Source organism: Ranitomeya variabilis, chromosome 1 (genome assembly GCF_051348905.1).
Source record: "Ranitomeya variabilis isolate aRanVar5 chromosome 1, aRanVar5.hap1, whole genome shotgun sequence".
Classification (NCBI taxonomy): domain Eukaryota; kingdom Metazoa; phylum Chordata; class Amphibia; order Anura; family Dendrobatidae; genus Ranitomeya; species Ranitomeya variabilis.
Genome location: NC_135232.1, coordinates 970,596,830 through 970,885,187, shown reverse-complemented (window position 1 = coordinate 970,885,187; position 288,358 = coordinate 970,596,830). Strand labels below are relative to the sequence as shown.

General features: G+C 44.8%; 1 protein-coding gene and 1 long non-coding RNA gene across 2 annotated transcripts; one reads left to right on the top strand and one right to left on the bottom strand.

Moving 5' to 3' along the window:
• Nucleotides 1-55,470: 55,470 nt before the first annotated feature.
• Nucleotides 55,471-281,780, bottom strand: MND1 (meiotic nuclear divisions 1). Its single transcript, XM_077279358.1, has 8 exons — nucleotides 281,583-281,780; nucleotides 278,889-278,954; nucleotides 251,036-251,093; nucleotides 214,530-214,678; nucleotides 130,815-130,889; nucleotides 65,607-65,721; nucleotides 59,795-59,839; nucleotides 55,471-55,746 (listed from the first exon to the last, which is right to left on the bottom strand). Exons 1-8 carry the CDS (start codon nucleotides 281,763-281,765, stop codon nucleotides 55,640-55,642), a joined length of 798 nt encoding a protein of 265 aa, XP_077135473.1. The 5' UTR covers nucleotides 281,766-281,780; the 3' UTR covers nucleotides 55,471-55,639.
• On the top strand, nucleotides 178,442-179,296 carry LOC143781577 (uncharacterized). Its single transcript, XR_013216773.1, has 3 exons — nucleotides 178,442-178,745; nucleotides 178,834-178,912; nucleotides 179,263-179,296. It is a non-coding gene; the product is annotated as an uncharacterized LOC143781577 (long non-coding RNA).
• Nucleotides 281,781-288,358: the final 6,578 nt, after the last annotated feature.

The window sequence follows — 288,358 nt, the reverse complement described above, 5'->3', positions numbered from 1 at the left end:
AGCGGATGCGTTGAAAAACAGCATCCTCTGCCCCCGTTGTGCGGCGCATTCACTGCTAGCGTCGGTACGTCGCAACGACGCAATTCGTCATGCATCGTACGACGCTAGTGTGAAAGTAGCCTAATAAGGCAGCCTAATAAGCTACAGAGCTGATGCACAAAAATCTAGCCTCCACTGTCCCTGCAAAAGAAAGGTGGTGTTGGACAGTGGAAATCGCTACAGCACAAGCAGTTTGGGGGGTCAATCTTCCCTCTCTAACTATATCCCTTCTTCGGATGAAGCTGCAGCAACTTCTCCCTATGCTAAGATCGGCAGAAGTAAGATGGCAGTCGGTGTGCACGCTCCTTTATAGCCCCTGTGACGCCGCAGAAAGCAAGCCAATCACTGTCATGCCCTTCTCTAAGATGGGGGGGACCGAGACCTATGTCATCACGCTGCCCACACTTTGCTTCCTCCTTCATTGGCTGAAAAATGGCGGTGAAAGCGTCATATGAAACGCGACTTTGGCGCGGAGATCGCAGACCTCATGGCCGATCCCACACTAGGATCGGGTCGGGTTTCATGAAACCCGACTTTGCCGAAAGTCGGCGATTTTTGAATTTGTCTGATCCGTTTCGCTCAACCCTATTAACCCCTTCCTGACATCAGACGTACTATCCCGTCGAGGTGGGGTGGGCCCGTATGACCACCGATGGGATAGTACGTCATCACCGATCAGCGGCGCTCACGGGGGGACCGCGGCCGATCGCGGCCGGGTGTCAGCTGCATATCGCAGCTGACATCCGGCACTATGTGCCAGGAGCGGTCATGAACCGCCCCCGGCACATTAACCCCCGGCACACCGCGATCAAACATGATCGCAGTGTACCGGCGGTATAGGGAAGCATCGCGCAGGGAGGGGGCTCCCTGCGGGCTTCCCTGAGACCCCCGGAGCAACGCGATGTGATCGCGTTGCTGCGAGGGTCTCCTACCTCCTTCCTGGCTGCAGGTCCCGGATCCAAGATGGCCGCGGCATCCGGGTCCTGCAGGGAAGGAGGTGGCTTACCGAGTGTCTGCTCAGAGCAGACACTTGGTAAGCCTGCAGCCCTGCACAGCAGATCGTCGATCTGGCAGAGTGCTGTGCACACTGCCAGATCAATGATCTGTGATGTCCCCCCCTGGGACAAAGTAAAAAAAAAATTTTTCCACATGTGTAAAAAAAAAATAAAAAAAAATTCCTAAATAAATAATAAAAAAAAAAATATATTATTCCCATAAATACATTTCTTTATCTAAATAAAAAAAACAAAACAATAAAAGTACACATATTTAGTATTGCCGCGTCCGTAACGACCCAACCTATAAAACTGCCCCACTAGTTAACCCCTTCAGTAAACACCGTAAGAAAAAAAAAAAAAAAACGAGGCAAAAAACAACGCTTTATTATCATACCGCCGAACAAAAAGTGGAATAACATGCGATCAAAAAGACTGATATAAATATCCATGGTACCGCTGAAAACGTCATCTTGTCGCGCAAAAAACAAGCCGCAACACAGCATCATCAGCAAAAAAATAAAAAAGTTATAGTCCTGAGAATAAAGCGATACCAAAATAATTATTTTTTCTATATTTTAGTTTTTATCGTATAAAAGCGCCAAAACATAAAAAAATGATATAAATGAGATATCGCTGTAATCGTACTGACCCGAAGAATAAAACTGCTTTATCAATTTGACCAAACGCGGAACGGTATAAACGCCTCCCCCAAAAGAAATTCATGAATAGCTGGTTTGTGGTCATTCTGCCTCACAAAAATCGGAATAAAAAGCGATCAAAAACGGTCACGTGTCCGAAAATGTTACCAATAAAAACGTCAACTCGTCCCGCAAAAAACAAGACCTCACATGACTCTGTGGAGCAAAATGTGGAAAAATTATAGGTCTCAAAATGTGGAGACGCAAAAACTTTTTTGCTATAAAAAGCGTCGCTGGTTTCACACTTGCGTTTTTGTCTGCAGCGTTTTTTGCACAAAAAAAGCATGCGTTTTTTCCCTATATTTAACATTGAAAACGCATGCGCTTTTTTTGTACGCGTTTGGTCGCGTTTTCAAACGCATGCGGTTTTTTTCTGCATGCGTTCATTTTCAGAAATACAACCTGCAGTATTTTCTTGCGTTTTTAAGCACATGCGTTTGTTTGCGTTAAAAACGCATGCATTTTTATCGAAAAAAAAACAGAAAACACACTGAAAAGCCACCCACCACCATCAAGGTGATAAAGGGATCCAAACCCTAACCCTAACTCTACCCCTAACCTCACCCCTAACCGTTTAATGAACATTTTCTGACAGTCATACTGCCACGTATTTCAGTGCCACGTATTTCAGTGCCACGTATTTCAGTGCCACGTATTTCAGTGCCACGTGTTTCAGTGCCACGTATTTCAGTGCCACGTATCACGTATTTCAGTGCCACGTATCACGTATTTCAGTGCCACGTATCACGTATTTCAGTGCCACATATTTTAGTACCACGTATTTCAGTTGCACGTATTTCAGTGCCACGTATTTCAGTGCCACGTATTTCAGTGCCACGTATCACGTATTTCAGTGCCACGTGTTTCAGTGCCATGTATTTAAGTGCCACGTATCACATAATTCAGTGCCACGTATTTCAGTGCCACGTATTTCAGTGCCACGTATTTCAGTGCCACGTATTTCAGTGCCACGTATTTAAGTGCCACGTATTTCAGTGCCACGTATCACGTATTTCAGTGGCACGTGTTTCAGTGCCACGTATTTAAGTGCCACGTATCACGTATTTCAGTGCCACGTATTTCAGTGCCACGTATTTCAGTCACGTTTAGGGTTAGGGTTAGGGCTAGGGTTGGAGGTAAAGTTAGGGTTGGGGCTAAAGTTAGGGTTAGGGTTTGGATTACATTTACGTTTGGATTAGGGTTGGGATTAGAATTATGGGTGTGTCAGGGCTAGGGGTGTGGTTAGGGTTACCGTTGGGATTAGGGTTAGGGGTGTGTTTTGGTTAGGGTTTCAGGTAGAATTGGGGAGTTTCCACTGTCCAGGCACATCAGGGGCTCTCCAAGCGTGACATGGCGTCCAATCTCAATTCCAGCCAATTCTGCGTTGAAAAAGTAAAACAGTGCTCCTTCCCTTCCGAGCTCTCCTGTGCGCCCAAAAAGGGGTTTACCCCAACATATGTGTTATCAGCGTACTCGGGACAAATTGAACAACAACTTCTGGGGTCCAAGTTCTCTTGTTATCTTTAGGAAAATAAAAATTTGGGGTGCTAAAAATCATTTTTGTGGGAAAAAAAAGATGTTTTATTTTCACGGCTCTGCGTTATAAACTGTAGTGAAACACTTGGGGGTTCAAAGTTCTCACAACACATCTAGATAAGTTCCTTGGGAGGTCTAGTTTCCAATATGGGGTCACTTGTGGGGGGTTTGTACTGTTTGGGTACATCAGGGGCTCTGCAAATGCAACGTGACGCCTGCAGACCAATCCATTTAAGTCTGCATTCCAAATGGCGCTCCTTCCCTTCCGAGCTCTGTCATGCACCCAAACAGTGGTTCCCCCCCACATATGGGGTATCAGCGTACTCAGGACAAATTGGACAACAACTTTTGGGGTCTAATTTATCCTGTTACCCTTGTGAAAATACAAAACTGGGGGCTAAAAAATCATTTTTGTGAAAAAAAAAAAGAATTTTTATTTTCACGGCTTTGCGCTATAAACTTTAGTGAAACACGTGGGGGTTCAAAGTTCTCAAAACACATCTAGATAAGTTCCTTGGGAGGTCTAGTTTCCAATATGGGGTCACTTGTGGGGGGTTTGTACTGTTTGGGTACATCAGGGGCTCTGCAAATGCAACGTGACAGCTGCTGACCAATCCATTTAAGTCTGCATTCCAAATGGCGCTCCTTCCCTTCCGAGCTCTGTCATGCGCCCAAACAGTGGTTCCCCCCCACATATGGGGTATCAGCGTACTCAGGACAAATTGGAAAACAAATTTTGGGGTCCAACTTATTCTGTTACCCTTGTAAAAATACAAAGCTGGGTGCTAAAAAATCATTTTTGAGAAAAAAAATAAAAATTATTTTCACGGCTCTGCGTTATAATCTGTAGTGAAACACTTGGGGGTTCAAAGCTCTCAAAACACATCTAGACAAGTTCCCTAGGGGGTCTACTTTCCAAAATGGTGTCACTTGTAGGGAGTTTCAATGTTTAGGCACATCAGGGGCTCTCCAAACGCAACATGGCGTCCCATCTCAATTCCAGTCAATTTTGCATTGAAAAGTCAAATGGCGCTCCTTCCCTTCCAAGCTCTGCCATGCGCCCAAACAATGGTTTACACCCACATATGGGGTATCAGCGTACTCAGGACAAATTGCACAACATTTTTTGGGGTCCAATTTCTTCTCTTACCCTTGGGAAAATAAAAAATTGGGGGCATAAAGATCATTTTTGTGAAAAAATATGATTTTTTATTTTTACGGCTCTGCATTATAAACTTCTGTGAAGCACTTGGTGGGTCAAAGTGCTCACCACACATCTAGATAAGTTCCTTAGGGGGTCTACTTTCCAAAATGGTGTCACTTGTAGGGAGTTTCAATGTTTAGGCACATCAGGGGCTCTCCAAACGCAACATGGCGTCCCATCTCAATTCCAGTCAATTTTGCATTGAAAAGTCAAATGGCGCTCCTTCCCTTCCAAGCTCTGCCATGCGCCCAAACAATGGTTTACACCCACATATGGGGTATCAGCGTACTCAGGACAAATTGCACAACATTTTTTGGGGTCCAATTTCTTCTCTTACCCTTGGGAAAATAAAAAATTGGGGGCGAAAAAATCATTTTTGTGAAAAAATATGATTTTTTATTTTTACGGCTCTGCATTATAAACTTCTGTGAAGCACTTGGTGGGTCAAAGTGCTCACCACACATCAAGATAAGTTCCTTAGGGGGTCTACTTTCCAAAATGGTGTCACTTGTAGGGGGTTTCAGTGTTTAGGCACATCAGGGGCTCTCCAAACGCAACATGGCGTCCCATCTCAATTCCAGTCAATTTTGCATTGAAAAGTCAAATGGCGCTCCTTTCCTTCCGAGCTCTGCCATACGCCCAAACAGTGGTTTACCCTCACATATGGGGTATCAGCGTACTCAGGACAAATTGTACAACAACTTTGGGGGTCCATTTTCTCCTGTTACCCTTGGTAAAATAAAACAAATTGGAGCTGAAATAAATTGTGTGTGAAAAAAAGTTAAATGTTCATTTTTATTTAAACATTCCAAAAATTCCTGTGAAACACCTGAAGGGTTAATAAACTTCTTGAATGTGGTTTTGAGCACCTTGAGGGGTGCAGTTTTTAGAATGGTGTCACACTTGAGTATTTTCTATCATATAGACCCCTCAAAATGACTTCAAATGAGATGTGGTCCCTAAAAAAAAATGGTGTTGTAAAAATGAGAAATTGCTGGTCAACTTTTAACCCTTATAACTCCGTCACAAAAAAAAATTTTGGTTCCAAAATTGTACTGATGTAAAGTAGACATGTGGGAAATGTTACTTATTAAGTATTTTGCGTGACATATGTCTGTGATTTAAGGGCATAAAAATTCAAAGTTGGAAAATTGCAAAATTTTCAAAATTTTCGCCAAATTTCCATTTTTTTCACAAATAAACGCAAGTTATATCGAATAAATTTTACCACTAACATGAAGTACAATATGTCACGAGAAAACAATGTCAGAATCGCCAAGATCCGTCAAAGCGTTCCAGAGTTATAGCCTCATAAAGGGACAGTGGTCAGAATTGTAAAAATTGGCCCGGTCATTAATGTGCAAACCACCCTTGGGGGTGAAGGGGTTAATAAGTAACATTTCCCACATGTCTACTTTATATCAGCATGAACTTGGAACCAAATTTTTTTAGTTAGGAAGTTATAAGGATACGTTCAGGATTGCATCAGGATTTGCTCAGGATTTGACGCAGGTAAAATCTGCACCAAATCTGCACCTGAGGTCACTGGCAGGTCACCTGAGTTTTTCATCCGTTTTTTTTCATGCGAATTTGTGTGTGTTTTTGTAAGCTAAATAAAGATATACAAAAAAAAAAGAAGTATGATGTCATTTCTTGTCCAAGCTCTTCATTTACATACTCAATTGAAGAATAATGTTTACACACACAGCTAGATAAATATCTATCTATCGTATCTATTTATCTAGCGTATTTATCTATGGTATCTATCGATATATCTATCTATTATCTACTGATATATCTATCTATAAATCTATCTATCTATATATACATATATCGATAGATAATAGATAAATAGATAGATACGATGGACAGGGTGGATTGATTTAAATCACGCCGATTTAAATCATGATTTAAATCACGATTTAAATCAAAAGATTTTTTTCTATTTAAATCGGATCGATTTAAATCATGATTTTAATCATGATTTAAATCACTGATTTAAATCAAAAGGTTTTTTTTAATATAAATCACGATTAAAATGAGAAGTGAGAGCAGTGCGCATGTGCGCCCATAGTTACACGGACGAAACTAGGGGCAACGATCTAACGCCAGGGTGAGGGGGGGACCCCAAAGTAAGTAAAAATCTTTTTTGTTTTACTATATGGCAATAGGTAGGTGTTTAAAAGCAGCATGTCTTAATTGTATAAACTATTAATAGCCTCCACATTTTGTTCATACTGCCCCTTTAATTCCACACTTCTAGCTTGGTTTCACTTTTGGTTTAGTTTCTTTTTCCATTCAGTTGACATGCCCAAACTTGTTGGATAGTCAGCATCCTACAGAAACCTCTGGAAGAGCATGGCATTGTGAATGTTACACATATACAGCCTTTATTCTACTGAGTTAAACAACTCAGCTTTATCTCATGATGGAAGAACCTTTGGATGGTAAAATATTTTCCTCAAAAAGCAGTTTATTGAAAAAAATCCGATTTAAATCAAAAAAATCCGATTTAAATCAAAAAAATCCGATTTTTTTGATTTTTTTAAAAAAACATTGATTTTTATCCACCCTGACGATGGATACCATAGATACGATGGATACCATAGATGGATCACACATGCGAGAAACTCGGACGAGTCTCGCATCTTAATAATACCTGGCACTGCCGTAGGCACTCCGGAGCGGAGCGTGCTGTTGCATGTATTTCTATGCAGCCGCACGCTCCGGTCCCGAGTGCCGGCGGCAGTGCTGGGTATTAAGATGAGAGACTCGTCCGAGTTTCTCAAATGTGTGATCCCGGCCTTAAATAAAGACACATACACCCATGAAATCTGCGTTAGGCCATGGTCACACTCGCGAGAAACTCACACAAGTCTCTCGCTTCAATACCCGGTACTGCCACCGGCACTCGGGACCGGAGTGTGTGGATGCATGTATTTCTATGCAGTTGAATGCTCCGGTCCTGAGTGCCCGCGGCAGTGTCGGGTATTTACCCCGGCCTTAAATGCAATATGTTTAATTTAAAAAAAAATTGAAAAAAAAAAAATGGCAAGGGCTCCAGCGCAATTTTCTGCGCCAGAGAGGGAAAGCCAGCGACTGGGGGACTGATATTTGTATCCTGGGAAGGGGTTAATACCCATGGAGCCTCCCAGGCTATGAATATCAACCTGCAGCTATCTGCGTAGCCTTTACGGGCTATAAAAATAGGGGGACCCCCCCAAAAAAAAAATGATGTGGGGGTCCCCCTATAATTTATAGCCAGAAAGGCTACGCAGACAGCTGATATTCATACCCTAGAGAGGGACCATGGATATTGCCCCCCCCCCCCCCCCCCCGGCTACAAATACCAGCCCCCAGCCGCCCCAGAAATGGCGCATCTGTAAGATGCGCCAATTCCGGCCCTTAGCCTCTCTTCCCACTTCTGAGCAGCGGTGGGATATGGGGTAATAAGGGGTTAATGACATTAAGCCCGGTTAATAATGGCGAGGCGTCAATAAGACGCCTATCCATTATTAATCCTAGTAAAGTGTAAATAAAACACAGACACTAGAAAAAAGTATTTTAATGAAATGATTACACACACTTTTTGACCATATATTTATTGTACGATCAATCCTCTTGAAGACCCTCATCCTGCAAAAAAGCAAAAAAAACACCAAAACAAATTCATACTCCCTGTCCGCAGATATCCCATAACGAGTGTCCCACGACGAGTCCAGCTCTGCTACATCTGGATGCCTGACATCCAGACACAGCAGAGCTTGTAGATTATCGCTGGAGATAACTCTCCAGCGATCACCTACATTCTAGCACTCACGATCAACTGACTGTGAGAACCAGCCTAGTGTGACCGGAGATAACCCCCGGTCACGTGCACGGCAGTTCTCACGGTAAGCTAAGTTATTGCAAGATTTTATCTTACCACGAGAACTGCATTGGACGCAGGGCTTCCGGCGGCGGGACAGGTAAGCTGGCATGTGACATGCGTAGTAAGCTGCATTAACCCCTTTACCCCCAAGGGTGGTTTGCACGTTAATGACCAGGCCAATTTTTACAATTTTGACCACTGTCCCTTTATGAGGTTATAACTCTGGAACGCTTCAACGAATCCTGGTAATTCTGACATTGTTTTCTCGAGACATATTGTACTTCATGATAGTGGTAACATTTCTTTGATATTACCTGCGTTTATTTGTGAAAAAAATGGAAATTTGGCAAAAATTTAGAAAATTTTGCAATTTTCCAACTTTGAATTTTTATGCAATTAAATCACAGAGAAATGTCACACAAAATACTTAATAAGTAACATTTCCACATGTCTACTTTACATCAGCACAATTTTGGAACCAAAATATTTTTTTGTTAGGGAGTTATAAGGGTTAAAAGTTGACCAGCAATTTTTCATTTTTACAACGCCATTTTTTTTTAGGGACCAGATCTCAATTGAAGTCATTTTGAGGGGTCTATATGATAGAAAATAACCAAGTGTGACACGATTCTAAAAACTGCACCCCTCAAGGTGCTCAAAACCACATTCAAGAAGTTTATTAACCCTTCAGGTGTTTCACAGGAATTTTTGGAATGCTTAAATAAAAATGAACATTTAACTTTTTTTTTACACAAAAAATTTACTTCAGCTCCAATTTGTTTTATTTTACCCAAGGGTAACAGGAGAAAATGGACCCCAAAAGTTGTTGTACAATTTGTCCTGAGTACGCCGATACCCCATATGTGGTGGTAAACCACTGTTTGGGCGCATGGCAGAGCTCGGAAGCGAAGGAGCGCCATTTGACTTTTCAATGCAAAATTGACTGGAATTGAGATGGGACGCCATGTTGCGTTTGGAAAGCCACTGATGTGCCTAAACATTGAAACCCCCCACCAGTGACACCATTTTGGAAAGTAGACCCCATAAGGAACTCATCTAGATGTGTTGTGAGAGCTTTGAACCCCCAAGTGTTTCACTACAGTTTACAACGCAGAGCCGTGAAAATAAAAATTCTTTTTTTTTCCACAAAAATTATATTTTAGCCCCCAGTTTTGTATTTTTCCAAGGGTAAGAGTTAAAATTGGACCCCAAAAGTTGTTGTCCAATTTGTCCTGAGTACGCTGATACCCCATATGTGGGGGGGGGGGGGGGGGGACCACTGTTTGGGTGCATGGCAGAGCTCGGAAGGGAAGGAGCGTTATTTGGAATACAGACTTAGATGGATTGGTCTGCAGGCGTCACATTGTGTTTGCAGAGCCCCTAATGTACCTAAACAGTAGAAACCCCCCACAAAGTGACCCCATATTGGAAACTAGACCCCTAAGGAACTTATTTAGATGTGTTGTGAGAACTTTGAACCCCCAAGTGTTTCACTACAGTTTATAACGCAGAGCCGTGAAAAGAAAAAATCCTTTTTTTTCCCACAAAAATTATTTTTTAGCCCCCCGTTTTGTATTTTCCCAAGGGTAACAGGAGAAATTGGTCCCCAAACGTTGTTGTCCAATGTGTCCTGAGTACGCCGATACTCCATATGTTGGGGTAAACCCCTGTTTGGGCACACGGGAGAGCTCAGAAGGGAAGGAGCACGGTTTTACTTTTTCAACGCAGAATTGGCTGGAATTGAGATCGGACGCCATGTCGCGTTTGGAGAGCCCCTGATGTGCCTAAACAGTGGAAACCCCCCAATTATAACTGAAACCCTAATCCAAACACATCCCTAACCCTAATCCCAACAGTAACCCTAACCACACCCCTAACCTTGACACACCCCTAACCCTAATCCCAACCCTATTTCCAACCGTTAATGTAATCCAAAACCTAACCCTAACTTTAGCCCCAACCCTAACTGTAGCCTTAACCCTAGCCCCAACCCTAACTGTAGCCTTAACCCTAGCCCCAACCCTAACCCTAGCCCTAATGGGAAAGTAGAAATAAATACATTTTTTAAATTTAATTTTTCGCTAACTAAGGGGGTGATGAGGGGGGGTTTGATTTACTTTTATAGCGGGTTTTTTAATGGATTTTTATGATTGGCAGCTGTCACACACTGAAAGATGCTTTTTGTTGCAAAAAATATTTTTTGCGTTAACACATTTTGAGAGCTATAATTTTTCCATATTTTGGTCCACAGAGTCATGTGAGGTCTTGTTTTTTGCGGGATGAGTTGACATTTTTATTGGTAACATTTTCGGGCACGTGACATTTTTTAATCGCTTTTTATTCCGATTTTTGTGAGGCAGAATGACCAAAAACCAGCTATTCATGAATTTCTTTTGGGGGAGGCGTTTATACCGTTCCGCGTTTGGTAAAATGGATAAAGCAGTTTTATTCTTCGGATCAGTACGATTACAGGCATACCTCATTTATATCATTTTTTTATGTTTTGGTGCTTTTATACGATAAAAACTATTTTATAGAAAAAATTATTTTTGCATCGCTTTATTCCGAGGACTATAACTTTTTTATTTTTTCTTTGATGCTGTATGGCGGCTCGTTTTTTGCGGGACAAGATGACGTTTTCAGCGGTACCATGGTTATTTATATCTGTCTTTTTGATCGCGTGTTATTCTAATTTTTGTTTGGCGGTATGATAATAAAGCGTTTTTTGCCTCTTTTTTTTGCGGTGTTCACTGAAGGGGTTAACTAGTGGGAGTTTTATAGGTTGGGTCGTTACGGACGCGGCGATACTAAATATGTGTACTTTTATTGTTTTTTTTATTATTTAGATAAAGAAATGTATTTATAGGAACAATATATATATTTTTTTTTTGAACTTTTTTTTATTTTTTTTTACACATGTGAATATTTTTTTTTTTACACCATAACATTGCCCCAGGGAGGGGCATCATGTTATAGTGTAAGATCACTGATCTGACAGTTTGCACAGCACTCTGTCAGATCGGCGATCTGACGTGCACAGCTCCTCCAGGCTTCCCGGCGCCTGCTCTGAGCAGACGCTGTGAAGCCACCTCCCTGCAGGACCCGGATGCCACGGCCATTTTGGATCCGGGCCTGCTGCAGGGAGGAGGAGGTAAGAGACCCTCGGAGCAACGCGATCACATCGCGTTGCTCCGGGGGCTCAGGGAAGCCCGCAGGGAGCCCCCTCCCTGCGCGATGCTTCCCTATACCGCCGGAACACTGCGATCATGTTTGATCGCAGTGTGCTGGGGTTTATTGTGCCGGGGGCGGTCCGTGACCGCTCCTGGCACATAGTGCCGGATGTAAGCTGCGATAGTCAGCTGACACCCGGCCGCGCTTCCCCCGTGAGCGCGGCCGATCGCATATGACGTACTATCCCGTTGGTGGTCATATGGGCCCACCCCACCTCGACGGGATAGTACGTCCAATGTCAGAAAGGGGTTAACGCAGTTACTACGCATTTCACTAATCATTAGATGTGGTTTTACCGCATCTAATGATTATCTATGGGAAATTTACGGCAGTCGCCGCACTGTAAACAGAAATGATGCGTTCTGAAAAGATGCGCCGCATGTCCGTTTATGCGGGTCTGCCACCTGCGTGTTTGTCATGATCTCTGCAGGCAGAGATCATAGCAAGCCTATAGAGGGACAAGCTCTCGGAAGATGGAACTATACTGACCATGAACTAAGCCTGCCGCGCAACTAGAAATAGCCAGGTAGCATTTCCTATTTATCGCTAGATGCCCAGCTCTGGCCTAAGACCTAAATAGCTAGCAGAGGGAAATATAAGACCTGGCTCACCTCTAGAGAAATATTCCAAAGAAGACAGTAGCCCCCCACATATAATGACGGTGAGTTCAGATGAAACAACAAACGCAGCAGGAAAATAGTCTTAGCAAATTTGAGGTCCGCTTACTAGATAGCAGAAGACAGATAGTATACTTTCATGGTCAGCAGAAAAACACTAACAAAACACCATCCAGAGATTACCTTAAACTCTGGCATTAACTCATAACGCCAGAGTAGCAATCCCTGATCAACGAGAGCTTTCCAGACACAGTAACAAAACTTCAGCTGTGAACTGGAACAAATAGGCAAAACAAAACATGGACAAAAGTCCAACTTATCTAGTAGTAGTCTAGAAGCAGGAACAAGCACTGAGAGGCATCAGATAACATTGTTGACCGGCAAGAAACCACCAGAGAAATGAGCTTAAATAGCGACACCCACTACTGATGGAATCAGGTGAAACAGGAAAGAGGATGACAAGTCCAATTCCAAAAGCGGCCACCGGGGGAGCCCAGAATCCAAATTCACAACAGTACCCCCCCCTCAAGGAGGGGGCACCGAACCCTCACCAGATCCACCAGGGCGACCAGGATGAGCCCTATGGAAGGCACGAACAAGATCAGAAGCATGAACATCAGATGCATTGACCCAAGAATTATCCTCCTGGCCGTAACCCTTCCAGTTGACCAGATACTGGAGTTTCCGTCTGGAAACACGAGAGTCCAAAATTTTCTCCACCACGTACTCCAACTCACCCTCAACCAACACCGGAGCAGGAGGCTCAACTGAAGGTACAACAGGTACCTCATACCTGCGCAATAACGACCGATGAAAAACGTTATGAATGGAAAAGGACGCAGGGAGGTCCAAACGGAAAGAAACAGGATTAAGAATCTCCAATATTCTATAAGGGCCGATGAACCGAGGTTTAAACTTAGGAGAAGAGACCCTCATAGGGACAAAACGAGAAGACAACCACACTAAATCTCCAACACAAAGCCGAGAACCAACACGACGATGACGGTTGGCAAAACGCTGAGTCTTCTCCTGGGACAACTTCAAATTGTCCATAACCTGCCCCCAAATGTGATGCAATCTCTCTACCACCGCATCCACTCCAGGACAATCCGAGGATTCCACCTGACCGGAGGAAAATCGAGGGTGAAACCCCGAATTACAGAAAAACGGGGACACCAAGGTGGAAGAACTGGCCCGATTATTGAGGGCGAACTCTGCCAATGGCAAAAAAGCAACCCAATCATCCTGGTCAGCAGAGACAAAACACCTCAGATATGTCTCAAGGGTCTGATTAGTCCGCTCGGTCTGGCCATTAGTCTGAGGGTGAAAAGCAGACGAAAAAGACAAATCTATGCCCATCCTAGCACAGAATGCCCGCCAAAATCTAGACACAAATTGGGTACCTCTGTCAGAAACAATATTCTCAGGAATACCGTGCAATCGGACAACATTCTGAAAAAACAGAGGAACCAACTCAGAAGAAGAAGGCAACTTGGGCAGAGGAACCAAATGGACCATTTTAGAGAAACGGTCACAGACCACCCAGATGACAGACATCTTCTGGGAAACAGGCAGATCCGAAACAAAATCCATCGAGATGTGTGTCCAAGGCCTCCTAGGAATAGGCAAGGGCAACAGCAGTCCGCTAGCCCGAGAACTACAAGACTTGGCCCGAGCACAAACGTCACATGACTGCACAAAGACTCGCACATCTCGTGACAGAGAAGGCCACCAGAAGGATCTTGCCACCAAATCCCTGGTACCAAAAATTCCGGGATGACCTGCCAATGCAGAAGAATGTACCTCAGAGATGACTCTGCTGGTCCAATCATCCGGAACAAACAGTCTATCAGGCGGACAACGATCCGGTCTATCCGCCTGAAACTCTTGCAAGGACCGCCGCAGATCAGGAGAAACGGCCGACAAAATTACTCCCTCCCTAAGGATACCTGTGGGTTCAGAATTACCAGGAGAGTCCGGGTCAAAACTCCTAGAAAGGGCATCTGCCTTAACATTCTTAGAACCCGGTAGGTATGACACCACAAAATTAAAGCGAGAAAAAAATAAAGACCAGCGCGCCTGTCTAGGATTCAGGCGTCTGGCAGTCTCAAGATAAATCAAATTTTTGTGGTCAGTCAATACCACCACCTGATGTCTAGCCCCCTCGAGCCAATGGCGCCACTCCTCAAACGCCCACTTCATGGCCAAAAGCTCCCGATTCCCAACATCATAATTCCGCTCTGCGGGCGAAAATTTGCGAGAAAAGAAGGCACAAGGCCTAATGACGGAGCAGTCGGAACCTTTCTGCGACAACACTGCCCCAGCTCCGATCTCCGAAGCGTCAACCTCAACCTGAAAAGGCAGATTCACATCAGGCTGACGCAACACAGGGGCAGAGGCAAAACGGCGCTTAAGCTCCTGAAAGGCCTCTACAGCATGAGGGGACCAATTAGCAACATCAGCGCCTTGTCTGGTCAAATCAGTCAGTGGTTTAACGACATCCGAAAAACCAGCAATAAATCGGCGGTAAAAGTTGGCAAAGCCCAAAAATCTCTGAAGACCCTTAAGAGAGGAGGGCTGAGTCCAGTCACAAATAGCTTGCACCTTGACGGGATCCATCTCAATGGAAGAGGGAGAAAAAATATACCCCAAAAAGGAAATTTTCTGGACCCCAAAAACGCACTTAGACCCCTTCACACATAAAGAATTAGACCGCAGAACCTGAAAAACTCTCCTGACCTGCTGGACATGAGAGTCCCAGCCATCAGAAAAAATCAGAATATCATCCAGATATATTATCATAAATTTATCCAGAAAATCGCGGAAAATATCATGCATAAAAGACTGGAAAACTGAAGGGGCATTAGAAAGACCAAAAGGCATGACCAAATACTCAAAGTGGCCCTCGGGCGTATTAAATGCGGTCTTCCACTCATCCCCCTGCCTGATCCGCACCAAATTATACGCCCCACGAAGATCAATTTTAGAGAACCACTTAGCACCCTCTATACGAGCAAACAAATCAGTAAGCAATGGCAATGGGTATTGATACTTAACAGTGATCTTATTCAGAAGCCGATAATCAATACATGGTCTCAAAGAGCCGTCTTTTTTTGAGACAAAGAAAAACCCAGCTCCCAAGGGAGAAGAAGATGGACGAATATGTCCCTTTTCCAAAGACTCCTTTATATATTCCCGCATAGCAGCATGTTCCGGCACAGACAAATTAAACAAACGACCCTTTGGATATTTACAACCCGGTATCAAATCTATGGCACAATCGCACTCACGGTGCGGAGGTAACGACCCAAGCTTGGGTTCGTCAAAGACGTCTTGATAATCAGAGAGGAACTCAGGGACTTCAGAGGGAATGGACGACGAAATAGAAACCAAAGGTACGTCCCCATGAATACCCTTACATCCCCAGCTCAACACAGACATTGCTCTCCAGTCCAAGACTGGGTTGTGAGACTGCAACCATGGCAATCCCAGTACCAAATCGTCATGTAAATTATACAGCACCAGGAAACGAATAATCTCCTGGTGATCCGGATTGATACGCATGGTTACTTGTGTCCAGTATTGTGGTTTATTATTAGCCAATGGGGTGGAGTCAATCCCCTTCAGAGGAATAAGAGTCTCCAAAGGCTCTAAATCAAAACCACAACGATTGGCAAAGGACCAATCCATAAGACTCAGAGCGGCGCCAGAGTCAACATAGGCGTCCGTGGCAATGGATGACAAAGAGCAAATCAGGGTTACAGACAAAATAAACTTAGACTGAATGGTGCTAATGGAAACAGACTTATCAAGCTTCTTTGTACGCCTAGAGCATGCTGATATAACATGAGTAGAATCCCCACAATAGAAACACAATCCATTCTTCCGTCTAAAATTCTGTCGCTCGCTCCTGGACAGAATTCTATCACACTGCATACTTTCTGGCGTCTTTTCCATAGACACCGCCAGATGGTGCACCGGTTTGCGCTCCCGCAGACGCCTATCAATCTGAATAGCCATTGTCATGGACTCATTCAGACCTGCAGGCAAAGGGAACCCCACCATAACATCCTTAACGGCATCAGAGAGACCTTCTCTGAAAGTTGCCGCCAAGGCGCACTCATTCCACTGAGTAAGCACAGACCATTTACGGAATTTTTGGCAGAAAACTTCAGCTTCGTCTTGCCCCTGAGATAGTGCCATCAAAGTTTTTTCTGCCTGAAGTTCCAAATGAGGTTCCTCATAAAGCAAGCCCAAGGCCAGAAAAAACGCATCCACATCGCGTAACGCAGGATCCCCTGCTGGCAATGAGAAGGCCCAATCTTGAGGGTCACCCCTGAGCAAGGAAATCACAATCCTAACCTGCTGAGCAGGGTCTCCAGCTGAACGAGACTTCAGGGACAAATAAAGCTTACAATTATTTCGGAAATTCTGGAAGCTAGCTCTATTCCCTGTGAAGAACTCCGGCAAAGGAATTCTCGGCTCAGATACCGGAGCATGTACCACAAAATCTTGTAAATTTTGTACTTTCGTGATGAGATTATTCAAACCCGCAGTTACACTCTGGAGATCCATTATTGTCAGGTGCACACAGAGCATACAGAGATTAGGAGGAGAGAGAGAGAAAAGACTGCAGCAAGGCAGACTGGAGGAAAAAAAAAAAAAAAAAAATTTCAGCAGACTTCTTATAACTCTCCTTTCTCAACCTGGGTCTTTAACACTTTATGGGCCGGTCAAACTGTCATGATCTCTGCAGGCAGAGATCATAGCAAGCCTATAGAGGGACAAGCTCTCGGAAGATGGAACTATACTGACCATGAACTAAGCCTGCCGCGCAACTAGAAATAGCCAGGTAGCATTTCCTATTTATCGCTAGATGCCCAGCTCTGGCCTAAGACCTAAATAGCTAGCAGAGGGAAATATAAGACCTGGCTCACCTCTAGAGAAATATTCCAAAGAAGACAGTAGCCCCCCACATATAATGACGGTGAGTTCAGATGAAACAACAAACGCAGCAGGAAAATAGTCTTAGCAAATTTGAGGTCCGCTTACTAGATAGCAGAAGACAGATAGTATACTTTCATGGTCAGCAGAAAAACACTAACAAAACACCATCCAGAGATTACCTTAAACTCTGGCATTAACTCATAACGCCAGAGTAGCAATCCCTGATCAACGAGAGCTTTCCAGACACAGTAACAAAACTTCAGCTGTGAACTGGAACAAATAGGCAAAACAAAACATGGACAAAAGTCCAACTTATCTAGTAGTAGTCTAGAAGCAGGAACAAGCACTGAGAGGCATCAGATAACATTGTTGACCGGCAAGAAACCACCAGAGAAATGAGCTTAAATAGCGACACCCACTACTGATGGAATCAGGTGAAACAGGAAAGAGGATGACAAGTCCAATTCCAAAAGCGGCCACCGGGGGAGCCCAGAATCCAAATTCACAACACGTGTTTTACCGCATAGTGGAGACGGGATTTCATGAAATCCCCTCCACTATGCTGTAACATCTGGACGCTGCGTGTTTGACGCTGCGTGTTTGACGCTGCGGCTCTACGCAGCGTCAAACACACAGAGTTTCCTGAACGTGGACACATACCCTAAGGGTTAAAAGTTGACCAGCAGTTTCTAATTTTTACAACAAAATTTACAAAGCCATTTTTTTAGGGACTACATCACATTTGAAGTCACTTTGAGGGGTTTATATGATAGAAGATACCCAAAAGTGACACAATTCTAAAAACTGCACACCTCAAGGTTCTCAAAACCACATTCCTGAAATTTATTAACCCTTCAGGTTCTTCACAGAAATTTTTGGAACGTGGAAAATAAAATATTTAGAATTGAGAGTCCTCAGTGGTTGATACCTTTTAATGGCTAACTGAAAAGATGGTAAATTGCAAGTTTTCGAGACTATTCAGGTCCTGATGAAGAAAGCTCGAAAGCTTGCAATTTGTTACAATCTTTTCAGTTAGCCATTAAAAGGTATAAATCACTGAGGACTCAATTAATATTTTTCTATCTACTGGCTAACACGGTACAAAGATATATATCTTTCCTGTGTGAAAAAAAAAAATATTTAACTTTTTTTTTCCACAAAAAATGTACTTCAGATCCAATTTTTTTTATTTTGACAAGGGTAACAGGAAAAAATGGACCCCAAAATTTGTTGTGTAATTTCTCTTGACCATGCCAATACCCCATATGAGGGAGAAAACCACCGTTTGGGTGTGTAAGCAGGTCCCGGGGTGCAGTAACGCAGGGAATGCAGAGCAAGGGTTAACAGAAGAGGTTGGTACACAAAATGAGAATGCTGGGTCTGGGGGAAAATGTGTGTAAATGGGTTAGTAACTGGCCTAGCGATAGAAAGCAGAGGGTGGTTATAAATGGTATATTCTCTAACTGGGTCGCTGTGACCAGTGAGGTACCGCAGGGGTCGGTGTTGGGACCTATTCTCTTCAACATATTTATTAACGATCTGGTAGAAGGTTTACACAGTAAAATATCGATACTTGCAAATGATACAAAACTATGTAAAGCAGTCAAAACAACAGAAGATAGTATTCTGCTACAGATGGATCTGGATAAGTTGGAAACTTGGGCCGAGAGGTGGCAGATAAACAATGATAAATGTAAGGTTATACACATGGGAAGAAGGAATCAATATCACCATTACACACTGAACGGGAAACCTCTGGGTAAATCTGACATGGAGGACTTGAGGATGCGAGTTAATGATAAACTTACCTGGAGCAGCCGGTGCCAGGCAGCGGCTGCCAAGGCAAACAGGATCATGGGGTGCATTAAACTAGGTCGGAATACACATGATGAGAGCATTATACTGCCTCTGTACAAATCTCTGGTTAGACCGCTCATTGAGTACTGTGTACAGTTTTGGGCACCGGTACTCAGGAAGGATGTAATGGAACTACAGCAAGTACAAAGGAGGGCAACAAAATTAATAAAGAGGATGGGGGAACTACAATACCCAGAGAGATTAGCGAAATAGGATTATTTAGTCTATAAAAAAGACGACTGAGGGGCGATCTAATAACCATGTACAAGTATATAAGGAGACAATACAAATATCTCTCAGAGGTTCTTTAGAACGACGTAGATATGGGGATTTATTCTGATGGAATATAGGCTGAAATGGATGGACAAATGTCTTTTTTCGGCCTTGCTATGTTATGTTAGTAATGCAATTTAATTATAACAATAGGGAAAACTAATTACAGGGAGACAAAAGGTAGTTAACAAAGGAAATTGCAATGTAACACACCAGTCTTGTTATGAACTTATTGTGACTCCTATGTTCCTCAACCGCATGTAGTCCAGCGGGGGTGGTAGTCCCAGCAACGGCCGACACAGTGTCTTCAGGCTTCACCCGGTTTTTAACTGCCAACTGTACGGCCTCTAGTTGCATGAACTCTTCCAGCATTCCCAGTACCTGAGCCACTCTTTGGGCGGGAGAGTAAGATTATCTTCCCCCAGGTTGATGGACAGCACCACAGTCTGACCAGACGGTAGAATGAGTTTAGCAGCTGCAGAAACCATCACCTTCAACAGAACCTACCCATCACTTGATGTTTCTTGGGCCTGGGAAGCCCGTGTCAGTTGCTGGAATTCCTTCTTCTGGGGGGTGCGCGCACTCAAACGATCCAGAAAGGCCTCTTGCGGCTCACTGATCAGAAGAGTTCCAATTTCTTTCAGTACATTCATCCCAAGAGTCACCTCTGCCAACGTCTCCAGTAACCAACACGACCCCATTTTGGCCCATATTCTTTCCACACACTTTAATCTCCATCCATACCACCCCTGCGACCGGGATGGGCAATTGGTTGGCCGCCATCAGTCTGATCACAGGTCACCTTTTGAGCCGCGACACTTCTGGGAAGTGATGCCTAAAATACACTTCTGACATGAAGATCACTTGTGATCCAATATCGATCAGACAGCTCGCCCATTCACTTCAGCCCAGACAGAAGGTCTCTTAGAAATTAAACTTTCGGGGCTACCTTCTTGCCTCCTTGGTCTCTCAGGGTCCGGGCAGTGTCCCCCAGCCACGGAGCCCACTAGTTTAACGGCTGCCGAGGTAGGGATCGCCCCCGTCTCACGCATCCTCGGGCATAGTGTCCAGCATTTCCGCATCTAAAACAAGTCAGACTCCATTCTGTACCAGGTGGTCCCACTCTCTGGTGAGGTTCGATGGACAAGTGGGACTCAGAATCACTCGTCTCTGGGTGCATCTTGGGCTGTGATGGGGGCTGTTCTGAGGCCAGACCACTCTTCCCACATTTCTCGTACTTCCTTCCGGATCTCCCGGGCTCCCTCTAGCTCAGCCGTGGGTGAAATGGGTACCTCATTGCTCCAGACCATCCCTGCCAAGGCTGCTGTTCCCTGATCCTGCATGCGCGCTTCCGCCCCAATATCTAGGAAAGTCATGAGCAGATTGGTATGCAGGCACTCCTGCAAAGCTTGCTTAAGCAACGCGTCCCCGAGGCCTGCCACAAATTGGTCCCTCAATATCACATCAGGAGGCCCCACTCCTATTGCCCCCACATCATCCCGTTTGTCGACAGGCGCGTGCACCTCCTGTAATGCATTCATGTATTGGGTCACTGATTCCCTCTTCCCCTGGAAGTGGCAAAACAATCACATCTGCAATTCCCCGACATCGGTGGGATCCCCATGCATCTCTTCCAAAATTTGTAACACTTTAGTCAGACTGTCCCATTCATGCTGGGGCCGAAACATTACAGAACACCTAGCCTCCTCATCCAGGGCCATCACAGCAATCTCCGCTTGCATAGCAGAGGTCATAGGATCCATCCTCAACATGCCTTTAACTTGCTCAGTCCAGTCCCATAGCATTATATTGCTCCCAGTGAATTTCAGGAGATTGCTGAGCATGGCCCCTAGCGGCAAGCTGGCCCTCGGAGCACTCAACCGATTGGTCTGCGGCCTCTGCGTTAATGGACTGCTTCCTGCAGACTACGCCAAGTGTAAGCAGGTTCCGGGATGCAGTAATCAGGGAATTCAGAGCAAGGGTTAACAGTAATGCGGTTTAATTATAACAATAGGGAAAACTCGTTGGGAGACAAAGGTAGTTAAAGGAAATTGTGATATAACACAACAGTCTTGTTATGAACTTATCGAGACTCCTATGTTTCTCAGCTGCATGTAGTCCAGTGGGGGTGCTAGTCCCAGCAACGGCTGGCACTGTGTCCTCAGGCGTCACCCGCCTACGCACGAACAAGCTTCTGGCGGTCCCCGGTTTTGCCCGCTGAGCCCCTAGTCCATTAATCTGTGCAACAAAAGTGTGGGAAGGGTTGCTGCAGAGGTCTCTGTTCTATGCGTGTTCCACTGCAGCCTGTGAAAGATGGGGAACACACCGCAGGATCTGGCACACGCTTCTCAATGCGAGCACTGTGCGCTGCTTAGCGCAGTGCTCAACATTCTGCACGGTCACTAACTCTCGGGGCCCTCACGCAAGCTCTGTCTCTCTCACTGCGGAGCGCAGTCTACCGCTTGCTGCTTCTTTCTCTGCCGGCGCTTAACTTCTCCCTTTTTCCCGTGCTTCCTGCTCCCTGCCTGGTCTTACCACGCCCTCTCTCACCAGGTCATGGGTCCTATCCGGTTCCCCATTCCTTCCCCCCACCAACACTGGACGCAGCCTCGACAGTTCCAGACCCAGCATCGCAAAGGTACCCGCAGCCCAGTCTTCCTCCTTACAGGCGCACAACAGAGCTCGGAAGGGAAGGAGCACCATTTGACTTTTTGAATGTAACATTTCCTGGAACAATTGGCAGACACCATATCGATCGTGTTTGGAGAGCCCCTGATGTGCCTAAACAGTGAAAATCCCTAACAAGTGACCCCATTTTGGAAACTAGACCCCTCAGGGAACTGATCTAGATGTCTGGTGAGCACATTGCACGCTCAGGTGCTTTTTTTGCGTGGATTGAGTTGAAGCTATTATTGGGAACATTTTACATAATGTTTGGATCACATTTATCCAGCGCTCTACGCTGACCACTTACTTTGGAGTTTCCATCTAAATCTGAGTGATTTTATTCAGATGAAACCCCGAGGGATACCTTCACTATGAGGCAGCAGAATTATTGTGGACTCTGTCTGGCCTCAGTTCAGCGGTGTCCTTTTCAGAAGTGCACAAAACTGTGGCCAACGTCACATTTATACAATCCTAAAAAGACAGACACTGCCGGATCACAGGTCAGAAATCCACAGTGCCTCCATCTGCCTCATTATAGGAAATCTTCCACCAGAGGTTCCCTCTTTCAGAGATTTACAGGGAAACCCCGTTGCAAGCACTCAGCGCAGAGCACATGATAAATGTTCTCCAAGCCTTACTGTGATCTTTGGGAGGCAGAATGAAAAAAAAATCAACAGCAGGTGAAGAATTTGTTTTATTTATTTTTTTACGCTGTTCCTCGTGCAGTATAAGTGATTAGGCGACTTTATTCTTCGGGTCGGTGCGATTACAGCAATACCAGATTTATATCTGGTTTTTACGTTTGGCTGCTGTCACACACTAAAAGACGCATTTTATTGCAAAAAATAGTTTTTACATCATCATATCTTGAGAGGTATAATTTTTTTCATATTTTGGCCCACAGAGTCATGTGAGGGCTTGTTTTTTGCGTAACGAGTTGACAATTTTATTGGTACCATTTTTGGACATATGACATTCTTTGAGCGCTTTCTATTCCAAGTTTTGGGAGGAAGAATGAACAAAAATCAGCAATTCAGTAATTTTTTTGGGGGTGGGGGGTGTTTATGGCATTCCATGTGTGGCAAAATTGATAAGACATTTTTATTCTGCGGGTCAGTACGATTACAGCGATACCTCATTTATATCGTTTTTTTTATGTTTTAGTGCTTTTACTCAATAAAAACTATTTTATAGAAAAAATAATTATTTTTGCAATGCATTATTCTGAGAGCTATAACTTTTGTATTTACACTGATGGAGCTGTATGGCGGCTTTTTTTTTGCGGGACAAGATGACGTTTTCAGCGGTACCATGTTTATTTATGTCCGTCTAATAAAGCATATTTTTTTTTTATGATGGTCACTAAAGGGGTTAACTAGTAAGACAGTTTTATACAGTACAGAGCAAAAGTTTGGACACACCTTCTCATTTAAAGATTTTTCTGTATTTTCATGACTATGAAAATTGTAAATTCACACTGAAGGCATCAATTATTATTATAATAACTATGAATTAACACATGTGGAATTATATATTTAAAGTGTGAAACAACTGAAAATATCTTATATTCTAGGTTCTTCAAAGTAGCCACCTTTTGCTTTGATGACTCTTTTGCACACTCTTGGCATTCTCTTGATGAGCTTCAAGAGGTAGTCACTGGAAATGGTTTTCACTTCACAGGTGTGCCCTGTCAGGTTTAATAAGTGGGATTTCTTGCCTTATAAATGGGGTTGGGACCATCAGTTGTGTTGAGCAGAGTCTGGTGGATACACAGCTGATAGTCCTACTGAATAGACTGTTAGAATTTGTATTATGGCAAGAAAAAAGCAGCTGACCTGTAGGTCAGGTCGTTCCGGACATAGGGATACCAAATATGCGTACTTTGTTGTTTTTTTCATACAAATATTTATTTGTAGATACAATATCTCTTGACTTTTTAAAAAATATATTTTTACAATTATTTAAACATTTTTTTTTCTTTTAACTTTGTCCCAATATGGGATTACCATTTTTTGCAGGCTGATCGCTTGTACAGCATGGGGATGCAGAGACTATAAGCTCTGGATTGACAGAGAAAGTTGCTGATCATGCATTCCACATGATCAAGCAACTTTCTTAGCTCTGGTGACCCGGATGTCGTCATAACAGCATCGGGTCACCTTGGCAACAATAAAGACCTCGCATCACGCCGCGGGGGTCTCCAATCCAAAGGCAGAGGGGCTGTCAGCCCTCTGCCGGCTTCCAGAATGCTGAGATTGCAGTATTTAAGATGTTAAAATGTCAGGAGCGGTGTGTGACTTACTCCTGGCACTTAGTGCCTGGTGTCAGCTGTCAGAATCAGCTGACACCCGGTGGCGATCGCCCACGCAGAACCAGTGTGCGTAGGCAATAGCCATGCAGTAATACTACGTCCCTGGTCAGATAGGCCCAGGGACTTTTTTTTACGATAACTTTCAAAAAGGGGTTAAAGGCTATGCACAAACAAAATCCCCACCTATAATCTGCCAGGGCACATTCTGGAGTCATGAGACCAAGATAAATGTTTTTTATATATATAATTACGCATGCACACACAAAGGCTATAGTATATTTTAAAAGCTGCTCCCATGTTTTGTTGGACAGTAACAAAATACAGATGTCAGTTTGCAGATATTTTCACCTCTAATGTGCTCGGGGAACTTTATGCTAGACCTATAAAAGGGAAGTTGGACTTGAAGGGAATCTGTCAGCAGGGTTTTGCTGGTGTGGGCAGGGTTAGCTTCCTCAGCTCTGCTTCATGCTAAATCTAAAAGCTCGGATTGTGTCAGACTGCTGCACCCAGTAATCTAAGTGATACATAGCTGGATTCAACTTCTCTTTGCCTACATCTGGCTGCTCTAAGATGAGATATCAAAAACCTGTTGACAGATTCCTTCTAAAAAGGCAGGGAAACAAGGATTTACACAGGAGGCAGAGCACAGCATTTTGGAGGATAACCCAGAAGAGTTTATTGGACTAAACAAATAGCAGGAGTCAGCTAAGGAAGTTAGACGTCATCTCTGATGTACAGTATATTACATCAATATACTGCCTAAGACTATTTTATTGATTTCCTGTGTTAACGTCTCTGAGATTTTTCTGCTGTGTGATAAATATGATCTTACAGAAAGATTTTTCATGCACAGAATTTTCTGCTTACTATAGATTCTTACTTTTATGCTATATTTAGATAGAGGTCCTCTGATTCTCAATAATAAATGATATGTTTTGGTATAGAGTTCAGAAACTTCCCAATGCAGTCTGTGTGTTGACTTGGTCCATACTGTACTGTATTTATTTCGATGCACGTCCATACATAAGTCAGAGCACATGTCATAAACCAGCTGTGTGTTTTTATTTCTTTTCCCTCAAAATATTGAGACTGAAAAAAAACAAAACACTTTTTAATGTCAGAATCAGCAATGAAAAAAATGACATAATCAGAGTTGGTAGGGGATTTTCTACAACCAACTTGAAAACCAACACTCCTAAACAATTCCCCAGGCACTTGAGCTGTAATTTAATATCTTTACACTCATTATACTAATAGTGTTATGAACCTATTCCTAGAAGAGCCTAATTCACATATGTATTACAATTATTTCTATCTTATTTTATTATGTAGCTATAGTATATAGGCGAACGATCATATGGATGATTGTTGTAAACAAGCTGAACTGCACTAACAGTAGGGGAAAATGATGACCTAAAAACAGAAACTCTCTTCTGAGTTAGGTCTCATAATTTCAGTTTCTGCTGCCCTAGGCACTTTTAGCGCTGCCTCCCCCTTTGGTGAGTATGACACTATCGGCAGTGACTTTGGCAAAAATTGCTGATGTGAAAGTAGCCTTTTGCAGCAGGTCGGGCAGTTTTTCCGCATCTGCAGCGTAACGGATCACTTACAGCAACACTGCGTTCGGCCTCATTCATTCCCTATGGGATTTGCGGACATTTGCGGCACTTGCTGTGATCTGGCAAATGCGGTACCATACCTCCCAACTTGTGAAGAAGGGAAAGAGGGACAAAGTTTGCGGCGCGCATAGCGTGACACGGCAAATTTTAGGCCGCGCCTCTGACCACACCCATTTCACGACTAGTCACACCCATATCCATGCCCCAACCACACCCATTTAGTACTGCTGATCACTGTTTCATAAACAATTATAAACAAAACAAAATATGGCCACAGTGCTCCATACAATATAACGACCCCACATGATGCTCCATACTGTATAATGGCCCCACATGATGCTCCATACTGTATAATGGCCCCACATGATGCTCCATACTGTATAATTGCACACATGATGCTCAATACTGTATAATGGCCTCACATTATGCTCCATACTGTAATGGCCCCACATGATGCTCAATACTGTATAATGGCCACACATGATGCTCCATACTGTATAACGACCTCACATGATGCTCCATACTGTATAAAGGCCCCACATGATGCTCCATACTGTATAAAGGCCCCACATGATGCTCAATACTGTATAACGACCCCACATGATGCTCCATACTGTATAAGGGCCCCACATGATGCTCCATACTGTATAATGGCCACACATGATGCTCAATACTGTATAATAGCCAAACAGTGCTCCATACTGTATAATGGCCCCACATGATGCTCAATACTGTATAATGGCCACATGATGCTACATACTGTATAATGGCCCCACATGATGCTCAATACTGTATAATAGCCACACAGTGCTCCATACTGTATAATGGTCCCACATGATCAATACTGTATAATGGCCACACATGATGCTCCATACTGTATAATGGCCCCACATGATGCTCAATACTGTGTAATGGCCCCACATGATACTCAATACTGTATAATGGCCCCACATGATACTCAATACTGTATAATGGCCACACATGATGCTCCATACTGTATAATGGCCACACAGTGCTCCATACTGTATAATAGCCACACATGATGCTCCATACTGTATAACCCCACATGATGCTCTATACACTGTATAATGGCCCCACATGATGCTCAATACTGTATAATGGCCACACATGATGCTCCATACTGTATAATGCCCCCCTCCCATCTTGTATGCATGGCTCATCTCCCCCCTCCTGTATGCATGGGCTCATCCCCCCCTACTCCCTCCCATCCTGTATGCATGGATCATCGGCTCCCCGCTCCCATCTTGCATGGCTCGGCTCCCCGTCCTCCCCCCATCTGTCATACTCACCATTCCCACACCACGCCGAACATCCCTCCATATCTGTCCCGGCACAGCACCTTCTTCCTGCGTGAGCGGTCACGTGGTACCGCTCATTAAGGTCATGAATATGCATCCATATTCATCACCTTAATGAGCGGTACCACGTGACCGCTCACACAGGACAAGGTGCCGAAGCTGAGACCAGGCATCACTGGAGTAGGGTGAGTATGACGTCTTCAAGGAGGCGGACGGTCGGGGTGGGAGGTGACCCCGGACTTTAATTTAAAAAAGTGCCTAGTGGCAAATACACCCTGATAGGCTATATGAAAGGCTATAAGGGTTCTTGGGAAAAAATTAATTAAATATTAGAAATAAATTGCTAAATACTTTCATTTAGCAAATCACAATAATTTCGTCTAAGGAGGTAATGCATCCCTGGGAACAGAAGCCGCCACGTGCACCGCTGAGAGGCGGGAGGACTCCGGGGGCCATCAGAAGGTAACTATATCCCTATTTTTTATTTTAATTCCCTGGAGGAGAGTCTTCTCTTCTCCAAACCCTGGGTACCATCCTCACATGAAGCGCTCACTTTAAGCATGGTGGGCATAGCCACATGCGTAAAGTGAGCGTATCAATGTAATCCTATGGCGGCAGAATCGCCGCGATTCGGCAGATTTTATGTGATTCCGCAGTGGAAAAATCTGCAGCATGGGCACAGCAACTGCGGAATCCCATAGGATTGCATGGGAATGCATTTTTAAGCTTTTCCGCTGCAGCAAAAAACGCAGCGGAAACGCATAAAAAACGCAGCCTTAAGTTTAAGTCTTTCTTTTTCACCCACTAATAATTTTGATTATTTTACAGCCTTAAAAGATTTGCATTTGTTTTCCCGTAAATTGGTTCTGAAAAAGCTCCACTCGAAATCCATCACGGAATTCAGTCTGGCTGTACAAGAGTCCATCCGTATTTTGGAAGAACTGGTAGATAAATCAAATACAGTTCCAACAGGTATTTCTCCCCCGCCAATCTTCACCCGTTGTACCATGTTCCCCCATTTGTCTCTATGCCCCCAAGTAGAGATATTTACTAAATTGGTTTCAGAAGATTTCCGATCTATTAGTAATAAAAACAAGAATGATAATCTAACACATTGTCAAAGGAAAGCAATAGATGAACTTAGATCTCTTGGGGACATAATTATAGAACCTGCAGACGGGGGGAATGTGGTCATTTGGCCGGTGGAGAATTACAAGGAGGCCTTTAAACAGCTGTGTAATCGTGACACATATACCACTCTCCCCCAAAGTCCTGTGGTTAAATTTACCGAGGAGCTCACAGTGATTTTGAAAAGAGGTCTTAGTAATGGGGTAATTGATAAAAACTTCTTTGATAGACTGTGTGTTAAGTTCCCCGTCGTCCCTACTTTCTATCTTCTCCCCAAGGTCCACAAGGACCCTGACAGCGCTCGAACGTGACGCGTGGATCCACTGACGTCACAGGGGATTTCCCCCGAACCACAGCGCCACTGCGAGCGCCCAGAGCAATGTCTTTTATGATGCCAGCAATCATCACGCATGAGCCAAACAATTAACCCGCCCCTTGGCTTGTAGCGCTTGGCATTGTGCAAGGGTATCATGTTACTAAGTATACTGGCGACTATTACGCATGCACTGCGTTACTGTGTGCCCTTGACACAGCTGATTTTCCGGCATTCATCCTTATTCGTGGACATGATTCTAAGCACTTTTAGCCTCTATATAAAGCAGTCCCCACACACAGGGAGTCACAGTCCCTGAGGAAGCCCTGCGAAACGCACGTTGGTGCTGCCACTGCTTACACTTGTGCACACTGGTCATTATGGGTGAGATATTTTCCTTTTTATCTATGATATGCTGTTTTAAGATGATGTTTCCACAGATACTATTATTGTGATTTACACCTGTACCTCATGGTGGTCATCATTGCCTTTTGCTTTGGGCGCCCCTTTCTATGAGGACTATATGATATTTAGGCCACATATTATCTATATATATAATTGTCTAAGGGGTACTTCCGTCTTTCTGTCTGCAACTTCCGACACGGAAATTCCGCGTCACTGATTGGTCTCGCCAGCTGCCTGTCATGGCTGCCGCGACCAATCAGTGACGGGCATAGTCCGATTAGTCCCTCCCTAATCCCCTGCAGTCAGTGCCCGGCGCCCGCATACTCCCCTCCACTCACCGCTCACACAGGGTTAATGCGTATGCAGCGTCAATAGTAAAAAAAACTAATGTTAAAAATCATTTAAAAAAAAAACAAAAAACCTGCTATACTCACCCTCCGTAGTCCGACGATGCGCTCGCGGCTGCCGCCATCTTCCGTTACCAGAGATGCTGTTATGACCTGGTGGGTACGGAGCGGTACTGAGATGACCTGGTGGGCAAAACCAATCATGGACTCGCTAAGGAGCAGCACTGAAATGACCTGGTGGGTAAAACAAAAATAGGACTAGCTCTGAGGAGGTGGTAACTTTACTGACCGCAATCCCTACTAACACCAACACTAGAAATAGCCGTGGAGCGTTCCTATCTCTGCCTAGACGCCTCTGCACAGCCTAAGAACTAGCTACCCCTGAAGATGGAAACGGAAAGCTATCTCGCCTCAGAGAAACCCCCAAAGGAAGATAGCCCCCCACAAATATTGACGGTGAGTGGAGAGGGAAAATGACAAACTCAGAAATGAAACTAGATTTTTTAGCAAAGGAGGCCACTACTATCTAAATAGACAGAGATAGAAAAGGCTACTGTGCGGTCAGTATAAAAACTAAAAGTCCACGCAGAGTTTACAAAAATAACCACCACACCGACTCACGGTGTGGAGGGGCAAATCTGCGACCCCAGAGCTTCCAACTAGCCGGAATATTTCATAATGACAAGCTGGACAAAAGAGACATAAATTGAACTGAACAGAAGGTCATAAGCAGGGAAACACCCAAAAAGTAGCAGACTTATCTTAAGCTGAAAATGGACTGGCCAACAGAGAACTTCCAGGAAAGGACTGAATCCACAGGAAATACATTGACAGCTGGCATCCACTAAAGCCAAAAGCCCAGTTAAATAACAAGGCCAGGAAACCGATTAGTGAACGCAGCTGCTAAGTTCCACTTGAAACCACCAGAGGGAGCCCAAGAGCAGAACTCCCAAAAATACCATTTGCAACCACAGGATGGAGCCCAAGAACGGAATTCACATCAGATGCTTTGCGAAATTACCCAGGAGACTTAGCGGTCTCGTGGCTGCTATATACTACGTGGCCAGTGTTAGATAATATGTGGGCTGTGTTATATACTGCATGGCCTGTGTTATATACTACGTCACCTGTGTTATATTGTTATATACTGCGTGGCTGCTATATACTGCGTGGGCTGTGTTATATACTGCGTGGCCACTGTTACTGTATATATTGCATGGCCTGTATTAACGCATCGGGCATTCTACAATATGTATGTATATAGCAGCCACATAGTATATAGCACAGGCCACGTAGTATTTGTCTGCTATATACTACAGGGCTCCTATATACTACGTGGCCTGTGCTATATACTATGTGGCTGCTATATACATACATACATACATATTCTAGAATACCCAATGCGTTAGAATCGGGCCACCATCTAGTACTTTATAAGGAAGAACCACTGCTGTGAACATTGTTTTGTGTACATTGATAGGTAGCTCTCTGACACTATGTGCCTTTGTCTTTAACCTTATATTTTGTATGTTACTTCTTATTATGTTTTGTTATTGATAATACAATTTCATACTTTTCATAATCTGGTTGATACTCCTAGTCTCTTTTCGGGTATATAGTGGCCATATAATGGTAATATCAGTTCTATACCAGCGTTCTGCAGACCATATACAGGTACTTCTTACAAAATTAGAATATCTTCAAAAAGTTAATTTATTTCAGTTCTTCAATACAAGAGAAACTCATATATTATATAGAGTCATTACAAACAGAGTGATCTATTTCAAGTGTTTATTTCTGTTAATGATTATAAATATGGCTTACAGCCAATGAAAACCCAAAAGTCATTATCTCAGTAAATTAGAATTAACAAAAAACACCTGCAAAGGCTTCCTAAGCATTTAAAAAGGTCCCTTAGTCTGTTTCAGTAAGCTCCACAATCATGGGGAATACTGCTAACTTGACAGATGTCCAGAAGGCAGTCATTGACACACTCCACAAGGAGGATAAGGCACAAAAGGTCATTATTAACCCCTTAAGCCCCGAGGGTGGTTTGCACGTTAATGACCAGGCCAATTTTTACAATTCTGACCACTGTCCCTTTATGAGGTTATAACTCTGGAACGCTTCAACGGATCTTGGCGATTCTGACATTGTTTTCTCGTGACATATTGTACTTCATGTTAGTGGTAAAATTTCTTCGATATAACTTGCGTTTATTTGTGAAAAAAACGAATATTTGGCGAAAATTTCGCAATTTTCCAACTTTGAATTTTTATGCCCTTAAATCACAGACATATGTCACACAAAATACTTAATAACTAACATTTCCCACATGTCTACTTTACATCAGCACAATTTTGGAACCAAATTTTTTTTTTGTGACGGAGTTATAAGGGTTAAAAGTTGACCAGCAATTTCTCATTTTTACAACACCATTTTTTTTAGGGACCACATCTCATTTGAAGTCATTTTGACGGGTCTATATGATAGAAAATACCCAAGTGTGACACCATTCTAAAAACTGCACCCCTCAAGGTACTCAAAACCACTTTCAAGAAGTTTATTAACCCTTCAGGTGTTTCACAGGAATTTTTGGAATGTTTAAATAAAAATGAACATTTAACTTTTTTTCACACAAAATTTATTTCAGCTCCAATTTGTTTTATTTTACCAAGGGTAACAGGAGAAAATAGACCCCAAAAGTTGTTGTACAATTTGTCCTGAGTACGCTGATACCCCATATGTGGGGGTAAACCACAGTTTGGGTGCATGGCAGAGCTTGGAAGCAAAGGAGCGCCATTTGACTTTTCAATGCAAAATTGACTGGAATTGAGATGGGACGCCATGTTGCATTTGGAGAGCCCCTGATGTGCCTAAACATTGAAACCCCTAACAAGTGACACCATTTTGGAAAGTAGACCCCCTAAGGAACTTATCTAGATGTGTGGTGAGCACTTTGACCCAACAAGTGCTTTACAGAAGTTTATAATGCAGAGCCGTAAAAATAAAAAATCATATTTTTTCACAAAAATGATCTTTTCACCCCCAATTTTTTATTTTCCCAAGGGTGAGAGAAGTAATTAGACCATAAAAGTTGTTATGCAATTTGTCCTGAGTACGACGATACCCCATATGTGGGTGTAAACCATTGTTTGGGCGCATAGCAGAGCTCAGAAGGGAAGAAGCGCTATTTTACTTTTCAATGCAAAATTGACTGGAATTAAGATGGGATGCCATGTTGCGTTTGGAGAGCCCCTGATGTGCCTAAACATTAAACCCCCCCACAAGTGACACCATTTTGGAAAGTAGACCCCCTAAGGAACTTATCTAGATGTGTTTTGAGAGCTTTGAACCCCCAAGTGTTTCACTACAGTTTATAACGCAGAGCCGTGAAAATAAAAATTATTTTTTTTTTTTCACAAAAATGATTTTTTAGCCCCCAGTTTTGTATTTTTACAAGGGTATCAGGATAAATTGGACCCTAAAAGTTGTTGTCCAATTTGTCCTGAGTACGCTGATACCCCCTATGTGGGGGGGAACCACTGTTTGAGCGCATGACAGAGCTCGGAAGGGAAGGAGCGCCATTTGGAATGCAGACTTAAATGGATTGGCCTGCAGGCGTCACGTTGCATTTGCAGAGCCCCTGATGTACCCAAACAGTACAAACCCCCCACAAGTGACTCCATATTGGAAACTAGACCCCCCAAGGAACTTATCAAGATGTGTTGTGAGAACTTTGAACCCCCAAGTGTTTCACTACAGTTTATAACGCAGAGCCGTGAAAATAAAAATTATTTTTTTTTTTTCACAAAAATGATTTTTTAGCCCCCAGTTTTGTATTTTTACAAGGGTATCAGGATAAATTGGACCCTAAAAGTTGTTGTCCAATTTGTCCTGAGTACGCTGATACCCCCTATGTGGGGGGGAACCACTGTTTGGGCGCATGACAGAGCTCGGAAGGGAAGGAGCGCCATTTGGAATGCAGACTTAAATGGATTGGTCTGCAGGCGTCACGTTGCATTTGCAGAGCCCCTGATGTACCCAAATAGTACAAACCCCCCACAAGTGACCCCATATTGGAAACTAGACCTCCCAAGGAACTTATCTAGATGTGTTGTGAGAACTTTGAACCCCCAAGTGTTTCACTACAGTTTACAACGCAGAGCCGTGAAAATAAAACATTTTTTTTCCCACAAAAATGATTTTTAGCCCCCCAAATTTTTATTTTCCCAAGGATAACAAGAGAACTTGGACCCCAGAAGTTGTTGTTCAATTTGTCCCTAGTAGTAGTTCTGATACCCCATATGTTGGGGTAAACCCCTTTTTGGACGCACGGGAGAGCTCGGAAGGGAAGGAGCACTGTTTTACTTTTTCAACGCAGAATTGGCTGGAATTGAGATTGGACGCCATGTCGCGTTTGGAGAGCCCCTGATGTGCCTGAACAGTGGAAACTCCCCAATTCTACCTGAAACCCTACCCCTAACCTCACCCCTAACCGTTTACTGAACATTTTCTGACAGTCATAAGTGCCACGTATATAAGTGCCACGTATATAAGTGCCACGTATTTAAGAGCCACGTATTTAAGTGCCACGTATTTAAGTGCCACGTATTTAAGTGCCACGTATTTAAGTGCCACGTATTTCAGTGCCACGATATTTCAGTGCCACGTATTTCAGTGCCACGTATTTCAGGCACAGAAAAATACGTGGCACGTAAATACTTCAGTGCCACGATATTTCAGTGCCACGATATTTCAGTGCCACGATATTTCAGTGCCACGTATTTCAGGCACTGAAAAATACGTGGCACGTAAATACGTGGCACGTAAATACGTGGCACTTAAATACGTGGCACTTAAATACGTGGCACTTAAATACGTGGCACTTAAATACGTGGCCACTGAAATATCGTGGCACTTATATACGTATATACGTATATTTCAGTGCCACGTATTTCAGTGCCACGTATTTCAGGTTAGGGGTAGGGTTAGGGTTTTTTGTTTTTTTCTTGTTTTCTTGTGTTTTTCTATAAAAACGCATGCGTTTTACCGCATTTACATGCATTTTTTCACACATGCGGTTTTTTTAAAAAACGCATGCAGATAAAATCGCAAGTGTGAAACCAGACTAAAAGACGCTTTTTATAGCAAAAAATAGAATTATTCTTACCGTTAATTCGGTTTCTAGTAACCCACCACGACAGCACACCTGGAGGATGTTACCCCTTTCCTAATAGGGACAGGAAATGACAAGAGGTTAAATAACCCCTCCCTCATCCTCCCCTCAGTGTTATTATAAAGGACCACAGGAGAATGAATGCTTCAAATTATATTTATTCTTTTCAGAACGTATATTAAGCAAAGGGAGGGATTACTCCTGCTGTCGTGGTGGGTTACTAGAAACCGAATTAACGGTAAGAATAATTCTATTTTCTCTAGTAACCCCCCACGACAGCACACCTGGAGCAGTACCCAAGAGTAATTTTTAGGGAGGGACTACAGCACTAAGGACTTTTTCTCCGAAGGCTAAGTCTTCTTTTGACATCAGGTCAAGCCTGTAATGTTTGGAGAACGTGTGGACCGAGGACCACGTAGCCGCTCTGCAAATTTGCTCGATGGAAGCACTGGCTTTCTCGGCCCAGGAGACAGCTGTTGCTCTAGTAGAATGGGCTGTGAGCTTTCTTGGTGGTGGAAGGCCTTGAATTTGATAAGCCTCCAGGATTGCTCTTTTGATCCAATTTGCAATTGTGGATCTGGAAGTCTTCTTCCCTTTATTCTGGCCGAGGAGATGAACAAACAGATTTTGATCCTTTCTAATCTTCTCTGATGCATGAAGATAATAGAGTACTATTCTTCGAACATCCAAAGTATGGAAATGTTCTTCTTCCTCATTCTTTGGTTCTTGATAGAATGATGGAAGAATTATCTCTTGCGATTTGTGGAAATCGGAGACGACCTTTGGGAGAAAGGATGGGTCTAATCGCAGGATAAGCCTGTCCTGAAGAATCTTCATGTAGGGCTCATTGATTGACAGGGCTTGTAGTTCACCCACTCTTCTGGCTGTTGTTATGGCTACCAGGAAGGTGGTTTTCCAAGCGAGTTTATCCATGGTTATGGAAGATAAGGGTTCAAATGGTGGCAGTGTAAGTCCTTTCAGGACTATATTCAGGTCCCAGGATGGAACTATATTTATGGGTCTTGGAGATATGCGGGAAGCCGCCGTCATGAATCTTCTTACCCATCTATGGTCAGCTAAAGACTGGTCAAAATAAGAGCTTAAGGCTGCCACTTGTACCTTGAGGGTGCTGGGTCTGAGACCCTTCTCCAGCCCATCTTGTAGAAAATCCAGGATTTTGGCTAGGTTTGGTTTATCTGGGTTAGGTTGTTCAGGAGCACACCATGTGATGAACGTCTTCCAGATCTTATGGTAAATAGAATTAGTAACCGTTTTGCGGCTTTTTTGTAATGTTTTAATTACCCTCTTTGATAGTCCTCTAGTTCTCAAAATTGAGAATTCAGAAGCCAGGCATTTAGGTGTAGCCTTTCGGGATCTGGATGCAATATTGGCCCCTGGTAGAGAAGGTCTTTGATCGGTGGAAGTGCTATTGGCCCATCTATCTTTAGACTGATGAGGGCCCCAAACCAACCTCTTTTGGGCCAAAGTGGAGCCACTAGGATCACCTTGAGTTTTTCTGCCCTTATCTTCTGCAGGACTCTTGGTAGGAGTGGCAATGGCGGGAACGCGTATGCTAGCGTGAATGTCCATGGCTGGACCAATGCGTCCACAGCTAACCCCGGATATATCGGATCTAGTGAGAAGAACTGGTTTACCTTTGTGTTCTGGCTGTTCGCGAACAAGTCTACTTCTGGCTGACCCCATCTTTTGACTAGTATCTGAAAGACTTCCGGGTTTAGGCTCCATTCTCCTGGATGGACCTCTCTTCTGCTCAAGAAGTCGGCTTGTACGTTTATTTCCCCTTTTATGTGTAGGGCGGATATGGAGAGAACATGTTCCTCGGCCCACGAAAATATTCTTGCCGATATTGTTTTTAGATCTTCGTGTCTTGTACTTCCCTGGTGGCGAAGGTGAGCGACTGTTATGTTGTCTGAGTATATTTTTATGTGGGAATTTTGTACAAGAGTTACCGCTGCTTTGAGGACTTCTTCCACTGCTTTTAGCTCTTTGAAATTCGAGGATTGTTGTGCTATTTCGGCTGACCAGAATCCCTGGAATATGTGCTGGTCTACCGTAGCTCCCCAACCTTTTCCACTTGCATCTACTGTTATGGTCACTGCTGGGACCTGCAACCAGGGAACTCCTCTTATTAAATTTTCTTTTTGTAGCCACCATGTTAATGAGGATTTTACATGCGGTGGTATCTGGATCTTTTTGTCTAGGGAACCTGGGGATCCGTCCCAGCTTGACAGAATATGTGTCTGAAGTATCCTGGTGTGGGCTTGAGCCCATGCCACCATCTGGATACAAGATGTCATGGTACCTAGAACCGACATGGCCCATCTTAGAGATACTCTCTTCTTGTCCCGCAATGTTCTTATCCTTGATGTAAGCAGGGACCGTTTTTGTTCGGGCAAGAAAGAGGTTTGTCTGTGGGAGTCTAATAAGACCCCTAAAAAGATCTTCGTTGTGGACGGAACCATATCCGATTTTTTGGGGTTTATCACCCAACCCAGGGATGACAGGATCTGGACTGTTGTCTGAAGGTGTTCCTGTAGAATTGGAACCGTGGGGCCCACTACCAAGAGGTCGTCGAGGTATGGGATTATGCATATCTGCCGACTTCTGATGTACGCCATCACCTCGGACATGACCTTTGTAAAGATCCTTGGAGCTGATGATAGTCCGAATGGGAGGACATTGAACTGGAAGTGGTCTATAACTTCTCCTCTGGTGACTGCAAACCTTAGAAATTTCTGATAGGTTGGATGGACTGGGATGTGATAATATGCGTCTTGTAAGTCGATGGTTGCCATGACGAAGTCTTGCCCTATTAAGGGTACTGTCGATCTGACGGACTCCATTCTGAATCTTCTGAAGATTACATACTGATTCAGCGGTTTCAGATTGATTATCATCCGATGGGTTCCGTTTGGTTTCCTTATCAGAAATAGGCTGGAATAATGGCCCTTGTTTCTTTCGTCTTTTGGGACTGGGGAGATCACATTGCTGATTAAGAGATCTTCTATCCCAGCTATCAGGGTGGACTGTAGCTTTGGTGTTGAGAATGTTGTAGTTTTCATTCTTTTTTGGGGGTATGATGTAAACTCTATTTTCATCCCCTCTTTGACCAATCTTAAGGTCCACTGATCCACCCCGATCTTTTGCCAGACTGGGAGGAAGTTCGAAATGCGACCCCCCACTATGACGGCGTCATTGCTTTCTCTGGTTTTGGGGTTGTGAAAGAAAAAGATTCCTGTCCTTCCCTCCTTTCGGATAGCTCCAGCGACCTGTCTTACCCTTTCCCCTGTATTGAGGGGTATGCTCCTGCTGAGCGCGGAAGGGTTTTTTCCTAGGGTTTCTAGGTTCCGGTAAGGTCTTTTTCTTGTCTGAAGCTTTCTCCAAAAGATCATCCAAGGCTGGTCCAAACATATACTTTCCTTTAAAGGGAATGGAACACAGCCTCATCTTGGAAGTCATATCCCCAGACCAGGATCTTAGCCAGAGTGCACGCCTTACTGAGTTTGACAGTGCGGATGATCTCGCCGTCACTCTGACGGATTCTGCAGAAGCATCTGCTAAAAAGCCTGTTGCTTTCTGGAAGATAGGCAAGGAGGCCAGAATATCTTCTCTCGGAGTACCTGAGGATAAGTGCTCCTCTAGCTGCCCCAGCCAGCGATGCATAGATCTAGCTACGCAAGTGGATACTGAATTGATGTTCAGTAAAGATGCTGACGTTTCCCACGACTTCCTTAGTAGTCCGTCCATCTTACGTTCCAGAGGGTCTCTTAGTTGAGAGGCATCCTCGAACGGTAGCGTGGTCTTCTTGGCTACTCTGGCAATCTGGACGTCCACTTTTGGGATTTCTGACCAGCATGACTCTGTTTCGGCATCCACAGGAAATCTGTCTTTAATTTCTGCTGGAGTGGTCAGCTTCTTTTCTGGGGATTCCCACTCATCCAGAACTAAATCTCGGATGTTTTGGTGAATAGGAAATACCTGACGCTTCCTAGAACGAAGTCCTCCAAACATCTCTTCTTGCATCGACTGGGCCGTCTTTTCTTCCTCAACCTCCATAGTTTTTCTTACAGCCGTAAGGAGTTCTTCTATATCAGATGAAGAGAAGTAGTCTCTCTCTTGCTGGACAGTTTCAGAGTCCAGGGATAATTCACCTTCCTCTGGGGGTTCGTCCGACGTCTCTCCCCGAGAGTCCTCCTGCTCTTCCTCCTGTGGATTGAGTTTTCTTTTCTTAGCCTCAGGAGGGGCACTAGGAGATGGTGTAGGTTGGGAAAGAGTGGCCAGAGATGTTTTAATCTCCTGCTGGATTAAGGTTTTAATCTCCTCTATCAGGGATGGCCGTTCCTCGCTGACAATTTTGTCTGTGCATTCCTTGCACAATGATTTCTTGTATGAAGAGGATAGCTTCTTCATACAAACTGCGCATTTGCGGGCTTTTGTTTTACTTCCTGATGTGGATTCCCTGTCCCCCTAAAAAGGAAGGGGAGAAGGAATCATAAGACTACAACCCACATCAGGGAGTGGACAACCGGGGCCAGACTACTCACTGGGGCCGGGATGGTGCTGAGTTCTGCAGGTGCAGAGTGCGAGGAAGCAGACATTTCCATAGTCTTCACCACACAGTGGTCCTACCTGCGATGTCTTCCTGTCCAGGGCCTGAATATATAGGCGACCGGACGCAGCACCTGTCCTCCTGCATGAGGACCTCCTCCTCCGGTGTCCGGAAGTACGTGGGGGGAAAACGCCGACGTCTTCCATGCAATCTGCCTAGCGTTCCTGGCTGGAACGCACGAGGAACTTCCTGATTCAGAGAAGCCGGCCGGCGTCTGACGTCATATCCGGCCGCCGGCTTCAGACCGGAAGTACCTACACGCGCGCGTGGTACGGAGGAGGAGAAGAGCTGGAGAGCTCCGAGAGGCCTCCAGCCGAAGAACGCCCCAGACCTTACCCGCAGGCGCGGAATGGCGGTGGAGAAGAGTCCCGAGTCGGAGGAGACGGGAGCAGCGACAGGGAATGGACGTAAGTCTGATCCCAGCTGCCCGGCCAAATTATCTGTATTCCCCCCGGTGACCGCTGCCGGCACAGTGCACCTGGGATGACCTCTTCATCCCTAGTAGGGACAGGAAAGAACACTGAGGGGAGGATGAGGGAGGGGTTATTTAACCTCTTGTCATTTCCTGTCCCTATTAGGAAAGGGGTAACATCCTCCAGGTGTGCTGTCGTGGGGGGTTACTAGAGAAAAGTTTTTGCGTCTCCACATTTTGAGACCTATAATTTTTCCACATTTTGGTCCACAGAGTCATGTGAGGTCTTGTTTTTTGCGGGACGAGTTGACGTTTTTATTGGTAACATTTTCGGACACGTGACCATTTTTTATCACTTTTTATTCCGATTTTTGTGAGGCAGAATAACCAAAAACCAGCTATTCATGAATTTCTTTTGGGAGAGGCGTTTATACCGTTCTGCGCTTGGTAAAATTGATAAAGCTGTTTTATTTGTCGGGTCAGTACGATTACAGCGATACCTCATTTATATCATTTTTTTATGTTTTGACGCTTTTATACGATAAAAACTATTTTATAGAAAAAATAATTATTTTGGCATCGCTTTATTCTGAGGACTATAACTTTTTTATTTTTTTGCTGATGATGCTGTATGGCGGCTCGTTTTTTGCGGGACAAGATGACGTTTTCAGCGGTAACATGGTTATTTATATCCGTCTTTTTGATCGTGTGTTCCACTTTTTGTTCTGCGGTATGGTAATAAAGCGTTGTTTTTTGCCTCGTTTTTTTTTTTTTCCCTTACGGTGTTTACTGAAGGGGTTAACTAGTGGGCCAGTTTTTAGGTTGGGTCGTTACGGACGCGGCGATACTAAATATGTGTACTTTTATTGTTTTTGTTTGTTTTTTTTAGATAAAGAAATGTATTTATGGGAATAATATTTTTTTTTTTATTATTATTTATTTAGGATTTTTTTTTTTTTCACATGTGGAAATTTTTTTTTTTACTTTTTTACTTTGTCCCAGGGGGGGACATCACAGATCGCAGATCTGATAGTGTGCACAGCACTCTGTCAGATCGGCGATCATACTTTCATCGGAGCAGGCTGCAGCTTTCATCTGCAGCCTGCTCCGACCCGGAAGTGCTCCCTGCAGGACCCGGATACAGCCCCTCGGCCATTTTGGATCCGGGGCCTGCAGGGAGAAGACGTTCGGTACGAGGTGAGTACATCACCTTGTACCGATCGTCTCAGGGAAGCACGCAGGGAGCCCCCTCCCTGCGCGATGCTTCCCTGTACCGCCGGTACACCGCGATCATGTTTGATCGCGGTGTGCCGGGGGTTAATGTGCCGGGGGCGGTCCGTGACCGCTCCTGGCACATAGTGCCGGATGTCAGCTGCGATATGCAGCCGACACCCGGCCGCGCTCCCCCCGTGAGCGCGGCCGATCGCGTATGACGTACTATCCCGTCACCGGGAATTAAGGCCCACCCCACCTCGACGGTATAGTACGTCATACGGGCTTAAGGGGTTAAAGAAGTTGGCTGTTCAGAGTGCTGTATCCAAGCATATTAATGGAAAGTTGAGTGGAAGGAAAAAGTGTGGTAGAAAAAGGGCGCACAAGCAACCAGGATAACCACAACCTTGAAAGGATTGTTATGAAAAGGCCATTCAAAAATTTGGGGGAGACTCACAAGGAGTGGACTGCTGCTGAAGTCATTGCTTCAAGAGCCACCACACACAGACATATCTAGGACATGGGCTACAAGTGTCACATTCCTTGTGTCAAGCCACTCATGACCAATGAACAATGCCAGAAGCGTCTTACCTGGGCCAAGGAGAAAAAGAACTGGACTGTTGCTCAGTGGTCCAAGGTGTTGTTCTCACATGAAAGTTAATTTTGCATTTCATTTGGAAATCAAGGTCCCAGAGTGTGGAGGAAGAGTGGAGAGGCCACAATCCAAGCTGCTCAATTCTACTCACCTCTCACTACTATGTATTACAAATTTGTCTTAAAAATTATGCTTTTGTGAGAAAAAATTTTTTTGTTTTAGTCCCAAGTTTATCACCTCTGCAAGAGGTAACATCAAAAAAGGACCACTCAGTTCGTTACCCACTTTCTTTTGAGCTTGGCGATACTCCGCATGTGGTCAAAAAAACTGTTTGGACAAGCGGCAGGGCTTGGAACAGAAGAAGCACTGTTTTAGTTTTGGAACAGAAATTTGACTGAAATAGAGTTTTTGACATGCCAAAACGGCAGAAACTCCACAATTGTCCCTATTTTTTAAACTGCACCCTTCAAAGAATTCATTTATGGGTGTAATGAGTCTTTTGAGACCACATTTTATTTGTGGATTTAGTTCAAAATGAATGTGAAAAATACCTTTTCATAAAAGATACATATTTTTATATGACGACCTAGTGTTATCACATTGTGTGTCGTACCTGTGCTTTCAAAATTACTCACTGTACCCTTGTATAAAATCTCTGAGGGAGTGTTGTTTCCAAAATGGAGTCAGTTGTGTGTGTGTGGGGGGGGGGGGGGGGTGTTCTACTGTTTAGGCACATCTGGGGCTCTCCGACATGGCATCCGCTAGTTTCCAGCCATTTTTGTGCTCCAAAAGTCGAATGATGCTCCTTCCCGTCCGAGCTCTGCCGTACACCCAAACAGTAGTTTTCAACCACATATAGGGTATCAGGGAATTCATGAGAAATTGCACCGCAAATTGTACAGTGAAATATCTCTTTTTAGCATTCTGAAAATGCAAAATTTCATCCGAAAACAAAATTTTTGTGGTAAAAATGTTGTTTTTTTATTGTGTTCACCACATATCTAGATAAATTCTGCGAGATGTCTAGTTTATAAAATGAGGTCACTTGTGGGGAGTGTCCACTGTTTCAGGACATCAAGGGCTCATCAAAATCAACATGGTGTCCACTACCAATTCCAGCCAATTTTGCGTTCTCTTCCGAGCCATGCCGTAATTTTCCCCTATATATGGGGTATCAGTGTACTCAGGAGAAATCGCACAGCAAATTGTATGGTACATTTTTGACGTTACACGTCGAGGTCAGGTGGCGAAATATTCATTCTGTTTAATACACTGTGTCCGTAAAGTCATGGTGTACTTTTGACTAGTCACTGGAAAGCAACAAAAAAACATTAGAAATGTGAAATCTTCCCCAAATAAAAGAAAAACTTTTGCAGTTTCATACCTACTCAGTGCAGTTCGATATGGGCTCCAATTGTTGCCCTACACACATCCAAACGATAGCATAAGCTTGTGGTTGCATGATGTCACAGACCTGGCAATGTTGTAATCAAAGTTCAGTTTATCAGGGGTTAATCTGACTAGGGCCTCAGCAACAGTTTAAATGAGTTTGTGTTGTTGATTGGTTCTTGGTATCTCTCCTCATGAACAGGTCTGATATGATTGGGCCAGAGAAAGGGCACCAAAATGTAAACTATAAAAGTGCACCATGAGTTTACGGACACACTGTAGTGAGCACGTGATTGGCCAGCCGCTGCAGGTGCCTGCTGTTAAAGAAAATGAATATTCACTGCTCCCCACACCGATAGTCCCTCCCACCTCTATGAACTGAAGCCGGCGCCGAGAGGTGGAGGTACTATGGGCATAGGGAGCAGTGAATATTCATTCTCTTTAACAGGCAGAGCTGGACTATAAGCCAAAGGTACATGAGAGCAGCATGACCCCCTGATCTTTGTTTACAAGCAGCTGCAGCCCTACAGTGCCTCATGGCTCCCATCGCTAAGCAGGGAAACCAGCAGAAGTACACAAGTGCTGAGGCCACTGACTGGTTTTCGTTTATGGCTGCTGGAACCAGATTGATTGCCAAAGACTTGATAAGGTTTTTTTTTATTTTCATTGTAAGAACATTTGCTGCAGTTTTTATTTTTCCAAAGGAGAATTAATTTAAACGAAATGTATAATTGTACGTATATTCAGAATATGCTACTCTGTTTAGGGTCAGAGACTGATACAGACACTTCCACTCTCCCATTGACCTAAATGGTTTAATATTAGGAGCTGCGTTCATAAGGGGAGAGCTTCCCTCAACTCTTTGTGACCTTATGAGGACTGTCAATTAGAGCTCAGAGGAGCGGGAGGAGAGCTTCCCTTATTAATACAGCAGATTAATAACTATTCTTAGAAATTGTTCTGCTGACTAATATTATAATGCATAGTCTAATGACAGATCCACTTTAAGAAGGATTGAAGGCTGCTTTACCAACAATTTTGTCATTCTACCTATAGGCGAAAGCAATGTACTTATGGATAACTTCAACATTGCTCATTGTTTGGTATTTGCAAAAATTGCTATAGAAAAAATTAAGAGTGGTTAATCCAGTGTGACCTAGCAGATACTACAATATCCGTCTGGAGATACCAACTACTTATACATTCTGCCTTTTGGTATCCATAATATCCATTATACACTTTACAGCTATGTTCTTTGACTGCTCCAATACAAAAAACTCAGCAAACTAGTTATTTTCATGCAGTGTGTAACCTACCCCTTATAATAAGTGCTAAAATATAGAATGATAAAGCATTTGTAGAATGTGGATATCCATAAGCCAATTAAATGTTGGTCAGTGGTATAAAAACGCAGTAAGATGCAAGGGTGCCTTCACATTGCAATTCTCTGCCCCTTCATGGGTCCTATTGGGGCTTGTGTCTGAAACCCCTGCAAAACGGCATTCGGACGTATGCGCTGTCAGGCAATAAACTATAATGGTGCCGGCAGAGTGAACGTGCGCTCTGCCATGCATTATTTTCAGGTGTATACTGGAGACGGAAGAGTGTCCGCTTCCATTAGGGACATACACCTTAAAATGAGGCAGGGCAAAGCGCACGTTCGCTCTGCCTGCACCACTATACTCTATGGCATATGTCCGAATCCCGTTTTGCAGGTGAGTTCGGACGGAAGCCCCGATGGGACCCAAGAACGTGCAGAGAATCGCAAGGTGAACGCACCCTTATTCACACTACTTTTTTTTCTGTATGTGCCAGGGAATACTTTCTATGCATGCAATGGGCACAGGTGGGTACTAAAAACGACAACTGCTCAGCTGAGCAAAGAACGCAGCATTTCACTAGCATTGGGCTCTGTACTGCTCACAAAACCACAGCACTTACTGAGACGAGCTATTGGCAGCCATCACCTGTGTGTTTTATAATGTGATATGATAATTTGCCTTAATATTTCAGCAGCCATTTTCTGCTCTGGACCATATATAAGGCTCCCTTACTGGGCAGATGGAGATATGTAATGAAATAGCCCCTTTAAGGGGAAATGATCATATTTATTATAGTACGTCAAGCACTATATCTCACTACTGGATTCTAAAATCAGTAAAATATTGTGTTTAAAAAGACTTTAAACAAAATAATCTCTATCTATTGTCCATTATTTAGGGAGATCAGACTTCCTTTTTATAGCTATGATTGGTACAAACACTTTGCTGTGATTCTTTTGTCTTCTCATCCCCAGGAGCTTGCAGCAATTAGCTTCCCCCATCATTTTCCTGACAGTCAGGATACACACGCACATTTTTATCGCTGGAAGTAAACACTTTAGCTCTATAAGGAATAACAAAAACTCCATCCAGCGCCTGTGAACGGCTCCCTTAATCCCATCCAGCTATACTCACTGCGCCTATCACACAGTTCACAAAACTCCGAGGTGTGCGAGGAACAAAAGCTCTTAGCACTGACAGTCTCAGTAATTACCTCTTCCCACTGTCCTAAAGATAAAAAAAACTATGGAATCTGTCACTAGCGACTGTTTAGGGGGCGTGGCCTAGCTCTTGCCATGTAAAGAAGCAGGAGCTTGGAGCTCTCTCAGATTTCCCTTCAAAAGCGACTAAAAAGCTTTATATTGGGACTAAAACGCTTTTATTGAAGATATCAAGCAGCCTTTATACATAGGCTTTCATTTAAGACCAGGGACGGACCTCTGGCTGAAGCACAGAGGTGTTTACTCCTACCGGCCCTTCTCTGTCAGCCTGAGGGAGTCTGGAGCCGCCATCTTGACCACGCATCTCCTCCATATTAACACAGTGGCCCAAGCAGCTCATCGTCTGCAGCTCATCGCCTGCAGTGTTGGCTTTACCTGATACCTGATACCGCTGAGGAGCGACCGAAAACCGACAGTGACCCGCAGTTGGAGGGAGGACACAGCTGACAGGTGCCCAACGACTCTGGAGCATCTCACACCTATCGGCCCGGAGGTAAGCAGACCTCAAAGTCCCACATAGTCAACAACGAGCCTATCATACTGCCCGAACTGTAGCGAGAGCTAAGCTGTGGAACAACTGTCACACAAATCATAAACCCTGCTGATACCAGGGGTATAGTCCTAGGACTGCTAGGGGGATTGGGATTAACCCTCATTTTGGGTCTGAACCTCTGATTGTGAGCGGCGCCTGTGGAATGCAAGTTTATCAGACATAGGCACAGCATTGAGCCGGAACCTGCAGCTAATTAATTCATTCTATACCTCTTTAGTCAGCGGGTATCTGTCATAAACCCCCATAAAGGGATAATACATTTAGCATCACTGGATTCATCCAGGTTATTAACCCATTAGGGGTCACCACTTAATTATTAAGCATCAGTGCTCCCCACTAGCAGATCAAGTAGAATCACAGCAGGAGCCAGGGCAGTGGATCTGGGGAATTTCATTCTTTCCTATAACTCCCGGGCAGAAGAACAGCAGTTGAGTAAGGGTTAATTCCCCATATTAAAAGGAGAAGAGAAACGGGAAAAGGGAAGAGCTTTATTACTACAGAGGGATAGGAGCCAAAGCTGTAACATCGTACTGAGACACAGAGACTGAGTCCTAGCTCAAGTTCAATTATTAACCCATTCTGAGACAAGTATCAGGAGTCTGCATAGATACTCCCATAGAATCCTAAATAAAGTGATTATACCAACAAACTGCACCAATGAGCTCATCCAGGAAATTAGCATCTAAATCTTACGTAGATATTTCTAATTTACTAAGTCCTGTCAAATCCACATCACCTCAAAAGGGGAACACAGCTAAAGTTATCAAACCATCAATAATGCTTCCCCAAAGGATTATCCCTGCACAACGTTCTAGTGGAAAAACTAAACCTGACACAATAAACAAAGACCCTCTCTCATTAACTGAAAAAGACTCATCAGAGGAACCAGCAATGGACTCATCCATTTCTGCAAAAAGGGGTGCCCCAGACCATAGGTCATCCGAAGAATTTGATCCTAAACTCAAAAGAGAGCGTTCCGATCTAGAACAAATAAGGGTAAAAAAGACCCCTGAGGAGGAATTTTTTCAGAAGGTTATCACTCTGATAGATACCAAAATGGAGGAAGGATTTACAAAATATAATACCAAAATTGAGGAAGTATGTGCAGGAATAGTACAAAAACTAGAGATAAATGAAAAAAAGATTGAAGAACTAACGCAAAAGACTGACGCTTTAGCTTCTCAGAACACTATCCTTAAGCAGGAAATCAATGAGCTCAGATCCAAAGTGGCGGATATAGAGGACAGAAGCCGCCGTAACAACATCAAGATCAGGGGTATTCCAGAGGAGGTCAAGCAGGAGGATTTGGCGGACTTCGTTAAGACTGTCTTTAAGAAGACTCTTCCAAAGGCTACCAACATGGATCTATGTATTGACAGGATTCACAGGCTCCCTAAGCCAAAGGGAATTCATGTCGATAAGCCTAGGGATACAATTATGAGGCTTCACTTCTTTAGTACCAAAGAAAAAATTCAGAACTACGTCAGAGACAATGGCGCACTACCAGATCCTTACCATCAGCTTAAAATCTACACGGATTTATCTAAGCACACATTGGACCTGCGCAGGTCCTTCAAACCTATCACGGATATCCTAAGGGAGAAACACATCAGATATAAGTGGGGTTTCCCGACCAAGCTCCTGTTTTATCATAAAGAAAAACTCATAGTGCTTAATTCTGTTGAGGAGGGAAGATCATTCTTTACATCTAATGTTTGAAAATTTGCGTTCATGTTAGGCAGTGTGATTCTTTTTGTCCTTCTTCCCCGGGACTTTATTTTCTAAAGAAGAAAGCTGTTGAATAAATTTAGTCCCCATACAAGAAATGGGAGAAATGGGAGAGTTGAAACACACACGAACTTTCCCCATAGGTCAAGATCCCTATTCGGATCTAGATCTGAAACTGAACAGTTAGAGTTAATATATTACAGTTGATCGTATTGTATTATTTTGTTCAATTTCTTGTTCACTAACTTCTTTGTTCTAAGTTTAAGTGTTCCAATAGGTTTTACATCTCCACAAGGTAATGATCAGGTTCGCGTCCTACAACGTCAGGGGGCTTAACAGTCCCTAGAAGAGATATACGCTTTTGAGGGAATTGAAACAGCTTCAGGTTGATGTAGCATGTTTACAGGAGACGAAATTTCAGAATGATAACTATCCACACCTCTCCAGCAGAGACTTTGCACACTCGTTCAAGTCGTCAGCCTCAAAGAAAAAGGCAGGGGTGATCACCTTAATAAAAAACACAGTCCCCTTCAAATTCATTGAGGAACACACTGACCCAGGGGGTAGATATCACAATTTGGTTTGCGAGTTAAATTCAACTACGTGCACGATTGTCAATATATACGGCCCTAATAAAAAGCAAATGAACTTCCTTAATAAGATTGCCAAAAAAATTCAAAAAAATAGAAAAGGGAAATTATACATAATGGGAGACTTCAATATGGTGCCTGATAGTAAAATAGACTCTTCATCACTGACTAGACACCTATCTGGAGACCTAGGAAATTGGCTATTAAACAATGAATTATACGACACGTTTAGATGTCTGAATGCATCATCAAAAGAATACACACATTTCTCCTCTGTTCACAAAACTTCATCAAGGATAGACCTTTTTCTCACAGACATCTTCTCCCTCACCAACATAAAAAAATCAGTCATTATAGACAAGACGTTCTCAGATCATTCTCCCATCATAACAGAAGTTGTGGTTGGACCTATTTTCAAAAACAGCGCTCTTTGGAAGTGCAGCAATTATTTGTTGAACACGCCAGAGTGCGGAAAAGAGATTGAGTCCTCTCTGAAATTATACTTTAAGGAGAACGAAACTGAGGGAATGAGCCCTCTTACAATATGGTGCGCCCACAAAGCGGTGGTGAGGGGAAAGATGATCCAACTGACAGCACAAAATAATTCAAAGAGGAGGGAAAGGATTAAAACCATTCAGACACAGATTAGGACAAATGAAACCCTTATCAATAACAAAGACCCCAACTCCCAACAGATATACACTGACACTCTTAAGGCCCCGTCTCACTTAGCGATTTACCAACGATCACGACCAGCGATACGACCTGGCCGTGATCGTTGGTAAGTCGCTGTGTGGTCGCTGGGGAGCTGTCACACAGACCGCTCTCCCCAGCGACCAACGATCAGGGGAACGAGTTCGGCATCGTTGAAACTGTCTTCAACGATGCCGAAGTCCCCCTGCAGCACCTGGGTAACCAGGGTAAACATCGGGTTACTAAGCGCAGGGCCGCGCTTAGTAACCCGATGTTTACCCTGGTTACCAAAAAAAACAAACAGTACATACTCGCCTTTCGGTGTCCAGGTCCCTTGCCGTCTGCTTCCTGCTCTGACTGAGATCCGGCCGTACACTGAGAGCAGAGCGCAGCGGTGACGTCACTGCTGTGCTCTCACTTCTCACTGTACGGCCGGCAGTCAGTGAGAGCAGGAAGCAGACGGCAAGGGACCTGACGGACATCAGAAGGCGAGTATGTAGTGTTTGTTTTTTTTTACATTTACGCTGGTAACCAGGGTAAACATCGGGTTACTAAGCGCGGCCCTGCGCTTAGTAACCCGATGTTTACCCTGGTTACCAGTGAAGACATCGCTGGATCGGTGTCACACACACCGATTCAGCAATGTCAGCGGGGCCTCAACGACCAAAAAAAGGTCCAGGCCATTCCGACACGACCAGCGATCTCGCAGCAGGGGCCTGATCGCTGGTACGTGTCACACATAGCGAGATCGCTATGGAGGTCGCTGTTGCGTCACAAAACTTGTGACTCAGCAGCGATCTCGCTAGCGATCTCGCTATGTGAGACGGGGCCTTAAGATTAAAACAGGATTTGAATGGGGTGATCATGGAAGACTTTGAAAAAATTTCAAATAAATTTAAATTTAAAACATATGCTGAAACGAATAGACCCACTAAATTCATGATGGCAAAAATGAAGAAAGAAAGAATAAAAAACAGGGTGCTCAAAATCAGAACTCCCAATGGGGACATAAAATACCATCCGCAGGATATTGCAGAGGAATTTGCTAATTTTTATAGGGAATTGTACAATATAAAGTCAGATTTTCCAACAAGAACCCAACAAACAATAGAATTCCTGGACAGATTAAGTCTCCATCAAATTGACAAAACAGACTTGCTCACTCTTAACCAACCCTTTAATGAATCAGAGATTAGGGAAACAATCAAATCATTAAAATCCCAGAAATCCCCAGGCCCGGATGGTCTGATTAATGAGTATTATCAGAAATTTACGGAAGCTCTTGTCCCATGTTTAACTAGAGTCTTTAATCGGGCTTCACAATCCGGACAGTTCCCAGGGGAGATGCTAGAAGCTACTCTTATAATGATCCCGAAGTCTCAGAGTGATGCGGAGGAGGTCGGAAATTTCAGGCCAATATCTCTCATCAACACGGATATCAAGATTTACTCCAAAATCATGGCCACAAGGTTGAGAGTTATACTCCCCAAGTTAATCAACAGTGACCAAACAGGTTTCATAAAAGACAGGCAAACATCCGATGGGACTAGAAGGCTTATAAATATTATTCATAAAATTAACTCCACTCATACCCCGTCAATACTGGTAGCCTTGGATGCTGAGAAGGCTTTCGACCGAATTAATTGGCCTTATCTAAAAAGAGTCCTTCTGAAATTTGGCTTTGATAACTCATGGGTGGATTCGGTCTTTTCCCTCTACTCCAGCCCAAGTGCTAAAGTCTACATTAACAATAGCCTCTCCAGGCCTTTTGAGATAGGAAACGGTACGAGACAGGGATGCCCATTGTCACCCCTGCTCTTTGCACTGGCAATTGAGCCTTTGGCGGAGGCAGTGAGACAAAATATTAATATCTCGGGAATTGAATCCACACTCAGACAGTTCAAGATTAGTCTGTTTGCAGACGACATGTTGTTGACTCTCACAAACCCACTTAACTCTACCAAAGCTTTAATGGAAACTCTCAGAGAATTTTCCCTGATTTCTGACTTTAAAATCAACAATCATAAATCTAAAATTTTGCAGTTCCACATGACTGACGATTTGATAGAGTCTGTTAAGAAGGTATCGGACTTCTGCTGGGAGAGGGAGGAAATCAGCTACTTGGGGGTTGCATTTAGGAGGAATATGGCAGATACTGTCAGCGCGAATTGCAGATCATTATTGTCCACTATTACAAAGGATCTACTGGCATGGGAAAATGTGGGATTATCTTGGTTCGGAAAAGTTTTGGCAATCAAAACAATAATTCTACCTAAGCTGTTATATTTATTCAGAACTTTACCCTTGAACTTTCCAGCAACCTTCTTCAGAGACTGCAATAAAAAAATCTTTGAATACATCTGGAAGGGGAAGAGAGCTAGAGTCTCCAGGGACATAATGCACAAAAGTAAGTCCAGTGGAGGAATGGGAGTCCCAAACATACATGCCTATTACTTAACAAATTTAATCAAACAGAGCCAATTTTGGTTAATGGAGGGTATAACACCTGCATGGATAGATTTGGAGGCACAGATTCATGATACCAAACCAATAAAGAGAATCCTCCTTGAACATATATTTAATCTAAATATTCATAAATCAAAACATCCTATCTTATCGGCAATTGTATGTGCTTGGGGATCCCTGACCAACCAAAAGGACAAAACAGAGGGGAACCCTGGAGACAAACTTCCATTGACTTTAAATAGCTACTGCCTTCGGGACCACTTTCCCAGAAAACTGGATAAAGGGGGGTATAGACAAGATGGGTGATCTGGTCTGTGATAATAAGATCAAGACCTTTTCAGAAATAAGAAAAAATTTAACATCCCATCGGAAGAAATCATGCAGTTCTTCATAATAAAGGATTTAATAAAAAAATTCTTGGGTAGAGCTACTATTAAATCAGAAATTTCCCACCTCCTCCTCAAAAATACTACACATAAGATTTTCTGGAGTACAAGATTCATATATATGTTTTTTAATAAGGACAGTGAGTTTGGGAAAAATCGGTACATACAAAAATGGGAGAAGGAATTACAGTTTAGGGTGTCTAGGAAAAAGTGGGAGATTGCCATTAACTACACTTATGCGTCAACAATTTCGATTCCTCTGCATGAGTCCTATCTCAAGATTCTAACCAGGTGGTATCTCACACCTTCCAGAGTTGCACATTTCAGGGAGGACGAGTCCCCATTATGTTGGAGAGGTTGTGGAGGAAAAGGTGACATGTTGCATGTCTTTTGGTCGTGCCCGAAACTTGGGGGTTTGTGGAGAGAAATTTCGGAATACATCAGCAAACTGATTAGCAGAGACTTTGTTCTCTCTTCGCTAGGCCTACTGTTCTCATTGAACTTGGAAGACATCCACCCTTCCACAAGACATGTCATCATCCATATCCTGTTGATTGCAAAAAATCTGATTGCTGCATTCTGGAAGAGACTTGAACCCCCAAAGCTCCATGACGTTGTGGACAGGCTACAAACACACAATGCGCTTGATCTTAAATTTGCTATAATGAACGATTGTATACATAAATATAAAAAAAAGTGGAATATTTGGAACACCATATACCAAAGTTAATTGTTAATTGTGGAGTTACGGAATGTTGATGCATTCCTTACGTGTATATAAGTTTACCTTTAATATAGGAAAATCGAAGCTGGTGACAACAAGACAGATTAGGAGACAAATCTTTACAAGCAATAATAGTCTGTCTACACTACGGTTATTTCTTTTACCTTTCCTCCCCCTTTCTCCCCCCTTCCCCCATCTCACCACTTCCCTTCCCCATGTTCCTTCATATGTATCTATAGATGAAGCATATATCAATACAAAATTAATGCATAAAGTTTGTTGTTATGTTTAAAAGTTTAATAAAAACAATTGAACCACTAGCGACTGTTTAGTGAACGAAGGGAAAATGCATTAGATCCAAGTATGATCATTACATGGTCAGTCCTATGTCTATGAACCTAAAGGGAATCTATTGGCAGGATTTTGCTAGGTAATCTAAGATCAGCATGATGTAGGAGCAGAAAGCCCGATTCCTAAGGGCTGCTTGGTGCAGTTTTGATAAGACCCCCAGTAACAGTGGTCAGACTGTTGAGGCTTGTACATCCTCACTCACACCCCTGATTGACAGCTTCCTCTGTACACTGTACATCGTCAGCAAGCTGCCAATCAGTGGTGGGGACGGGGTTACACAGATTAGTTGGACTGGCCTACTTGTGACACCTAGTCAGGCTGTGATAATCTCCTGCTGACAAAACAGTGATTATATTGAAACTAAAGAGCAAAGCCTATTGAGTGACACATTCCCTGGAATCAGGCTCTCTTGCCCTATACCAGTGTTCCTAACTCCAGTCCTTAAGAGCCACCAGCAGATCATGTTTTCAGGATTTCCTTAGTATTGCCCAGGTGATAGAATTATCTTCTGGGCAATACTACAGAAATCCTGAAAACATGATCTGTTGGTGGCTCTTGAGGACTGGAGTTGGGAAACACTGGCCTTTATTATGAAGCTCTCAGATTAAACAGCAAAAACCTGATGACAGATTCCCTGTAAGATCATACAATTGCCCCACGTATTAGATGAAAGTCATCTGATCTCGCCAACCATCTGTATGTATGAGGGCCTCAAGACTGTCTCCCCAACAGTTAATGTTGGGGGAGAGAAGGAGTGGATAGATGGAATTTCAACCCCAATCCTAGCAGCAGGCTTGTCCTCTCTCCCCTTGTGGTCATGTAGGAGTCATAAGAGATCACTGTCCACCAAGGGATAGCCATTCACTCACAGCTCTTAATTGTGGCCAGCTTTAGGCTTATCTTAGGACCAACGTGTAAAGATAAAAAAAATCTGCATCTTTTTACAAGGAAAGCTGATGAAAAATTTGAATGTAATGATGTAGAAATGTCATCTGCACACGCTGTAAGACACAACAAGCAAAACCAGTCATTCATTCCGTTCAGATACTTATAACTAAACAAAGCCCTGAATACATCATCCACTGACAGGTATAAACTGCAGCTCTGACTCCACGCTGCACGGAATCTTCAGCAATGTAGTTATTGGAAAAGGAGTGCACACGTCTATGGAATTGATCAAATAGTCACAAAGGCTCAAAAAATGCGTAAAGTGAGGCAACACATCCAATGAAATTAACCTTTTATTCACCCATGCAACATTTCAGCTCCATGAAAAGCTTGAGAAAAGCCCATTGGAGCGGAAACATCGCAGGGGTGAATAAATGGATCATTTCACTGGATGTGCTGCTTCACTCTACATATTTTTTGACCATTTGTGACTATAGGATCAGGTCCATAAAAGGTATGCACTGTCCACAGTTTTTTTTAATCTTCAGCAATGCTGCGCCCTTAATGTAAAATTCAGTGAGAAAAAAATGTTGCAAGATTTCAGATTTTTTTTTGCTTGCAACTTTCTTTCCAACAGGGAAACATTGCACTTACCATTGAGTGGCAGCAAAGCTGCAATTTTACTGTACATTGCAGATAACTCCAAGTGATTGTGAAACATTAGTCAAATATTCACTTTATGGGATAAACCCCTACTCGAACGTTTCCTTCTCAATCCCTGTTTTTCCCCCTTAAGTAAAATACTAACACTTATACTCACTTCCGGTGCTGGCGCCATTCAGACGGTGTCAGCACTGGCTCACTTGGGGCTCGCATGACATTATGTCATGTGATCCCTGCGGCCAATCAGCGCTTGCTTCTCTCTCCTCTCCTGTGGACAAAATTGACATCCATAGGAAGCGAGACAGCAGTCTTCCTCCTGAGATCTGAAGGAGGGCAGAGTGAAGCCAGCGTTGACTGGCCACAGGGATCACGTCACATAACGCCATGCGAGCACTAGGGGAGCCAAGGTGACATCACTACAACAACGCAAGCACCTGTGTTATTATTTTACTGGGGGGAACCATGGGAAGTGAGAAGGGGTTGTCAAAGAAGTGGACAACCCCTTTAAGGAGAAATCCTGCAAACTTAGCTTTACAAATATAATCCAAGACTTTTCACATACCTGTTTTTGTTGCAAATGAGAAAAAGTAACTGAACTTGATAAGATCGTTTCAGCTTTTAGTCCATGTCTGTTTTTACCATCCTTGCACATCCTTTCTATCTCAATTTCCAACTTTTTCCTACCCACTAGACTGTGGAGAACATATATCACTAGAATAAAACCTAGATGGAATATCTGTGCGGTCTGTTTTTTTCGATGATCTGTTGAAACGAATGATCAATTTTGATCCACAAATCAGATTTAAATCAGACATGTCTATTTCTTGGAACAGCACAATAGACCACAATGGGTACGTATTTTATATGTGTAAAACATGAATATAACACGTTCAAGAATATCAGCATGAAATATAAGTAATTTGTTTAAACATTTAGCCTTACTTTGTGGCAGTAAAAACCGAGCCTCACTCCTTAATTAATTTGGTGCCAAAAAATTATGGATTATGATAATGAATCGGCCCCAAAAACTATCAATTTTATCTGTAAATATAAGTTTTTTAACTTGTTCTAGCTAAAGGTAAACTAATATTATTCACTTATGTTTAGATTTATTTGTGAAACTATTTACATATTAATTACACAGTACAGATATACAAATCCTGGATTCAACAATTAACCAGACAAAACAAGAAAAGAGAAAAAGAACACAATATGCATCAATGTTTGTGAACAGAACAAAACCATTCATCAAGGTAATTCAATCAATATAATCAAATTCTTCCGGTATTCCAAATGTCTTGTCAATCTTGCTTTCTTCAAATCCAAACTTCTTCTTAGCCCAAGACTTCACAGAAAATATGTTATCTGCAAAGAAATATTAGAGGTGAAAGTAATCTGTTTACATTTCAGATCAGACAAGATCTATAAAACAAACAAACAAAACCTGAGGCTTCATTTATATTCTTTGGTTTTACAAATTCAGAAAGATTGTTTGTAGCCTCTCTAACTAGGCTGAAAAATTGGATCAGACCTAGATGAAAGTGGCCATGGGGTCTGCAACAAAATTGCCCATCGATGTTCTATTGACAGATGTTTGGGTCCCACATGTGGCATGGCCTCTGATGTTTCATGGAAGGGTGCTCAATCATTCTGTCAAACTCGTTATTGACCATGGAATCTAAGGGGTTAGTCTGCCAGAACTCCTATTCCGGAGTTCAGATGTGTATTACAGCTTTGCTACTCCTCTGGACTTGTGGGTTCACCAAGACATACTCATGAAATTATTAGTATTTAGGATTTCAATAGGAACGTAATATTCTTCAATATTTGCAATTAAAACATGTGATGCAAAATGAGCCTACTACAACTCAAAGCCAGACTCTCTGATGAATGGAAGATACTGGAAAACATAATTAAATGCTTTTCTAAAGTGCATAATGTTCTATTGGAACAAAGAAGCAAGTATATAAATTAACTATTTCAAAAATTGTTCAAACCAGATAGTGGACACCCGTGCAGCACGGACTGGTGGCAACTCTCCCAATAAAAATTCAACAGCCTCATATAGGTCTATGAAGTTGTCACTTTATTCAGGTCAGGAGACCCACAACTAGTCCGTGCATTGAAATCCGTACTTGGATCAGGTCTCACGGACGTCTGAATATGGCTTTTAATTGGTATATGGCATAACTGGGGTCAGCTCGCCGTTACTCAACATAAAGTATCAGAAGCACTATCAAATTCAGGCTTTAGCTGGATGAACATTATCCATGTCAATAAACACTCCATCTTCTAACCTTTTAAAGACTGCAATCTGTGTATTTCCATTTAGTAGCATGTATGCTATTCTGCAGTATGGTAAATATGCCCCAGAGAGTTAGTTTGAGTATTATTGCACGCTGCCATTATAGACATCAGGCTGTTATAGTGACAGCTGCTCCTCATTTTGTGTGATCTGGAGTTGTTAATACAAAACACAATATACCTGTCAATCCCAAACCAAGAAAAATAAAGTAAAACAAAGTAACAACAATAAAAAAAAATCTAAAAATACAGATATAAAGAAAAATGCCATTCCTCAAAGCAGAATGAAAACTACTGCCCACTTTGCTATACCATAAATGTACAGCATGGGGGATGGCCCAGGAGCTGTGTCTGCACAGTGAGCTGCTGCAAGGTCGGAATGAAAATCACCCCAGAAAATTCTTTAAATCTCAAGGACAATAGCAAACGCAGCACCTAAGTTTTCTTTTTTTTACAGAGAGAAAGTGCTCCCTCGGTCACCTCACTAGTGCTCCTCAGAATTTAGCATTTTAGGCCCAAAAAGGGTTGGCAAGGTTTGTACAGAATATACCTCATAATCTAAAAGGTGACCGTATCTGTACTGTGCTGTGGAATACCTGGTGTTATATAAGGAGTACAATAAATGCACATAATTTTACATCAGATGAGTGACTTACTGGTACAAAGTCCATTTTATCATTGGCTACTATGTTTTGAATACAGTAAAGTGCTAGTAGTTGGCAGCAGGGTGTAATGGCACCAGTATGTGTTCTTCACATTTGTTTGGCAGCTAGGGTGTGGCTAGGTGAATTAAAAAGAGATCCCTGTTTTCTGGATTTGCTTTAAAACTAACTAGTACCACTGGCCTGTCACCAATGCCAAGAAGAGATACAAGTACCGACAGGCCAGGTGCCGTGGCACATGCTTTGACACTAGCCTCACAGTCAGCCATTGAGATAACAGCGTACAAGTAAGTAGAAGAGCTGCCGGTTCCTGCCGCCTCCATCCTCTATTGAATGTTATACTGCTGATGTGAGCTCTCTGCTGGTGAACATCAATGAAGCAGGGCCGGGCAGTGTGTGCACACAGGGGCACCGTGTGATGACACAGGTAGCGGCAATGCCCAGGTGCCAGGCTGACATACTCCCACCAGTCATTGCCTGCCCATGTCAGCTGCCAATTGATGATGAATAGTGTACAGTTAGGGTTTGTCAAATACCTTTAATAGTACAAAGCCAAATGTTTGCTCCCCGGACATCTATTCCATGAAACCGCCCTTTACTCAGGTAAGCTCCACTATACACAAGTGGGTTCTCAGCGCGGGGTGCAAAATTAGCCGCTGCTAGAATCTTTGGCAGCAACTTATCTTAATAATAATTCTTATTTCTATATGCCAACATATTCCGCAGCACTTAGCAGGAACGTGTACAGACAGTAAAGACAATACAGAATAAAACATACATCAACAGATACCAAGAGGAGTGAGGGCCATGCTCACAAGCTTACAGTCTATGCGGAAGTAGGGGAGACACGAAAGGCGAATGGTAAAAAATGCTTGTATTGTATGGTCTAGCCATCAATATAATAAATAGGGTTATCATCTTAAGGACAAAAATAATGATTTTTGTAATCCATCCACTCGATCCTTTTCTCTTTTATGAAAGAAAGAAATGAAGGCAAACCAACTATTCCAAGATGTAAAAGTCCAAAAGCCCAGATTCCCCTTCCATGCAAAAAAGTCAAAATGCACAAAAAAACGTTGACAAGCATCCAATGTGAGAGAGACAGAAGAGTCTGGGAGTACAAACTTATGATGACCTTTGACACACTCAGTGCAGGAATGAATGTGTCGCATGGATTTATGTCCTTCTCCATGAACTAAGGAATGTGCTCCTCAGACCTTGTGGGGGCATCAAAACCATGGACCAGACCATAATCACAGGACAATAAAACTTTCACACTCCTTACCTATTAACTGTTCCAATATTTACAGACAAAACGGTTTCTCCCACTCCCATATTGATAGTTCTGCTCCATGTCACTTGTCTTATCGCATTATTTCTGTGTCCTGTTGTCTATAAATATGTGATTCTTCAGATTTTGTGTTATTGCATGCCTGATGAAGAGACCTTAGTAGTCTCGAAGGCTTGAAATTTGATACCATCTTTTCAGTTAGCCATTAAAAGTTATCAACCACTGAGGACTCTCAAGTCTTAATATTGAGATATGTGGAAAAACATGAACACCCCTATGATGCCAAAGTAAATGGTTTTAAAGGGAATGTTCCCTATGGTTTAAAGATAGAATCACACAATTTACTTTGATTATTCCTTAATACATTGAATTAGCTGCATCTTTATTTTTCCTAGGAGATGACATTTACAAACTGCATGCTAAGGAATGATATCAGAAAACGAAGAAGATCATTGTGCTCGCTATCCTTGGCTCCGCCATTCTGCATGAAGAAGAACACAGTAGGTCCACGGGAATGGTTCAAGGCAATAAAGATAAGATTAAATGAGTTCTCTAATTTAAAACAAAAATACTTTGACATTTTCATTCTAGGATTATAAAGAACTTAGAAATATACTTTTGTATTTGAAGATGCCACAAATCTTAACCCTCAGTCCCAGGTTCCCCAGCTACACTGTCAGCACATCATCAGAGCTATGTGCAGGGTAGCTGACTGCTTATTTTAACAGCTGAGCCAAGCCCCTTCTTTGTTCATGTATCAACTGTGACATAGAAGGGGATAGACTTATCTATTTAAATGAGCAATTAGCCAGCCCCCTCTATACAGCGCTGATGGCGAGCCGATGCAGGGCACTCTCTCCTGTGTCAGGAACAAGTTTAAAGAGCCTGGGAGAAGCCCAAAAGCTGAAGACCAGGGCTCTGCTGAAAATAGTTGCACTTTTTGAATCATGATATGAGCATCTCTGAAAGTAATTTTTGAAAGTGGACAACTCCTAAAACAATAAGTCCTGTGCATATGTCTAAGTAATAAAATGTGTTATAACTGCTGAACTAATAAAAATGCTGTATGTGCCCTCTGCTAACAAATAGAGAAAAAAGCCATATGCCTTACACTAACACATGCTCATCGGACAACAAAAATGGGAAAAGAACTTACCTGTCCATCTATTAACAGCTTCCTTAGCCACTTGGTTTGCTTTACCTAAAAAGTAATAAAACAATTTTTATTTTTTTATTTTATTTTATTTTTTTTTACACATGGAGGAAACAATTCTACACCTACATGGCAAACATTCTGTACATGAAGCAACACAAGTATATTAGTAGTGATGAGCGAGTATACTCGTTGCTCAGGTTTCCCTGAGCATGCTCGGCAGGTCTACAAGTATTTTGGCGTGCTCGGAGATTTAGTTTTCGTCGCTGCAGCTGCATGATTTGCGGCTGCTAGACAACCTGAACACATGTGGGGGATTGCCTGTTATTTAGGGAATTCCCACATGGATTCAGCCTGTCTAGCAGCCGCAAATCATGCAGCTGCAGCGACGAAAAAGAAATCTCTGAGCACGCCAAAATACTCGGAGACCACCAGAGTATGCTCGGGGAAACCCGAGTAACGAGTATGCTCACTCACCACTAATAATTATGTATTAGGCTGGGTTCACATTACGTTTACAGCAGCCCGTTCAACACATACGGTAACGGGCTGCTGTAAACATAAGTGCCGGTATGGCAGGACGCTAGCACTGATAGAGCATCTGCTAGCTCTATCTGCGCTAGCAGTGACGGACCCGGAAACGCTGCAGCCCGCGTCTCAGGGTCCGTCACTCAATGACGGCACATCCCTAGCGCACGCCCATTGTGGGTGTAGATTGTAAGTCCTCTCGGGCAAGGTCCTCTCTCCTCCTGTACCAGTCCTGACTTGTATTGTTTAAGATTATTGTACTTGTTTTTATTATGTATACCCCTCCTCACATGTAAAGCACCATGGAATAAATGGCGCTATAATAATAATAATAGTGACCACATACAGTAGTAGTATTAGTTACAGTGGTTGATACGCCGATCCCAATTAGGCTGAGTTCACACTGCATTGCTGGCGTCCGTTAGATGGACTACGTTACACAGCGGCATAACGCGGTGTAACGTAGTCTGTTTAACGCCGCCATTGACTCCAATGGGCCACCCTGTTACTGAATCCCCGCCCCGCACTGTGTTATGCATTATGCACAGTGCGGGGCGGGGATTCAGTAACAGGGTGGCCGCACTGCCCGCACAGGCGCAGAATGGAACCCGGCATCAGCGCTAGGACAGCCAATGCTCTATGCGCCTGCTCCAGGCAGAAGAGCAGAGCGCAGGCGCCGGATTTCGGACGATAACAGTGCTGAGGGGGCGGCGACAATCGCCCCAGAAGAGATGATTGACGGCAGTTGGGCGCTTCAAAGAGGAGGCTTCAGACCTGCCTCCAGGTACAAAGATAGGTACTTGAGCAAAATTATAAATACATTTATTGTTGGGAATAACAGCAACAAAAACTAAAAGAGTCACCTTGTTAGACTGCAGCATTACTGCTGCACAAGGTGGCTCTTTTAGTTTATAACGTCTGGAGGGGGTGACAGTGGCCCTTTAACAGTTGTTGTAGAGACGTATCTGCTGCTAGAACTCTGTGTGGCATTGACCTGGTCTCTAATCTGAGCTGCTGTTAACCTGCGAATTCTGAGGCTGGTGACTCAGATAAACTTATCCTCAGAAGCAGAAGTGACTCTTGGTCTTCCTTTCCTGGGGTGGTCCTCATGTGAGCCAGTTTCTTTGTAGCGCTTGATGGTTTTTGCCACTGCACTTGGGGACACTTTCAAAGTTTGCCCAATTTTTCAGACAAACTGACCTTCATTTCTTAAAGTAATGATGGCCACTCATTTTTCTTAGCTACTTTTTTCTTGCCATAATACAAATTCTAACAGTCTATTCAGTAGGGCTATCAGCTGTGTATCCACCAGACTTCTGCACAACACAACTGATGGTCCCAACCCCATTAATAAGGCAAGAAATCCCACTTATTAAACCTGACAGGGCACACCTGTGAAGTGAAAACCATTCCCAGTGAGTACCTCTTGAAGCTCATCAAGAGAATGCCAAGAGTGTGCAAAGCAGTCATCAAAGTAAAAGGTGGCTACTTTGAAGAACCTAGAATATAAGTCATTATTTCAGTTGTTTCACACTTTTTTGTTAAGTATATAATTCCACATGTGTTAATTCATAGTTTGGATGCCTTCATTGTGAATGTACAATTTTCATAGTCGTGAAAATACAGAAAAATCTTTAAATGAGAAGGTGTGTCCAAACTTTTGGTGTGTTCTGTATATATAGAAGATAGGTTGTGGCTGGGTCTTCCAGCATGACAATGACCTGAAACACACAGCCAGGGTAACTAAGCAGTGGCTCCGTAAGAAGCATTTTGAGGCTCTGTGTACACGATGCGGATTTTGCTGTGGATCCGCAGCTGCGGGTCCGCAGCAGTTTCCCATGAGTTTACAGTACAATGTAAACCTATGGGAAACCGAAAACGCTGTGCCCATGCTGCGGAAAAAAACGCTCAGAAACGCAGCAGTTTACATTCTGCAGCATGTCAATTCTTTGTGCGGAATCCGCAGCGGTTTTTCACCTGCTCCATAATAGAAAACCGCAGGTGTAAAACCGCAGTGGAATCCACACAAAAACCGCGGTAAATCTGCTATAAATGCGCAGAAAAAACGCTGTGTTTTTGCCCTGCGTATTTATAAAATTCGCTGCGGAAAAATCCACAGTGGACTATTCTACGTGTGCACATATCCTAAGGTCCTGGAGTGGCCTAGCAAATCTCTAGACCTGAACCCAATAGAAAATCTTTGGAGGGAACTGAAACTCAATGTTGCCCAGCGACAGCCCCGAAACCTGAAAGATCTGGAGAAGATCTGTATGGAGGAGTCAGCCAACATCCCTACTGCAGTGTTTGCAAACTTGGTCAGGAACTACAGGAAACATCTGAACTGTGTCATTGAAAACAAAGGTTTCTGTACCAAATATTAACTTCTGTTTATCTATTGTATCAAATACTTATTTCATGCAATAAAGTAAAAATTAATTATGTAAATATCATACAATGATTTTTTTTTTTTTTTTAACATTCTGTCTCTCACAGTTGTAGCGTGACTAAAATAAAAATTATAGATCTCTTCATTCTTTGTAGGTGGGGAAACTTGCAAAATTGGCATTGCGTCAAATACTTATTTTTCCCATTGTATACCCCAAAATAGTACCAAAACAACAGCTCTTCCTGCCAAAAATAAGCCCTCATACAGCTCTGCCGTTGGAAAAATAAAACTGGGGAAAAAAAATGTTTTTGTGTAGCCAAATTTCTAAATATTTTTATGGTGCAAAGACAGTAAAACAGAAATAAAACAATTATAAATTGATAACTCGTTAACCGTACTGACCACAGAATAAAGCTTATATGTCCTTTATGCTGCACAGTCAATGTAGAAAAAAACCCTAGTAGGGATCAAAAGCTGCACTTATTATTGAAGAAACTTTTGGGATTAAAATGGAGACAACAAATTTGATAAATGCCTTGATAGGTAGAATTTAAAACTAGCGTCCCAAACTGTGCAGAAATTAGGCAAAAAAAAGTGGGGTGTTTTTTTTCTCCAATTACTCCTTTTGAAAGTGAATAATTTGAGGCCAATTCTGCATTTTAATGGAAAATATATACCGTTACATATATATATTTTTTTATTTGAATTAGTTCATGTGAATCACCAGAAGGGTTAAACTTCCGACATGCAGATTTGAATGTTATAAGGGGTACACTTTCTAAAATGGTGTGATTTGTGTGGCACTTCTAACTATTAGCACTTTACAACTGAATCAACACTTAAGAGAGGTTTCTGAAAGTTCCTTGAAAATTTGATATATATATATATATATATATATATATATATATATATATATATATATATATATATATATATAAAAGTTTCTCTGGTTCTGATTATTTATGACAAGATATAAAATCTAGACAGAGGCCTGGGTTTCATGTATGGACTCTGTGCATGTAAAACTTAAAATGTAAATAATCTTAACATTTTTACTAAACGGACTTTTGAGAACCCGGCGATATAAAATACACTTTTAATTTTGTATTTTTGGAAAGGGGAGGAGGGAATTTCAAGCTTCGTTACTTACAGCAAGCAGTACACTAGCACTGCAGTACATTGTAAAATGAATGATCTCCTGTAAAGCCCCCGGGCTGTGAGCCCCTAAAGGAACCCAAAGGATTACACAGCTGGGACATGCAAGGGAAGAGCTGGCTGTGATATGTCTCTGCAAATGCCTTGTATGTAGCAGCCTCAGCTCTTCCATCAGCTCCATACATGTATGTCACAAGCCGGCAAAGGGATTAGCACAAATAACAGCTATTGTATCTGAACAGTTCACAGCAAAGAAAGGCTGCTGAACGAAATTCTATGTTACACTATTAACGGCAATGGACAATATGTTAAACAGACCGTTCCTTGCCGATGGCACTATTGTGTGGATTTAAGTCACCGTGCACATCAATGTCTCTATGACAAAGTGACGTGACTATGGCTGTTGACAATTCTTTTTTGCCTGTGTGTCTCTCCCACCTCTGAACATGTGACTATCTCACACTCACTAAAGTGTGGGAAAACAACACATCACAAGCTTTTTCTTTGCTTACAATCTCCACTGCGCTCTTCATGCCTCAGGTGGGTGCATGTTTCACATGCAGAGCAGCAGATTGTGCAATGTAAGTCCCTATACAGATCTGCTACTGGCATAGTATACTGTTAAAGAGAATCTGTCAGCAGGTACCTCATCTGATATAGGCAAAGAGAAGCTGAATCCAATGATGTATCACCTAGATTACTGGGTGCAGCCGTTCTGACACAATCAGAGTTTTTAGATTTAGCAATGCAGCAGAGCTGAGGAAGCTAACCCCACCCACACCATTGTATACATAACGTCCATAGACAGTGAGATGCCCATCGTGGGAGAAGGCGTGTCGGACTAGCATACACATGCTGCGGTTTCCGAGCAATGATAGCCTCCTGGTGCTAAAATAATCATATAAAGCAAACAAAACCATACAGCTTGGTAAAAGAGAGGCATCGCCGAAATCTGTGTTTTAACTCCTACAGCATGATGCCTTCAGAGTACAGAGAAAAAACTTGCTGACATATTCCCACTACAAACTGCACCCCCTCATACCTGCAGCTGTAATTAGAGACAACGTCTACGAAAGTAAGAGGAATCAAGTGGTCTCCTTTACACTGGAAATCCCACCAATAGCAAATCCAAGTTGAATGACAACTATGCTGTACAACATGGGGCAAAAAAAACCTACCAACCCTATCCTGAAAAATGAGAATTTTTTAGCCAAGGTTGCATGATTATGTGAATTTAGGCACAAAAGGATTAAATAATGTGAAGCTTTTAGATGGTATTCTAATGCGGTCAAACCCACAAGTACATATAAATCCTTTGAATAAAAAGGTTTGACAGTCAGCAATTTCCTGCAGTCCCAAATACAATGAAGCTATGTTGCTTACGTCTTGGCTATGTATAGCTCAGTTATTGGGATAAATAGAAGTCAGACAGGTGGGAGACCCAGCAGTCAGCATGTTATCACCTATTCTATGAATACGAGATCATTTTCACCCTTCAAACTGACTTGTTTCTTTAAATGGTGATATGAAAGCAGAAGCAGAGCAATATGCAATGATTCAGAACACTAGATAAGAGTTTTCATATACACGTGTTTAAACAATAACCATGGTTGGCAAAAGTGGGGGTTGGGAGACGGTGACTAGAACAGTTACCTATGAAAGATATTTCAAATTTAAAAAATTGCAATTTGGCAAGAATGCTGCAAATCCCAAAATAGAGCTGTATGCAAAAAAAGGTGAACTTACGAATTTCATCTATAACATCTGGATCACATTCTTTGTATTTTTCCAGTTCTGTCGTAACTTGCTCCCGTTGCTGCCTTAATGCTGCAAGTTCCTCAGCCAGCTTTGTCCGCTCTTCCTGTAAGATATCAGAACTGCATCAGGTTATACAAATAATACACACAAACTTTTACACGACCGGCTTTGTAAGCTATGTTACAATTTTCATAGCTTACAGTTTAATCTCATCGCCCCCGAGCCTCTTTTCACCTTCCTGACCAGAGGCCTAATTTTACTATTCTGACCAGTGTCACCAACTCTGGAATGCATTAAAGGATCCCATTGATTCTGAGAATTTTTTTCATGACACATTGTCCTTTATGTTAGTGGTATATTTAGGATGATATTTTTTACGTTTATTTATGAAATTATCTGAAATTTGTCAGAAAGTTTGAAAATTTGGCAATTTTCAAACTTTTAATCTATAGCCTGAGTTATGTCACATAAAATAGTTAATACATAACATTTCCACATGGCTACTTTACATCTGCATCATTTTTAAGAGGCTTTTGAGGCAGGGCTGCGATGTTGGTAAGCCAAACACCTGCCTCAGACTCCTCAATTTTCCTGATTCTGACTCCACCTCCACAGCACTGGTCACTACTGAGCATGCAAAAAAGTGCAGCACAGATGATTCATCTTAACTAAAAGCCGAGATCCTTAGATCAGAAACAGAAGAGACATTTATAGGACATGTCATAACTTTAGCAAATTATTATGAAAAAATTTACAGCACATCCTGCATTGAACTACTGTACCCAATGTATTATATATTTTAGGAATTGAAGTCGGTTCATTTTATACCAACTCCAGCTCCACCAAATGGACATCGAGGCCACAGCCCTGCTTTGAGGGGCCTGTATCACAGAAAATACCCCAAAACTGAAACCATTTTAAAAACTGCATCCTTCAAAGTGCTCAAAACCTAATGCAATAAGTTTATTAACCTCTCAGGTACGTCATAAGAATTACAGCATTTTCACAATGGTAACAGAAGACAATGGTCCATACAATTTGTTGTTTTTCCTGAGTACACAGATACCCCAAAAGTTATGGAAAACTACAATTTGAGCACACAGAAGGGCTCGGAAAGGAAAGAGCCCCATTTGACTTTTGGAGTGCAAAATTGGCTGGAATAGATAGAAGTCTCTGATTTGCCTAAACAGTGGAAACCCCCTACAAGTGGCCCTATTTTGGAAATTGCACCTCTCAAAGAACTTATCTAGAGGTTTGGGGATCACCTTGAACCCACAGGTGCTTCACAGATTTTTATAACGTTGAGTCATGAAATTAAAAAAAATACACTTTTCCTACAAAAATGTTGCTTTAGCCCCAAATTTTTCCTTTTCACAAGGGTATCAGGACAAATGGACCCCAAAATGTGTTGTGCAATTACTAATAAGTACACAGATACCCCATATGTGGTGGACAATTACTGTTTGTGTACTGGAGAAAAAGAAATGTGCAAATGCAATTAGGATTTCCAATAAAAATAAACTATTGAAAACTATCATTTGAGCATTCTTGAATTGAATTGAATTCTGGAGCACAATTTTGGCTGGAAAAGATTGTGGATGTCATGTCACATTTGAAGAGCCTCTGACATGCCAAATCAGCAGAAACCCCCATAAGTGACCTGATTTTAGAAACTACAACTCTTGAGAAATTCATCTAGGAGTATAGTGATCATTTTTAACCCTCAGGATTTTTTAACCCTCAGGAGATTCACAGAATTGTATAACATTAGGCTGAGTAAATGGAAACTTACCATTTTTTCAAGTAAAATGTTGCTTTGGCCTCAAGTTTTTAATTTTTAAAAGATAATAGTAGAAAATGGACTTGATAATTTGTTGTGCAATTTCTACTGAGTACGCCAATACCCCATATGTGGTCAAAAACTATTTTTGAGGTTCAGTGCAATGCTCAGAAGGGAAGAAGTGCCATATTGAAGTTCAGATTTTCCTGAAATAGTTTGCGGGTGTCATGTCACATTGGCAGAGCTCCTAGAGTGCCAGAACAGCAGAATCTATCTATATAAACGTCTAAGCGGTACTTCCATTTGTTTGTCTGTAACGGAAATCTGGCCGGCCGCGACCAATCAGCGACAGGCTTAGTCTGGCCGCAAATTGGCCCCTTCCGACTCTCCTCAAGTCAGTGCCCCCTCCAGTCAGTGCCAGTGTGTCGCCCCATCCCGGACCAACTTTTTACATGCAGCATCAATAGTTCAAAGATAATAATAAAAAAAAAAAAAAATTGTGCTATTCTCACCTTCCGCTGTCCACCGATGGGCGCAATGCTCAGAGACCGTTAAGTCATCTGGGTAATTTCGCAATGCATCACTGGGAACGGAAGCTGGCGGCAGCATTGCGCGCATCGGGACAGCTTCGGTGGATGCCGGAGGGCGAGTATATAACTTTTTTATGTTAATTTTTTTTTTTTTACAGGGATATGGTGCCCACACTGCTATATACTACGTGGGCTATGTTATATACTGCGTGGGCTGTGCTATATAGAATACCCGATGCACTAGAATCGGGCCACCATCTAGTCCTCTATAAGTGACCCCATTGTACAAAATGTACCACCCAATTAATTCATCTAGGGGTGCAGTGAGTATGTTGACACCACATGTGCCTCACAGAATCTTATACGATTGGGTGATGAAGAAAAAAGTTACATTTTTAACACAAATTAAATTTTATTTTAGCCCCAAGTTTTTAATTTTGGTGCAGTGATCATATTGACACCACAAGTGTGTCACAGAATTTTGTACCACTGGGCAGTGAAGAAAAAAGAATTACATTTTCAACACATTTTGTTTTAGCCCCAAATTTTACATTTTCAAACAGGGAAATGGGTAAAAATGGCACTAACATTTGTCATACAATTATTGCTGAACTAGATGGAGGGCCGATGCTATCACATCGGGAGGGTGGTAATGTCACGATGGGGCAGGCATGCGGCGCTGTTGTTGCCTAATGGCATCCTGTGATAATCTAATGACTTTTGCATCAGGGGACTCATGTGCTCGATGCCTATGCTTGTATGCATTGTTTTTGTCCCAGCGATGCTGTTACTCTTCAAGAGTCATTTGCCCTTTGTTGTCTTCCACGTTGTGCCTTTGCTGCTTTCCTTTCATTGTCATACTTTTTATGAGGAGCCATGTTGACGTTGATATTTGCTTTTTAAAGGGGTTTTCCCAAGAACAAAAGTTAATTTTAAAAATTGTCTGTGTCTGACCATGTACAGAACATACCACAGCTCCTGGGCAGGGAGAGGAAGCAAAAGACAATACTGACATTACAGCAGGAGATCGCAGAGGATACATTTTGTGAGGTAAAATATTTTTTAAAAACAATCAGTGAAATATTTTTCCTCACAAAATGAATCCACTGTGATCCCCTGATGTAATGTCAATATTATCTTTTGCTTCCTCCCCTGTCCAAGAGATGTGGTATGCTCCGTACATGGTCAGACACAGTCAATTTTTAAAATGAACTTTCATTCGTGGGAAAACCCCTTTACTGTGACCGATTTCCTCTGCCTGTAGACACGTCGCGCATCTGACGCTGGGATCAGCCGAATGATTCACTGCACCTGCATGTTATTTGCACAGGCGCAGTAAATCAGACCACAGCCATCTTTGTGCAGACAGATAGCGGTGGTCACATTAAAACTGCGCATGCACTCCCCCTGTGCAAAGATGGCGGCGATCAGTGAATCATTCGGCTGATCTCGGCGGCAGCGTCTTGGCGACGGTGTTCCGCTGGTGGTACAGCGCATGAGGCTGCATGAAAGTGAGAGAGTGTGTGAGTGTGAAAGTGTGAGTGTGAAAGGGAAAGTCTGAAAGTGTGAGTGTGTGAACAGCATATAGTGTGTGTGTGCTGCGATGGTGTTCCGCTGGTGGTACCAGCAGCAGTTTCCATATTGAGACACCCATCACTTGGGTGTCCCAATATGGCGGTCGGTGAACTTCCTCCGCTTGGAATTCTTGGATACGGTGACATCTGGACAGAACAGGAAATGAAAACATTACAAGGCAATTATATAAATAGATGTGGCAATACCGGATATGTGGCTGTACAGTACTGCTTAGCCACACTGAGACTCGGGAGAGATGGAGCGCTATTTGACTCCTGGAGAACAAATTATTGCAGAATAGTTTGCAAACTCCACATACAGAGCCCTTAAGAGTGAGAATAGCAGAATCCCCCCCTTCAAGTGACCCCATTTTGAAAATTACACACCTCTGGGAATTATCTACAGGTGTAGTGAAAATATTGACTCCTTGGGTGTTTACCAGAAAACAGCAGCAGTGGAATTTGACAGGTGAAAATTGCAAATCAGCTATTAAAGTGTCTTCTGGAGACATGGACAAATATATTAAAGGGAACCGGTCACCCCCAAAATCGAGGGTGAGCTAAGCCCACCGGCATTAGGGGCTTATCTACAGCATTCTGTAATGCTGTAGATAAGCCCCCGATGTATCCTAAAAGATGAGAAAAAGAGGTTATATTATACTCACCTGGGCGGGCGGTCCGATCCAGTGGGCGTCACGGGCCGGGGCCTCCCATCTTCATAGGATGACGTCCTCTCCTGGTCTTCACGATGCGGCTCCATCGCAGGCGTACTTTGTCTGCCCTGTTGAGGGCAGAGCAAAGTACTGCAGTGCGCAGGCACCGGGAAAGGTCAGAGAAGCCCGGCGCCTGCGCACTGCAGCACTTTGCTCTGCCCTCAACAGGGCACACAAAGTATGCCTGCGCCGGAGCCACAGCGTGAAGACCAGAAGAGGACGTCATCTGATGAAGATAGGAGGCGCCGGACCGCGACACCCATCGGACCAGACCGGGACCGCCCCTGGGCAAGTATAATCTAACCTCTTTTTCTTATCGTTTAGGATACATCGGGGACTTATCTACAGCATTCCAGAATGCTGTAGATAAGCCCCTGATGCTGGTGGGCTTAGCTCACCCTCGATTTTGGGGGTGACAGGTTCCCTTTAAGCAGGTTTTTGTTGCCACAGAAATGCCAAACATGTGGACGCTAAATGTGGTTTAGGCCCACTGTGGGGCTCATAAGGAAAGGGGCATTTGGATATGGGAGTGCAGAATTTGCTGGTTCGCTTTTGGGGGAGAGGTGGAGCGAGCAGCTAAAGTGCTTTTCCAGAAGCCTTTGTGCTACCAGTAACATGGAAGCTCCCTATAGTTACATTGACAGTTGAGGAACCCGAATGGGGATTTGATTTTATTTTAGATTAAGTTGAAGCTTTTATTGGGAAAATGGATGCCACCAGATCATAGGAAGGATGGCGTACACAGTGTCTCCATCGGCCTCATTATAGGGAATCTACCGCAGGGGGTTCTGTCTGAATCACGTATTTCAGATATTTACAAGGAAACCCCGATGCAAGTGCTCAGCGTAGAGCGCAGGTAAATGCGAGCCGAGCCTTACTGCGATCTTTGGGAGGCAGGAACAACCAATCAACAGCAGGTCAACAATTGGTTCTATTTATTTTTTATGCCGTTCCTCGGATGGTATAAGTGATTAGACAAATGTATTCTTCGGGTTGGTGCAATTGTAGAGATACCAGATTTATATAATTTTTTTATGTTTGGCTGCTGTCACACACTAAATGACACTTTTATTTTTGTGCATTGCCATATTTTAAGAGCTATAATTTTCTGCTGACAGAGTCATGTGAAGGCTTGGAAAGAGTTGATGTTTTTATTGTTATAATTTTCAGGCACATAATATTTTTTTAATCTCTTTCTATTCTGATTTTTGGGAGGCAGAATGAAAAAAATCAGAAAATCAAGAATTGTCTTTTTATGCCGTTTACCGAGTGATAAAAGTGATAAGTCAGCTTTATTTTTCAGGTCAGTACGATTACAGCGATACCACATTTATATCATTTTTTTTTTTTATGTTTTGACGATTTTACACAAAAAATATTTTATAAAAAAAATTGTTTTTGCATCGCTTTATTCTGAGAGCTATAACATTTTTAATTCTAGCTGACAGAGCTGAATTGCAGCTTAGTTTTTGGGGCTATACAATTTTTATTTACATTCAACTATATTATCTCCTTTTCTACCACTTTTTTTGGCAGTATGATGAAAACGCATAGTTTTCTTTTGCCATGTTTCTTATTTTTTATGAAGTTCACAGAAGGGGTTAAATAGTTTGACAGTTTCATAGGTCGGGTCGTTGCAGACATGGAGATACCAAATATGTGTACTTACATTATTTTCTTCTTTACATAAATATACCCATTTATTGGTTTAATATTTTCATTTTTGGTTTATTTTATGATTTCTTTAAATATATTTTTAAAAAAATGTTAAAACACTTTTTTAGACTAAGAAACTTTAATGTTTATATTTCTGATTGCTGGTATAATGCATTGCAATACACCAGCACTGCAATGCAATATACTTGTCAGTGCCACACTGACAGAACAAGTCTTAGAGCATGCTCTTAGCATGGTCTAACAGGCTTGCCGTAGTTGTCAGACATGGCAATGATCAGGCCCTTGCGATGACCTTGAGGCGTCGCCTCCAGCCTCCCAAACATTGTAAAGGATTGCGTCATTTTGAGAGTTAAATGGCCCGGTGGAGTGCGCGCACCGCTCCTGGTTATGACAGCCTAGTCTTGCCTACAATTGAAGCCAGAACCCGGCTGCGATAGTGCAAGCACTGCTACAGTGCCAGCAAAATCCTCATTATGTAAACTTATGTAAAATGTAGGGATGGGATTAAATAAATATACCGTACATAAAATCCTAACAATTTATGGAAAAATATTTATTTTATTCTGATCAGTACATACAGTCTGTATTATAGTCCAGAGCGGAGTTTAAAGTTCCGCTGATGTCAGAGCTTAACCCCTTCAAGCCAAGGCCCGTTTTCACCTTACCGACCAGACCAAGTTTTTCCATTGTAACCAGTGTGACTTTATGTTGTAATAACTCTGGAATGCTTCAACGTATCCCAAAGATTCTGAGATTGTGTTTTCGTGGCATATTGTAACTCATGTTAATAATAAATTTAGGTCAATATCATTTGTGTTTCTTTAAGAATATATCTAAAAATTTCACAAAAATGTTTAAAAATTTACACTTTTGTAACTTAATTTTTTTTTACCCAGAAAACAAATAGTCATACTGCACAAAATAATTAATTGCTAACATTTACTACATGTCTACTTTATGTCAGCCTCATATTTTTGTTAGGAAGTTAAATGTTTAGCAGTAATCTTTAATTTTTCCCAACAAAATTTACAAAACCGATTTTTTTAGGCACTTCTCTTTTGAAGTGACTTTGAGGGTCCTAAAAGTCAGAACCCCACAAACAAGACAGCATTGTAAAAATGACACTTCACAGTCTTCAAAACTGCATTCAGGACGTTTGGTAACCCTTCCGGTGGTTCATAAGTGCAGTGCAGAGGTGTTTATACAGTGCGACAGATAGGCAGGGACCACAGAAAGTTCAACATAAAAACGTCTTTATTTTCAGACTCACATAACCAGAAGTGATATCCTCCGGTTCGCAGCCGATTTCCCACATACAGTCCTTGTTCCAGCCCATTGCCAAGGGCAACAGCACCGCTGTAACTCCTGGGTGCATCAGCCACTTTGAAGTTCCTGGTTGTGTTGGCTTCACACAGGCCTGGGTTGCACAGGCCTCCTGCTCTGCAGCTTGCAAGACTCAAAACTGACACAGCCAAGACCAAACTGAGAAATTAAATGGAATCATGGCCATAGAGCCACTTCCAAAACCTGGAGTGGGATTAATTCGCCCCACTACCAAACCTGCAAATCCTCTAAAAATAAAAGCCCATGTAGGGTTTTCCTAAAATCTAACTGGGTCAACTACTTACTTTTATTTTGCCTTGTGATTCACAGGCATTTTGCTGTAAACACAAGGCGTTCCAACAGATTTAATATGACTCCGTCCGCATCCTGGGAGACACATACCAGCTCTTGTATATGATCCCCCTCACTACCTCACACAAGAAAAATAGCAAAACACAAGAAAATAATGAAACATTTACCTTTTCCCAAAAAATGTTGCTTTAGACCCTTTTTCATTTTTACAAGGGTCACAGGAAAAAATTGACTGCCCAATTTTTGTGTCAATTTTCCTGAGTATGCTGATGCCCCATACATGGGGGAAAACTACTGTTTGGGCACATGGCATGGCTCAAAAAGGAAGTAGTGCTATTTGAATTTGAGTGCAGATTTGGTTGAAACAGACTGTGGAAGCAATGTCGCATTTGAAGAACCCCCAAAGTGCCAAAACAGCAGAAACCTCTCACATGTGAATCTATTTTGGAAACTACATCTCTGAAGGAATTTATCTAGGTGTGTGCTGAGCATTTTGAATCCACAGGTGCTTCATAAAATTGTAAAGAGATTGGACCGTGAAAATGAAAAATTAAGGCTTTTCCACGAAAATGTTGTTTTACTCTAAAATTTTTACATTTTCACAAGGAATAATAGGAGGAAATGTACCCAAACATGTATAAAGCAATTTCTTCCTAACGCAGCAATACCCATTATGTGGTTGTAAACTACTATTTCTACCATGGAATGGCTCAGAAGGGAAGAATCGCTACTTGCCTTAGAGCACAAATGTGGCAGAATTAGTTTGTGAGCACCACAACTGCAGCGTCTGATTTCTACTACTCCTGCACTGATGAGAAGCACTTCACCTTCATATTAAACTGTGTTTCCTTTAGCAGTGCAGGGGTTAATCTGCTCAGTTGAGAGCTCCTGGAAGCTGTCCTGCTTAATGGCTCTCAGCTGTGCACGGTTAGCCTCGCCCATCTCCTATATAAGCTGGGTCCAGGCTAGCACTTATTGTAAGAGCGAGATTTTGCTGCAAGGCTGGTGGTTGTTATTGGAGAAGGCGTTTGGTGGATTTATCTGTGACTGTACTGTTGCAAGGGTTTGAGTGTGTGATAATTCCCTCGCTTCTCCTACTTTAATTTAACCCCATCATCCACTCCCTGGTGTTTACCTCTGTTTATATGTGTATATATACTATATTTGTATGCTTGGTATTTTCCTTTATCCCTGTTTGTATTACCTTGTTAGCCTGGTTGGTGTACTATGGAACACTACTACTCCCCTTTCGCTGGGTGGGGGAAGTGTACAGACTGAGGGCAGTTTCAGGAGCTAAGGCAAGGTACGTGACCCTGGCATCTTCACCATCAGAAGTAATCCAGGGAACAGGGCAAGCTAAGGCGCCCCTAGCGTTAGAAACAAGGAAGGAGCCCCTTGTCCTGGGACACCCGACAACAGAGATGTGACACAGAGCCTCAAAGCCTCAGAAAATCCCTAAAAGTAGGCCCATTTTGCAAAATACACTCAGGGAAATCATTTAGGAGTGTATTGACTTTTGATCCTCATTGGCATTTCCCAGAAATTAATGCACAAGGATGTCAGAGTGAAAATTGCAAATATGCCATTTTAATGTCCAATACATAGTGCCTGGCTTGTGCTTCTGGAGATATATGTTGCATAGATTGTTAAAAGGGTTGTCCAGAACCTAACAACTGATGACTCATCCAAACATAGGTTTGGTCAAACATAGGGGTCCGATGCTCTTGAGATCAGCTGAAACTGCCATAGTGTAGCGCCCCCACTGCCGCAGGGCCGAGGGGTACCCGGTACCGGGCCTCTGAGTCTCTGCTCTGGGGTTGTCACGGTGGCTAGACCCGGTCCGTGACCCTGCTGAGAGGCGCCCAATGAAAGGTGTAGATGGTGGTGGTAGTGCGGTGCAGTGCTGGTCACAGTAAATAACGAGAACACCAGGTTGCAGTCTCTTTACCTCTTTACTGAAGGCTTCAGGGTCCTCAGTCCGGAATACGGTTAACCAGGCTGCGCAAGTCCGGCCGGTCCGATGGCACCTCCAGGGTTCCCTTTGCAGGTGGAAATCTGTGCCTACCTTCTAGCGCTTGTGTGTTGTGGTCCTCCCCTGCTGTGCTTACGGAATAGTCCCCACAACTGTTGTGTCTGTTTCTCGTGTTCCCTCACAACTCGATTCTGATGTTCTTCTTCGTTCCCCAGATGATATGGCTAGGACGCACCCGTATGACGGGTAGGCTCGGAGTTCTTCCGGGACCCTAGTGTCGCCCCTCTCCTATTGTCGCCCCCTATGTCTTCTTAGGTGATTTGGGTGAGACAGCCCGCCTATAACTGACTGTCCTGCCGTAGGTTTGAAGTTAGGCCTGGAGCTCTATACTTCCTCGGCGTTCCGGCTACGCGCCTCAGTAGGATGTTGCCTCGTCTTACAGCACGACTCCTACTGGTGTTTCTCCTTGTTGCGTTGATCTCGTTTCTCACTCAGCACAATAAACCTCGCTTCTTGTCCTTTCTTAGGGCACCGCCGCTATCTCGTGCAGGCGCAGTCCCGTAACGTTCTCTCTGTTCGCTAGGCCTCTGTCAGGATCCCACCCCTGACAGGGACCCCCCCTGAATCTTCCCCTGCAACACCCTCTGCCACAGGATGTTGCCTGGTTCCAACCCAGTCAGCTTCTCTCTCACTTCCTATCCAACCCCCAGTTTTACCAGATTGTGAGGAGTGGCCTAATACATAGCACCCTTAGCTCCCCCTGGAGGCTAGACTGTGAAGTGTATTGGTGTCTGTGATACCTGGTCAGGTGAACTCCTTCAGTGCCATCAGACGTACCATAGCCCCCCTTAGCGGCGGAGCATCAGTACTGCAATGACCAGGACTCTGGGGCGCTGCAATAGCAATGGTCAGAAATAAGGCTATGTCCACCCTGCACTTGAGACACTGTGCGTGCATAAACTTGGGGAGGTATATGTCCAATGTGCACTGTCAGGAGGCATTCTGAAGCATCCGTCTGCCATAGGGATCCACTGTAAAGATACATATACTGCATGGTATACATCTCTTTGCATTATCCAACTACCGTATATAGGAAAGTGCAGTCTGATGAGATCTCCTATACAGTTACATAAGTGCAGACCGGCTGAAAGATCTCACTTTTAGGCTTTGTCTGGTGAAAAGTCAGCCAAAGTGATGTTAGAGTATACGTCTAGAAACATTTACAGATGTATACTGTAGGCTTGGGGCACAGACGCAGTGTGCGCTTTGCCTAAGTGATGTACGGGCTCAATACAGCAAACTCGTACATTGCTGGGTGGCCGCTGACTGAATACGGCAGTACATTTACTTCAATGGGAGGACAAGCTCAGTACTCGTATACTAAAATGAGCGGGGCTGCTGCATTCCGCTCAGATATCACTTTTTTTTTTTCAAATCCAATGACTGATTATTTTTTTTCTTATGCCCTGACTTAAAAAAAAACCCAAAACACTTATTTTTAACAGTCTTGTATGGATTTTGCAGAAAAAAAAGGATGAAATTACGTACAAGGAGATGAACAAGACAATTCTTTATTGTAGCCAAAAATGTACACAATATCATATAAAAATGTATTGAACATTCATTCTGCAACTTTATTGGAAACTAATTTTTGCGCTTTTTCCTTTTCTATTCAAAAGCTTCTTTTGATACCTTTTCTCTTATACAAGGCCTGTGGATCTTCTCTGTGAAGCATCCCGCAGTAGTCCTCCATCATGTTCACGATCCATCTACCTTGGTATCGTCACTCCATCTCCTTGATATCCTGATGAAATCTTTCTCCTTGCTCTTCACTAACAGCACCAAGGTTTTCAGGAAAGTAGACCAAATCGGAATGAAAAAAATGTAACTTCAAATTCACCAGACAATTCAAGGCCTTGAAATATTTCAGCATGTTCTCCATGGACTATCTTTGTTGTTACCTAGAGATTTCTTCACAACTTTTTAAAAGTTTTCCCAAACCCTTTTCTCAACAGCTTTCATTTTTGTTTCGATCACGTTGCTGGAACTGAGCGAATTTGATCGGGTCAGGACTTATTCGGCAAGCTATAGCGCTTACCGAATAAGATGCAGAGGGAACCCATCTTCCTGCATCACTCCGGCTGATCAGCTCTGCAGCAGAGTGTGTCGCGGCTGTGTGACAGTCTTTTATGTTGGTCACAGAATACAAAGTGGTGGGCATTACAGAATGGCTGGATGCAAGCCATGACTGGGTAACAAATGTTGAGGGTTACACTACATTTAGAAAGGACAGGAAAAACAAAAAAGGTGGAGGGGTGTGCATTTTTGTAAAATCCAACTTAAAACCTGTGGTCAATGATGACAATGTAGAGCAGGGGTGTCAAACTGCATTCCTCGAGGGCCTCAAACCATGCGTGTTTTCAAGATTTCCTTCTCATTGCACAAGGTGCTGGAATCATTCTGTGCAGGTGATTAAATTATCACCTGTGCAATACAAGGAAATCCTGAAAACATGACCTGTTTGCAGCCCTTGAGGAATGCAGTTTGACACCCCTGATGTAGAGTCAAGTATAAGTAAATGTACATGGGGATGGCTGATGTGGTACCAATATTTAAGAAAGGCAAGAAGGTGGGATCCAGCTAGCAACCGTCCGGTAAGGCTACTTTCACACATCAGGTGTTCGCTGTCAGGCTCAATCCGGCTAAATTTAAAAAAAACGGATCCGGCGAATGTTGCCACCGGATCCGTTTTTTTCCCCCATAGACTTGTATTAGAGCCAGATTGCACCGGATGACATTGCGTTTCGTCCGTTTTTTGCCGGATCTGGTAAATCTGCTGTTTCCGTTTTCTGGAAAAAACGTCCATAGCAAAAGTTTTTTGTCTCCGGCAAAAAAGCTGGAAGCGCCGGATATGGTGCTTCCGGCTGTTTGCTAGAATGGAAACCTATGGGAGCCAGAAGGTGCCGGATCCGGAAAATGATGGATTCCGGCGCCGGATTCCGTTTTTTTAAACTGAGCATGCTCCAACTTTTTTTTATTCAATAATCTAGATATGCTAGCCGGATCCATAAAAAAAACGGACCCGTCACATCAGTTTTCCACAATTTGCGCCGGATCCAGTTTTTCCCACATTCGCCGGATTGTGCCTGATGCAAAAAACCTGATGTGTGAAAGTAGCCTAAGTCTGACATCATTAGTGTGCAAAATTTTTGAGGGCATCATAAGAGATGACTTGCAGAGATACATTGCAGAGAATAATATAATATACTAGCTGTACTACCCGGCTTCGCCCGGGTTAAATGCTGTTAGCAAAATAGAATGTGTTCACAAAAATGTATTCTGCACACAAAAACCACAAAACAAATAGATAGAAATGTAATTATTAAAAGGCAAAAACTAAGCTAATAGAAGCATTTCACAACATATATTTCAACACCAGAGATATTCCACACAGATTTAAATAAATTGACCAAGTAATGTGAAATAATCTTCTACTACTTATTCGAGAGCCTTTTGATAAATGACATTCTTAGTTTTTCCTTCAGGTGCAAAGACGAACAGATTTTTGGCTGTTCCAACTCTTGAACAGGCCACATAAAGTTGACCATGAGAAAAGCATGGAGATTGTAAATCGATTCCAACTACTTTCAAGGACTGTCTCTGAGCCTTGTTGATGGACATAGCAAATGCCAGTCGAACAGGAAACTGGAGGCGTTTAAAATCAAAAGGCAAATCAGATGGAATGAGAGGAATTGTTAGAATGAAAACATCTTCTCCTGTGGCACATCCTGTCAAAATGGTTGCCTCAATTACATGTGGAAACAAGTTCTTAATCAAGAGTCTTGTCTGCAAGCCTCGCTTCCCTCTCCTCAGAAAGTTAATTGGCCCTTGAGGAAGCAGCTCTTGTTTTCATGACTGCAAGCCTCGCTTCCCTCTCCTCAGAAAGTTCATTGGCTCTTGAGGAAGCAGCTCTTGTTTTCAAGTCTGCAAGCCTCCCTTCCCTCTCCTCAGAAAGTTCATTGGCCCTTGAGGAAGCAGCTCTTGTTCTCTTGTCTGCAAGCCTCACTTCCCTCTGCTCAGAAAGTTCATTGGCTCTTGAAAAAGCAGCTGCTGTTCTCATGTGTGTCAGCCTTGTTTCTCGGTCTTCACATTATTCATTGGTCCGTAATGCAGCTTTTCTTTTCGCATCAGCTGACATTTGTGCCATGGAATTCCTTTTCTTATGAGGCATTATTGTGGTATAAATAGTCTAACTGGCAGTTTCTATATCCTCTCACATAGAGGTAATGTGACTGACATCTGCCTTTCCACCAACACACCCTAACTGACATGCTATTACCTCACACAAGCTTTGATATACTGAGAATGTCCTTTGTTGCCTATATTAACCAATCAGAGCTCAGATTAATTAACTGTAGCAATATAGAAGTTGAGCTGTGATTGGTTGCTATGGGCAGCCTGATAAATCCCCAGCCAACAGGAAGCCCTCCCACCTGGCAGTATATATTAGCTCACACATACACATAATAGACAGGTCATGTGACTGACAGCTGCCGTATTTCCTATATGGTACATTTGTTGCTCTTGTAGTTTGCTTATTAATCAGATTTTTATTTTTGAGGGATAATACCAGACACTTTTGTGTTTTAGGGCAAGTTTCATGTGTCAAGTTGTGTGTGTTGAGTTGTGTGTGGCGACATGCATGTAGCGACTTTTTGTGTGTCGAGTTGCATGGGACAGGTTAGTGTAGCAAGTTGTTTGCAGCAAGTTTTGCGCGTGGCGAGTTTTATGTGTGGTGCGTTTTGAGTATGTGCAAGTTTTGTGTGAGGTAACTTTTGCATATGTTGCAACTTTTTTGCGTGTGGCGAGTTTTCCATGAGGTGAGTTTTGCGTGAGCCTAGTTTTGCACGTGGCGAATTTTGCGCGTGGCGACTTTTGTGTTTTGACTTTTATGTGGCGAGGTTGGTGTATGTGTGGTGAAATGTGTGCTGAGGGTGGTATATGTGTTCAAGCACGTGGTAGTGTGTGGCACATTTTGTGTGTGTGTTCATATCCCCGTGTGTGGTGAGTATCCCATGTCGGGGCCCCACCTTAGCAACTGTACGGTATATACTCTTTGGTGCCATCGCTCTCATTCTTTAAGTCCCCCTTGTTCACATCTGGCAGCTGTCAATTTGCCTCCAACACTTTTCCTTTCACTTTTTTACCCATTATGCAGATAGGGGCAAAATTGTTTGGTGAATTGGAACGCGCGTTGTTAAAATACACATACATAGATACATACATACATACATACATTCAGCTTTATATATTAGATGACAACCAGCACATATTCAAGAAAGATAGGTCGTGTCTAGCCAACATGTTGGGTTTCTATGAAGAGGTAAGTGCAAGTCTGGATGTTGGTAATGCGGCTGATGTGATTTATCTGGACTTTGCAAATGCATTTGATACTGTAACACATAACAGTAACATAATAGTGACAGCGGCATCGAGAAGCATCGCAGAGGGAGTTCCCTCTCTGCTCCCCTCGACACAACGCGATTGCATTGTGTCAATGGTCTCCATGGTGACCACTGGCTCAAAGATGGCCGAGAGGTCACCCAGGGAAGGTGGCCTGTAAGCTCCTGCTCAGAGCACGAGCTGACATGCCTCCGCCTCCTCACTGTATGAGAGACATCGATCTAATGCCCTAAATAAATCAAGTATCACTGTAATCGTACTGACCCGAAGAATAAAACTACCTTATCAATTTTATCACACGCGGAACAGCATATGAGATTATATATATATATATATATATATATATATATATATATATATATATATATATATATATATATATATAAAATTGTTTCTCCAGCGATCAGTCCAATGTTAGAGTAAAATATACCTTTTATTTATCCATTAAAAAGTTCTAGATTTCTTCAGTTACAATATTGCATATATTCAATCCCTTATGGACGACACGTTTCGACACCACATGTGTCTTCCTCCAGGTCCCTGAAGGTTAGATATAACAAATTATAATGATTACTAGATGGCAGCCCGATTCTAAAGAATCGGAGTCTAGAATCCATATATACTTTATTTATTCAAATGTAAGAATAATACAATTAATAAATAATAGTAAGAAAGAACAAAAAATGGCTGCACTCACCAGCTCTTGACAATTCTTGACAGTACGGCACATTTCTGATTGGTCGCTCGCGGCAGGCGGCAACCAATCAGAAAAGTGCCGCGCACCACGAAGGCATATATCTTTGTCCACCCTGAGCGGGTGTAGGACACTGGTGACGTCACTTATCTCCGGACATTATCTCCGGACAAAGCCACGGAAGTTGGCACAAATTGCCGGAAGTAGTATTCTAGGCAATTATATATTAGATTTTAATGTTATCAGTGTTTACCTTTGAACGTTTATATTGTATTGTCCTGTCACCAGCCATGTGTACGATTATCGGCCGAAAGCCTCTCTGGAACCAATAATCACCCCATGTAAAGGTATCTTTATAAGTTAAAGATTCAGAATACTATGACTTTTATCATATCCTGAACAGTCAAGTTTTTTATGAACCGTTAAGGTTTTCTGGTTGAAGTAAAAAAAACTCTGAGTGTTTACAGTTTGAAACCATAAAATGTTGAAAAATTATGTCATTCTTGAGTATATCACTCAATGGTGCTCATAAACGTGTCAAATTTGATCTATAATATACGTTACTTTAATCTTTAATATACTTAAGAACAGGGCCCCAGACATCACACAGGGGGTCTGAAACACCGCACAGTGGTCCAAAATATCGCTGTGCTCTGCCTGGGGCCCCATATGCTGCCTGGGGCCCCATATGCTGCCTGGGGCCCCTGTGCTCTGCCTGGGGCCCCTGTGCTCTGCCTGGGGCCCCATGTTCTGCCTGGGGCCCCATGTTCTGCCTGGGGCCCCTGTGCTCTGCCTGGGGCCACTGCGCTCTGCCTGGGGCCCCATATGCTGCCTGGGGCCCCTGTGCTCTGCCTGGGGCCCCATAGGCTGCCTGGGGCCCCTGTGCTCTACCTGGGACCACTGTGCTCTGCCTGGGGCCCCATATGCTGCCTGGGGCCCCTGTGCTCTGCCTGGGGCCACTGTGCTCTGCCTGGGGCCCCATATGCTGCCTGGGGCCCCTGTGCTCTGCCTGGGGCCCCATATGCTGCCTGGGGCCCCTGTGCTCTGCCTGGGACCACTGTGCTCTGCCTGGGGCCCCTGTGCTCTGCCTGGGGCCCCATGTTCTGCCTGGGGCCACTGTGCTCTGCCTGGGGCCCCATAAGCTGCCTGGGGCCCCTGTGCTCTGCCTGGGACCACTGTGCTCTGCCTGGGGCCCCATATGCTGCCTGGGGCCCCTGTGCTCTGCCTGGGGCCACTGTGCTCTGCCTGGGGCCCCATATGCTGCCTGGGGCCCCTGTGCTCTGCCTGGGGCCCCATATGCTGCCTGGGGCCCCTGTGCTCTGCCTGGGGCCCCATATGCTGCCTGGGGCCCCTGTGCTCTGCCTGGGGCTACTGTGCTCTGCCTGGGGCCCCATATGCTGCCTGGGGCCCCTGTGCTCTGCCTGGGGCCCCATATGCTGCCTGGGGCCCCTGTGCTCTGCCTGAGGCCCCTGTGCTCTGCCTGGGGCCCCATATGCTGCCTGGGGCTCCTGTGCTCTGCCTGGGGCCCCTGTGCTCTACCTGGGGCCCCATGTTCTGCCTGGGGCCCCTGTGCTCTGCCTGGGGCCCCTGTGCTCTGCCTGGGGCCCCATATGCTGCCTGGGGCCCCTGTGCTCTGCCTGGGGCCCCATATGCTGCCTGGGGCCCCTGTGCTCTGCCTGGGGCCCCATAGGCTGCCTGGGGCCCCTGTGCTCTTCCTGGGACCACTGTGCTCTGCCTGGGGCCCCATATGCTGCCTGGGGCCCCTGTGCTCTGCCTGGGGCCCCATATGCTGCCTGGGGCCCCTTTGCTCTGCCTGGGGCCACTGTGCTCTGCCTGGGGCCCCATAGGCTGCCTGGGGCCCCTGTGCTCTTCCTGGGACCACTGTGCTCTGCCTGGGGCCCCATATGCTGCCTGGGGCCCCTGTGCTCTGCCTGGGTGTAGGACACTGGTGACGTCACTTATCTCCGGACATTAGCTCCGGACATTATCTCCGGACATTAGCTCCGGACAAAGCCACGGAAGTTGGCACAAATTGCAGGAAGTAGTATTCTAGGCAATTATATATTAGACTAGATGGCAGCCCGATTCTAAAGAATCGGGAGTCTAGAATCCATATATACTTTATTTATTCAAATGTAAGAATAATACAATTAATAAATAATAGTAAGAAAGAACAAAAAATGGCTGCACTCACCAGCTCTTGACAATTCTTGACAGTACGGCACATTTCTGCCTGGGGCCACTGTGCTCTGCCTGGGGCCCCATAAGCTGCCTGGGGCCCCTGTGCTCTGCCTGGGACCACTGTGCTCTGCCTGGGGCCCCATATGCTGCCTGGGGCCCCTGTGCTCTGCCTGGGGCCACTGTGCTCTGCCTGGGGCCCCATATGCTGCCTGGGGCCCCTGTGCTCTGCCTGGGGCCCCATATGCTGCCTGGGGCCCCTGTGCTCTGCCTGGGGCCCCATATGCTGCCTGGGGCCCCTGTGCTCTGCCTGGGGCCCCATATGCTGCCTGGGGCCCCTGTGCTCTGCCTGGGGCCCCTGTGCTCTGCCTGGGGCCCCATATGCTGCCTGGGGCCCCTGTGCTCTGCCTGAGGCCCCTGTGCTCTGCCTGGGGCCCCATATGCTGCCTGGGGCTCCTGTGCTCTGCCTGGGGCCCCTGTGCTCTACCTGGGGCCCCATGTTCTGCCTGGGGCCCCTGTGCTCTGCCTGGGGCCCCTGTGCTCTGCCTGGGGCCCCATATGCTGCCTGGGGCCCCTGTGCTCTGCCTGGGGCCCCATATGCTGCCTGGGGCCCCTGTGCTCTGCCTGGGGCCCCATAGGCTGCCTGGGGCCCCTGTGCTCTTCCTGGGACCACTGTGCTCTGCCTGGGGCCCCATATGCTGCCTGGGGCCCCTGTGCTCTGCCTGGGGCCCCATATGCTGCCTGGGGCCCCTTTGCTCTGCCTGGGGCCACTGTGCTCTGCCTGGGGCCCCATAGGCTGCCTGGGGCCCCTGTGCTCTTCCTGGGACCACTGTGCTCTGCCTGGGGCCCCATATGCTGCCTGGGGCCCCTGTGCTCTGCCTGGGTGTAGGACACTGGTGACGTCACTTATCTCCGGACATTAGCTCCGGACATTATCTCCGGACATTAGCTCCGGACAAAGCCACGGAAGTTGGCACAAATTGCAGGAAGTAGTATTCTAGGCAATTATATATTAGACTAGATGGCAGCCCGATTCTAAAGAATCGGGAGTCTAGAATCCATATATACTTTATTTATTCAAATGTAAGAATAATACAATTAATAAATAATAGTAAGAAAGAACAAAAAATGGCTGCACTCACCAGCTCTTGACAATTCTTGACAGTACGGCACATTTCTGATTGGTTGCCGCCTGCCGCGAGCGACCAATCAGAAAAGTGCCGCGCACCACGAAGGCATATATCTTTGTCCACCCTGAGCGGGTGTAGGACGCTGGTGACGTCACTTATCTCCGGACATTATCTCCGGACAAAGCCACGGAAGTTGGCACAAATTACCGGAAGTAGTATTCTAGGCAATTATATATTAGATTTTAATGTTATCAGTGTTTACCTTTGAACGTTTATATTGTATTGTCCTGTCACCAGCCATGTGTACGATTATCGGCCGAAAGCCTCTCTGGAACCAATAATCACCCCATGTAAAGGTATCTTTATAAGTTAAAGATTCAGAATACTATGACTTTTATCATATCCTGAACAGTCAAGTTTTTTATGAACCGTTAAGGTTTTCTGGTTGAAGTAAAAAAAACTCTGAGTGTTTACAGTTTGAAACCATAAAATGTTGAAAAATTATGTCATTCTTGAGTATATCACTCAATGGTGCTCATAAACGTGTCAAATTTGATCTATAATATACTTTAATATACGTTACTTTAATCTTTAATATACTTAAGAACAGGGCCCCAGACATCACACAGGGGGTCTGAAACACCGCACAGTGGTCCAAAATATCGCTGTGCTCTGCCTGGGGCCCCATATGCTGCCTGGGGCCCCTGTGCTCTGCCTGGGGCCCCATATGCTGCCTGGGGCCCCTGTGCTCTGCCTGGGGCCCCATGTTCTGCCTGGGGCCCCTGTGCTCTGCCTGGGGCCCCTGTGCTCTGCCTGGGGCCCCATATGCTGCCTGGGGCACCTGTGCTCTGCCTGGGGCCCCATATGCTGCCTGGGGCCCCTGTGCTCTACCTGGGACCACTGTGCTCTGCCTGGGGCCCCATATGCTGCCTGGGGCCCCTGTGCTCTGCCTGGGGCCCCATGTTCTGCCTGGGGCCACTGTGCTCTGCCTGGGGCCCCATAGGCTGCCTGGGGCCCCTGTGCTCTGCCTGGGACCACTGTGCTCTGCCTGGGGCCCCATATGCTGCCTGGGGCCCCTGTGCTCTGCCTGGGGCCACTGTGCTCTGCCTGGGGCCCCATATTCTGCCTGGGGCCCCTGTGCTCTGCCTGGGGCCCCATATGCTGCCTGGGGCCCTTGTGCTCTGCCTGGGGCCCCTGTGCTCTGCCTGGGGCCCCATGTTCTGCCTGGGGCCACTGTGCTCTGCCTGGGGCCCCATAAGCTGCCTGGGGCCCCTGTGCTCTGCCTGGGACCACTGTGCTCTGCCTGGGGCCCCATATGCTGCCTGGGGCCCCTGTGTTCTGCCTGGGGCCACTGTGCTCTGCCTGGGGCCCCATATGCTGCCTGGGGCCACTGTGCTCTGCCTGGGGCCCCATATGCTGCCCGGGGCCCCTGTGCTCTGCCTGGGGCCCCACATGCTGCCTGGGGCCCCTGTGCTCTGCCTGGGGCCGCTGTGCTCTGCCTGGGGCCCCTGTGCTCTGCCTGGGGCCCCTGTGCTCTGCCTGGGGCCACTGTGCTCTGCCTGGGGCCCCATATGCTGCCTGGGGCCCCATATGCTGCCTGGGGCCCCTGTGCTCTGCCTGGGGCCCCTGTGCTCTGCCTGGGGCCCCATATGCTGCCTGGGGCCCCTGTGCTCTGCCTGGGGCCCCATGTTCTGCCTGGGGCCCCTGTGCTCTGCCTGGGGCCACTGTGCTCTGCCTGGGGCCCTATATGCTGCCTAGGGCCCCATATGCTGCCTGGGGCCCCTGTGCTCTGCCTGGGGCCCCTGTGCTCTGCCTGGGGCCCCATATGCTGCCTGGGGCCCCTGTGCTCTGCCTGGGGCCCCATGTTCTGCCTGGGGCCCCTGTGCTCTGCCTGGGGCCACTGTGCTCTGCCTGGGGCCCCATATGCTGCCTGGGGCCCCTGTGCTCTGCCTGGGGCCCCTGTGCTCTGCCTGGGGCCCCATGTTCTGCCTGGGGCCCCTGTGCTCTGCCTGGGGCCACTGTGCTCTGCCTGGGGCCCCATGTTCTGCCTGGGGCCACTGTGCTCTGCCTGGGGCCCCATAAGCTGCCTGGGGCCCCTGTGCTCTGCCTGGGACCACTGTGCTCTGCCTGGGGCCCCATATGCTGCCTGGGGCCCCTGTGCTCTGCCTGGGGCCACTGTGTTCTGCCTGGGGCCCCATATGCTGCCTGGGGCCACTGTGCTCTGCCTGGGGCCCCATATGCTGCCTGGGGCCCCTGTGCTCTGCCTGGGGCTCCATATGCTGCCTGGGGCCCCTGTGCTCTGCCTGGGGCCCCTGTGCTCTGCCTGGGGCCCCATGTTCTGCCTGGGGCCCCTGTGCTCTGCCTGGGGCCACTGTGCTCTGCCTGGGGCCCCATATGCTGCCTGGGGCCCCTGTGCTCTGCCTGGGGCCCCATATGCTGCCTGGGGCCCCTGTGCTCTGCCTGGGGTCCCATATGCTGCCTGGGGCCCCTGTGCTCTGCCTGGGGCCCCTGTGCTCTGCCTGGGGCCCCATGTTCTGCCTGGGGCCCCTGTGCTCTGCCTGGGGCCACTGTGCTCTGCCTGGGGCCCCATATGCTGCCTGGGGCCCCTGTGCTCTGCCTGGGGCCCCATATGCTGCCTGGGGCCCCTGTGCTCTGCCTGGGGCCACTGTGCTCTGCCTGGGGCCCCATAGGCTGCCTGGGGCCCCTGTGCTCTGCCTGGGACCACTGTGCTCTGCCTGGGGCCCCATATGCTGCCTGGGGCCCCTGTGCTCTGCCTGGGGCCACTGTGCTCTGCCTGGGGCCCCATATGCTGCCTGGGGCCCCTGTGCTCTGCCTGGGTGTAGGACACTGGTGACGTCACTTATCTCCGGACATTAGCTCCGGACATTAGCTCCGGACATTAGCTCCGGACAAAGCCACGGAAGTTGGCACAAATTGCAGGAAGTAGTATTCTAGGCAATTATATATTACATGGGCATTTCCTGAAGGAAATACATGGTGCTTGAACAGCGCTACCAGCTTTACAGCAGCACTTTTCACACACGGGACTGGGGGGCGCGCTTACTTTTGCACCCGGGGCCGGGGGCGCGCTTACTTTTGCACCCGGGGGCGCACTTACTTTTGCACCCGGAGGCGCACTTACTTTTGCACCCGGGGGCGCACTTACTTTTGCACCCGGGGGCGCACTTACTTTTGCACCCGGGGGCGCACTTACTTTTGGTGGGCGGGGCTCCTCGGCCTCCGATTTGGTTGGTGGGGCCCCTCGTCCTCCGATTTGGTGGGTGGGGACCCTCGGCCTCCGATTTGGTGGGCGGGGACCGGCCTCCGATTTGGTGGGCGGGGACCTTCGGCCTCCGATTTGGTGGGCGGGGCCCCTCGGCCTCCGATTTGGTGGGCGGGGCCCCTCGGCCTCCGATTTGGTGGGCGGGGCCCCTCGGCCTCCGATTTGGTGGGCGGGGCCCCTCGGCCTCCGATTTGGTGGGCGGGGCCCCTCGGCCTCCGATTTGGTGGGCGGGGCCCCTCGGCCTCCGATTTGGTGGGCGGGGCCCCTCGGCCTCCGATTTGGTGGGCGGGGACCCTCGGCCTTTGATTTGGTGGGCGGGGCCCCTCGAACTTCGCTTTGGTGGGCGGGGCCAGGCCCCTCGGCCGCCGCTTTGGTGGGCGGGGCCGCTCGGCCTTCGATTTGGTGGGCGGGGCTCCTCGGCCTCCGATTTGGTGGGCGGGGCCCCTCGGCCTCCGATTTGGTGGGCGGGGCCCCTCGGCCTCCGATTTGGTGGGCGGGGCCCCTCGGCCTCCGATTTGGTGGGCGGGGCCCCTCGGCCTCCGATTTGGTGGGCGGGGCCCCTCGGCCTCCGATTTGGTGGGCGGGGCCCCTCGGCCTCCGATTTGGTGGGCGGGGCCCCTCGGCCTCCGATTTGGTGGGCGGGGCCCCTCGGCCTCCGATTTGGTGGGCGGGGCCCCTCGGCCTCCGATTTGGTGGGCGGGGACCCTCGGCCTCCGATTTGGTGGGCGGGGACCCTCGGCCTCCGATTTGGTGGGCGGGGCCCCTCGGCCTCCGCATTGGTGGGCGGGGCCGGGCCCCTCGGCCTCCGCTTTGGTGGGCGGGGCCGCTCGGCCTTCGATTTGGTGGGCGGGGCTCCTCGGCCTCCGATTTGGTTGGCGGGGCCCCTCGGCCTCCGATTTGGTGTGTGCTCTGCCTGGGGCCACTGTGCTCTGCCTGGGGCCCCATATGCTGCCTGGGGCCCCTGTGCTCTGCCTGGGGCCCCATGTTCTGCCTGGGGCCCCTGTGCTCTGCCTGGGGCCACTGTGCTCTGCCTGGGTGTAGGACACTGGTGACGTCACTTATCTCCGGACATTAGCTCCGGACATTAGCTCCGGACAATAGCTCCAGACAATAGCTCCGGACAAAGCCACTGAAGTTGGCACAAATTGCAGGAAGTAGTATTCTAGGCAATTATATATTAGATCCCCCATCACATAGTCCCTTGTCCATATACCCATCATACATATCCTCCATCTCATAGTCCCGTGCCCATATACCCATCACACAAATCATCCATCCCATAGTCCAGTGCCCATATACCCATCATACACGTCCTCCATTCCATAGTCCTGTGGCCATATTCCCATCATACATATCCTCCATCCCATAGTTCTGTGCCCATATACCCATTATGACATCATTTTCGCCATGGCGACCATTCTGACATCATCGTCGCCATGGCAATCCATTATGACATTATCGTCACCATTACAACCTATGACATCATCGTCGCCATGGCAACCTTTCTATCATCTTCGCCATGGCAACCTATTATGACATCATCTTCGCCATGGCAACCTTTATATCATCGTTGCCATGGCAACCATGACACTGTCGACATGGCAACCATTATGACATCATCTTTGTCATGGCAAACTTTATGATATCATTGCCATGGCAACCATTATGATATCATCTTCGTCATGGCAACCTTTATATCATTGCTATGGCAACCATTATGACATCGTCATCACCATGGCAACCATTATGACATCGTCATGGAAACCATTATGACAATCTTCGCCATAGCAACCTATTATGACATCATCATCGCCATGGCAACCTATTATGACATCATCATCCCCATGGCAACCATTATGACATCATCTTCGCCATGGCAACATTGATATCATCTTCGCCATGGCAATCATTATGACATAATCTTCGCCATGGCAACCATTAAGACATCATCTTCGCCATGGCAACCTTTATGATATCATCGTCGATATGGCAACCTATTATGACATAATTGTCACCATGGCAACCATTATGACATCATCTTCGCCATGGTAACCTTTATATCATCGTCGATATGGAAACCTATTATGACATCATTGTCACCATGGCAACCATTATAACATCATCTTCGCCATGGCAACCTTTATATCATCTTCGCCATGGCAAGCATTATGACATAATCTTCGCCATGGCAACCTTTATGATATCATCGTCGCCATCGCATCATATTATGACATCGTCGCCATGGCAACCATGATGACATCATCTTCGCCATGGCAACCTTTATGATATAATCGTTACCAAAGCAAACTATTATGACATCATCGTCGCCATGGCAACCATTATGACAATATTCGCCATGGCAACCATTATGACATCGTCGCCATGGCTACCATTATGACATCATCTTCGCCATGGCAACCATGACATGGTCGCCATGGCAACCATTATGACATTATCGTCACCATGGCAACCTTTTTTTTTTTACATCATTGTCGCCATGGCAACCATTATGACATCATCTTCGCCATGGCAACCATCATGACATCATCGTTGCCATGGCATCCATTATGACATCATCTTCGCCATGGCAACCTTCATGATATTATCGTTGCCATGGCAACCTATTATGACATCGTCGCCATGTCAACCATTATGACATCGTCGCCATGTTAACCATTATGACATCATCTTCGCCATGGCAACCTTAAAGGGAACCTATCACCCCGTTTTTTTGGGTACGAGATAAAAATATTGTTAAATAGGGCCTGAGCTGTGCATTACAATAGTGTAGTTTGTGGACCCCGATTCCCCACCTATGCTGCCGAAATACGTTACCAAAGTAGTCGTTTTCGCCTGTCAATCAGGCTGGTCAGGTCGGATGGGCGTGGTTTCTTCCCCCAGATATTGCGTAGTTTTCCGTTGGTGGCGTAGTGGTGTGCGCATGTCCAAGGTCCCGAATCCTGCACAGGGGTGTAAAAATAGCAGCGATGTCCGTTATTCCATTGGTGATCGGTGGGCGCGGCCATCTTGCTTTGGCCGCGCGTGCGCAGAAGCGGCGCTCTGCTGGCCGCGGCTTCAGGAAAATGGCCGCCGCGATATCCATCTGCGCACGCGCGGAATCCCGCGGCCATTTTCCTGAAGCCGCGGCCAGCAGAGCGCAGCTTCTGCGCACGCGCGGCCAAAGATGGCCGCGCCCACCGATCACCAATGGAATAACGGACATCGCTGCTATTTTTACACCCCTGTGCAGGATTCAGGACCTTGGACATGCGCACACCACTACGCCACCAACGGAAAACTACGCAATATCTGGGGGAAGAAACCACGCCCATCCGACCTGACCAGCCTGATTGACAGGCAAAAACGACTACTTTGGTAACGTATTTCGGCAGCATAGGTGGGGAATCGGGGTCCACAAACTACACTATTGTAATGCACAGCTCAGGCCCTATTTAACAGTATTTTTATCTCATACCGAAAAAAACGGGGTGATAGGTTCCCTTTAATATCGTTGTTGCCATGGCAACCTATTATGACATCATTGTAGCCATGGCAACCATTATGACATCATCTTCGCAATGGCAACTTCATCATCGCCATGACAACCATTATGACATCTTCGCCATGGCAACCTTGATATCATCGTCGCCATGGCAACCTATTATGACATCGTCGCCATGGCAACCATTATGACATCATCTTCGCCATGGCAACCTTTACGACATCTTCACCATGGCAACTTTTATCATCGTTGCCATGGCAACATTTTATGACATCATCATCGCCATGGCAACCATCATGATTTATTATTCTAGCGCCATTTATTCCATGGCGCTTTACATGTGAGGAGGGGTGTACATAATAAAAACAAGTACAATAATCTTGAACAATACAACTCACAACTGGTAAAGTAAGAGAGAGGACCCTGCCCGCGAAGGCTCACAATCTACAAGGGATGGGTGAGGATACAGTAGGTGAGGAGAGCTGGTCGTGCAGTGGCTTGGTTGGTCGGTGGTTACTGCAGGTTGTAGGCTTGCCGGAAGAGGTAGGTCTTCAGGTTCTTTTTGAAGGTTTCGATGGTAGGTGAGAGTCTGATATGTTGTGGTAGAGAGTTCCAGAGTAGGGGTGATACGCGAGAGAAATCTGGTATGCGATTGTGGGAAGAGGAGACAAGAGGGGAGTAGAGAAGGAGATCTTGTGAGGATCGGAGGTTGCGTGCAGGAAAGTACAGGGAGACGAGGTCACAACGTATGGAGGAGATAGGTTGTGGATGGCTTTGTATGTCATGGTTAGGCTTTTGTACTGGAGTCTCTGGGTAATGGGGAGCCAGTGAAGGGATTGACAGAGGGGAGAGATCGGGGAATAGCGGCGGGACAGGTGGATTAATCGGGCAGCTGAGTTTAGAATAGATTGGAGGGGTGCGAGAGTGTTAGAGGGGAGGCCACAGAGCAGGAGGTTACAGTAGTCGAGGCGGGAGATGATGAGGGCATGGACTAGGGTGTTTGCAGATTCTTGGTTTAGGAATGTACAGATCCGTGAAATATTTTTGAGTTGAAGGCGGCAGGAAGAGGAAAGGGCTTGGAAATGCGGTTTGAAGGAGAGATCAGTGTGTCAAGGATTACCCCGAGACAGCGAGCTTGTGGGACTGGGGAGAGTGGGCAGCCGTTTACTGTAATGGATAGGTTCATTGGGGGGGTCGCATGAGATGAGGGAAAGACAATGAATTTTGTTTTGTCCATGTTAAGTTTTAGAAATCTAGCAGAGAAGAAGGATGAAATAGCGGATAGACATTGAGGGATTCTGGTTAGTAGGGTGGTGATATCTGGTCCAGAGATGTAGATCTGTGTGTTGTCAACATAGAGATGATACTGAAAACCGTGAGATTTTATGAGCTGTCCCAGGCCAAAAGTGAAAATGGAGAAGAGCAGGGGCCCTAGAACTGAACCTTGCAGGACTCCGACAGATAGGGGGCGAGGTGAGGAGGTAGTGTGTGAATGGGAGACGCTGAATGTTCGGTCAGTTAGGTATGACGAGATCCAGGATAGGGCCAAGTCTGTAATGCCAAGGGATGAGAGGGTCTGTAGTAATAGGTAATGGTCCACTGTGTCAAAGGCAGATGACAGGTCCAGGAGGAGGAGGATAGAATAGTGTCGCTTGCTCTTGGCGGTTAATAGGTCATTGGTGACCTTAGTTAGGGCAGATTCAGTGAAGTGGTGTGACCGGAAGCCTGATTGTAAGCAGCCGAAGAGGGAGCAGGGAGATAGATGGGAAGACAGTTCAAGATGGACGTGTTGTTCCAGTAGTTTTGAGGCATAGGGGAGAAGTGATATAGGGCGATAGCTAGATACAGAGGATGGGTCAAGAGAGGGCTTTTTTAGGATAGGTGTGATTGAGGCATGTTTAACGCTTGAGGGGAAAACACCAGTTAGTGGTAGGTTGAAGAGATGGGTTAGAGTTGGGATGAAGACTGTGGCGAGGTTTGGGATGAAGTGGGAAGGGATCGGGTCAAGTGCACAGGTGGTGAGATGCGATCTTGAGAGTAGAATGGAGAGTCAATATTCAGTAATGGTGGAGAAGTTGGTTTTGGAGGTGGAGGGCTGGGTAGTTGGGAGGAAGGGCTCTGGGGGTGGTCCACTAAAACTGTCTCTGATGTTCTCAATCTTCTGCTTGACAAATAAGGCAAAGTCTTCAGCTGAGATGAGTGGGGAGGGAGGAGGTGCTGGGGGACGGAGAAGAGAGTTGAAGGTGTTGAATAACTGTTTAGGGTTATGAGACAGGGAGGATATGAGAGATGAGAAGTAGGTTTGTTTTGCTGTGGTGAGTGTGGTCTTGAAAGTAGTGAGGGACTGTTTGAATTCGATGAAGTGCTCGTTGGAGTGGGATCTTTTCCATCTCCGCTCAGCAGCCCTGGAAGCTCGCCTCAGTTCTTTGGTCAGGCTGGTGTGCCACGGCTGTCTGCATACCTCCCAACCGTCCCGATTTCAGCGTGACAGTCCCGCTTTGGCACCGGGGTCCCGCTGTCCCGCTTCGGGCATTTAAAATCCCGAATTTGCGGCCGCCGGTGAAGCCCCGCCCACTTCCGGGACGTAGAGAGAGCCCGATTAGTACCCGCTGTTCGTTCCGTTCCCTGGGACTGCGTTGTAGCCACGCCCCCTTGAGTTGCCTCACCGCCCGCCTCCGGCTTCCTCCTCAACTATAGACGTGGGCGGACTCTGAGGACAGAGCGGCAGCACCCGGACTGGTTTCTGGCACGGGGGCAGAGTTGTGAGACACTCCGTGTCTGTGTGACCGCGGGAGCAGCGAGCGGATCTCCAGACTGTAAGTGAATGTATGTGTCTCTCCCCCTCTCCATGCAGCGCTGCCCTGCTGCGGTTACAGCAGAGACTCTGACAGCATAGGAGGACTGACAAACTAAACTTTGTCTCCCCATGGTGCGCGCACCCCGCTCCCACTCTCCCCCTGGTACCCATCCATCGGATTCTCCACCAACCTGGTGCAGCACCCCTTACATTCTATGGGGGCTGCCACCTGCCTGCGTTACATTCTATGGGGGCTGCCACCTGCCTGCGTTACATTCTATGGGGGCTGTGCAGCATTATATTCTATGGGGCTGTGCTGTATTACATTCTATGGGGACTGAGCTGTAATGCTGGATACAGCAGTCAGCGGCGCAGCTGGATGACACCATTCAGCGCCGTGGGAGTGGAAGCTGCCGGCTGCTGCGAGGGAGCGCGGTGAAAGGTGTTTGTGTGTACTGATGGAGAAGGCAATGATGGGGGTGGGGTAACCATGTGTGGCCATTATACTGCACCCAGCATTGTGTGGGGCCATTATACTGTACCCAGCATTGTGTGGCCATTATACTATACCCAGCATCGTGTGGGGCCATTATACTGTACAAAGCATCATGTGGCGCCATTATACTGTATGGACCATCACGTGGGGCAAGTATACTGTACGCAGCATCATGTGGGGCCATTATACAGTATGGAGCATAATGTGGCCAATGGCCATTGTACAGTATGGAGCGTCGTGTGTGGCCATATTTTTTTGTTCATAATTATTGTTAACGAAACATTGTGATCAGAAGTGCTAAATGGGTGTGGTTGGGGCGTGGCTAGTTGTGAAATGGGTGTGGCCTAAAATTTGTCGCGGCGCGCTACGCGCGCCGCTGACTTTGTCCCTCTTTCCCTTCCCCTAAAGTTGGGAGGTATGTGTCTGTTGATTTTGCGAGCTTTGGTATGTGTGAGAGGGGCAAGAGATTCCAAAGCTGCAGCTATTGTGGTGCTATATAGAGCGGCAGCGGCATCCGCATTGTGTAGGGAACTTATGTCTGTGAGAGGGAGGAGGGATTCAGAGAGTGAATGTAGATGAAGGTGTTTAAAATTTCTGCAAGGGTGTGCAAGTTTGTGGGGTGGGGATTGTAGACAAGGAGTGGAGAGGGAAGAGAATGTGAGTAGATTGTGGTCAGAAAGAGGAAGAGATGAGTTAGAGAGGTTAGATAGGGAGCAGAGGCGGGTGAAGATGAGGTCCAATGTTTGACCATCTTTGTGAGTGGCTGCAGAAGACCATTGAGTGAGGCCAAAGGAGGAAGTGAGAGATAGACGTTTAGTGGCAGCTGAGAGGGAAGTGTCAATGGGGATGTTGAAATCGCCCATGATGATAGTGGGGATGTCCGCAGAAAGGAAATGAAGTAGCCAGTTGGTGAAGTGGTCAAAAAAGGTGGTGGCTGGCCCTGGGGGGTGGTAAATGACAGCCAGTTGGAGGTTGGTGGGGGCATAGATGCGCACAGAGTGCACCTCAAAGGAAGGGAGGGTAACAGAGGGTGGCAGTGGGATTGGGGTGAAGGAGCAGTTATCTGACAGGAGAAAACCAACTCCTCCGCCATGCTTCCTGCTGGGGCGGGGTGTGTGAGAAAGGTGGAATCCACCATAGGAAAGTGCAGCAGGAGAGGCTGTGTCAGAAGAGGTGAGCCAGGTTTCGGTGATGGCGAGGAAGGAAAGTTTGGTAGTAACAAAAAGATTGCGGATGTAGGAAAGCTTGTTGCAGACAGAGCGAGCGTTCATATGACATCATCTTCGCCATGACAATCATTATGACATCTTCGCCATGGCAACCTTTATGATATCATCATTGCCATGGCAACCATTATGACATCATCTTCGCCATGGCAACCGTTATGACATCATCTTCGCCATGGCAACCATTTTGACATCTTCGCCATGGTAACCATTATGACATCATCTTCGTCATGACAACCTTTATATCATCGTCGCCATGGCAACCTATTCTGACATCGTCGCCATGGCAACCATCATGACATCATCTTCGACATGGCAACTTTTATGATATCATCATTACCATGGCAACCATTATGACAATCTTCGCCATGGCAACCTTTATGTTATCATCGTTGCCATAGCAACCTATTATGACATCATCTTCGCCATGGCAACCTTTATGATATCATCGTTGCCATAGCAACCTATTATGACATCATCTTCGCCATGGCAACCTTTATGATATCATCGTTGCCATAGCAACCTATTATGACATCGTCGTCGCCATGGCAACCATTATGACATCATCTTCGCCATGGCAACCTTTATATCATCGTCGATACACACACACACCCACTCGTATATATATATATATATATATATATATATATATATATATATATACACACACATATATACACACACACACACACATATATATATATATATATAGCTTTCCTGAATTGCTGCTTTTTGTTCATTATGCTTCCCAAAAATCATAACAGAAAGCGATCAAAAAATGCCATGTATCGAAAAATGGTATCAATAACAATGTCAACTCATCCCATAAAAGTTCTTACATGACTGTTAGCCAAAATATGGAAAGATTATAGCTATAAAATATAGGGATGCGAAAAACTTGTTTTTGCAATAAAAGGCGTCTTTTACTGTGTGACAGCAGCCAAAATAATAAAATATACATATCTGGTATCGCTGTAATCGCACCAACCCGAAGAATGAAGTCGTCTGAACACTTATACAGCAAGATAAAACCATTTCTTCACCTGCATTGAATTTTTTTCAATCTGCCTTCCAAACTCGCAGTAAGTCTCGGCACACTTTTATCCTGCACTCTATGCTGAGCGCTTACACCGGGGTTTCCATGTAAATCTCTGAAATAAGTGATTCAAACGTAATCCGCAGCGGAAAATTCCCTATGAGGCAGCTGGAGGTACTGTGGACGCCGTCTGACCTATGATCTGGTGGTGTCTGTCTTTTTAGGCGTGCATAAAAGCGAAGTCTGCCACAGTTTTGTGCACTTCTGAAAAGAAGAATACTACTGAATAGAGGCCACAAGAAGTCCAGAGTAACTCTGCTGCTGTAACTCTGCTCATTATAGTGAATGGATCCCTTGTGGGTTTCATATGAATCACGTCACTCCGAGATTTAGATGGAAAACTCACAGTACGTGCTCAGCCTAGAGTGCAAGATAAAATGTGATCCCAAATGTTAAGTAAAATGTTCTTAACAAAAGCTTCAAATCAATCCACCAAAAAAGCATTTCCCCACTCAGGTCCGTCATTTGTTAACAGAAATATAGGGGGCTTCCATGTAACTGGAACGACAAAGGCTCTGGAAAAGCTCTATAGCTCCTCGCTCCTGAAAAGAAATGCAGCAAATCCTACGCTCCCAAATCCAAATGTCCCCCCTCCTTTCTGAGCGCCTCACAGTGTGCCTAAACCACATTTAGTGTCCACATGTTTAGCAGTTCTGTAGCGATGACAGCCCGCCTACTTTACAGGTGTGCAACTCCAGAAGAACGAGCTGGGCACTGCAACATCCTGGGATTTACAATGTACTGGTTACTACAACTTACTGGGCACAGTTTGCAATGGCATTTTGCAATTTTCACTCGGCAACATCCATTGCTGCTTGTTTCTGGAAAACAACATTGGAGTCAAAAACGTCACTACACCTGTAGATAAATTCCCAAAGGTGTATAATTTCCAAAATGGGGTCACTTGAGGGGGAATTCTGCTCTTCTAGAACTTAGGTGCTCTGTACATGGAGCCCGCAAACTATTTTAGGAAAATCTGCGCTCCAAGAGGCAAATATCGCTCCATCCCTACCGGTTCTCGCTGTGTGGCTAAGCAGTATTATACAGCCACATATGAGGTTTTTCTACATTCAGCAGAAATTGTGGGACAAATTTTGATGCCATTTTTACCCATTTCCCAGTGTGAAAATGTAAAATCTGGGGCCAAAACAAATTTTTGGTAGTAAAAATTTAATTATTTTTTCTTCAATGTTTAATGGTATAAAACTCTGTGACCCACCTGTGCCCCTAGAAGAATTCATTGACAGGTGTAGTTTGCAAAAATCAAGCCAGTCCCACAAAATCTGAACTTCAATATGGTATGTCTTCGCTTTTGAGCTTGGCACTGTGCCTCAAAAGTAGTTTTTAACCACGTAAGGGGTATCGTTGTACTCAGGAGAAATTGCACAACAGATTTCGGGGACTATTTTCTCCAGCTATCCTTGTGGAAATAAAAAAAAAATTGGGGTTAAAACAATTTTGTGGGAATTTTTTTTTTTTTTTTTCATTTTTACAGATCAACGTTGTAGACTTCTGTGAAGCACCTGTGGGTTAAGGGTGCTCACCACACATCTAGATGAATTCCTTGAGAAATGGGGTCACTTGCAGGTGGTTTCCATGGTTTAGGCAGGGGCTCTCCAAACGCGACATGACACCCGCAGAACATTCCATCAGAATCTGCATTGCAAAACATCACTCCGTCCTTTCTGAGCCCTGCCATGCTCTCAAACAGTAGTTTTCCTCCACAATTGGGTATCTGCATATTCAGGAACAATTGCACAATAAAATGTATGTTGCATAATTCTCCTGTTGATTGAACTAAAAGGACATTTTTGTGATTTTTTTATTTTTACAGCTCAACGTTATAAACTTCTGTGAAGGACAAAGGGGTTCAAGGTCCTCATCACACATCTAAATACATTCAGTGAGGGGTCTAGTTTGCAAATGGTGTCAATTGTGGGGGATTTCCACTCTTTGGGCTCATCAGGGGCTCTCCAAAAGCGACAAGGCGTCTGCTAATGATTCCAGCACATTTTGCATTCAAAAAGACAAATGGTGCTCCTTCCCTTCCAAACCCTGATGGGCGGTAAAACAGTAGTTTTCCTCCACGTTTTGCGTATCGGCATACTCAGCAGAAATTTGCTCAACAAATTGTATTGTGCATTTTCTCCTGTTACCCTAGTGAAAATAAAAAAAATTGGGGTCTCAAGTAAAATATTTGTGAAAAAGTTAAATGTTAATTTTTTTCCTTCCACATTCTATTAATTCCTGCGAAGCACCTGAAGAGTTAATGAACTTCTTGAATGTGATTTTGAGCACCTTGAAGGGTGCAGTTTTTAGAATGGTGTCAATTTTGGATATTTTTTGTCAAATATTGCTGGAAAAATGAGAAATCGCTGGTTAACTTTTAACCCTTATAACTTCCTAATAACAAAAAATTAAGCTTCTAAAATTGTGCTGATGTAAAGCAGACATGTGGGAAATGTTACTTATTAACTATTTTGGCATAAATCTCTGAATTTAAGAGCATAAAAATAAAAAGTTAGAAAAATGATTTTTTTTCAAAACTTTTGCTAAATTTCTGATATTTCCACAAATAAACACAAGTCATATTGAATAAATTTTACCACTAACATGAAGTACAATATGTCACGAGAAAATCTCAGAATCAGTGGGATCCATTGAAGCGTTCTAAAGAAATTATCTCAAAGTGACAGTGTTTAGTATTGAAAAAATTGGCCTGGTCAGAAGGTGAAAAAAGGCTCGGGGGTGAAAGGGTTAAAATTTTTGTTTTTTCCTGAGTCAAAGCAAGCCCTTAAACTCATAAGAATATAAACATTTCTTTTGGGATCTATTGCCAATCTTAGGCCAAAAAGATCTATTTTGCCTGTCAGACTTTCATACTAATCCCCGATTGGATGACATAGCAAGCGCTTCTCAGTCTTAAAAGCATCTGAAGGGTTAAGTTATCTCTGATCCCGCCTGATGGAGCAGGAGTTTGGCTGTATATTACAGCTGCATCCTTTTGCATATGGAGTGTGATCTTCTAAAGCAAGTGCCATACTCCTCGGTGACTTCCATCATACAATTAAAGCAGATGTCAGGAAGGGGTTATGCCCATGTTACTGGGTTCCATTAAAAAAAAAATAAGAAAATTGATACCTAAATGGATGTTCCCTTTTAAATGTCACACTGCAAGGCACTTTATTCTCGAACGCTACAAAGAAAAATTTGTTTACTTTTTTATATTGACCTAAAAGATTTTTGTTACATCCGCTGTCCCGGTATAGCCAATTTGACATTTAGAATTCTGAACAGCTATGTGACAACCACTGCTCATCTATTTGTTGCCAGTGAAAGGACATGTATAATTTAATGACAGGAATAATATTCTCTAAGGTTTGCTAATGCCCAACTAGTAAATTTGGTTTTGTGTTTGCTGTTTTGAAGTTGGATCGTCTCCGTAAAATATATGCATCACTACAGAGAAAGTTCGAAAAGGTCAATATTCTGCAGATGTCTACAGAGATTAGTAAAAGTATCAACAAATCATCCCTACATGTCTTGGGCTGGTACAAGAGGACATAAATTTAAGTCTATGCAACCAGGAGCAGAATCTCAGGTGCTGAATACATCAAAGACTGGAGCTTTCCGATGGCCAATGTAACATTGTTTATAGTAAATGGCACGGGCCAAAAACGACAAATCTTCTAAGCCGCATCTGGAAACACTGCAACGGAGAAGGAAGAATTATATCATCTGAGCACACAAGAACACAAATCATTTCTATAAAAATACCTTACAGTAGAGATGCTGCTCATCATTTCTTACTTCTCCAACTTTTTAAAAATAGGTCGTCTTCCCCTTCCAACAAGTTTTGGATAAGCTGCAGATAGTTTGTTTTAAATACCCATTTAACTTCATTCAATTAAGCTAATACCCAAGTTTCTTCCATCTGAGAGCTTCAGCACTGAATATAACCATCCACTTTCTAAAAGCCTGGTATTAATTATTTGTTGCCTTTTTATAGAATTACCTTGTAATGTCTTCACATCCTGTTCTGTCCACACGTGTCCAGATCCCAGAATTCCAAGTGGCGGAAGTTCACCGACCGCCATATTTGGACACCCAAGTGATGGGTGTCTCAATATGGAAACTGCTGGTGGTACCAGCCTCTTGCGCGTTACCACCAGCAGAACACCGTCGCAGCACACACACTATATGCTGTACACACACACTCTCACTTTCATGCAGCCTCTTGCGCTGTACCACTAGAGGAACCATGTCGCACCACACACATACACACTGTATACGCCGTACGCACCACACACACACTGTATATGCCGTACAACACCACACACACTGTATACGCCGTACACAGCCTCTTGCACGGTACCACCAGCGGAACACTGTCGCGAACACGCCGCCGGGAGGATCAGCCGAATGATTCACTGACCCCTGCCATCTTTGTACAGGAGGAGTGCATGCACAGTTTTTATGTGCTTGCCGCTATCTGTCTGAAAAAAAAAAAAGATGGTGGTGGTCTCATTTACTGCGGCTGCGTGAATTCCACGCAGGTGCAGTGAATCATTTGGCTGATACTGGCGGCAGATGCGCGACGAGTCTGCAGGCAAAGGAAGCCGGTCACATTAAAGGGGTTTTCCCACGAACAAAAATTCATTTTAAAAATTGTCTGTGTGACCGTGTATGGAGCATACCACATCTCCTGGGCAGGGGAGGAAGCAAAACACAATACTGACATTACAGCAGGGGATCACAAAGGATTCATTTTGTGAGGTAAAATATTTCACTGACTGTTTTTAACCGATTTACCCCCGATTTAAGGGTGGTTTGCGCGTTAATGACCGGGCCAATTTTTACAATTCTGACCACTGTCCCTTTATGAGGTTATAACTCTGGAATACTTCAACGGATCCCGGTGATTCTGACATTATTTTCTCGTGACATATTGTACTTCATGATAGTGGTAAAATTTATTTGATATTACCTGCGTTTATTTGTGAAAAAAATGGAAATTTGGCGAAAATTTTGAAAATTTCGCAATTTTTCAACTTTGAATTTTTATACAATTAAATCACAGAGATATGTCACACAAAATACTTAATAAGTAACATTTCCCACATGTCTACTTTACATCAGCACAATTATGGAACAAAATATTTTTTTTTGTTAGAGAGTTATAAGGGTTAAAAGTTGACCAGAAATTTCTCATTTTTATAACACCATTTTTTTTTAGGGACCACATCTCATTTAAAGTCATTTTGAGGGGTCTATATGATAGAAAATACCCAAGTGTGACACCATTCTAAAACCTGCACCCCTCAAGGTGCAAAAAACCACATTCAAGAAGTTTATTAACCCTTCAGGTGTTTCACAGGAATTTTTGGAATGCTTAAATAAAAATGAACATTTAACTTTTTTACACAAAAAATTTACTTCAGCTCCAATTTGTTTTATTTTACCAAGGGTAACAGGAGAAAATGGACCCCAAAAGTTGTTGTCCAATTTGTCCTGAATATGCTGATACCTCATATGTGGGGGTAAACCACTTTTTGGGCGCATGGCAGAGCTCGGAAGGGAAGGAGCCCCATTTGACTTTTCAATGCAAAATTGACTGGAATTGAGATGGGACGCCATGTTGCGTTTGGAGAGCCACTGATGTGCCTAAACATTGAAACCCCCCACAAGTGACACCATTTTGGAAAGTCTAAGGAACTCATCTAGATGTGTTGTGAGAGCTTTGAACCCCCAAGTGTTTCATTACAGTTTATAACGCAGAGCCGTGAAAATAAAAATTATTTTTTTTCCCACAAAAATTATTTTTTATCCCTCAGTTTTGTATTTTCCCATGGGTAACAGGAGAAATTGGACCCCAAAAGTTGTTGTCCTACGTGTCCTGAGTACGCTGATAACCCATATGTTGGGGTAAACCCCTGTTTGGGCACACGGGAGAGCTCGGAAGGGAAGGAGCGCCGTTTTACTTTTTCAACGCAGAATTGGCTGGAATTGAGATCGGAGGCCATGTCGCGTTTGGAGAGTCCCTGATGTGCCTAAACAGTGGAAACCCCCCAATTATAACTGAAACCCTAATCCAAACACACCCCTAACCCTAATCTCAATGGTAACACTAACCACACCCCTAACCATGACAAACCCCTAACCCTAATCCCTCCCAACCCTATTCCCAACAGTAAATGTAATCCAAACCCTATCCCTAACTTTAGCCCAAACCCTAACCCTAACTTTAGCCCCAACGCTAACTGTAGCCCTAACCCTAGCCCTAACGGAAATGAAAAGAAATACATTTTTTACATTTTTAAATTTTTCCCTAACTAAGGGGGTGATGAAGGGGGGTTTGATTTACTATTTCTAGCGGGTTTTCTAGCGGATTTTTGATTGGCAGCCGTCACACACTAAAAGACACTTTTTATTGCAAAAAATGTTTAAGTTACCACATTTTGAGAGCTATAATTTTTCCATATTTTGGTCCACAGAGTCATGTGAGGTCTTGTTTTTTGCGGGACGAGTTGATGTTTTTATTGGTAACATTTTCGGGCACGTGTCATTTTTTGATCGCTTTTTATTCCGATTTTTGTGAGGCAGAATGACAAAAAAACAGCTATTCATGAATTTCTTTTCGGGGGGCGTTTATACTGTTCCGCGTTTGGTAAAATGGATAAAGCAGTTTTATTTTTCGGGTCAGTACGATTACAGCGATACCTCATTTATATCTTTTTTTTATGTTTTGGCGCTTTTATACGATAAAAACTATTTTATAGAAAAAATAATTATTTTTCCATCGCTTTATTCTGAGGACTATAACTTTTATTTTTTGGTGATGATGCTGTGTGGCGGCTCGTTTTTTGCGGGACAAGATGACGTTTCCAGCGGTACCATGGCTATTTATTTCCATCTTTTTGATCGCGTGCAATTACACTTTTTGTTCGGCGGTATGATAATAGAGCGTTGGTTTTTGCCTTTTTTTTCACAGTGTTCACTGAAGGGGTTAACTAGAGGGACAGTTTTATAGGTCGGGTCGTTACGGATGCGGCGATACTAAATATGTGTACTTTTATTGTTTGTTTTTTTTATTTAGATAAAGGAATGTATTTATTAGAACAATATTTTTTATTATTATTTATTTAGGAATTTTTTTTTTTTTTTTTTTAACACATGTAATTTTTTTTTTTTTATTTCTTTACTTTGCCCCGGGGGAAGCATCACAGTAAAGTGACAGATCGCTGATCTGACACTTTGCTGGCACGGTGTCAGATCAGCGATCTGACATGCACTGCTGGAGGCTTCCCGGCGCCTGCTCTGAGCAGGCGCTGTGAAGCCACCTCCCTGCAGGACCCAGATGCAGCCCAGCGGCCATTTTGGATCTGGGGCTTGTAGGGAGGAGACACTCGGTACAAGGTGAGCACATCGCCTTGTACTGATTGTCTCAGGGAAGACCACAGAGAGCCCCCTCCCTGCGCAATGCTTCCCTATACCGCCGGAACACTGCGATCATGTTTGATCGCAGTGTGCCGGGGGTTAATGTGCCGGGGGAGGTCCGTGACCACTCCTGGCACATAGTGCCGGATGTCAGCTGCGATAGTCAGCTGACACCCGGCCGCGATCGGCCGAGCTCCCCCCGTGAGCGCGGCTGATCGCGCTGGACGTACTATTCCGTCCTTGGGAAGTAGGGCCCACCCCACATGGACGGAATAGTACGTCCAATGGCAGAAAGGGGTTAAACAATATTTTACCTCACAAAATGTATCCTCTGCGATCTCCTGCTGTAATGTTAGTATTGTCTTTTTCTTCTTCTCCTGCCCAGGAGATGTGGTATGTTCAGTACACGGTCACACAGACAAATTTTAAAATAAACTTTCGTTCATGGGAAAACGCCTTTAAAAAGCAAATATCACCGCCAACATGGCTCCTCCTAAAAAGTATGACAATGAAAGGAAAGCAGCAAAGGCACAACGTCGAAGACAACAACGGGCAAATGATATTCTTGAAGAGCAACAGCATTGCTGGGACAAAAACAATGCAGAGAGAGTGGATAGGTGGGTGAGCACATGGGGGGGGGAGATTCTCAACGCTGCAAAGCCTTCCCCATTTTGACATTACCGCCTTCCCGATGAGATAGAATCGGGCCTCCATCTAGTTATTAAATAATTATCAATTGTATAAATGGTTAAATGTTTCCATCGCGGTGGCGTTATTTTTTCCACCAGTTAAACAACGCGTGAACACTTGTGAAATGTTTTCCAGGAATTCCGAACTCTAATTCTTCCACCTTTTTGCATAATAAATAATAAAGGAAAAACCTGCCACAACTTGCTGGGCAATTACATAGAAACAATCTAAATATATAGGATGCAAGGTACAAAGCTACATCATGTTTGAGTAATATGTAATAGGATGAGGATTATTTTGGGCTGTGTGCACAATTTCTCAGCAGGCTTTTTTTCCATTGTAACAGCCATTCTACTACGAAAACATTTGGAAATCACAATTTCCATAGATCTTGTGATGTATTTTTTTTCAATGCAATTTTCAGTTCCAACACTTTTTTTTTTTTTTTTATCTACGGTAAGGTTTTTTTAGGTCAATGTCACATTGGTTGTTGAATCCGCATCAAAGAAGTGGCAAATAACTTTTTTTGAGAGTGCATGTTTGTTTTTTAACCCCTTAGTGACAGCCAATTTGGTACTTAATGACCGAGCCAATTTTTACAATTCTGACCACTGTCATTTTATGAGGTTATAACTCTGGAACGCTGCAATGGATCCCGGTGATTCTGACACTGTTTTTTCGTGACATATTGTACTTCATGCTAGTGGTAACATTTCTTCGATATTACTTGCGATTATTTATGAAAAAAACGGAAGTATGGCGAAAATATTTCAAATTTCGCAATTTTCCAACTTTCAATTTTTATGCCCTTAAATCAGAGATATGTCACAAAAAATTGTTAATAAATAACATTTCCCACATGTCTACTTTACATCAGCACAATTTTGGAAACAACATTTTGTTAGGGAGTTATAAGGGTTAAAGTTGACCAGCAATTTCTCATTTTTACAACACCATTTTTTTTAAGGGACCACATCACATTTGAAGTCATTTTGAGGGGTCTATATGATAGAAAATAACCAAGTGTGACAAGATTCTAAAAACTGCACCCCTCAAGGTGCTCAAAACCACATTCAAGAAGTTTATTAACCCTTCAGGTGTTTCACAGGAATTTTTGGAATGCTTAAATAAAAATGAACATTTAACTTTTTTTGCAAACATTTTACTTCAGAACCATTTTTTTTTATTTTCACAAGTGTAAAAACAGAAATTTAACCATAAATTTTGTTGTGCAATTTCTCCTGAATACGTCGATACCCCATATGTGGGGGTAAACCACGGTTTGGGCGCACCGCAGAGCTTGGAAGACAAGGAGCGCCGTTTGACTTTTTCAATGCAGAATTGGCTGGAATTGAGATCGGATGCCATGTCACGTTTAGAGAGCCCCTGAAACTAGACCCCTTAAGGAACTTATCTAGATGTGTGGTGAGCACTTTGAGCCCCCAAGTGCTTCTCAGAAGTGTATAAAGTAGAGCCGTGAAAATAAAAAATCGCATTTGTTTACACAAAAATGATCTTTTCGCCCACAAATTCTTATTTTCACAAGGGTAACAGGAGAAATTAGACCACAAAAGTTGTTGTGCAATTTCTCCTGAGTACATCGATACCCCATATGTGGGGGTAAACCACTGTTTGGGCGCACCGCAGAGCTTGGAAGAGAAGGAGTACCGTTTTACTTTTTCAATGTAGAATTGGCTGGAATTGAGATCGGACGCCGTGTCGCATTGGGAGAGACCCTGATGTGCCTAAACAGTAGAAACCCCCACAAGTGACCCCATTTTGGAAACTAGACCCCTTAAGGAACTTAAGTAGATGTGTGGTGAGCACTTAAACACTCAAGTGCTTCACAGAAATTTATGACGTAGAGCCGTGAAAATATAAAATCCTTTTTTTTCCTCAAAAGTGATTTTTTAGCCTGCAATTCTTTATTTTCTCAAGGGTAACAGGAGACATTGGACCCCAAAATCTGTTGACCAGTTTGTCCTGAGTACGCCGATACCCCATATGTGGGGGGGCACAGTTTGGGCACCCATCGGACCCCATTTTGGAAACTAGACCCCCCCAAAGAGCTTATCTAGATGTTTTGTGAGAACTTTGAATGCCCAAATGCTTCACAGAAGTTTATAATGCAGAGTCGTGAAAATAAAAAATATATTTTTTTTCCACAAAAAAGATTTTTAGCCCCCAAGTTTTTATTTTCACAAGGGTAACAAGAGAAATTGGACCCCAAAAGTTGTTGTCCAATTTGTCCTGAGTACACTGATACCCCATGTGTTAGGGGACCACTGTTTGGGCACTTAGCAGAGCTCGGAAGGGAAGGAGCGTAGTTTTGGAATGCAGACTTTGATAGAATGGTCTGCGGGCGTTATGTTGCATTTGCAGAGCCCCTGATGTACCTAAACAGTAGAAACCCCCCACAAGTGACCCCATTTTGGAAACTAGACCCCCCAAGGAACTTATCTAGATGTGTGGTGAGAACTTTGAATGCACAAGTGGTTCACAGAAGTTTATAATGCAGAGACGTGAAAATAAAAAATATTCTTTTTTTTTTTTTTTTTTCACAAAAAAGATTTTTTAGCCCCAAGTTTTTATTTTCACAAGGGTAACAGGAGAAATTGGACCCCAAAAGTTGTTGTCCAATTTATCCTGAGTACGCTGATGCCCCGCATGTGGGGGTAAACCACTGTTTGGGCGCACGGCAGAGCTCAGAAGGGAGGGAGCACCATTTGACTTTATGAGCGCAAAATTGGCTGTGGCGTTTAGAGACCCCCTGATGAACCTAAACAGTGGAAACCCCCCAATTCTAACTCCAACCCTAACCCCAACACACCCCTAACCCTAATTCCAACCCGATCCATAATCCTAATCACAACCCTAACCCCAACCCTAACCATAACCCTAATCAGAACCCTAAATCCAACACACCCCTAATCCTAATCTCAACCCTAACCTCAAACCTAACCCTAATCCCAATACACCCCTAACACTAATCTCAACCCTAACCTTAACCCTAATCCCAAACGTAACCCTAATCCCAAATCTAACCCTAACTTTAGCCCCAACCGCAACTTTAGCCCCAACCCTAACCCTAGCCCTAACTTTAGCCCCAACACTAACCCTAGCCCTAACTTTAGCCCCAACCCTAACCCTATCCCTAACTTTAGCCCCAACCCTAAACCTAACCCTAATTTTAGCCCCAACCCTAAATTTAGCCCCAACCCTAACCCTAAATTTAGCCCCAACTCCTCTAGCTGCCGGCCGGCAGATCATGGCGGGCGCACTGCGCATGCCATTTTCGTACCGGAGGAAGACGCCAGCGGCCAGGAGGGAACAGAGGAGGACCCTGGACACCGGTAAGTATAACAGGGTCCCCCAAATCCCCCTATTTCTCTGTCCTCTGATGTGCGATCACATCAGAGGACAGAGAATTAAACATCACTTTTTTTTTTGCGGTCGCCAGTAAACAGTAAATTACCGGCGATCGCAAAACAGGGGTCGGTAAAAACCGACCCCGATCATGTGCTTTGCGGTCTCAGCTACCCCCGGCAGCCGAGACCCCAAAGATCTTCTGGGTGCCAGCCGGCGGGTGCACTGCGCATGCGCCTGCCATTTTTTTGCCAGAACAAGATGGCGGCACCCATCGGGAGCCACGAGGAGCACCGGGGGAGACAGGTGAGTATCGGGGGGCGATCGGGTACCCCATTTCTCTGTCCTCTGATGTGCAATCACATCGGAGGACAGAGAAATTAAAAGGGAAATCGCGGGAGGTTTTTTTTTGCGACTGCCGGTAAACGGTTAAATACCGGCGATTGCAACTTGGGGGTCGGTAAAAAAAACCCCGAATCATGTTCTCTGGGGTCTCGGCTACCCCCGGTAACCGAGACCCCAGAGAAAATCCGACTCTAGGGGTCTGGGGGGCGCTATTCACTTTTTCCACACTTCCACTTTTTCCAGTACCCTTAACTGCCGCAGTTAAAAGGCGGCCGTTAAGGATTTAAAGTCTACTCATAAAAGAAAATGAATAAGCAGCATCGTGGTTTCCCATTGAAATAAAAAGAGTATTTGGTTTTATATCCGAATTTTGGAGCAGAAACAGCTTTACAACCCATAAAAAGTATGTCAACATTTATTGAGATGAGATATGACATTATTTCATGCAATGACAAAGGACTCTGAGAAACGCGTTAGCTTGCCATTTTTTGGTGACGCTCGCTGCAACATTTTTAATTTATATAATAAAGAAGTGCTTTTATTAGTAGATCCTTATGATGGATTTCCTTCTTAGTGTTAGGCTATGTGCACACGTTCAGGATTTCTTGCAGAAATTTCCTGAGCAAAACCGGACATTTTCTGCAAGAAATCCACATGCGTTTTTTTTTGCGCGTTTTTGACCTGTTTTTTTTTTCAGGAGCTTCCCAATGCATTAAATAGCGAGAAAAACGCGAAAAATACGCAAAATTAACCCCTTCACCCCTAAGGGTGGTTTGCACGTTATGGACCGGGCCAATTTTTACAATTCTGACCACTGTCCCTTTATGAGGTTATAACTCTGGAACGCTTCAACGGATCCTGGTGATTCTGACATTGTTTCCTCGTGACATATTGTACTTCATGATAGTGGTAAAATTTCTTTGATATTACCTGCGTTTATTTGTGAAAAAAATGGAAATTTGGTGAAAATTTTGAAAATTTCACAATTTTCCAAATTTGAATTTTTATGCAATTAAATCACAGTGATATGTCACACAAAATACTTAATAAGTAACATTTCCCACATGTCTACTTTACATCAGCATCATTTTGGAACCAAAATTTTTTTTTGTTAGGGAGTTATAAGGGCTAAAAGTTGACCAGCAATTTCTCATTTTTACAACACCATTTTTTTTAGGGACCACATCTCATTTGAAGTAATTTTGAGGGGTCTATATGATAGAAAATACCCAAGTGTGACACCATTCTAAAAACTGCACCCCTCAAGGTGCTCAAAACCACATTCAAAAAATTTATTAACCCTTCAGGTGTTTCACAGGAATTTTTGGAATGTTTAAATAAAAATGAACATTTAACTTTTTTTCACACAAAATTTAATTCAGCTCCAATTTGTTTTATTTTACCAAGGGTAACAGAAGAAAATGGACCCCAAAAGATATTATGCAATTTGTCCTGAGTACGCCGATACCCCATATGTGGGGGTAAACCACTGTTTGGGCGCATGACAGAGCTCAGAAGCGAAGGAGCGCCATTTGACTTTTCAATGCAAAATTGACTGGAATTGAGATGGGACGCCATGTTGCGTTTGGAGAGCCACTGATGTGCCTAAACATTGAAACCCCCCACAAGTGACACCATTTTGGAAAGTAGACCCCCTAAGGAACTTATCTATAGGTGTGGTGAGCACTTTGACCCACCAAGTGCTTCACAGAAGTTTATAATGCAGAACCGTAAAAATAAAAAATCATATTTTTTCACAAAAATGATCTTTTCACCCCCAATTTTTTATTTTCCCAAGGGTAAGAGAAGAAATTGGACCCCAAACGTTGTTGTACAATTTGTCCTGAGTACGCTGATACCCCATATGTGGGGGTAAACCACTGTTTGGGTGCATGGGAGAGCTCGGAAGGGAAGGAGCGCCGTTTGACTTTTCACTGCAAAATTGACAGGAATTGAGATGGGACGCCATGTTGCGTTTGGAGAGCCACTGATGTGCCTAAACATTGAAACCCCCCCCACAAGTGACACCATTTTGGAAAGTAGACCCCCTAAGGAACTCATCTAGATGTGTTGTGAGAGATTTGAACCCCTAAGTGTTTCACTACAGTTTATAACGCAGAGCCGTGCAAATAAAAAATATTTTTTTTTCCACAAAAATTATTTTTTAGCCCCCAGTTTTGTATTTTTCCAAGGGTAACAGGAGAAAATAGACCCTATATATTGTTGTCCAATTTGTCCTGAGTACGCTGGTACCTGATATCTGGGAGGGAACCACCGTTTGAGCGCATGGCAGAGCTCGGAAGGGAAGGAGCATCATTTGCAATGCAGACTTAGATGGATTGGTCTGCAGGCGTCACATTGCGTTTGCAGAGCCCCTAATGTACCTAAACAGTAGAAACCCCCCACAAGTGACACCATTTTGGAAAGTAGACCCCCTAAGGAACTCATCTAGATGTGTTTGAACCCCCTAGTGTTTCACTACAGTTTATAACGCAGAGCCATGCAAATAAAAAAAAATTTTTTTTTCCACAAAAATTATTTTTTAGCCCCAGTTTTGTATTTTCCCAAGGGTAACAGGAGAAATTGGACCCCAAAAGTTGTTCTCCAATGTGTTCCGAGTACGCTGATACCCCATATGTTGGGGTAAACCCCTGTTTGGGCGCACGGGAGAGCTTGGAAGGGAAGGAGCACTGTTTTACTTTTTCAACGCAGAATTGGCTGGAATTGAAATGGGACGCCATGTCACGTTTGGAGAGCCCCTGATGTGCCTAAACAGTGGAAACCACCCAATTATAACTGAAACCCTAATCCACACACACCCCTAACCCTAATCCCAACGGTAACCCTAACCACACCTCTAACCCAGACACACCCCTAACCCTAATCCCAACCCTATTTCCAACCGTTAATGTAATCCAAAACCTAACCCTAACTTTAGCCCCAACCCTAACTTTAGCCCCAACCCTAAATGTAGCCCTAACCCTAGCCCTAGCCCTAACTCTAACCCTAGCCCTAACCCTAATGGGAAAATGGAAATAAATACATTTTTTAAATTTTTTTAATTTTTCCCTAACTAAGGCTACGTTCACATTAGCGTTCTGCGCCGCAGCATCGGGCACCGCAGCGTCGCCGCATGCGTCATGCGCCCCTATATTTAACATGGGGGCGCATGGACATGCGTTGCACTTGCGTTTTGCGACGCATGCGTCACTGCGGCACACGCGTCATGGCGCAGAGAACGCAGCAAGTTGCATTTTTTGTGCGTACAAAATCAAGCAAAAAAAGGACGCAGGCGTCGCAAAACGCAGCGTTGTGCATGCGGTGTTCCTGCGTTGTGTGTTGCGTCGCCGACGCTGCGGCGCACAACACAAATGTGAACGTAGCCTAAGCGGGTGATGAAGGGGGGTTTGATTTACTTTTATAGCGGGTTTTTTAGCGGATTTTTATGATTGGCAGCCGTCACACACTGAAAGATGCTTTTTATTGCAAAAAATATTTTTTGCGTTACCACATTTTGAGAGCTATAATTTTTCCATATTTGAGTCCACAGAGTCATGTGAGGTCTTGTTTTTTGCGGGACGAGTTGACGTTTTTATTGGTAACATGTTCGGGCACGGGAGATTTTTTGATCGCTTTTTATTCCGATTTTTGTGAGGCAGAATGACCAAAAACCAGCTATTCATTCATTTCTTTTGGGGGAGGCGTTTATACCGTTCCGCGTTTGGTAAAATTGATAAAGCAGTTTTATTCTTCGGGTCAGTACGATTACAGCGATATCTCATTTACATCATTTTTTATGTTTTGGCGCTTTTATACGATAAAAGCTATTTTATAGAAAAAATAATTATTTTGGCATCACTTTATTCTGAGGACTATAACTTTTTTATTTTTTCGCTGATGATGGTGTATGGCGCCGCATTTTTTGCGGGACAAGATGACTTTTTCAGTGGTACCATGGTTATTTATATCCGTCTTTTTGATCGCGTGTTATTCCACTTTTTGATTGGCAATATGAGAATAAAGCGTTGTTTTTTGCCTCTTTTTTTTTTTACGGTGTTCACAGAAGGGGTTAACTAGTTATGTAGTTTTATAGGTGGGGTCGTTACGGACGCGGCGATACTAAATGTGTACTTTTATTGTTTGATTTTTTTTAATTTAGATAAAGAAATGTATTTATGGGAATAATTTTTTTTTTAATTTATTTATTTAGGATTTTTTTTTTAATTTTTTTTTTTTTTTTTTTACACGTGGACATTTTTTTTTTACTTTTTTACTTTGTCCCAGGGGGGGACATCACAGATCGGTGATTTGACAGTGTGCACAGCACTCTGTCAGATCACCGATCTCACTGACAGGGCTGCAGGCTTACCAGCGTCTGCACTGAGCAGACACTCGGTAAGCCACCTCCTTCCCTGCAGGACCCGGATGCCGCGGCCATCTTGGATCCGGGACCTGCGGCGAGGAAGGAGGTAGGAGATCCTCGGAGCAACGCGATCACATCGCGTTGCTCCGGGGGTCTCAGGGAAGCACGCAGGGAGTTAATGTGCCGGGGGCGGTCCGTGACTGCTCCTGGCACATAGTGCCGGATGTCAGCTGCGATAGTCAGCTGACACCCGGCCGCGATCGGCCGCGCTCACCCCGTGAGCGCTGCCGATCGTGCTGGACGTACTATTCCGTCCTTGGGAAGTAGGGCCCACCCCACATGGACGGAATAGTACGTCCAATGACAGAAAGGGGTTAATGAACATGCTGCGTTTTTTATCGCGATGCGTTTTTTTCGCGGAAAAAAAATGCATCATGTGCACAAAAATTGCGGAATGCATTCTAAATGATGGGATGCATAATGTATGCGTTTTTTTATGCATTTTATAGCAAAAAAACTTGAAAAATCCGCAACATGTGCACACAGCCTTAATGTTCCAATGTTACAAGTAAGAGGAAACAGCTCACCGTACAACTGGTACAGCAACTGAAAGTTCATTATACCCCAAATTGCCAAGCTGACCTGTCCCTTATCATTTCTTTGTATGTGACATACAGTATTCATGTGAACATCTCACCTCCTCATTGTGAAGCACTTTGCTGTGGAGTTATAGAAACCCTTGCGTGTGTGAAGAATCACAAAGCTTGGTATGCATTAGCCTTAAAGGAGTTTTGTAGTTTTTCAATAGATTTCAACGCTCTTAACATATTATAAAAAGTATTTCAAAATCCATCTTCAAATGAAATTTCCATAAGTATTATACCACATCAGAGTCCTCCATATGGGCCCTGTTCTTTTCAAACCACTAATATATTCTGCTTCAAACCTAATAAAATCCTCCGCACATATTTACATGAATTACCATGTTTATGTATAAGACGTTCAGGCGACCGAGAAATAATCTGCGCTGTCAATCCAACTGGAAGTTCTATGTATGACACCCTCATGAAGGACCATAGCTAACCCTCCAAAATGTACAATGTGAAGTGTTATAGAAATTGACAAACCCATATTCTGGGAAACAAATGATAATGTTTTCGTGCCTCCGGTATTAGGCTAGATTTTAGAAATACTCAGTCGTCTGAATCAGAATACGTCTTTATAGCAGCTCTACTTTGAGATAATGTACAATTGCTCATACATGAATTTGGAATTTTTTCCTCGATAGGGGTATTAACCCCTTAATGTACAGATCACCTCCTCTGTTTGATGCGGGCTCTGGCACTGAGTCTGTATCTTTTCTGGCACATGACAGCTGATTCCATCAGCTGATATGTGCCCCTAATAGCTGTCGGTGGAATCGCGATCCACCCTTGGCTGTTAACAAGTTAAATGCTGCTGTTAATCTCCGACAGCAGCATTTAATATGGTCGCACCAGAAGCATGTCATAAGTCCTGCCTCTGTCAAAGGTCTGTAGGAGACTCCTGTGTTTGTCATTGCCGCTCTGCTATGTACGCCACCCAGTGGCCGGTGTTCATGGCAGATGAGCATTTCTGCTACACATAGCAGGGCTGACGCTATGGGTCTCGGAAAAAAGTGTTTGTTTTTTTGTTTTGTTTTTACAAACTTAGGATTTTTTTTCAACACTTAAATAAAAAAAGAACGTATACATGTTTGGTATCTACAAACTCACAATAACATGGAGAATCATAATGACGGGTCAGTTTTAGCATCTAGTGTACATGATTAAAAAAAATAAACCACAATTGAGGAATAGCACTTTTTTTTTGCAATTTCACAACACTTGGAATTTTTTTCCCTGTTTTCCAGTACACTACACTGTGTTCCAAATTATTATGCACAAAGAGTTTAGGAGTGATAAGGCGATTCACCCGCCGCTATTAACTATTTAAATGCCGCTGTCAAACGCAGACAGCAGCATTTAACCGGCGCTTCCGGCCGGGCGGCCGGAAATGAGCGCATCGCCGACCCCCGTCACATGATCGGAGGTCGGCGATGCGTCAGAATAGTAACCATCCCACCCTGTGGGAGGCGCTCATAGCACACCTGCAATTCTGCGGCAGGTGATCGCTGCTATGTAGCCGATCGCGTTGTGCCAGATTCTAGCCTCCCATGGAGGCTATTGAAGCATGGCAAAAGTAAAAAAAATTTGAAAAAAATAAAAAAAAAATACTAAAGTTTAAATCACCCCCCTTTCGCCCCAATCAAAATAAATCAATAAAAAAAAAAAAAAAAATCAAACCTACACATATTTGGTATTGCCACGTTCAGAATCGCCCGATCTATCAATAAAAAAAGCATTAACCTGATCGCTAAACGGCGTAGCGAGAAAAAAATTTGAAACACCAGAATTAAGTTTTTTTGGTCACCACGACATTGCATTAAAATGCAATAACGGGCGATCAAAAGAATGTATCTGCACCGAAATGGTATCATTAAAAACGCCAGCTCGGCATGCAAAAAATAAGCCCTCAACCGACCCCAGATCATGAAAAATGGAGACACTAAGAGTATCGGAAAAAGGCGCAATTTTTTTTTTTTTTTTTTTTTTTTTTAGCAAAGTTTGGAATTTTTTTTCACCACTTAGATAAAAAATAACCTAGTGATGTTAGGTGTCTATGAACTCGTACTGACCTGGAGAATCATAATGGCAGGTCAGTTTTAGCATTTAGTGAACCTAGCAAAAAAGCCAAGCAAAAAACAAGTGTGGGATTGCACATTTTTTGCAATTTCACCGCACTTGGAATTTTTTTCCCGTTTTCTAGTACACGACATGGAAAAAACAATGATGTCGATCAAAAGTACAACTCGTCTCGCAAAAAATAAGCCCTCACATGGCCAAATTGAAGGAAAAATAAAAAAATTATGGCTCTGGGAAGGAGGGGAGCGAAAAACGAACACGGAAAAACGGAAAATCCCAAGGTCATGAAGGGGTTAAGCAGCCTACATTTTTTGCCAAAATGGGAAAGAAAGGATGTGACGGCTGCTGAGAAGCAACAAATTGTGGAGTATTTAGGTCAAGGCATGACTACAATCAACATTGCCAAGACACTTCATCGTCATCATCGCACAATCAAGAAGTATGTAGCTGATTCCCAGCACACACGTGTGCGTGCTGATAAGGAAACATTGAGGATTCTTTCCAACAGGCAATTGCGTAAGGTTAAAAGAGCAGCTGCAAAAATGCCTTGTCATAGCAGCAGACAAGTTTTTGAAGCTGCTGGTGCCTCCAACGTCCCCAGAACAAGATGCAGGGTCCTTCAGAGGTTTGCAGCTGTGCGTAAGCCATCCTGTCGACCACCTCTATCCACTGCACACAGGCAAAAACGGCTCCAGTGGGCCAAACGATACATGAAGACTGACTTCCAAACTGTTTTGTTCACCAATAAGTGTCGTGCAACGCTCGATGGTCCAGATGGATGGAGTGGAGGATGTCTCGTTGATGGACACCCCATGAAAACACAGCTAAGGCGCCAACAAGGAGGAGGTGGAGTAATGTTTTGGGCTGGAATCATGGGGAGAGAGATTGTCGGCCCCTTTATGATCCCTGAAGGGGTAAAGATGAACTCCATAATCTATTTGGAGTTTCTAAAACAACACTTCCTGCCACAGTTCAAGAGGAAGAGCCGTGCTTTCCGCAGCAAGATCATTTTCATGCATGATAATGCACCGTCTCATGCTGCAAAAAACACATCTGCATCTCTGGCTGCTATGGGCATAAAAGAGGACAAACTTATGGTGTGGCCACCATCTTCCCCTGACCTCAACCCCATTGAGAACCTCTGGAGCATCATCAAAAGGAGTGTCTATGATGGCGGGAGGCAGTTCACATCTAAGTAACAGCTCTGGGAGGGTATTCTGTCCACATGCAAAACAATTGAAGCAGAAACCATCCAAAAACTGACAAATTCAATGGACGAGAGAGTTCAGAAGCTTCTTTCGAACAAGGGGTCCTATGTGCAAATGTAACATCACCTAGAATAAAGTTTTCACTTGAAAACTGTTTGATTTCATTTTGTAATAAACGGATAATGCTTATAACTTCACAATTGACCATTTTTTTGTTCAAAATAAAAAAAAAAAGGTTGAAAACTCTGCTGTGCATAATAATTTGGAACATGCATTTTGAGTGTTTATTTTTTTTTAAAAAGATACTGTTTTCATAGGCAGTTTGTTCCAAAACATTGCAATTATACTAGAATTATTATTATTATTATTTATTGTTATAGCGCCATTTATTCCATGGCGCTTTACATGTGAGGAGGGATATACATAATAAAAACAAGTACAATAATCTTAAACAATACAAGTCATAACTGGTACAGGAGGAGTGAGGACCCTGCCCGCGAAGGCTCACAATCTACAAGGGATGGGTGAGAATACAGTAGGTGAGGATAGAGCTGGTCATGCAGCGGTTTGGTCGATCGGTGGTTACTGCAGGTTGTAGGCTTGTCGGAAGAGGTGGGTCTTCAGGTTCTTTTTGAAGATTTCGATGGAATGCGAGAGTCTGATGTGTTGTGGTAGAGGGTTCCAGAGTAGGGGTGATACGCGAGAGAAATCTTGTATACGATTGTGGGAAGAGGAGATAAGAGGGGAGTAGAGAAGGAGATCTTGTGAGGATCGGAGGTTGCGTGTAGGTAAGTACCGGGAGACGAGGTCACAGATGTATGGAGGAGACAGGTTGTGGATGGCTTTGTATGTTATGGTTAGGGTTTTGTACTGGAGTCTCTGGGCAATGGGGAGCCAGTGAAGGGATTGACAGAGGGGAGAGGCAGGGGAATAGCGGGGGGACAGGTGGATTAGTCGGGCAGCAGAGTTTAGAATAGATTGGAGGGGTGCGAGAGTGTTCGAGGGGAGGCCACAGAGCAGGAGGTTGCAGTAGTCAAGGCGAGAGATGATGAGAGCATGGACTAGGGTTTTTGCAGATTCTTGGTTGAGGAATGAACGGATTTGTGAAATATTTTTGAGTTGAAGTCAGCAGGAAGTGGAAAGGGCATGGATATGTGGTTTGAAGGAGAGATCAGCGTCAAGGATTACCCCGAGGCAGCGAGCTTGTGGGACTGGGGAGAGTGGGCAGCCATTTACTGTAATGGTTAGGTTTGTTGGGGGGGTCGCGTGAGATGGGGGAAAGATGATGAATTATGTTTTGTCCATGTTAAATTTCAGAAATCTAGCGGAGAAGAAGGATGAAATAGTGGACAGACATTGAGGGATTCTGGTTAGTAGGGAGGTGATATCTGGTCCAGAGATGTAGATCTGTGTGTCATCAGCATAGAGGGGATACTGAAAGCCATGAGATTCTATGAGCTGTCCCAGGCCAAAGGTGTAAATGGAGAAGAGCAGGGGCCCAAGGACTGAACCTTGTGGGACTCCGACAGATAGGGGGCGAGGTGAGGAGGTGGTGTGAGTGGGAGACGCTGAATGTCCGGTCTGTTAGGTATGATGAGATCCAGGATTTGGCCAAGTCTGTGATGCCAAGGGATGAGAGGGTCTGTAATAATTGGGAATGGTCCACTGTGTCAAAGGCAGCCGACAGGTCGAGGAGGAGGATAACAGAGTAGTGTCGCTTGCTCTTGGCGGTTAAGAGGTCGTTGGTGACCTTAGTTAGGGCAGTTTCAGTGGAATGGTGTGACCGGAAGCCAGATTGTAAGCGGTCAAAGAGGGAGCAAGAAGAGAGATGGGAGGACAGTTCAAGGTAGACGTGTTGTTCCAGTAGTTTGGAGGCATAAGGGAGAAGGGATATAGGGCGATAGCTAGATACAGAGGATGGGTCAAGAGAGGGCTTTTTGAGGATAGGTGTGATGGAGGCATGTTTAAAGCTTGAGGGGAAAACACCAGTTGTTAGTGATAGGTTGAAGAGATGGGTTAGGGTTGGGATGAAGACTGTGGTGAGGTTTGGGATGAGGTGGGATGGGAGCGGGTCAAGCGCACAGGTGGTGAGATGCGATCTTGAGAGTAGAGTGGAGAGTTGATCTTCTGTAATGATGGAGAAGTTGGTTTTGGAGGTGGAGGGCAGGGAAGTCGGGAGGAAGGGCTCTGGGGGTTGTTGACCAAAACGGTCTCTGATGCTATCAATCTTCTGCTTGAAAAATGAGGCAAAGTCTTCAGCGGAGATAAGTGGGGAGGGAGGAGGTGCTGGGGGACGGAGGAGAGAATTGAAGGTGTTGAATAACTGTTTAGGGTTGTGAGACAGGGAGAATAGTAGATGACTGGAAAATAACAATGACTGCAATTCAGATAGGTAATTTAGAGAAAATATGGGGAAATATTATTTGCATAATAATTTGAAACACAGTGTATATGGTAAAATCAATCAATGCTGCCGGTCCCGGGTCTGAAGCCGGCGAATCCCTGCAGAGCACAGTGCATGCGCCGGAGGATTCATAAATTTGCAGTCACACTGAGTGACTGTACACTTATTGGATTTGACCGGACAACCCCTTTCCGACATCGGGCGTAATAGTACGCCGATGTCGGACTCCCCCGTTTGGTGCGGGCTCTAAGGCTGAGCCCGCACCGTTCCAGAAACATGTCAGCTGATATATACAGCTGACATGTGCCCGCAACAGCCGCAGGTGGAATCTTGATCCACCTACGGCTGTTAATTAGTTTAATAGCAGAAGCGCGTCACTAATCCCGCCCATCGGTGACCTCGTCACATCATCATGGGTCACCAATGGGTTGGCATGTTGGCACAACAACCAGAGGTCTCCAGCAGACCTCTATGGTTGTCATAGCTGGATTGCCACGTTCAGAATTGCCCGATCTATAGAAATAAAAAAAGAACTTAAATAAATAAGAACCTAGACATGTTTGGTGTCTATAAACTTGTAATGACCTGGGGAATCATAATGGCAGGTCAGTTTCAGCATTTAGTGAACATGGTAAAAAAAAAAACCTGTGGAATTGCATTTTTTTTCTAGCAATTTCACCGCACTTTTTCCCGTTTTCCAGTGCATGATATGTTAAAACCAATGGTGTAGTTCAAAATTACAACTTGTCCCTCAAAAAACAAGCCCTGCCATGGCCATATTGACCAAAAAAATGTAAAAGTTATGGTTCTTGGTAGAATCGGAGCAAAAAATGAAAACGCAAAAACGAAAATAACTCTGGTCGTGAAGGAGTTAAGGTGTTAGTCAAATACGTAATTGACCACTGGTCATTCTATACAGACCCTGTCGGTGGCGTGTTCCACAGGAAAGAGTTTGGCAATATAATAGACCATTTGGCAACCTTGGTGACATCTTTTCACTTCAAGCTGAGTCATTGTACTTCAGCAGAACACCATTCTTAAAATTTATTTTTGACTTTGTCTTATCTGTATATTTTTTAAACTTGTAGGTGATAACATGGAAAATCCATTTCTGATTTTATGAAAAGGGCATACCTAAGCTATTTAAGTATAAAACTAGAGGACCAAGATAAGACGTAGGCTCCACACACTGTCTGTAAAAATTGCATTGAGCGTCTTTGGCAGTGGACGAATAGTACAAGGAAATGTCTGAAATGTGGTATACCTATGGTGTGGAGAGACCAGAGGAATCACAGTGATGATTGTTACTTCTGTGTGGCCAACATAAAGGGCGTTACTGGATGTAATCGGAGTACATGGATGTATCCTGACCTAGACTCTGCAAAACAACCTGTTTTACACTCATATGAAATGTCAGTCCCACCATTCAATAAGCTATAAAAGCTCCCTGAAGATGAATCCTGTTCTTTACCTATAAACAGTTGTCATGATGGTGATTTTGAAGGAACCTCATCAGCGTCACAAGTTTTTAATCAGCGGGAGCTCAATGACCTCGTTAGAGAGCTAAATCTCCCAAAGAAAATCAACAGAATTATTGGCGTCTAGACTAAGAGAGAGGAATATATTACATCTGGAAAAAAATTGCATACCATCGCAACAAAGAAAAGGATTAACTGCCATTTTTCTCGGAGGAAAGTGATTATGTTTATTGCAATAATATTCAATGCTTCCTGATGAAAATAGGAATATCATAATATCAACTAAGTGAATGGTTGCTGTTCATAGACAGTTCTAAACAGAGTCTAAAATGTGTGTTTTTACACAATGAAAACAAGTATGGATGAATTCCAATAGGTCACTCAAATAAGATGACTGAAGAAAAAAACACAATTGCTCTGATCCTATCGAAAATATCATACCACGACCACCAGTGGCCAATCTGTGTAGATCTAAAAAATTTGGTTTCCAGGAGTCCATCCTGACAGTACCCTGGAGGACGTCCTCCTCCTCCTCCTTGCAGGGACAGGAAAAGTACACGAGAGGTTAAAAGGTCCCACTCCGCCCCCTTTCCCTCAGTGTTTTGACAAGTACCACACCATGGATAGATGCAATTGACAATCTTTATTAACCAAATCATATTACATCATATGAAATAGCATGCATAGGGAGGGAACTAACAGTGCTGTCAGGATGGACTCCTGGAAACCGAATTACCGGTAGGTCTAATACCCATTTTCCAGGACGTCCCCCTGACAGCACCCTGGAGAATACCAAAGAAAACTCCCCTAGGGTGGGATTACTGCCTGGCGAACTTTTCTCCCAAATGTCGTCTGCTGGCCGGATAACACATCGAGCTTATAGTGCTTACAGAACGTGTTTACCCTGGCCCAAGTCGTATCCCTGCATATCTGCTCTAGAGATGCCCATGACGATGGCCCTAGTAGAATGAGCTTTTATCCCTACTGGGCAGTTTACCCCTTCCGATGTATAGGATTTAGAGATTACTGTTGTAATCCACCTTGCAATGGATGCTTTGGAAGCTTTTTTACCCCTGTTTTTACCCCCAAATAGAATAAACAGGTTAGGGTCCCTTTTCCAGGTACTAGTGGCCTCCAGATAGTCGATTACCGCCCGTCTAACGTCCAGAGAGTGTAACGTCTGCTCCCTTGCGTTTGAGGGGTTCTCGCAAAAGGAGGGTAAAATTATTTCTTGATTCCAATTCCGGATGCTACTTTGGGTATGAAAGCTGGGACCAGCTTTAAAACTATTTGGTAATCCCGAATCTGTTGATACGGGTCTCTAGTGGACAGGGCCTGAATCTCCCCCACTCTCTTAGCTGTAGTAATGGCCACCAGGAAAGCTGTCTTCCAGGTGCGAGCTGAAATAGGCATATTTCCATCCAGGGTATAAGGTTCTTTACAAAGAGCCCCGAGGACCAGGTTTAGGTCCCGGGGGGGAGGGGGGTTAACTGACTGATAGAGGGGCACAGTCTCTGGGTAGCTCTTACAAATCTAACTACCCATGGATGAGAGGCCAGAGGGTAGTCCATGTAAGTACTGAGTGCCGAAATTTGGACCTTAAGGGTGCTAGGTCTAAGGCCCATGATAAACCCTGCCTGGAGAAAATCCAGGACCCGAGGAACATCAGGGACCCCTGCTAAGACGAGGGACCTGTCACCTTCCAGACAATCTTCTCCAGATCTTGTAGTAGATAGCTGAGGTTACTGGTTTCCTACTAGCTTATATAGCGGATATGACTTGACCCGATAAGCTCCGGGCTTTCAGAATGCCTCGCTCAGGATCCATGCTGAAAGGTGTAGTCTTCCTGGGTTCTGGTGTAAGACAGGACCCTGATGGATGATGTCTCTCCACAGAGGAAGCTCGATTGGGTTCTCTATAGCCATGGACCCCAGCAGCGGGAACCAACTCCTCTTCAGCCAGAACGGGACGATCAGCAGAACCCTTGCCTGATCTTCCTGAGCACCACAGGAATGAGTGCCAACGGTGGGAAGGCGTAGGAGAATGGTTTGTCCCATGTCTTACTAAGGGCGTCAACCGCTTCTGGCACATCTGAAGGGTTCAGGGAATAGAATTTGGGCACCTTTGAATTTTTTCTTGTGGCAAACAAATCTATACTGGGAGTCCCCCAGCGGTGGCACAGAAGCTGAAATACCTCCTGGCTCAGTTCCCATTCTGTTGGACAGATTCTTTGCCTGCTCAGGTAGTCTGCAACAACATTTTTGACCCTTCCAGGTGTACCACGGTTTTTGAAAGGACTGTGTTTTCTGCCCAGGAGAATATTTTCCTGCCCAGGAGAATAGATCCTGTAGCCCTGGTGCCTCAGGAATGACATTGCTGTCACGTTGTCTGTTAAGATTTTCACGTGCTGGTTCCTTAATCGTGAACGGTTCCTTCTTAGGGCCTCCCATGCAGCATAGAGCTCCCTGAAGTTCGATGACCTGCAGCTGATGTCTTCGGGCCATCTGCCCTGAAGGAATCTTCCTTGTAGGTGAGCTCCCCATCCCCATCGGTTGGCGTCCGTGGTGATTACCACGAAGGAGAAGGGATCCACTAAACACCTGTCCTTAGGTTTCTGTGTTGAGTCCACCACCGTAATGATCTTCTCACTCCTGCTGACAGGCGTATCGTCTTGTCCAGAGATGCCTGGCGCCGATCCCATGCTGAGAGTACTTGTCTCTGCAATGGTCTTGAGTGGGCCTGAGCCCACCTGACGCAAGGGATGCACGCTGTCATTACCCCTAGGATCTTCATGGCTGACCTTATGGTAACTCGATGATTTAGAAACTCTGTGACCTTGCTTCTTATTGACTCCTACTTCTCCCTTGGCAGGAAGGATGCCCTGCGAGTAAAATCCAGAAGCACTCCAGGAAATACTTTCCGGGGCTCGAGTGTTGGATGTGATTTCTTTCGGTTTACCACCCAGTCGAGGTACTCCATCACCGAAATGGTCCGATCTCTGTGTAGGGCTAAGACCTCAGCAGACCGTGCCACCAGGAGAAAGTTGTCCACATAAGGTACAATTATAATTCCCTGGCTTCTTAGGTAGGCAACTACCTCCGAGACTAACTTCGTAAATATTCTGGGAGCCGAGGCCAAGCCGAAACGGGAGGTGGCAGATACGGTCTGGTAGACTTACAGTGAATCTCAGAAGATCCCGTAAGGCCAGATGGATCTGGACCTGGTAATAAGCACTCTTCAGGTCGAGAGTACACAACAGTCCTTGTCTAGGAGACGGATGTCGACCTTATCGACTCCATCCTGAACCTCTTGTATCTGACCCATACATTTAACAGTTTCAGGTTTATGATTGCATGTGCTTCCCCTGAAGGCTTCAAGATTGATAATAGGGAGGAGTAGTGGCCTCTGCCTATTTCTGCTGGGGGAACGGAGCTATGACCTTTAAGCTGCCTAGCTCCTGAAGGTCCGCAAGCATTGCGGAGTCTGCTGCTACGGTAGTAGGTATAATATATCTCTGGGGTGGGGAAGAGGAAAGCTCTATTCTGTAGCCTTCTGCTATGGTTCTTAGGACCCATTTGTTTTTGGTGATCTGCCTCCATTTTTCCTCAAAGAGACTGAGCCTGCTCCCCGATACAGATGACGTCATTGCCTTCTAAATCTAGAGCTAGATCCAAAAAGGGAATTCTTGCCCCTTCTGCTCTGGTTATAGGAACTTCTATAGGTTTCTCTGTTGGATCTCCCCTGATCTCTATAATCGGGTTGCTTGCGAAGGGCCGGCCTTTTTCAAAAGGGCTGAAATTTTTGGGGTTTGTCCTCGGGGAACAGTTTTTTTGCTATCAGACGTAAACTCTAAGATGTCGTCTAGAGCCTGCCCAAATACTCTAGACCCTGAGAAGGGGATGGCACATCACTTATGTTTGGAGGCATTATCCCATGACCAGGACTTTAGCCTGATGGCTCTACGAGTCGCATTGGACAAATAGCTGTTTCTGGCAGCGAACCTCACTGATTCGGCTGAAGTATCAGCCAGGAAGGCAGTGGCGTATTTTATAATGGGTAGAGAGGCTATTATCTCAGCCCGGTCTTGTTAGCTAAATGTTCCTCCAATTGTCCCATCCACAGGAACATGGACCTAGCCACAAAGGTGGCCGCTATATTGGTCCGTATCAGGGCTGCTGATGCTTCCCAAGACTGTCACAAGAGAATGTCCGCCTTCCGGTCCATATATCTCTCAGGCTTGACGAGTCGTCAAACGGAATGGACGTTTTCTTTGTGACTTTAGCCACTGGTACGTCAACCTTAGGAATTTCTTCCCATGTACTGATGTCATCTGGTTCAAATGATAGGCGACCTTTAAAGTCTCGGGACATCAGTCTACGTTCTGCCTCCTTCCATTCCTGTAATATCATGTTCGCTTACTGGGAACACCGTCTGCCTCTGGGATGTGAGACTTCCAAACATTAGGTCCTGCCTGGACTGCGGCCAAGGGACATCCTTCATTTGCATGGTATTTCTCACCATCTGTACCAGGTCCTCGGTATCCTCAACTGGGAAAAGGTACTTTCTGCCCTGTTCCTGATCTTCTAGCGGAAGCTCGCCCTCCTCCTGGTCTGAGCCCTGTATGTCTGATTCCTCATCCGAGGATAGTCTAAATTCTCTCTGCTCCAGTTCCCATCTAGGCTTCTTATGACTAAGGTAGCATGGCCGAGCGGTCTAAGGCACTGGATTAAGGGTCCAGTCTCTTCAGAGGCGTGGGTTCATATCCCACTGCTGCCAGTATTATGAAGTCTTGAAAACCTCCTGGACTGGAGGGCCGCTGCTGTGCGATGGTGGACAGGGAAGCCTGCACCTCATCGCGGATCAAGCTCCTCATTTCAGACAGGAGGGATGGCTGTTCCTCCCTTACGACTCTGGAAGTGCAAGAACCACAGAGGGCTTTCTTGTAGGTATTCGGCAGTTTTACATGGCATATGGGGCAGCGATTACACTTTGTCGAGGACTTGCCTGACTTTTTAGACGTGGGCAGGGGTGCCTGTGGGGTATCCTTATCCTAGATGATACAAGAATGGGGATAGTCAAGACTAGGGGCTGAGTGTCTAAGTGCGTGCCCGGGTGCGGGTTCTGCGCTCTTACCCCTGCGTCCTCACTCCTATCGTCCATGTCACCACAATACTTTGTTTCGGGCATCAGGGAGCCTGCAAGCTGCTTGTTTCTACGCAGCGCCTGCGCTCCCTGAACTGGGACGCATACTGCCTTTTATCCCCTGCGTGAGGCGTTGTTTCCGCATTCCACACCGGCGCTGACGTCACCGGAAGTGACGCTCGCCCCCTTATGTCACCGCAGCTGCTGGTTCAGGGCACTGACGTCACCGGAAGTGACGCTCGTCCTGCTCGGCCGCTTCCGCGTTCCACGATGTGGAATGCAAGCTGGTTCGGGGTGCTGATGTCACCGGAAGTGATGCTCGCCCTGCTCTGCAGTCTGAAGGCCTTCCGCGTTTCACCCTGTGGAACGCACGCTCCCGGGGACCTCTTTCGATCCTAGGACATGGCGCCTGAGCCGAGAGCCTCCCAGCGGGAGGAGAGGCTCTACCCAGAAGCCCGTCCGCTCACTGGTCTCCGGGGCAGAGGGACTCCCCACCCGGGGGTTTCAGCCCTGGGCCACTTGACAGGGGGAAGGATATTGGAACAGCCGCACGATCTGCCTGAGCCTTCCTTTAAGTTGCACAGCGTCTCTCGTGTGTCCCTCCATGCAGGGACAGGAAAAACACTGAGGGAAAGGGGGCGGAGTGGGACCTTTTAACCTCTCGTGTGCTTTTCCTGTCCCTGCAAGGAGGAGGAGGACGTCCTCCAGGGTGCTGTCAGGGAGAAGTCCTGGAAAATGGTGACTATTCTTCTGGGGCAGCACAGTGGATATCACCAAGTATAGTAGATTAAAAAATGAGCATTTGGTGAGAAAACAGTGGCCTCTGAGACAACAGACGATAGCAGGAGAAAAGAATATAAATGCAGAACCATTGATTGACAGGAATAAGATCATTTTAGCACCACTGCACATCAAATTAGGTTTAATGAAGCAGTTTGTGAAGGTTTCAAACAAAGAGGGAAGATGCTTCGACTATATCTGCAGAAAATTTCCTGCGCTGACCATGGAGAAGCTAAAGTCATGCATTATTGACGGTCTTAAAATCAGAGGACTAGTGAAAGATCTACACGTCAAATATTCATTTTACTATGGTTGTACAGAATTTTCTTGGGAACTGTAAATTAGATAATTACACTGAACTTGTAGAAAGAATGATTTCTTCTTTTGTCACCTCGGCTGTACAATGAGTAACATGGTGCATTATCTCCACAGCCACTTGGATCGTTTCCCAGAAAACCTTGGTGACATAAGTGAAGAGCAGGGTGTACTATTCCAACAAGATTTAAGAACTATACAATAAAGATATCGAGGACACTCATATCCCACACACATGATGGCGGATTACTGCTGGTCTATTCAAAGTGATTGCCCTGGCGCAACTCACTGCAAGAAATCTTTACAGCGCCACTTTTGCCAAGTATATGGTAAAGTAACTAACTTTTTTCATACTAAAAAGATAAAGAATTTTTCAGGCAGAATAAAAAGGCAGCATTTTATGGTAACAGCAAAATGTATGAGATTTCTAAAATCTCATTCACACAATGTTTTTTTTCCAGTATTTTGTTTGTTTTCGTTTTTTAAAACATAGCATGTCAATTTTGTCAGCTGTTTTACTGCAGGTTCCCCCAATAAGAGTCAAATGGCTTAGCACGGACAAAATGCATAAAAAATGTGCATAATTTTTGCTGGGGTTTTCTGATTATAGGGGTCCTTACATAATTTTATTTATTTTTATTTTTTTATTTTTTTTTGGGGGGGGGGGGTCCCCCAGTTTAACCCCTAAACCCCAGGAGGTATTTTTGTGTTTTCGTTTTTTGCTCCCCTTCTTCCCAGAGCCATGACTTTTATATTTTTCGGTCATTATGGCCATGTGAGGGCCTATTATTTGCGGGCCGAGTTGTACGTTTGAACGACACCATTGGTTTTAATATATTGTGTATTGGAAAACGGGGAAAAAAATTCCAAGTGCGGTGAAATTGCATAAAAAGTGCAAAGCGCAATCCCACATTTTTTTTTTTTCTACCATGTTGACTAAATGCTAAAACTGACCTGCCATTATGATTCTCCAGGTCATTATGAGTTTATAGACAGCAAACATGTCTAGGTTCTTTTTTTTTTTATCTAAGTGGTGTAAAAAAAATTTCAGACTTTGTTTAAAAAAAAAAAAAAAAAAAAAAAAAAAAAGTGCCATTTTCCAATACCCGTAGCGTCTCCATTTTTTGTGATCTCAGGTTGGGTGAGGGCTTATTATACAAATATGGTGCAGATAAGATCTTTTGATCGCCCATTATTGCATTTTAATGCAATTTCGCAGAGACAAAAAAACTTAATTCTGGCGTTTTTAATTTTTTAGCGATCAGGTTAATCCTTTTTTTTTTATAGATCGGGCGATTCACAATGCAGAAATACCAAATATGTGTATGTTTGAAATTTTTTTTACTGCTTTATTTTGAATTGGGCGAAAGGGGGGTGATTTGAACTTTTATAATTTTTTTATATTTTTAAAAAACATTTTTTTTTCTCTTGACATCCTTTAATAGTCTCCATGGGAGACTAGAAGCTGCAATAACCCGATCAGCTCTGCTCCATACAGGCTATGAGTGCCGACCACCGGGTGGTGCTCATAGAAATCCGGCAGTGACAACACCATAGAGGTCTGCAGGAGACCTCTGGTTGTCATACCAACCCATCGGTCGCCCGAGATCACGTGACGGGGGTCACCGATAGGCGGATTTCCGGCGCGATTGCCGGAAGCACATGTGAAATGCCACGTCAGCGTTTGACAGCGGCATTTAACGGATTAACACCACGACTGTTCTGGGCACGTCAGCTGTTCAAAACAGCTGACATGTGCAGGGAAAGATGTGGGTTCACCGCAGAAGCCCCCATCAAAGGGAGGTTGTCAGACATCGGCGTACTATTTCGCCCGATGTCAGAAAGGGATTAGTAACCAGGAAAGGCTAAGTATACAGCTGTGAGCTGATATTAATAGACTGGGAAACACCATGGGTATTACCCCCTTCCCAGGCTATAAACATCTGCCTCCAGCTGCCTTCTTTACCTTTGCTGGCTAAAAAAAAAGTCTGACTACATCATTTTTTTCAGAAAATAATTTAGTAAGTAAAAAAATACATGTTCAGTAAGCTACACAAGCACTGTACTAATTATATATGTCACTGACATCTTTATATCTATTGTATGTGTACATATCCATTTTATCTAATATATCCTGTCGGGTCACGCTGTGATTTTACTGTAAGCAGCAGATGAATTGCTGATTTTTCAAAGGACGTCAGTGTGTAAAAACCAGACAACACTTACATAGTCTGAGTGCCATGCAATTTTTTTTTATCACACCCATTGACTTGCTTTAGCAAGTCTCATTGCCGAGTCTCGTCCGAGATACGAGGATAATCGCAGCATGCTGCAATATTTTTTCATCGCGATCTGAGCGAAGAAAAAAAAAATTGCAGATGAGCTGTAACTCAGATCAACATTGGTCAGAGTGCAATCCGATTTTTTTTTTTAATCAGATTACACTGGTCCGTTTTTAATAGCATGCGAGTATGAGCCCTAATACTGAGAACTGCTTCAGAAAACGCTCCTTCCATGTGAAGGTTTTCAAGGAGTTTTTCACTCCACTGTTTTCTTAAAGTCTATTTTTTTGCAACCTTTCAATTGGAGAGTGCATAGGTTGGAGGGTTTTTATAGCAGGAAACATTTCAAAGAAGAGACATGCACTTTTTCTACCACCAGGCATTTTTTCAGAACCTGAAGCAGAGGAAAAACACTTACTGAACATATGGACAACATTTGTTTTACAATAAAAAACGAATAGGAAAAGTCTTTCTAGAGTTTTTGAGCAATCTGCGATGCATTTTTCAGAGTGGACCTACACAAAAATACTCCTTAAAAAAAATAAAATACTGTATTCACATACCGTAAAGTCCAGAAATTCTGATTTTGCACTTGTTGTTAGAAAAAAACAAACAAACAAACAAACATGGAAATCTGGAAGCAAAGAAGACCTGAAGGATGATCACCAATTATGAGAATTTATGAGAAAGTAATATTTAAACTAAAGTGACGGGGAAAAATTTTTGTTTGCATTTCACACTTCACTGCGTTTATGACGGATTTTTACACTATTAAGCCCCAAACTTTTTGATAACTATCATACAATCCAAAATGTTTAATGATCCGACATCTGTCTAGTCAAGAATGCTGGAATAAAGGAGTACTACTAGATTAGGGAACTGTAATTAAGTTTCAAAATATGAAAAGAAATCAGTACCGTATCCTGACGTCCAATTTTAGCTTTTTGAACACTTTGCTCTAGCTGCTTTTTCTTCTGACTTGCTTCAGATGTCTTAAGAAAAAAAAAAAGATACATGATATTACACTGAAATGCATACCAATCCCCTACATTGTAGTGAGGCTGCAAAACTTTTTAATGTAATGAATGTAACCTAGATTTTTATTACTTACTAGCTGTACTACCCGGCTTCGCCCGGGTTACTGACTGCTGTTAGCAAAATAGAATGTGTTAACAAAAATTTATTCTGCACACAAAAACCACAAAACAAATAGATAGAAATGTAATTATTAAAAGGCAAAAACTAAGCTAATAGAAGCATTTCACCAGATATATTAGCTTTGTTATACTGCCAATGTCTTTGTCAGAGCTCAGGTTAATTAACTGTAGCAAAATAGAAGCTGAGCTGTGATTGGTTGCTATTGGCAGCCTGATAAATCCCCAGCCAACAGGAAGCCCTCCCCCCTGGCAGTATATATTAGCACACACATACACATAATAGACAGGTCATGTGACTGACAGCTGCCGGATTCCTATATGGTACATTTGTTGCTCTTGTAGTTTGTCTGCTTATTAATCAGATTTTTATTTTTGAAGGACAATACCAGACTTGTGTGTGTTTTAGGGCGAGTTTCATGTGTCAAGTTGTGTGTGTTGAGTTGCGTGTGGCGACATGCGTGTAGCGACTTTTGTGAGATGAGTTTTGTGTGGCGACATGCGTGTAGCAACATTTTGTGTGTCGAGTTGCATGTGACAGGTTAGTGTAGCAAGTTGTGTGCAGCAAGATTTGTGCATGGCGAGTTTTATGTGTGGTGCGTTTTGAGTATGTGCAAGTTTTGTGTGAGGCAACTTTTGCATGTGGTGCAACTTTTGTACATGTGGCAATTTTTCTGTGTGTGCAAGTTTTGCATGAGGTGAGTTTTCCATGAGGTGAGTTTTGCACGTGTGGCGAGTTTTGCGTGAGCCTAGTTTTGCATATGGCGAGTTTTGCATGTAGCGAGTTTTGAGTGGTGACTTTCGTGTTTCGACTTTTATGTGGCGAGGTTGGTGTGTGTGTGGTGAAATGTGTGCTGAGGGTGGTATATGTGTTCAAGCACGTGGTAGTGTGTGGCGCATTTTGTGTTTGTGTTCATATCCCCGTGTGTGGTGAGCATCCCATGTCGGGGCCCCACCTTAGCAACTGTATGGTATATACTCTTTGTCGCCATCGCTCTCATTCTTTAAGTCCTCATTGTTCACATCTGGCAGCTGTCAATTTTCCTCCAACACTTTTCCCTTCACTTTTTCCCCATTATGTAGATAGGGGCAAAATTGTTTGGTAAATTGGAACGCGCGGGGTTAAAATTTCACCTCACAACATAGCCTATGACGCTCTCGGGGTCCAGACGTGTGACTGTGCAAAATTTTGTGGCTGTAGCTGCGACGGTGCAGATGCCAATCCCGGACATACACACATTCAGCTTTATATATTAGATATACCTGTATGTAATCTCCTGTATATAGTATATACCCGTGTGTCATCTCACCTATATATAGTATATATGTGTGTCATCTCCTCCTGTATATAGTATATACCTGTATGTCATCTCCTCCTATACATAGCATATACCTGTATGTCATCTCCTCCTGTATATACTATATACCTGTAGGTAATCTGCTCCTGTATATAGTATATACCTGTGTGTCATCTCCTACTGTATATAGTATATACCTGTATGTCATCTCCTCCTCTATATAGTATATACCTGTGTGTCATCTCTCCTGTATATAGTATATACCTGTGTGTCATCTCCCCTGTAAATAGTATATACCTGTGTGTCATCTCCTCCTGTATATAGTATATAGCTGTATGTCATCTCCTCCTGTATTAGCCCTCGTTCACACGTTATTTGGTCAGTATTTTTACCTCAGTATTTGTAAGCTAAAATGGCAGCCTGATAAATCCCCAGCCAACAGTAAGCCCACCCCCTGGCAGTATATATTAGCTCACACATACACATAATAGACTGGCCATGTGACTGACAGCTGCCGGATTCCTATATGGTACATTTGTTGCTCTTGTAGTTTGTCTGCTTATTAATCAGATTTTTATTTTTGAAGGATAATACCAGACTTGTGTGTTTTAGGGCGAGTTTCGTGTGTCAAGTTGTGTGTGTTGAGTTTTGTGTGGCGACATGCGTGTAGCAACTTTTTGTGTGTCGAGTTGCATGTGACAGGTTAGTGTAACAAGTTGTGTGCAGCAAGTTTTGCGCATGGCGAGTTTTGCGCGTGGCGAGTTTTATGTGTGGTGCCTTTTGAGTATGTGCACGTTTTGTGTGAGGCAACTTTTGCATGTGTTGCAACTTTTGTGCATGTGGCAATTTTTCTGCGTGTGGCAATTTTTCTGCGTGTGCAAGTTTTGCGTGTGGCGAGTTTTCCATGAGGTGAGTTTTGCACGTGTGGCGAGTTTTGCATGTGGAGAGTTTTGCGCGTGGCGAGTTTTGAGCGGCGACTTTTGTGTTTCTACTTTTATGTGGCGAGGTTGGTGTATGTGTGGTGAAATGTGCGCTGAGGGTGGTATATGTGTTCGAGCACGTGGTAGTGTGTGGCGCATTTTGTGTGTGTGTTCATATCCCCGTGGTGGTGTGGTGATTATCCCATGTTGGGGCCCCACCTTAGCAACTGTACAGTATATACTCTTTGGCGCCATCGCTGTCATTCTTTAAGTCCCCCTTGTTCACATCTGGCAGCTGTTAATTTGCATCCAACACTTTTCCTTTCATTTTTTCCCCATTATGTAGATAGGGGCAAAATTGTTTGGTGAATTGGAAAGCGCGGGGTTAAAATTTCACCCCACAACATAGCTTTGACGCTCTCAGGGTCCAGACGTGTGACTGTGCAAAATTTTGTGCCTGTAGCTGCGACGCCTCCAACACTTTTCCTTTCACTTTTTCCCCATTATGTAGATAGGGGCAAAATTGTTTGGTGAATTGGAAAGCGCAGGGTTAAAATTTCACCTCACAACATAGCCTATGACGCTCTCGGGGTCCAGACGTGTGACTGTGCAAAATTTTGTGGCTGTAGCTGCGACGGTTCAGATGCCAATCCCGGACATACATACATACATACATACATACACACACACACACACACACACACACACACACATACATTCAGCTTTATACACTCACTGGCCACTTTATTAGGTACACCTGTCCAACTTCTTGTTAACACTTAATTTCTAATCAGCCAATCACATGGCGGCAACTCAGTGCATTTAGGCATGTAGACATGGTCAAGACAATCTCCTGCAGTTCAAACCGAGCATCAGTATGGGGAAGAAAGGTGATTTGAGTGCCTTTGAACGTGGCATGGTTGTTGGTGCCAGAAGGGCTGGTCTGAGTATTTCAGAAACTGCTGATCTACTGGGATTTTCACGCACAACCATCTCTAGGGTTTACAGAGAATGGTCCGAAAAAGAAAAAAAATCCAGTGAGCGGCAGTTCTGTGGGCGGAAATGCCTTGTTGATGCCAGAGGTCAGAGGAGAATGGGCAGACTGGTTCGAGCTGATAGAAAGGCAACAGTGACTCAAATCGCCACCCGTTACAACCAAGGTAGGCCTAAGAGCATCTCTGAACGCACAGTGCGTCAAACTTTGAGGCAGATGGGCTACAGCAGCAGAAGACCACACCGGGTACCACTCCTTTCAGCTAAGAACAGGAAACTGAGGCTACAATTTGTACAAGCTCATCGAAATTGGACAGTAGAAGATTGGAAAAACGTTGCTTGGTCTGATGAGTCTCGATTTCTGCTGCGACATTCGGATGGTAGGGTCAGAATTTGGCGTAAACAACATGAAAACATGGATCCATCCTGCCTTGTATGGAGCATCTTTGGGATGTGCAGCCGACAAATCTGCGGCAACTGTGTGATGCCATCATGTCAATATGGACCAAAATCTCTGAGGAATGCTTCCAGCACCTTGTTGAATCTATGCCACGAAGAATTGAGGCAGTTCTGAAGGCAAAAGGGGGTCCAACCCATTACTAGCATGGTGTACCTAATAAAGTGGCCGGTGAGTGTATATTAGATTTGAATCAGATTCTGATGCACACTTTATCTTCTAATCTGTCTTTGGTGTCTATGGACTTTAACCCCTTCATGACCTTGGGATTTTTCGTTTTTCCGTGTTCGTTTTTCACTCCCCTCCTTCCCAGAGCCATAACTTTTTTATTTTTCCATCAATTTGGCCATGTGAGGGCTTATTTTTTGCGGGACGAGTTGTACTTTTGATCGACATCATTGGTTTTACCATGTCGTGTACTAGAAAATGGGAAAAAAATTCCAAGTGCGGTGAAATTGCAAAAAAAGTGCAATCCCACACTTGTTTTTTGCTTGGCTTTTTTGCTAGGTTCACTAAATGCTAAAACTGACCTGCCATTATGATTCTCCAGGTCACTACGAGTTCATAGACACCTAACATGACTAGGTTATTTTTTACCTAAGTGGTGAAAAAAAATTCAAAACTTTGCTAAAAAAAAAAAAAAAATTGTGCCATTTTCCGATACTCGTAGCGTCTCCATTTTTCATGATCTGGGGTCGGTTGAGGGCTCATTTTTTGTGTGCCGAGCTGGCGTTTTTAATGATTCCAATTCAGTGCAGATACGTTCTTTTGATCGCCCATTATTGCATTTTAATGCAATGTCGCGGCGACCAAAAAAACGTAATTCTGGCATTTCGATTTTTTTTCTCGTTACGCCGTTTAGCGATCAGGTTAATGCTATTTTTATTGATAGATCGGGCGATTCTGAACGTGGCGATACCAAATATGTGTAGGTTTGATTTTTTTTTTTTATTGATTTATTTTGATTGGGGCGAAAGGGGGGTGATTTAAACTTTTATATTTTTTTTATTTTTTTCACATTTTTTTTTAACTTTTTTTTTTTTTTTTACTTTTGCCATGCTTCAATAGCCTCCATGGGAGGCTAGAAGCAGGCACAGCACGATCGGCTCTGCTACATAGCAGCGATCTGCTGTTCGCTGCTATGTAGAAGAAAATCAGGTGTGCTGTGAGCGCCGACCACAGGGTGGCGCTCACAGCTGCCGGGGATCTGTAACCATAGAGGTCTCAAGGACCTCTATGGTTACAATGGAGAAGCATCGCCGACCTCCGATCATGTGACGGGTGTCGGCGATGCGCTCATATCTGGCCGCCCGGCCGGATGCGGTAGTTAAATGCCGCTGTCTGCGTTTGACAGCGGCATTTAACTAGTTAATAGCGGCGGGTGAATCGCGATTTCACCCGCCGTTATTGCGGGCACATGTCAGCTGTTCAAAACAGCTGACATGTCCCGGCTTTGATGCGGGCTCACCGCGGAGCCCTGCATCAAAGCAGGGCAGCTGACCTCGGACGTACTATCCCGTCCGAGGTCAGTAAGGGGTTAATGGTATTTTTTCACATGATTATGTATAAACCATTTACTGATTAAAAAAAAACAAAAAACAAGAAATCATTTTTTTTTTTTTTTAAAAGCAAGATTGCTGTGTGTGGGGGAAATTACCTATAATCACATGACTTTTTCAGAATATTTTTAGGTATTTCTAGGACAGACTATGAACCTGTATAATTTCAGGGTTCTGTTAGGCCGGGTTCACAATAGCGTTACTGTGCACATCAGGGCTGTGGAGTCGGTAAGCCACAGTTGCGACTCCGACTCCTGGATTTTATCAGGTTCCGGCTCCGACTCTGGCTAAGACTCTGAAGTTGCTTCAGATGAACAGCAACATGATAGTTTAGATGATCTTGTTGAAACTGTGTCAATACGTTCTTTCATTCATCACATGCGCTGTGTTGTGCATACGCTACAGCTGGCTATAAGAGACAGTCTGCAAGAAGGACATGCTGCTGCACTGATTGGCAAGGTGAGAAAATTGGCTACTGTTGCCAGAACCCCTAAAGTTGACTCAATTTTGAAGAGACGTGCTGGAAAAGGGGCAATTATTGATCAAGCCACACGATGGGGCAGTACTTACTTAATGATTCAGCGCTTGGTTGAACTGAAAACCTTTCTTGTAGACCTGGCTAACCTTCAACTGACGCTAAATGAAAGTCAGTGGAATCAGGTGACTGAGCTGGAAAAATTGCTAGAGCACCCATTTACAGTGACTAAAAAATTACAAGTAGAGGACTTAACTCCAGGTATTTTCTTAAAGGAGTGGAAGAACCTGATGTTTCGCCTGTCCCAAAGAGGAGGGTTAATTGCAAGTGGCATTGCTACATCAATGAAACGGAGAGAGGAGCTACTATTACAAAATAACATTCTTTTGGCAGCTGTTTATGTAGACCCAATGCATCGGATTCTTCTAGATGATCAACAGCTAACTAAAGGAAAAGAAGCTCTGTTTGAAATAGCAGTAAGGATGAAAGGGTTGCAGAACAGTCAGGAGGAACAAGAAGAATTTGGTCGTCCTGCCACATCTTCACCCTCATCAACTGATGAAGAATTTATAAAAATATAGTTTTTGCTCTAAGCGGTCTGATTACTTATATGATGGTGAGAAACTGAATAAGCACGATGTTAATATTTTACAACAGCAAATTTATTGTTACGAATTGGCCATTTATGAAGGAGTCGGAGCCGGAACCTGATAAAATCCAGGAGTCGGAGTCGCAACTGTGGCTTACCGACTCCACAGCCCTGGTACGCAGGGACATGCGTTCGCATGCGGATGCGTCATTTCGTGGTGTGCGGCAGTGTCCGGCGAATGCAACATATTGCCTTTTTTGAGGCGTCAAAAATTGCGCAATCGTCTGCATGCGGACAATTGCATAAAAAAAACGCATTACTGTCTATGGGAACGCATTGGTACTCAAGGACATGCATACGCATGCGTTCGATACGCATGTGCACTTTAGACTGCACATGTCCAGAAAATGATGTTACCGCCTTCACCATGCACATAAAAAACGCAAAAGCATGGTAAAAAGCATTTAAACGCATGCACACACGTTTTTGTGTGAGTCATGCGCAAGATGATGCGCAGGCCCAAGCATACGTTTGCGCATGCTGATGATACGCTGCACACAGAAACGCTAATGTGAACCTAGCCTTAGCTCTATTAAAGCCACGGCATGCAGGATAGTCTTTTTACCCCTTTGGACACCCTAATAATATTTCTAAGCCTTAATAACCAATGGCTTTACAATACACAATACAATCAGGAAACCGCATTTTGTAGAGAAATTATACTTATGTCCCAACAAAAGTTGATGAAACCCTGTAGAATGTAAAAACAAAAATGTTGTTTGGTATCTGGTGACAAGACATAGGCTACAGATCCAAGTCCGGGGAGCTGTGAGGTAGGACTACGATGGATCAGACTTCTTTATTCAGCACATCCCACAGATGCTTGATTGGACTGCGTTCTGGGGATTTGGGAGGCCAAATCGTCATTATAAGGTGATTGTCATGTTCCTCAACCATTCGTAAACAAGTCTAGAAGGGCATCCACATGACTGATAATTCCCAAGGTATCCCAGCAAAACATTGCCGAGGCCTCCACTAACTTTCTTCCCATAGTGTATTGTTACACCTGGTAAGTAAAGCACAAACTCCCAACCATCCACATAATGTAAACCAACCTTCTTCAGACCACACAACCTTCTTTCATTGCTCCAGATCATCTGAGTTCAGGCTGTGAGGGAGTGCAGCTTCAGTGACATCACCGCTAGTCACTGAAGCTCCGCTCCCAGCATTTCATTCATTCCCCAGTAGTTTACAGGTGGGCCGGTAGCATTAACACTACTCCCGGTTGTAAACTATATACCCCCCAGATACGGATTACGCCGTGGGACTGACTGTATGCCGGACAGGTATGGGTATATTGCTGGTTTTTTATTTTTCATTTTTTTCAGATTGAGGGCATCGTTTGGATTGGCAGAAGAATAAAGATGGCAAAATTGTGCTCTTTCATTTCATTAAAATACTTTATTCTGCATGTGTGTGTGTTTATTTAACCCTTTACAAACTTTAGGATTAGTAATGGATAGGTGTCCTACTGACACCTCTCCATTACTAAACCGGCTTAAAGTCACCTTACAATTCAAAGGTGACATTAACCCCTTATTGCCCCATATGCCACCACTACAGGTCAGTGGGAAGAGAGAGGCTAAGTGCCTTTTCTGGAGTGGGTGGGGGCAGATGTTTTTAACCGGAGTTGCCAACAACCCTGGTCCCTTTCTAGGCTATTAATATCTGTCCTCAGTCACTGGCTTTCCCTCTCTGGTGCAGAAAATTGTGCAGGAGGCCACGCCAGTTTTTTCAGTGAAAACATACTTTTATTAAATACATACAGGTCCCAAATTTTACACACACATACTACTAACAGTATTAGTCACTGACATCTATAAACCTAACTGTTCTGCAATGGTTTATTGTATGTAAACCATGTCTCCTATCCTGTCGGCTTCTGCAATAATTGTACAGAAGCCGACAAATGAATTACCGGCTATTCTGCTATCTGTCTATGAAATATAAAGATATATATACACACGTGTGTTACTGACATATATATATATATATATATATATATATATATATATATATATATATATATATATATATAATGTGTATATTTCTATTTTATATGCAGCAGATCATTTGCCAGCTTTTAATCTGTCTCTCTCTATATATATATGATTGGTATTAAAACGATGTTTACAGTTGTGTTTTACAATGCGATTTTAACATGCGTTTTTACATGGAAAGAACAGCTGTATGTAAAAGCTCGTTAAAATCGTATTGCATACAGATGCCATACGGATGTCACACTTACTAGATGCGAGGAAATCGCATCCTCGCATTGCAAACATATTACATACGGATCACTGTTCGGGAACATTTGTGCGATTCTCGGCCGTCAAAATAGGACCGATTTTTTATACGGTAAGCGTGACTCCAGCCTTAACGGATATAATCCACCCATACCAGGCGGGGTTCATGAGAGGTAGGGAGGCTAGGGACAATAGTACCAAGGCATTGAACATTGTATAGTGAGCCGGAATAAAGTCCCAGCTCCTTATGCTCTTATCTGCTGTAGCAGAAAAGGACTTTGATAGGGTAAACTGGTCCTTCATGAATCAGACACTCTAGCTTAGGACTATGGCCTAAAATACTGTGTTGGATCTCTGCACTATACATAAAGCCGACCACCAGGGTTAAGGTAAATGGAGTTTAATCACAGGAGTTTGTTATATGCAATGGTACATATCAAGGGTGCTTCCTCAGGAAAATAAAGTCTAATACTAACATTATGGGTCCTTGTATTGGCGGCTCTCCGTAGAAGACTGAGGCAGATGACCGGCCTCTCTTCATCACCAAACCAGTCATCTCACTTCCAAACTTGATGGCAGAATTCCACTTATACAATATTCTATCTTTAAAATTAACTTATCTAAGTCAGAGACCCTGAATATTAACACACCTTCCCCCATTCTAATGCCCTTGAAAGCTGCCTTAAACGGGCCAACTCAGCTCTAAAACATTTAAGGATCTCAATGCAGAGAGACATAAACTTAACATTCTCGTTTAACTTCACAAAACTACTCCAAATTGTACATGAACTGCTTAAGCTGGATGCTGAATGCTTTTACTTGGTTTGTTGAAAGAAACTCAAAAGAAAAATTAAATACACATGCTGGTAAAATAGAAATAGGACAGAACCACACAAATATGAGGGAAAGTTCTCTACTACCACCACCACATGTGTATTAGGGACCAATTAAAGACTAATCTGTAAACATAAATGCAGGAAAGAAGAGAAAAGTGACAATAGAAGCCCAAAGTGGATGAATTAAAATTATACCTTATTAAACAAGGATAATAATATAGTGGGGTGGAAAAAATGATAAATGGACACAATTCCAAATGACACTCACAAAATAAATCTAGATCAATATAAAAATATAAAAAAACTCATGTAAATCAAATAAATAGATTAATAGATTAATATTAGTAAGCTATTGTAAAGTGCAAAAAAAAGAGCTTAGGTATAGTATAAATCTAATGTAATAGTACCTACAGATCAAGACAGATCAGATCAAGACAGCTTGTAATCACAAAGTTATATCAATAGACCATGGTGGTATCAAGATAAGGTATATTTCTATAAACAGCGCATATACCGTAATTTGGTAAAGTGCATGTGCTTAAATACCCAGGACAAAGCAGGGTCACTATTAGGTAGAAAGTATAATGTTTAGGGTTGCCATCAGTCTATTGTCCCTTTTTTTTCCCCACCCCACTATATTATTATCTTTAATTCATTCACTTTGGACTTCTATTTGTCTTTTTTCTTCTTTCCTGCTTTTACCTTGTTTGGTAGAAGTGCAATCTTTAAAATGAACATTCTCCCGTGGATATCGTACGTTGTACAGGCTCTCCCGACTGGAGCCCACTCATCTTTAAGAAGTTTTGCAGTGATTGAAAGTAAGTTCTTAAGGTCTGGTAAACCTTCGCATATAAGAAGTTATTTCATACTGTAAGACTTCTAAGACTTCGGAAGGTATAGCTTTGCACGATTTCAGATCTTATTACATTGCCTCCCACCTTTCTAGAATCTTGGACTGGTGTAGGAATTGGGCAGGTAAAGATTGGGTCGGAAATGAGCAAAGCTTTACAAATATCCCTCTTATTGCAACTCCAGCATCCCACAGTCGGGGCAACCCTTGCTTGTTGTACCAATCCTGCAATCCTCCTCCATGTGTCCCATCTTGGATAATCCACTTTTTTCACTGGGTTTGGAGAACAATGTTTTTCCGCACCTGCCTAATCAGTGGCTGTTTCAGAGTGTCTCATTTGTCTAGCCCTCAAAGGAAGAACTTCTCGGCATCTCTAATCCCGCTCCCTTGGGAACTTGGAAACTATTCCAACAATCCCCCTTGGTTTTCTAAAATTAATAACATGATGTTAATGGAGAAACTAACCTCTACTGTCTATTACTATGATCATTTGTGCAAAACCTGGTTTTATTGGCTGGAATTCAGATCCTGAGTAATACTGGGCCCTTATTGGGGAAAATTGAATTGGTAAACATAGGACCTCATGCCTGCTCACCTCATGTCTCATCTCTCCCTCCTGCCCTCCATCGGGTTTCTTCTGCCTTTTTCTTTTCTCTGCTGTACTTTTTTTTGTTATTCTTATTAAGGCTATGATCTCTTTCTCAATTTGTGTTGTCATGGAAGTTTACCCTATATCCTATTCCTTTAGTGCGGAACTTATGCTTCTGTCTTGGATTACCCTGATAGGTTTACTGTTAAGACATTACTTCGTGTTCTTTATGATAGTTTTTTATTGATATTACAAAAAATATTTTATATTTCTGCTGTCATTTTGCTATCTTGGCATGTGATAGTATTACTTTTCTCTCATAATTCAATAAAGATAAGTGTTAAAAAAATAGTTTTATTCACCAAAACCGCTGAAAAACAACTGAAAGGAATGACATGTTGCAGTTTTCAAATGGAATCGGGAAAAAAAATACGTGTGTATGAGATTTCGGAAATCTCATAGCATTTGCTGGTTCTGTAAAACAAAGCTTATTTGAAAAAAAAAGAAAAGTATCAAAAAATGCTGTATGTAAATATAGTCTAATGCTCTTTTTCCTAACCATTTTCTAAGCTAGTTGCAATAGATATTGCCTACAGCCATGAGAGTCCGTGATTAGATCCTCAATGCACAATCAATTTCTAGGAGGCTTGTCATGACTCGCTACAGGCTATACTCGCTCGATACATGATCTGAAACTAGCTGAGAAAACCCGGACTTATGCGAGTCTCTTTAGGTTTCTTCCTGTAGCTCAGTCTGGAGGAATGCTGTGGACTTTAGTTTAGATCATCACTGTAAACCTTCTGTATTATTCGTCCATCTTCCTGCTGCAACATGAACAGCAGGAAATACAATAGCTTCGCTTGGAAAAGAAAACTTGGCAACAATACTCCCTGTAAGAAAAGTTTCAGTTACCAGCACGGGTTGTGCCTCCAAGGTTAGAAGTTTTAGGGTTCAACCAAGGCATGGGCGATAAAAAGAAAAGAAAAATAAAGAGATGTCTGAAAGCTGTGCCTCTTAACTGCAACCGGTCACGTAGAACATGCAGCCCGGGATAGAGGAGGGGGCTGAGCAGAATGATATACACAGTAGTTTGTTGGAAAAGTTTCATTGTAACTTGTATTTTATTAATTCAAATCCCTGATGTTTGTAAGCATGAATCCATTGGGCGGTTCTACTAGTGATTGAGAGCTATGTCTACATGCACAGTCATACAGTGGAAGACTGTTAACCACTGAGTAGGACCGCCCATTGGACTACTATACACAGAGACATCAGGGATTTTGATGAATAAAATACAGGTTACACTCAAAATTTTCCCACAAAAATGTCTGGCAGTCTGATCTGCGCCTCCTGCTCTATAAGGCTATGTGCACACATTGCGGATTCGTGTGCAGATTTTTCAGCACTGTTTTTGCAAAATCCACAGGTAAAACGCACGGCAGATTGCCTGCGGATTTTGTGCGGATTCCACCTGCGGTTTTACACCTACGGATTCCTATTGTGGAGCAGGTGTAAACCGCTGCGAAATCCACACAAAGAATTGACATGCTGCGTAAAATACAACGCAGCGTTTCCGCTCGGTATTTTACGCGCCATGTGCACTGCGGATTTAGTTTTCCAGACGTTTACATGGTACTGTACAACGCATGGAAAACTCCTGCGAATCCGCAGCGGCCAATCCGTAGCGGATCCGCAGCAAAATCCGCAACGTGTGCACATAGCCTTACACTCTGCTTGCAGATCAGATACCATTTTCAACATAAAGGGTTCCCTTTAGGCAAGCAAATCGTGTTTTTGAATATCACCAATGGGGAACCACTAAATTTTGCTCATATTTCCAGATCACACAGACACCAATCTAAAAATAAGTTTATCTTGCACATTACATACACTTTCACTTAGGACTCATTAACACGTCCATTTTTCACGTATAGAACCTGTACCCAATACTGTCCTCATATCATCTGTTCACCCTGTACACATACTGGCCGGTGACCGGTCATGCAGCGTTATGTGAATACCCTAGTTATTAAATTGATGGCTGGACCTTACAACACAAGCACTTGTTACCATTTCCTCATAGACTGTAAGCTTGCCAGCATGGCCCTCACTCCTCTTGGTATCATGTGTTACTCAGTAATGTCTATGGTCTGTACAAGTCCTCTCTGTAATGTAAAGTGCTGCAGAATATATTGGTGCTATAGAAATACAATTATTATTATGTGACTGCACATATGGTCAGGTATTTTTTGCAGAATGAGTGATCATAAACTGACTTTTTTTTTTGCTGACCAGAAGTCATGCATCAAAATCATTCATACAAGTCTGTGGGCTTGTGAAAATCACAGTCAGCACACAAATCCGTGTTTTTAACATTGTAATGAGTTGGAGTAGCGTTTGTTATATTACGAGCATGAGAAATTCATTGAAGAACTAATGGTAAAATCAGGCACTCTGAACAAACATTGCTAAAAATCTGATACTGATAAAAATCATCCGTTCTTTTCCTGTCCGAGAAAAGACCCTCATGTCTGAATGAGGCCTTATGCACCTGTGCTCATCAATTACAGTTCTCGGAGTGAATTACAGAAGAAGGAAGTAAAGTTGTGTTAATATCAGTTTATGTACAGACAATACACATTTTGTTCACCTTTATATATGGTGTATCTGTTATATATTATTTTCTTGGGCAGTACAGTACAAGTAAGGTTCTATAAGACCAGTACAGCAACTGAAGTAAATCCTGCCCTTATGGTTGTGACTATCTGCATGTAATGTAACGAGTGTTATGTCTCGCCTGGTAACATGGACCCTATAAGCCTTTGGTCTAGATGAGCAGTCACAATGCAGCACAGTCAGATGAGATTGATGCAGCAAGGTCAAAAAGTTGGAGGCTGGATGGAACCTGGAGGAAAGGAGGCTGAAAAAGTGGGATGGAAGCTGGAGCAAAGGAGGCTGATGAAACTGGAGACTGTGCAGGAAGACTGATAAAGCAGAGTTGGAGCGACAGGACACAGTAGTCTTGGCAATAGTCATGTCTGTCAGAGGCCACAGGCTTCAAAAGGGTGCCCAGGACAAATCTGGCACAAGCCATTCCACCTGGCAGATGCCAGGGGGATCTCCACCTTACATAACCTTAAAACAAAGGCGTTGCGCCACCTAGTGACCGAAACAGAAAACGAGGGGACAGCAATCAGCACAGAGGTTACACCAATACAGCAAATCTGAGATGGTCAGGAGACTCACTTTAAAGATGCAGCATGTGATTGCAACAAAGCCCAGCAATCTAGAAGAGCCGGGTATGTCAGGAGGCACATGTGAGGCAATGCAGCATAGCTCAGCTGGGTATGTCAGGAGTACAGATTTGCGAATTTGATCGGGTCATGGCTTATTCGCCAAGCTATAGCGCTTACTAGTGATGAGCGAATATACTCGTTACTCGAGATTTCTCGAGCACGCTCGGGGGTCCTCCGAGTATTTTTTAGTGCTCACAGTTTTAGTTTTTCTTGCCGCAGCTGAATGATTTACATCTATTAGCCAGCATAAGTACATGTGGGGGTTGCCTGGTTGCTAGGGAATCCCCACATGTAATCAAGCTGGCTAACAGATGTAAATCACTCAGCTGCGGTGAGCAAAACTAAATCTCCGAGCACTAAAAAATACTTGGAGGACACCCGAGCGTGCTCGAGAAATCTCCAGTAACGAGTATATTCGGTCATCACTAGCGCTTACCAAATACGCTGCAGAGGGAACCCGGCTTCCTGGATCGCTCCTGCTAATCAGCTGTTCGGCTCCGCAGCTGCATGTGTGACTGCCACATGCAGCTGCGGACCCAAACAGCTAATTAGTCGGAGCGATCCAGGAAGCCGGGTTCCCCATATAGCTATAGCTTGTCGAATAAGCCCTAACCCGATCAAATTCGCTTATCTCTAGTCTCTAGTCATGTGAGGCAATGCAGCATAGCTGAGCTGGGTATGTCAGGGGGTACATGTAAGGCAACGCAGCATAGCTGACCTGGGTATGTCAGGAGGCACATTTGTGGCAGAGGTGGAGCAGGAAGTTGTCCACAGTAGAGGCACGGACATCAGCTACCTGGATACTTAGGCTATGTGCACAAGGTGCATTTTTGCTGCGCTTTTTCAGTGCGGAAATGGGCCAAATTGCTATGGAATCCTTATGAAAGCTAATTCAATGACAATCCTGAAGTGTTGTGCACATGATCAGTAGATTTCCATTGAGTATTTGCAGTGTGTTATTTTCTGCATCATGTCAATTCTTTGTGCGTTTCTGCAGCGTTTTTCACCCATTGACTTCAATTAAGTCAGGCAAATCTGCAGCAAAAACGCAGGTATAAAAAGGTTTGTGGATTTGCTGAGTTTTTGTTTGTGTTTTTGCCGGCTACCTATGATGTTTCCGAAACACCAGCGCGTTGGTTCTTATCGGCAGTAACGCTACTGCTGGTAAGACTGTCGGTCAGAGAGCTGCGAGGTCAGCATTACCCCACAGCTGTGACCCGTGGTAACGTTACCACTGGTAAGACTGTTGGTCAGAGAACCGTGGGGTCACGCTGAAAGCGTAACCCCAAAGAGATACTGTGACCCGCAGCGGTGATCTGCGGCAAAACGCTTCTCCTCCCATCTGCCTACGTTTGCTGTCACTGACAGCAGGTACCGCTGAAAGGAGACGTAGTTTCATCAGCCGGCGCCTGTGCTCACACTTAAAAAAGAATAAACACAACATGCAAAATAATTACATACATATTCAAATGAAAATCAGTGACTGCTCTCAAAGTGATCAGGATAGTCGTGGAACATTATGGATCATCTTTTCTGTGGACAGGTGAGGAATATTGTGGTTTATTATTTTATTTTTGTTGCGGGAGACATTGGCGTCTGTGGATTAAGCGTTCGGTGCGTATGGTTTAATTTAGATTCAATAAAGGAGATGTTGTCATTATTTCAAATAAAGGACTTTATTCTTGGTGCCTGTGTTTTTATAATCTCTCTATGGGGTTAGTAATGAGGGCGTCTTATAGACACATCTCCACTACTAACCAGTGGGCTTGATGTCACCTGACAATACAAAGGTGACATCAACCCTCAGAACCATCACCCCACTTGCCACTGCTACAGAGCAAGTGGGAGGAGCGAGGCTAAGTGCCAGATTTGGCACATCTTATAGATGCACCTTTTCTGGGGCAGCTGAGAGCTGTTGTATTTAGTCTGGGACGGCAATATCCATGGTCCCTTTCAAGGCTATTAACATCAGCCGCAGCGGTCTTCCTGGCCTTTGCTGGTTAGATTTTATAGGGGGACCCTATGTCAATTTTTTTCTGGGGTCCCCGGTAAACTAGCCAGTAAAAGCTAAGCAAACAGCTGTGAGCTGATATTAATAGCCTGGGAACATTTATGGCTATTGGCTCCTTCCCAGAATATTAACATCAGCCCTCAGCTTTCCCTCTGCTGTTTCTGAAAATTAAGCGTCAGCCCACTCAATTTATTTTTTTGTTTAAATTAAGAGTTGCTGTTTGGTTACAGCCTATGTAGGTTCATTTTGTTAATGCTCCTACATAGGCTGGTGACAGTATATGTCTGGTTGTGTGTGCCCTAATCCCATTACTCTGATGCTACTGCATCCGGAGTTAAAAAGTTGTTGCTGAACCAAGAAATTACATTACAAAACTTTGTTTTGTAAATATCTGTTTTTAGCTCAAAAAAGCCTTAATTGCTGACCAAAACCCAAAACATGCTTACAAAAACGTGGCAAAAATGCATTCAAAATTGCGGCAAGAGGCACGTTTTTGTTGCCAAGAGAAGCAGAAACCTTGCAGAAATTTCTGCAAGCAAATACTCAACATGCGCACATAGACTCAAAGTTATCTGGCTGAGGTTATAAAGTCAGGGGTGTGCAGCCAGGTTGCCATGGCAATGCGACATGTGCACAGAATCAATGGTATGGAAAACCCAGTGATGGATCCAGGCAGGGGCGCCGCTTTGTGCAAACCAACTGCTTTTTTTTAAAAGCAAAAATCCTGTTGCTCCTTTGTGCACAGTTATCTTGTTTATTTGGCTACACTTTTGTGTGCAGCAGTCCTTTGTATTGCTGCTATACTTGTCCTGAGATCATTGTAGGGAGATTGAAATTGTACTACAGTCCCTGCATTTTTTCATACATCTTCCAGCCACTTTCTGCCACTTACATTGTGTTGTGTTATACACAGGGCTGCCTGAGTTTTGGTGCAGTCTCCCCCCCCCCCAAAAAAAGGGAGATTCAAATTGTCACAAAGTGGATATACATCAGTTCTGTTAGTTTGTCGTATATCAGCCAGCCACGTTCTGCCACTTACATTGTGTTTTGTTATACACAGGCCCTGAGTTTTGGTGGAGTCTCCCCCCCAAAAAAAGGGAGATTTAAATTATCAACAAGTTTATATACACCTTCTACCTTGTTTTACAGTACCATATAACGGTTGTTATTTTGGTTAGATTTTCCCAAAATGAGGAAATCTGGTGGAAAAGGCCGTGGGCGGTCGTTGCCAGCTGGTACTGATGGTGGTGGTGGAGCATCTGGTGGTAGTGGGAAAAGAAAAAAATAGCACCTAAGGCTGGAGGTGTTGAGCCAGAGTCATCATCTGACTACACAAGGCCTCGAAGGCTCCCTTATCTTGGAGTAGGAAAACCGCTTTTAAAGCCGGAGCAGCAGGAAAAAGTTTAGGCTTTCCTTGCTGACTCAGCCTCTAGCTCTTTCGCCTCCTCTTCAGAAAGTTCCAAATATAAAAGCAGCGAGTCGTCAGTGGATGCTCCTGGTAAGGAACAAGACGTTTCCTTGTGTCCTTCACCCAAACCAAAAGTGAAGGATGTGTCAGGCGACACTACAGGTTACTCCATGGAGCTCTTTACACATACCGTGCCTGGGTTAGAAAGGGAAATTGTTAACTGCCCATTACAAGATGAATCGGACATGGAGTGCACTAATGCACAGCCACAGCTAGATTATTATGCTGTTCCACTGACTCAGATCACTACATTGCCCTCACAGTGTACTGAGACAGAATCTGACCCTGATGAGACTATGGTGCCCGGTCCCGAACGCTATAGCACCTTACACGGTGACACAGAGGAAGGTGCACATGACATTGAAGAGGAGGTGATAGATGACCCAGTTGATGACCCAGATTGGCAGCCATTGGGGGAAGAGGGTGCCGCTGCCAGTAGCTCAGAAGCGGAGGTGGATGATCCGCGGCAGCAATCTACATCGCAACAGCTGTCATCTGGCAGGCCCGTATCAGGCCAAAAACGTTTGTCCGGTGAAAGTAGCACAGCGTGCAATGCCTGAAAAGGTATTCGATAGTAGGAAGAGTGTAGTGTGGCAATTTTTTAAACAAGATCCGAATGATCAGTGCAAAGTTATCTGTAAGAAATGCTCAAAGACCTTTAGCAGAGGGAAGAATCTTCAAAATTTAAATACAACGTGCATGCGTAGACATTTAACCAGCATGCACTTGCAAGCCTGGACTAACTACCAAACGTTACGTACCGTTGGTGCACCTGCTCAGAATGAAGGTAGTCAGCAACGCTACATTGCTTCCCTCACTGTAAGCCCACCGGATAGGACACCACCAGCAGCAAATGTGGAGGTATCGTCGCAAGGCCAAAGCAGTCAAGGAATCACAAGGTTATTGGTAGGAAACACTGTATGTAGGCCAACATCAAGAATACATCACCAACCCTCTCTCAATCCGCCATGTCCACCACCACCACAACCACCGCTAGTTCCACCATATGCAGCTCTCCAGTCCAGCTCACCCTACAAGAGACTCTCGTTAGGAAAAGAAAGTACTCATCCTCTCATCCGCGTACACAGGGCTTGAATGCCCACATTGCTAGACTAATCTCGTTAGAGATGATGCCCTACCGGTTGGTTGAAAGCGAAGCTTTCAAAGACCTGACGGCCTACGCAGTACCACGCTATGACCTACCCAGTCGGCACTTCTTTGCAAGAAAAGCCATCCCAGCCCTCCACCAGCATGTCAAAGACCGCATTGTCCATGCACTGAGGCAATCAGTCAGTGGAAAGGTGCACCTCACAACAGATGCATGGACCAGAAGGCATGGCCAGGGACGTTACGTGTCCATCACGGCGCACTGGGTTAATGTGGTGGATGCAGGGCCCACAGGGAACAGCCATAGTGGGACAGTTCTGCCTAGCCCACAGTCTAGGAAACAGTTGGCTGTAGGCGTTAGCCACCCCTCCTCCTCCTACAGAAGCGAAAGCTCGTCCACAGTGCGAAGTCGCACGACCACTCCATCCGCAGCTGCCAGTGTTGCACAGGAGGTGTCCCATTATCGAACAGATAGTGGTAAGCGTCAGCAGGCTGTGTTACAAATGAAGTGTTTGGGCGACAACAGACACACCGCGGAAGTACTGGCCGAGTACTTGCAGCAACAAACGCAGTCATGGCTGGGCAGTGTACACCTTGAGGCAGGCAAGATAGTCAGTGATAACGGAAGGAATTTTATGGCTGCCATAGCCCTTTCAGAACTGAAACACATACCTTGCCTGGCTCACACCTTGAACCTGGTGGTGCAGTGCTTCCTCAAAAATTATCCGGAGTTACCAGCCCTGCTCCTGAAGGTGCGAAGACTTTGTTCGCACATCCGCCAGTCGCCCGTACACTCCAGCCGTATGCAGAACCATCAGCGATCGCTGAATCTTCCCCAGCACCGCCTAATAATCAACGTTGCAACAAGGTGGAACTCCACACTGCACATGACTCAGAGACTGTGCGAACAGAGGCATGCTGTAATTAATTTGTGGGAGGATACACATACATGGGCAGGCACTTGGATGGCAGACATGGAGTTGTCTGGTGTGCAGTAGTCGAAGCTACAAGACCTCTGTCAAGTCCTTCAGTGTTTTGAGGAACGCACACGGCTGGTAAGTGCAGACGACGCCATCAAAAGCATGAGCATCCCACTAATGCGTCAGCTGATGCAAAGTTTGACACACATTAAGGAGCAGGCGTCTGCAGCCGAGGAGGAGGGAAGCCTTGATGACAGTCAGCCATTGTCTGCTCAGGGAACTCTCCTGGACGAGGTGGCGGACGAAGAGGAGGAGGACGAGGAGGGGGATGAATATTTATGGGAGGAGGATGCTTCTCAGGGGGCAAAAAAAAAGGTGGCGTTGCAAGGTCAGGTACAGGGTTTTTGTGGGAGACAAGTGATGCTGATTTGCAAGAAAGTGCTCCTCAACCCAGCACAAGCAGTGAATTGACACCTGGAACATTGGCCCACATGGCTGAGTATGCCTTGCGTATCCTAAAAAGGGACCCCCACATTATCAAAATGATGACCGATGACGATTACTGGTTGGCCTGCCTCCTAGATCCACGATATAAAGGAAAATTACAAAATATCATGCCACGTGAAAACCTTGAGCAAATATTGGCTACCAAACAAGCAACTCTTGTAGACCGTTTGGTTCAGGCATTTCCAGCACACAGCGGCGGTGATGGTTCTCACACGAGCCATAGGGGGCAACATGGCAGAGGTGTTAGAGATGCACAAATCCGCAGTGGCGTTGGACAGAGGGGTTTTATGACCAGGTTGTGGAGTGATTTCGCAATGACCACTGACACGCCTGGTACTGCTACATCGATTCAAAGTGACAGGAGACAGCATTTCTCCAGTATGGTTACGAATTACTTTTCCTCCCTTATCGATGTTCTCCCTCACAGGTCATTCCCCTTTGATTACTGGGCATCTAAAATAGACACCTGGTCTGAATTGGCAGAATATGCATTACAGGAGCTCGCTTTCCCTGCTGCTAGTGTGCTATCAGAAAGAGTCTTCAGTGCTGCTGGTTCAATACTGACCGAAAAAAGGACACGTCTGGCTACCCGAAGTGTTGATGATCTAACCTTCATTAAAATGAACCAATCATGGATTTCAAATGATTTGGCCCCACCTTCCCCTGCTGACATGTAGCTTGCCTGAAAAATGTCTTGCTTTTGGCCTCCTCTTACTGACTGCTCCAATTCCTCCATTTGAAGCTGCTGAATGTACACCATAGGCCATTTTTATACCTCCTTAAATGGGCAGACTCCCCCCCACAGGGCCGTGGTCACCACCTGGCGCAAGCACCCGTGCGAGTGGCGTTTGCCTGGACAGGTGGGTGTGCCCACTCTTGGGCGACGGCACTGGCACAGGGTCCCTCATAGCACAACGAAGTGTCTCTGACGGTGGTGGTGCACAACCAACGTCAGACACACCGTCGTAATATGAGGGGCCCTGTGCCAGTACCGCCGCCCACGATAGTGTTCCCCCCCCAGCTCGAACAGTGCTCTACCACTTGCAATACTTACCTCTCTCTGCTCCACCAAAGTGTAGTCTGGGCTGTTAAATCCTTCAATGGCACTGCCAATACAAATTTGTTGAAATGATAGATGATAGATAAAATATACAGGGGCCCTGGCCTCCATTTAGACCAGTTAATACTTTGCGCCTACTACCACTGTCTGCTACTCAGCAGAGGAGCCCACCCCTGTACCTAGCTATGCCACCTGGTTATTTATGAACAATTTTTGGGCAGACATTTAGCCCACTTTATTATTTGGGCCTACTAACTGTGTCTGCAGCTCATTACAGTTGTCCTCCGACGAAGAAAGCAATGCCGCCAGTTTAGTCCTGTTACCAATTTTGAACTGCATTTATCCTACTTAATTATTTGGGCCTACTAACTGTGTCTGCCACTCCTTACAGTTGTCCTCCGCTGAAGAAAGCAATGCCGCCTGTTTAGTCCTGTTACCAATTTTGAACTGCATTTAGCCTACTTTATTATTTGGGCCTACTAACTGTGTTTCCTCCTCATCCTGCCCATTGCCCAGCCACTGCTAGAGGAGTCTGCTGGTACATTGACCCAGACCACTACATTCCCCTTGCACTCTACACAGCCAGAATCTGACCCTGCTGAAAGTCAGGTTCCCCTTCCCGCATACTATACCACCTTACATGGGGACAAAGAGGAAGGTGCAGATGAAAGTGCAGGTTCATCAGGTGGGGGGGTGATACTCGTTGGCGACGTCACTGGCACAGGGCCCCTCATAGTACGCAAAAGCGTCTCTGCCGGTGGGAGGCGCCACCTGCCGTCAAACACACCGCCGTACTATGAGGGGCCCTGTGCCAGTGCCAATGCCAAAGAGTGGGCCCCCCCTGCTTGCTCAGGATCACAGCACTTGCAAAGTTGAAATACTTGCCTCTCCCTGCTCCACCGCCGTGACGTATTCCGCGTTTCCTGGGCCCACGAAAATCTTGAGCCAGCCCTACCCCCCCACAACTTTAGCCAGTTTTCAATGCCTAACTATTATTATAAAGTAAATTAAATTAAGATTGACAAGCTTCAGTAATAAGAATTGATGTTTTTGGCATTAAAATGGGCACTGTAGGTGTTTTCCTGTCCTCCACTCACTGCCGACTTGGATTCCCCATTGACTTGCATTGGGTTTCGTGTATCAGTCGGCCCCCGACATTTCGCAATAATCGGCAGATTTCACCCGACCTGACTTTTGACAAAGTCGGGTTTCGCGAAACCCGACTCGATCCGAAAAAAGTAAAAGTCGCTCAACTCTAATAATAACATTTCCCACATGTCTACTTTACATCAGCACAATTTTTTAAACAATGTTTTTTTTGTTAGGAACTTATAATTGTTAAAAGTTGACCAGCGATTTCTAATTTTTCCAATAAAATTTACAAAACCATTTTTTTTAGGAACCACATCACTCTTGAACTGACTTTGAGGGGCCTGTATGACAGAAAATACCCAAACGTGACACCATTCTAAAAACTGTACCTCTCAAGGTGTTCAAAACCACATTCAAAAAGTTTATCAAATCTTTAGGTGCTTCACAAGAACTGAAGCAATGTGGAAGGAAAAAAAAATTAACTTTTTCAGAAACATTTTACTTAGGACCCATTTTTTTTATTTTTACAAAATTATCAGTAGAAAATGAAAAATAATATTTTTTTTATACATTTGTTGTGTAATTTCTCTTGAGTCCGACGATACCCCATATGTGGGTAAAAACCACTGTTTCGGAGCATGGCAAAGCTCGGAAGGGAAGGAGCGCCGTTTGATTTTTGAAACGTAAAATTGACTGGACTCAAAAGTGGATGCCATTTGGAGAGCCCCTGATGTGCCTAAACAGTGGAAACATGCCACAAGTGACACCATTTTGGAAACTAGACTTGTCAAGGAACTTATTTAGATGTGTGGTGAGCAAATTGAACCCCCCAGTTGCTTCACATAAGTAATAATGTATAGTTGTGAAAATTAAAAATCAGTCTTTCCACAAAAATAATTTTTAGCCCCCATCTTTTTTATTTTAACAAGAGTTACAGAAGAAAATGGACCCTTAAAATTGTTTTGCAATTTCTCCTGAGCATGCCAATATCCCGTGTGTAGGCGAAAACCATTGGTTTGGTACACTGCAGGGCTCAGAAGGAAAGGAGCAAGATATGACTTTTTGAACACAAAATTGTCTGTAAGGCTACATGTAATGTTTTTTGCTCCCGACGGTCCGCTTTTTCCGACCACGCATGCGCGTCCGGAACTCCGCCCCCACCTCCCCGCACCTCACAATGGGGCAGCGGATGCGCTGGAAAAATGCATCCGCTGCCCCCGTTGTGCGGCGGAGACAACGCTAGCGTCGGTGACCTCGGCCCGACGCTAGTGTGAAAGTAGCCTAATTGAGAGCAGATGCCATGTCGCGTTTGGAAAGCCCCTAATGTGTCTTAACAGTGGAAAACCTTCACATGTGACATCATTTTGGAAACTAGACCCCCTCAAGCAACTTATCTAGATGTGTGGTGAGCACCATGAACCCCCAGGTGCTTCACAAAAAATTATAACGTAGAGCTAAGAAAAAAAATAAATAATATTTTTTCCGCAAACATTTCTTTAGCCCCTAAGTTTTTATTTTCTCAAGGTTAACAGCAGAAAGTGGACTACACAATCTGTTGTGCTTTTTCTCCTGAGTACACGGATACCCCATATCTGGTGGAAAACTACTTTTGAGGAAGAGTGCAAAGCTCAGAAGGGAAGAAGTGTCATATTGGAGTTCAGATTTTGCTGGAATAGTTTGAGGGTGCCATGTCATATTAGGAGATCCCCAGAGGTGCCAGAACAGCAGAAACCCCTCATAAGTGTTGTAATTTTAAAACTACACCTGTCAATGGATTCATATGGGGGGTACAGTGATCATATGTACACCATATGTACCTCCCAGAAATTTATACCATTGGGTAGTGAAGAAAGACTAACTACATTTCTTCCACTAAAATGTTGCTTTAGCCCCAATTTTTTTTAATTTTTATAAGGACTAATAGGAAAAAATGGATCTCTCGTTTTGTTGTGAAATTTCTCCTGAGTGCGCCAATACCCTACATGTAAATCGGGAACTACTTTTGAGGCACAGTACAAAACTCAAAAGGTAAGGACCCCCATATTATTGTGCAGATTTTACTGTTATGGTTTGAGAATGCCATGACATACTGGGAGAACCCCTGATATGCCAGAACAGTAGAACCCCCCATAAATGACCTCATTTGACAAAGTAAAGCTGTTATTGAATTCATCTAGGGGTGCAGTGATTATATTGACACAGGTGTGTCACAGAATTTAATACCATATGGCAGTGAAAAAAAAATAATTACCGTATTTTTCGCTTTGTAAGATGCACTTTATTTCCCCCAAAATTGGGGGGGGAAATGGGGGTGCATCTTACAAAGCTGATATACCGCTTATGGTTGCTGGGATGAGGGGGTGTCCGCCGCCGCGGTTGTCCGCTGCTGTTCAGGGTGATGCTGGAATCTCCAGTGCTGCGGGGGGCTCTGGCGAAATTTTTTGAAAAGCCAGAGCCCCCCGGCAGTTCGTCCATGCTTTCCTGTGCGACGGACTCCGGGAAAATGGCCACCGGAATCTCGGGATATGACATTTCAGTGCTGAGATCTCATCTTTCGAGATCTTGATCCCAAGATCTCCATCTGCGCATGCGCCGCCTCCCGGCGGCCATTTTCCCGAAGTCCACCGCACAGGAAAGCATGGACGAACTGCCGGGGGGCTCTGGCCTTTCATAAAATGTCGGCAGAGCCCCCGCAGCAGCGGAGACTCCCCCGCAGCACTGGAGAAACCTCTGCAGCACAGGAGCCCTGCACACCCCCTCATCCCAGCCTGCAGCAACGCTCCACTCCTACCTCCTCCATCAGCGACCCTGATCCACCGCAGCCACAACCCCCGGTAAGCAATAAGACACATGGATTATAAGAAGCCCCACCAATTTATTAAAAAAAAAGTTTTTTCCTATTTTTCTCCTCAAAATTTAGGGTGCGTCTTATAATCCGGAGTGTCTTACAAAGTGAAAAATACGGTTCATTTTTACCACCAAAATTTTGTTTTAGCCCCAGATTTTACATTTTCAAAAGGGGGAAAAGGGTAAAAATGGCAGCAAAATTTGTCCCTCAATTTCTGCTGAATGTAGAAATACCTCATATGTGGCTGTACAGTACTACTTATCCAGACGGCGAGGGTCGGAGTGCTATTTGCCTTCTGGAGCACAGATTTTCCAAGAATAGTTTGCGGACTCCATATACACAGCCCTAAGTGCTAAGAGAGCAGAATTCCCCCTTCAAGTAATCCCATTTTGGAAATTATACCCCTGCCAAACGTGTTGGTGCTAAATGTGGTTTTGACACATTGGGGCTCAGAAGGGAGGGGGGATTTGGATTTCGGAGTGGAGAATTTGCTCAATTTCTTTTTGGGTAAGAGGAGGCATTTGGCTTTTCCAGAGCATTTGTACTACCAGTAACGTGGAAGCCCCCTATATTTCCGTTAATAGATGACGGACCTGAGTGGGGACTTGCTTTTTCTGTGGACTTAGTTGAAGCTTTTATTGGGAACATTTTATATAACATTTATGACCACATTTATCCGGCACTCTACGCTGAGCACTTACTTGGAGTTTCCATCTAAATCTCCGAGTGATGTGATAGATGATTCCCCAGAGAGATCTATTCACTGTAATGAGGCAGAATTACTCTGGACTCTGTCTGGCCTCTATTCAGCGCTGTATTTTTCAAGTGCACAAAACTGTCTCAGACCGCGTTTTCATGCACACCTAAAAAGACGGACAGAGCTGTATCGCAGGACAGACAGCATCCACAGTGCCTCCACTTGCCTCATTATATAGGGGATCTTCCGCCGGGGGTTCCGTTTAACTCACGTATATCAGAGATTTACACGAAAAACCCGGTGTAAGAACTCAGTGCTGGATCAATTGGAGCAAAGCCTTACTGCAATCTTTGTGAGGTAGAATGAAAAAAAATCAACAGTAAGTGAAGAATTGATTTTATGCCATTCCTCGTGCGGTATAAGTGATGGGGCGACTTTATTCTTTGAGTCAGTGCGGGACCACATTTCTATTTTTTTGTTTTGTTTGGCTGCTGTCACACTAAAAGACGTTTTTTATTGCAAAAAATAGTTGTATTGCCTTAGATTGCTATATTTTTTCCGTATTTCATCTGACAGTAATGTGACAGCTTGTTTTTTTGCGGGATGAGTTGACATTTTTATTGGTACTATTTTTGTTTTTTTGATCGCTTTCTATTCCGATTTTTCTGGAGGCATAATAAATAGTGATGAGCGAGTGTACTTATTGCTCGGGTTTTCCCGAGCACGCTCGGGTGACCTCCGAGTGTTTATGGCTGCTCGGAGATTTAGCTTTCATCTTGGCAGCTGAATGATTTACAGCTAGTAGCCAGCCTAAGTACATGTGGGGGTTGCCTGGTTGCTAGGGAATCCCCACATGTAATCAAGCTGTCTAGTACAGTAGCTGTTATTCATTCAGCTGTCGAGATGAAAACGAAATCTCCGAACATTGAAATACTCGGAGGTCACCCGAGCATGCTAGGGAAAACTTGAGCAACGAGTAGACTCGCTCATCACTAATAATAAACAAAAACCAGCAATTCAGGAACGTTTTTCTTTTCGTTCTGTGTGTGGTAATAATTGCTAGGGCAGCTTTATTCTTCAGGTCAGTACGATTACAGCGATACCACCTTTATATTTTTTTTTATGTTTTGGTGTTTTTACACAATACAAACTTTTATAGAAAAAAACTATTTTTGCGTTGCTTTATTCCGAGATCTATAACATTTTTGTTTTTCTGCTGATGAGCTGGATGGCGGCTGTTTTTTTGCAGGACAAGATGACATTTTTAGCTATATCATTTTAGTTCACATTAGATTTTTTTATCATGTTTTATTCCACTTTATTGCAGTGGTATAATGATATAATGATAAAGCATAGTTTGCTACTTTTATTGTGTTTTTATAATGGCATTCACTGAAGGGGTTCATTAATGTGACACTTTTATAGATCGGGTTGTTCCGGACGCAGTGATACCGAGCATGTGTATTTTCTTTGTTCAATTTATTTTATTTTTTTTACATAAAATGTGTATTTATTAGTGTAATATCTTTTTATTATTATAATATTTTTTTTACATATTTTTACTTGGTCCCTCTATGGGACTATCACATTTTTACATTGATTGCACATAAAATGCACTGCAATGCACCAGCATTGCAGTGCATTACACCTATACTGAAGCTTCTGACACCATGCTGTCAGAGCATGGTCTCAGAAGATTCCATAGCTTGGTTACCCGGGGTCACCATGGCAATGTTTGAGCCCCCAGTAATGAAGTAAGTCACGGGGCACCCATCTGAAGGCACAGGAAGCTTCGGTCCCTCTGCCTGCCTCCTGAATGTTGAGATTGCGCTCCATTGCAGCATTTAGGAGTTAACAGCCAGGAGCAGCGCTGACACTACTCCAGGCTATTAGTGCAGAAGCACTGCTGCACTGAGCGGGCGGAAGGTGCTGATATTTTAGCATGTCCTGTGTGATCATGCTATGATCAATCAGATTGACCGATTCACAGCAATCTGGGTGTAGGAACCGACAGAATGGGATCCTGCACCTCTTGCCGTATCGCTCAGCTGTCTGCACTGAGCGGTCAGTGACAGTTCAAAGACATGACGGACATAGCACGGCAAGTAGAGGGGGAACTAACACCCACTCATGACATGCTCGGTCAGTCATAGAGTGTTATGGGGTTAATATGGGAATAATAAATAAAAATACTCTTATGTACTAATGTCCTGGCTCCTGGTTGGTAAACTTTCATGTAATTAGCTTTTCCCGCATTCATTGAAAAGTCAGTAAAATGAAGGTAACACCTACATCGATGTAATACATCATCATCTGGTTTGCTAATGAGATATAATAGGTCCTCTTTCATAATGTATGCATTCTTTATTATGAAATATGACAGATCCGCTTTAACAGTTCTGTAAGAGGAAGATGTAGTTTTAGTGCAACATCATAAGTTGTGCATAACTTTGGCAAGCATGCTCATCAACTTTTGGTACCCACACAAATGAACAGAGTGTGTGACCACCGTTTCATTCCAGATAGCATGTGAGAGGGCCTACATCCATCATATTAATTACATATTCTGTGGATATGTAACGCACGCACTACTATGCCATAGGTCACGCACCATGTGGTGTGCGTATGTTACCACTTCCCTATGACAGGGACAGTAAATAAAAGAAAATGACACTAGGGTGCACTTAATTAACCTCTGCTTCCTGGTAGTGTGATGCAATGTGGTGCTCTCCAAATAGTCCAGAAAACAGAGAGGCTGTTGATAACTTTTACTTGTTGCACGAATACACAGGTACATCCAGATAAATGATTTAACGGAGATTCAACTCCAATGCAGTAATCGCAGTATAGTAATACAGATCTATAAATGGTGCAGTGATTCCTGAACTCCAACTTCTGCTTATATGCACAGTCCTGATCACACAGTTATCTGAAGCTGAGGTTTCTCATATACAGGAGTTTGGGCTGTTTACTTACCTCCTCTCAAGCTTTCCTAGGCGACTACTATTGTGCACAAAATGTCTCCTTCTCTACTTATCCCAGGACCCAGTCATGTGCTCTACCCATGTGACCTTATGGCGTATATGGAAAGCACGGCTCCTTTAACTTTTTACAACCTCCTGATAGCAGAACATAAGTTCATCACTCCATGCATATAAACCACTTCTATATACTGAATGCTCATGTACATTATCTGCAAAGGGAAATGTGAATATTGTGCAAACATAATGACATAGCTGCTAAATCGTAAAAGGCACATACCGTACAACTTTGGGGAATTACAGATACATCATACATGTTGGGTCTGTATACAACTCTTGCATCCTTTCCTCCCACTGATCACCTCTAGGATGAACAGTACAAAAGTGAGCAGAGTATGACTGCATAAAAACAAACGGTAAAGCTAGAGACACAAAAAGCGCAAACAGGGCTTCATCTCCGAGTATGAATGCATGAAACACCAGTGCACTAAACGGCTTATAATTGGTCTGTTAAAATAAAAACTTGTCATCACTGGTACAGTTTGTGCCTCTCCACTGCTGGCAACTTGTATCTGACGCTCACAGAAGCCACTTCTGCCTCTGTCTTTACCTGAACTTTTTGTGCAAAATATAAACCAAACTATGAGCAGTTCACACAAGAAAACCGCGCTGTAAAGTGGGGACAATATGTGTACCTATAATAAAAATTACAGACCTCTCCATTCTTTGTAGGTGGGAAAACTTGCAAATCAGCAGTGTATCTAACACTTATTTTCCCCACTGTATGAGAATGCCTAAATGGACAAACATTTCACTAACTGAAATGGTTAAAAACAAAAAACATCAAGACGTTTCCTGTGCATAATACAAGTGCGTAGCTGTAGGTGCGTGGGGGGCTCAGCGCTTTCCTCAGTATTGTTAACTTCATAAAGCTTCACAGGAAGCGTTCACAGACAAGAGTACGTGTCATGAAAAGGTGCCACGGTTTAATACGCCATTAATTACAAGTCAAAGCAAAGGTTATGCTTTCTTCTCAGTGGAAGCAGCAGATATACTCCAAATGAAACCTATGTATACAAAGGAAAGAAGGGGAGATCACAAGGGTGTATCCTCTCCAGATCATATCAAGTTCTCTGTATCTTGAAATAGAAATGTCACGATAATGTAAGGCTGTGTTTACACTGGTGTTCAGCTCCCATATGTCAGCTTTCCACTGCCCCAACAGACCAAGTGAGCTATACATCCTGTAACAACACACAAACCTGAAATCAGGTACCAAACAGTTCTGTACTCTTATCTAACAAATATAATGCAGTCTATAAGGCCAGGCTCAGAGGAGTGATTTTTTTTCGGTCAAAGCCCTGTCCATATGCTCAACGAATCACTCACAGACAGAACACTGACTAATGTTAGTTAACGTGAGAGTGCACACGAACAATTTTTCACTGGCAGAAAAAAATACAACATGCACCATCCTGCGCCATTACATGGACGAGAAGAATGCAGGTAACGACGCGCAGATCCTGTGCCCACATAGAGCTGCACAGGCCAAACTGCAGACATGACTGACACAATAATATCAATGTTGAGGTCAACCCAATTAAGGTTAATTCTTAAAGGGAACCTGTCATCCCCATAATCGAAGATGAGCTAAGCCCACCGGCATCAGGGATTCTGTAATGCTGTAGATAAGCCGCCGATGTATCCTGAAAGATCAGAAAAAGAGGTTAGATTATACTCACACAAGGGCGTTCCCGCTGTGATCAGGGTCCGATGGGCGTCGCGGTCCGGGGCCTCCCATTTTCATACGATGACGTCCTCTTCTTGTCTTCACGCTGCGGCTCTGGCGCAGGCGTACTTTGTCTGCCCTGTTGAGGGCATAGCAAAGTACTGCAGTGCTCAGGCGCCGGGCCTCTCTGACCTTTCCCGGCCGCAGTGTGAAGACAAGAAGAGGACGTCATCGTAAGAAGATAGGAGGCGCTGGACCGGACCGCGACGCCCTTCGGACCGGACCGCCCCTGGGTGAGTTTAATCTAACCTCTTTTTCTCATCTTTCAGGATACATCGGGGGCTTATCTACAGCATTACAGAATGCTGTAGATAAGCCCCTGATGCCGGTGGGCTTAGCTCACCTTCGATTTTGGGGGTGACAGGTTCCCTTTAATTATTTTTTTAATTCACCTGGAATATTCTAATGTTGTGAATCATTTTTGTATCCAAGTGCACTTATCACTGACTCATTGGCCCAGATTCATCAAAGCTTTTCAGCCAGTACTGGCATAAAAAGCTTTGAAAAGTCTAAAAAATGTTGGTACAATGCGAGGCTCTGCTAAAGTTTTGCAACATTTAGCGGTCCCCTATCATTATTTCCAAGCTCCAACAAAGTGGGCAAAGCTTGTGGGGGACGGGGGAATAGCAACCCAGACTCGGCAAATTCATATCGATTTGCAGCGTTCCTTATGCCATAAATATTACTCCACTCTATGACTGGAGTAAGACTGGTGGTGATGCCCACATCCCCATTCAGACACGCCTGATTCATTAAGAAGCGTGCATCTCTAAATGGATCAGGAGTGTCTTACTCCAGCACACCCCCTTATCAAACCAGAATAGAGATCTGTTTATGTGTACATGTGAACTTTATCATGGATTTCAATTTTTGCATGAGAATGGGAGATATCACTTGTACATTATGTACACACATTCAGTAGCATGTAGTTGATATAAACCTTAACAATAACGGGTCACGAGCATGGAGACACTTTGTCAAATGTCATAATGGTGATACATCCACATTTAGACTTGATTGAACCACGTTCAGAGTCACAGAACGAGAGGTGATCTTGAACATTTGCTCATAAACACAAGCAGGCATGATGGATTTGTAACTTTATACTCGAGTTCCCTATAATTTAAATTTCCAGAAAAATTATATTACATTATTAATCTTAGATTTTGTACTCATGATGTAATTGTTTCATATTTGCTATTTATCTTTTTTTTTTCATGCTTTCTCCAGCGAGAGGTCTCAAAATAATGATCAATTAATTAATCCTGGGTACTGGCTCGCTTGCGAACCAACCAGAACAGAAGTGTATGTAATTCTTCTTTAACACTTTGGTACCCAGAGAGCTCCAAATTTCTGGGACTTCTAGTGTTAAACCATTATGTCTTGAGACATCTTGAGTAAGAAAGAGAGCCTAAAGCATCAGAAACGCACTGGTCCATACAGACATGCTATGGATTCGGATTCTGTAATGTCTTTTAATGACTTGGAATGCTACATTAAAACATTTTAGTCTTTGTTGAGCTGGATTTGCTTTTCTCTAGAATTATTAGAAAAAGTTTATGTTGGGTTTAGTCTATATATTACCAATAAGTATGCCTTTACTGTGCTTTGTGAAAAATAATATTGTGGGAATAACCCTCAAAACATCTATGGTGCTGATGTGAAAAGAGCCCAACTTTCACCAGAAGAATTAAATATTTGGTAGTGAAGCCTATGAGGCTGTCAGAAGACCGGCAAGTCCTTGGAAATCTTTGTAGTCCTTTCTCATTGGAACTCTTGAGCTTGTGAAGCAATATGATGTTAACTATATGGCATTTTCACGCAGCAAATATGTAATGTTAGACTGTAGCTATAATATGATCTTTACGCAGAGCTGCACAAGAACGACAGGCATGGGTTTAGATGAAAGCCATATTGCTGTTGTATGTTCATCTGATGATGGACATTTCTACATTCTATTTTGCTTGTAAAAATACAATATAATCTTGTGTGTCCATGCAATGTAATAAGACCATACAGAGTCTGCGATTAAAAATACATGATATAGCGCCAATCTGTCATCATTGCATGAGTGGCCAAATGTACATGAACAGCTGAAACAATACGGCGGCCAGTATCAGAACAGTGACAGCTATCTTTGTATAGAGCACACTAAAACTATTCTGTATGAAGCCAAATACGAGACTCCAGAATTTTTCTTCTACTGACTTCTCAATATCATATTGGCTGAAGAGTTAGAAATAATGCGTATGATGCTCTGTATTCTAGAAATAGCCTGAATGGCAGAACATGAATTCTACTGCTGCTCAGGAACATGGAGCACATGCCCAACCGCTATGTGGTGGTCTATCATACATTGCAGTGTATGCAACCTATTTATGAACAGGAAAGCTTGTTCATGAGCTCTTTTTCAGAAGGGTACATTCTCGAACTCACCTAAAAAAAAAAAAAGTTCTAAATAAACGCTAAAAAGAATGAACATATACACTGCAATGTAAAGATGACTTGCTGTGCATAGGTTCAGTCATTGGAGCTTTTTTAAAACTTTTTTTTAACACATTCAGGTTTTCAAAGACTCAAAACAACTAAACAAAAGTGACCTGACCAATTTTCAGGTAGCTTCTACTTGGAAGCCGCTCACTACATGCAGTACAAGTAAAATAACAAAAATAAAACAGTAGGCGGGCAAGATGTTGCAAAAAACGTCCAAAAATGATGGAATTTCCCGAAAGGCGTTCCATTTAAAAGTCTTGGCGGGTGTGCACATATCTAAAAAGACAATGGGCTTTTGCACCAGAACTCTAGCATGAAAAGTTGTCAAATGTTATTGTAACTTGAGGCTGCACTAAAATTGCGACTTTTGGCATTCTCACAGCATTTTTGCCCAGCGCCGACAAAGTTGGCATAGCTGTGGCAGGATGTGGGCATAGCAACCGCCATCCTCAAAATACTGAGGAGCGGCAGGGTTCACTACGTCACAAATCTTACTCCAGCATGGACAGGGATAATATATGTGGCAAGGCACATATGTGTACACTTCTTCATGAATCAGAAACCTTGCACTAAACCCTGCCCCTCATCAAGATTGGCGTGAAGATCACCGGTCTTTATAAGTCAGGCTTTTAGTGTGAACGGACCCTACGGCTCAACAATGCTACAGGTTAGAGTAAATACTAGAATGCTGCAGTGCATGGCTTTGTGGCAGGACAGATTACAGAAACAGAATATTAATGTAAAGATAAATACGGTATATTTATTACAATAAAACCTGTAATTACATTTAATAACCGTACCTGCATCTGTTTTGCACGACTTGCTGGAACATGTATATTCAAATCTCAACTATAAACCAGAACATAACGTACAGTAACAATGATACATACAATTCATGGTTGAAAAGTTTATTATTGTTTGTTTCTTACTTATAATCCAACCAACCATCAGAATTTTTTATTTAGTTTGACTTATTAGAATGTTCTGTGTCCTTAGTTGTGGAAGATCTGTGAGCTTTCTGGACATAACTATTGTAATAAATACTTATACCCCATTCCAAAGCAAGGGTGGAGCATGGCATCTTGTCAGTCTACTTTAGTCTGTGTTCACAAGGCAGTATTCTGTAAAACAAAGAGCAGTCCAGAACACGAACAATGTGGAAATCTATTAACCCCTTAAGGACCAGGCCTAACTTAGCATTAATGGCCAAACATCTTTTCTGTTTATTTTTCATTGTCACATATTCCAGTTGTATTGGTTAGTGGAAGCATTTTGGGGTACTGTATTACCTAACTTTTTTTTAGGGGCGAAAAGGGGAAAAAGATTGAGAAATAAAAAGCATTTACTACTTCTTGCCTTTTAAAATGTTACGCTTTTTGTGCTGTGTAGAATAAATTAACTTAAGTCAGTGGGAAGTATGATAATGGTGATACCAAATGTATATAACTTTGATTACTTTTATACAATAAAAACACTAAACTAAAATGCAGTTTCTGTGTCTCTGTGTTCTGAGAGCCATATACAGTATTTTACACTTTTTCATCAACGTAGCTGTGTGAGTGCTTACTTACTACTTGACAAGATTAATTCTTTATTGGTGTGATTCTGATTATATATACAGTTGTGCTCAAAAGTTTACATACCCCGGCAGAATTTTTGCTTTCTTGGTTTTTTTTTTTTTTTTTTTCAGAGAATATGAATGATAACACCAAAACTTTTTCTCCACTCATGGTTAGTGGTTGGGTGAAGCCATTTATTGTCAAACTACTGTGTTTTCTCTTTTAAAATCATAATGGCAACCCAAAACATCCAAATGACCCTGATCAAAAGTTCACATACCGTGGGGATTTTGGCCTGATAACATGCACAGAAGTTGACACACATGGGTTTGAATGGCTACTAAAGGTAACATCCTCACCTGTGACTTGTTTGCTTGTAATCAGTGTGTGTGCATAAAAGCTGAGTGAGTTTCTGGGATCCAGATAGACTCTTGCATCTTTCATCCAGCCACTGACATTTCAGGATTGTGAGTCATGGGGAAGGCAAAAGAATCGTCAATGGATGGATCTACAAGAAAAGGTAGTTGAACTGTATAAAACAGGAAAGGGATAAAAAAAGATATCCAAGGAATTGATAAGTCAGCAGCATTCAAACTGATTAACAAATGGAAAATCAGGGGCTGTGTAAAAGCAAAAAAAAAAAATCAGGTAGACCAACAAAAATGTTGTCCACAACTGCCAGGAAAATTGTTCGGGATGCAAAGAAAAACTCACAAGCAAAATCAGCTGAAATACAGGATTCTCTGAAAACTAGTGGTGTGGCTGTTTCAAGATGCACAATAAGGAGGTACTTGAAGAAAAATAGGCTGCATAGTCGAGTTGCCAGAAGAAAGCCATTACTGCGTAAATGCCCAAAGTATCTCGCCTACAATACGCAAAACAGCACAGAGACAAGCCTCAAAACTTCTGGAACAAGGTAATTTGGAGTGATGAGATCATCTCGCCTACAATACGCAAAACAGCACAGAGACAAGCCTCAAAACTTCTGGAACAAGGTAATTTGGAGTGATGAGATCAAAATTGAACTTTTAGGCTACATCCAAATATCTCTATGGAGCATCTTATGGGGCCATAATCAGCAGTTGTGCAGCATTATATGGGGCAAATATCTCTATTGAGCATCTTATGGGGCCACAATCACCATTTGTGCAGCATTATATGGGGCAAATATCTCTATGGAGCATCTTATGGGTCCATAATTAACCTTTGTGCAGCATTATATGGGGCATATTTTGTATGGAGCATCTTTTGGGGCCAATCATGAACTGTATGGAGCATTATATGGGGCTCCTGATTCAATATGGATATTCAAAAACACTTATCCTACTGATATCTCAATTAATTTTACTTTTATTGGTACCTATTTTTATTTTTGAAATTTACCGGTAGCTGCTGCATTTTCCACCCTAGGCTTATGCTAGAGTCATTACATTTTCCCAGTTTTTTTGTGGCAAAGTTAGGGGTCTCGGCTTATAAGGTATATTTATATATGTAGATTGATAATACAATAAATCGGTTTGATAAGTAGAGGCTAAAAAAAATGTCTTGAGGTTGTGGTGCCACCTGCAGGTTATTGTTTTTTTCAGCAGGTTTCTGAAAATGAATGTTTAAACTGTATTTATTGATCAAATCGTGAATGTGTGGTTTGTTTAGGTCTTTTCTTGCTGAAAGGGGAAAGTTTACCTTTCAAATGGTGTATTATTTGTGTGTGTGGGCGAAGTAATCACTGAAAAAGCAGTGAATGCTTACAAATGTGTTTGCATATGTGACTCACCTGCAGTGAAGTGTGCAACACTCGAATTTGCCTGAAATAGCCTTGGCAAGCACTTCGGCAAGCTGGAAAGACCCCAACGCAAATGCCACCTGCAGGTAATTTGACCTTTGAAATGGTGTATCATTTGTGTGTGTCGGTGGAGTATAAACGGAGCAAGTGTGCAATTGAATAGGCAGTGCATGTTTACAAATGTGTTTGCATATGTGACTCACCTGCAGTGAAGTGTGCAATCCTCCAATGTGCCTGAAATCGGCTGGGCAAGGAGTTTGGCAAGCGGGAAAGCCCCCAAGGCAAATGTTAGGATTTGTTTGTGAGGTCTGTAAGCAGCTTTGGGGTAGTGTGGTGCCACCTGCAGGTTATTTTTCCTTGCTGCAGGTTTATGAAAATTATTATTTAAACTGTACTTTGTGATCACATTGTGGATGTGGGGTTTGTTTGGCTATTTTTTTGCTGAAGGGGGCAAGTTTACCTTTCAAATGGTGTATCATTTGTGCGTGTGTGGGTGCAGTACGAAGGGAGATACAAAGTAATCACCGAAAAAGAGAGTGTTTAGAAATAATATATAAGGATAACTTGGATATGACATGTTTATCATATTATTCACCTGGGATTTCTCTATAGAATAGTAAAAGAAGATACGGTTGGATAACAAAAGTAAAAAATTAGTGAAAATGGACAACAATAAAATAAATCATCATAAAAGCCATCATAGAAAAGAAATATAGGGGCGTGTATTCCTTATTCGCTACCCAGCCAAACTCGCTCACGTCTCAATTATCAATTCAGAGTTGACCTACATGGTTTGTTAGGTCCTCCAAGAATATACCATGTAGTTGAGACTAAGGTTGTATAATTTTCTTTTTTTCCTTTCTGATTACAGTACTCTACAATAAATTGTTTCCACTTCATGAGGAATTTATATGCCTGCGATTCTTTATTCGTAATTCCATCTCCCTGTTCACTGTCCATATAATGCTTTAGTTGGGATATCAATTCTGGGATGGAAGGGAAGGAAAGCTCTAACCAATATTTAAGCATTAGCTTTTTGGATAAAAGTAATCGTGTGGAGAAGTTTTGGAGGGCTTTTAATTAGGTTGGCGTCTATATCTGATTCTCCCCAGTAGTGTAGAAGGGCTACTTGAGGAGATAAGAGGCATACAAAAACTCCATAGTGTGTTTACCAGATCTGAAACAGATTTCCATAAAGAAGCATTATCGGGACAGAGCCATATACGAGCACTTCTCACAAAATTAGAATATCAAAAAGTTAATTTATTTCAGTTCTTTAATACAAAAAGTGAAACTCATTATATAGTCATTACAAACACAGTGATCTATTTCAAGTGTTTATTTCTGTTAATGTTGATGATTATGGCTTACAGCCAATGAAAACCCAAAAGTCATTATCTCAGTAAATTAGAATAATTAAAAACCGCCTGCAAAGGCTTCCTAAAGGCTGAGTCACACATAACGATATCGTTAACGATATCGTTGCAATGTCACGCTTTTGGTGACATAGCAACGATCCCGCTAACGATCTCGTTATGTGTGACAGCGACCAACGATCAGGCCCCTGCTGGGAGATCGTTGGTCGTTGGGGAATGATCAGGACCATTTTTTGGTCGCTGATCACCCGCTGTCATCGCTGGATCGGCGTGTGTGACGCCGATCCAGCGATGTGTTCACTTGTAACCAGGGTAAATATCGGGTTACTAAGCGCAGGGCCGCGCTTAGTAACCCGATATTTACCCTGGTTACCATTGAAAAAGTAAAAAAAAAAAAAACAGTACATACTCACATTCTGATGTCTGTCACGTCCCCCGGCGTCCACAGGGTTAAAACTGCTTTCGGCAGGAGCGCTGCTAATGCACGCGCTCCGGCCGAGAGCTTCCCTGCACTGACTGTGTCAGCCCCGGCCGTAAAGCAGAGCACAGCGGTGACGTCACCGCTGTTACTGCCGGCGCTGAGACATTCAGTGCAGGGACGCTCTCGGCAGCAGCGCGTGCATTAGCAGCGCTCTTGCCGAAAGCAGTTTTAACCCTGTGGACGCCGGCGGGGGACGTGACAGACATCAGAATGTGAGTATGTAGTGTTTTTTTTTTAATTACTTTTACAATGGTAACCAGGGTAAATATCGGGTTACTAAGTGCGGCCCTGCACTTAGTAACCCGATGTTTACCCTGGTTACCCGGGTGCTGCAGGGGGACTTCGGCATCGTTGAAGACAGTTTCAACGATGCCGAAGTCGTTCCCCTGATCGTTGGTCACTGGAGAGAGCTGTCTGTGTGACAGCTCCCCAGCGACCACATGACTTACCAACGATCACGGCCAGGTTGTATCGCTGGTCGTGATCGTTGGTAAGTCGTTTAGTGTGATCTAGGCTTTAGCGTTTAAAAGGGTCACTTAGTCTGTTTCAGTAGGTTCCACAATCATGGGGAAGACTGCTGACTTGACAGATGTCCCGAAGGCAGTCATTGACACACTCAACAAGGAAAGTAAACTTTACATTTCATTTGGAAATCAAGGTCCCAGAGTCTGGAGGAAGAGTGGAGAGGCACACAATCCAAGCTGCTTGAGGTCTAGTGTGACATTTCCACAATCAGTGATGGTTTGGCGAGCCATGTCATCTGCTGGTGTAGGTCCACTGTGTTTTATCAAGACCAAAGTCAGCACAGCCGTCTACCTGGAAATTTTTAGAGCACTTCATACTTCCCTCAGCAGACAAGCTTTTTGGAGATGGAAATGTAATTCTCCAGCAGGACTTTGCACCTGTCCACACTACCAAAAGTACCAATACCTGGTTTAAAAACAACTTTATCACCGTGCTTGATCGGCCAGCAAACTCGCCTGACCTTAACCCCATGGAGAAACTATGGGGTATTGTTAAGAGGAAGATGAGAGACACCAGACCTAACAATGCAGACAAGCTGAACGCTGCTATCAAAGAAACCTGGGCTTCCATAACACCACTGCAGTGCCATCAGCTGATCGCCTCAATGCCACTCCGCATTGATGCAGTAATTGATGTAATTAACAAGTATTAAATGCAGTTACTGAACATACATTTCAGTAGGCCAACATTTTGGATTTTAAAATCATTTTTAAAGCTGTTGTTCTAAAGTATTCTAATTTACTGAGATAAGGACTGTTGGGTTTTCATTGGCTGTAAGCCATAATCATAATTTATTATTATTAATTTATATAGCACCATTAATTCCCTGGTGCTGTACATTAGATTATCAACATTAACGATCTATTAATCATCAACATTAACAGAAATAAACACGTGAAATAGATCACTCTGTTTGTAATGACGCTATATATGAGCTTTACTTTTTGTATTGAAGAACTGAAATAAATTATCTTTTTGATAATATTCTAATTTTGTGAGAAGCATCTACACCATGAAATAGATCAGATTTGGACAGATGCCAGTAGTAGAATGTGGTTAATCTGTCAGATGCTGGATCTGTTTTAGGAATGTTGAAATCAAGAACTTGCATAATTTTAAATGTAGTTTCCCTTCAATATTTGTTATTGTTTTTTCAGAAAATAGACCATCCCATTCCAATTTTGGTAGGGATATCAACATGGTCCGTTTGTAACCTTCAGTATTTAAAATCAGTGCCGGGATGTACTCCCAATTGGTTAGGCTTCATCATGCAGTAAATTGATGATACTGAGGGGGTACCTCCTGGATGAAGAAGAATGTTATCTAGGTCATTTTGTTCAGATTCAGGGTATGTGCACACGTCAAGATTTCTTGCAGAAATTTTGATGGCAAAAACAGGACATTTCTGCCAGAAATACGAATGCGTTTTTTTTTTCGCGTTTTTGACGCGTTTTTTTCCAAATGCAAAGAATAGCGGGAAAAAAGCGGAAAATCCGCAAAATTAATGAACATGCTGCTTTTTTTTTTACAGCGATGCATTTTTTTCGCGGAAAAAAAACGCATCATGTGCACAAAACATGCAGAATGCATTCTAAATAATAGGATGCATAATGTATGCGTTTTTAATGAGTTATATAGCGTTTTTATCGCGAAAAAACCTGAACGTGTGCACATACCCTCAAGGTAACATCCTGCGGAAAGGTCATAGTGCAAAGTCTAATGTGTTCATATTGTAAATAATAGGAATGTTGAAGGTGTTATTTTTCAAAGCATTTCTGCCTGTTAACTATCTGGATTCTGTTGGGTGAAGAAAGTGGGAAATATTGGATATACCCTTCGCCACATGGAATAAAGCTTATTCTCCATGCCCTTAGGAGATTCTGGGTTATATACTACAAAGGAAGATGTTTTGAAACTCTAAAAGGAAGCTGTATCTTTTTCTGTCTTCCAAATTGATAAAGTGTCCCTAAAAACTATGAAATGTTTGAATGCAGGAGGTAAAGAAGCAAAACGAGAATGGAGTCTAAGGCTACTTTCACACATCAGGTTTTCGCCAACAGGCTCAATCCGGCTAATTTTCAAAATACCGGATCCGGCGAATGTTGCCGCCGGATCCATTTTTTTCCCCATAGACTTGTATTAGTGCCGGATTGCGTCGGATGACCTTGCTTTTCGTCCGGTTTTTGCCGGATCCGGCAAATCTGCAGTTTCCGGTTTCTGGAAAAAACGTCCATAGCAACATTTTTTGACTCCGCCAAAAAAGCCGGAAGTGCCGAACCCGGGGCTTCCGGCTGTTTGCTAGAATGGAAGCTTATGGGAGCCGAATCCAGAAAATGATGGATTCCGGCGCCGGATTCTTGTTTTTTAAACTGAGCATGCTCCACATTTTTTTTATCTAATTATCTGGATATGCTAGTCGGATCCATCGAAAAAACAGATCCGACACATCAGTTTTTCACAATCTGTGCCGGGTCCGTTTTTTCCAACATTCGCCGGATTGTGCCTGATGCAAAAAACCTGATGTATGAAAGTAGCCTAAGGCTGCTTTCACACATCAGTTTTTTTGCCATCAGTCACAATCCGTCGAATGTTGAAAAAACGGATGTCGCAGATTGTGAAAAACTGATGCGACGGATCCATTTTTTCGACTAGCTGATCCAGCTAAGTCTGCTTTCACACATCAGTTTTTTGCAGTCAGTCACAATCTGGCGAATTGTGAAAAAAAAAATGGATCCGGCAAAAGTTTTTTTCTCATAGACTTATATGAGCGATGGATTGCCTCATGTTTCATCAGTTTTTCGCCGGAACCGTCGAAAATTGTTTTTCCGGCGGCCGGAGAAAATGGACATAGTAACGTTTTTTGTGTCCGTCGAAAAAACGGACAGCGGCGCCATAGGGTTCCATTCTAGCAAACAATGAACGGCGACAGATCCGTCGCTGTCCGTTTTTCGACGGACACAAAAAACTTTAATATGTCCGTTTTCTCCGTCCGCCGGAAAAACAATTTTCTACGGATCCGGCGAAAAACAGATAAAACATGAAGCTATCTGTCGCTAATACAAGTCTATGAGAAAGAAACGGATCCAGCGGCAACTTTTCCTGGATCCGTTTTTTTTTTTTTTTTTTTCACAATTCGACGGATTGTGACTGACAGCAAAAAACTGATGTGTGAAAGCAGCCTAAGTAAATATGCCTTTTGTGGATTCAGTCTACTATTGTCATGCTGTGATAGTCTTCGGTAAAGAAGGGGGGGGTCTCAAACCGTGCCTGGAAATGGGACCCTAACTATCCCTGTTCCGGAGATATATTTGAAGGAAGAGAGGCCCGAGTTTCTGACCTTACTATGCTACTGTTAAAGGGAACCTGTCACACACACACCCCCCCCCCCCTACCCCGGCGCTTGTAACTAAAAGAGCCACCTTGTGCAGCACTAATGCTGCATTCTGACAAGGTGGCTCTTTTAGTTCGGGTCCCTGGCAATGCTGCGATAATCGCTTTTGAAATTTGTCCCTCATACCTGTGAAATCGTCCGGGGGGCAGGTCTTTCCCACTAATCCAGACTCCTCACATTCGTCACTAATGGCTTCTCTTGCCGCCGGGTGCCGCCTCCTCTTCCTTGAGTAGCGTCCCCGGCAGTCGGACCACCTCGAAAAGTGCGTACTTTTGATAGACATGTCAGACGAGAAGTTTTGGATAACTTTCTGATAATAGTTTGCAAATCCCAAAAAGCGTTGTAATGCTTTCAGATTTTCTGTGAGGTTCCATTCCAGGACCGCTTGGACCTTATCAGGATCCAAGCGACACTGGGAACCTAAGAACTGAACCTCCTGTACGACAAACACACACTTCTGCTACTTGGCACACAGTGTATTATCCCGTAGAACCTGGTTGACATGTACCTGATGAGATCTGAGATTGGGCAAGTAGATTAAAATATCGTCAAGACACTACTGCAAATCTATAAACCAAAAAGAAAGAGACATGCATAACTGCAGGGATCATCAAAATATAACAAATGTTATTGAATCATAGTCCTAAAACCACACCACTTATAGTTAAAAGCATTTAAAAATACATTAAACACAAAAAGAATCTACCCAAGAGGATAGTGGGAAGACAGATTTAAACACGCAGGTGCGGACCCTTTTATCAAAATACCTCCATACTCATAGTACAACAAGTTGTTCTCTCTAAAGAGAATACAATAAAGCTAAATTGGTACCCAATATATAAGAATGAAAAATCCAATAGTTAGGACAGTATAAATGGACAATCATGTCTTGGCCACATAGACTATTAACATAGTGCCACAGCTAAATACATAAATAGTTACCAAAATGAACTGACTGTGAAGGCAAGATAGAAAGTCTGAAGGCAAGTACTGCTTATGGCAAAAATAGGTTCCTAATGGACATGCTCATACCATCAATGCGGCCAGGGAGGCTGAAATGAAAGGAAGAGGGACCGGCTCCTGCGTGGTCAACCCGACGCGTATCGTCACCGAAGTGACTTCATCAGGGGTAAAGGTAGTATGGTGACTCAAGGACCCCAATATATATAGTACTCACAATTTATCGTCCTTAATACAGCTGCAGCTAAAGATCACGCTGACAAGCACACCGGCTTTTTCGGCGTACCGGAAGTCGCTACTGCGCAAGGTTAGGCGTTACCAGGGATACCCTGCGATGCATGTTTCACTGCGCAGGCGCTACCACTTAAAAACTTTTGTGATAATAACCTGCTAATGCGCATGACCCAATAGACAAAGTGTATAGCAGTAGCCACCTCCAATCCGCACGCGCAGTAGCCTAAACAGCACCGCTGGCAAATTCTTTGGAAATTTCTACTGAGCACATACATGGCGACACACAATCAATTCGTGCCGCAAATATTCTATATGTTTCCACCCGCACCCCAGTATGGAACAAGAAATGTATCGGACCCAAACCAACATTAGCATATACTACATGGTTCACTAATACAACAAATAAAAAAAGGAAATATTACCATGGTGAAATACAACAATACTATTGGTCAAAATATTTAGGGTATGTTCACACGTTCCTGATTTCAATCCTTTTTTTTGAGGACTAAAACCGCAGCTCTTGGCAGAAAACGCAGGTGCGTTTTTGGTGCGTTTTTGATGCGGTTTTTGATGCGGTTTTTGATGCAGTTTTTGATGCAGTTTTTGATGCAGATTGTCTGTGTTTGACACAAATAAAGCTTTAACTGCAGTGGGGGAAAAAAAAAAAAGAAATGATGTCATTTCCTTGTCCAACCGTTTTCTTCTTCCATCCTCCATTTTGGGACTAAACACCAAAATGAGTGGACGTGTTTTGAATGACAGCGCTCCGCAGAGTGCTGAGCGTAGGCCAGATCACAGCCCGCGGATCCAGCTCTATCCAGCTATTTAAGTCTACGTTCACATTTGCGGTCTGCGCCGCAGCGTCGCCGCATGCGTCATGCGCCCCTATATTTAACATGGGGGCGCATGGACATGCGTCGCACTTGCGTTTTGCGCCGCATGCGTCACTGCAGCGCACGCATCCGGGCGCAGAGGACGCAGCAAGTTGCATTTTTGCTGCGTCCAAAATCAATCAAAAAAAGGACGCATGCGGCGCAAAACGCAGCGTTGTGCGTGCGTTTTGCTGCGTTTTTGTTTGCGTTGTGTGTTGCGGCGCCGACACTGCGGCGCACAACGCAAATGTGAACATAGCCTAAGTGCCACGTATTTAAGTGCCACGTATTTAAGTGCCACGTATTTAAGTGCCACGTATTTAAGTGCCACGTATTTAAGTGCCACGTATTTCAGTGCCACGTATTTCAGTGCCACGTATTTCAGTGCCACGTATTTCAGTGCCACGTATTTCAGTGCCACGTATTTCAGTGCCACGTATTTCAGTGCCACGTATTTCAGTGCCACGTATCACGTATTTAAGTGCCACGTATTTCAGTGCCACGTATTTCAGTGCCACGTATCACGTATTTCAGTGCCACGTATCACGTATTTCAGTGCCACGTATCACGTATTTCAGTGCCACGTATCACGTATTTCAGTGCCACGTATCACGTATTTAAGTGCCACGTATTTCAGTGCCACGTATTTCAGTGCCACGTATCACGTATTTCAGTGCCACGTATCACGTATTTCAGTGCCACGTATCACGTATTTCAGTGCCACGTATCACGTATTTCAGTGCCACGTATCACGTATTTCAGTGCCACGTATCACGTATTTAAGTGCCACGTATCACGTATTTAAGTGCCACGTATCACGTATTTAAGTGCCACGTATTTAAGTGCCACGTATTTCAGTGCCACGTATCACGTATTTAAGTGCCACGTATCACGTATTTAAGTGCCACGTATCATGTATTTAAGTGCCACGTATCACGTATTTAAGTGCCACGTATTTAAGTGCCACGTATCACGTATTTAAGTGCCACGTATCACGTATTTCAGTGCCACGTATCACGTATTTCAGTGCCACGTATCACGTATTTCAGTGCCACGTATCACGTATTTCAGTGCCACGTATCACGTATTTCAGTGCCACGTATCACGTATTTAAGTGCCACGTATTTAAGTGCCACGTATCACGTATTTAAGTGCCACGTATCACGTATTTCAGTGCCACGTATCACACATATATATAACGTATAACACACTGACAGGAGCCATAGTTCCTGTCGGTGTGTCACTGCGCATGCGCGAGCGAGTTTGCCGGCGGTCATTGACCCCGGCACTCTCGCTTAACGGCAGTGCTGCGTGGGAAAGTTCAACGCAGCTGTACTGCCGTTAACCGAGACGCCGGAGCCATTGAACTCCGGAACAGTACGCGATACACTGCTAGGAGCTTCGCTCATGGCAGTGTATCGCCGGAGAGCAGCCGATCGGCGTGGGACACTCGTTTTATGGATTCTGCGGACAGGGAGTATGGATTTGATTTTTTTGGGGGGGATTTTTCCCTGGAGGATCGAGGGCTTCGCCTACAAGTGTGCTGTTGGTGAGTATATACTCTGTTATGTGTTGTATGTACTGTACTGTGTGTCATGTATGTGTATTGTGTGTAGGTGTTTTGTGTAACTTTACAACTGTGCTAAGTCGCCGGACACAGGGACAACTCTCCCATCCTAATACCGGATGGGAGTAGTAGTCCCATACGGCGACTTAGCACAATGGAGACACTAGCGTCGCATGGGGACACACATGCATACACACACACGCATACACACACACACACACAGAGACACACACACAGAGACACACACACACATACCAAATCAATCAAACGGCCGACACGATCCCCATGCGACGGTACGCCTCCATGTCTCTCCGCCCAAGCACTTCCGCCCACGCACTTCCGGCCGCTTCCCCGCACTTCCTGCTGCAGCGGTTCTGCACCACAAACCGCAATAAAACCCGCAGATATATTTTTGATCTGCGGGTTTTACTGCGGGTTTGACCTCACAATGGAGGTCTATGGGTGCAGAACCGCTGCAGTTTCGCACAAAGAAGTGACATGCTCCTTTTTTCCCGCAGCTATTCAGCGCGGCTTTTTTTTGGAAATTCAGGATCGTGTGCACAGTGGTTCCTGTTTTCCATAGGGTACATTGTACTGTACCCTGCATGGAAAAAAGCTGCGGAACCGAAGCGGCAAAACCACTGCGGTTCCGCGATAAAAAACGCACTGTGTGAACATGGCCTTAAATGACGTTTCCTCTAGGTTGTGTATACTATAGAGTTAATTCCAGATTTATTAAAGAATTCTCAAGTACCAACGGCACTTAAGAGGAACTCGAAGGGAGAAAGCTACCAGCAACCTCCTATGGGATCTCACATACTGTATTCACTCAATGTATAAACAGGCCTATGCTGCCCATTATTTATAGACTAGGAGCCAACAAAATTTAAGTACTTAAGGGGAAAGGGATAAATACTTACTAAACACAAAAAATCAAATTATATTATAAATACATAGAACAAGGCTATATTGGGTACCAATCACATGAGACAGAATTATAACTGTTTATAATAACCGGTAAAGAGGAGTTCCTCATTAAGCCCAACCGGTGTGAGGCTCCTTAATTTATAAATCCATTTGGACTCTAGTGTCTGGTATTGGGAGCATTATGGAACGGCCATGTTTATATTTGGATCATTTTCTTCAACCGATAGCCCTCTCCCTTGACTCTTATATAAGAGACTCGGCACATTTAATGATGCACTTGGAGGAACTGGAAGTCCCAGAGGAAACGCTGTTGGTTAGTCTTGACATGGAGTCTTTATATACGAGTATTGCCCATAATCAAGGAATTCAAGCGGTTGCATTTTTTCTGGAGAGACATCAAGAGAATGGTGAGCACAACCTTTTTTTGTTGGAACTGCTTCATTTTGTCCTCGATAAAAATTATTTCACTTTCGATAGGAAATATTACAGGCAAATTACTGGGACCGCTATGGGGGCGCGTTGTGCGCCCTCATACGCGAACCTGTTTTTGGGTTGGTGGGAGGAGTTGGTGGTTTATCAACATGTAATGTTTTCTAGTAAAATAGCCACCTGGCGACGTTATATAGACGATGTTCTGTTTTTGTGGACAGGAACACTAGAAGAATGTGAAAAGTTTGTCGCTGATTTGAATGATAACTCTTTGAATATCCACCTGACCTCCACCATATCAGAATCGACTGTGGATTTTTTGGACATCAAGTTAACTGTAAAAGAGAATCGGTTCTCCTCCTGCCTCTATCGGAAAAAGACAGCAACAAATAATCTCCTACATTATTCCAGCTTCCATCCGACTCATTTGAAGAATGGAATACCAAAAGGTCAGTTTTTGAGACTCCGTAGAAACTGTAGCTCTACAACAGATTTTCATAGGTTAGCGAAAGATCTAACTACCCGCTTTACCAACAGACAATATCCCAGAAAAATCGTGTCAAGAGCCTTTCAAGAAGCTGAGCAAAGGGACAGACAAAGTCTCTTTACTAAACAGGTGCATGATTTAGATCGACCTTTGTCTCTTATCACCACATACAACAACTAATGGTCGGACATATATGGGATTTTGAATAAAAATTGGAACATCTTGTTATGTGAGCCAAAACTCTCTTTACACATTGCACCTACTCCTAAAGTGGTGGCAAGAAGAGCTAAGAACTTGAAGGACCAACTTTGCCATAGCCACTATCAAAGACCAAAAAGGGAATTAAGAGTTGGTAAAAGGACCCGTGGTACATACCCTTGTGGGGGGTGTAATATATGTCAATTTCTAGTTGCACGGGAGGAAGTGTGTATTACCATATTACCTTTTCCAATTAAATCGGAATCTTTTTTTAACTGTAGGTCGAGAAATCTCGTTTATGCAATTCTATGTGACTGCCCCAAGCTCTATGTGGGCCAGACATCGCAGGAGCTGAGGAAGAGATGTCAACAACATCTTTCTAACATCAATTTGGCCAAAAGAGACCGGGAAAAGGGGAAGACCTTAACCTCAGTAGCGGCACATTTTCTTGAAGCACACGGAAGTAACACCAGAGGCTTGAAAATCATGGGACTAGAGGGCATAAATGAAACTATTAGAGGGGGTAATATAACCAACCAGTTGTTGAGATGTGAGTCCAAATGGATTTATAAATTAAGGAGCCTCACACCGGTTGGGCTTAATGAGGAACTCCTCTTTACCGGTTATTATAAACAGTTATAATTCTGTCTCATGTGATTGGTACCCAATATAGCCTTGTTCTATGTATTTTATAATATAATTTGATTTTTTGTGTTTAGTAAGTATTTATCCCTTTCCCCTTAAGTACTTAAATTTTGTTAGCTCCTAGTCTATAAATAATGGGCAGCATAGGCCTGTTTATACATTGAGTGAATACAGTATGTGAGATCCCATAGGAGGTTGCTGGTAGCTTTCTCCCTTCAAGTTCCTCTTAAAGTGCCGTTGGTACTTGAGGATTCTTTAATAAATCTGGAATTAACTCTTAAATGACGTTTCCTCTAGGTTGTGTATACTATAAATATTTTGACCAATAGTATTGTTGTATTCCACCATGGTAATATTTCCTTTTTTTACTTGTTGTATTAGTGAACCATGTAGTATATGCTAATGTTGGTTTGGGTCCGATACATTTCTTGTTCCATACTGGGGTGCGGGTGGAAACATATAGAATATTTGCGGCACGAATTGATTGTGTGTCGCCATGTATGTGCTCAGTAGAAATTTCCAAAGAATTTGCCAACGGGGCTGTTTAGGCTACTGCGCGTGCGTGTTGGAGGCGGCTACTGCTATACACTTTGTCTATTGGGTCATGCGCACTAGCAGGTTATTATTACAAAGGTTTTTAAGTGGGAGCGCCTGCGCAGTGAAACATGCATCGCAGGGTATCCCTGGTAACGCCTAACCATGCGCAGTAGCGACTTCCGGTACGCCGAAAAAGCCGGTGTGCTTGTCAGCGTGATCTTTAGCTGCAGCTGTATTAAGGACGATAAATTGTGAGTACTATATATATTGGGGTCCTTGAGTCACCATACTACCTTTACCCCTGATGAAGTCACTTCGGTGACGATACGCGTCGGGTTGACCACGCAGGAGCCGGTCCCTCTTCCTTTCATTTCAGCCTCCCTGGCCGCATTGATGGTATGAGCATGTCCATTAGGAACCTATTTTTGCCATAAGCAGTACTTGCCTTCAGACTTTCTATCTTGCCTTCACAGTCAGTTCATTTTGGTAACTATTTATGTATTTAGCTGTGGCACTATGTTAATAGTCTATGTGGCCAAGACATGATTGTCCATTTATACTGTCCTAACTATTGGATTTTTCATTCTTATATATTGGGTACCAATTTAGCTTTATTGTATTCTCTTTAGAGAGAACAACTTGTTGTACTATGAGTATGGAGGTATTTTGATAAAAGGGACCGCACCTGCGTGTATAAATCTGTCTTCCCACTATCCTCTTGGGTAGATTCTTTTTGTGTTTAATGTATTTTTAAATGCTTTTAACTATAAGTGGTGTGGTTTTAGGACTATGATTCAATAACATTTGTTATATTTTGATGATCCCTGCAGTTATGCATGTCTCTTTCTTTTTGGTTTATTGTACTGGTTTGACATGCTGCGGGTTGAGCATCTTTAATTATTAGCTAGATGGTGCCCTCTATCTCTAGTTTTTTTACTACTGCAAATCTACCCACAAGGTGATGGAAGATATCATTAACGATGAGCATTAGTATAATGAAAAAAAAGTTTTGACAATATCTTCATAATGCCCTTCTGGAGTATTAAAAGATGTCTTCCACACATCCACCTCCTTAATCCTAATAAAATGACTAAAGGCTTTATTAAGTATAGTAATGTCAGAGTGTTTAAGCAACAGCAGGAGGATTTGTAGTTGTTACATCAGTTTTGCCATGCTTATGATTTTGATGAGGTGAGCTCTAGCCATAAATGATGACAGAAGGTTCTGTCAGGATTTTAGTTGAGCAATAATGCTGCTCAATAGGGGGGTATATTTAAGAAAGTACAGCGACAACGGTATCTGTCCAATTTTAATGCCTAGGTAGGTTATGATGACAATACAAGGGCTATACATCCGATAGTTTCCCTCTTTCGGTTAAGGGTAGTATTTCACATTTAACAATATTAAGATTAAATTCTGAATAAAAGGCAAATTCTTTGAGACGGTCAATAAGAACTGGTAAATGGGTTTTACTGTTAGATAGGAACAGGATGATATTATCTGCAAAGAAAGCCGTTTGTATCATTTTCTAATTGCTCGTGATACCCATAAAAGTGTTTGGGTTTGATAGAACCACTTGTCCGTTTTCTATAGCTAGATTAAAAAGAAGGGGAATAACAGACAACTTTGTCTCAATCCAATGAGACATGGCACCGGGTAGTATCCTTCAAAAAGTTTTATTGGCACCAGTATACACAAAATAAAACGGACATAAAACTTTTAGGCCAGTTAGGGCCTTTTTCAAGCCAAAAACAAGGTGTGTAATTTTGGCTTGAAAAGGGTCCTGTGTGGCTGGAACACCAGTTTTTTTTGTGTGTGTGTGTGTACACTAGGGTCAATAAAACCTTTTTGAAGGCCACTACCCGGTGCCTTGGATCCTTGGATTGTTCACAGTTTTAACAACTGAGTTGAGGGTTGTACCAACTTTGCACATGCCATGTAGTGTGGTATACGGGATATACCTTTGTAAATGGACAACCTTGCCTCGTTCCTTTTTTCAAGGGGGAAGGGATTTGACAGGAAGCCTGGGATGGTTTCTTGAGCCTTTGGGTTAGAATATTAATTGGCATATTTGATAACACCGCTGTCACAGGTTCCTTCTCTGTCACATCATGGTTCCACATCAGACTGATCTGTGTCTCACCTCCCTGATATTTACAAGTCTCCCCCCTCATTCACAGGCCAGGAGGGGGGAAGGTCTCAGGGGCTCATTGTTTCAACAAGATAGGTCAACATGTCATTAGCATATTAGCAAACAACATTATTCACTGACCCTGTGGGGAGATAACAATACAGAACTGTGGGGAGAATATCAGATGGCAAATAACTCATCCTACAAGATACAGTAAAGGCCCCGTCACACTTAGCGACGCTAAAGCGATCCCGACAATGATACGACCTGTCAGGGATCGTTGCTGCATCGCTATGTGGTCGCTGGTGAGATGTCAAACAGTGAGATCTTCCCAACGACGCAGCAGCGATGCGGTGACCTGTACAACGATGTCGTTGTGACCCTGTCACATGGCAGCTATTATGATGATTCAGACCTCGATGAGGGACGTCCTGTGTGACGTTGTAGTCAACGAGGTCGTTGGTAAGGTGTCAAACACAGCGATGTGTGCTACCCAGCGGGACCTCAACGATCAAAAAAAGGTCCAGGCCATTCCGACACGACCAGCGATCTCACAGCAGGGGCCTGGTCGCTGCTACGTGTCAAACATAGCGAGATCGCTACTGAGGTCGCTGTTGCGTCACAAAACTTGTGACTCAGCAGCGATCTCGCTAGCGACCTCGCTTAGTGTGACGGGGGCTTAAGGGTATGTGCACACGTCCGGATTTCTTGCAGAAATTTCCTGAAGAAAACCGGAAATTTTCTGCAAGAAATCCGCATTTTTTTTTTTGCGTTTTTTTTTCCGTTTTTTTCGCGGGTTTTTTTTAGCATTCTGCAAGCGTAATTAGCTTGCAGAATGCTAAAGTTTTCCAAGCGATCTGTAGCATCGCTTGGAAAACTGACTGACAAGTTGGTCACACTTGTCAAACATACTGTTTGACAAGTGTGACCAACTTTTTACTATAGATGCTGCTTATGCAGCATCTATAGTAAAAGGTAGAATGTTTAAAAATAATAAAAAAAATTAAAAAATGGTTATACTCACCCTCTGCAGACAGCCAATCTCCTCAGCGGCGTCCGTTCCTATAGATGCCGGTGTGGTTCAGGACCTTCGATGACGTCGCGGCTTGTGATTGGTCGTGTGAGTCACATGAGCGGTCACGCGACCAATCACAAGACAGCGACGTCATCACAGGTCCTGAACCACACCATCTATAGGAACGGAAGAGAAAGCATGCACCGGAGAGGCGGGAACACTTCGGGGGCCATCAGAGGGTGAGTATATCACTTTTTTATTTTAATTCTTTTTTTTTTTACCAATTATATGGTGCCCAGTCCGTGGAGGAGAGTCTCCTCTCCTCCACCCTGGGTACCAACCGCACATAATCTGCTTACTTCCCGCATGGTGGGCATAGCCCCGTGCGGGAAGTAAGCAGATCAATGCACTCCTAGGTGTGCGGAATCCCCGCAATTCCGCATTTTAATGAACATGTTGCTTTTTTTTCCGCGATGCGATTTTTTTGCGGAAAAAAATGCAACATTTGCACAAAAAATGCGGAATACCCTGTAAATAATAGGAGGCATATGTAAGCTTTTTTTTGCGTTTTATAGCGAAAAAACGCAAAAAAACGCGAAAAATCCTGAACGTGTGCACATGGCCTAACACCATGATAATCAGTAAAATAGAAATATACACAAAAATGATACCCACATAGCATATCACCCCATCACAACCGCATATAGCCAGTCCCATTTATTACTGTCGAAGGCTTTTCCGCATCAATAGTTACTATAGCTGGGGCATCTTTCCTACTATTCTTGTCATTAGAAGAATTCATTTTATCTATTACTAAAAGCACCTTTCTAATATTTAGAGCCCTTGATCAACCTTTAATATACCCCACATGGGAAAGTGAACTAAGATTGGAGAGAACAGAGGCCATTCTATTGTCCATTATCTTAGAAATAATTTTGAACTCCCACCGATTAGCTGCATTCTGTCACTATACAATGGACACAGAAAACTGCCAATCAGTGGTGTAGGCGGGGTTATTCATCATAACTCAGCATTACGAGCCCTTCTAGATCTGAGGCAGACAAAAAACATTTCTATCACTACTGCTGCAACCAGTAAACTACCATATATACTCGAGTATAAGCTGAGATTTTCAGCCCATAATTTGTAGGCTAAAAGTGCCCCTCTCGGCTTATACTCGAGTCATTGTCCCAGGGGGACGGCAGGGGAGGGGGAGCGGCAGCTGTCACATCATACTCACCTCCACCTGACGAGTCTCTGCACGTCACTGCTTCTCTGATGGTCTCCGGCTCCTGCAGCTCTTCCTGTGTTCAGCGGTCATGTGGTACCGCTCATTAAAGTAATGAATATGGACGCGACTCCACTCCCATAGGCGTGGAGTGTATATTCATTACTTTAATGAGTGGTATCATGTAACCGCTGAACACAGGAACAAGCTGCCGGCACACGCCGGAGACCATTGAAGAAGCAGGAGGTTGCAGAGATGCGTCAGGTGGAGGTGAGTATGATGGGGGAGGGTGAGCCATGCGATATTCACCTGTCCCCGTTCCACCGCCAGGCTCTGTCATCCGCGTCCTCTGGCTATGGAGTTCAGGTCAGAGGGTGCAGAGACCCGGAAAACACAGCAGCGCGCGGCGGTGGAGCGGGGACAGGTGAATATCGCAAGCGCGGTGACCTGAGCCAGTGGCGACACTGGCACCTCGCCCCCATAGAGTGCCGGTGTCCCCGCCTGCTCAGGCCCTCGGCACTAGGCGCCCAGCGATAGAGGTGGTCTTTTTTTTTTTTTTCTAATCGCAGCAGCAGCAGCAGCAGCATACGGGGCACATTATTCTATGTATCTTATGGGTCTATCGATCTTTGTGCAGCATTATATGGGGCATATTATTATATGGAGCATCTTACGGGTCCATCAACCTTTGTGCAGCATTATATGGGGCATAATATCATATGGAGCATCTTATGGGGCTATCAACCTTTATGGAGCATACTATGCTATGGAGTATCTTATGGGGCCATCAACCTTTGTGCAGTTTTATATGGGAAATATTATTCTACGGAGCATCTTATGGGGCCATCAACCTTTATGGAGCAGCATATGGGGCATAATATTATATGGAGCATCTTATGGGGCCATCAACCTTTGTGCAGCATTATATGGGGCATATTTTAATATGGAGCATCTTATGGGGCCCATCATGAACTTTATTGGGCATTATATGGGGCTCCTGATTCAATATGGATATTCAAAAACACTTAACCTACTGATTTCTCAATTTTACTTTTATTGGTATCTATTTTTATTTTTGAAATTTACCAGTAGCTGCTGCATTTCCCACCCTAGGCTTATACTCGAGTCAATAAGTTGTCCCAGTTTTTTGTCAAAATTAGGGGTCTCGGCTTATACTTGAGTATATACGGTAAGTGATACATTTCTGGAATAAGGGTCTCTGGCCCTATATCATGCTGCTGTCAGATAGACTGTGGGATCATTCCACTAAACTAAAAAGGGACAATTGTTAAAATTATTGATATCTATAAAAATACTTTTCTAAGTGTAAATGTCTTGTTATACAGTGTAGATTAGATGAACCTTTGATCTGTTTTGGATATGTTTCGTTCTTGATAATATTTAAGTATTGTGTAATTTAATACTTCTAGGATGACATAAGCTCTTTAAAATGCCGCATGTAAGGAGCTCTCCAGACACAAGGTATGGATCAGTATTTTATATCCATATTATGTTTGCTGTATGTATTTTTTATTTGTATCATTAGAGAAGTACTGATGTGAAAAACTGACAAATGCCGCCACAAAATACTCATATTACGCTTCTAATAAACTCCATGTTATTACGATACAATCACTGTACGGTTATTTGAATGAGGCGTTCAAAGTTATAAGGTTTCCAAATGAAGAGGTGTATATATTTAGTGATGATGACCAATATAATTTATTGTCCTTACTAAAGACAGGAATGACTGCAATGTTTTTAGACAGTTAAGCTTTGGATTAATAGTTCACAGCGTTTAAATCATAGAAGGTCAACAAGCCATGGATTAGTGTAAGGCAATAGCATAGATGGAGCTGAACGCTAATGCCTAAGGCATGGGTAGCTTTCAGGCTGCCGTCCAAGAACATTTAAAACACTTTCACTGGAGAGCTAAAAATATATGTGAAGGAACTTTACATTGTAAAAAAAATAAGTCATTACAGGAGTACAAGCAGACTGGTCTATAAATCAGTGGCTAACCAAAACACAAGCCTTAGTTACAGTCTATGTAACCATTTACATACTTACACAGTGAAGAAGGTAATTCATGAGTAACTGGTCCTAAAGGTCAGCTATACCAGTGGAAGGAAAACAAGCCGACCAATGACTCAACCGGTAAATTAACATGTAATTTTCCTAGTTTTCTGGCATAATTAAATAATTCACATACCAATATGGGTGTCCAGAGAGGGATGAATAAACCACGTAACACAAAGTTACTATAATTGAATAAAAAGTAACAAGTAATGTAGCTCAAACCAGCGTCCCATATATTATATCTAATGTATAGTATATATACACAATAGATAAGAGAGCTATGGTTATACAGTTGTGTGAAAAAGTGTTTGCCCCCTTCCTGATTTCCTATTCTCTTGAATGTTATTCAAACTTCACATGTTTCAGATCACCAAAAAAAAATTAAATAATTAGACAAAGATAACACAAGTAAACAAAAAATGCAGATTTTCAATGAAGGTCCTTACTATTAGGCTGTGTGCACACGTAGCATATTTTTCGCGGTTTTTTCGCGGTTTTTCGCTATAAAAACGCTATAAAACCGTGAAAAAAACGCTTACATTAAGCATCCTATGTAACAGAATGCATTCCGCATTTTTTGTGCACATGCTGCATTTTTTTCCTGAGCGGAATCGCATTCCAGAAAAAAACGCAGCATGTTCATTAAAATTGCGGAATCGCGGCGATTCTGCACCCATAGGAGTGCATTGATCTGCTTACTTCCCGCACGGGGCTGTGCACACCATGCGGGAAGTAAGCAGATCATGTGCGGTTGGTACCCAGGGTGGAGGAGAGGAGACTCTCCTCCACGGACTGGGCACCATAGAATTGGTAAAAAATAAAGAATTAAAATAAAAAATAGTCCTATACTCACCCTCTGATGGCCCCCGAAGTGTTCCCGCCTCTCCGGTGCATGATCTCTCTTCCGTTCCTATAGATGATGTGGTTCAGGACCTGTGATGACGTCACTGTCTTGTGATTGGTCGCGTGACCGCTCATGTGACTCACACGACCAATCACAAGACAGTGACGTCATCGCAGGCCCTTCACTGCATTCCAGCTATAGGAACGGACGCCGCTGAGGTCTGCAGGTGAGTATAACCATGTTTTTTATTTTTTTTATTAATTTTAAACATTCGATCTTTTGCTATAGATGCTGCATAGGCTGCATCTATTGCAAAAAGTTGGTCACACTTGTCAAACACTATGTTTGACAAGTGTGACCAACCTGTCAGTCAGTTTTCCAAGCGATGCTACAGATCGCTTGGAAAACTCTAGCATTCTGCAAACTAATTATGCTTGCAAAACGCTAGTTTTCTGGGGGTATATGCATGCTAATTCTGCATGCGATATACCCGCGGCAGGAGGCGCAGAATTGCCACGGAAATTTCCGCGGCAATTCTGCAACGTGTGAACTCAGCCTTAGGGTATGTGTCCACGTTCAGGATTGCATCAGGATTTGGTCAGGATTTTTCATCAGTATTTGTAAGCCAAAACCAGGAGTGGGTGATAAATGCAGAAGTGGTACATATGTTTCTATTATACTTTTCCTCTAATTGTTCCACTCCTGGTTTTGGCTTACAAATACTGATGAAAAATCCTGACCAAATCCTGATGCAATCCTGAACGTGGACACATACCCTTAAGGGAAAAAGAAATCCAAAACTCCAGGGCCCTGAGTGAAAAAGTGAATGCCCCTAACTTAAAACAAAATTAACTGTGGTTTATCATATTTGTTCTCAATCAAGAAATCAGTAAAATAGGACCTGTCTGACAGTGAAGTAGACCAAAAGATCCATAAAAGCTAGACATCATGCCGCGGTCCAAAGAAATTCTCGAACAAATGAGAAACAACAAATTGAGATCTATCAGTGTGGAAATGGTTATAAAGCCATTTCTAAAGCTTTGGGACTCAAGCGAGCCACAGTGATAGCCAATATCCACAAATGGCGAAAACACCAAACAGTTATGAACCTTCACAGGAATGGCTGGACAACAAAAATTATCCCAAGAGCGCAGCGACAACTCATTGATGAGGTCACAAAAAGAGCCCACATTAAAATCCAAAAAACTGCAGGCCTCACTTGCCTCAGATAAGGTCACTGGTTCATGATTCTACCATAAGAGACTGGAAAAAAACAGCCTGCATGGCAGAGTTCCAAGACGAATACCACTGCTGAGCAATAAGAAAATAAAGGTTCGTTTCACTTTTACTAGAAAACATCTTGATGATCCCCAAAGACTTTTGGGAGAATACTCTGTGGACTGATGAGACCAAAGTTTAACTTTTTGAAAGGTTCATGTCCCATTACATCTGTTGTAGAAGTAACAGAGCATTTCAGAAAAAGAAAATCATACCAATAGTAAAATATGGTGATGGTAGTGTGATGGTCTGGGGCTGTTTTGCTGCAGCTTCAGGACCTGGAAGACTTGCTGTGGCAAATGGAACAATGAATTATGCGGTCTATCAAAAAATCCTGAAGGAGAAAGTCCGGCCATCCGTTCGTGACCTCAAGCTGAAACACACTTGGGTTATGCAGAAGGACAATGATCCATAACACACCAGCAAGAAAATCTCTGAATGGCTTAAGAAAAACCAAATTAATACTTCGGTGTGGCCTAGTCAAATTCCTGACCTTAATCCGATTGAGATGCTGTGGCATGACCTTAAAAAGGCAGTTCATGCTTGGAAACCCTCCAATGTGGCTGGATTACAACAATTCTGCAAAGATGAGTGGGCCAAAATTCCTCCAGAGCCTTGTAAAAGACTCCTTGCCAGTTATCACAAACGCTTGATTGCAGTTGTTGCTGCTAAAGGTGACCCAACCAGATATTACGTTTATGGGCAATCACTTTCACACAGGGCACTTTAGGTATAGATTTTTTTTTCCCCTTAATATTAAAGACCTTCATTTAAAAACTGCATTTTGTGTTTACTTGTGTTATATTTGTCTAATATTCAAATCTGTTTGGTGATCTGATACATTTAAGTATGACAAACATGCAAAAGAACAGGAAATCAGGAAGGGGCAAACACTTGTTCACACATCAGAATATATATATATATATATATATATATATATATATATATATATATATATATATATTATATATACACACACACACATACACACTAGACGGTGGCCCGATTCTGACGCATCGGGTAGTCTAGAATATGCATGTCCACTTAGTATATAGCACAGCCCACGTAGTATATTGCCCAGTGACGTAGTATATTGCCCAGTGACGTAGTATATTGCCCAGTGACGTAGTATACAGCACAGAGCCACGTAGTATATTGCCCAGCGACGTAGTATATTGCCCAGCCACATAGTATATAGCCCAGCCACGTAGTATATAGCCCAGCCATGTAGTATATTGCCCAGTGACGTAGTATATTGCCCAGTGACGTAGTATTCAGCACAGAGCCACGTAGTATATTGCCCAGCCATGTAGTATATAGCCCAGCCACGTAGTATATTGCCCAGCTATGTAGTATATTGCCCAGTGACATAGTATATTGCCCAGTGACGTAGTATACAGCACAGAGCCACGTAGTATATTGCCCAGTGATGTAGTATATTGCACAGCGATGTAGTATACAGCACAGAGCCACATAGTATATTGCCCAGCCACGTAGTATATTGCCCAGTGACGTAGTATATTGCCCAGATATGTAGTATATTGCCCAGTGACGTAGTATATTGCACAGCAATGTAGTATACAGCAGAGCCACACAGCATATTGCCCAGCCACGTAGTATATTGCCCAGTGACGTAGTATATTGCCCAGCGACGTAGTATATTGCCCAGCCATGTAGTATATTGCCCAGCCATGTAGTATATTGCCCAGTGACGTAGTATATTCCCCAGCCATGCAGTATATTGCCCAGCCACGTAGTATATTGCCCAGTGACGCAGTATATTGCACAGCGATGTAGTATACAGCACAGAGCCACGTAGTATATTGCCCAGCCACATAGTATATTGCCTAGCCACGTATGTCACAGGTTAAAAAAATAAATAAACATACTCACCTTCCGATCCGAGGGCCCCTTGTAGTTCTAACATACTCACCATACTTGTAGTTCTGTAGCCTGTGCGAGGTACAGGCGGCAGCTTCCGGTCCCAGCCTACTCACGCAGGCCCTGTGATGACGTCACGGTCACGTGACCGCGACGTCACGGCAGGTCCTTTACGCGCAGGACTTGCGATGACGTCGCGGTCACATGACCGTGACGTCATGGCAGGTCCTTCTGCCAGACCATCCGTGCCAACGGAACGTGCCGGTTGCATCGCAAGGAGCGGGAAAGGCGGCATAGGCGAGTATATAATAATTTTTTATTTTTTTTATTATTTTTAACATTAGATGTTTTTACTATTGGCGCGTCAATAGTAAAAAACTTGGTCACACAGGGTTAATAGCAGCGGTAACTGAGTGCGTTACCCGCGGCATAACGCGGTCCGTTACCGCCGGCATTAACCCTGTGTGAGCGGTGAGCGGAGGGGTGTATGCGGGCGCCGGGCAGTGAGTGCAGGGAGTAAGGAGCGGCCATTTTCTTCAAGACTGTGCGCGTCGCTGATTGGTCGCGGCAGCCATGACAGGCAGCTGGCGAGACCAATCAGCAAACGAATAACCGTGACAGACAGACAGAAGGACAGACAGACGGAAGTGACCCATAGCCAATTATATATATATACACACACATATATACACAGATGCAATCCAACCCCCTTTCTGCAATAAATCAATCAAGAACAATATAACAACTAATATAACACATGGTTTTTCCAAATTCAACACAAAATTCCACTTTTAATGACTACTGCAGTCTCAAAATTATTCAAACCCTTCATAACAAGCATCTTTAGTACTTAGTAGAGCCTCTTTAGCTATCCCTCATGCTTGCGAAAGGTAGTAACAGCCCGACATCAGGTTCTTGCAGCACTCGGAGTAATCATAGCCCATTCCTCATTGGCAATGGCCTCCAGTTCACTAATATTCTTGGGTTTTCCTGCTACAGGCACCTTCTTCAAATTTCTTCTTCTGAAACCAATCCTTGGTAAGTATTGAGGTATGCTGGGATCATAGAATGTCCAATGAAGCCCAGACTTCAGCTTCCTCACAGCAGGCATGACATGGACTCCTAGGATTTCCTGATAATCGATTGAATCCAAATTGTGCTCCACACGCTGCAATAACAGAGGAAGCAAAGCATCTCAAGAACATCACCGAGCAAATATGTTTTACTGTAGAGGGTGTTTTTTCAGCAAGTGCGTTATTTTTCCTCCTCCAGACGTATCGCTGATCTCTAACCTCAAAAAGTTCCAGTTATTTAATTGCTCTACAGGACAGGATCCAAAACTTTGATGGCTTATTTACGTGGTTTTGGGTATTGGTGCAGACTTTTCTTATGCTTTAGGGAAAGTACAGGTTGTATGTTTTGGAGTCTAGGCACGGAGACTTTCAGCAATTAGAACTTCAGTATCTGCTGTTGCCAAATCTTGCTGCAGGTCTTTCACTCAAAAATTGAAATCTGAAGGCAGCCAGTGATAGTTTCCCCTTTCTGCGACATCCAGGTACTGTAGCCACTGTTCCTTGACCATTGAACTTGCTAAACTTTGCTTCCAACCATATCGCTACAAAAATTCAATGTCTTTCTATCTTTTTGTATAGCTTTTCCTGTTCATGCAAGGCAATGATGTCTCAACTTTTTGGACTCATTATCTTAACTACCTTAAGAATACTAGTGATCTGTAGGCTAGTGCCCAAAAGTAATGGGCTAAGATTCCTCAGGAACATCGCTAGAAGCTGGTGTCTGACTATCCATCACATTTTCTGAGACTGAAATGTCATAAAAAGTAGTCAAGGAGAAATAACAAAAAATGGCTTAGTGCACTTCAGAAAAGATACTGTCCCAATATTCTTTGTGGTCCACAGAGGTACTAGTACTGAAAAGAGAGATGACACTCAGACTATGGTATTAGTGGAAGTAAGAGGAGTATACTTACGTATAGTAGGCTCACACGGGAAAGGTGGATCCTCTAAGCCCAAGGTCCGTGTGGGCAAACGGGTGTTGGTACAGTAGCCAGCTGGGGCTCGTGGAATAAGGACACGTAAAATAGAAACAAAGTTTTAAAAAAGTCCTGGAAACCGGAAGAGGACAGGATACGTCCTGAGAGCCGCAAGTGGACACACAGAATTCAAACAAAAAGTCTGAATAAAGTACTGAAAACCACAAACAAGCAGGCAGGATGATGGAAACTTTAGGCAGCGGGAGACATCCATTAGACCACAGGCAATCAGGAGGGATGCTGGAAACCAAAGGGAGACATCCAGGAGACCCCAGGCAAAAAGCAGAGTTACTGAAGACCTCGGACAGATAGCAAAGTTACTGAAAAACTTTGGCAAACTGTAGGCTTCATGGAGACGCAGACAGGTAGCAGACAAAACTCTGGAGTAACAAAATCTAATACTACGGAATCCGCACACAGCCAGGAACACGTCCTGAAAACCACAGGCAAACTTGCAGAAGAGGTCTTAGAAGTCCAGGGACACTCAAGGGTCACCAACAATGCATGTTTTCAAGACTTTCTTAGAATTGCACAAGGTGTTGGACTCATCACCTGTGCTGGTGATTAAAATATCACCTGACCAATACTAAGAAACCCTGAAAACAGGCACTGTTGGTGGCCCTTGAGGATTGGAGTTGTGCACCCTTGTCTTAGAGCAATACCAAAAACTAGGTGTGAGTCTTGGGAGGCCTTAACCCCTTAAGCCCCAAGGGTGGTTTGCACGTTAATGACCGGGCCAATTTTTACAATTCTGACCACTGTCTCTTTATGAGGTTATAACTCTGGAACGTTTCAACGGATCTTGGCGATTCTGACATTGTTTTCTCGTGACATATTGTACTTCATGATAGTGGTAAAATTTATTCGATATAACTTGCCTTTATTTGTGAAAAAAATGGAAATTTGGCAAAAATTTAGAAAATTTCGCAATTTTCCAACTTTGAATTTTTATGCCCTTAAATCACAGAGATATGTCACGCAAAATACTTAATAAGTAACATTTCCCACATGTCTACTTTACATTAGCACAATTTTGGAACCCAAAATTTTTTTGTTAGGGAGTTATAAGGGTTAAAAGTTGACCAGCAATTTCTCATTTTTACAACACCATTTTTTTTTTAGGGACCACATCTCATTTGAAGTCATTTTGAGGGGTCTATATGATAGAAAATACCCAAGTGTGACACCATTCTAAAAACTGCACCCCTCAAGGTGCTCAAAACCACATTCAAGAAGTTTATTAACCCTTCAGGTGTTTCACAGGAATTTTTGGAATGTTTACATAAAAATGAACATTTAACTTTTTTTCACACAAAATTTATTTCAGCTCCAATTTGTTTTATTTTACCAAGAGTAACAGGAGAAAATGGACCCCAAAGGTTGTTGTACAATTTGTCCTGAGTACGCTGATACCCCATATGTGTGGGTAAACCACTGATTGGGTGCATGGCAGAGCTCGGAAGGAAATTTTACTTTTCAATGCAAAGTTGACTGGAATTGAGATGGGACGCCATGTTGCGTTTGGAGAGCCCCTGATGTGTGTAAACATTGAAACCCCCCACAAGTGACACCATTTTGGAAAGTAGACCCCCTAAGGAACTTATCTAGATGTGTTTTGAGAGCTTCGAACCCCCAAGTGTTTCACTACAGTTTATAACGCAGAGCCGTGAAAATAAAAATTCTTTTTTTTTTTTTCACAAAAATGATTTTTTAGCCCCCAGTTTTGTATTTTCACAAGGGTAACAGGATAAATTGGACCCCAAAAGTTGTTGTCCAATTTGTCCTGAGTACGCTGATACCCCATATGTGAGGGGGAACCACTGTTTGGGCGCATGGCAGAGCTCGGAAGGGAAGGAGCGCCATTTAGAATGCAGACTTAGATGGATTGGTCTGCAGGCGTCACGTTGCATTTGCAGAGCCCCTGATGTACCCAAACCCCCCACAAGTGACCCCATATTGGAAACTAGACCTCCCAAGGAACTTATCTAGATGTGTTGTGAGAGCTTTGAACCCCCAAGTGTTTCACTACAGTTTACAACGCAGAGCCGTGAAAATAAAAAATCTTTTTTTTCCCCACAAAAATGATTTTTAGCCCCCCAAATTTTTATTTTCCCAAGGATAACAAGAGAACTTCGACCCCAAAAGTTGTTGTCCAATTTGTCCCGAGTACGCTGATACCCCATATGTTGGGGTAAACCCCTGTTTGTGCGCACAGGAGAGCTCGGAAGGGAAGGAGCACTGTTTTACTTTTTCAACGCAGAATTGGCTGGAATTGAGATCGGACACCATGTCGCGTTTGGAGAGCCCCTGATGTGCCTGAACAGTGGAAATTCCCCAATTCTACCTGAAACCCTAATCCAAACACACCCCTAACCCTAATCCCAACGGTAACCCTAACCACACCCCTAACCCTGACACACCCCTAACTCTAATCCCAACCCTAATCCCAACCGTGAATGTAATCCAAACCCTAACCCTAACTTTAGCCCCAACCCTAACCCTAACTTTAGCCCCAACCCTAACCCTAACTTTAGCTCCAACCCTAGCCCTAGCCCTAAAGGGAAAATGGAAATAAATACATTTTTTTAATTTTATTATTTTTCCCTAACTAAGGGGGTGATGAAGGGGGGTTTGATTTACTTTTACAGCATTTTTTATATCGGATTTTTATGATTGGCAGCTGTCACACACTAAAAGACGCTTTTTATAGCAAAAAAGTTTTTGCGTCTCCACATTTTGAGACCTATAATTTTTCCATATTTTGGTCCACAGAGTCATGTGAGGTCTTGTTTTTTGCGGGACGAGTTGACGTTTTTATTGGTAACATTTTCGGACACGTGACAGTTTTTGATCACTTTTTATTCCGATTTTTGTGAGGCAAAATGACCAAAAACCAGCTATTCATGAATTTCTTTTGGGGGAGGCGTTTATACCGTTCCACGACTGGTAAAATTGATAAAGCAGTTTTATTCTTCGGGTCAGTACGATTACAGCGATATGTCATTTATATCATTTTTTTATGTTTTGGCGCTTTTATACGATAAAAGCTATTTTATAGAAAAAATAATTATTTTGGCATCGCTTTATTCTGAGGACTATAACTTTTTTATTTTTTTGCTTATGATGCTGTACGGCGGCTTGTTTTTTGAAGGACAAGATGACGTTTTCAGCGGTACCATGGTTGTTTATATCCGTCTTTTTGATCACGTGTTATTCCACTTTTTGTTTGGCGGTATGATAATAAAGCGTTGTTTTTTGGCTCTTTTTTTCTTACGGTGTTCACTGAAGGGGTTAACTAGTGGGACCGTTTTATAGGTTGGGTCGTTACGGACGCGGCGATACTAAATATGTGTACTTTTATTGTTTTTCTTTTTTTAGATAAAGAAATGTATTTATGGGAATAATATATATATTTTTTTTCTTTATTTAGGAATTTTTTTTTTTTTTTTATTTTTTTTTTTTACACATGTGGAATTTTTTTTTATTTTTTTTTTACTTTGTCCCAGGGGGGGACATCACAGATCGCTGATCTGACAGTTTGCACAGCACTCTGTCAGATCAGCGATCTGACATACAGCCGTGCAGGCTTACCAGCGCCTGCTGTGGACCCGGAAGTACTCCCTGCAGGAACCGGATGCAGCCCCGCGGCCATTTTGAATCCGGGGACTGCAGGGAGGAGACGCTCGGTACAAGGTGAGTACATCGCCTTGTACCGATCGTCTCAGGGAATCACGCAGGGAGCCCCCTCCCTGCGCGATGCTTCCCTGTACCGCCAGTACACTGCGATCATGTTTGATCGCAGTGTGCCGGGGGTTAATGTGTCGGGGGCGGTCCGTGACCGCTCCTGCACATAGTGCCGGATGTCAGCTGCGACAGTCAGCTGACACTCGGCCGCGCTCGCACCGTGAACGCGGCCGATCGCATATGACGTACTATCCCATCACTGGGAATTAAGTCCCAGGTCACCTCGACGGGATAGTACGTCACATGGGATTAAGGGGTTAATGACCACCAATATGTACACTGCTCAAAACAAATAAAGGGAAAACTAAAATCCCACATCCTAGATATCATTGAATGAAATATTCCAGTTGTAAATCTTTATTCATTACATAGTGGAATGTGTTGAGAACAATAAAACCTAAAAATTATCAACGTAAATCACAACTAATATCCCACGGAGGTCTGGAGTTGGAATGATGGTCAAAATCAAAGTGGAAAATGAAATTACAGGCTGATCCAACTTCAGTGGAAATGCCTCAAGACAAGGAAATGATGCTCAGTAGTGTGTGGCCTCCACATGCCTGTATGACCTCCCTAAAATGCCTGGGCATGCTCCTCATGAGGCGGCGGATGGTCTCCTGAGGGATCTCCTTTCAGACCTGGACTAAAGCATCCGCCAACTCCTGGACAGTGTGGTGCAACGTGACGTTGTTGGATGGTGTTAGACATGATGTCCAAGATGTGTTCAATCGGATTCAGGTCTGGTGAACGGGAGGGCCAGTCCATAGCTTCAATGCCTTCATCTTGCAGGAACTGCTGACACACTCCAGCCACATGAGGTCTGGCATTGTCCTGCATTAGGAGGAACCCAGGGCCAAGCGCACCAGCATATGGTCTCACAAGGGGTCTGAGGATCTCCTCTCGGTACCTAATGGCAGTCAGGCTACCTCTGGCGAGCACATGGAAGGCTGTGCGGCCCTCCAAAGAAATGCCACCCCACACCATTACAGACCCACTGCCAAACCGGTCATGCTGAAGGATGTTTAGGGCAGCAGATCGCTCTCCACGGCGTCTCCAGACTCAGTCAAACATGCTCAGTGTGAACCTGTTTTCATCTGTGAAGAGCACAGGGCGCCGGTGGCAAATTTTCCAATCCTGGTGTTCTGTGGCAAATGCCAAGCGTCCTGCACGGTGTTGGGCTGTGAGCACAACCCCCATCCATACCATCCTCATGGAGTCTGTTTCTAACCGTTTCTGCAGACACATGCAAATTTGTGGCTTGCTGGAGGTCATTTTGCAGGGCTCTGGCAATGCTCCTCCTGTTCCTCCTTGCACAAAGGCTGAGGTAGCGGTCCTGTTGCTGGGTTGTTGCCCTCCTACGGCCCCCTCCATGTCTCCTGGTGTACTAGCCTGTCTCATGGTAGCGCCTACAGCCTCTGGACACGACGCTGACAGACACAGCAAACCTTCTTGCCACAGCTCGCATTGAAGTGCCATCCTGGATGAGCTGTACTACTACCTGAGCCACTTGTGTGGGTTGTAGAGTCAGTCTCATGCTACCACGAGTGTGAATGCACAACCAACATTCAAAAGTGACCAAAACATCAGCCAGAAAACATTGGTACTGAGATGTGGTCTGTGGTCCCCACCTGCAGAACAACTCCTTTATTGAGTGTGTCTTGATAATTGCCAATAATTTCCATCTGTTGTCTATTCCATTTTCACAACAGCATGTGAAATTGATTGTCAAACAGTGTTGCTTCCTAAGTGGACAGTTTGGATCAGTTGTGCACTATAACTGACAACTTGCTGCATTAGCCACAATCAGTGTTGGCATCGTCCATATCTGTTTAACCCCTTAGATGCTACTGTTAATAATGACTGCATCATATACCGTATTTTTCGGACTTTCGGACTATAAGACACACCGGACCATAAGACGAACCTAGGTTTTAAAGGAGGAAATTAGAAAAAAAATTGAATAATAATTGTGGTCAATTCTGTACTGCATATCCCCTATCCTGTGTGAGGCAGTGACCCCTGTTACAGCTAGGAGGCGCTGTTTGTGCCTAGAATGCGCACAGAGGCGTATGAAGGCCATAGGTGTGCATGGCAGTCGCAGGTGTATCTGTGATTGCAATGTGAGGTAGTGACTCGTGTCACAGGTAGGGGTCGCTGTGTGTTCTCCCCAGGTTGTGCATGCAGACGGCTGAAGTCCATAGGTGTGCATAGCAGTCGCAGGTGTAGCTGTGAGTCACGGATTTCCGGTCCGGGTTTTCCATGTGGCTGAAGGCCACAGGTTTGTGTGTTAAAAGCCCTAAAGTAAAGGTTATGGGTGTGTCAGGTGAGGTGCAATGTCATGTGCAGAGCATAGGCCTGCAGAGCGCTGGCTGAGTGCATGGAGAAACAGGCCAGCGGAGCCAGCACACAGGGCAACTGAGTGGCCTGGCACCCGCAGCATATACAGCGACGCAAGTCGTCCATGGTACTGGTTTCGGATGTGGACAGTCCTGTGCCCTGAGGTGGATGTCCTGTGCCCGAAAGAGGACTAGCATGTGTAACGATTGCAAACAGGTGGATATGGTGCCTGGCTGCTATCCGGAGGATAGCCTGGGCTGTGTACAGCTGTGTGAGTAAAGAGACTCATACAGGGATGCAGGACACCCACGGGAACTAGTCAGAGGGGGCTGGCATGTGTAGTGTCTGCAACATATGAGGCTGTGTGTTATGGAGACTGTAATATGGCATGCAGTGGCCCAGGGAAACTGGACAAGGGAAGTCTGGCCTGTTTAGGGACTGCAAATCTAAAGCCATAGGTTATGTGTTGCTATGAACTGGTGTGAACTAAACACTAATAATATACACGGAAGTTATATGCATTTGTGTGAATTGGACTTTAATGCTGTGAGGAAACACACTAAAGAGACTTTTGTGTTGGAACTTTATGGGTCACTGCCTCTTCACTGCGTACGATGCTACCACAATCTCACACCTGGAATAGATGATCCCCTCATCCCCATCTTGATATGTATGGCCCCTCTCATTCCCATCCTGGCATGCATGGCCCCCTCATCCCTAACCTGGTGTATATGGCCCCTCATCCTGGTATGCAGGGCCCCATCCCCATCTTGGTATGATTGGCTCCCATCCCTATCTTGGTATGATTGGCCCCCATCCTTATCCTGGCATGACTGGCCCCCTTCCCCATCCTGGTATGCAGGGCACCATCAGAAAAACATTACAAAAATAAACCAATACACATCTTCCTGCACCCCCTCGCAGCGTCTTGTTCCGATGCCAGCAGCTGCGTTCTGCTTGTAAGCAGCGCATGGCAGGGACTTCATGCGCTGCTTACAACCAGAGGACAGCTGCCGAAATACTCACTGCTCTGCACGCTGGGGGACTATGTGCGTGGAGAGCAGTGAGTATTCATTACTCGTTAGTAGCGAGCACAGTATCAGCCACCAGCTTCCTGCAGCTGTCGAACCAGGCCGTAATCCATGTCTGGGGGATAAACAGTTTTCAACCTGGACGGTGCCAAAATGTGAACGTCCAGACTGAGTATCACTGGTGATTGAACTGCTGCGAGCACAGCCTCAGTGACTGGCGGAGACGTCATCAAGGTTACATCCAGTCACTGAGGCTGCGTTCCCAGCTGGGCTGAACTGCTGTTTTCTTGGTGAGATCCCTGCTAGTACTGTGAGAGCTGACTGGGTGTCCTAGGACCAAGAAGCTCCTGCTCTCTACCTACACTCAGCGGTCACATGGTCCAGAGGAGGAAGAGCTGTCAGTACTATATACATAGCGCTTGCTCTGCACGGCGTATACATAGATTGGTAGGATTGAAAACCGCCTCTGCTTCTCTATGGGTAGACCAGCTGTGTCTCATGCAGATGCTCTACCATGCAGTATTTTAGAACATTATTGCAGAGTAGAATGCGATCCCCGCCTGGACTTTTAAAGTCTATGGGAGGTCCAGAAATAGGTAAAGGATTATTACTAGGTATTTTTTCACTGATGCTTTTCTAATGTGAGTAATGATAAATTATGGTCTAAACCTTCCTCTACGACTCAAAAAGTCTCATGCTTACAAATATCCTACAAAAACTTATTCTGAATATCTTTAAAAAGGGAAATGATATAGACTTCCTTTAAAGGGAACCTGTCACCTGAATTTGGCGGGACCAGTTTTGGGTCATATGGGCGGGGTTTTCGGGTGTTTGATTCACCCTTTCCTTACCCGCTGGCTGCATGCTGGCCGCAATATTGGATTGAAGTTCATTCTCTGTCCTCCGGAGTACACGCCTGCGCAAGGCAATATTGAAAACTGGTCCCGCCAAATTCAGGTGACAGGTTCCCTTTAAATAACCTGCGGGAAGAGAGCCATATAAGGTAAAGTTCTTGCAATAGCTTAGTTTGGTTTCTCTGTAATATACTGATGCTGTACAGAATCGACCGAAGACATAGAAACTTCATGGGGTGGATCTCCCTCTAGTGGTTATAAAGCTTACTGGCAGGTAGATACATGTGTATGGGGAATATCACTGTGATAGATTTTTGGGCTATATACAAACCCTCACTGATGTGAGCACTGTCTGACAACCCTCAAAGTAAATATCTATAACACCGTCTGCCGTTATAACACAGACAAAAGCTTTGGAGCAAAAATAACCAGTTACACATTGCATGGCCGCAGTCCAGGAAGGACTGACAAAGGGAGAATACCTTTTACACGCACCACTTTGGTAACATGTATTATGTTCAGTATGAGTTCCTGCTATCTACTAACCAATGACAGACACTGGACTATTCTCCCACTACTGGACAGTATAGTACAATAATTGAGTTTAGAGGCACCAGATTACTAATATGTCTTTCATGATTATATGAACCTATAGCACTGGAAGAATTCTCATTGGTTGTACAAGTTATGGGCCTGACCTATTCTCCGGCTCTTTTTTTACCTAGGGATCTAATCACATATGTACCCATAACAATTATTTATTATTGTTTGTTTACTTTGATTGTAAAAATAAAAAAACATATCTTCGCCTCTCACTCCCCTCCTTCCGGCTTCTTCAGACTGTGCGGCGTCACGGCCGTGGCATGCTATTAGGGATCAGCTGACAGCGCACAGTCTGAAGAAGGCGGAGGGAGATGAGTGAGAGCCTGAGGTGAAGATATGCACTGCGCATGCCCAGGGATCCCAGGCCCGCAGTGTAATTAAAGCAGATGAGACTGCGAGGCGGAATCTCGGGCAGCGCGTCCGCACAGGCGCAGGCAGCCTGACAACAAATCAGAAGACGGGCAGCGGTAAGTGCGCATAGCCAAGGGATAACATAACAGCGTTGGCTACGGGACAGATTCAAACAACGCTGAGGAGGCGGCGCACGGCACCAAGGGGGTAGCAATGACGGCTGTGCTGCGTCCCATTACGAAGGAAAGTCCCACCTCCGGGCCGGTCTCACGGTGTGAGGGGACACATTTTATAAGTGTTAAGTTCTGCGTGTGCAAGGAGCTAAACTAAAATAGCTACCTTTTCCTTGTGCAGCATTACTGCTGCACAAGGTGGCTCTTTCAGTAACAAACGCCTGGGGGGGGACAGGTTCCCTTACATTTCAGTAGTTGCGTCAGCGTGGCGGTCGCAGGACACGTTGCCGGATACACAGCTGGGGATCAGCTGACGTTACTGAAACCCAATAACACTGGGTCATGTGTTTTGACTGTGCAGCCTGCACTTCTGAGCATCAACTGGCGGTGTTGGAGCCCAGGGATTACAGTTCAGGTGGTAGAAACATGAACGCAACAGGAGACCTGGATACTGTAGCCAACCAATTATTTAATCTGGAAGAGGAGTGGCAAATTCCTGCGAGATCCAGGCCTTGTTCATTTTAAGAAAAGTAAGCTGGTCAACGTTATCGGAGGATAGTCGCATGCGACGGTCTGTTAGTACACCACCTGCAGCACTAAAGACACGTTCCGATAATACACTAGCCGCAGGGCAAGCCAGCACCTCCAATGCATACTGGCTTAGCTCTGGCCATGTATCCAGCTTTGAGACCCAAAATTTGAAGGGGGAAGAGCTGTCTGGGAGTACAGTAAGAGGGCAAGACATGTAGTCTGTTACCATCTGACGGAAATGTTGCCTCCTGCTGACTGAAGCCGTCTGTGATGGTGTAGACATGTGTGGCGGGCACACAAAACTGTGCCACAGTTGGGCCATACTGCTCTTGCCTTGTGCTGAGGCACTGATTCTGCTCCCTCTTTGAGCAGAGCTTCCTCCACTGCCTCGACGCACTGAGCTGCTTTGTAAAGCACTAGCAGCACTGCTCTCACTTGGACTGGAGAAGATGATGGAATTCACCAGTGTGTCTTGGTACTCCCGCATTTTACGCTCCCGGTTCAACGGTGTTATGAGGCTTTGTAAGTTGTCCCGGTAGCGAGGATCTAGGAGGGTGTACACCAAATAATCAGCCGTGTCCAGAATGTGGGCGATGCGGCGGTCGTTTCTCAGGCACTGCAGCATGTAATCAGCCATGTGCTGCAGACTGCCAACTGGCCAAGAAACGCTGTCCCCTGCTTGAGGCGTGATCTCTGCCTGCTCTGCATCACCCCACCCTCGCTCTACACACTGACTAACTGACTACTGGAGAATTGTGTAACTTCCTCCTCTGGACCGATGTCTTCCTCCTCCATTGACGACTCCTCATCCTCCTCACAAACTGTCCCCTGCCTAGGCCTTTGTGAGGAACCACGTAGCGCTGACTGTCCAGAAGCTGATGGAATTGGTGACTCCTCATCCTCCACCTCTTCCACAACATCATCCCTTAGCGCTTGCAGTGTTTGATGAAGCAGGCAGATAAGAGGGACAGTCATGCTGACTAGTGCATCATCTGCACTTGCCATCCGCGTGGAATCATCGAAGGAACGCAAAACCTGGCAGACGTCCTTCATAGTGGCCCACTCAGTGGTTGTGAAGTCTGAACGGCGCGGAGTGCGACTTCTTTGCGCCTGATGCAGCTGGTACTCCATTACTGCTGGCTGCTGCTCACACAACCGCTCCAACATATGTAACGTGGAATTCCAACTGGTGAGTAGGTCACATATGATGCGATGTTCGGGAAGGCGGAATCGGCGCTGCAGAGCTGCAATGCGCGATCTTGCCATGCTGGAACGCCGCAAGTGAGCACACTCTAGGCGGACCTTGTGCAACAGTGCATCAAGATCCGGATAGTCCCTCAAAAAACTCTGCACGACCAAGTTGAGCACATGTGCCATACATGGGATGTGAGTGAGGTTGCCTAGGGCCAGAGCTGCCACCAGATTTCGGCCATAGTCACACACTACCATGCCTGGCTGGAGATTCGCTGGCACAAACCACATGTCGCTCTCCTGCTTGATGGCATTCCAGAGCTCCTGCGTTGTGTGGTTTCGATTCCCCAAAGAAATTAATTTCAAGATGGCCTGTTGACATTTGGCCACAGCTGTGCTCATGTCGGTCGTAACAGGTAAACGTTCACGGGTCCATGTGAAGGTGGACTGTCACGGCTCCTGCAGCGATGATTCTGAGGAACTTGTGTATGAGGAGGAGTCAATGCGGACAGACTGGATTCCTGCAATCCTTGGAGTTGGCAGAACACGTCCTGCGCCACTCGCACGATCTGTACCCGGCTCAACAACATTAACCCAATGGGCAGTGAGGGAAAGGTATCGCCCTTGTCCATGGTGACTGGTCCACGCATCGGTGGTGAGGTGGACCTTGCTACTGACGGCGTTCAGTAGCGCGTGTTTTATGTGTCCCTCCATATGCTTGTGCAGGGCAGGGACGGCTTGCCTGCTGAAATAAAAGCGGCTGGGCACATTGTATTGTGGGACTGCCAATGCCATCAAGTTACGGAAGCTATCAGTCTCCACCAGCCTGAATGACAGCATTTCAAGGGACAGTAGTTTTGCAATGCCAGCATTCAGAGCCTGTGCTCGGGGGTGGTTTGCCGAGACTGGCAGCATGGTGGCGCAGTGGTTAGCACAGCAGCCTTGCAGCGCTGGAGTCCTGGGTTCTAATCCCACCTTGGACAACATCTGTAAAGAGTTTGTATGTTCTTTCCGTGTTTGCGTGGGTTTCCTCCAGGCACTCCGGTTTCCTCCCACACTCCAAAGACATACTGATAGGGAATTTAGATTGTGAGCCCCATCGGGGACAGCTATGATAATGTGTACAAACTGTAAAGCGCTGCGTAATATGTTAGCGCTATATCAAAATAAAGATTATTATTATTATTATTATTATTATTAATGGCCGCCTTTTCTCCCATGCCTGTGCTACCGATGGCTGTAGACTGGGCTGGGAGTGTGAGGATGACTGGGAACGTGGTGCTGCGGGTGGAATTACTGTGGGTCTCTGGACAACAGTGCCAGAGGTTCTTTCATGGCGATCCTGTGAGGAAGCCGAACCAGCTGTGTGTGAGCTGGAGGAAGAGGCAACAACACGAGCTGAAAAGGTGGTAGGTGCCGCAGTTGGTTGGCCTAGGTCTTCAGTGTGTTTTTGTAACTCCACCGCGTGCTTGGTCCGCACATGTTTCCACATATTTGTGGTATTGAGGTTGCTGACATTTTTCCCTCTTTTGACTTTCTGATGACACACCTTGCATTTGACAAAGCAAATGTCATCTGCAACTGTGTCAAAAAAGGACCAGGCACTGCAAGTCTTGGGAGCGCCCGTTTTGGCTTTTGAAAGAGGCATGCTCCTAACGGGTGCCGAAGTGGAGGCTACAGGAACCGCAGTCTTCCCCCTCCCTCTCCCTCTTTGGCCCGTTCGGGGAATCTCTTCCTCAGAGCTGCTCCCACCACCTTCCTGTACCTCACACCACGATGGGTCAAGGACCTCATCATCTACACTACCCTCTGCCACCAACTGCTCCTCCTGGGTAGTCTCGGCAGCACAGTACGCATTAGAAAGTGGCACCTGAGTCTCATCATCAGATGCGTACTGCGGTGTGGTGACCGGAGGCACTGGCCCACCCGGCCTCTTCAGAGTCAGAGAGACAAAGCTGTTGGGCATCACTGCACACTGCCTCTTCTTCCATTTCTCCAATGCTGCTTGGCTGGCCCCCTGTTTCCTCCAAGCCAAGATATTCAGAGAACAGAAGTAGAGATGGCTCCTGTCCTGGGCTCTCTGACTGCCTGGGCAATTTGGCAGGTGGTGAAGAGACAGATGGGTGCTCTCCTGTGTTCTGTGCCTGAGAGGATGTGGCACTAATTGAAGTCGATGCGTTAGCTGCCATCCATCCGACAACGGCTTCAATTTGTTCTTCACGCAGCAGCGGTGTACGGCGATCTCCTACAAAGCTGCGCATGAAGGACTGTTCCCTGCTGAAACTGGGTGATGATGAGTCACCGGTGCCCGCAGCAGGCACAGAATCCCCACGTCCTCTCCCTGCTCCGCGCCCACGTGCCTTACTCCCTGCCCTCTTCATCTTGGTTGACTGATAAAGATAAGCAGAAAAGTACTAAGGGCTTAGTGTGCTTATTCCTGAACAGCTCCTAACAGGTATAAGAAACATTAATTTTCTAAAGTGTGGACTAGACTTTAATATGAGCTAATGTGGCCTACACAACTGTAAAGTGGTGTGTTTGGTGAACTTTATTATTTATTTATTTATTTTTTTGCAGAAATGACTACAGAGCGATGTGCACTCACACAGAGACCGTGCAGACAGCCGTAAACGGCTCTGCAAGGCCAAAAAAAGCTCCTCAATGTAATCCTATGTAGTGTTTTTCCACAATTTAGCTGGATACGGGTGGAAAGCCACTAATAGGAAATATTTGAAAAAAAGTGCAGCAGGCTGCACTAATAGCAAAAAAGGACAATGGATAGAACGGTATGAGGCAATGACACACCCTGAGCTGAATACAACCGGCTGTGGCTGCACACAGACTACAGAGCGATGTGCACTCACACAGAGACCTTGCAGACAGCTGTGAACAGCGCTGCAAGGCAAAAGCAACGTTCTCACACAGCGGTTGCTAAATTAGCCTGGGTAAAGCACAATGAAGCAAATAGCTATCTCTAAACTGGCCCTCAGTCAGAATACAGCGTCCTGTCCCTAACTGAATTCACAGCAGAGTGAGCCCTAAATGGCGGCAGCGACTTTTATAGTGCATCATGACATCATTTCAGCAGCCAATCACAGCCATGCCAGTACTTCCATACCCACCATGCAGAACAGGATGTGCCCACACTTCTAATCAGTCCTCATTGGCTGAATTCGGGCAGTTTGAATTCTGGGAACTTCCGATTCCGGTATCCGATATACGGAAAATATCGGAACTCGGCATTGGAATTCCGATACCGCAAATATCGGCCGATACCCGATACTTGCGGTATCGGAATGCTCAACACTAGTGGTGAGCATTTTGAACCCCCAAGTGCTTCACAGAATTTTATAACGCAGAGCCGTGAAAATAAAAAATCATTTTTTCCCCCCAAAAAAATATTTTTTAGCCCCCATTTTGTTATTTTCTCAGGGGTAACAGGAGAAATTAAACCCCCAAAGTTGTTGTGCAATTTTTCCTGAGTACGCTTATGCCCCATATGTTTGGGTAAACCACTGTTTGGGCGCACGTCGGGGTTCGGAAGGGAGTGAGCCCCATTTGACTTTTTGAAAGCAAGATTGGCTGGAATCAATGGTGGCGCCATGTCGCGTTTGGAGACCCCTGATGTTCCTAAACAGTGAAAACCCCTCAATTTTAACTCCAACACTAACCCCAACACACCCCTAACCCTAATCTTAACCCTATTTGTCATGATATGTACTTTTGCCCTATCCTGTATTTGAATAATATGCCATTTGATGTATGTAACTGTTCTCTGGTTTCTATTAGCTGTAATTTATGTATTTTCTTGTGCTGGGAGTTCACCTGTAACAATATGTCTCCTTCCCCCAATACTTGCAGCCCTAAGCTGTAATGTAATTAAGCTTTGTCAACATCACTAGTGAAGGAATAGCCATTCTTCCTCACAGCAGGTGGCTAGTTAAATGTACATACTAGATAGACTAAGCGGAGCCGACCAGTCTAGAATCTTCTGGTAGACCCAACCATTGAATAGAAGGTGTGACCCCTACCCCCCTTCATGGGCGGATCCCAGGAGCTCAGACAATCCATTCTTATTTTTGAGATGAGATGTGAGTTGATCCTTGAAGGAGAAGGAGTGGGGATTCTTAGCTGAGGCAAGACCCCAGGTCCATCTGGGACTGCGGAAGCGAATGGGGCGAGACTTGAGCTGAGGACTAGGGTTGAGCGAAACGGATCGTTCATTTTCATAAGTCGCCGACTTTTGGCAAAGTCGGCGTCTCATGAAACCCGACCCGATCCCTGTGTGGGGTCGGCCATGCGGTACGCGATCTTGGCGCCAAAGTCGCGTTTCGTATGACGCGTTTAGCGCCATTTTTTCAGCCAATGAAGGAGTGTGGGCAGAGTGATGACATAGGGGTTAGGGGCGTGCACGCCTATGATCATTTTAGCGCTTGTGCGAAGCAGGGATTCGCAATGTGTAAAACGAAATTTTCGGGGCTGGGACGGAGGGGGGAGGGAGGGAGAGGGAGAGGGAGAGGGAGGGAGGGAGGGAGGGAGAGAGAGAGAGAGAGAGAGAGAGAGAGAGAGAGAGAGAGAGAGAGAGAGAGAGAGAGAGAGAGAGAGAGAGAGAGAGAGAGAGAGAGAGAGAGAGAGAGAGAGAGAGAGAGAGAGAGAGAGAGAGAGAGAGAGAGAGAGAGAGAGAGAAAAAAAAAAAAAAAAAAAATCCCCATTGACGTACATAGGGTTTCGTGTTCCGGACGATCCTCGACTTTTCACAGTAATCGGCCGATTTCGCCCGACTCGACTTTTCAAAAAGTCGGGTTTCGCAAAACATGACTCGACCCTAAAAAGGTCAAGGTCGCTCAACCCTACTGAGGACATATCTCGTCGTTCGTGAGATTGTTTTGGGATCCCTTGGACTCGTTTGGACTATTGCTTTGTTAGCTGGCACAAGGATTATCCCGAATCTGTTCTGTTGGACTCGTGGAAGGACTATTGTTTCGTTTATCGGGTGCAGGATTACTGGAAAGCACCTCCAGATCTGTTTCTTTACTTGGACTTATTGAGGACTTCTCGTGGATTTGAAGGACATTATGGATATTTGATGTTGTATGCTCCCTGCTTTAATAAATCTCGTTGGATCGTCCCTCGGCCTGTTGTCCCTTCCTGCTCTGCTGTACACCCCGTCACACTATTTCCAACCCTAACCCTAATTCCAACCCTAACTCTAAGGCTATGTGTCCACGTTGCGGATTAATGTGAGGATTTTTCCGCATCGTTTTTTAAAAATACGCAGGTAAAAGGCACTGCGTTTTACCGCAGATTTCCAGTGCATTTTGTGCGGATTTCACCTGCGGATTCCTATGGAGGAACAGGTGTAAAATGCTGCGAGAGCCGCACAAAGAATTGACATACTGCGGAAAATACAACGCAGCGTTTCCGCGCTGTATTTTCCGCACCATGGGCACAGCGGATTTGGTTTTCCATAGGTTTACATGGTACTGTAAACTCATGGAAAACTGCTGCGAATCCAAAATGGCCAATCCGCTGCGGATCCACAGCAAAATCCTCACCATGGCCTCATAGCCTAAGTCTAACCCTAACCCTAGTTCTAACCCTAACCCTAGTTCTAACCCTAACCCTAGTTGAAAAATAAAAGTAGATATATTTTCTTTATTTCATACCTCCTGGTATCTATTTTGATCTGTGATTTCTGTTATGCTGTAATGTCTATTGTCTGTATAAGTCCCCTCTATAATTTGTAAAGCGCTGCGGAATATGTTGGCGCTATATAAATAAAATTATTATTATTATTATTATTATTGTCCCTACCTATAGGGGTGATAAAGGGGGGGTTCATTTACTATTTTTTTTTATTTTGATCACTGTAATAAAACCTATCACAGTGATCAAAATGTACCTGGAATGAATCTGCCGGCCGATTCGGCTGGCACACTGCGCATGCCATTTTGGAAGATGGCGGCACCCATGGAGAAGACGGACGGACACCGGGAGGGATACCGGATCTCGGTAAGTATGGGAGGGTGGGATCGGAGCACGGGGGGAGCGGACAGGAGGACAGAGGGGAGCGGAGCACATTACAGGGAGGATGCGTCACAGGTCGGATTGGCACCGACTTTCATGATGCATACGCTCTGTCATAGGCCGGGAAGGGGTTAAGACCTGTCCATTTGGGAAGAGGCTTTGTGGATCCACCTTACAAGGTAAATCCATAATAGTTTTAGCCAGTGTCATAAATCAAATTAAGAGTTATACAGACCAAAGGCTTGGGAAATTGAAACACTACCTGCACCCCTTCCAGTGCAGTGAACAGGTAACTGAAGCAGGTTATCTGATACACAGCAGACATGGAGTGTGTTTACAGGGTAATTAACAAGTAGTTGACAGTTGTTGGAAGGAAAGACTTTGACTGTGTGCATCCTCATTATCAAGGAGGCGCTAATCAATGCAAGGTGACGATACCAGACCTAGAGCAGCTGGCACAGCTCCACATCACAGTCCTCACATGACAATGGAAGTACAATATTTTCCATGCCATATCTATAAAATTGAAGTCTGACACAATCCATTGATATATCCATCATCAGGGAACATATTCGCACCCCCGGGATTAAGCTGGAAACGTTTTGGTAGTTGGCAACACACAGGGACACAATATTTCCCTGAGTTATGGATATATCATACCCATGTGTGGTATGTATAGAATGCTTGAAGGATGTGCGGCAAGAGGACTGCTATATTGTTTCTCTAGGAGGTTCTTGAGGGAAATTATGACCGATCACAAAAGATGGCCTAAAACTGGAGTAAAGTTGAATCTAATCAGCCGTCCCCAGCCTAATCCCCCTCTTACCTCAGCTGAGGGAGGAATGAGGGGTCTAGTACACCCTTTAACATTTCGTCTACCAAATAACAGCCAGACCCCAGGAGAAGCAATGAGCATTGTAGATTTGTCCATATTTCCTGCAGCGTTCTCCTCCGCGAGAAGCGCTCACTAATCCTATTCGCAAGATGCATCTTTATTTTTCCCTTTTATTTTATACTATTTTTTGCATGTATGTATTTTTATTTAATCTTTTGGTATCTTTCTAAGCACTGTACTCTTTTTTTTGTATATTAAATCTAAAATGTAATAAATGTGTTCCTTGCTGCCCTAAATGTACCCACAAACCCTGAAGAGGGTGAGAATAGCTTGGTTGTGTTACTCAGTGTATGCCAGAGTTCAAGAGTATGCATCAGGTGCCCGGGAAAGCTGGGTGGTGTGTGTACTAGTGTGTGACCCAGTGCAGGAGTCTCGCAGGCCTATCAAAATGGCGAGCGGTGTCATGGAAAAATGTGGTGTGGATGTGAGAACTGACTGTGGGGGGCGCCCAGCTCATTGTCAGCCTATTGTAACAGGTGAGCAGACGAGTGAGTGTGGGAAGCGGAGTCCCCCTGTACAGGAGCATCTGAGGCTCATGTGTCATGAGTGAGTGGTGTTCATGACTGCCAGGAACAAGTAAAAAAAAAAGTCAGACATTCAAAATCACTTTTTTGGCAGACAGTCTTCATTTAGCCATCACATAAGGCTACGTTCACACTTGCGTTGTTGGGCGCAGCGTCGGCAACGCAACGCAAAACGCATGCACAACGTAGCGTTTTGTGACGCATGCGACCGACGTTTACATGAAATTTGACGCTCAAAAAACTGCATCATGTAGCGTCGGCTGCGGCCTGACTGTTGCGCCCAAATGACGCATGCGTCACAAAACGCTTGACAACGCATACCGGCGCATGTCCATGCGCCCCCCATGTTAAAGATAGGGGCGCATGACGCATGCGTCGGTATCCGTCGACGACGCTGCGCCCAACAACGCAAATGTGAACGTTACCTATTATAGACTTGCAGTCTTTGGGGCAGGAATTTCAACTGGTATAAAAGACCACAGTCACACGTTCAGCATTTGGTCAGTATTTTACCTCAGTATGTGTAATGCAAAACCAGGAGTGGAACAATCAGAGGAAAATATAACAGAAACAGGTCACCACTTCTGTATTTTTTGGCCCACTCCTGATTTTGGCTAACAAACAAGGAGGTAAAAATCTCAGCAAATACTCGGTGTGTGCACGTGGCCTTAGTTTGCTCTTAGTTTTTAAAGCAAGTCCCAAGATTTCACAATGAAAACTTTATACCTTATAAAATAGACTAAGCCATGATGAGGTTGTCTGATTTAAAGTAAGTACACCAGTCTCATTCGGTGTGTAACACTTTAAAAGAACAAAAAAAGCAGTCTGGTGACAGATCTAAGATAAGTTTTATTTTTATGAAATTTAAAAGAAACTATTATTCTGGGAGAGACGAAGCATAAGGCTGGAGTCACACTAAACATATGAAAAATTGGTCCGAGTCTCCCTGCCAAGAGTCGCACGAGTGTCATGCAAGTACAATCTGATTTTTTACACCTAGCATCCAATTTAGGACTCATTCCAACTTGCGATGACATCGGATAAATGCAATCAGATTAAACATCAGATTGCGTTCAGACCAATGTTATTCTATCAGTGTGTTCATCTGCGGTTTTTTTCCCCAGCTCAGATCGGACTGAAAAAAAGTCACAGCGTGCTGCGATTGTAATTGGAAAGCACCCACAATAGACGTCAATGGGTGCAAGAAAATTTTAAAAAATAAAAATAAATAAATCACACAGCACTGAGACCATGCAAGTGCTGTCTGATTTTTTACACACCGATCTCCTTGGAAAAGCCGGCAATTCATGTGCCACGTACAGTAAAATCACACTGACAGGTTAAAATAGAATCAATAGAATAGAAAGTTTCCCACGGCGCTCGCGCTGACGTCACATAGGTGACGTGAGTTCATTGGCTGTGAACTCCCATGACCTGTCTGACGGCACCGTGAGTAGAACTTTCTCACGCTCGTGGTGCCGTCAGACAGGAAATAGGAGTTCACAGCCAATGAACTCACTTCACCTATGTGACGTCAGCGCGAGCGCCGAAGGGAAAATTTCTATCTATTCTATCAATCCAATTATAGGGGGACCCTACGTCATTTTTTTAGGGATCCCCATTTTAATAGCCAATAAAGGCCAATTATACAGTTGTGAGCTGATATTAATAGCCTGGGAAGCTCCATGGGTATTATTCCTTCCCAGGCTATAAACATCGGCCCCCAGCCGTCAGCTTTCCCTCTGCTGGTTAATAAAATTAAGTGGGAGACCACGCAATTTTTTTCAGAAAAATTATCTTTATTAATTAAATACATGTACAGTAAGCTTCACACACACTGCACTAACTGTATATGTCACTGACATCTATATATCTACCTATTCTATGTGTATATATTGTATGTAATCTTCTATCCTGTCGGCTCCTGCTGGGATTTCACTGTACACGGCTGCTGAATTGCTGACTTTTCTTCTATGTAATATATATATACATATATATATGTGTGTCACTGACATCTATATATCAACCTATCCTATGTGTATATATCTATTCTATTCTAACCTGTCACTCTGTGATTTTACTGTATGCGGCACATGAATTACCGGCATTTCAAAGGACACCGGTGCATAAAAATCAGACAGCACTCGCATGGTCCGGTTGCTGTGTGATTTTTTTTCTCGCACCCTTAGGCTTGCATTGGCGAGTCTCTGTGCCAATTGCAGCATGCTGTGATTTTACATAAACACGGAACACGGCTGAGAAAATAAATAAATGGTGATGTGAGCTGCCCCATAGATTAACACGGGGCAGAGTGCTATGAGATGTTTTATCGCATGGTACTCAGCCGTATTCTACGGTAGTGTGACTCTGGCCTAAGGCTTTTCCATCTTTGGAAACAGTTAAAGTTTAGTTTAGGGACATGCACATTGCATTATTCGGGTTTCTGTTCAATTAAAGAGCCATAACAGATGACAGATCATTCAGGTACGAAACACTGTGTAATAAACTGTGTATACACCAGTCAGCACGCAGTGCTATTCTAATGAAACGTGTAGAGAATATTACCAGAACATTTTCTGCTGTAAAGCGAATCTGCACACATTGTTAGGGTAGGTGCAGCCATTTAGCAATTACAGCAAATTTTTCTGCTGCAAAAAAAACAGTGTTGGCAGGAAAATCGTTGCTTAAAATTTGTGCGTTTGCATGCGTTTTTTTACCCCCATTTACATGAATTGGTGAAAAATGCTGCAGAAACAATGAAAGAACCGACATGCTGTAGAATAAAAAAAAACAAAAAACACTTGGATGGTTCAATTCCACAAGGAGAAATAAGCAGCATGTGAATTAGATTTCATAAATCTCATTCAATTTGCTGGTACTGTAAAACGCTGTGTTTTTTCTGTGACAAAAATGCAATGTTTGATCAAACCATTAATCTTCCTGATGAGTTGTGTGCTTATTGTAAATAAAGCGTGTCAGGATGGCAGCATAATTCTTTTTGATGAGTTTTTTGGGTCATTTCAGTCTACTTTCATCTTGTGTATGGACTTTAAGTGATAAGGTATGTAGCCATCAATTTATGTGAATGAAAACATTCTTTGTTGCACAAATGAATATGCTGCTAGTATAGTATACTGAAAAGTCCATATATCACGGGTCTACAAATAAAATGTGCAGTAAAGGAGAATCAGAAACCTGAGAATGTGTCATGTCGGAGAGGGAAAGTGAACAGTACCTTTCTGATACAAGCTGTACAGCGTTGATTTAGGATTTCGGCAGATACATTTCTGTATCATTTGCTCAAAACTACAAAGCAAACACAAATGTGTAACGGCACGACAGTCACTCGGTACTATGCACAGTATTTGAGGTCGCTCACAGCTTAAGAAAATGAATTGCTTCTTAAATACCCCATTCACTAAAGATGCAAAGTACATGAAATATAAAACAATAAACACACATTATATGTGGAAACAAAGGATATGTATTGGTGCAGGCAGTGTGAATGTGACTAAACACAGTGCTTCCATTATGTACAATAAAGGAGAACCCCAAAAAAGTCCACAATCTGTACATTAGATGTTAGAAGTCAGAATTACCTGGCTTTCCAATGTCTCCAGTTTTCGCTTTCGCGCATGAAGAGCCTTGCTGGGAAATGCCCAAAAATAATTGGAAGTGCCGATGCGCTCAGAATCTACCATTGCGTCATCCACTAGGCTTTGCAGGACATCCTTCACGGACATGGAAGCTGTCGGCAATCATAAATCTATTAGTCGGGGACACGTATACAGGGAGTAATGCTAATGCAACCCACTGACTGGGTATGGCTTTATTATCCCACCTACAACATGTCACAGAGAATTTTATACATTGAATAAATTTAAGGAGAATGCCAAGAGTGTGCAAAGCAGTCATCAAAGTAAAAGGTGGCTACTTTAAAGAACCTAGAATATAAAACATAATTTCAGTTATTTCACACTTTTTTGTTAAGTATATAATTCCACATGTGATAATTCATAGTTTTGATGCCTTTAGTGTGAATGTACAATACACTCTGGGAGCAAGGAAGCCTTTCTTGGAAACAGTTAATGTCACTTTTAGTGACATGCATATTGCACCATTCTTGGGCTCTGTTCAATCGAGAGGTCTTAACAGATATGACAGATCATCCAGATACAATGTACTTTGAAAACACAAGTCAGCATTCTGTGCCATGCTGATGAAACGTAAAAAGAATATTACTAGAATTTTCTATCCTGTTTTTTTTTTCCATTATTTGGATGAAATTGGTACTCTATATCAAGTTTTAATATATAAAAAAAAAATATACGAGTGAGGGTAGATAAAAAAAAATATACGAGTGAGGAGTTAAGATCGAGAAACCTGTGACCAATCTTGACATTATAGTCTGTACTTGTAATTTGAATGTTGGATGTGTGAATTTAAAGACGTGCAATTGGACCTTTTAATAACGCCACACATTTTCTCCTAACACACATTTCAGCCTTATGGACATGGTTTTATGAAATGTTTGGAGGTTTAACGTATTTTGGGCATAACTGTAGATGGATCTCATAAAACCAGGTTTAATTTTAGCATTACTCAAAAATGCTAGAATACTAGTGCCATCTGGTCTTTATAAATAATAATTTGCTATTCCTTCATCAATATAGGTGTTCTTCTGCATCTACTTTTCTGAGGTGGAGAAAATTGTTGGTTATCTTCTGTTAAAGTAAGAAAAAACCCATAATGGTCACTGAAATTAAACTTGAAACTGACAAATGGAATTTTCAATATAAATGTACTGAATACCAACTAATGAACCTCAGACATTGCTTTTGAATTATAGTTCAACACAAAAATTTAAAAACATTAAAAAAAAAACCTGGACAAAAATTATGGTACTACTAGAAAAGATGGAAAATAATTTGACCATATGATAGGGACATGTGAAATTAAAGGGAACCTGTCACCCCGTTTTTTCCATATGAGATAAAAATACTGTTAAATAGGGCCTGAGCTGTGCATTGCAATAGTGTATTTTGTGGACCCCGATTCCCCACCTATGCTGCCGAAATACGTTACCAAAGTAGTCGTTTTCGCCTGTCAATCAGGCTGGTCTGGTCAGATGGGCGTGGTGTCTTCCCCCAGATCTTGCTTAGTTTTCCGTTGGTGGCGTAGTGGTGTGCTCATGTCCAAGGTCCCGAATCCACTGCACAGGGGAGTGAAAAGAGCGCGATGTGCGCTATTTCATTGGTGATCGGTGGGGGCGGCCATCTTCCTTTGGCCGCGCGTGCGCAGAAGCGGCGCTCTGCTGGCCGCGGCTTCAGAAATATGGCCGCGGGATGCCGCGCGTGCGCAGATGGAGATCGCGGCGGCCATTTTGCTGAAGCAGAGTTCGCATTGCTCACTATACCTCTGGATAAAATCCTTGAGGGGTGTGGTTTCCAAAATGGGGTCACTTGGGAGTGTCCACTGTTTAGGCACAGCAGGAGCGCTCTAAACGCAATTCCAGCCAATTTTGTATTCAAAAATTTAAACGGTGCTCCTTTGCCGTGTGCCCAAACAGTAGATTTATCCCACAAATGGGGTATCTGCGTACTGTGAGGATCATATGCAAGGGTCAACATGTATACCCCAGGATGCGCATAGAAGCATATTGAGGCCGCTGGAGTGCATTGCAGTCACAGGCATAGATGTGATTGCAGTGCAAAATAAAAGTAAGTTTGGTCTTGGGCAAGCTATTTGCCCAAGGCAGATTTAAGAAAACCCGGCATGGGCTTTTATTTTTGGGACGAACTACAGGATGGTAGTGGGGCAGTTAGATCCCTCCAGACCAGGTCTTCTAAGTGGCCCATGGCCACAGATTACATTTAAAAACCCTGCATCAAGAGTTGGGCGGGTCAGAGTTTGTTTGCAAACTGCAGAGCAGGTGGCTCTGCAACATCCAGCTTAGGTGTGCAGTTAACACAGAGCCAAGGGAAGCGAATGCTTGGCGCCCCTCAGCATGACACGGTGGTGCTGTTGCACAAGGCTCGGATACAGACTGTTTTGACGCCCCGGCTGCGATCGAGAGGATTCCGTTGTTCTTTGTAAGTTTCTTTTGGACATTAACCCCTTTGTGACAGAGCCAATTTGCTACTTAAAGGGAACCTGTCCCTCCCCCCAGGCGTTTTTAACTAAAAGTCAGAGCCAACTTGTGCAGCACTAATGCTGCATTCTGTCAAGGTGGCTCTTTTATTTCGGGCCCCTTCCAACGTTGAAATAATCGTTTTTAGAATTTGCCCCTCATACCTGCAGTTTGTCAGTGGGGCATGTCTTTTCTCAGCCGTCACTCAGGGCCTCCGTGCGCCACCTCCATTTCCTTCCTGAACGTCCCCGGCACCTGCGCTGTAAGTTTTTTTTTCTGGCATGCGCAGTTTGCGCTGCTCTTCGACTCCCATCACATGATAGGAACTTACAGCACAGGTGCCGGGGGACGTTCAGGAAGGAAATGGAGGTGGTGCCCGGAAGCCCTGAGTGACGGCTGGGAGGCGTTTGTGTCAAGGGGGAAAAGACATGCCCCCCTGACAAACTGCAGGTATGAGGGGCAAATTCTAAAATCGATTATTTCAGCGTTGGCAGGGACCCGAACTAAAAGAGCCACCTTGGCAGAATGCAGCATTAGTGCTGCACAAGGTGTTTTTTAGTTAAAAACGCCTGGGTGGGGGTGGGGGGGGGGGGGTGGAGGGGTGAGAGGTTCCCTTTAATGACCAAGCCAATTTTTACAATTCTGACCACTGTCATATTAGGTGGTTATAACTCTGCAACGCTTTAACGGATCACGCTGATTCTGAGACTGTTTTTTCGTGACATATTGTACTCCATTTTAGTGGTAAAATTTCTTCTATATGACTTGCGTTTATTTATGAAAAAAACGGAAATATGGCGAAAGTTTCAAAAATTTTGCAATTTTTTAAAATTTTAATTTTTATGCCCTTAAATCAGAGAGATGTCACACAAAATACTTAATAACATTTCCCACATGTCTACTTTACATCAGCACAATTTTGGAAACATTTTAAAAGTTGACCAGCAATTTCTCATTCTTTTAACAAAATTTACAAAACCATTTTTTTTAGGGACCACTCACATTTGAAGTGAGTTTGGGGGGGGGTCAATATAACAGAAAATACCCAAAAGTGACACCATTCTAAAAACTGCACCCCTCAAGGTGCGCAAAACCACATTCAAGAAGTTTATTAACACTTCAGGTGCTTTAGGAGAACTAAAGCAATGTGGAAAGAAAAAAATGAACATTTTACTTTTTTCCCCAAAAATTTACTTTAGAACCAATTTTTTTTTATTTTCACAAGAGAGAAAATGGACCACAAAATTTGTTGTGCAATTTCTCCTAAGTATGCTGATACCCTATATGTGGGGAAAAGCCACTGTTCAGGCGCATGGCAGGGCTCAGAAGGGAGGGAGAACAATTTGACTTTTTGAACGCAAAATTGGCTGGAATCAATGATGGCGCCATGTCGCGTTTGGAGACCACCTGATGTACCCAAACAGTGGAAACCCCCACATTTTAACTCCAACCCTAACTCTAACACACCTCTAACCCTAACCCCAACACACCCCTAACCTTAATCCCAACCATAACCATAAAAACACACCCCTAACCACAACCCTAACACACCCCCAACCCTAACCTTAACCCTAGCCACAAACCTAACCCTAATCCCAACCCTAACCATAGCCCTAACTTTAGCCCAACTCTAACCCTAATGGAAAAATGGAAATAAATATTTTTTTTATTTCATTATTTTTCTCTAACTAAGGGGGTGATAAAGGGGGGTTTTATTTACTTTTTTTTATTTTGATCACTGTGATAAACCCCATCACAGTGATCAAAATGAACCAGTAGGAGAAACCTCATTGTTACTGGGTGCGGGCCAACAGATCCTGGTGGACGCACTGCGCCCACCATTTTGTTCCCATAAGGCACCAGCGGCCGTGGGATGGATACAGGTCCAGGAACTCCGTGAAGCACTGGGGGGGGGGGGGGGGGGATTGGGGGACCCTATTTTTCTATCCCCTGATGTGCGATCACATCAGAGGAGAGAGAAATTAAATGGCAAAATCTGACTTTTTTTTGCGGTCGCCGTTATACGGTTAATAGCACCGTTAAAAGGCGTATTGGCGGTCGTTAAGGGGTTAAAGACACTATGCTTTGAACTTTCCTGTAGTCCCTGTCTGTCGCACTGCACCAACCCCACTGCACTACTGTACTTGGGAAATTGAACAACTTTTGTGGGCCATTTTCTCTTGTTACCCTTGTGAAAATACAAAAAAAGTTTAGGTCTAAAGTACATTTTTTGTGAAAAAAAAGTTAAAGTGTTCAAATTTTTCTTTCCACATTACTTCAGTTCTCGTGAAGCAACTAAAAGGTTAATAATAAACTTCTTGAATATGGTTTTGAACTCCTTGAGAGGTGCAGTTTTTAGAATGGTGTAACTTTTGGGTATTTTACTTCATATAAACCGCTCAAAGTCACTTCAAATGTGATGTGGTCCCTTATAAAAAATGGTTTTGTAAAATTTGTTGAAAAAATGAGAAATCGCTGGTCAACTTTTAACCATTCTAACTTCCTAACCAAAAAAAATAATGCTTCCAAAATTGTGCTGATGAAAAGTAGACATATGGGAAATGTTATGTATTAACTATTTTTTTTTTTTTCAACAATAAGTTTTTATTGAAACATTTTCAAGTTTACAAATGATGCAATAACTCAGGTATCATTACAAACTGTAAATCAACGTGTGCATAAAAAGCGTGTAAGCAAATAACACGTAGTTCTTAATCAAACAACTACAAGGGGTAGGGGGGAGATGGAGTAAGGCACGAATGGGGGAAAAGAAAAAAAAAGGGAGAGGGGGGGGGGGGGGGGAAGCCCGAGGGTGAGATTGCGTTGTGTACAGTAATTATGAAGGGTTATTCTGAATCAGACAGTTCAGGGTTGGTTAGATAAAGTACAGGTACCGCAAGGGGAGTGTGGTTGGTATATTCCGCCCAGGGAAGCCATATTCTTTCAAATTTACCGACTTTGTCCATGAGAATGGCCGACAGTTTCTCATTAATCATATACCAAGAGAGGCGAGACTTAACTGCGGAAAAATCTATAGTTGTTTTTTTCCAGGCCAAAGCTATTGTTTGCTTGGTTGCTAGAAATGTAAATGATATAAGAGCCTGGGTGTGTTTGGGAATGTTGGGGATGCGTTTATTGAGCAGAGCCTCCCAGGGGTTCTTTCTGAGGTTTATATTTGTGACCGAGAAAACTAAATGGTAGACTCTGATCCACAGTCTCCTAACCATCGGGCATAGCCACCAGGTATGGAACATATCTCCAGTAGAGTTGCATCCTCTGAAGCAGTTTGAGGGGTAGTTGGCCACTGCCTTAGCTACTCTTGCTGGGGTCAGGTACCAACGGGTTAATACTTTATAATTAGTTTCTAACATAAGGGTATTTAGGATTCCTCCAGTTGAGGAGGACCAAATTTGGGACCATTCGGAATCAGTCAGGGTAGATCCAATATCGGACTCCCATCGAGATGTATATTTTAGACAATTTCTATGTGAGGGGGAGTTGATTTGCGAATAGAGGAGAGATATAGTACCTGGGGCGTGGGGGTTTTGACGGCATCTTTGTTCAAATGGAGTGAAAGAGTATGGGGGATCAGAATTCTTCAGTAAAGAGCTGATAAAGTTCTTAAGTTGTAAATAACGAAATACCTCTCCGGGGGGGAAACCATATTTTTCTCTAAGGGTTGGGAATGGGATAATCCCGTCTACATTAAAGAGGTGGTGGACTTTAGTTATCCCCGCTTCAACCCACTTACAGAAGTATCTTAGGGGACCCATACCTGGGGGAAATAGAACATTACCCCAAATTGGGGCGAGAGGCAAAAAGGGTGAGATTAGTTGTGAGGAGTACTTGTGGGAGTCCCAGATTGCAAGGGAATGCTTTATTATGGGGTTTGAAATATGTTTACGTTGGGTTGGGAGAATCCATAGTATTGTGTCTAGAGTGTCGGGTTGTAGTTCTGCGGCTTCTAGAGAAAGCCATAATGGGGGTTCGGTGTAGGCATGATACAGGGTCAGTTGGCCTAATTGAGCTGCGCGGTAGTATTTGGAGAGGTTGGGAACTCCCAAACCTCCTTTTAGGCGGTCGGTAGAGAGTAGCTTTGTTAACCCTGGGGAGGCCTCCCCTCCAAACAAAAGCATCTATTGCTCTTTGGGCCATTTTAAGGAAGTGCGATGGGATAGGGATTGGTAAGACTCGAAATAAGTAAAGTAGCTTGGGAATGATAGACATTTTTAGGGCTCGCACACGGCCTAACCATGAAAGATGCAATTTTTCCCAAGACTGAAGCAAAAGGCGAAGTTTTCGAAACATGGGGGGATAGTTGGCGGTGTAGAGAGAGTCTAGGTTAGCCGTCAGTTTCACTCCCAAATAGTCCAAGTGTTTAGTAACCCACTGGAAAGGAAAGTCGTTTTGGAGATTTGTTATAGTTGATTGTGGGAGGGATATGTATTAACTATTTTGTGTGACATAACTAGCAAGGGCAGAAAAAAAAAAAGTTTGAAAATTGCTAAATTTTCACAATTTTTGCTAAATTTGTTTTTTTCATAAATAAAAGCAAGTCACATCAAATAAATTTTGCCACTATCATAAGTACAATATGTCACGAAAAAACAGTGTGATGTGCTGAAGCCTTTCCAGAGTTATAACCACATAAAGTGACACTGGGGTGCGTCCAGTTGCGCATTACGGCAGCGGTAAGGTTAACCCTTATTCTTTCTGTCTAAGGCTAGGTTCACATTGCGTTAGGGCAATCCGTTAAGCGCATAGCGCTAGCGGATTGCGCTAACGCAATGTTTCTCTAGGGTCCGCGTTCGCCGTCCCCGCTAGCGCAGATCCCCGATCTGCGGTAGCGAGGAACGGACCTCGGGCGCAAAAGAACAGCACATCATTAGCGCGTGCCGAAAATGGCATGCGCTAGCGATGCGCTACAGGCAAAAATAACATTGCTGTCAATGGGTGCGCTAACGGACCCGTTGCACGGCGTTAATTGCGACATTTTCGCCGTGCAACGCAGTCCGTTAGCGTTAACCCATTAACGCAATGTGAACCTAGCCTTATACCTATGTTATAACTTTGTACCTATATGGTGGCATGTGAAACTATTATGAACTGTGGATATTATCACGCATTAACCATTGGGACAGAACTTGTGTTGTCCTCCCCCTAGAGGTCTTGTGGGGATATGTTTGGACACACTATTGGATAGGGTTATTTACCTCATATTTTTGTTTTTTTTCGTTGAACGTTCATATTTATATGGTGCTGTATGTTGCTCATAGGTGTCCTTTACCATCATATATATATATTTTTTTTAAATTGTTTGTCAATATACGTGTGATTGTATTAATAAAGATTTGTCGTAAGTTTTTCTACCATAAAACCCCTATGTTTCTCCTTTGTTAGTATATTGTAATGGAGTGGTATACAGGTAGCTAGGTGATGGCGCTTGGCTTACTGATTAATATGAGTCTGGGCATTTTTGTAATGATAAAGTGACACTGGTCAGAATTGTAAAATTTGGCTTGGTCATTAAGGTCAATATTGGCTAGTCATCAAGGGGTTAGCTTCTGTTTTGTTTTTTTACTTTAACCCCTTAAAGACCGCCGATAAGCCTTTTAACGGCGGCAGTTAAGGGTACTTAAACCACAGCGCCGTTAATTAACGGCGCTGTGGAAAAAGTGAATAGCGCCCCCCAGAGTCGGATTTTCTCTGGGGTCTCGGTTACCGGGGGTAGCCGAGACCCCAGAGAACATGATTCGGGGTTTTTTTTAACGATCCCGAGTTGCAATCGCCGGTAATTAACCGTTTACCGGCTGTCACAAAAAAAAAAAAAAATATGCGATTTGCCATTTAATTTCTCTGTCCTCCGATGTGATCGCACATCAGAGAACAGAGAAATGGGGTCCCCGATCGAACCAGATACTCACCTGTCTCCCCCGGTGCTTCTCGAGGCTCCCGATGGGCGCCGCCATCTTCTTCCGGCCAAAAAATGGCGGGCGCATGCGCAGTGCGCCCGCCGGCCGGCACAAGGGAGAACTTTGGGGTCTCGGCTGCCGGGGGTAGCCGAGACCCCAAAGAACATGATCGGGGTCGGTTTTTACCGACCCCTGTTTTGCGATCGCCGGTAATTAACTGTTTACCGGCGACCGCAGAAAAAAAAAAAAAAGCGATGTGTAATTCTCTGTCCTCTGATGTGATCGCACATCAGAGGACAGAGAAATAGGGGGATTCGGGGACCCTATCATACTTACTGGTGTCCCTGGGTCCTCCTGTGTCCTCCTCCTGGCCGCCGGCTTCTTCCTTCGGTAAGAAAATGGCGGGCGCATGCGCAGTGCGGCCGCCATGATCTGCCGGCCGGCAGCTAGAGGAGTTGGGGCTAAATTTAGGGTTAAGGTTGGGGCTTAATTTAGGGTTAGGGTGGGGCTAAATTTATGGTTAGTGTTAGGGTTGGAGCTAAATTTAGGGTTAGGGTTGGGGCTAAAGTTAGGGCTAGGGTTGCGGCTAAAGTTAGGGTTAGAGTTGGGATTAGGGTTAGGTTTGGGATTAGGGTTAAGGTTAGGGTTGGGATTAGGGGTGTATTGGGATTAGGGTTAGGTTTGAGGTTAGGGTTGAGATTAGGAGTGTGTTGGATTTAGGGTTCTGATTAGGGTTATGGTTGTTTTGGGGTTAGGGTTGTGATTATGGTTAGGGTTGTGATTAGGATTATGGATCGGGTTGGCATTAGGGTTAGGGGGGTGTTGGAGTTAGGGTTGGAGTTAGATTTGGGGGGTTTCCACTGTTTAGGTACATCAGGGGGTCTCTAAACGCCACAGCCAATTTTGCGCTCAAAAAGTCAAATGGTGCTCCCTCCCTTCCGAGCTCTGCCGTGCGCCCAAACAGTGGTTTACCCCCACATATGGGGCATCAGCGTACTCGGGATAAATTGGACAACAACTTTTAGGGTCCAATTTCTCCTGTTACCCTTGTCAAAATAAAAATTTGGGGGCTAAAAGATCTTTTTTGTGGAAAAAAAAATATTTTTTTTTATTTTCACCACTCTGCATTATAAACTTCTGTGAAGCACTTGGGCATTCAAAGTTCTCACCACACATCTAGATAAGTTCCTTGGGGGGGTCTAGTTTCCAAAATGGGGTCATTTGTGGGGGGTTTCTACTGTTTAGGTACATCACGGGCTCTGCAAACGCAACATAACGCCCGCAGACCATTCTAACAAAGTCTGCTTTCCAAAACGCCGCTCCTTCCCTTCCGAGCTCTGCCAGGCGCCCAAACAGTGGTTTACCCCCACATATGGGGTATCAGCCTACTCAGCATAAATTCCACAATACATTTTGGGGTCCAGTTTCTCCTGTTACCCTTGTGAAAGTAAAAATTTGGGGGTGAAAAATAATTTTTGTGGAAAAAATGATTTTTCTTATTTTTATGGCTCTACATTATAAACTTCTGTGAAGCAGTTGGGGGTTCATAGTGCTCACCACACATCTAGATAAGCTCTTTTGGGGGTCTAGTTTCCAAAATGGGGTCAATTGTGGGGGGTTTCTAATGTTTAGGTACATCAGGAGCTCTGCAAATGCAACATGACGCCCGCAGACCATCCCATCAAAGTCTGCATTCCAAGCGGCGCTCCTTCCCTTCCGAGCCCCGATGGGTGCCCAAACAGTGCCCCCCCTCCCCACATATGGGGTATCAGCATACTCAGGACAAACTGGTCAACAGATTTTGGGGTCCAATGTCTCCTGTTACCCTTGAGAAAATAAAAAACTGCAGGCTAAAAAATCATTTTTGAGGAGAAAAAAAAAGGATTTTTTATTTTCACGGCTCTACTTTATAAATTTCTGTGAAGCACTTGGGAGTTTAAAGTGCTCACCACACATCTAGATAAGTTCCTTAAGGGGTCTAGTTTCCAAAATGGGGTCACTTGTGGGGGGTTTCTACGGTTTAGGCACATCAGGGGCTCTCCAAACGCGACATGGTGTCCGATCTCAATTCCAGCCAATTCTACATTGAAAAAGTAAAACTGCACTCCTTCTCTTCCAAGCTCTGCAGTGCGCCCAAACAGTGGTTTACCCCCACATATGGGGTATCAATGTACTCAGGAGAAATTGCACAACAACTTTTGTGGTTTAATTTCTCCTGTTACCCTTGTGAAAATAAAAATTTGGGGGCAAAAAGATCATTTTTGTAGAAAAAAATGTGATTTTTTATTTTCACGGCTCTACGTTATAAACATCTGTGAAGCACCTGGGGGCTCAAAGTGCTCACCACACATCTAGATAAGTTCCTTAAGGGGTCTTGCTTCCAAAATGGTGTCACTTGTGCAGCGTTTCCACTGTTTAGGCATATCAGGGGCTCTGGCATCCGATCTTAATTCCAGCCAATTCTGCACTGAAAAAGTCAAACGGCGCTCCTTCTCTTCCAAGCTCTGCGGTGCGCCCAAACAGTGGTTTACCCCCAAATATGGGGTATCGGCGTATTCAGGAGAAATTGCACAACAACATTTATGGTTAAATTTCTGTTTTTACACTTGTGAAAATAAAAAAAAATGGTTCTGAAGTAAAATGTTTGCAAAAAAAAGTTAAATGTTCATTTTTGCCTTCCACATTGTTTCAGTTCCTGTGAAGCACGTAAAGGGTTAATAAACTTCTTGAATGTGGTTTTGAGCACCTTGAGGGGTGCAGTGTTTAGAATGGTTTCACACTTGGTTATTTTCTATCATATAGACCCCTCAAAATGACTTCAAATGAGATGTGGTCCCTAAAAAAAAATGGTGTTGTAAAAATAAGAAATTGCTGGTCAACTTTTAACCCTTGTAACTCCCTAACAAAAAAAAATTTTGTTTCCAAAATTGTGCTGATGTAAAGTAGACATGTGGGAAATGTTATTTATTAACATTTTTTTGTGACATATCTCTCTGATTTAAGGGCATAAAAATACAAAGTTTGAAAATTGCAAAATTTTAAAAATTTGAAATATTTCCGTTTTTTTCATAAATAATCGCCAGTAATATCGAAGAAATGTTACCACTAACATGAAGTACAATATGTCACGAAAAAACAATCTCAGAATCAGCAGGATCCGTTGAAGCGTTCCAGAGTTATAACCTCATAAAGTGACAGTGGTCAGAATTGTAAAAATCACTAAGGGGTTAACAGAAGAGGGTGTCCACATTTGTTTACACACTAAACTGCTCATAATTAGTGTTGAGCGATACCTTCCGATATCGGAAAGTATCGGTATCGGAAAGTATCGGCCGATACCGGCAAAATATCGGATTTCGCCGATACCGATACCCGATACCAATGCAAGTCAATGGGACGAAAATATCGGAATTAAAATAAACCCTTTCTTTCCTTGTAGGTTCATTCTACATGAAGGAAAACAACTAAGAATAATGTAGGATGTATTGGGGGAGGTGGCGGAGACATTAAAGGCATAGAGGTTTAGCCCAATCAAATAGAATAGCAGGAATTTAAATTTTTTTTTAAGACGTTCGACGTTACAAAGATATTGACTATGTTAAGATTTTTTTTATTGTCAGATATTGATGTTTCACTACTTCCACGCCCTTCACCTTTTTTTTTACTTCTCCCACTTTCTTCTTCATCATCATCAGCATCTTTGACATCAACTTCTTCACCTTATTCATCTTCTTCTTCATCTTCTACCTATTATTTTTTTTGTTACATTGTTCATATTCTTTTTATTTAACTATTATTCTTCTTCATATTCAACTTCTTCATCATATTCTTATTTGTGACAGGCATTCCCGTTGTTGTTATCTATAAAAGTTTGAAGATTACACCTTCCGTTCTGCCTGTCACAAAAGAGTTACATTTGTCCGCGTTCAGTTTGGCCTGCAGCATCAGGCTTTATCCAGGGGCACCACGAGGAGGAACGGACTCACCCCCATACACTGCTTAGTCTTCTTCTGCTTATAATTTAGATAATATCTTTTGCTCTGATATTTAGTGTTATGCTTAATGTTCTTCTGCTCTTTGTTATGCAGCCTCTTGTTCTTCTGCTTCTCGGTCTCCCATGTCGTCGTCGTCTCCAGGGTCGTCGTCTCCGGGGTCGTCGTCATCGGGGTGGTCTTCAGGGTCATCGTCTCCAGGGTCGTCGTCATCTCAGTGGTTGTCGTCTCTGGTGTCGTCGTCATCTTAGGGGTGGTCTTCCGGGTCATCGTCTTTAGGGTCTTGAACTTGGAAATGTAGCAGAAGGTACAAGAAGGCTGAGAAAATGCCGAGAAACAGCTGATGGAACTGGAACTCGGATGGCTACCCGAAGGTCCAAGAGCCAATGGAACTACCGAGGACCAGCTGACGTTACTGGAACCCGGTTACTAAGCAGGAGGTACCCGTGCCTGAAAGCACTACCAAGGACCACCTGACGTTGGTGGAACTCGGATATCCAGAGGGAGGCACCTAAGCCAAAGGCTCTGCCCGGAACCAGCTGACGGTACTGGAACCAGGATGGGGAGCAGAAGGTACAAGAGCAAAAGACACTGCCGAGAACCAGCTGACGGAACAGGAACCCGGATGGGTAGCCAAGGTCCAAGAGCCAATGGAACTACCGAGGACCAGCTGACATTACTGGAACCCGGTTACTAAGCAGGAGGTACCCGTGCCTGAAAGCACTACCAAGGACCACCTGACGTTGGTGGAACTCGGATATCCAGAGGGAGGCACCTAAGCCAAAGGCTCTGCCCGGAACCAGCTGACGGTACTGGAACCAGGATGGGGACCTATTCAAGCATGTCTTCTTAGAGCACCAACTAGTGGGGTTGGAGCAAAGGGTCAGCAGGGGGAGCAGAGTGTAGGCCGAAGCCTGCACTGGAGGCATTTGGACGTCTGTTGTGTCTGCGTGGCATTTGCAGGACACGATGCCGGCTACACAGCAGGGGAACAGCTGGCGTTGCTGAACCCCATTGACACATTGGCGGGTGTTTTTCTCTGTGCAGCTAGCACTTCTGGGCGCCAACTGGCGGTGTTAGAGCCTAGGGTCAGCAGGAGGAGAGGGAGCAGAGTGTAGGCCGAAGCCTAATTGAACCAATTTTAAAGGTAACCTTTAACCCCCCCCTCAGGTGTTACAAACTAGAAGAGCCACACCTTGTGCAGCTGTAATGCTGCACAAGTCAAAGGTTGCTCTTTAAGTTATGAATCTTGCAGACGCTGAATGAAACACGTATAACATTTAGCCCCTTATACAGTCAAACTGTCTTGGAGGCGTGACTTTCCTTCTTAATGAGACGCCGCACAGCTGTCAAAAATCCCACCTTGGTGCTGGGCGCAGCCTCCTGAGCGTCGTTATTAGCTGTACAGGAGTCTGCGCTGTCGTGTTATCCCTTGGCCATGAGCTGTTAGCGCTGCCCGTCTTCTGACATCATTTCATGTCGGCCGGTGCGGTTCGCGTTGACCATGAATTCCAGCCCTGCAGTGTCTTTTCCTTAATTCACACTGTGGGACTTGGATTCATGGCCTTGCGCAGTAAATATGTTCGCCTCTCACTCGTGTCCTTACACCTGCTACAGACTGTGCGGCGTCAGCTGATCCCTTATCGCATGCCACGGCCATGAAGCCGTACAGTCTGAAGAAGGCGGAAGGAGATGAGTGACAGGCGAAGATATGCACTGCTCAGGCCCGTCAAGCACACCCTCGCAGTCAAAATAAATAAGACACCGAGGGGCGTTGTGTCGGGCAGGGCGGCCGCAGAGGCGCAGCCAGCCAAACAATGATGTCAGAAGATGGGCAGCGCTACCAAGGGGGTTGCAGCGTGTCATTACAAAGGAAAGTCACACCTCAGGGACGGTTTAATGGTCTCAGGAGACACATTTTAGACGTGTGGCGTTCGGCGTGTGCAAGGAGAGTAACTTAATGAGCCACCTTGTACAAATGCAGCATTACTGCTGTACAAGGTGGCTGCTATACATACACACACCTGGGGGGGGGGGACAGGTTCCCTTCAATTTCAGTCCTTGTGTCTGCGTGGCGTTTGCAGGATACGATGCCGGCTACACAGCAGGGGAACAGCTGGCGTTGCTGAACCCCACTGACACATTGGTGGGTGTTTTTCTCTGTGCAGCTAGCACTTCCGGGCGCCAACTGGCGGTGTTAGAGCCCAGGGTCAACAGGAGGAGCAGAGTGTAGGCCGAAGCCTGCACTGGAGGCAGTTTTAGGTCTGTTGTGTCTGCGTGGCTTTTGCAGGACACGTTGCCAGCTACACAGCAGGGGAACAGCTGGCGTTGCTGAACCCCACTGACACATTGGCTGGTGTTTTTCTCTGTGCAGCTAGCACTTCCGGGCGCCAACTGGCGGTGTTACAGCCCAGGGTCAGCAGGAGGAGCAGAGAAAGCAGAGTGTAGGCCGAAGCCTGCACTGGAGGCAGTTTTAGGTCTGTTGTGTCTGCGTGGTGTTTGCAGGACACGTTGCCGGCTACACAGCAGGAGAACAGCTGGCGTTGCTGAACCCCACTGACACATTGGCTGGTGTTTTTCTCTGTGCAGCCAGCACTTCCGGGCACCAACTGGCGGTGTTAGAGCCCAGGCTCTGCAGGAGGAGCAGAGTGTAGGCCGAAGCCTACTTGAAACAATTTTAAAGGTAACCTGTAACCCCACCCTCAGGTGTTACAAACAAGAAGAGCCACACCTTGTGCAGCTGTAATGCTGCACAAGTGAAAGATTGCTCTTTAAGTTTTGAATCTTGCACACGCTGAATGAAACAGGTATAACATTTAGTCCCTTATACAGTCAAAACTGTCTTGGAGGCGGGAGTTTCCTTCTTAATGAGACGCAGCACAGCTGTCAAGAATCCCACCTTGGTGCTGGGCGCGGCCTCCTGAGCGTCGTTATTTGCTGTACAGGAGTCTGCGCTGTCGTGTTATCCCTTGGCCTTGCGCTGTTAGCGCTGCCCGTCTTCTGACTTCATGTCATGTCGGCCGGTGTGGTTCGCGATGCCCATGAATACCAGCCCCGCAGTGTCTTCTCATTTATTCACACTGCGGGGCTGGGATTCATGGCCTTGCGCAATCAATATGTTCGCCTCTCACACTCGTGTCCTTACACCTGCTTCAGACTGTGCGGCGTCAGCTGATCCCTTATCGCATGCCACAGTCTGAAGAAGGCGGAAGGAGATGAGTGACAACAGGCGAAGATATGCACTACTCATGCCCGTCAATCACACCCTCGCAGTCAAAATAAATAAGACATCGAGGGGCGTTGTGTCGGGCAGGGAGGCCGCAGAGGCGCACCCAGCCAAACAATGATGTCAGAAGAAGGGCTGCGCTACCAAGGGGGTCGCTGCGTGTCATTACAAAGGAAAGTCACACCTCAGGGACGGTTTAATGGTCTCAGGGGACACATTTTAGACGTGTTGCGTTCGGCGTGTGCAAGGAGAGTAACTTAATGAGCCACCTTGTACAAATGCAGCATTACTGCTGTACAAGGTGGCTGTTATACATACAAACACCTGGGGGGGGGGGGGACAGGTTCCCTTCAATTTCAGTTCTTGTGTCTGCGTGGCGTTTGCAGGACACGATGCCGGCTACACAGCAAGGGGAACAGCTGGCGTTACTGAACCCCACTGACACATTGGCTGGTGTTTTTCTCTGTGCAGCTAGCACATCCGGGCGCCAACTAGCGGTGTTAGAGCCCAGGGTCAGCAGGAGGAGCAGATAGGAGGTATTGCAGCACACACAGCAGGGGAGCAGCTGACGTTACTGAACCCCAATAACACGGCAGCAAGTGTTGACTGTGCATCCAGCACTTCCAGGCACCAACTGGCGGTGTTAGAGCCCAGGGACAGCAGGAGGAGAGGGAGCAGGGTGTAGGCCGAAGCCTGCACTGGAGGCAGTTTTAGGTCTGTTGTGTCTGCGTGGCGTTTGCAGGACACGATGCCGGCTACACAGCAGGGGAACAGCTGGCGTTGCTGAACCCCACTGACACATTGGCGGGTGTTTTTCTCTGTGCAGCCAGCACTTCCGGGCACCAACTGGCGGTGTTAGAGCCCGGGGTCAGCAGGAGGAGCAGAGTGTAGGCCGAAGCCTGCACTGGAGCAAGTTGAAAGGGAACCTTTAACCCCCACCCCAGGCATTTGTTGCTGAAAGAGCCATCTTGTACAGCACTAATGATGCAAAAGGAAAAGGTGGCTCTTTTAATTATGCTCCTTCTCCTGCACTGCGAGGCGGGATCTCGTCCAGCGCGGCTGCACAGGCGCAGTCAGCCTGACACCAAATGATGTCAGAAGACGGGCAGCGCTAAGTGTGCCTGGCCAAGGGATAACATAACAGCGCAGGCTCCGGGACAGAATCAAACAACGCTGAGGAGGCGGCGCACGGCGCCAAGGGGGTAGGAATGACGGCTGGGCTGCGTCACATTACAAAGGAAAGTCCCACCTCCGGGATGGTTAAACGGTGTGAGGAGACACATTTCATAAGTGTGTAGTTCAGCCTTTGAAAGGAGCATAATTAAAAGAGCCACCTTTTCCTTCTGCAGCATTACTGCTGCACAAGGTGGCTCTTTCAGTAACAAACGCCTGGGGGGGTGGGGGTGGGCAGGTTCCCTTAAATTTGAGTTGTGCCAGCGTGGCGGTCGCATGACACGTTGCCGGATACACAGCAGGGGAGCAGCTGACGTTACTGAACCCCACTAACACATTGGCGAGGTGTTTGGCTCTGTGCAAACAGCACTTCCGGGCAGCAACCAGCAGTGTTGGAGCCCAGGGACAGCAGGAGGAGCAGATAGGAGGTATTGCAGCACACACAGCAGGGGAGCAGCTGGCATTACTGAACCCCAATAAAGGCCCCGTCTCACATAGCGAGATCGCTAGCGAGATCGCTGCTGAGTCACAAGTTTTGTGACGCAACAGCGACCTCAGTAGCGATCTCGCTATGTGTGACACGTACCAGCGATCAGGTCCCTGCTGCGAGATCGCTGGTCGTGTCAGAATGGCCTGGACCTTTTTTTGGTCGTTGAGGTCCCGCTGACATCGCTGAATCGGTGTGTGTGACACCGATCCAGCGATGTCTTCACTGGTAACCAGGGTAAACATCGGGTTACTAAGCGCAGGGCCGCGCTTAGTAACCCGATGTTTACCCTGGTTACCAGCGTAAATGTAAAAAAAAAAAAAAAACAGTACATACTCACCATCTGATGTCCGTCAGGTCCCTTGGCGTCTGCTTCCTGCTCTGACTGAGCCGCCGTAAAGTGAGAGCGCAGCAGTGACGTCACCGCTGCGCTCTGCTCTCACTGTACGGCGGCTCAGTCAGAGCAGGAAGCAGACGCCAAGGGACCTGACGGGCAACAGATGGTGAGTATGTACTGTTTTTTTTTTTTTTACATTTACGCTGGTAACCAGGGTAAACATCGGGTTACTAAGCGCGGCCCTGCGCTTAGTAACCCGATGTTTACCCTGGTTACCCGGGTGCTGCAGGGGGACTTCGGCATCGTTGAAGACAGTTTCAACGATGCCGAAGTCGTTCCCCTGATCGTTGGTCGCTGGAGAGAGCTGTCTGTGTGACAGCTCCCCAGCGACCACACAGCGACCACACAGCAACGCTGCATCGATCAGCATCGTTGTCTGTATCGCTGCAGCGTCGCTGTGTGAGACGGGGCCTTAACAGAGGAGCGACTGTTGACTGTGCGGACAGCACTTCCAGGCACCAACTAGCGGTGTTAGAGCCCAGGGACAGCAGGAGAAGCAGATAGGAGGTATTGCAGCACACACAGCAGGGGAGCAGCTGACGTTACTGAACCCCAATAACAGAGGAGTGACTGTTGTCTGTGCGGACAGCACTTCCAGGCACCAACTAGCGGTGTTGGAGCCCAGGGACAGCAGGAGGTGCAGAGGAACACCGTTTAGGCCGAAGCCTGATTGGGGCAAGTCGAAAGGGAACCTTTAACCCCACCCCAAAAGGCGTTTGTAGCTGAAAGAGCCAGCTTTTGCATCACAAAGGATGCCAAAGGAAAAGGTGGCTCTTTTCATTATGCTCCTTGCAAACACAGAACTAAACACTTTTAAAGTATGTCCACTGATACCGTAAAACCATCCCGGAGGTGGGACTTTCCTTTGTAATGTGACGCAGCCCAGCCGTCATTCCTACCCCCTTGGTGCCATGCGCCGCCTCCTCAGCGTTGTTTGATTCCGTCCCGGAGCCTGTGCTGTTATGTTATTCCTTGGCCAGGCGCACTTTGCGGTGCCCGTCTTCTGACATTTGGTGTCAGGCTGGCTGCGCCTGTGCGGCCGCGCTGGCCGAGATCCCGCATCGCAGTGTCGTCTAATGTAATCCCACCGTGGGCCTAGGATCCATGGCCATGCGCAGTGCATATCCTCGCCTCTCAATCCCCTCCCTCCGGCTTCTTCAGACTGTGCGGTGTCACGGCCGTGGCATGCTATTAGGGATCAACTGACGGCGCACAGTCTGAAGAAGGTGGAGGGAGATGAGTGAGAGGCGGAGGTGAAGATATGCACTGCGCATGCCCATGGATCCCAGGCCCGCAGTGTGATTAAATCAGAAGACACTGCGAGGCGAGATCTCGTCCAGCGCAGCTGCACAGGCGCAGCCAGCCTGACACCAAATGATGTCAGAAGACGGGCACCGCAAAGTGTGCCTGGCCAAGGGATAACATAACAGCGCTGGCTCCGGGACAGAATTAAACAACGCGGAGGAGGCGGCGCACGTCGCCAAGGGGGTAGGAATGACGGGTGTGCTGCGTCACATTGCAAAGGAAAGTCCCACCTCTGGGATGGTTTTACGGTATCAGTGGACACACTTTAAAAGTGTTAAGTTCTGCGTGTGCAAGGAGCTAAACAAAAATAGTTACCTTTTCCTTGTGCAGCATAACTGCTGCACAAGGTGGCTATTTCAGTAACAAACGCCTGGGGGGGGGGGGGGGGGACAGGTTCCCTTACATTTCAGTTGTTGTGTCAGCGTGGCGGTCGCAGGACACATTGCCGGCTACACAGCTGGGGATCAGCTGACGTTACTGACACCCAATAACACTGGGTCGTATGTTTTGACTGTGCAGACGGCACTTCTGAGCCTCAACTGGCGGTGTTGGAGCCCAGGAATTACAGTTCAGGTGGTAGAAAGATGAACACAACAGGAGACCTGGATACTGTAGACAGTCACCCAATTATTTAATCAGGAAGAGGAGTGGCAAATTCCTGCGAGATCCAGGCCTGGTTCATTTTCAGGAAAGTAAGCCGGTCAACGTTATTGGAGGATAGTCGCATGCGACGGTCAGTTAGTACACCACCTGCAGCACTAAAGACGCGTTCCGATAATACACTAGCCGCAGGGCAAGCCAGCACCTCCAATGCATACTGGCTTAGCTCTGGCCATGTATCCAGCTTAGAGACCCAAAACTTGAAAGGGGAAGAGCCGTCTGGGAGTACAGCAAGAGGGCAAGACATGTAGTCTGTCACCATCTGACGGAACCGTTGCCTCCTGCTGACTGGAGCCGTCTGTGATGGTGTAGACATTTGTGGCGGGCACAAAAAACTGTGCCACAGTTGGGCCATACTGGTCTTGCCTTGGGCAGAGGCACTGCTTCTGCTCCCTCTTTGTGCAGAGCCTCCTCCACTGCCTGGACGCACTGAGCTGCTTTGTAAAGCACTAGCAGCACTTCTCTCAGTTGGACTGGAGAAGATGATGGAATTCACCAGTGTGTCTTGGTACTCCCGCATTTTACGCTCCCGGTTCAACGGTGTGATGTGGCTTTGTACATTATCCCGGTAGCGAGGATCGAGGAGGGTGAACACCCAATATTCAGACATGTTGAGAATGTGGGCGATGCGGCGGTCGTTTCTCAGGCACTGCAGCATGTAATCAACCATGTGCTGCAGACTGCCAACTGCCCAAGAAACGCTGTCCCCTGCTTGAGGCGTGATCTCTGCCCGCTCGTCATCACCCCACCCTCGCTGTACACACTGACTACTGGACAATTATGTAACTCTCCCCTCTGGACAAATGTCTTCCTCCTCCATTGACTCCTCCTCATCCTCCTCACAAAGTGTCCCCTGCCTACGCGTTTGTGAGGAACCACGTGGCGCTGACTGTCCAGAAGATGATGGAAATGGTGAATCCTCATCCTCCACCTCTTCCACAACATCATCCCTTAGCGCTTGCAGTGATTTTTCAAGCAGGCAGATAAGGGGGACAGTCATGCTGACTAGTGCATCATCTGCACTCGCCATCCGCGTGGAATAATCAAAGGGACGCAAAACCTGGCAGACGTCCTTCATAGTGGCCCACTCTGTGGTTGTGAAGTCTGAACGGCGCGGAGTGCGACTTCCTTGCGCCTGATGCAGCTGGTACTCCATTACTGCTTGCTTCTGCTCACACAACCGCTCCAACATATGTAACGTGGAATTCCACCTGGTAGGTAGGTCACATATGATGCGATGTTCCGGAAGGCAGAATCGGCGCTGCAGAGCCGCAATGCGCGATTTTGCCGTGCTGGAACGCCGCAAGTGAGCACACTCTAGGCGGACCTTGTGCCGCAGTGCATCAAGATCCGGATAGTCCCTCAAAAAACTCTGCACGACTAAGTTGAGCACATGTGCCAGATATGGGATGTGAGTGAGGTTGCCGAGGCCCAGAGCTGCCACCAGATTTCAGCCATTATCACACACTACCATGCCTGGCTGGAGATTCGCTGCCACAAACCACACATCGCTCTCCTGCTTGATGGCATTCCAGAGCTCCTGCGCTGTGTGGCTTCGATTCCCCAAAGAAATTAATTTCAAGACGGCCTGTTGACGTTTGGCCACAGCTGTGCTCATGTCGGTCGTAACAGGTAAACGTTCACGGGTCCATGTGGAGGTGGACTGTGACGGCTCCTGCAGCGATGATTCTGAGGAACTTGTGTATGAGGAGGAGTCAATGCGGACAGACTGGATTCCTGCAATCCTTGGAGTGGGCAGGACACGTCCTGCGCCACTCGCACGATCTGTACCCGGCTCAACAACATTAACCCAATGGGCAGTGAGGGAAAGGTATCGCCCCTGTCCATGTTGACTGGTCCACGCATCGGTGGTGAGGTGGACCTTGCTACTGACGGCGCGTGTTTTATGTGTCCCTCCACATGCTTGTGCAGGGCAGGGACGGCTTGCCTGCTGAAATAAAAGCGGCTGGGCACATTGTACTGTGGGACTGCCAATGACATCAAGTCACGGAAGCTGTCAGTCTCCACCAGCCTGAATGACAGCATTTCCAGTGACAGAAGTTTGGCAATGCCTGCAGTCAGAGCCTGTGCTCGTGGGTGGTTTGCCGAGAAAGGCCGCCTTTTCTCCCATGCCTGTACTACCGATGGCTGTAGACTGGGCTGGGAGTGTAACGATGACTGAGAACGTGGTGCTGCGGGTGGAATTACAGTGGGTCTCTGGACAACAGTGCCAGAGGTTCTTCCATGGCGATCCTGGGAGGAAGACGAACCAGCTGAGTGTGAGCTGGAGGAAGAGGCAACACGAGCTGAAGAGGTGGTAGCTGCCGCTGTTGGTTGGCCTAGCTCTTCAGTGTGTTTTTGTAACTCCGCCGAGTGCCTGGTCCGCACATGTTTCCACATGTTGGAGGTATTGAGGTTGCTGACATTTCTCCCTTTTGACTTTGTGATGACACACCTTGCATTTGACATAGCAAATGTCATCTGCAACTGTGTCAAAAAAGGACCAGGCACTGCAAGTCTTGGGAGCGCCCTTTTTGGCTTTTGGAAGAGACATGCTCCTAACGGGTGCCAAAGTGGAGGCTACAGGATCCGCAGTCTTCCCCCTCCCTCTCCCTCTTTGGCCCATTCGGGGAATCTCTTCCTCAGAGCTGCTCCCACCACCTTCCTGTCCCTCATGCCACGATGGGTCAAGGACCTCATCATCAACACTACCCTCTGCCACTAACTGCTCCTCCTGGGTAGTCTCAGCAGCAGAGCACGCACCAGAAAGTGGCACCTGAGTGTCATCAGCGGATGCGTTCTGCGGTGTGGTGACCGGAGGCACTGGCCCACCCGCCTCTTCAGACTCAGAGAAAAAGCTGTTGGGCATCACTGCACCCTGCCTCTTCTTCCATTTCTCCAATGCTGCTTGGCTGGCCCCCTGTTTCCAAGCCAAGAGATTCAGAGAACAGAAGTAGAGACGGCTCCTGTCCTGGGCTCTCTCTGTCTGCCTCGGCAATTTGGCAGGTGGTGAAGAGACAGATGGGTGCTCTCCAGTGCTCTGTGTCTGAGAGGATGTGGCACTAATTGAAGTCGATGCGTTAGCTGCCATCCATCCGACAAGGCTTCAATTTGGTCTTAACGCAGCAGCGGTGTACGACGCTCTCGGACAAAGCTGCGCATGAAGGACTGTTCCCTGCTGAAACTGGGTGATGATGAGTCACCGGTGCCCGCAGCAGGCACAGAATCCCCACGTCCTCTCCCTGCTCCGCGCCCACGCCCACGTGCCTTACTCCCTGCCTTCTTCATCTTGGTTGACTGATAAAGATAAGCAGAAAAGTACTAACGGCTTAGTGTACTTATTCCTGAACAGCTCCTAACAGGTATAAGAAACACTAATTTTCTAAAGTGTGGACTAGACTTTAATATGAGCTAATGTGGCCTACACAACTGTAAAGTGGTGTGTTTGGTGAACTTTATTATTTATTTATTTTTTGGGGGCTGAACTGACAACAGGGAGAGCTGCACTCACACGGAGACCGTGCAGACAGCCGTAAACGGCGCTGCAAGGCCCCAAAAACCTCCTCTACGTTATCCTATGTAGTGTTTTTCCACAATTTAGCTGGATACGGGTGGAAAGCCACTAATAGGAATTATTTGAAAAAATATGCAGCGGGCTGCACTATTGGCAAAAAAGGACAATGGAATGGATAGAACAGTATGAGGCAGTGAACCACCCTGACCTGAATACACCAGCTATGGCTGCACACAGACTAGAGAGTGGGCTGCACTCACACACACACACACACAGAGACCTTGCAGATCGCTGTGAAAACAGCGCTGCAAGGCAAAAGCAAGGTGAACACACAGGGGTTGCTAAATTAGCCTGGGAAAAGCACAAAGAAGCAAATCGCTATCTCAACTGGCCCTCAGTCAGAACACAGCGTCGTGTCACTAACTGAATTCACAGCAGAGTGATCCCAAAATGGCGCCAGCGACTTTTAAACTGCAGCATGACATCATTTCAGCAGCCAATCACAGCCTTGCCAGTAGTTTCATGCCCACCATGCTGAACAGGATGTGCCCACACTTGAAATCAGTCCTCATTGGCTGAATTCGTGCTGTTTGAATTGAGAACTTCCGATTCCGGTATCCGATATGCGGCAAGTATCGGATCTCGGTATCTGAAATCCGATACCGCAAATATCGTCCGATACCCGATACTTGCGGTATCGGAATGCTCAACACTACTCATAATCTGTCTCCTCCGTATATACAGTGCCTTGCAAAAGTATTTGGCCCCCTGGAACTTTTCAACCTTTTCCCACATATCATGCTTCAAACAAAGATACCAAATGTAAATTTTTGGTGAAGAATTAACAATAAGTGGAACACAATTGTGAAGTTGAACGAAATTTATTGGTTATTTTACATTTTTGTGGAAATTCAAAAACTGAAAAGTAGGGCGTGCATTATTATTTGGCCCCTTTAACTTAATACTTTGTTGCACCACCTTTTGCTGCGATTACAGCTGCAAGTTGCTTGAGGTATGTCTCTATCAGTTTTGTACATCGAGAGACTGAAATTCTTGCCCATTCTTCCTTGGCAAACAGCTCAAGCTCAGTGAGGTTTGATGGAGATCGTTTGTGAACAGCAGTTTTCAGCTTTTTCCACAGATTCTCGATTGGATTGAGGTCCGGACTTTGACTTGGCCATTCTAACACCTGGATACGTTTATTTGTGAACCATTGCATTGTAGATTTTGCTTTATGTTTGGGATCATTGTCTTGTTCGAAGACAAATCTCCGTCCCAGTCTCAGGTCTTTTGCAGACTCCAACAGTATTTCTTCAAGAATGGTCCTGTATTTGGCTCTATCCATCTTCTCATCAATTTTAACCATCTACCCTGTCCCTGCTGAAGAAAAGCAGGCCCAAACCATGATGCTGCTGCCGCAACCATGTTTGACAGTGGGGATGGTGTGTTCAGGGTGATGAGCTGTGTTGCCTTTACGCCAAACATATCGTTTAGCATTGTTGTCAAAAAGTTCGATTTTGGTTTCATCTGACCAGAGCACTTTCTTCCACATGTTTGGTGTGTCTCCCAGGAGGCTTGTTGCAAACTTTAAACAACACTTTTTATGGATATCTTTGAGAAATGGCTTTTTTCTTTGCCACTCTTCCATAAAGGCCAGATTTGTGCAGTGTACGACTGATTGTTGTCCTATGGACAGACTGTCCCACCTCAGCTGTAGATCTCTGCAGTTTATCCAGAGTGATCATGGGCCTCTTGGCTGCATCTCTGATCAGTCTACTTGTTTTGAGATGAAAGTTTAGAGGAACGGCCGGGTCTTGGTAGATTTGTAGTGGTATGATACTCCTTCCATTTCAATATGATCGCTTGCACAGTGCTCCTCGGGATGTTTAAAGTTTTGGAAATCATTTTGTATCCAAATCCAGCTTTAAACTTCTCCACAACAGTATCATGGACCTGCCTGTTGTGTTCCTTGGTCTTCATGATGCTCTCTGTGCTTCAAACAGAACCAGGAGACTATCACAGAGCAGGTGCATTTATACGGAGACTTGATTACACAAAGGTGGATTATATTTATCATCATTAGGCTACCTTCACATTTGCGTCTTGCGACGCAGCGTCGTCGACGCATGACGACGCATGCGTCACGCGCTCCTATCTTTAACATTGGGGGCGCATGTACATGCGTTGTCATGCGTTTTTGTACAACGCACGACGCATGCGTCGTTTGGCCGCACCTGGCGGGGCGCGGTCGACGCTACATGCTTCGTGCGTCGTAATTGAAAGCAATTGACAACGCACGGGACGCAAGTGCGTGCGTCGTACATGCGTTGTACGACGCATGCGTCAGTAATTAAAATTACACAAAAAGTGTCTAGACTGTGTCTAGACAGTGGAAAAACATCCCCCATATATAAAAAAACATGTTTGCATTGTTTGTCACTTTTGCTACAGCATACCACAGAGACCAGACCTACCAGAGCTCATCATCTGCTTTCAAGAGATGTAAGTATAGAATGATTCTGGGCATTTTAATGTTTTATTTTACATTGTATTGCAAGTTGTGTATGTAGTTCTGCACTGTGACATTGTTGTATTTTTATTCTGGTTGTGATGAATGGCGTTGTATAGGATGGCTTTCATTGTCTGCGGCCTTGTTGATTTTATTGTAAAGTATGGTGGTCTATCCAGGATTGACTTTTCTTTTCCATTTTTTTTTGGGGGGTGTTTTTTTATTCTGGTTGTGATGTACACTCACCGGCCACTTTATTAGGTACACCTGTCCAACTTCTTGTTAACACTTAATTTCTAATCAGCCAATCACATGGCGGCAACTCAGTGCATTTAGGCATGTAGACATGGTCAAGACAATCTCCTGCAGTTCAAACCGAGCATCAGTATGGGGAAGAAAGGTGATTTGAGTGCCTTTGAACGTGGCATGGTTGTTGGTGCCAGAAGGGCTGGTCTGAGTATTTCAGAAACTGCTGATCTACTGGGATTTTCACGCACAACCATCTCTAGGGTTTACAGAGAATGGTCCGAAAAAGAAAAAAAATCCAGTGAGCGGCAGTTCTGTGGGCGGAAATGCCTTGCTGATGCCAGAGGTCAGAGGAGAATGGGCAGACTGGTTCGAGCTGATAGAAAGGCAACAGTGACTCAAATCGCCACCCGTTACAACCAAGGTAGGCCTAAGAGCATCTCTGAACGCACAGTGCGTCGAACTTTGAGACAGATGGGCTACAGCAGCAGAAGACCACACCGGGTACCACTCCTTTCAGCTAAGAACAGGAAACTGAGGCTACAATTTGTACAAGCTCATCGAAATTGGACAGTAGAAGATTGGAAAAACGTTGCTTGGTCTGATGAGTCTCGATTTCTGCTGCGACATTCGGATGGTAGGGTCAGAATTTGGCGTAAACAACATGAAAGCATGGATCCATCCTGCCTTGTATGGAGCATCTTTGGGATGTGCAGCCGACAAATCTGCGGCAACTGTGTGATGCCATCACGTCAATATGGACCAAAATCTCTGAGGAATGCTTCCAGCACCTTGTTGAATCTATGCCACGAAGAATTGAGGCAGTTCTGAAGGCAAAAGGGGGTCCAACCCGTTACTAGCATGGTGTACCTAATAAAGTGGCCGGTGAGTGTATATTTCTGGCGTTATATGATGGCATTTCATTGTCTCCGGCCTTGTTGGTTTTATTGTAAAGTATGGTGGTCTTTTCAGGATTGACTTTTATTTTCCATTTTTTGGGGGGGTGTTTTTTTATTCTGGTTGCGATGTATTTCTGCCGTTATATGATGGCGTTTCATTGTCTCCGGCCTTGTTGGTTTTATTGTAAAGTATGGTGGTGTATCCAGGATTGACTTTTTTTTTTTTGTGTGTTATTTTTTTTTTCTGAAATCTATTGTGCTGGTTATTTTGGGTTGTTCTGTGCATGCGGTGGTTCCACTGTGTTTTTTTTTTTAACCCCTTAGTGACAGAGCCAATTTAGTACTTAATGACCGAGCCAATTTTTACAATTCTGACCACTGTCACTTTATGAGGTTATAACTCTGGAACGCTTTAACGGATCCTGCTGATTCTGAGATTGTTTTTTCGTGACATGTTGTACTTCATGCTAGTGGTAACATTTCTTCGATATTACTTGCGATTATTTTTGAAAAAAATGGAAATATGGTGAAAATATTTAAAATTTTGCAATTTTCACATTTTGTATTTTTATGCCCTTAAATCAGAGAGATATGTCACACAAAATAGTTAATAAATAAAATTTCCGACATGTCTACTTTACATCAGCACAATTTTGGAAACAAAATTTTTTTTTGTTAGGGAGTTATAAGGGTTAAAATTTGACCAGCAATTTCTCATTTTTACAACACCATTTTTTTTTAGGGACCACATCACATTTGAAGTCATTTTGAGGGGTCTATATGATAGAAAATAACCAAGTGTGACACCATTCTAAAAACTGCACCCCTCAAGGTACTTAAAACCACATTCAAGAAGTTTATTAACCCTTTACGTGCTTCACAGGAACTCAAACAATGTGGAAGGAAAAAATGAACATTTAACTTTTTTTGCAAACACTTTAATTCAGAACCATATTTTTTTATTTTCACAAGTGTAAAAACAGAAATTTAACCATACATTTTGTTGTGCAATTTCTCCTGAATACGCTGATACCCCATATGTGGGGGTAACCACTGTTTGGGCGCACCGCAGAGCTTGGAAGAGAAAGAGCGCCGTTTGACTTTTTCAATGCAGAATTGGCTGGAATTGAGATCGGATGCCATGTCACGTTTGGAGAGCCCCTGATGTGCCTAAACAGTGGAAACGCTCCACAAGTGACACCATTTTGGAAACTAGACCCCTTAAGGAACTTATCTAGATGTGTGGTGAGCACTTTGAGCCCCCAAGTGCTTCACAGAAGTTTATAACGTAGAGCCGTGAAAAAAAAAAATGGCATTTGTTTACACAAAAATGATATTTTCGCCCACAAATTCTTATTTTCACAAGGGTAACAGGAGAAATTAGACCACAAAAGTTGTTGTGCAATTTCTCCTGAGTACGTCGATACCCCATATGTGGGGGTAAACCACTGTTTGGGCTCACTGCAGAGCTTGGAAGAGAAGGAGCGCCGTTTTACTTTTTCAATGTAGAATTAGCTGGAATTGAGATCGGATGCCATGTCGCGTTTGGAGAGCCACTGATGTGCCTAAACAGTTTAAACCCCCAACAAATGACACCATTTTGGAAACTAGACCCCTTAAGGAACTTATCTAGATGTGTGGTGAGCACTTTAAACCCCCAGGTGCTTCCCGGAAGTTTATAACGTAGAGCCGTGAAAATAAAAAAAGTCGCATTTTTTCTACAAAAATGATCTTTTTGCCCCCAAATTTTTATTTTCACAAGGGTAACAGGAGAAATTAGACAACAAATGTTGTTGTGCAACCTCTCCTGAGTACGTGGATACCCCATATGTGGGGGTAAACCACTGTTTGGGTGCACTGCAGAGCTTGGAAGAGAAGGAGTGCCGTTTTACTTTTTCAATGTAGAATTGGCTGGAATTGAGATCGGATGCCATGTTTCGTTTGGAGAGCCCCTGATGTGCCTAAACAGTGGAAACCCCCCACAAATGACACCATTTTGGAAATTAGACCCGTTAAGGAACTTATCTAGATGTGTGGTGAGCACTTTAACCCCCAGGTGCTTCACGGAAGTTTATAACGTAGAGCCGTGAAAATAAAAAATCCTTTTTTTTCACTCAAAAATGATTTTTTAGCCTGCAATTTTTTATTTTATCAAGGGTAACAGGAGACATTGGACCACAAAATCTGTTGACCAGTTTGTCCTGAGTACGCTGATACCCCATATGTGGGGGGAGGGCACTGTTTGGGCACCCATCAGGGCTCGGAAGGGAAGGAGCGCCGCTTGGAATGCAGACTTTGATGGGATGGTCTGCAGGTGTCATGTTGCATTTGCAGAGATCCTGATGTACCTAAACAGTAGAAACCGCCCACAAGTGACTCCATTTTGGAAACTAGACCCCCCAAAGAGCTTATCTAGATGTGTGGTGAGCACTAGGAACCCCCAACTGCTTCACAGAAGTTTATAATGTAGAGCCATGAAAATAAAAAAAATCATATTTTTTCCACAAAAATGATCTTTTCACCCCCAAATTTTTACTTTCACAAGGGTAACAGGAGAAACTGGACCCCAAAATTTATTGTGCAATTTATGCTGAGTAGGCTGATACCCCATATGTGGGGGATAAACCACTGTTTGGGTGCATGGCAGAGCTTGGAAGGGAAGGAGCGCCGTTTTGGAATGCAGACTTTGATAGAATGGTCTGCAGGCATTATGTTGCGTTTGCAGAGCCCCCGATGTACCTAAACAGTAGAAAACCCCCACAAGTGACCTCATTTTGGAAACTAGACCCCCAAGGAACTTATCTAGATGTGTTGTGAGAACTTTGAATGCCCAAGTGCTTCACAGAAGTTTATAATGCAGAGTCGTGAAAATAAAAAATATTTTTTTTCCACAAAAAAAGATTTTTTAGCCCCCAAGTTTTTATTTTCACAAGGGTATCAGGAGAAATTGGACCCCAAAAGTTGTTGTCCAATTTATCCCGAGTACGCTGATGCCCCATATGTGGGGGTAAACCACTGTTTGGGCGCACGGCAGAGCTCAGAAGGTAGGGAGCACCATTTTACTTTTTGAGCACAAAATTGGCTGTGGCGTTTAGAGACCCCCTGATGTACCTAAACAGTGGAAACCCCCCAATTCTAACTCCAACCCTAACCCCAACACACCCCTAACCCTAATCCCAACCCGATCCATAATCCTAATCACATCACTAACCCCCAAAACACCCCTAACCCTAATCCCAAAGCTAACCATAACCCTAATCAAAACCCTAAACCCAACACCCCCCTAATCCTAATCTCAACCTTAACCTCAAAACCTAACCCTAATCTCAATACACCCCTATCCTTAATCCCAACCCTAGCCTTAACCCTAATCCCAAACCTAACCCTAATCCCAAATGTAACCCTAATGCCAACCCTAATCCAAATCCTAATCCCAACTCTAACCCTAACTTTAGCCCCAACCCTAGCCCTAACCCTAACTTTAGCCCAAACCCTAACTTTAGCCCTAAACCTAGCCCCAACCCTAGCCCTAACCCTAGCTCTAACCCTAATCCTAGTTCTAACCCTAACCCAAGCCCTAACCCTAAGGCTATGTGCACATGTTGCGGATTTTGCTGCGGATCCGCAGCGTTTCCGCAGCTGTGGGTCCGCAGCAGTTTCCCATGAGTTTACAGTACAATGTAAACCTATGGGAAACATAAAACGCTGTGCCCATGCTGTGGAAAAAACCACACGGAAACGCAGCGGTTTATATTCCGCAGCATGTCAATTCTTTCTGCTGATTCCGCAGCGATTTTACACCTGCTCCATAATAGAAAACCGCAGGTGTAAAACCGCAGTGGAATCCGCACAAAAACCGCGGTACATCCGCGATAAATCCGCAGGAAAAACGCAGCGTTTTGGTCCTGCGGATTTATCAAATCCGCTGCGGAAAAATCCGCAGAGAACCATTCTATGTGTGCACATATCCTAACCCTACCCCTAACCCTAGCCCTAACCCTACCCCTATTTGGAAAATAGAAATTCATATATTTTTTTTATTTTATTATTTTTTTCTTACTAAGGGGGTGATAAAGGGGGGGGGGGTATTTACTATTTTTTTTATTTTGATCACTGTGATAGGATCTCACAGTGACCAAAATAAAAAAAGAGGAAGAATTTTCTTCTGCTGGCCGGCAGATCATGGCGGGCGTACTGCGCATGCGCCCGCCATTTTCTTACCGGAGCAAGAAGCCGGCGGCCAGCAGAAGAAGCAGGAGGACCCAGGGACACCGGTAAGTATAACAGGGTCCCCGAATCCCCCTATTTCTCTGTCCTCTGATGTGCGATCACATCAGAGGACAGAGAATGACATCGCTTTTTTTTTTTTTTTTTTTTGCGGTCGCCGGTAAACAGTTAATTACCGGCGATCGCAAAACAGGGGTCGGTAAAAACCGACCCCGATCATGTTCTTTGGGGTCTCGGCTACCCCCGGCAGCCGAGACCCAAAGAACATCCGGGTGCCGGGCGGCGGGCGCACTGCGCATGTGCCCGCCATTATTTCCCCGGAAAAAGATGGCGGCGCCCATCGGGAGCCACAAGGAGCACCGGGGGAGGTAGGTCAGTATTGGGGGGCTATCGGGGGCTATCGGGGACCACATTTCTCTGTCCTCCGATGTGCGATCACATCGGAGGACAGAGAAATTAAATGGCAAATCGCGTTTTTTTTTTTTTTTTGTTGCGACCACCGGTAAACGGTTAATTACCGGCGATCGCAACTCGGGGGTCGGTAAAAAAACCCCGAATCATGTTCTCTGGGGTCTCGGCTACCCCCGGCAACCGAGACCCCAGAGAAAATCCGACTCTGGGGGGCGCTATTCACTTTTTCCACGGCGCCGTTAATTAACGGCGCTGTAATTTAAGTACCCTTAGCGGCCGCCGTTAAAAGGCGTATTGGCGGTCGTTAAGGGGTTAATCAGGTTCTGAAGAATTTTAGGGCTTCATATGTAGCTGTACTCTTATTTATTTTGTTATTTTTTTCTATTGTAAAATATGGCGTTATGGTTTGCCTTTTCTTGGGGCTTTTTGGAAATCAATGTTGTAAAAATTTGGCTTAAAAAAATCTTTGTTTTTTTGGATTAGTACATAGGGTCTGTTGTTTATTTGTTTTGTTATCTTTCCTGGGACTGGTAATATGCTTTTGCTATACTCTGGCATTGTGCCGTCTCTGCCATTGTTTTTTCTTTCAATGTATGGCGGTGTTGTTTGCTCAGCGCTTGTTCAGTTGTCATTGTACTATGCGTGCACTGTTCGTTGTGGTCGTAATGTTAATGTATGGATTTTTTTATATTTTCCTATATGTGCCTCTGTATTGTGCATAGTAAAATATATATTTTTTTTTCATTTTAGACTTTCATCTGGTTATTATAATACAATGGCGGCCAGCAACTCGAGTAACAACACCGCTGGGGAGTGCGGTGAGTACATGATCTACTGTTGCTTACTATTCGGTGTCATTTGTAGACGTGTCACTCAATTTTTTAAAAATATTTTCCAGGCTTCTTCAAGTGAGGAGGAACAGGGCCAGCAGGAGCAGTGACCTCAGGGCCAAGCTGTGGTGGCAAGATGGCGAGTAAGTATTTTTTCAAACAACCTAGTCATTTTTTTTTTTTTTTTTTTTTTTTTTGGGGGGGGCGCGGAAAAGGAAGGGAGGGAGACCAATTTGTATTTATATTGCAAACATTAATGATTTCCTATTATTCTAGGTTTCACAACGGGACCAAGATGAGGGCATTGATGTAGACATCATGGTAGCATCAATCTAGGAGCGAGGCCCGTTGTGGGACCCCCGTGACCCCCGGCACGCGGACCAGGTAGTTTTGAGACGCATGTGGGCTGAGGTGGCCAAATCGCTGTGGGATGGCTTTGACAGCGCTTCACCCACGGACCAAGCTAAATTTGGTAAGTATTGCCGAAATGCCACTCAGACCCATCAGGCCAGGATACACAACCGTCTGTGATGTGTTCAACTTTTGTATCATCGCACACGGTTGCGTTATCAATTAAAAAAGTTTCTCTCAACCTAATATATTTGTTTGACTTTTTCACAGTCCAAAAATTGAAGACCAGATGGCGCTCCATGAAGGACCGTTTCAATCGGGGCCTGCGGAAGGAGGGACAGACTCGTAGTGGTGCTGCAGCGGCAAGGTCAATACCGTATAAATACAACAGAATTCTGCAGTTCCTGAGACCGGTCCTTGCCCGCCGACAGTAAGTATTTATTACCCATTCCCACACATTGTGTATTGCACAACATGCATATTCACGTAGTATATTCCCCAGCCACGTAGTTTTTTGCCCAGCCATTTATTATATAGCCCAGTGACGTAGTATACAGCACACAGACACATAGTATATTGGCCAGCCACGTGCAATATTTCATAGTGGCGTAGTATATTGCCCATCCAGGTTTATCACAGTTTCCAATAACGTTAAAATAAATGACACGGGTGACCTTGTAGTCCACGGAAGGTTCTGTACACAGGGTTGTTCTGATCGCAGGACCTGTGATGACGTCTCGGTCACATGGCCGTGACGTCATGACAGTTCCGACGATAAGCGTAAACCATGGCGGCCGTTACAAACGGCAACCATGGGTGAGTATAGCATAGTAATTTTTAAACACAAAATTTTTTCAATTTTTAATATTGACGCGGCATCGGCAGTGTCAATAGTAAAAATTTGGTTACATCTTAACGGCGGCAACGGTAACCGCTGGTAAGTGTTTATCCATGACAGAGGGGAGTATGCGGGCGACAGGCATTCACTGCGGGGAGTAAGGAGCTGACATTTTATTCAGGACTGTGCCCGGAGCCGATTGGTCGCGTCAGCCATGACAGGCAGCTGGCTGTAAGAATCAGCAAATTAACTTAGGACTGACAGACGGAACTGACCAGTTACAATTATTTCAAATTTAAATTGTAAAGTATGTGATGCAATGTTCACTTTACATTATACACAGGAGGTGGCGAATGTGAAATGTTATATTTTGTATACTAATGTTTTCCTTATGTTTTCACAGAACCCACAGCAGCACCCTCGAGCCTGTTCGGCCCTCTGGAGCGGTCCTTCGTGAATCGCCATCTGAACCTTCACAGCCATCCCACAGCGAGAGTAGGCTTGCACCACCATCTGGAGAACCGGCAGCCGGTCCATCAGATGTTCCCCTGGCCGAGGCCACTAGCGCTCCTTCCTTTGGGTTTTCCCGACAGCGTCAGCGGGCCTCGGACAGGCCGCTACTGCCCGAATTTTTCCATTTGAGCACGGTATTCTAGAATTGCTTCAAGGCGCTGGGCGATAGAATGGACACTGCTCTATCCAATATCGACCGGCGCCTTGAAAATATGGAATCCGAACTCTCGAGGCCGGCAAAACATTTCTTTAGTGCCATTGCGAAGGGCATGGTGGAACATCTTATGCCGGAACTCCAGATTTCGGTGATGCAGGCCTGCAACAATGCGTACGTGACTGCTCTGCAGCAGGCTCGGGTCATGCAGTCAGCGACTACAATGCCCGTAGTACCATCGCTGGCTAGCATGACTCCGACTCCTGCTGCAGAGCCGCCACACAGAGCTCCGCGTGCCGAGGGCCACCGCCGCCGACGACACCATAGAACAGAGCCGCAAAGTCCTGCTCCTGCCAGGTCTTCAAGGAGCCAAAGACGGCCGGCAGAACAACACCCAGAGGGAGAGAGGAGAAAACGGCCAAGAACAACAACCGCTCCGGCGGCTCTGGCTGCTCCAATAACTACACCGAGATCTCGGCAGGGGTCTAGCCGGAGCAGGAGTAGCCAGAGCCAGCCCACAGTGCCAAGGACACTGGTCGTGCCTCCTCCCTCCCCGCCTGCGTTGGCATTCTCGCCACCGTCGACCACAGGGTGGTCAGACCTTGGCATACCATCAAGTATTCTGCAGTATGGTGGCTCCTCCTCCTCCCCTTCCACCCACTCCCAAACTGGTGGATATCAATCTCCCTTAGTTGCCGAAGTTCCCACCCCTTAACCTTTCCCCATTTTTCGTTTTGTGTCACCCCTAATAAAAATGTTATTTTGTTAACCATATTGGAGTTTCTTGGTCTAAAATAAAGTTTTTAACACCTCATATCTGCAATGTATGACAGAATTTTATGCTTTTTTTTTATAATTTTTTTGGCCTGTCTCTCATTGTACTATGAGTTGTTACAAACACAAAGAGGCTTAAAAAATATATCAATTTTCAAACCTACTTTTCTGGTACCGTCACACAACGATTTTGTTAACAATATCGTTGTTTTTTGTGACGTAGCAACGATATCATTACCGAAATCTTTATGCGTGACAGCGACCATGCGTTGACCAATATTTTGAGCATGCACTATTCTGTTACACATTTAATGAACTTATTTTTATCTATGCATTAAAAATCTTCTGACCCTTCTCTGTCATGGTATTCCTGTGTTGTCGTGTCACATACATGTATGGGGGACAGAAGGCATAGTAGACAGGTGTATGTGTAGACTTCTGCACTCTAAGTGCACACAAGCAACTTTCGGACCGAAAGTTCTATGGTGTGTGAAGAAAACACAATGCAATCAATTTTTTTTCATTGACGAAATCCGTATGTGGAAAAAATAAAAATAAAAAAAGTAAAATCGCAGCATGCATAAGTTTCTGCTGTGTGTGCCGGATGAGACGGAGATTCAAGTCAATGGGTGAGTAAAAACAATAAGTAGTCTGATGCTGTTTAAAAAAAAAAAATGGATTGCACAGGGATGACAAGTGTGGAAAAAAAAAATCACTTCTCTAGATGAAATTGACAATTTTTTATATGCTTGTGTGATCTTAGCCTTTGTGTGATCCAGATTCTGCAATGGTCATATGCACATTTTTTGACCTTAGGCTTCTTTCACACTTCAGTCGTTTGGCGTCAGTCACTTCCGACATAGTGACGGATCGACGGATCCGTCACAATTGTTGAAAAAACGGATGTTTTTTTGACGGATGCGTTACTCGGGGATTGTATATACTTTTTGGAGCATGCGCAATTGAAATAACGGATTGGGGCGACGGATCCGCCAAAATGACGGTCGTGACGGATCCGTCGCCCATAGGCGGCCATTCTATGGAATGACGGACGCGACGGATCCGTCGCGATCCGCCATTTCAACGCAGACAAAAAACGTTGCAATGACCGTCAATATCTAGATGACGTCCGCCAAATTTTGACTGATCCGTCGCATGACGGATGGAACGGACGACCATCCGTCACAATCCGTCGCTAATGCAAGTCTATGGGGAAAAAAACGGATCCTTTGAAAAAAAAAACGGATCCATTTTTTGAGGAAAATGACGGTTTTAGACTGACGCCAAACAACTGAAGTGTGAAAGAGGCCTAAGTCTTCATCTATACCAGTACCATACACCTTCCCACTGAACACTTGAATCTTTTGAATCTTGTTTTTAATACTTCTAGTTGGAATAAACAATCACATGTAATATAATCTGAAACTTATTTTTTTTACAATCAGTATTTAAAAAATGGGAGATTCAGAAAACCAGCCTTCCAAATCTCACGCTTTATGGCCATAGAATACACCTACAAGTGACAGAAAAACAGTAGACCAATGTCCATTTACTTACTAATTCCCTTCTGCTTTGGGGCAATTTTTTCTAGGTCCTTCAGTTGGAATACATCCTTCTAGTAGAAAAAAAACAATGGAAAAATGAGTAAATCGCATATTTTTGAAATGTCTGATGTTGCAACTGACATATAGCACATCTGCACAATAACGCTGCATGCATAGTGTGCCGCCATATCATGCTCACCACTGGCCTGAATTACAGGGTGGCTTTCGTAGGGACTGGGGAGTATAGAACCTTGATTTGGAGGAATTACAAAGTTAAACAGAAGTGTATAGGTTCCCAATTATAAAATTAAGCACGAGGCTTAGAGCAATGGCTATCCACACTGTAAAACTATGACACTGCGTCTTTGCAGCATGTTTTTTTTAGGTTTTTGAACGCAAATTAAGAGCTGCTTTTTATAGTGAGATTTCAGAAATCTCATGCACATGCTTCTTTTTACTTTCCTATGTGTACAAATATCAAAAGACTGACCGTCACTTCCTAAACAGAAAACAGATGTGTACAGATGCTTACTAAGAGTAGACATCTCCATATATAACAAATAAAGTAGCACTCTGTAGAGCTATAGCATGCAAACAGGAAATATATTAAATTTGAATTTAATTACTGCTCTAGATCCAAGAAGTATCATTTCTTCTTGCGGAGAGTGACATGTTAAGCATGCCGAAATGAGGAAACGTAAAGCCACAATGCTCCTCTGGGAAATATGCAAATTACTGCTCTAGAAAATAGGAAAAAATGAGAGTATTTTGCACATAAATTGGCCACTTCATGTGTGCCCGGCAGCTGCGATAAGGCGATTCTCTCTGCTGGAAACCTATCCTAAAGTAATTCTTCTAATATCGATAGCCTACAATGACAGGTGCTTCTCACAAAATTAGAATATCATTAAAAAGTTAATTTATTTCAGTTCTTCAATACAAAAAGTGATACTCATTATATAAAGTCATTACAAACAGAGTGATCTATTTCACGTGTTTATTTCTGTTAATGTTGATGATTATGGCTTACAGCCAATGAAAACCCAAAAGTCATTATCTCAGTAAATTAGAATACTTTATAACACCAGCTTGAAAAATAATTTTAACCCCTTAGTGACAGAGCCAATTTGGTACTTAATGACCGAGCCAATTTTTACAATTCTGACCACTGTCACTTTATGAGGTTATAACTCTGGAACGCTTTATCGGATCCCGCTGATTCTGAGATTGTTTTTTCGTGACATATTGTACTTCGAATTAGTGGTAACATTTTTTCGATATTACTTGCGATTATTTATGAAAAAAAACGGAAATATGGCGAAAATTTTTAAAATTTTGCAATTTTCAAACTTTGTATTTTTATGCCCTTAAATCAGAGAGATATGTCACGAAAAATAGTTAATAAATAACATTTCCCACATGTCCACTTTACATCAGCACAATTTTGGAAACAAATTTTTTTTTTGTTAGGGAGTTATAAGGGTTAAAAGTTGACCAGCAATTTCTCATTTTTACAACACCATGTTTTTTTTTAGGGACCACATCACCTTTGAAGTGATTTTGAGGGGTCTATATGATAGAAAATAACCAAGTGTGACACCATTCTAAAAACTGCACCCCTCAAGCTGCTCAAAACCACATTCAAGAAGTTTATTAACCCTTTACGTACTTCACAGGAACTGAAACAATGTGGAAGAAAAAAATGAACATTTAACTTTTTTTGCAAACATTTTACTTCAGAACCATTTTTTTTAATTTTCACAAGCGTAAAAACAGAAATTTAACCACAAATTTTGTTGTGCAATTTCTCCTGAGTACGCCGATACCCCATATGTGGAGGTGAACCACTGTTTGGGCGCACCGCAGAGCTTGGAAGTGAAGGAGCGCCATTTGACTGTTTCAATGCAGAATTGGCTGGAATTGAGATCGGACGCCATGTCGCGTTTGGAGAGCCCCTAATGTGCCTAAACAGTGGAAACCCCCCACAAGTGACACCATTTTGGAAACTAGACCCCTTAAGGAACTTATCTAGATGTGTGGTGAGCACTTTGAACCCCCAAGTGCTTCACAGAAGTTTATAACGTAGAGCCGTGAAAATAAAAAAATCGCATTTGTTTTCACAAAAAATTATTTTTTCGCCCACAAATTCTTATTTTCACAAGGGTAACAGGAGAAATTAGACCACAAAAGTTGTTGTGCAATTTCTCCTGAGTACGTCGATACCCCATATGCGGTGGTAAACCACTGTTTGGGCGCACCGCAGAGCTTGGAAGAGAAGGAGTGTCGTTTTACTTTTTCAATGTAGAATTGGCTGGAATTGAGATCGGACGCCATGTCACGTTTGGAGAGCCCCTGATGTGCCTAAACAGTGGAAACCCCCCACAATTGATACCATTTTGGAAACTAGACCCCTTACGGAACTTATCTAGATGTGTGGTAAGCACTTTAAACCCCCAGGTGCTTCACAGAAGTTTATAACGTAGAGCCGTGAAAATAAAAAAATCGCATTTTTTCTACAAAAATGATCTTTTTGCCTCCAAATTTTTATTTTACCAAGGGTAACAGGAGAAAAAGGACCCCAGAAGTTGTTGTACAATTTGTCCTGAGTACGCCGACACCCCATATGTGGGGGTAAACCACTGTTTGGGCGCATGGCTGAGCTCGGAAGCAAAGGAGCGCCATTTGACTTTTCAATGCAAAATTGACTGGAATTGAGATCGGACGCCATGTCGCGTTTGGAGAGCCCCTGATGTGCCTAAACAGTAGAAACCCCCCAAAAGTGACCCCATTTTGGAAACTAGACCCCCCATGGAACTTATCTAGATGTGTAGTGAGAACTTTGAATGCCCAAGTGCATCACAGAAGTTTATAATGCAGAGTAGTGAAAATAGAATTTATTTTTTTTTCACAAAAAAGATTTTTTAGCCCCCAAGTTTTTATTTTCACAAGGGTAACCAGAGAAATTGGACACCAATATTTGTTCTCCAATTTGTCCTGAGTATGCTGGTACCCCATATGTGGGGGTAAACCACTGTTTGGGCACACGGCTGAGCTCGGAAGAGAAGGAGCGCCATTTTGGAATTCAGACTTTGATAGAATTGTCTGTGGGTGTTATGTTGCGTTTGCAGAGCCCCTGATGTACCTAAACAGTAGAAACCCCCCACAAGTGACCAAATTTTGGAAACTAGACCCCCTAAGGAACTTATCTAGATATGTGGTGAGAACTTTGAATGCTCAAGTGCTTCACAGAAGTTTATAATACAGAGTAGTGAAAATAAAAAATATTTTTTTCCCACAAAAAAGATTTTTAGCCCCCAAGTTTTTATTTTCACAAGGGTAACAGAAATTGGACCCCAAAAGTTGTTGTCCAATTTATCCCGAGTACGCTGATGCCCCATATGTGGGGGTAAACCACTGTTTGGGCGCACGGCAGAGCTCAGAAGGGAGGGAGCACCATTTGACTTTTTTAGCGCAAAATTGTCTGTCGTGTTTGGAGACCCCCTGATGTACCTAAACAGTGGAAACCCCCCAATTCTAACTCCAACCCTAACTCCAACACACCCCTAACCCTAATCTCAACCCGGTCCATAATCCTAATCACAACCCTAACGATAATCACAACCCTAACCCCAAAACAGCCCTAATCTCAACTTTAACCATAACCCTAATCAAAACCCTAAGTCCAACACACCCCTAACCCTAATCTCAACCCTAACCTCAAACCTAACCCTAATCCCAATACACCCCTAACCCTAATCCCAACCCTAACCTTAACCCTAATCCCAACCCTAACCCCAACCCTAATCCCAAACGTAACCCTAATCCCAACCGTAACCCTAATACCAACCGTAACCCTAATACCAACCCTAATCCAAACCCTAACCCTAATCCCAACTCTATCCCTAACTTTAGCCCCAACCCTAACCCTAACCCTAATTTTAGCCCCAACCCTAGCCCTAACCCTAACTTTAGCCCCAATCCTAACCCTAAATTTAACCCTAACCCTAAGGCTACTTTCACACTTGTGTCGTGTGGCATCCGTCACAATCCGTCGTTTTGGACGAAAAACGGATCCTGCAAATGTGCCCACAGGATGCCTTTTTTGCCCATAGACTTGTATTACCGACGGATGGCCACACGTCGCGTCCATCGTGCACTGGATCCGTTGTGTTTTGGCGGACCGTCGTCACAAAAAAAGTTCAATGTAACCTTTTTTTGTACGTCGCGTCCGCCATTTCCACGCATGCGTGGCCGTAACTCTGCCCCCTCCTCCCCAAGACATAGACTGGGCAGCGGATGCGTTGAAAAACTGCATCCACTGCCCACGTTGTGCACAATTTTCACAACGTGCGTCGGTATGTCGGGTTGACGCATTGCGACCGCCCCGTACCGACGCAAGTGTGAAAGAAGCCTAAGGCTACTTTCACACAAGCGTCATACTCGGCCCATCGCAGTGTGTCGGACCGACGTACCGACGCTAGCGTTGTAAGCGCCGCACAACGGGTGCAGAGGATGCTGTTTTTTCAACGCATCCGCTGCCCCATTGTGAGGTGCAGAGAGGCGGGGGCGGAGTTCCGGCTGCGCATGCGCGGTCGGAAATGGCGGACACGTCGCACAAAAAGTTACATGTAGCGTTTTTTGTGCCGACGGTCCGCCAAAGCACGACGCATCCGTCGCACGACGGATGCGACGTGTGGCAATCCGTCGCAATGTGTCGCTAATGCAAGTCAATGGAGAAAAAAACGCATCCTGCAAGCACTTATGCAGGATGCGTTTTTTCTCCAACGACGCATTGCGACGGAAGCCAAAAGACGCTAGTGTGAAAGTAGCCTAACCCTAACCCTAGCCCTAACCCTAAATTTAGCCCCAACCCTAACCCTAACCCTAGCCCTAACCCTAATTTTAGCCCCAACTCGTCTCGGCAAGAGGAGACGCAGGAGGACTCGGGGACACCGGGTGAGTATGATAGGGTCCCCGAATCCCCCTATTTCTCTGTCCTCTGATGTGCGATCACATCAGAGGACAGAGAATTACAGATCGCTTTTTTTTTTTTTTTTTTTGCGGTCGCCGGTAAACAGTTAATTACCGGCGATCGCAAAACAGGGGTCAGTAAAAACCGACCCCGATCATGTTCTTTGGGGTCTCGGCTACCCCCGGCAGCCGAGACCCCAAAGATCTTCCGGGTGCCGGGCGCACTGCGCATGCGCCCGCCATTTTTTCCCGGAAAAAAGATGGCGGCGCCCATCGGGAGCCACGAGGAGCACCGGGGGAGATAGGTGAGTATTGGAGGGCTATTGGGGGCCATCGGGGACACTATTTCTCTGTCCTCCGATGTGCGATCACATCGGAGGACAGAGAAATTAAATGGCAAATCGCGTTTTGTTGCGACCGCCGGTAAACTGTTAATTACCGGCGATCGCAACTCGGGGGTCGGTAAAAACCCCCCGAATCATGTTCTCTGGGGTCTCGGCTACCCTCGGCAACCAAGACCCCAGAGAAAATCCGACTCTGGGGGGCGCTATTCACTTTTTCCACAGCGCCGTTAATTAACGGCGCTGTGGTTTAAGTACCCTTAGCAGCCGCCGTTAAAAGGCGTATCGGCAGTCGTTAAGGGGTTAAAATCTGAAATGTTGGCCTACAGAAATGTATGTTCAGTAAATGCACTCAATACTTGATCGGGGCTCCTTTTGCATCAATTACTGTATCAATGCGGCATGGCATGGAGGCAATCAGCCTGTGGCACTGCGGAGGCGTTATGGATTATTATTATTATTTATTATTATTATTATAGCGCCATTTATTCCATGACGCTTTACATGTGAGGAGGGGTGTACATAAAAACAGGTACAATAATCTTGAACAATACAAGTCACAACTGGTACAGGAGGAGAGAGGACCCTGCCCGCGAGGGCTCACAATCTACAAGGAATGGGTGAGGATACAGTAGGTAAGGATAGAGCTGGTCATGCAGTGGTTTGGTCGATCAGTGATTACTGCAGTTGTAGGCTTGCCGGAAGAGGTAGGTCTTCAGGTTCTTTTTGAAGGTTTCGATGGTATGCCCAGGTTGCTTTGATAGCAGCCTTCAGCTCATCTGCATTGCTGGGTCCAGTGTCTCTCATCTTCCTCTTGACAATACCGCATAGATTCTCCATGGGGTTAAGGTCAGGTGAGTTTGCTGGCCAATCAAGCACAGTGATACTGTTGTTTTTAAACCAGGTATTGGTACTTTTGACAGTGTGGACAGGTGCCAAGTCCTGCTGGAGAATTACATTTCCATCTCCAAAAAGCTTGTCAGCAGAAAGTGCTCTAAAACTTCCTGGTAGACTGTGCTGACTTTGGTCTTGAAAACCACAGTGGACCTACTCCAGCAGATGACATGGCTCCCCAAACCATCACTGATTGTGGAAACGTCACACTAGACCTCAAGCAGCTTGGATTGTGTGCCTCTCCACTCTTCCTCCAGACTCTGGGACCTTGATTTCCAAATGAAATGTAAAATTTACTTTCATCTGAAAACACCACATTGGACCACTGATCAACATTCCAGTTCTTTCTATCCTTGGTGCAGGTAAGACACTTCTGGTGTTGTCTATTGGGCATGAGCGGCTTTTACACAAGGAACGCAACACTTGTAGCCCATGTCCTGGATAAGTCTGTGTGGTGGCTCTTGAAGCAATGACTTCAGCAGCAGTCCACTCCTTATGAATCTTCCCCAAATTTTTGAATGGCCTTTTCTTAACAATTCTTTCGACGCTGCGGTTATCCCGGTTGCTTGTGCACCTTTTTCTACCACACTTTTTCCTTCCACTCAACTTTCCATTAATATGCTTGGATACAGCACTCGGTGTACAGCCAGCTTATTTAGCAATGACCTTTTGTGGCTTACCCTCCTTGTGGAGTGTGTCAAAAGACTGCCTTCTGGACATCTGCCAAGTCTTCCCTATGACTGTGAAGCCTACTGAAACAGACTTAAGGTACCTTCACACTAAGCGACTTTGCAGCGAGAACGATGACTATCCGTGACGTTGCAGCGTCCTGGATAGCGATCTCGTTGTGTTTGACACGCAGCAGCGATCTGGATCCCGCTGTGATATCGTTGGTCGGAGCTAGAAGTCCAGAACTTTATTTCGTCGCTGATCACCCGCTGTAATCGCTGGATCGGTGTGTGTGACACCGATCCAGCGATGTGTTCACTTGTAACCAGGGTAAATATCGGGTTACTAAGCGCAGGGCCGTGCGATTCTGCAGGGGGACTTCGGTATCGTTGAAGACAGTTTCAACGATGCCGAAGTCGTTCCCCTGATCGTTGGTCGCTGGAGAGAGCTGTCTGTGTGACAGCTCTCCAGCGACCACACAACGACTTACCAACGATCGCATCGCTGGTCGTGATCGTTGGTAAGTCGTTTAGTGTAACGGTACCTTAAGGGACCTTTGTAAAGACTTAGGAAGCATTTTCAGGTGTTTTTGGTAATTCTAATGTACTGAGATAATGACTTTTGGGTTTTCATTAGCTGGAAGCCATAATCATCAACATTAATAGAAATTAACACTTCCAATAGATCACTCTGCAATGACTATATAATATACGAGTTTCAATTTTTGCATTGAAGAACTGAAATAAATTAACTTTTTGATGATATTCTAATTTTGTGAGAAGCACTTGTATATGGGAAGGTAGGATCCTGCTGTGAGTAAAACCGCCAGAGGCTGAGGGGTGGAGTGCTCAGTAAGAGAGCAAATGTATACAAATATCAAAAGACCGACAGTCACTTCCTAAACAAAAACCAGGCGTGTACAGGTGCATACAAAGAGTAGCCATCTCCATATATAGGCTATCAGGCTATGAGTATGAGAGGCGTTATCACAGGATAGGTGACAGCAGAGAGAATTGCCTTATTGCAGCTGCCGGGTACACATGAAATGGCCAATTTATGTGCTAAGTATTCTCATTTTTTCCTATTTTCTAGTGCAGTAATGCAATTAACCCCTTCACAACATGCGCCGTACTAGTATTGCGCATGTTGTGTCTCCCCCTTTGATGTGGGCTCCGGCAGTGAGCCCACATCAAAGTCGCGACATGTCAGCTGTTTTGTACAGCTGACATGTGCACGCAATAGCGGCGGGTGAAATCGCGATTCACCCGACGCTATTAACCTGTTAAATGCCGCTGTCAAACGCTGACAGCGGCATTTAACTACCGCTTCTGGCCGCGCGGCCGGAAATGAGCGCATCGCCGACCCCCGTCACATGATCGGTGGTCGGCGATGTGTCAGGACAGTAACCATAGAGGTCCTTGAGACCTCTATGGTTACTGATGCCGGCCTGCTGTGAGCACCACCCTGTGGTCGGCGCTCGTAGCAAGCCTACATTTCAGCTACATAGCAGCGATCTGATGATTTTTTTTTTTTTTTTAGCAAAGTTTTGAATTTCTTTTCACCACTTAGATAAAAAGTAACCTAGACATGTTTATGAACTCGTAATGACCTGGAGAATCATAATATCAGGTCAGTTTTAGCATTTAGTGTAGCTAGAAAAAAAGCCAAACAAAAAACAAGTGTGGGATTGCACTTTTTTTGCTATTTCACCACACTTGGAATTTTTTTCCTATTTTCTAGTACAAGACATGGTAAAACCAATTGTGTCGTTCAAAATTACAACTCGTCCTGCAAAAAATAAGCCCTCACATGACCATATTGATGGAATAATAAAAAAGTTATGGCTCTGGGAAGGAGGGAAGCGAAAAACAAAAACGTAAAAACGACAAAGAGCCACAGCGGGAAGGGGTTAAATTTTCATATATTTCATGCTATAGTGCTACTTTGTTTTTTCTTTCCTGACTTAATTGAAAAGGTGTAGCGTTTTTTGTTTTTTTTAAAGGGAACCTGTCACCCCCCCCCCCAGTCGTTTCAAACTAAAAGAGCCACCTTGTGCAGCAGTAATGCTGCATTCTGACAAGGTGGCTCTTTTAGTTCTGGGTGCTGTAACTTGAGAAATAATCAGTTTTATAATTTGTCTGAAGTACCTGGTCCTCAGGCAAGTGGGCCGGCCTTTCCCCCCTGCTTCAGACAGCACACTGCTGTCACTCACATCTTCTTGGCGCCGGGCGCCGCCTCCTCCTCACCGCTGTTTTCAAAAGCAGCCGGCGCCCTGCTTGTGATTCCCAGCCCCGCAGTGACTTATGATTTATTCACATTGCGGGCCTGGGATTCACAGGCAGGGTGGCCGCGCAGGCGCAGTCAGCTGGACTGCATATGAGGAAAAACGGCCAGCGCTCACTGCGCCTGCACCAGGCAGGGGAAAAGAGCGCAGGCGCCGGCTACTTTTGAAAACAGCGGTGAGGAGGAGGCGGCGCCCAGCGCCAAGAAGATGTGAGTGACAGCTGTGTGCTGTCTGAAGCAGGGGGGGAACGCCGGCCCACTTGACTGAGGACCAGGTACTTCAGACAAATTATAAAACTGATTATTTCTCAAGTTACAGCACCCAAAACTAAAAGAGCCACCTTGTCAGAATGCAGCATTACTGCTGCACAAGGTGGCTCTTTTAGTTTGAAACGACTGGGGGGGGGTGACAGGTTCCCTTTAACTCTGCAGTATGTCAATTCTTCCAGTGTTTTTTTTCACCATAAGATTGCAAAGTATAAAAACACAACCCTGTGTATTTGCAGCGATTTTGGTCAATAAGACTAAGGCTAGTTTCACATTTGCGTTCGAATCCGCAGCGTTTAATCCGCAAGTGCAGGAAAAAAAGCATAGAAACATGTGCAAACGCAGGGTTTTTTAGACCCATGCAGGAACGCATGCAGTTAATAAAACACAGCATTTTCACGCTTTTCCATGCGTTTGCGGTTTTTGTGCGCATGGTGGAAAATTTTACAGGAGAAAAATCTAGATAACCAGACACCGCCAATGGGACTACAGAGGGCGTGTATTATGGGATATCTATATATAGACCATAGGACTGCTGAAATCTTAACAGTGTGCTACTGTATCCGGTGTCATGATGGATCTTTGCATGGAGAGCTTTTATTTCAACCTGGATTTAAGCATCAAGCTGTTTCTTGCCTGTGCGTTTGCTTGGGCGCAACAAAGAAATCGAGAAAGATGGAGATGGAGAAGGACACGGCGTAGGCGTTTTTGGCGACACCCCATTATCGAACTATGTTAGAGACATGGAGCGTATCACACGCTATATGGCGAGCTTAATGCCAACCAGGACAAATTCCCGGAATATACCGGGATGTCGCAAGACTCTTTTCGGGATTTGCTTGGTCGTGTCCAAGGAGCCATCCGGAGACAGGACACCCAGCTGCGTAGAGCGATTCCTCCAGAGCAGTGTTTTTCAACCAGTGTGCCGCGGCACACTAGTGTGCCGCGACACATGGTCGGGTGTGCCGCGGGGAACGGGAGTCAGCTGTTCTCTGTGCCGACTGTCAAGCTGACAGCCGGCACAGAGAAGCTGCAGCGCGCCGGCTCCCGGAGATCAATTGTACTCGCAGACATCTACCAGCTGCGAGTACAATTGAGGCTCTGACTGCCGGGTCAGAGCGACGCCAGCAGCGTGATCAAGTCATGTGATCACGCTGTGACGTCACTATCCGGCGCGCAGGAGAAAGAAGAGACTTGGTGGTAAGTGCTCCTGTGCTGTGGAGCTGAAGACACCGAAGATTCAGCGTGGGGTGGGTTTATGGGGAGTATGTGGGGGGATTTATTAAGTGTGTGGGGGGATTTATTCAGTGTGGGGGGGGGGATTTATTCAGTGTGTGGGGGGGATTTATTCAGTGTGTGTGGGGGATTTATTCAGTGTGTGTGGGGGATTTATTCAGTGTGTGTGGGGGATTTATTCAGTGTGTGTGGGGGATTTATTCAGTGTGTGTGGGGGATTTATTCAGTGTGTGTGGGGGGGATTTATTCAGTGTGTACGTGGGGGGGGGCTGGAATTTATTTAGCATGTGTGGGGCAGGGTGCATTTATTCTGTGGAAGGGGATGGATTTATTCTATCGGAAGGGCAGTGGATATATTCTGTGGGGGTGAGTGGGGAGATGGGGGTGGACACAGTAGCGAGGGGAAAAATGTGTGCTGACAGTACTGGGAGCAACGGTGATGGGATGTGTGAGGACAGTATGGGGAGTCGGGGGAATGTGTGAGGGGGGAATGTGTGAGGAGGAAATATGGAGAGAGCAAAGGGGTATGTTAGCAGGGGGGGGGGATGTACAGGAGGAGGCTATTAGAAATGTGTGCAGACAGTATGGGGGGATGAAAGTGTGAGTGGACACATAATAGATACTGAGTAGTGTGAGGGTAACAGCCAGGAGGAGACAGTATGCCAAGTAGGAGGAGTGTAATGAAGGAGACTGGGCTCTCTATGAGGGACACCGTATGAGAAGGCAGTGTGAAGTATGGAAAAGAGAGAGAGGGTAGTGTGGATGGCATGTACCATAAGAGGGACAGTGAGGGTCATATTATGTGCTGGGAATAAAGTGAGGGGCAATTATTTACTCAGAGGCTCAGCCTAGGGCAGATATTGTTATTCCGGAGCATTATAATAACACGGCTATCTTTAAGGGTGTTGTGTCGGGATGTGCTGCAGAAGACAGGAGAAGATGGAAGTCTGCAGAAACGAGCTCTGCCGGTGGATGAGAAGAGTCATCATGGCATCTGGACAAGGTGAAGATGAAAAGAAAGAGGCGACTCCACAAACAACGTCATCTATCAGGTACCTGGACGTAAATGTGTTTTTTTTGTGATACTAATTCTCATTTTTATTTGTTAGGAACATTAAAGGGGATGTCCAAGGTTGTGATGAGTCTGCAGTCATACTATGTGACTGCAGACTTCTGAATTCTCACAGTGCACACTGCTATCATAATTCTCTGATGTTGGTGATTTACATACATGCGATCACGTGCTGACTAGACATGTGTGGCCTCATTCAATGAAAATGAATTGACTGAGGCCGGACACGTCTAGTTAGAATGTGACCAGAAGTATCCAAATCACATACTTGTGCTGTCATGACCGTCCACTCTGGCCACCGGCAAGGGAGAATCCTGAAAGTGTGCAGTGCTTGCGCTGTGAGAATTCAGAAGCCTGCAGTCACATAGAATGACTGCGGACTTTCATCTCAAACCTGGACGCACCATTTTGTGCCATTTTGGTTGGTGGTGTGCCTCGGGATTTTTTAAGTATAAAAAGTGTGCCGCGGCTCAAAAAAGGTTGAAAATCACTGCTCCAGAGGAACGTCTGCTGGTTACATTAAGGTACGTAACAATTCTAAACAAATGCCAGTCATAATTTTGGTTGTTCTGACATGTATTCTTTCTATTTTCCTTTATGTCTTTAGCAGAACAACACCATAAATAGAATTGATTGTAAATTATTTTTTATTTATTTTATTACAGATTTCTGGCAACCGGAGAGAGCTTATCATCCCTCCACTTCCAATACCGGCTTGGAATTTCCACCCTGTCCGGAATAGTTGCGGACACCTGCCGGGCTTTGTGGAATGTTCTCCGGGATGAGTTTATACCCCTACCCACCGCGGACATGTGGATGGGAATTGCAGAGAAATTCTGGAGTGTGTGTGATTTCCCCAACTGTTTGGGTGCGGTGGATGGAAAGCACATCTGCATTATCAAACCAGCCAGAACAGGATCGGAGTACTTCAACTATAAAAAATATATATAGTTCTTACCGATAACGGTATTTCTCTGAGCCCATGACGGCACCACGGAGAGATGGAATCCGCCCACCAAGGACAGGAAACCTACAGATAAAAAGGAGGTACCACTCTCCCGCATCAGTTGTTTACTAGAGAACGATGGGAGACTATGGAATAGCTTATTAGTTTTAATATTACTTAACTTAATTGAGATACCGCGTGACCTAATCATATAAATAGCATATGGCACCATGTTAGTGTGCACACCCACAAGTGAAGGGAGGGAATGTACGGGTGCCGTCATGGGCTCAGAGAAATAACGTTATTGGTAAGAACTATATTTTTCTCTGACGCCCATGACGGCACCACGGAGAGATTTGCATAGATTGTACATTCAGGGAGGGACCACCGCTTCCAGAACCCTTTTACCGAAGGTAAGGTCTGAAGAGGAGATAAGGTCCAATCTATAGTGCCTATAGAATGTAGAAGGTGATGTCCAGGTAGCAGCTCTACATATCTGGTCAATTGAAGCTCCGGCCTTCTCCACCCAAGAAGCTGCTACTGCTCTCGTTGAGTGAGCCTTGACATCTCCTGGAACGGACATTCCACTTGACAAGTATGACAGACTGATAGCATCCGTGCCACAAAAAGAGAGGCATCCTCCCTACTCTCTCTGGTGGCTTCTATGTAGTGCAAGAGGCATCTCCTGACATCTAGTGTATGTAATGATTCTTCCTCATTTTTAGGGTTGGGACAAAAGGAGGGAAGAGAAATCTCTTGAGTTCTGTGGAACCGGGATGCCACCTTCGGGAGGTATGCTGGGTCTATTTTGAGAATTACTCTATCCTCTAAAAACGGTGTGTAAGGAGGGTTAGCTGATAGCGCCTGTATGTCGCTAACTTTACGAGCAGATGTGAGGGCGACGAGCAGGGATGTTTTAAGGGATAGGAATTTCAATGGGATATCTCCTAAGGGTTCGAAGGGAGGTTTAGTCAGGGCTTTAAGGACCAAATTTAAATCCCATTGAGGGGTAACCTTTACTGGAAGTGGTCTCAATCTACCTGCTGCCCTGATTAACCTGGAAACGCACCGATTTCCTGCCAAATCATAGTTAAATAGGGCTCACAATGCTGCCACATGGACTTTTAGGGTACTCGTGGCTAAACCGATCTCCGACCCGTTTTGTAAAAATTCTAATATGGATTTAGGAGGGACCTCTTCCCCTATTTTAGTGCCTGATGATGAAAGGAATTTTTTCCATATCTTCCCATACTGCTTTGTTGTAACCAGTTTCCTACTTTGTAAAAGAGTAGATACCAGCCCTGGAGAGAAACCTCTGCTTTCTAGTAGCTTCCTCTCAAATGCCAAGCTGTCAAGTGTAAGCTCGTAACTTGTGGATGGTGGACTGGGCCCTGGGAGAGTAAGTTTGGGAGGTCTGGGAGTACCCACGGGTCGGATATCGACATTCTCCTCACCCAAGAGAACCACGACCTCTTCGGCCAGAACGGGCCTATTAAGATCACATGAGCCCCGTCCTCCCGAATCTTCCTCAGCACTGTCGGAATCAGAGCAAATGGGGAAAACGCGTAAGCCAGCTGATGTAGCCATGGAATCAGGAACGCATCCAACGCCACTGGATTCCCCAGTGGAGTTATGGAGCAAAAAGAGTTTACTTTCTTGTTTAGGTTGTTTGCAAAGAGGTCTATGTTGGGTACCCCCCATTTTTCTGTAATCTGGGTGAATACTGCCTGATTTAGCTCCCATTCCCCTTGCTTTAGACTGGAACGACTCAGAAAGTCCGCTTTGTAATTGTCCACCCCCTGTATATGCAGACCTGTCAGGGATAGAAGGTTGCTCTCGGCTATTTGAAAGATTGACTCGGTTACTTCCATCAGATTTTGGGGGCGAATACCCCCTTGGTGATTCAGGTATGCCACTACTACCCTATTGTCTGACATAACTCTGACATGGTGAGAGTGAAGGGCCCCCAAGAATTCTAGCAGGGCGAACTTGACCACTAGAAGTTCTTTCATATTGGAAGATTTTTTTGCTAGAGACGCCGACCAGGTGCCTTGGGCTACTAGGTCACCCAAATGAGCCCCCCACCCACTGGGGCTTGCATCTGTGGTCACGATTTTTGAAATTGGGGTTAGCCACGGGACTCCCTGGGAAAGATTTTTTGGCGATGTCCACCAGATTAGTGACCGAGTTGTGCATGGAGATAATCTTAACCGACCTTCAAATTTGCCATTGGAGGTCTCTCAAATGGAGCTGAGCCCATTGGACCGCAGGAATGCATGAAGTCATGGATCCCAAGAGGGACATAGCCTGGCGGAGAGTTATGGAGGGGAGAGTTTGTATCTTGGATACCAGCCCTGTTATTTTTTGTATTTTTTCCCCGGGAAGCCGGCATTCCTCTCTTATGGAGTCTAGAGTGAGACCTAGATATTCCTGGACCTGGGAAGGCAACAGTCTGGACTTTAAGTTTATTAGCTAGCCCAGCTCCTCTAAAGAACGTATTACTGTTTCTAGCTGATTGCTGCAGTGTTGTGGAGAGGAGCCTATCACCAAAAAGTCGTCCAGATATGGTACAATCAGGGTGTCCTGTTCTCTGAGATGAGCCATTACCTCTGCGATTAGCTTTGTGAATATTCTTGGGGCTATGGCTAGTCTGAAGGGTAGGGCTGAAAATTGAAAGTGGTATAATACCCCCCTGAAGTGAACTGCTATCCTGAGAAACCTCTGGTGATCTCTGTGGATAGGGACGTGATAGTAGGCATCCTTCAGGTCCAGGACTACCATGAAACACAGAGGAAACAGCATTTTTATAGATGTCTTTATTGTTTCCATCTTGAACACTTGTACCTCTAGGTATTTGTTTAGGTTTTTCAAGTTTATGATAGTCCTGTATGACCCGTCCGTTTTTTTCCTCAGGAACAGAGGGGAATAGTAACCTTGCCCTCTTTCTTGTGGGGGAACTTCCAGAAGAACTCCCTTGTCCACTAGTCCAATGACCTCGGTTTTCCTATGCCAATTGTTCTTCCACTGAAGACCTTGGAGATGTTATCATAAAGGAGGGGCAAGGGGTTTTTAGAAATGTCTGTTTCAGCCCTGATTTTATTATGCCCAGGATCCATGGGCTGCGGGTAATTTTCTCCCAGGCTGAGAGAAAGAGTGACAATCTCCCCCCCACCTGGGGCAAACCTTCATTGGGAAGGTTTCTTGTTGTCGCTGGGGTTTTTATTAAACAAGAATCCTTTATTTTTCTTATCCTCCCATTTTTCCTGGTTCCTCCCCGGCTTTTTACGGAAAAACCTCTTGCTCCGAAAGGGCCTTCTACAAGAGGGGAAACCCAGGGAGGGAAAAGTCTTCTTTTTATCCCCCGCCTTCTCTAGGATGTCATCCAAGGTGGGACCAAACAGGAACTCCCCCTCACAGGGAATGGTACATAATTTTGATTTTGTCTGTAAGTCCCCTGGCCAGCACTTAAGCCAGAGGGCGCGCCTAGCCGCGTTAGAGAAAACTGATCTAGCAGCTAATCTGATAGAATCAGCAGAAGCATCTGCCAAAAATGCGGCCGCCCCCTCATTACCGGCAAGGTGTTTAGTATGGAGTCACGGGATGTTTTCCCTTTTAACTGGCCTTCCAGTTGGTCTAACCAAACCATTAACTAACGGGATGTGCATGCGGCGGCGACTACCGGCTTTAGACCTCGCCCAGCTGCTTCCCAGGAACTTTTGAGAAAGGCGTCCGCCTTTTTGTCCATAGGGTCATTCAAGACCCCCATGTCCTCAAATGGGAGGGCGAATTTCTTTGATGCCTTAGCTATGGCGACATCTAGTTTGGGGGCTTTCTCCCAGAAGGAGCAGGATTCATCCTCAAAAGGGCACTTTCTCTTTGATGTTAACAACGCCTTCCTTATGGGTTTTTTCCACTCTTTTTTGATTAATGCGGATATTGTCTCATTAAGGGGAAAAGCCCTCTTCTTTTTTTACTCAAGACCCCCGAACATGATGTCTTGTACCAATCTTTTGGGGTGAGAGTCTACTAACCCCATAGTGCTTCTAACTGCTTTAATGAGGCCAGGCCATCTGTGTCCTCCAAGGGGAAACAACTGCGATGATGAAGAAGAACAAGAGGAGTTAGACGTATCTGAGTCCGCATCATCACTGTCTGTATTAGACACTGGAGACGGGGACCTGTGCCTAGTCTTCCTCCATTTTTTCCCGCTTTTAAGGGATCTAAAGGTGTCTTCTACCTGATTTTTTTATAAGGGTTTTGAGGTCGGCTGCAAACCCGGGAAGCCCTTCGGATACTGTCTGCTGTATACACATGTTACAAAGTCTTTTCTCCCAGGTAGTTGGAAGGTCTTCTCTACAAAGGGCACAAATACTATGCTTAGTTTTCCCTAAGCTTTTCTTCCCCTAAAGTAAAAAAAAAGAGACAAATATACCCTTACTGTCACTGACTTTCACGAAGATCACTTACCACCTCACGGACCCATAAATACCGGTTGGGGATGCTCTGCATCTGTCTTTTTGCCAGACGCCGTACTGGACTCCTTGCTATGCTGGGACCTTTGGCGTTCTTTACCGGTAGTATCCTGATATCCTTTTTGCTGCTGCTGCTGCGGTGATGCTGGTGGTGGCGATTCTGGTAAGGGTGATGCCAGGTCGCTCATGGTGCCTCGCTGTAGGCTGTGGCCGAAGGCTGCGGCTTGTGCTGCTGCTGCCACCGGAGCAGCTAAACAAGATACCTTTTATGCGGCGATTCCCGCCGCTTCATTTGATTGTGCGCCTGCGCAGTAGCGCTACTTGCCGGCGCATGCGCAACGGCCCTCTATCGCGTGATCCCGGACAAATCTCGTGCACGCGCAGTCGACCTGAAGATGGCGCCGCGCATAGCGCGCGCGAAACGCTGCCCACCGAATTTTTCGCAGCTTGTAGCCTGATGTTCAGGAGGAAGAGCGCCACTCTCCCTGCAGCCACAGAGGGACCCCCCTGGATTGCTGCCTTATCTTACCCGAGGAGGTGGCCGCGAACTCCCTGCCACCTCCACCGCACACCCTAGAGGCCCACTAGCCCCAGCGGTGGCGCTTCGGGTCACCACACCTGCCGAGGCAGGGGGACCCCCGCTGCCTGAGTCGGACTGATTGGCCCCGGAATCCAACGACGTCTTCTTGACGGTAAGCCGTAGGTCTCCCATCAAGGACAGGAAACCAACTGATGCGGGAGAGTGGTACCGCCTTTTTATCTATAGGTTTCCTGTCCTTGGTGGGCGGATCCCCTCTCTCCGTGGTGCCATCATGCGCGTCAGAGAAATATTTTTCTATTGTGCTCATGGCAATAGCAGATGCGGACTGTCGCTTCATCGCCGTGGACATTGGAGCTTTTGGCTGTGGCAACGATTCCCAGACTTTCAAGGACTCGGATATGGGCCGACGTGTGTATGGCCAAAATTTTAAATTTTCCACGGCCACGACCTCTCCCCAACACTCAAGTTCCACCGATGCCATTTGTTATGGTTGGGGATGAGACCTTTCAGATGTGTGAAAACCTACTGAAGCCATATTCCAGTCGGGACTTGAACCACACTAAAAGGATCTTTAACTACAAACTGACCAGGGCCCAAAGAACAGTAGAGTGTACCTTTGGGATTCTAGTCTCAAAATGGTGCATTCTTGCAACAGCCATTAATCTAAAAATGGAGACAGTCGATGAGGTGGTCAAAGCCTCTGTGGTTCTCCACAATTACATAATGGCTAAGGAGCAACCCGACATTGAACTGGATGAACCAGTTGCAAACCCATTGCCAGATTACCAGCATCCCCCGCTGCGGTCAACTGCTGAAGTTGGCCACATGCGGGACCAATTTGCTGCCTTTTTTGATTCTGATATTGGACGTGTGGCATGGCAAGATAATATTGTGTAAAATTTCCTGTTGGGTTTTGGTCTGCACCAGTTACGTTTTAAATGTTACTAATTTGTTGTTAATAAACTTCTTGACCGTGTCTCCTATGTATTTCCTTTACAAACCACTTAGGTTGATAGTGGTAAGCTTGTTGACGTCATTGCGTCCTGATTCTGTTCTGCAGTATCTATTGGACGCAGACTGAAGAGACGATGGCTGTTTAATACAAAACAGATCTATACTCATCAAGTCAGGTGTCAGAAATAATGAATTCATGATGCACATATAACAGCCTCATGAATTCACTATTTCTGACACATGTCCAGGTGAGCATAGATATGCCTTGTATGACCGCCATTATGCCTTCACTTTGTGTGAAATAGATTACCGTATATACTCGAGTATAAGCCGAGATTTTCAGCCCATTTTTTGGGGCTGAAAGTCCCCCTCTCGGCTTATACTCGAGTCATACCCAGGGGTCGGCAGGGGAGGGGGAGCGGGGGCTGTATAATTATACTCACCTGCTCCTGGCGCGGTCCCTGCAGGTCCCTGGTTCTCCCGGCGCCCCAGCTTCTTCCTGTACTGAGCGGTCAGATGGTACCGTTCATTACAGTAATGAATATGCTGCTCCACCTCCCATAGGTTTCCCTATTCCTCAATTATTCTAAGATTGTAGACACCTGTGATACCAGTTAGTGGACACACCTTAATTTAACATGTCCCTTTGTCACATTATTTTCAGGGGTATCATTTCTGTCCAGGCCTATTTCATGAGGGGGTTTTTTAACCCCTTAATAACGGAGCTTTTTTCGTTTTTGTTTTTCGCTCCCCTCCCTCCCAGAGCCATAACTTTTTTTTATATGGCTATGTGAGGGCTTATTTGTTGCGGGACGAGTTGTACTTTTGAACTACACCATTGGTTTTAGCATGTTGTGTACTAGAAAAAGGGAAAAAAAATTCCAAGTGCGGTGAAATTGCAAAAAAGTGCAATCCCACACTTGTTTTTTGTTTGGCTTTTTTGCTAGGTTCACTAAATCCTAAAACTGATCTGCTATTATGATTCTCCAGGTCATTATGAATATGTCTAGGTTATTTTTTATCTAAGTGGTAAAGAAAAATTCCAAACTTTGCTAAAAAATAATAATTAAAAATTGCGCAATTTTCCGATACCTGTAGCGTCTCCATTTTTGTGATCTCGGGTCAGCTTAGGGCTTCTTTTTTGCTAACGTTTGTAATGATACCATTTTGGTGCAGATACGTTCTTATGATCAACCATTATTGCATTTTAATGCAATGTCGTGGCAACCAAAAAAAGTAATTCTGGCATTTTGATTTTTTTTCTCGCTACGCCGTTTAGCAATCAGGTTAATCCTCTTTTTTATTAATAGATTGGGCGATTCTGAACTCTGCAATACCAAATATGTGTATGTTTGATTTTTTTTTTTTGGTTTTACTTTGAATGGGGCGAAAGGGGGGTGATTTGAACTTATTTATTTTTTTCATATTTTTTAAAACATTATTATTTTTTTTTTTTACTTTTGCCATGCTTCAATAGCCTCCATGGGAGGTTAGAAGCTGGCATAGCCTAATCGGCTCTGCTACATTGGAGCGATTCTCAGATCGCTCCTATGTAGCTGAATTACAGCATTGCTGCGTGCCAACCACAGGGTGGCGCTCACAGCAATCTGACATCAACAACCATAGAGGTCTTTAGACCTCTGGTTGTCATGCCGACGCATCGCTGACCCCCGATTACGTGACGTTGGTCAGTGATGCGCTCATTTTCGGACCGATGGTCGGAAGCGCTTGTTAAATGCCACTGTCAGAGTTTGTGTTGGGGCAGAGAGCCTGATCGCGCAGGGTTCCCTGCGTGCTTCCCGGAGACCCTCGGAGCAACACAATGTGCTCGTGTTGCTCCGAAGGTCTCCTACCTCCTTCTCCCTGCAGGCCCCGGATCCAAAATGGCTGCGGGGGGCATTCCGGGTTCTGCAGGGAGGTGGCTTTCCAGCGCCTGCTCAGAGCAGGTGCTGGTAAACCTCCAGCCCTGCCTGTCAGATCGTTGATCTGACACAGTCCTGTGCGAAGTGTCAGATCAGCGATCTGACCCTATAACATGATACCCCCCTGGGGCAATGTTATAGTGTAAAAAAAAAAAAATATTCAGAGGTGTAAAAAAAAAAAAAAAAAAAATCCTAAATAAAGAAAAAAATATATATATATAGTTCCCATAAATACATTTCTTTATCTAAATAAAAAAAAAAATACACATATTTAGTATCGCCGCGTCCGTAACGACCCGACCTATAAAAGTGTCCCACTAGTTAACCGCTTCAGTGAATACCGTTAAAAAAAAAAAAAAAAACACGAGGCAAAAAATAGAATTATTCTTACCGTTAATTCGGTTTCTAGGAACCTTCCACGACGGCATATGGAGGTTGTCTCTTTGCCCTAATGGGGAACAGGAAACACAGAGGTTAAAAGGACCTCCCACCTCCCACTTGCCAGTGACTTACAACTGAGACCATTGCACTGGTTTTACCTTTAGAATCCCAGAACTAATCCAGGAATATATATCGGGTGGGAAATTAGTGCCGTCGTGGAAGGTTCCTAGAAACCGAATTAACGGTAAGAATAATTCTATTTTCTCTAGTCACCTTCCACGACGGCATATGGAGGAATACCAAATAATTTGGCACTAGGGAGGGACAACGGCCTGGAGTACTTTACGGCCGAAGGCTAAGTCCTTATTGGACAATACGTCTAGTCTGTAATGTTTAGAGAAGGTATGGAGTGAAGACCACGTTGCTGCCCTGCAAATCTGCTCCGGAGATGCGCCTGCTCTTTCTGCCCAGGAAACCGATGTAGATCTAGTTGAATGGGCTTTGATTCCTACTGGAGGCAATTTGTTTTGAGCTAGGTAGGCTTCCGTTATAGCTTTCTTGATCCATGTAGCGATGGTACTTTTGGCTACTTTTTTCCCTTTGTTTTGTCCTGAGAGATGGATAAATAGGTTATGATCAATTCTGAATGTACTGGTGTGGTCCAAGTATTGTAAAAGAATACGCCGAACATCCAAGGTGTTGAATCTTCTTTCTTCCAAGTTTGCTGGATTGTGGCAAAAGGTTGGTAGGAAAATCTCTTGAGAACGATGGAAGTCAGAGATAACCTTCGGAAGAAAGGACGGATCAAGACGAAGCACAATTGAATCATCTCTTACCAGGAGATAAGGTTCTCGTGTAGACAAGGCCTGTAATTCACCAATCCTTCTGGCTGAAGTAATGGCTACCAAGAACACGGCTTTATAGGCTAGGTTTTGTGGAGAACAAGAAGATAGTGGTTCAAAGGGTGGACCTGTCAGACCTTGGAGAACTACGTTGAGGTCCCACTGGGGAACTATGACCTGTTTTCTAGGATTCATTCTAGTAGCTGATGTCATGAACCTTTTAATCCAGCGATGACTCGCTAAATCTTGATCAAAGACCGAGCTAAGTGCAGAGACCTGGACCTTGAGGGTACTGGGCCTGAGACCTATTTCCAAGCCTTTTTGTAAAAAATCCAATATGATGGGAATATTAGGCTTGAGGGGGTCTGGAAGATTAGGCAGACAGAATGAAGAAAACTTTTTCCAGATCTTATTGTAGATGGCGTTGGTCACCGGTTTTCTCGATTTTTGTAGGGTAGCTATGACCGGAATTGATAGTCCTTTAGCCCTTAAAACCTGGGTTTCAGCAACCACGCCGCCAAGCTCCACTTCTGAGGGTCTGGGTGGAGAATGGGACCCTGAGAAAGAAGATTGTGCTTTATCGGCAACATTACTGGACCATCCACTTGTAGTTGAATAATTAGGTTGAACCAACTCCTTTTGGGCCACAATGGAGCTATCAGGATAGTTGGAGTCCTTTCTAGGCGTATCTTTCGTAGAACCTTGGCAAGGATTGGAATTGGTGGAAAAGCATAAGCTAGATGAAACGGCCAATCTTGGGTTAAAGCATCCAACCCCCTGGGATTGTCTCTTGGGTTCAAGGAAAAGAATGTTTCGACCTTTGCGTTCTGGTGAGAGGCAAAGAGGTCGACGTCTGGATGACCCCATCTGTGTACCAACATGTTGAATGTTTGAGGATCCAGGCTCCACTCGCCAGGATGGATTTTCTGGCGGCTTAGATAGTCTGCCTGAACATTTGTAGTTCCCTTGAGGTGGATTGCCGACAGGGATAGTAGGTGCTTTTCGGCCCAAGAAAAGATTCGAGCGGAGATCTTTATTAGACTGAGGGTTCTTGTACTGCCCTGGTGCCTGATATGGGCCACCGTGGTCATGTTGTCCGAGTATATCTGTACATGTTGACCCGAAATCTGATGACTTGCCGCTAGTAGGGTCTCTTCCACAGCTTTGAGCTCCCTGAAATTTGATGATTTCTCGGAAATCGATTGGTTCCACTGACCCTGATAGGGGACATGGTCTACTATGGCTCCCCAGCCCCTCTTGCTGGCATCTGTCTTGATGGTGGTTAGAGGGGACTGAATCCAGCATACTCCTTTCAGAAGGTTCCTATGCTTCATCCACCATGTTAAAGAGGCTTTCACTCTGCCCGGAGTGTGGATCCTCTTGGTAAGAGTGCCAGGTCGACCATCCCAATTGTCTAGGATGTGGGCTTGGAGAGTCCTTGAGTGAGCTTGAGCCCAAGCCACCGACTGTATGCAGGCTGTCATGGAGCCCAACAGCGACATTCCCTCTCGCAGAGTAGGGGACCTCATCTCTTTGAACTTCCTGATTTTTGTTAGTAGGGGAAGTCTGTGATCGTCCGGGAGGAAGGACATTTGTCTTGCTGAGTCCAGCATTACTCCCAGAAATCTCCTGGTTTTTGCAGGTTGAAGCTGAGATTTTTGTAGGTTCGGAATCCAACCTAGGGATCTCAGAATGTCTAGGGTGGTAGACACATGGGATATCAGGGTTATCTCGGTGGAAGCTACTATCAGAAGATCGTCCAGATAGGGCACTATACAGACACCTTGTTTTCGGATGAATGACACTACTTCTGCCATCACCTTGGAGAACACCCTCGGTGCTGATGAAATGCCGAAGGGAAGGACTCCAAACTGATAGTGCTCCACCCGATGATTCCCCTGTATCGCAAACCTGAGATATTTTTTGTGTCTCGGGTGAATAGGGATGTGGAAATACGCATCCTTGAGATCGATGGTAGCCATAAAAGAGTGACGTTCTATCAGAGGAATCGCAGATCTTACGGACTCCATCTTGAACTTGCGATATTTTACGTGCTGGTTCAGACCCTTTAAGTTTATAATAATCCGGACGTCTCCCGAAGGTTTGGGGACCAGGAAGAGTCGGGAGTAGTGTCCTTTTCCCCATTCTGATTGTGGGACTGGGGAAATTACATTTGATCTGATAAGGTTTTTGAGACCTAAGGACAGTAGGCTGCGATCCCTTGATGATGGAAGGGAAGTGACTTTTAGACCCTGAGGTGGGGGAGAAATTAACTCTATTAACAGGCCCTCCTTGATGACATTGAGAACCCAGTGGGAGCTGGTGATATCCTCCCACTGATCCACATATTTCGAGAGTCTTCCCCCCACCGGGTCGGAGTCATTGTTTGTCCTGCTGGGACTGTTGCTGCTGCTGCTGTTGCGGGACGAAAATATTTTTTCCCCTACCCTTTGCATAGCTCCACCTGCCGGTTTTTCCTTTGCCTCTTGCTTGAGAGGGCTGAGGTTGTGGGCCACGAAAAAAACGTTTCCTAGGCTGCTTTTGCTCAGGGAGAGCCTTCTTTTTGTCGGTGGCTTTATCGAGAATATCGTCTAGGGCAGGACCAAAGACGTAGTCTCCTTTAAAGGGTATGGTGCAGAGTTTAGATTTAGAGGTGATATCCCCACTCCATAGCTTAAGCCAGAGGGCTCTTCTGGCAGAGTTGGAAAGTACCAGGGATCTGGCGGCGACTCTTACAGATTCCAGAGAAGCGTCCGCCAAATACCCTGTAGCTTTATGCAGAATGGGTAGGGAATCCAATATCTCGCCTCTTGAGGTACCTTGAGATATGTGATTCTCTAATTTCTCGAGCCAGCAGGAGAGGGCTCTTGCCACACAGGTGGAGGCGACGTTAGCCTTAAGGATAGCTGCAGAAGTTTCCCATGATTTTCTGAGGAGACTTTCGGTTTTCCTATCCATGGGATCCTTCAATTGAGGAGAATCCTCAAAGGGGAGTGCAGTTCTTTTGGCGACTCTAGCCACCTGCACATCGACCTTGGGAATATCTAATTTAAGGTCATCCTCAAGCGGAAATCTATGCTTCATTTCTGAAGGAGTACTGAGACGCCTCTCAGGTAGTTCCCATTCCTGATTAATCATATTGATAATGTTGGCATGAACTGGGAAGCCCACTCTCTTCTCCGATGAAAGACCACCGAACATCTGATCCTGTATGGACTGCGGTACAGGTTCCTCTTCTAGTCCCATGGTATTACGGACGGCAGAGACTAGATCCTCAATATAGTCTGAGGAAAAAAGGTACTTCCTGACCTCAGCTTTGGGTGATACTGGATCCTCCCAGCCAACAGATGAGGCATGAGAGAGATCCGAATCAGAGTCAGATTCCACAACCTGAATCTTCCTCTTCTTAGCCGGGGAATGAGGTTGTGGCCGCGGAGATGGAGGTGGGGGTGGAGGTGTAAAGGCTGCCAGAGAAGGTTGTACCTCCTGTTTTACTAGTGAGCGAATCTCATCCAATAGTGATGGCTGCTCAGCTCTTATTATTCTGTCAGTACATGACTGACAGAGTTTCTTGTCCCAGTTAGGAGGACATTTAGTGGAACAGATAGGGCACTTTTTCCTATAGGCACCTTTAGGGGCAGGTTTTTCTCCCTGAAATATATAAAGGGAGAGAGGGGTGAGGACTTCTAACCCCTGCTACACTCCTCCCGGATCCCATCCCTGCAACACTCACAGAGGCAGGGGTGGCGCTGGGCTCCGCAGATACGGGGCATGAAGAACCATCCATACTGAAGGAGATAGTCTTACCTCAGTGGTGGTTCAGCAGGCTTTTATGGACGCCGTCCTAGCACCTGCTCCAGCGATTAATCCCCCTCCCCCTCCAGGATCCAGGTGAGGGAGCTGAGCGGTCCGACACGCCGGCCGGCGAAACCCGGAAGTACCGGCTTCAGGGTGTATGAAGAAACCGGAAGTGACGCGCGCGAGCCTGCCGACGTCACTTCCGGAACGCCGAGCCGACAGCATGGAGGAGGAGGATGCCGGGCAGCTCCAGGAGGAGCCCGGTTAGGGAACCCAGGCCTGCTTTGCCCTCGTGGGGGCGCGGGAAGGCCGGGAGGGGGTCCCGAGGACCTGCGAGCAGGACGACGGGAGCAGCACGAGGAGGAGGCCGGAGGCGACCATCTGCTGCCCGGTTAGACAGGCAGCGCCTGCAAAAGGTACCGTAGTCACCGGCCACTACAGCACATGAAGAAACCTCTCCCTGTCCCATGGGGAACAGGAAAGACACTGGCAAGTGGGAGGTGGGAGGTCCTTTTAACCTCTGTGTTTCCTGTTCCCCATTAGGGCAAAGAGACAACCTCCATATGCCGTCGTGGAAGGTGACTAGAGAAAACAACACTTTATTATCATACCACTGATCAAAAAGTGGATTAACACGCAATCAAAAATACGGATATAAATAACCATGGTACCGCTGAAAACGTCATCTTGTCCCGCAAAAAATGGTGTTGTAAGGGCTGTCCCACACGTCCAGATAATTCCGGTACCGGAATAAATCGGTACCGGAGTTATCCGTGTCCGTGTGCCTGGGAACTCACGTAGGCCATACGTGCGGCACACGTGTGCCGCCCGTATGGCGAGTGGGTACCACACGGAGCGTGTGGTACCCACGCGTGTGGTACCCTGCATCGTGCTGAAGCCGCGATTCATATGTTCCCTGCAGCAGCGTTTGCTGCAAAGAAAATATGAATAATAGTGTTTAAAATAAAGATCTATGTGTCCGCCGCCCTCCCACCCCCTGTGCACCCCCCCCCCCCTGCTGTTCAGAAAATACTTACCCGCCTCCCTCGCTGCTTCCTGGTCTGGCCGCGGCTTCTACTGTATGCGGTCACGTGGGGCCGATCATTTACAGTCATGAATGTGGCTCCACCTCCCATAGGGGCGGAGCCGACTATTCATGATTGTAAATGAGCGGCCCCACGTGACCGCATACAGTAGGAGGCGCGGGGCAGAGAGGAAGGAGTGACAGCCAACGTGGGAGTGGGTGAGTATTTTCTGAACAGCGGGGGGGGCGCACAGGGGGTTGGAGGGCGGGGGACACCTAGATCTTTATTTTAAACACTATTCTTCATATTTTCTCTGCAGCAAACGCTGCTGCAGGGAACATATGAATCGCGGCTTCAGCACCATGTGGGGGGGACAGCGCTTACTGTAGCGCTGTCTCCTGCACGCACACGGACCCCAGACGGAGAACGTCCGTGTGAGGTCCGTGTTTTACACGGACCCATTGACTTTAATAGGTCCGTGTAATACGTGCGCTCCCACGAACACTGACATGTCTCCGTGTTTGGCACACGGAGACACGGTCCGCAAAAAATCAATGACATCTGCACAGATGCATTGATTTTTATGGGTCTACGTGTGTCAGTGTCTCCGGTACGTGAGGAAACTGTCACCTCACGTACCGGAGCCACTGACGTGTGAAACCGGCCTAAAAACGAGAAATTGCTGGTCAACTTTTAACCCTTATAACCCCCTAACAAAAAAAAATTTTGGTTCCAAAATTGTGCTGATGTAAAGTAGACATGTGGGAAATGTTACTTATTAAGTATTTTGTGTGAAAAATATCTGTGATTTAAGGGCATAAAAATTCAAAGTTGGAAAATTGCAACATTTTCAAAATTTTCGCCAAATGTCCGTTTTCTCCACAAATAAATGCAGGTAATATCAAAAAATTTTTACCACTATCATGAAGTACAATATGTCACGAGAAAACAATGTTAGAATCATCAGGATCCATTGAAGCGTTCCAGAGTTATAACCTCATAAAGGGACAGTGGTCAGAATTGCAAAAATAAGCCCAGTCATTAACGTGCAAACCACCCTTGGGGGTAAAGGGGTTAATAACTCAGCAGAAGACCTCTCTGAGGTATGTGAACAGTCTTTTTTCTGAGTTTTTGGAGCAGAAACTGGACTTTATTTTTGAAGGAATTGAAGAATTTCTGCTCAAAAAACAGTGTACACATAAGCCTTATACAGCACAGATGAATTTCTCACACACAACCATAAGAAACTTACAGATTCAAAAAATATTTCCATCATCTTAGTCCTTTTCTCTTCGACACTAAGACCTCTTTTCTTAGACTGAAAGAAAACAAAAGACCATATTTACTAGCAAATACGTGAGTATAGACTGTTATACAAGGTACGAGAGACTCAGGAGATGGAAGCTGCTGGTGATTAGGGCTGTGCAACCATCTGCCCTGCCACAGATCATATGCCACGGAAAATAATGTGACTAGCACAGTTCTGAGGGCATTATGGCTAACACTGATATAAGGGCCAATGTAAGAAAACTTGGCACTCAAAAAGTGAAAAAAAACAAAGTTCCGTTTATTATGCATCCAGACAATGTGTCATTATTGAACGTTTTCGGTCCACACCAGGACCTTCAACGAGAATAGTCTGGTTCTGCCTGGATGCCTAGGCATTCAGCGCATACCCACAGCGACGGTCGCATGCCGCAGACGCACTGTTTCCACATACCTAGGCATCCAGTAGTATACTAGATCCACCGCACTCCCTAAGTGGAATATCTTAAGCAGAAATAGATTTTTGAAATGCTAATTTATTTTAAATATAGAAAGAATCAAACAAATATATTGGATCAAACATCAGGCAATTTACACAAAAATGTACATGCGACTAAGAATGGTTGACGTTTCGACCCTCCCGGGTCTTAATCTAAGGTCGCACTTAATCCAGGTATCATGGGCAATTCTAATAATACGGAGGACGCTGTCCTTGTAAAGTCCAAGGGCAGATAATAGTTCTTTGGTAGTATAGCCTAATGGGTGATCCGTCTCTGAATAAGTGATATAAGCGACGCTTCAGCGTCCTGCTGGTTTATATAGAGGCATGGAAACCTTTAGGGGTAGATGAACGGCGCTTCTGCGTCCTGCAATGTGGTACACTGATACAGGGCACTGACACATAGACACCAGAGTGTGGCACTAATACGTGGGCACCGGGGTTACAGCGCCGATACGTGGGCACCGGGGTTACAGCGCCGATACGTGGGCACCGGGGTTACAGCGCCGATACGTGGGCACCGGGGTTACAGCGCCGATACGTGGGCACCGGGGTTACAGCGCCGATACGTGGGCACCGGGGTTACAGCGCCGATACGTGGGCACCGGGGTTACAGCGCTGATACGTGGGCACCGGGGTTACAGCGCTGATACGTGGGCACCCGGGTTACAGCGCTGATACGTGGGCACCGGGGTTACAGCGCTGATACGTGGGCACCGGGGTTACAGCGCTGACACGTGGGCACCGGGGTTACAGCGCTGATACGTGGGCACCGGGGTTACAGCACTGATACGTGGGCACCGGGGTTACAGCGCTGATACGTGGGCACCGGGGTTACAGCGCTGATACGTGGGCACCGGGGTTACAGCGCCGATACGTGGGCACCGGGGTTACAGCGCCGATACGTGGGCACCGGGGTTACAGCGCCGATACGTGGGCACCGGGGTTACAGCGCCGATACGTGGGCACCGGGGTTACAGCGCCGATACGTGGGCACCGGGGTTACAGCGCTGATACGTGGGCACCGGGGTTACAGCGCTGATACGTGGGCACCGGGGTTACAGCGCTGATACGTGGGCACCCGGGTTACAGCGCTGATACGTGGGCACCGGGGTTACAGCGCTGATACGTGGGCACCGGGGTTACAGCGCTGATACGTGGGCACCGGGGTTACAGCACTGATACGTGGGCACCGGGGTTACAGCGCTGATACGTGGGCACCGGGGTTACAGCAATGATACGTGGGCACCGGGGTTACAGCAATGATACGTGGGCACCGGGGTTACAGCGCTGACACGTGGGCACCGGGGTTACAGCACTGATACGTGGGCACCGGGGTTACAGCACTGATACGTGGGCACCGGGGTTACAGCGCTGATACGTGGGCACCGGGGTTACAGCGCTGATACGTGGGCACCGGGGTTACAGCGCTGATACGTGGGCACCGGGGTTACAGCGCTGATACGTGGGCACCGGGGTTACAGCACTGATACGTGGGCACCGGGGTTACAGCGCTGATACATGGGCACCGGGGTTACAGCGCTGATACGTGGGCACCGGGGTTACAGCACTGATACGTGGGCACCGGGGTTACAGCACTGATACGTGGGCACCGGGGTTACAGCACTGATACATGGGCACCGGGGTTACAGCGCTGATACGTGGGCACCGGGGTTACAGCACTGATACGTGGGCACCGGGGTTACAGCACTGATACATGGGCACCGGGGTTACAGCGCTGATACGTGGGCACCGGGGTTACAGCACTGATACGTGGGCACCGGGGTTACAGCACTGATACGTGGGCACCGGGGTTACAGCGCTGATACGTGGGCACCGGGGTTACAGCACTGATACATGGGCACCGGGGTTACAGCGCTGATACGTGGGCACCGGGGTTACAGCACTGATACGTGGGCACCGGGGTTACAGCACTGATACGTGGGCACCGGGGTTACAGCGCTGATACGTGGGCACCGGGGTTACAGCGCTGATACGTGGGCACCGGGGTTACAGCACTGATACGTGGGCACCGGGGCACAATACTGAGCGAAAGTAATTGCTTGCAGTACCCCGCTCTCTACACTGTAGCTGGATGTTACTAGTCGCTATGAGCTCTGCTCTTCTCTGCAATGTGTGGAAATGACCGACGCTGTAGGCGGGAAACTGCCACACACTCACCATGCTGCCTGCAGTGCGGTCACTCCTATCACTTATTAGCCGGGGAGTCACTGCCGAGAACAATGACGGAGAAGCGGCGGCCGGGAGTAACACACACTGCTGTACACAGGTAATGCACGGCACCAGGGAACAGCCGGGAACACCGACTACACGGGCACTGATGACATCACGATCACATGGCATGTACCACGTGACCGAGAGCCCACAAATTCATAGTCAGAGCGGGAGATACAAAAAGCGAGGAAAGCCCGAGACGTCTCATTATTACTAATTAGTATAAACGTGTGACACTACACAACTGACACACGGACATACATCACCCCTACAGCTTATCTTATGTAGCAACACCTCCATGATCCCACCTCACACTACACACCGTCCACCATATACACCTCACACTACACACCGTCCACCATATACACCTCACATACACTACACACCGTCCACCATATACCCCTCACATACACTACACACCGTCCACCATATGCACCTCACATACACTACACACCGTCCATATACACCTCACATACACTACACACCGTCCATATACACCTCACATACACTACACACCGTCCACCATATGCACCTCACATACACTACACACCGTCCATATACACCTCACATACACTACACACCGTCCACCATATGCACCTCACATACACTACACACCGTCCACCATATACACCTCACATACACTACACACCGTCCACCATATACACCTCACATACACTACACACCGTCCACCATATACACCTCACATACACTACACACCGTCCACCATATACACCTCACATACACTACACACCGTCCACCATATACCCCTCACATACACTACACACCGTCCACCATATACACCTCACATACACTACACACCGTCCACCATATACACCTCACATACACTACACACCGTCCACCATATACACCTCACATACACTACACACCGTCCACCATATACACCTCACATACACTACACACAGTCAGGGCCGGCTCCAGGTTTTTGAGGGCCCCGGTTGAAAGAGTCTCAGTGGGCCCCTTTAACACATATATTTCTCTGCTGTATCTGTGCATCATGAATTGATGCACAGATACAGCAGAGAAATATAGGTATAGTACAATCCCAGATTTCACTTCTTACATGAGTGATAGCTATTGTAAATTCTACAATACCATACAGCAGAGGGGCTTTATATAAGTCAACCCCTAAGGGTATGTTTCCACGGTCAGGAAACGCTGCAGGTTTGACGCTGCGTAGAGCCGCAGTGTCAAACACGCAGCGTCCAGATGTTACAGCATAGTGGAGGGGATTTCATGAAATCCCGTGTAAACCGACATGCGGCGCATCTTTTCAGAATGCAGCATGTCTGTTTACAATGTGGCGACGCTTTGTCGCTGCGCCGTAAATTTCCCATAGATAATCATTAGAAGCGGTCGCATCTAATGATTAGTCACATGCGTAGTAACTGCGTAAAGGCAGCTTACTACACATGTCTGCCGGCTCAACTGTCCCGCCGCTGGAGGTCCCAGTTCTCGCAATAACTTAGCTTATATCGAGAACTGCCGTGCACGTGACCGGGGGTTATCTCCGGTCACTAGGCTGGTTCTCACGATCAGCTGATTGGGAGAACGCTGCAGTGTAGGTGATCGCTGGACAGTTATCTCCGGTGATCATCTACAGGCTCTGCTACATCTGGATGTCAGGCATCCAGATGTAGCAGAGCTGGACTCGTCTAGACTGTGCACATACAACACACAAAATACACCATGCAACATACACCATGCAACATGCGACATACAACAAGCACCATGCGACATACAATATGCACCATGCAACATACGACATGCACCATGCGACATACAACATGCGACAAACAACATGCACCATGTGACATGCAACACGCGACATACACCATGCGACATGCAACATACAACATGTACCATGCGACATGCAACATATAGTACATACACCATACAACACATACATACAACATGCATATATACATACAGTACATACAACATAGAGTACATACTCACCTTCACCTTGATCCCCAAAGCCAGTCACCTGTAAAAAATATTAAAATAATAAACAAACAATATACTCCCTGATCCACAGAAATCCAATTAAAACGAGTGTCCCACGACGATATCCCGTGGAGAGCAGCCACATCAGCTGATGCGACCGCTCTCCAGGGGCTCCAGGAATACAATGACGGAAGGTATCCTTCAGCAATGTATTCCTCCGACTCTGTGAGAAATAGTCCCTACTCTTACTTGTGGCACTGCTGTGTGGGAAAATTCCCACGCAGCTTTGCCATAAAGTGAGACCCTGAACTCATGTAACCTCTTCAGTGATGCACTGCAGGAGCCATTGTCTCCTGTTAGTGTGTCACTGGAGGCCCTACAGAGCGGTGACATCACCCGATGTCACTGTTCTATAGGGGAGATCATCGTGGGGCACTCGTTATTAATTGGACTACGGTGGAAAGGTAGTATACGGTTGGTTTATTATGGTTGGTTTATTATTTTTAATTTTTTGCAGGCGATCGAGTATGGTAAGTATGGTGAAATTAAGAATACTAAAATACTTTTTTGTGGCTGTGTCTTTTTTTTTTTTTTTAACCCTTTCACTACTATAGGATTAGTAATGGATAGTCGTCTTATTGACGCCTCTCCATTACCAACCAGGCTTAATGTCACCTTACAATAAGCAAGGTGACATTAACCCCTCATTACCCCATATCCCACCACTACAGGAGAGTGGGAAGAGAGGGGCTAAGTGCCGGAATTGGCACATCTTACAGATACGCCATTTCTAGGGCGGCTGGGGGCTGGTATTTGTAGCCTGGGAATGGGGTAATACCCATGGCCCCTCTCTAGGCTGTGAATATCATCCCGCAGCTGTCTGCATAGCCTTTCTGGCTATAAAATATAGGGGGACCCCACGTCATTTTTTTGGGGTGTCCCCCTAATTTAATAGCCAGTAAGGGCTACGCAGACAGCTGCGGGCTGATATTCACTGCCTAGAGAGGGGCCATGGGTATTACCCCATTCCCAGGCTACAAATATTGGCCCCCGGCCGTCGGCTTTCCTCCTCTGGTGCAGAAAATTGCGCTGGAGCCCAAGCCATTTTTTTCCCGTTTTTTTTTTTTTTAAATTAAACGTTCATTAATAAACCTCGGCCTTGCTATTACATATCTACTAGATGGTGGCCGGATTCTAACGCATCGGGTATTCTAGAATATGTATGTAGTTTATTTACGAAGCGGTGTTTAAATCCCGCTGCAATATCGCTGATTGGTCGCAGCGAAGCGTGGTTTAAAGCCCGCACCAATACGCGGCCGGACTGCGCCTGTCGCTGATTGGTCGCGGGCGGCTGGTGCGACCAATCAGCGATGCGGGATTTCTGTTACAGACAAACAGACCCTTAGACTATCTAATATATAATTGCCTAGAATACTACATCCTGCAATTTGTGCCAACTTCCGTGGCTTTGTCCGGAGCTAATGACCGGAGATAATGTCCGGAGATAATGTCCGGAGATAATGTCCGGAGCTAATGTCCGGAGATAAGTGACGTCACCAGTGTCCTACACCCAGGCAGAGCACAGGGGCCCCAGGCAGCATATGGGGCCCCAGGCAGAGCACAGTGGCCCCAGGCAGAGCACAGGGGCCCCAGGCAGCATATGGGGCCCCAGGCAGAGCACAGTGGTCCCAGGCAGAGCACAGGGGCCCCAGGCAGCCTATGGGGCCCCAGGCAGAGCACAGGGGCCCCAGGCAGAGCACAGGGGCCCCAGGCAGCATATGGGGCCCCAGGCAGAGCACAGGGGCCCCAGGCAGCATATGGGGCCCCAGGCAGAGAACAGTGGCCCCAGGCAGAGCACAGGGGCCCCAGGCAGAGCATGGGGCCCCAGGCAGAGCACAGGGGCCCCAGGCAGAGCACAGGGGCCCCAGGCAGAGCATGGGGCCCCAGGCAGAGCACAGGGGCCCCAGGCAGAGCACAGGGGCCCCAGGCAGCATATGGGGCCCCAGGCAGAGAACAGGGGCCCCAGGCAGAGCACAGGGGCCCCAGGCAGCATATGGGGCCCCAGGCAGAGCACAGGGGCCCCAGGCAGCATATGGGGCCCCAGGCAGAGCACAGTGGCCCCAGGCAGAGCACAGGGGCCCCAGGCAGAGCACAGGGGCCCCAGGCAGAACATGGGGCCCCAGGCAGAGCACAGGGGCCCCAGGCAGCATATGGGGCCCCAGGCAGAGCACAGGGGCCCCAGGCAGCATATGGGGCCCCAGGCAGAGCACAGTGGCCCCAGGCAGAGCACAGGGGCCCCAGGCAGAGCACAGGGGCCCCAGGCAGAACATGGGGCCCCAGGCAGAGCACAGGGGCCCCAGGCAGAGCACAGGGGCCCCAGGCAGCATATGGGGCCCCAGGCAGAGAACAGGGGCCCCAGGCAGCATATGGGGCCCCAGGCAGAGCACAGTGGCCCCAGGCAGAGCACAGGGGCCCCAGGCAGAACATGGGGCCCCAGGCAGAGCACAGGGGCCCCAGGCAGAGCACAGGGGCCCCAGGCAGCACATGGGGCCCCAGGCAGAGCACAGGGGCCCCAGGCAGCATATGGGGCCCCAGGCAGAGCACAGTGGCCCCAGGCAGCATATGGGGCCCCAGGCAGAGCACAGTGGCCCCAGGCAGAGCACAGGGGCCCCAGGCAGCATATGGGGCCCCAGGCAGAGCACAGTGGTCCCAGGCAGAGCACAGGGGCCCCAGGCAGAGCACAGTGGCCCCAGGCAGAACATGGGGCCCCAGGCAGAGCACAGTGGCCCCAGGCAGAGCACAGGGGCCCCAGGCAGAACATGGGGCCCCAGGCAGAGCACAGGGGCCCCAGGCAGAGCACAGGGGCCCCAGGCAGCATATGGGGCCCCAGGCAGAGCACAGGGGCCCCAGGCATCATATGGGGCCCCAGGCAGAGCACAGTGGCCCCAGGCAGAGCACAGGGGCCCCAGGCAGCATATGGGGCCCCAGGCAGAGCACAGTGGTCCCAGGCAGAGCACAGGGGCCCCAGGCAGCCTATGGGGCCCCAGGCAGAGCACAGTGGCCCCAGGCAGAACATGGGGCCCCAGGCAGAGCACAGGGGCTCCAGGCAGAGCACAGGGGCCCCAGGCAGCATATGGGGCCCCAGGCAGCGCACAGTGGTCCCAGGTAGAGCACAGGGGCCCCAGGCAGCCTATGGGGCCCCAGGCAGAGCACAGGGGCCCCAGGCAGCATATTGGGCCCCAGGCAGAGCACAGTGGCCCCAGGCAGAGCACAGGGGCCCCAGGCAGAACATGGGGCCCCAGGCAGAGCACAGGGGCCCCACGCAGAGCACAGGGGCCCCAGGCAGCATATGGGGCCCCAGGCAGAGCACAGGGGCCCCAGGCAGCATATGGGGCCCCAGGCAGAGCACAGCGATATTTTGGACCACTGTGCGGTGTTTCAGACCCCCTGTGTGATGTCTGGGGCCCTGTTCTTAAGTATATTAAAGATTAAAGTAACGTATATTAAAGTATATTATAGATCAAATTTGACACGTTTATGAGCACCATTGAGTGATATACTCAAGAATGACATAATTTTTCAACATTTTATGGTTTCAAACTGTAAACACTCAGAGTTTTTTTTACTTCAACCAGAAAACCTTAACGGTTCATAAAAAACTTGACTGTTCAGGATATGATAAAAGTCATAGTATTCTGAATCTTTAACTTATAAAGATACCTTTACATGAGGTGATTATTGGTTCCAGAGAGGCTTCCGGCCGATAATCGTACACATGGCTGGTGACAGGACAATACAATATAAACGTTCAAAGGTAAACACTGATAACATTAAAATCTAATATATAATTGCCTAGAATACTACTTCCGGCAATTTGTGCCAACTTCCGTGGCTTTGTCCGGAGATAATGTCCGGAGATAAGTGACGTCACCAGCGTCCTACACCCGCTCAGGGTGGACAAAGATATATGCCTTCGTGGTGCGCGGCACTTTTCTGATTGGTTGCCGCCTGCCGCGAGCGACCAATCAGAAATGTGCCGTACTGTCAAGAATTGTCAAGAGCTGGTGAGTGCAGCCATTTTTTGTTCTTTCTTACTATTATTTATTAATTGTATTATTCTTACATTTGAATAAAGTATATATGGATTCTAGACTCCCGATTCTTTAGAATCAGGCTGCCATCTAGTTATATATATAAATGGATAATCTATATATATTTCTAGATAGATATATCTATAGATACATAGATATACTAAACATCGGGCTTGGTATTATCTATCCATCTATCATCTATCGTATCTATCGATATATCTAGCTATCTATAGATATATCTATCGATAGATATATTTATAGATAGGTAATAGATGCGATAGATAGATAGATACAATAGATCTATCTATTATCTATCTATCATCTATCTGTGTAAACATTCTTCACTGGAGTATGTAAATTAAGAGGTTGGACAAGAAATGACATCACCATTCTTTTTTTTATGTATATCTTTATTGAGCTTACAAAAACACACACAAATCCGCATGAAAAAAACGCATGAAACATGCATCAAAAATGCATGTAAACACGCATCAATTTTTACCTGCGTCAAATCCTGAGCAACTCCTGATGCAATCCTGACCGTGGAAACATACGCTTATATGCCAATTTTTGTGACCTACTCCCTCTTCCTGAGATACCAGTAGGCATTTTATTGTTAGCTGAACTTGCTGCAAAGAAAAAACTGCATACATTGAATATGACAAT

Coding starts and splice junctions, on each gene's coding strand:
- MND1 (XM_077279358.1), bottom strand. CDS start 281,765: ATGCCATGTGATCGTGATGTCATCAGTGCCCGTGTAGTCGGTGTTCCC. Junction 65,722..130,814: donor AAATTGGACGTCAGGATACG/GTACTGATTTCT, acceptor GATATCTTACAG/GAAGAGCGGACAAAGCTGGC. Junction 55,747..59,794: donor AGCTGTTAATAGATGGACAG/GTAAGTTCTTTT, acceptor ATTTCTTTGCAG/ATAACATATTTTCTGTGAAG.